At 35.9% G+C, this 288,358-nt stretch overlaps 1 protein-coding gene and 2 long non-coding RNA genes across 12 annotated transcripts; 1 reads left to right on the forward strand and 2 right to left on the reverse strand.

The window, feature by feature from the left end:
- Positions 1-45,921: 45,921 nt before the first annotated feature.
- LOC110361054 (uncharacterized) lies at positions 45,922-162,571 on the reverse strand. Of its 2 annotated transcripts, none has more exons than XR_010470419.1 (4): positions 162,321-162,571; positions 128,899-128,986; positions 57,262-57,365; positions 45,922-54,724 (listed from the first exon to the last, which is right to left on the reverse strand). It is a non-coding gene; the product is annotated as an uncharacterized LOC110361054 (long non-coding RNA). The 2 variants fall into 2 exon arrangements; XR_010470420.1 differs by lacking the exon at positions 162,321-162,571 and adding an exon at positions 129,956-132,739.
- Positions 101,764-212,567, forward strand: CDH19 (cadherin 19). Of its 9 annotated transcripts, none has more exons than XM_005498713.3 (12): positions 101,764-101,898; positions 170,035-170,261; positions 174,097-174,391; positions 181,165-181,284; positions 181,902-182,066; positions 182,761-182,945; positions 184,200-184,453; positions 187,034-187,170; positions 193,773-193,894; positions 202,353-202,470; positions 204,583-204,834; positions 209,023-212,567. In XM_005498713.3, the coding sequence occupies exons 2-12, from the start codon at positions 170,064-170,066 to the stop codon at positions 209,511-209,513; spliced, it is 2,337 nt and encodes a 778-aa protein (XP_005498770.2). In that variant the 5' UTR covers positions 101,764-101,898; positions 170,035-170,063; the 3' UTR covers positions 209,514-212,567. The 9 variants fall into 9 exon arrangements, with proteins under 9 accessions (XP_005498770.2, XP_064909135.1, XP_064909132.1 ...); XM_065053060.1 differs by lacking the exon at positions 170,035-170,261 and adding an exon at positions 180,309-180,437 and having other exon boundaries at positions 101,776-101,898; XM_021292033.2 differs by lacking the exon at positions 101,764-101,898 and adding an exon at positions 143,371-143,530.
- A 24,263-nt stretch (positions 212,568-236,830) lies between these two features.
- On the reverse strand, positions 236,831-261,940 carry LOC110361072 (uncharacterized). The gene is made up of 4 exons (XR_010470421.1): positions 261,801-261,940; positions 248,739-248,905; positions 242,744-242,844; positions 236,831-239,958 (listed from the first exon to the last, which is right to left on the reverse strand). It is a non-coding gene; the product is annotated as an uncharacterized LOC110361072 (long non-coding RNA).
- Between the last annotated feature and the right edge of the window lie 26,418 nt (positions 261,941-288,358).

Genomic DNA, 288,358 nt, shown 5'->3' on the forward strand with positions numbered 1-288,358 from the left:
ATTTCTTAAAATTATGCTGGTTTGTGCCCTGAAGTTTGATATCTTACTCCTATTATCTTAATTTTTCTGCAGTAAAAAATACTTGTGTATGTATATTTATGTCAACTATTTTGGCTGAAATTTTCTAAGAACCCTAAGGCAGTTGAATTCTATCAGAGGTGGGTGTCTAATGCCTTTAAATCCTTTTGGTAGCCCTATTTTTAAAGGTCTAATCCTTTTACTGCATATGACTCTTGACCTGCTGGTATCCTGTGGCAAGAATTTTTCACAATTTCCTTTCTTAAGCATTCTCAAAGTAGTATATCTTTATATATATATATGTATATATATATATGTATATATAATATACATGTGTTAAAATATAGTGAAAGAAAATGATGAAAAAGGAAAAATTACCATGGCAAACAAATGGAAAAAAGAAAGGAGGAAAAGGAAAAAAAAAAATAGTACCACATATTCTTTATTTATATTTTTGGCTAATGAACAGCATTTGCTTTATCAAGTAAAGAAAATAAATTAATAATTAAAAAAAAACCCTAACAACTATAAAGGCAAAACAATGTATGTTTTGCTCCTTCTTATTAAGTTTTGGATACAAAGTTGCCATGGCGACCTCTTCATTTTTGCATAAGGTATTACGGATTTAAATGTAACAGAAAGTAGATGGCAACAGCCAAAGAAATTGTCAGGTGTTCAGGTGACACTGTCTCATTTGGAAACCGTTACTCTATATAGTGCAGATACATACTTCATTTCTCCTGACAAGAACTGCTGACAGGAGCAACCTGTCCTTCAGCTGACAAATCAGAGCAAGGCATTGCTTCCCAGCCTTACAGTTGGAATGACAACGCTCCTTTTTAGTAAAAGCATTAAGAAACACACATTATTTAAGTCATTTCACGTGGGTGCGTACATTCATACATAGGCAAAAAGAACATGTCTTACTTTAAAACCTGGAAGCACACTGACACTTTTCAAATTGGCATGCCAAATTAGCTTCTGTTGTGACCTTGTTCATTCCTATTAGCTGGATATTAGACAAGAATCCTATCCCACCTTGACAAGGGCTTTTGTTTCTATTATGCCATTATTGAATCCTATACAAGTGATGGATGAGAATGGTGCATGTCCGAATAAGCAGGGGGTATCATGCTAATTAATTATCCTCTGCAACTCAGTATGTCATGGATGAAATGACTTACCCTTTCCCTATTAACTGATGTGACCATTTCAACTACTTTTCATAGTTTCCGTCTTTCAGAAAGACTAGTGTTTACAGCTCTCACAGGAGTAATATTTATCTGACTAACTGTATTGAAGGTGTGAAACTTAATGGTAACAAAGCAGAACCATAAGAATGTGCAAGCCAGAAAAATAAAGCCCTGAGATCCTATTAATATTTGAGCTTTTCTTTACATTTGAATTTGTTTGTTTCTGTGGTATTTTTCCTCAGGTCAAATCATCTTACTGCAGCATCTTATTAACAATCATAGCCTATTGGATTTAGTCAGATAATCTAATTGGACTCATTCTTATTCTCCCAAAGATTTTCTGGTCACCTTAATGCCATTTTAATACTGATGCTTATTAATGTTTTGTCATATATTAAATGTCTAGAACTGTAGACAAGCTTGTGGGTTTGTTTTTTTTTTTTGGTTTTGTGGGATTTTCTCTTTGAAATGATGTTTGTTTGCAAGCAATTTATTCTGCGAACACATTTTATTTCCTGTGATCTAAGTCAATCTTTCCCTGTGTGTTTACAGTCTGTTTTTCAATATGCTGTGCCAGTTTGCACATTTCCTTCTTTGTTGACAATGAACTCTGTTGCAAACAAAGTGAAATAGTTCTTTTGGCATAAATTATTTACAAATGCCAGTGAAACCCAAAATAATTACTCATGGCTTATCAACATTTTATATGGTTTACAAGAAGACAACTATTTGAAAACCATTCTACAAAAAAAAAATCATTTTTTAGAAATGCAACACAAAGGGTTTTTAAATAGGAGGTAGCAAAGATTTGAGGAATGATTTGTGTATTTAAGGAACAGTTGGAAATAATAAGAAAAAATAACAATATTCCCTAAATTATATATGCATTTAGACATTTAATGATAATTTAGGTCTCACCAGCCTTGTGAAACATTGCTGAGCTAGTCTGTCTCAAGGCAATGTTGGGCATCCTAGCCAAAAGAAGACAAAGTAGTCAGTAGTTAAATCCACAGGTGACATAAGATTGCTCAGGTCCATTGACTTCGATGAGACCTCACCCTTCACATTGACCGAACTTTTACTGTACTTGTGAAGTATTTGTCACTTTCTGGATAAGAAGGAATTCAATATTCAGTTCTCTTGAATGGTCACCATGCAGATATCAGGAAAAGTTTGACAGACAATACAAAGCAGGGATGGAATCAAGAGATCCTTACAGGTAATGTTTTAAAATTATGGCGAGGACCATAAGTTTTCTTGTCTTTTTTTAGAAGATCCTAAAAATGCTCTATACTTGGAACTTTGTTTTCTCTGTGATCAATTAAAAAACAAACAAACAAACAAACAAAAACCAACATACAAAACCACAACCCAAACATTTTTTTTTTTTAATTCTGTAGAATCCCTGTTCATAAGAGACATACCATAAGGACACTGTGGACATTAATGCTGCTGAGTTATACCGTTCATGGAGCTAGTAATTATTATAATCACAAACACTGCACTTTTCTTCTGTTAATGGGGAAAATAATCCTTAGCATCAAGAAGTGAATTTTACTTGCCCTCCTTTGTTCATTATGCACTATTTTATTTTTATTACTTTTTATTTAGTGCAACAAGAAATCCAAATGCATTCTGTTAACTTTTTTTTTTTTTTTTTTTCTAGGAGAAGAGGTGTGCTACTTCTGGGTCAGTACTTCATTTTTATGTTCTGAACTTGAATTGAACCCTGTCTACTTTATACCCACAAGAGTCTCAGTGCTGTGAAAAAATGCGTGGGCAACTGTAGTGTGTGTTTGAGCAGTAAAAGAGTTATTTTAGTGTGTTCTTTTAGAGATTATTTGTTCATAAGCCTCTCATCCTTTTACCGGATACAGCCTACCTTGAAATTCATCTTCTTTTGGAAATTACCTATGGAAAATCACATGTGAAAACTTTTAATAACTGTCTCTTTACTGTTAATTTGTACCCTGTTGCTTGTTGAGTTGCAAATGTTTCCACAGAATAGTCAGGACAGCAGAATTATTCAACTAACCATGAAATGACATATAAATAAGGCATCCCAGTAGGAGGAATTCTTGTGCTAATGCATTGGAAATCTTCAGGTTACTAGTTAGACCTAAATTTTAAAGCCTATATCCATTCAGTTGAAGAAAGAGTTTAATGCTATCACAAACAAGTATAAAATTGTAATGAGACATAAATGTCACTAGCTGAATTTTCAAGTGAGAAAGAAGAAACCAATAACTTTGTCAGTGACAGATAAACTATTTCAGAAGGTGAAGATACAGAGAAAATACAATTATGAGGAGATTCAGATTTTGATACCTGCTGTTATGATGGTGCTTTTACAAGAATTGGCTTGTGGCTGCCCAGTACAGAAATCACTGAATATTTAGAATCATAGAGTCATAGAATGTCCTGAGTTGGAAGGGACCCACAAGGATCATCAAGTCCAGCTCCTGTCCCTGCATATGACAACCTCACAGTTCATACCATGTGTCTGAAGGTGTTGTCTAGTCTCTTCTTGAATACTGTCAGGCTTGGGACTGTGACTGCCTCCCTGGGGAGTCTGTTCCAGTCCTCCACCACCCACTGGCTGAAGAACCTTTTCCTAATGTCCAGCCTGAACCTTCCCTGGCACATCTTCTTGCCATTCCCTTGGGTTTTGTCATTGGCCACTAAAGAGAAGAGTACAGTGCCTGCCCTTCCTCCTCCCCTTGTGAGGAAGCTGTAGACCATGATTAGGTCTCATCCAGGATGAACAAACCAAGTGACATTAGCCACTTATCATATGGGTTCCCCTCCAAGACCTTCACCAACTTCATAGCCCCCTTCTCAACATTCTCCAGCAGCTTATTATCTTTTTTGTACTGTGGCACCCAGAACTGCACACAGTGCTCCAAGTGAGGCTGCACCAGTGCAGAGTAGAGCAAGACAACCTTGCTTGCCTGGCTGGCAATGGTGTGCTCGATGCATCCCAGGACACAGTTGGCCCACTTGACTGCCAGGGTACACTGTTGGCTCATGTTCAACTTGCTGTTGACCTGAACCTCCAGATCCTTCTCTGCAGAGCTGCTTTGCAGCACCTCATCCCCCAGTCTGTATGTACAGCCAGGGCAGCCGTGTCCCCGGTGCAAAATCTATCACTTGCCCTTGTTGAACTTCATGTGGTTGGTGACTGCCCAGTTCTCCAATTTGTCCAGATCCCTCTGCAGGGCCTCTGACATCGAGAGTGTCGACAACTCCTCCCAGCTTTGTATCATCAGCAAATTTACTAAGTAATCACTCAAGTCCTGAGTCTAAGTAATTTAAAAAGACATGGAAGAGTGCTGGTCCTAAGATGGATCCCTGTGGAATCCTGCAAGTAACTGATTTAAATTCTGTCCTGTCCTGCAGGCTACTGTGGAGTCACAGAAAGGAAATGCAAATGCTCTAATTGCTAGAAAGATGTGCCACTCGAATAATAATAGGCTTCTTAGAACTTGAAAACAAATTAGCAATATTGTTCGTATGCAGCGATAGCAAGAACAACAATGGTATGCAAATACATTGTGGAAAAATGAGGTAATTTTCATAAGGATTTGAACAACACATAAGACAATAATTTTGGTAACATGTCTATTTCTAATCTTCTTCATCTTTGTACCCTTAACTTCCTAAAGAATGATCTGTTTACCAAGTCATCTATTCTGTGAAAGTTATGTCATGCTTTTTATGAGCTGCACATTGTAAAATTATATTGTAACTGTGAAAATGCTAAATCAAACTCTTATTTCATTAAAGATGAGCATCATTAAAATACTATAGTTCACATACATATTGTCATAATGTATCAGAGAAATCATTGTGAAGCCCTTCAATATGCACACAAAGCCTTCCCTAGTTAGTAAGTTTTAGAGAGTTATTAAAAGATAAGAGTTATTATCAAGACAATTTGCTGTGTTCCTACCTCTGACTCCTCCCTTTTCCTCCTACTGAAACCAGTTGGACAGACAAACCATCTCAAAACCAGTGTAGAGCACAGGATAAAAAATAGACAAACCTTAAATCTGGGGAATAAAAATAACAACTAAGAAAGACCCATACTTTCAACTCACTTGTGATGAAATTTTGCTTTGATATTGCTGAGATCCAAAGCATTTGATAACTGTTTTTTACTTAAATCATAAATGCATGTTTCTAGAGTTTTAAATGTGCATACTGTCTTATATTAGAATTTTTAAAAAAGGATTTCAAAAGGTGAAATTTGAGTTACTAGTTGGAAGATCATATTTGCTTATATTATACCTTAAACTAGAAATTAATATTGTCCTTTGCTTAAAGGCAGATTTGTCCATTTTAACTTTATGGATTTCAGCTTGATAAGCATAGGTTTCATTATGAATTAAAAGAACCAGCAGAGGACAATACCAGCGTATAGCAGGATATGACATGTATGAGTGTATCCAGATATTTCAATACAGAATTATTTTAATCTAAAGCAAAAACAGTGCTACAAGAATTGACTATGTATTAATGGAAAAACAACAACAAAACCCTCGAAAACCCCAAAAACATCACCCAACAGTGTTCTTTCATATTTTCCTTTCAATCAACCATCCAAAAAAAATTTCATTTTCAAATTCATATTTTCTGTTTTGTCAGTTTCTCATTCAGTTATTAATTTTTGTTTTTAATTGAATAAAATCTTATCTATTGACTTTTGCAATTAAGTTTTATAAACAATGACTGATGAGATGTTACTTGTTATTTCCCAGTAATTATCTGGTAAATACAATTAGATGATGGCAGCATTATCTATAGCATTTTTATGATAATGCAATGAGAAAGTAAGGGTTTAGACCAGCAAAACTTTTCCCTATCTTCTTTATTTTAGTCTTTCGTAACATCAGCTGTGTTCAGACAACTCTCATGCAAAGCAATCCTTAGCTGCTCAGCATTTAAACTTTTCACAGACTATGTGAATAATGAACATAGCTGTGATAACCTCTTACTAAATCAATTTGCAGTGTTCAAATCAGAAAAACAAAACCAAAATCAAAACAGTATGTATTTCTATCATCACAGGAAGTTATTGTCTCCCAGTCTTAAGAACAAATGTGTCAACAAACAATATTAGTGAAATATTTGCCTGAAAACTGTGTTAAATGGATGCTATTCATAAGTCCAAATTAAAAACAAAACAGAGATACAGAGACAGTTTTGCCAAGAATCACAACATATTTTTGCAAGACATAGCAAAAGAGGGTGTGCTAAGATACCTTTGTCTTTCTTCATAGCAGGTAATTCACAGGAAGCCAGACCATGCCTGCTCAATTCTCAACATAAGGAACCCATAGAGATATTAGGATTGACTTTAGTTGGCTAAAGCCAGAAGTATGTGCATGTGTATGTATGTATGTACGTGCAGGGGCACATACATTTGTTTTCAGTATGCTTGTGCAGTGCAATTGAGGAATCAATATTTACTGAAGCTGACAGGCTTGTGTATGTGTTGGCAATTTGACTTTAAGTGTTTGTGTCATGAAAACTTAAATCCTTGAGCAGTAGTTTTGTTTTGAATACCCAAAATAAAATCAATGCAGGGCCATCTTCTCTCTTGTTTTACCACTCACAGGAGGAGGAAGACAGTGAGTCATGGAATGTCACATATTTCAATCATTGACCTTTTTGAGGAAATGAGTGGGAATACAGGTTCAGAAATGGAGAAGAGTGCAGCCTCTAAGCTAAGAGGCTAATAATTGAAAAGTAAACTTTTCCCTGTGAAAGTCTGTTCTCCATACCTGATCTCCCTTGACTAAAAAATCTTCTCTTTTTCTATTACCTTTGCAGGAACATAGAAGAAACACAGCAATCCAGGGAAGACACAACAATGGAGATTTCCACTTTTTTTTTCTGATTCTACTCTCCTGATGTCAGGGCCAGGTTTATGTTGCAAAACATGCACATATTTCACCCAGCCATGTCCACTCCCTTAGCCCTGAGCAAAAGATTTTGTGATGGAACTTCCAGCAGAGGGAGACCCCTTCTCAAAAGTCAGCACTTCCCTGTTTAGATTTCTCAAGGCTTTTGTACCCCATTGTTCTTTCTCTTGAATCTCATGGGACAAAAGCAAAAGTCCCAGTTACAACAAAGTGAAATAAGCAGCAATTACCAGAATTAGTCTAAAAAGATAAGCTCTTCTTATTGTGTCATGGAGTAACGCCTCTTAGCAAAAATTTGGGAGAAAATTAGAAGTTGTTTTGGTGTTGAGGCAAAGCTATACATTAATTTTAGATGTTAAACTTGTCAAAATGTGTTACTGTTCTGTTGAAGAAATTTAATTATAGAAAAAGATCATCCCTGTGACAGAATTACAAACATTATCTTCTACATTTTTTTCCATGTTTTATATTTATAAAACTTAATTTTTCTCAGTGTGAGCGGCAAGATAATTCCAGAACCAAATAAGCAGGGAAATGTGATATTAATGTGTATATGCTAATAGATAAACAATTACTTAGTGAGTGTTTTATTGCACATATAAGCTGTAAAACAAAATGTTCTATGAGACCAAGCTGTTATGAAAGAACACTATAAGAAGTGATACAAATATAAATCTGTCTGCTTTGTATAGCTATACTTTTTTCTACTTGTTCTTCTGTTTTGTTCCACTTTTTATAAACTAAGAAATCAAATTTCAGTTGAGAAGTGCTTCATCAAGCATGAGTTATTCTGAATTTCTTTTCAGTGGTATAAAATAATATAAAGCCAAAATATTGTAGAGCAAGAAGACATAACTTTTCAGCAAAACTACTGCACAGTAGAAAACAGAAAATTTGTCTTAGTACTTTTTAGTTTCCAGCTATTTTTCTACTTCTCAACTACTTTTTGAAAACGCTCAATAAAGTAGATACTATGTAGGAATAGGGCATACAAAATAAGTCCATGTTCTTTCATTTTGTCACCTTATCTATTTGTGCCAGAAGTAGTATTCTCGGTATAGTCAGGAGCATTTTATGCAATATTTCCTAAAATTAACCATTACAAGAATGCAAGCTTTTTATAGATTGCTTGGTCGATAGCCTCCACAGATCCCATAAGCTGGCTGTGTGCAATTTCAAACCAAATTTTATAACCAAAGCTGAAATTATACACTGCTACAGTTAATAGCATACCTGCTGCCGTCAAAATTGCCTACAGTATGACTACCATAAACTTGACACATCAGTGAGATTAAATTGTTTCTATCAACAGTTCTCCTAGAAATTTGGGAAGATGTTGCATTTTATAGAACAATATGCTATGATGTTAGTATGACCCCTATAGAGCTTTGGAGCATCTAGTTACCACAATGGCCAACTCTCATAATGTTATTTGAAAACAACAACAACGACAAACATAATAAAATAAAGTAAAATAAAATACAACAAAGCTAGATAACAGAGGTGAACCACATACAACAGACTACTGTATGTATTTCATAGACATCAAAAAGAGATATCCTAACCTGATTATCAAATTTCTGTCAATATTAATGATATTTTAGGCTCATACGGAAAAAAATATATAAAACTCTAATTTATACACTGTATTGATCAGTGTAGACCTATGTTTCAATCACATTGGGGCCTAGACCTTAAAGACAGCTACATGTACAATTTTAATTTTTGATTTGACATTTCTTATCATTCTTTTCACTTTTTTCTTCTGAGATATGTGGTGTGTCACACTGAGATTCACTTGCTTCTCTTTACTAACAATCCCATCTTGTTCATATAAAGTTGTTTTTTTTTGTTAATCTGCCTTTTTTTGTTTGTTTTGTTTGTTTTGTTTTGGGTTTTATATTTGATTGGTTTTGTTTTGTTTTCTAATTGTTTATTCTGCCTTTACAGGTTGTTGTGTTTTAGCCTGAGTCAGCAGCTCAGAACCACACAGCCACTAGCTCACTCCTCCCAGTGGGATGGAGGAGAGAATCAGAAGGGTAAAAGGGAAAAACTCTGTGTTGAGATTAAGACAGTTTAATAGGTAAAGTAGAAGATGTGCATGAAAGCAGAGCAAAATAAGGAATTCATTCACTACTTCTCACAAGTAGGTACTGTTCAGCAATAACTAAAATGTGCCTGATTATCAATGCTATTTTCATTACAAAATCAAAATATAGCACCAAACGAGTAGTTATGAAAAAAAAACTAATTCTGTCCTAGCCAAAACCAGTAGGCAAGTGCAGTTGTATTTAAAATTAAGTTTAAAATAATAGAAAACATCCTCCTTTTACTGTCAGTTTAATGATAGATATCAAAGTAAATGTGACATTTGTGTATGAGCAAACATAGTAGCAGACACTAAGTATGTATCAACTTCATACGTGTTAGCACGTCTCCTTAGCATCTAATAAAATGTCAAAGATCTTTAGAATTTCCTGTAATAAGCACATTGTATTGCACTTTTTATCACTCAGAAACCAGAATAGTCTCATTTATAGCCAATGTTAACCCACTTCGAAGCCACGAGAGAAGTTGTTTTGTTGGTTTTTTTTTCTTAGTTCTGTCACTAGATGGCAGTAAGAGCGCAATGCTGAACATTTCCATCCAAAGTCATTAAGGAGAACTCCGAGGCAGGAGAAAGGCTATCTCTGTAAGACAGCTTGCCTTTAAAGCTTGGCCAGGAGCAGAGTATGGAATACTGCAAGAATTGCTACATAATGCAATGCAATGCAATAATGCAATGCGATGCAATGCATTGCAATTCAATGCTATAATATGGTATGATATGATATGATCCAATAGCTAAACAAGAATTGCACTAAAGAGGGCAGAGTAATGGGAAGCTTTAAGTAGTTTAAAATACCAGGAGAAACTGACTTCACATGGCTTTTTTAAATCTGCCAAAACAGTAGATCAGTGATCTGCAAAAGTAAGATATAAAAGCAAGTTTCCTACCAGTGTGCCAAAAATATGATTCATCTCTACAAAAAGCTCTAAGAAAGGAGCAGGAGAAAAGCAATCTGTACCCGATCTTTTTATTCATTACCAAATGGAATTGTATTAAATCTCTGAAATTAATGGTGAGACGAGTTATTTCCATTACTTTTAAAGTGACTGGGTCCATCCATTTAGTTAGAAGGCCTGTTAAAAAGAGGAACAAGTTTTCTGCCTTCCTTTTGTTTGAAACTGGAAAAGTATATCCCTTCCAGGAGAATGTATGAACCTTTTTTTCTGGGGGTTGAGCCTGACAGAACCCACTTGCAGGCTCGACTTTCTTGCTGCAGTGCTGCAATAGTCCAATCTTTGTAATATTCAGACTGCTTTGTAAGCACTTAAATCTCTAATGGATGTGGGGAAGAAATAGTATTATATGGAGAAATTTATATTTAAGATCTTCATATGGGGATACTTCCAAACTATTTATTGGAAATATGCCAATGAAATCACTGGCATTGGCATTCAATTAAAGTAAGCTTAAACTAAAGCTTAATGGCTCTCATTGTGTTGCTCATTGAATCAACACTGTGAATTGGATTTAGAACGGCAAACTAAACCAGATTCAGACTTTTATAGCAATGTTATAAACATTATTTTAGTGACCTAAGTAACTGGTGCTATGCTGGGATACTTATTACAGAAAAAGAAAGCATATTTTCCATCATCAATCCTATTCAAGATATGGAAAATCTTTTAGAAGTCATGACATTCCAAAGCATTTAAAGCTTCAGGATGCAGATAATATCCATCTTTCTCAGAGGCTGAAGGTGTGAAGAATTTCTTGATATCCCACTGACTGTAAGAATAAACCTGTAAATAAAAATGAGAAAGCTCAAAATTAAATCCTGGTAGGAGAGTTTGGATTAAGTTTTTGTTCTTTATGGTATCTTATTGTCTAAGAATTTTCTCTCAAAGAAAGTGACTTTTTTTATTACTATTACTATACTCAGTTAAGATTTTCTTTCTTTGAACATAATGCCAAACTTTTTTTAGAATATATTCACACATTACAACAGTATATGGCTCTATATTTGACAGAAGCAAACACACATAAGATAAAGTTTTGAAGATTGCAAGTATTGAATTATTTAGACTCTAAACACAAGTAAATGCCCTGAATGTTTATCTCTTCTGAGAAAAAAACTCCTTGTTCTGCCAAATGTTAGAAAACAGAATTTGTGCTATCAGAACATTTTTAAACACCATTTTTATTTTCATGTTATATGTCTTTCCTTTATGATATCAAAATATTGCCACAAGAAAGTACCTGTTGTATTTGACGTCCAACTCTCCACACATACAGTTTCCTTAAGGGCCTTTAGTAGTCAAAGAGAACACCAACTTTCTTTGTTGCCTATCACCAAATTGATGTATGACCTTTGGATCCTAACGGATACACCCGTACTCCAGTTACAAAAACAACAATATTGGTGAAAATACCTTCTTCCATCATCTTCTAGTCAGGGGAATGGAATGATTCGTTTCTGAGAGCAGAACTTAAGTGACTCATCCATCACCATGAGATCACTTCTATGTGTTCTGTGTGGCGAAAGCTTAGCAGATGTATGTGTGATAGAACCTTTTGGACAAGAAAGGCTTTAGAAAAAAGGTTTATTCTGGGTCTAGAAATTCTTCTCTCTATTTCATTTTAGTGTTTGTGGCTTGGAGGGGGCATTATCCCACACATAACACTATAAAATCAAATTATTCTCACAAACAGGGGGTTCCCATTTATGATCTTCTGTTGCTATGCAAAATCTTCTAGACAATCTAATCCAAGAGATTTGTGAATAAATATGCACCACAGGCTGAAGTGATCACAACACAGGAAATAATTCCTATAGCTTGGAGCATACGATCCAGCAAGGTTAGGATTACTTACTTAATTGACTGTTATTCTGTCTTAGTAGTATTTCATGTTGCACATGCAGCAATAGATTCATCAGGCAGGAAAGGTAAAAATGAGGCTCTAGACTAGAGTAATCTTAGTCTCCTTTCTGCAGGACTCCATTTTGCCAAAGAAATAGAAGTTTTTTTAATTATCTTCCAAAAGCTTGTTCAAGCCTTCACTTCTCTTAAGCAGAGTCACTCCTACAATTTCCACGAGCTGTCACCCTTACTGTGTGCTACACGCCTGTCTAAGAAAAAACATGTCACTTTTGGAAAAAATATTTCATGAAAATTCAGGGGCTTAAGTTGCAGCTATGTATCCTAAACATTAGTGTTTCATTAGGCAGTGAATGAATCAATATTTTGTGGCATTATAGAGCTCATTGCAGGTGATAATTACATTAGTATTTCCTTTTTACTGTGTTTCCTACTCTTTGTATAAAATCAAATTATAATTGCCACATTGGAAATGCACACTATTTTCTGAAGAAACTCTGCATCTAAAACTACTGTTTGGCTTGTTAGTTTCCCTTGTACATCTAAAATAACTACTAAAAAAGAAATAAAGAAAATGCCAAAAAGAATCAAAACAGCTTATCATTTGTGAAACTGTTGGTTTTGGGTTTCTTTTTGTTTGTTTGTTTGTTTTGTTTTTTTGTTTGTTTGTTTGTTTGTTTTTTCCTTGAAATAAAATCCTTTTGTAGAGGAGTATCTGCATTTTATTGGTTGCTTCTCCAGGACTGAGTGAAATAATTAGTAAAAATGCTGAGCTTCCATTGATACAGCAAAACCGGTAACTTCTGATTATTAAACTCAAGCTTCAAACATCTCTCAAACTAGCCTTCTCTTCTTTCTCCTCCTCTATCTTTCAGCCATTCATGGTATTTCTTCTAAACAGAGATATTCTCCCTCCAGAGTTTTACATGATAGTTGTGCTGCAATCTTTAAGTGAATTTGGTGGAACATAAGCAGAAAGAAATCTGTAATTAGACAGGGGCACCGTTGTCCCTGTCTGTGCAGTAGAAACTGTAGGATTTTCATGGCACATTCCCTATGGTGAGATACAGTTGCTGTCACAGGAGATCACTGTCCATTAAATGTAGTTTACAAAAGTAAAGTAAACACAGGCAACCCAAATGACTCTCATCCTTGTGTGCTGAATAAATTACTAGCTTTACTGACTGGATTAACATCAGCCTTCATGTACAGGGAAAAAAAAAAAAAATCATAGAGTCTTCCTGAAAATCTTGCATTGCAGGGTTTTTACATTTCAGCCCAGAATGCCCTCCAAAAATCGTTTTAGGATGGTTGTTAGCGTCTCTGGGAAGAGATCCTTTTACTTGTTTTAGCAGAAGAGCAATCCCAGTATTCCTCTAGTAAAAGTTTTGTAAACAAAGTATTTCACAATATAAAGGCATTCTTGATCTCCAGAGAATTCTGAATACCACCTGCAGCCTTTGCTTTTATTCTTCTTTGACCCATCTTCACCCAAGCCTCTGCAAAGCCTGTGTTAACAGTTAAGTTCTACCTGTACATAACTGAATACAAACGTTCGTTATTTAGGCTAAAGTAAGTGATTTTGCTGATTTTTCAGTGTTTTGGTTTGCTTTTTGTTGTTTTGTTTTGCTTTTTTGTGGTTTGGTTTGGTTTTTGTGGTGGTGACTTGTTTTATTTGTAAGCTATTCTGTGGTAGAATATTGTTTGGTTGATGTGTCTTTGGAAGGAGGGATTTTTACTACAAAAATAGCACTTACACAAAGCAAAGTAGAATAAGCAGCTGGTATAATATTTATATGAACCTGTGTGTTCTACCAGAAAACTGTTAACTATTATATTTGAAATAAAAAAGTATGATTTAGCTGATAAAATTTGAGGACTATGAAAATGAAAACAGTTTGAATAAAGTATCTTCCACAACGCAGATTTTCACATGTATTGCAGATCTACTGTGACAGATCTATGATCTGCCATTATATGCTAAAGCTTTATTCTAAGGTTTTCTAGGGTAAGGTATTTCACAGGCTACAGCAGACCAAATGACGGATATAAAATACCTCTGTGTATGTTATGTCTAGAGCATTCAGAAAGCAATTCATCAAGAATATAGTAAAAAAATGAGGAAATACAGTCAGTTTGCTCAGATATTTCAAACCTCAGCCTACTATTAATGTGAGTATGAGCCTCATTCCCTTTTTAAATTTTGAAATGTTGAAGTGTAGTCATCAGTAGCAATTTTGAATTGCCTCCAGTCTGATTGAACTTCCAAGGCCCAAACAGTCTTCAAGAATACGTATATATATATAAATTGCTATAGTGAGTTAAAACTCTGTCTATTTATTTCATCTTCAATAGGCAGGATTTAATAGATCAGAAAAAGACATTAAAATCTCCATCAAAAAGTCTGCCTACAAGGAAAGTTTCTCCTAAAGTCTTATGAGTGCCTAACTTATTTCTGAATGCATGAAGATGTATAGTCCTCACTTTTTAATCCAAACTAATGTAACCTAACTCTTCCTTAATTCTTAGTCTTGTTTATGCCTTGGGGTAATACATTCAATGGGTTTATTATGCACTAGGTAAGGCTTTTTTTATTATTTTTAGATTTGTTAAAAAGAGAATGAAGATGTTGCTATGAATCCCCATTTCCTCTACTCGGAGACTTCCTCAGATTTATACTAATTTGGTCACTAACTAGTTGTACAGTAACAATATTTTGTGGTCCAAAACTATACATTTCAGAAATTTTACAACTCTCTGTAATGACTAATTAAATACTGTTTTCCTATAATCTTCCTTCATTAAATTTAAGGTGATCCAATACTGAAAAAATGGCAGGTGGCAGTCAGTGGAGAAAAAAGTGTGACACCATCTTTTCTCTGTAAGGTTCTAAACTCAAAACTAAAACTCGGAATAAACCCTGCTACCCTGGTTCACAATCGAGAAACTAAAAGGGACAAGTGAGTGTCTCTATAGTTAAGACCATGGCTAAGCTTAGCTGTAGGCTCACTAATTAGCCTCTCTTTAGGGCTAACTTAAATACCAGAAGTCTGACATAATAAGCATTATGCTTACTAATTCAGCTAAGATAAAAACAGGCAAATGGTTCTTAATTTAATACCTCCTGACAGTTTGAAATGCTGTTGCATACAAGTCCAGGTACATAATTTCTCTCTAATAATTCCAAATATTTTACAACTCATTTAACTTCCCACATAAGAAAACTGGAATACTTAGACACCAACTAAAGAAGAGTTGGTTGTACTTCAATAACTGGACACTCCACTACCTATCCTTACATGAATAATATGTATGGTGAGGTTCACAAGTCTTTATTTTAAAGAAAGATGATAGTTTGTCTTTTTGTAACTGATTTAAACAGAAAGACAAACAACGTACTCCTTCCATGTACACAAAGAACAAAAAGAGTAGATAATTGCCCCAGTGAAGTTCAGTTCTACTTCTCATCATGTCTCCTAGACAAAATCATCACTGTCTTTGACTGTATGACAAGTATATCACTTTTGAACTCTGAGTTTTCTACTCTCTGATACTTCAAAGAAGAAAAATCCCAGTTAAACACTGCTGCTGAACACTTACTCTACTCACTGCATGTCTAGGACCAAAGCCACCATTGTTTCAGTAGATACTAAGCCAATATGTAAATACATTTGTTTTGTTCAAATGCTGAGAATTTAAGATATGCTTATGTCACAACCAAATATAAGAATAATATGTTTTTTTCTTTCTGCTATTTTTTCTCAAATTGTTCTCTTCTCTGGGTTGTTTGTCAACATATAGAGAAAAGAGGTCTTAGGGACTGCAGTAAGACCAACTAAGAACATAAATGATAGACAAATCAGTGCAAGATAAAAAAATAGGTCCTAGTTTCTAGAGCACCACTGCTCAGTATATGATGAGATTAGGTTAACATCAGTGGAACATGAAAAAAAGGAAGAGTAGCGTCTTTCTGCAATTCAAATACATGCATAATATCCTTCCAAACCAAACTTTAAGTTTTAATTGTGTTTGTTTGGTTGGTATTTTGTTTTTCTTTTTATTTTACATGTCTTCAGTAGCTTCAGTTTGCATACATACAGATTTATGTGCATAGAATCAGTAGAGAGAGCCCATGGTAGGGTGATTGTTCAATACACTGTTTTTCTGCCTTTTGCCAGAATCTGTGGCAGGTGGTGCTAAAACTTGCAATATTTCCTCCCCTGTCTCTGAGGGGTATTGAGCAGAATAATTAGTTCATGTCTGTACAACACTTTGAAAGCACTCAGTGCTATATAATTAGTCCTATATATTACTAGGATAGCCTTGAATATCTTTAGTGACTCTGCTTCACCAATTTCTCTTGGCAAATCATGTCACTCTCTAATTGACCTTGGTCTTTGAAGTATTTTCTTAATGTCTAATTTAATTTTTACATTTTCTGGATTTAGTTCACAACACAATAACTGGCTGAAAAAATTCACCTGTTTGAAAGATATTTTTCACATGAGAAATAGCCACAGAAGAACTGATTAACCTTATCCAGTAGGAACTTAAATAGCAATTTTAAAATTTTCCCATTATAACAAGTTTCAGAATTATCTTAAATACAGACTTTTGAAAGTAGACACAAGAGATACTCTGCATAATTTATTAAAAATCTAACACTCTTATAAAATTCAGAGTCTACCACACTTTTACCAAGCTACTTGCAAGTTATAGGTTAGTTTCACTTCCATACCTTGACATGCTTCCTCAGTGCTCCTTCCTCAATGTTCTTATTAATCCTTTTACCATGTAAGTAGTTAATCACCCTCACCTCACTTGTTTGATAATTTACAGCATTGTTTTTGATAGAAATGTCTTTATGATCCTTACATATACTGCAGATTCATATGTAAATAGGAATGTAAATATTTATACAATCAAATAAGTTTATAGTCATTTAGTATTGGATTAAATAAATGTGACACTTTAGTGGCTGAAAATCTGACCAGCAGTGAAATGGGAAATCAGAAACAAGCAGAGGGGTTGAAGAAGCAGCTCCAGACTGGCATCCAAGACAGAGAGGAGGGAAAGACAGAACTTCCACCTTTATTTCCCATCTTGCCTTTGGTAAAAAGGTGTGTAAAGATGTCCATCCCTCATATTTGTAAACATGAGAAGCAGCAGAAAGAATAATCACTGCTCTCTCTATCTGTTACCAGGACAAGATATCGGACCTAGAAAGTTATCTTCCTCCATTTCCAGGGTGAAAGGATTCTTGCGCCAGCAGGGGCAGGCTGGAAAGCAGGACTAGGAGATTTTCTGATGAACCTGCAGTCTGACAATGTAGCTCTGACAATGAAGCTATTTCTTCCTATCTGGATGAAAATCCTCTGCACGAACTTTCTCTGCCTGTGAAACCTGGTGCTTTCTACAATTATTTTTCTCTCTCATCCAGCTTTTTCCCTAATATTATTTACTGTCAGTCTTTCCTGTGTTTCTTCAGATAAGGAATTCCCATCAAAATCTCACTAAGAATAAAGACAAAATGAGTATACAGAGTATACATTTTTTTCCCTATGTGATTACTGCAATTACTGTACTTTCTTCCTTTTTTTTTTTTTTGTTTTCTTATTTCTCTTGGCTTTTAGAAAGACTTTATAGTTCTTGCCCTTATAGATTTCTTATTTCTCCATGTTTGTAATCGTGCATGCCACAAGAAGGGAGAAATTTCATCACTAGCCTCAGGCAAATTATAACCAGTACTGCTAACGAACTGCAGTATGGGACAATTCTCAGCTGGATAGAAACACGCAGAGAAATTTGATCTAACTACATTTATGAGGTACAAGTCAATACTTTTTTTCAGGGAAGGCACCACATTCTTCTTGGAATTCCTGCATGTACTTCTACATTTTAATAAAATTCCAGAAAATTAGCAGAAAATAGTACGACCATCCTAACCCTTTCTCTAGCCCTTTGTCCTGGTTTTGTTAAAAACCAAGTTTCTCTTTCAGTGAATTTGACTGTCAGCTAAAGCTTTCATATTAGCTGCATTTTCCTGGAGAACCAGATACATGTTTTGGTAAACATAGCAATGGAATGCGAAGTTTTGATAATTGATACACCTCTTGCGAGAGGGGCAACAAGAAACAGGTGACCAAGAAACTGACCAACTGTGTATAACATCCCATTCACGTGAATACTTCATATAAAAGTGGCAGATCACGAGGCTGACATTAGGAGAGGACCTTGCTAGTCATCCCTGCGAACTGAGGCCTAGTGACAGACTGAATTCAGCTCCGGTTGGCTGCAGAGTCCAATCCAGGACTTCAGGTGCCGGCTCTGCAGTTGCTTGGACTTTCAAGATTGTTTTTTTATATTTTGTATTATTTTCTCTATTCTTATTAGTAGCATTAGTAAAATATCTTTAATTTTTTCCAACTCTCTTCTCTCTGTCCTTTTTTCCCTCCCAACTGCCTGTCCTTAGTGGGAAGGGGGGAGAGGGAGGGACTGAAGGGGGAAGGGTGGGAAGAGGGGGGTTAACAATACATTTGCCATGGTTTTATTGTCACCCCGCAATCAAAACCCTCGACACCCTTGAAATGACCTACACCAAAAAGGGATAGATTTTCAAGTTCAGTTCAGCTAAAGATTTCCACCGCAACTGCGAATAATATATTGTGTCTCTTACAGTACAGGCAATCAGTGTTTCCCAGTAACTGGGCTTCACACAAGTTACTGATGTTGTAGACAGAGAAAAGATCTAGACCTTTTAAACAGAGCAGCTGTTCAAAATGTACTGCCTTATTTCTCAGCTTCTGTGCCACTGAGATAGAAAGAGCCAGTGAAGCTATAACAGATGAATTCACATGTAATCAAATTTGATGGGGCTTTTCAAAATATAATGAAACTAAAACTCTTAGTACAAGTTCACACTCTGAAGGGGAAAAATGTAAACACAATAATAGAAATTATGTTGATGTTTTCATAAATTGCTTGATGTGTGATCATAAGTACAAGCAGAAGATTTTGCCAAACTACAGTCCCCTAACCTAAGAGGTTTTGCTGGTGTTTTTATTTGCTGTTGGTTTAAGGCTTTTCCCTTTTCCTCTTTTTGCCTGGTGCTTTTATTAAATTGAAGTTTTGAATTACAGTAAGCAGAGAAATGCATTGATTTCAAAAGGGTTAGCTGTCATCCTGATATCTTCCAGGTACTCCTTTCCTTCTCTGCCTCTCAATGTTGATCTTGCACTGTACCACTCTGACACTGTTTCTTTACTGTTTTCTTGCTTCAGATATTTCAGGTCACTTGGCAAGTCACGGTGAGCATTGTATTGTCTCTGTTTCAGACAGATACACAAATATCTGTTTTTAAACATAGATATAAAACCACTGACATTGCATCCTTAACAGATTCTTTGGCAGAAATTTTGTTTGCTCCATTGCTTTAATCTTTGACAACAGAGGGTTTCCTTGTAGACATGACCGTTTGCAAGCTCCTTCTCCCATGCTGAGTCATGCTCCCTCCCTTCCAAATAAGTGTTCAGTATGATGTCAAATAGTTCAACTTCCCAAATCACTTAAGTAAAAAAACATTATTAGAGAAATATATAGCTTTTCATAATGAGGTAACACAAAAATCATGACATAAGAACCAAAATCAAACTTCCCTTGGATAACAGCTTTGAAAATCTGTTCCTCTGACAATATCCTATGAAATGAGGGGAAGGAAAAAAAGAAAGAAAAAAAAAAAGAGTTATGCAGGTATTTAACAGCTGTGGTGAACTGTTGCCAGAAAGATTTCAGAGAGCTGTGGAAATAAGAGTCCCTGCTGGATTTCTCCAGCATGGAAGGAACTCTCTCTAGAGTTCAACACCCACTGTTTTCTCACATAAGTTTTAGAGTTTTTCAAAGGATGTCAGACTGTGGCACTAAGCTTCACCTCACTGTGCCTATAAAGTGGTAGTGTGCAGCCTCTGGCTCAAAAGTTGGAAGAGACTCAGGTGGGCATATTGCTTCCAAACAATCTAATGTTTGGAGGCAGAGCTCCCCATCATCGATGAACATGTCCAGTGTGTCTCCACTCCTACTTCCAGGGCAGTTTGGCTGTGCTGAGGGGAATAACATATGACTTCAGGCCTATCAAAAGTTACCCAATCTCAGCAGCTATGACAGGGACAAGGTGCCATTTTCCATGCTTGCCTGAATGCCTCATCTCACTGTCCATTTGTGTCAGGATTGATGGCTTTGTGAATGAGTGCAAAGATCAAACTGTTTAATAGTGCTTTGTCAATCAATTCTCAAACTTTGGCAGAATTCTGATATGGAGATGCGTCTTTGGTTAGTTTTCCTACTAATATAAAAGCCAAACAGTAGAACACAGAGCCCTACATATCCCTACATTATTCACTTTAACACTCTCTGGGAAGTAAAAGAAACAGAGACAGATTGTCTTAAAAATCTATTTGAATTCAGCAATTATCAATGGAACAACTTAAGATGTTTAAGGATGATATAACTCTTTTAGAATATCAGGAAAGATTTGTTTCTTTAGTCCTTAGATGTTTAACATTTCATATAGGAAATGGTAATTAACAAAATAATAGTCTTTAGTCCCGTGAGAAGGGGTTGGCCTTCATGTAAACAACAGCAAAGGTTACGGTTATTTATTGCACTGCTTTCTGTCTTCAGAAAGGTTTTATTCAATAAAAATTACCAAAATTGCTTTTCCTAGTATGCATTTTGCATCTTGAAATCAAGTAATTGAAAATACACAGTAAGCTGTCTGCTCAAGACTAAAAACGCTGTCTTACCTTAAGGTATCTGTTCTGCATTGTAGTGTACTGAGCTTGTTTAAAGGAATAAATATGTTGCTTATCTTGCAATACTGCTTAGTCAAAGAATGGCTTGGGAACTAAGAGTAGAAGAAAGGCCTAATTACTTAGAATTATATAACCCAGAATAGTTCAGTAAGCATTGGAAAGCTTACTTACAAAATAGTCCTAAACAAATCACCTTTTAGCAGGTTTTAGGGCATGGTTAAACAGAGACCATCTGTTTATAGGTGAAATATACTCAGGGCAAAAATAATTTCAATCCCTTCTAAGCCACATCTAACCAGAATATTACTTTGCAGTGTGTAATACAAAACATCACCACTAGAACAATGAATTGTGATAGACAGCACTATTTGAATCCTAGTTCTCAAGCTTCTCCTTTGAGCATAGTATGCAGTTTTCCACAGAGAATGGAAGAGGGAGGAGGAGGGGAGGGGGGAAGAAATTGTGTTTGCTATAAAAAGTCCCCTAACATCGTGAAACAAGGACTTTTGTCTTTTGTTGTTTGCCTGTGTGACAACGTTCTAGTGTATCATATCAGTTAGGTTTTCACTTATTTTACATATGGACATGTGATATATCCTGGGATACCAATACATAAAATGCACAGATTTTTGACAGTTGTCTTGTGGAGGTACCTTACTGGGGTAGTTGTGAAAATAAGTGCAAGAAATTTAAATTTGTTGCTTTGGAAGTTTCAGGTCCTTGTGCCATGTGCTGACCCATGGGAAAAAAAAAAAAAAAAAACGCAACAAAAAGATGAAACATCCAAAACCTGAGGTGATTAAAGATTAGAAGTTAGTTAGGAAATTTATTTCCAGGTATGACTGCCTTTCACCATGAGCTATGTTGTTAAATTTTCTGTATTTATGCCAGGAGATAAAAACATGAACAACAAAGATTTTGGACCCAGGGCCTCATTTTTGCACTGCAGTACTTGAAAGGAGTGTTTAAAGTAAAATCTAATTTCTTATTCCTCATAAAAACATGAGCATCACTATAATATTGGGGGTATTTTCAAAAATAAATGCTGATAATGCCCGAGACCTTGAAAGTATTTATCACTCAGTTTGGAGTGTTAGTTGGTTGCTAGTCTCGAAAAGATAAATATCATGGAAACATCTGGTAGCTTAGAGTCAAAATCTTTCATACAGTTATATAACGCATAAAATTAAACAAATTGAGCACAGAAATATGTGAAATGACATAAACAGTCAGAATACTTTTAAGTACCTGTCAGTCATAGTGCACTTGCTAATAATTCAATTATTATACTTTCGTTTCACTGATGTTTTGACAAGTAATAGAAAATTTGCTACATTTCGAATCATCATTGCTTCTTTTAAAATGTATTTTGAAAATGTGAGTCTATATGAGGGGAGAAGGTCCATCTGTACATATTTTTTATGTTGATAAGCAATAACATAGAAAAGAAAAATCTTTTTTCTAGATGTTTACATATAAGCTATCTATTAACATTAATTAAAATTATTTTATAGATCTAAACTGAACACTGAGGATTATTTAGGAAAAGATTTTAACTATGTTTGACTATTTTAGAAATCTTGTGTGAGGTTCTCTGTACAGAATATGTGAGATAAAAATTCATGATAAGTTTGAAACAGAAAGTTAGATTTGATAGAGTTGTCCACATGCTAAATAAAGTTAGATCAGTGCTCAGATTCTTCTCAGTGATTTCTCATGCCTCTCAGGGACAGTGTGTTATAATCTGATTTGCATTTTTTACTCTAAATTTCACAGCAAATTTCACTATTCATAAGACGAAAAGATTCCAAAGTTCAATTCAGGTCCAACATACAGAATGCAGAAATTCTGCTGCTGTTACAAGTTACCAAGCCACAGTTACAATAAGTTTTTAATTTCTGGTGCTGACAATTTCATAAAGAAAATGAGAATTTAAGGATTTGATAACTGCCTCTTATAAAATTCAAGAGGTGCAAAAGAGGTGAAAAAAAAAAAAAAAAAGAATTCTTGAGCACTGTCAGTTCCTTCAGAAAGTCAATTCACTTATTCAGAAACCTCTTTGTTCTGTACACAGAACTAGGCCAGGTCGTGGTGCAGAATAGAGTAATTTAGGCATACACAGTGGTGTTACTTTTCTTTACTAGTGCTGTAATTTATTAGAATAAAACCACCCAATAGCCACCTAATAAAAGTTATTAATCAGCTATTGCTGTAAAAAGCGAGGATAATTATTATTTGTTCTTGGAAATAAAACTAAGAGTAAATTAACCTGTTTTAATTAGAAAATAAAACAATATCTAGTCCAAAGTATAAAATCCTAGTTGTAAGTATTACACAGAATCACAGAATGTTTGCGGTTGGAAGGGACTTGTGGAGATCATCTAGACCAAGGCCATTTTATTTTTTTTTTTTTTTTTTAATATGCTATATCCAAATTCTATGCCCTTGAAAGGACTTTAGTTTTCTAATATCCACAAGGAAAATAACCTCTTTATCATAGTTTATGTCTATAATTTGTACTCAAACAGAGTTATCTAGAAACATTAGAGTCTTTATAAAGATAGATAGCAAGTACTCATTAATTTACCCTTCCCCAAGTTTATAATATCCACATAGAAATTACAGGTTTCTTTATTTATGTCAGAGCATGTTAAAATATAACATTTGGTTCTGGAGTATTGCTCTGAATCTAAAATATTTAGTCTTTCACACCATCTTTCTAACAAACTTGTCTGTAGTAACTGTCAAGCCACTGGAGTACATTACAGAATATTCACAGAAAGAACCTAAGATTATACCTTTAAAAGATAAAAATGACAGTAAAAATCCCTAGAATGAATTACAAATAGGTCGGCCGATTCTGACAATCTAATGATACATGGACAGCAAAATAAATATTAATTTCAAATTAGCTAATTATAAATATTACCTGTATATCATAGATACCGGAATCACTAATCTGTAAAATAATTAAGTAGCAGCATCTACATACAAATTAGAATGCATGCTGTAGGAAACAAGGAAATAAAGCGTTAGCCAACATCTGTAGCACTCAGTGAACAAATACAGGTTTTATTTGACATTTGTTTTCAGCTCAGCATTCATTATACATGCATGGGCACGTAGGTCGAGAAACCTAAATATCCACAAGCCAATGGAAATAATATCCAAACACTTGTTTAAACAAATGTGGTATGGCTCACATCCTGTGATTCACTACTGTGGCTTCCAAATAAGTCAGACATTGGGAAACTCAGAGCTATAATGTAACCAGAGTACAGGAAGGATCAATTCACCAAGAGAATAATGCAACACTCTCATAAATGCTGGTAATTTAATTGTGCCCTTGAGGATAGTGAAGCGTCCTCAGTTATTGAATTTTGGTTGCTATGAAGTAGGAATTCCAAATTAGAGACTCAAGGATGGGCTTAGCAGGTTCTAAGCAGCCCTTTACTTAAAAATAAATAAACAAGTAAAACTTGGACTAACTAAACCATGAGGATTAATTGACTTTCAACGAATTCCCATTACCTAATGCAAAATCAATCAATAGTAAATAAATCAAACATCGTAGCTACTCGGTGACACATCTCCCTCTACTTTGACTATTTCTTTAGCGGAAGCTCCCAAGTGACTAGAGGGAGTAATCAGTCACATCTTTGACTCAATCAAACTTTAATGATGGACACTTCTGTTACAAGACTTGATGCAAGTGCAGCGCTCCTCGTGGAGCACAGGACATCCTTCAGAAGCAATTAATTTTCTTCAGTGACTATCATGGGGATCACCAAAACTTGGCTGATTTAACACATTCATGACTGTGATTCTTTCCTTTGCATTTTCATGAATTTCAAAACCAACATGCAATTTTTCTAAAGGCTTCAATAAGTCCATTTCTACAAAATCTGAATTTTGACATAGATTTCTTTGGATATGAACCACTCATCATCTTCCTTGCTGATGAAGTCAGTGATTTCAGGACTCAAATTAGATAAACATGCTGTATGTCCTTTCAAATGTTTATCAAAATCATCATTCCCAGTTCCAGGAATTTATGTTTATGGTCCAAACATACTTCTGTCTCCAAGTTAGCTTGTCTGTCAGCCTGTCCATTCTCTATTAAGAGCTGACATTGACCCTCATTGTTTTATTCTTATTTCGGAATATACATGTAATGAAGATCTATAGCAAAAAAAGAATTATATGTTTATGTTCGTGTCCATGTATAAGAGAAGGTTGTATTGCTCTTGCTCATTCCTTTGTCACAAAACAATGTATTTGCACTAGGTAAATTAGTACACTTAGAAGAAGCTATATCACTGAGTCCCTTTGCCCCTTTCCATTATCTGTAGGAGTATCATTGTACATATGCACATCTCTACTCAAAAGCATCTGAAACTCTTTCATATGAGGAATTGTTTGCATAGGATACAGGAGTCAATGCTACGACTTGTTAAACCTGATAGGGACAGCAAAGTCTACACTAATACTCCACAGAATGATGACGATGAAAGCCAGCACCTATTTGAGATGGCAGAGTTTCATATTTTGACTGAAACAATATCACTAGCTTTAAATAACAGTTTGAATTGTCTTTGGGAGCTGAACCTTCACCTCAATGTTGAGCTTTTAATTTGACATTATACCAAATGAGAAAATCTGATTAGGTGCTTTTTGCACTATATCTCCCTATTGATCTTTATATAGTACCTTATTTCTTTAAACTATGCCTTCTAGTACAAAAAAATGCACTTTAAGAAAAATATGCCAGGTACTTACATGACTGCTGAAGTTCCCAGTGCCATACAGGCCAACCCTATGTAGGAGTCTCCCAAAAGTTGTCAAAGTTATTCTTTGCTCTTCTTGAAGGCACATTTTGGAAGCTGAAAATGCATACTGTTACAGGAAGAAGCTAGCCAGATGGCAGTCATTGCTTTTTTAGCATGTGCTAAATATTAGGGAGAATATTAGGGAGAAACCTGAGACGCTGGGGTCTGCTGGGAACAAATTCCTCAAGGGAGAGTCACTGGAGCATTTCTTCAGTGCATTGACAGCTTACAAAACTTTTATGCTGATCCCAGAAACTGTATTATGAACCCACAGAGCTCTATTTTCCACAGGACTATGATGGTCTCTCTAAGCTTGTTTATGACTGTCTCAGACCTTCTATCAGCTTCTTTTCACAAATTAACACTGAGACAGGTGATATCCTCCCGTCCTAGCTGTCATGGTTGTCTTGATCTGTAAAGTTCATCTTGTAATGGAAATTTGGAAGCTATCACACTTGAGATTTTAATGAAGCCATGTTGGTTGAAAAGAGCTTCAGAGACTAATTCTGTATGAAGACTATAGATTTCAGTTATTTAAAAAATAATAAATAATTTGAATATATGAGAATATTTTTTTCATATATTTTAAAATAGTTTTTGATTTTTGTATTAAACTTGTCATGCTATGAAATGTTTTTTCAATGAGTATGAATGTCGATAAAAGACTTTTTTAAACATTTTTTTTTAATTTGGGGTCATCCACAGTCTTTGAATGGACTGAAAATGGTATATTTTTGTATATTTAAAAAATTCACTAAAAACAATCATTCCTGACCTTCACTAACCTTTAACAGCTGTTCTTTTGATTAACCAAAATGTACCTATTTTTACCTAAATATAGTAAAAATATATGTCATACTCCATGCATAGTTTCTGAAGTGTTAGACTGTACAAAATAACAAAACTGAAAAGTGGCCAAGATCAGAATTAATAAGGCCACTCTTCCATTGAAGCCTACTGTACAACCTCAGTGAAACCATATAAGCATTTGTGTAAAAAACTTAAAGAAAGGGTGATGAAAAACTATCATCAGTGTAGCTTTTTCCTGTGGATGAAGGAATTTTTTCTGCACTTTCAAAATGGTTTAACATAAGAATAATTGTTTAGAAAAGGCAAATCTAAAGAAATAGGCCTTTTTAAGCCTGCTATGAGAATGAAAGGACCTTAAGGCTGTAAACATAAAATCAGTTCTTTATTTAGGATGCTGGACACAGAGTTTTTAGCTTTCCTCAACTATCAGTTATGAATTTATGATGTTCAGTGCTTCTGAGCAGTGTTTTGCATTAACTGGACTGACTACAAGTTATTTCATTGTTTGGATGAGGGGAAAGCTTTATTTTTAATGGAATGAGTACCCAAATAGGACTTGCAAAGATGATTCTGCTTTAGGACTTCATTGCCTTTCTGTCTGGAACAGGCTGCAGTATATTCCAGTAAAGCTTTTAGCTGCAAAAAAAACATACAATAAAAGAAGTCACTTCCAACACATGAATTGTCATTTTCTCATTATAGTTCATATTTCTCATGGATTGATCCTTATGTTATAGATAATTTCCCATAATACCCAATTATGATGTATATAGACAGTGACATTTTAATGGGTACAGGAAAATTAGGATATGTTTGTATGTGTAGAATACAAATATTTTGATATTCAGGTTAGAACAGAGAATTCAAGTCCACAGTAAAGAGCAGCAACCAAAGATCCCGTAGCAAGCACAATTAGATGCAAAACCTTTCTCTAAGACTTAGTACCTCTCATTAACTTATGCACACAAGCTCATTGACATCCTTGTGACTGATATTCTTAGGTTTTTTAATCATAATAAAAGGATATCTGTCTGTTTTTTAATTTTTACACTCTTTCCAACTGGCAAAAGTTTCTACTATTGTGATGAGAAAAGCCAGAAATAAGAATAAAGATATACAGATCAGATTTTTTAAGAATTAAAGTATTTTAACTTGCTGTTAATAGTTGTTAAATTACATCTGTAAAACACCAGCCTTTTATACCTTACTTGTGCCTGTATTCCTAATTTCACTGCCTTCCTCGTTAAGCTTCTCAAGACTGAAATTCTCCTATGTCCATCTTCTGTAGGGCAGATGGAAAAAAACTATCAGTCATGAGTAGTCCTTCAAATCCCTTGATTTGGAAAAAGCAACCTTGACCTTCAGAAATAAGTCAGTTCTCAGTGGCTTTGGGCAAAGAACTTTTTCTACCACATCCAAAAATAATGAAAGAGTGCACTAAAGAGAGGGATTACTGATCTACAAATTACTATCCATGCCAATTCTGATATTATTTTGTATCTTTTCTATTCAGTCCTTCCATCTCTGATATCTCTGGGCCCAATATTCTTGCTCTGTTGTTGGATTAGCAGACTCTTAATGATAAACCAGTGTTCTGCTGAGACAGTGAATAAAGTTGATTAATGAGGTAAGGTCCCAGTTAGTCCAAGGTAGGCTTTGCTATAGTTGGTATCAGGAGCAACCAGCAGATAGACTGAGGTCTCGAAAAGTTCCAGCAGTGGTCAATAGGAGACACAGATCTGAAATAATGCGGGTAATGCGTATTATTTTTTATTTTCCAGATCAGAAATAAATCTTTTCATGGAGTAGATTTGTTTTCAGTTATAAGCCCACAAAGACTAATGCCCAGCAGGAGTTCCACAGAAGGGCAGTCAATTTTGTTCTGATTGTTTCCAAATTAGCACAAATGCCTGGTAGGGGAGCAGGCAAACCTCATCACCTCCTTCCCTCAATCTCTGAAACTGCAGCTGATGCTCAGGGTTAAATTATGAGACAAAGACCTGAGAAAGGGCTAATGAAACAGACACTTAGCATTCTAACAATACTTCTGTGTGAGTCTTGCACATTAACACTAAATTGCTAGTAATCCTGGAAAAATAAACAGTTCTAACTGGAAAAGGAGATAAAGCACAAGTTTTTCTTACTTCAATATCAGAGAGTATGAAAACGGCAAATAATTATTTTCAGTCAATTTCAAAAGCCATGGTAAACCATTCTGGCATTACTAAATACTAATAATTACCCTGGAATTATTTAGTAATAATGTCAATAATGTAATATACTATAACTTATACAATTCTAATGTTTGTAACCAGCAATAGATGTGCATTCTTTCAGCAGTTAGTGAGGTTAAAATATGGTTCTGTTCTTTCAAAACAAAACTTACTTCTTGATAAATTATCTGGGTAATTACATTATCTAGAAGGTGACTCAAAGGTCATCAGTTAGGGCACTCACCAAGACTAGACATTCCTTAGCCGGTTTTTATAATAATATATTTGAGCATATGTAATAATTTCCAACAGTTTTCCATATATTTTCTGAATTCCTAACAAGTTGCTGAACTTCAAGCACCTGCAGCTTGACTTTTCTGCAAATATCCTTTCTGGGTTTTTTCTGTTGTTTTTTGTTTGCTTGTTTGTTTGCTTGTTTGTTCACTTTTTTTTTGGTTTGGTTTGGTTTGGGTTTTTGTTTGTGGTTTTTTAATTTTTTTTTTGTAAGATATATCTCATGCACAGTACTTTAAAGGCTCTTTCTGTTTCACAAGAAAAATTACTCTAATGACAACATTTACTAGCTCTTAATTAAAAATTTGTTCAGAATTTTGCTGGTTTATCATAACAAGGTTATGTCTCAGAAAATGGAAAAGCAAATTGGAAAACCAATGCTCAGAAATGCCATCTGGGAAAATCCCATGGACATCATCAAAGAAGATGAGAACAAAGCATGGGGTTCAGGTTATCCATGGGAATCCTGGTGTTCATGCCAGCTGATGATTGGTAAGTGGGTTACTTCTTCAAAACCAATGTTGCACAATTCTTGTTCTGTTTGTTTGGTTTTTAATGAGGAAGAATATTTCTTATTCAGGAACAGCTGTGGAGTAGACTGTCATAACACCACCATGGAAAAAGAAACACTGTCACAGCAAGAAATCCCAGAAATTCTGTGTCTAACAAAGAACTGTTCTGAGGGACATCATGGATGGCGGTATGAGGAATGATGACAGATACAAAGATGGGGAACGTGTCTGAGGAAGACTAGTGCCCTTTTAGTAAGTTACTTCCACTATTTGAGCTAGGCTGATGTAACAACCTCTAAAGTTTCTGAGAAATTGCTGTAGCAGTACTTGTTTCAATGGAGTAGATGACACATAAGCACATAAAAAGACATGTGAATTCTTTACATTCAGTGTGGAGAGCTGTGATTTTCTACAAGAGGAGAATTTTTATTACTCCTCTACTTGCCTTACTACTACATGTTTGAATATAATTTGAAACAAAATTTTAGCCCTTATCAAATCCTATTTTTCCCTTAAAGAAGAAAGTATACATATGCTCATATTGTGTAAAATTACATTGTCAGTCTTTTGACTCAAAGTTGAACATTTATTTGTCCAGCCAAAACATTGATTCTGAGAATCAGTATCTGAGATGTAATTACAGAATAATCCACCTCAGCTAAATACAAGTTAATTCGTGCTTGAGTAGTCACAGTCCTTTTGCATATGTAATGACCCTGCAAAATCACTTTACAAGTTACCTGCCTAGCCATACTTATCATGATAATATGGAAAATGAGATAATAATAAAACAAACAAACAAACAAAACCCCAAAACAAAACAAACAACACCAAAAAAATACAAACAACACCCAAAAAAACCCACAGCTGATTTATTTTTCATATGCCTGCCTCTGATAGTGTCTTTTCACTGCTCTGGACACTACTCTGGACCTTAGTTTCCTTGCTCTAAAATGAATACTAAAGTCCTTTCTAAAGTGCTCTGCAAAATGTTCTTTAAGATTATGATATTATATGGTTTTATTATTGCTTAACCAAACTGTTAAAAAATCCTCACATGACAGAATCAAGTCTGTTGTAAGGATTGATGATAGCAGTTAAGGACAGATTTAATATTTGATGAAGTGTGTATAGAAGACCAAAATAAACTAAATAGTAAAGCCCTATAAAAGCCTGTTTGGTACAAAGCCATTTTGGGTTTTGTTTTGTTTTGTTTTGCTTAGTTGTTGTGGTTGGGTTTTGTGTGTGTGTGTGTGGTTTTTGTTTGTTTGTTTTTGTTTTGTTTTGGCTTGGTTTAGTTTTATTTTTATTTTTGGGTTTGAATTCAAGCTACCAAAATTGTTAATACTTCATGAAAAGGTGAACTGGGCAGAAAAAAAGCAACAGCAATTACTAGAATAGTTGTAAAGTGGCTGCAAGGAACAAATTGTATTCAAAATATTATGGCTGAATACAGATGCTACATCCCTTGAAAATGTTACTAAAAGTTTTGCCATCTCTAACCTTGTGTCCCTGGAGACGCATGGGAGGGTATGTTTGCTTTTACTCTGTTTAATCTCTGATTTTTCTGTTTCAAGTGGGTAGTTCAGAAACCCAGTCTGTCAACAATCCTCCATTATTTGGTTGATTTTCCTTTTCTTACTACGGAGTGCCAGAAAGCACATCTATAAATCAAGACTCCCTTTGAGCACAACTTATCAAATTATTTAGAAGTTACTGCAGAAAGCAAAGATATTGCTGATGTTAAAGCACAAAAATAGGGAGTCAGGACTTGGAAATGGGTGCTATTTATGTTTCAGCTCAGAATCCATGAGTAATGTGGAACGTAGTCCCTTGGGGTCTCAGTTTCCAGCTAAGCATCACAAGGGTGAAAAACCCAGCAAACTTTCTTGAAGCTCTAGGGAGATTGAATCCATGAATGTTGATAGTAGCTATGGGGTAGAGTGATAGAGGAGCTAGAGAAATAGGAAGATGTGAATAAAGAGGGAGGAACAATTTATTTGCTGCAGAGAACACCTCCACAATGGCTTCACTTCCACATTCTTAACCTGTCCTTCAGGCCTTGATAAAGCCTCCAGAACGGAGTTCTGCATCTGAGCTTTTAAAAAGACACTTTCTTAAAAAAAGAAGAAATCCAATCTCCACTGTATTCCAGCATATTAGCAGTGCCTAACTTTATGTTTCTTGAAAAATCCCATCTCAAATGCTTCACTTTTTAAAGAGTGAATGGATTGTCCTCATGGGTCTTCCCTGGATCCTTGAAGAAAAGTCTTAATGAATTTTCTACCATATGTAAATTCAGTGCAGCTGGGACATGTTACAGCTGATGCATGTTTGTATCGTGTTCACTTTCAAGATGCAAAGATTTAAGGACTATAGATCTTACTTCTGAACCATCTCTCCACCTTGAGCATCCAACTCAATTTGACATGGCTTTTCCCTTATTTTTCCCTTGAGATTTCTGACTGACATACAGACAAAGAGGGCATCTTTAGCTTCTTCAAATATGTATCTATAGGATAAAAAATTTGATGTCACAACTGCATAGTTTTGGAGTTCTGTCCTCATTAGTCCCTAAATGAAGGAATGGTATAAAGAACCATGATACCATTGTTTCAGCAGTCTTGAGCAGGATATTACCCATGGTATTCTGTTAATTCCACCTGCCTTAGTCCAAAAAATAGAGGAGAACATAACCCAGAAGTAAAGTCAAAAGACTTGTGGATTTCAGGATTTTTTTTTTACTGTCAAACTCCTTGAGCAATGACCTTGAGCACGTCATGCAATCACTTTGTTCCAGATCCTCAAAGGTGCTTATGTATGTAATTTCCATTAATTTCTGTCAGACTGGTGAGGAACTATGTGCCTCAGTCCTCTATGTGAAAAACAGAGCTTCTGCTTCTGTACATCACACAGGTCTTCTGTGTATCTTGTCAAAATGTATTCATTAATGTACTTAGTTACTCTGGTGATGATAGTTCTGCCTAAGACAAAGCTATTTAATTCACTAATTGCCATATAATACCACTGAGACCAAGAGCTGGAAATTACTCAAAAGGTAGAAATACACATAGATAAGAAAAAAGAAAAAGGAAACAATAAACAACAACAACAACAAAAATAGTTTTATCAGAAAAAAAATATTTTTTTTCCAATTTCAAAAACACTATTTTATGTCAGAAAGTGCAAGATAACTGCTGGAGAAAAGGCAGGGCTTTTCCTCTGGGTGAGTTATTCCAGAACTGCTCTCCCCAGAGGCTATTGCATCTTCCTGTGAAGTATCTGATATCTAGTATTCACTGTTACAGCCACAGTATCAGTCCCAACAGAATGCACTTAAAATAAATCCCCTTTTTTTTTTCCCACAGATATCAGGTAGGAATTGAAAGGATAATTAATGCACTGTTTCTTTTAAAAGGAGTGTACTTTATTATGGGATTTTTCAAGGAATACAGGAGACTTAATTTTTGAGATCTTACTGGAATTCAAAGGAAAACAGTTTTTAACTCCCTTAACCTTCCTTGGAGAAGTTCAGTTTTAGAAATTCTGTTTTGAAGTCCTTGCTGATGCAGAATACCCAGAGAAAATCTCCATGGTTAAGGGTCCTAAGGATTATATCCGTATGGGCTCATGACTTTAATCAGTATGTGTTGACCTGGGAACTGTCCTGCACGAAAACACCAGGAGTGCAATGAAGAAATAGATTTCACTGGAGACATGGTGGGCTCTTCTCTGCTTCAAAGTGGGGCTTAATACAGAACAGTGGCTTGTAAGTTCCGCAAAGACAAGTTTAACAGTATGTGTGCTGTTCACCCTTAGCATGGATGAATAGCCAAGTTTGAACACTGCTTGGAAAGTCTTCAGAAGGTAATTACATGGTTGCAGAAGGGTGGGAGATTACTGCAGATAACTTAGCATGGCTGGTCTTTGATTGAAGAAGAATTTCAGGCAACTTCAGGTAGTCAACATATTTGTATATGTTCCTGGAAGTTTGCTTTTTCATGGAAAAAAAAAAAAAAAAAGACTAATTGTACCATACTGCTCTGAATTACACACTGTATATTTACTGGGGATTTAGCACAGTTTTGGAAGTCTAAGAATAAGAAGCTGAAAGAGCTAGAATAAGCTAGAAAATAATTCAGTTTAATAGCTTAGTATTTTCCTTAAAACATTTACCGAAAGCAGGAGAATGGATGCGCTAACCAGTATTTGGACAGTGAATCCTCAGCCGGATCAGAGTAATATTTATGGGAAATGACAAGGCTTTAGAAACATAAGCAAGAACCTTCCTTCCTAAATCATTACATTCTCATTTCAACAAAAAAGTCTATATCAATTACATGAATTCATAGGCTGTACGAAGAAGGAATGTTAACAACGCCTTCTGACCATTGAAGGATGAGCAACCTAACTGAAAGCTAAAGATCTTCCTGCAAGAATTTGCTAAGAGATGAGTTTCTGAACCACACTGAAAAAGTAAACTGTATCTGGAATACTTCCTTTTTGGTTTAAATATACTACTAACATCCTATGAATTCCTTTCTTTAAGCCAACATTGATCAGTGTTGACAGTATGGTTAGAAAGTGTTATCAGGTTTCATAAAACTGGTGCTTTATATTTAGCTCTAAAAAGGTATGATGAAGGCTTATCTCAAAACTTCAGTTAAGCACTTAAATAGAATTCATAAAGCTTTAAGGTAGTGGAAACATACAGTGATCAACTTTTTCATGAGCACTAATTTGGCAAATAAATTATAGGGATGATGATTCTTCAGCTCACTGTGAGTGAAAATGGAGTATAGGAGTGGAAGGTTATTAAAAACCAGACTTCTTTTCATTACTATTTTTTATTATTATTTTGACTTGTAGAGATTAAGGAGTAACCTTCACTTTTGAAAATCATAAAGATGTAAGTTAACAGCTTTAAAGTGCTCATTTAAAGGATGGAGAATTTTAAACAAAGCACTCATACTTTATCCCCCTAGAACTTCTTATTTAACATAACTTCAATATTTTACAAAAATAGCTATGTATCCAGCTGTATTTTTTTTTCCTGTTTTCTCTCTTCGATTTTCTGTAGAACAATAGAACAGTAGAACTTACTGCTTTAAGTAAGGTCTGCTTGCTATTATTCATTTATCTAACAGCTTAATTTCAAATATACCTGTTTAGAGTGGGTAAGTGAATGTCCAAACGACAGCTAAAGGTACCATTTACCAAGTACTCATGAATAAATACAAAATCAGATCTATAATGATAAATTATATATTAAATATATAGAAAAAAAAATAAAAAGAAATGCCAGATCCCTATTTGAAAATTATGAAAATGCTATCATATTACAGCTTGTGGACCTGCTATTGATACAACCAATACTAGATTTAAATTCTGTCATTATTTTAACGACTGGTTCTTCTTTCATGTGGATTTCTATAAAAATGCATATTAGAAGAATATTGTTTCTCTTTGGATTTGTGGTTGAGTATTATCTTCCAGTGAAATCTGCAGGAAGTCTGTAAGTGCAATCTGTAATCTGAACATTTTGATAACATAAAAAAAAGGAGCAGAATTCTATATTATCTAAAATTTTAAAGTCATGGCACAACTAATTGTATATAAATCATATGAAGCCAGTATTTAATTTGGCTTTTCAGAGTCTGGGAATGCTGTAAGGTTATTTATCTCTTTGACTTTTAAATCATAGTAATTATTTAAAATATATTGTCCTTCTGAAAGTAAAAGCAAAACTAAAATGGAATCCTCAGCACTATTCATTTGTAGTGCAACTCTTGACAAATAATTTAATGTTATGATTAGTCCCAGAATGGACTGAAATATTTCTATTGCTCTTTCTGATAAAACCTCCTCTAAATAGAGGTTGATGATATTTGACACACACGAGTAAGAAACTCCAAGCTAGCAACTCTCAATCACTGGCACCCATGTGTTTTCACCAGTGGACCTCACATTATTGTCACACAGAACCTCATCTCTGTACTCAAGTCTCAATTTCTCTTTTGATGTGCTGCAGCACTGCTCAGCTCCCCAGTCATCCAAGCTCTCTTTTCTTTCAAGTCCATCACAGCCTCTGTCTGTGTTACTCTCTCAAGTCTTGCTTTCTGCTGGGAGAGAGGAGAAGGGGACACAGGTGAACTATGCAGACTTAGATTTCACTCAGTCATCAAAATATAAATCTACATCTCCACTACCCAAAACATAGTATATACTTTTTCCTGTAGATTTTTAAATAGCTCTTTTTCGTTTCTATATTATTATGTTTTAATTATAGCAGCTAAGAACACATTTTGTTTTCACTTTAGATAACAAACTCAAACCTGAGTGTGCTAACTCTTGACCCTGTTAATAAAGTTACAGTTGTACTCATTTACAGTCTTTATCAGATTAATAGACTATATGTATTCTTAGATTTCACAAAAGGTAAACATCAAAAATAATGTGTTTGATTTTCTTCTCAAGCTGAAACTTTGCACAGGGTTAAAGTCAAATATCTGGGAGGCGAAGCACTTTTATGCTTATATTTCTTCTGTTATCACTGGCATATATTCTCATGTCTTGGTTCCATTAATTGGGTAGCATTTTGCCTTAAGTTTAGTTTTGTGTACTATTAATTGTATACACTTTTCCCATCAAGATTACATGACTGGAAAAGTAAAAAACAAGAAAATACCTCAAAACTTTGATTTCAGGAAATAATAATTGCCTTAGCATGTATTTTACAAGTGTAAAAATGTGATCTATTCATTGAATTTTCCTTTCCTTCAAATGAAGGAGGTGAAGTAAGACTTACCCTAGCTAAAGGAAAAGGTACATAATATCTTGATTGTTTATGTGTGTCTTAGACCCTCATTCATCTAGACTATCACAAACCAATGGAGTCTGCTTCTCCATCTTCTGTATATCCAGCATCCAAGTATTTTAAAGCACTTCCAAAGCAAGCAACGAAAATAAAAAGAAGCATTTTTCCAAATTCCCCAAAGCTTTTGCTTCAAAAGACTCCTGCTTCCAATTTGCTGCCAAAAGATTAATGTCCCCCATATGAAATTCCTTTTACAATTTCTTGACCTTCCCAACTTGAGTTGTTGCAAACTGCTTCAGCTTACTGACTCATCCCATCTGGCACTAGAACAGTTTCATCCCCTCTCTTTCACTCTCTTCTCCCTGTCATCTCTATCTCTCTTCCCCAAGCCCTATGAGAATCTGATCAAGATGAAACTACTGATGAATCAGACAATATGATGTATTCTGATTCTGAGCTTGAACACTCACATACCCATGAGAAAGCAAAGTAACAGCTCAAGAATTCTGCAGGTAGCTAAGCAGTGAAAATTTATTTATAGAAAATTAAACCCTGAGTCAGATTCTTTATTTGTTTTATGTGCTGAGGTGCTGCATATGTGATAAATTACTAGAAAAAGAGGGAGGACAAAAGAAGGTGGGAGGAGATCATCATACCATGATGGGCAAATGCCGTTTCATTCATGATGGGACTATATTACTCTTACTTAGAAGCATAAATTTATTACCTTAATTCAAAAATCTTTTCGCATCGGCTGGATTCCCTGATTAATAAAGAAAATAAGCTGTTTTTCTGAAACCATATTAAAGACCACGGGGAGAGAGGCAGGAAAACAGGAAGGAAAAATATAATCTGAATTATATTTTTAGCTGTGTCTCTAGTTCTTTATCAAAACTTATGTTACAGTACTTTCTTCTCTGACATCCACCACTTGGACTAAATGTTCTGAAGGTTAATTTAAGATTTTTATTTTGCTTTTTCTTTCTGCTTTCCTTTCACAAGGATATACCCTTTCATGTTTGTATTTAGCCATATAGTATAACACTAGATTCTAGATTCTGATCTCCCTAGGAGCTGTAGTTCACCCTTAGAAGTTGTTGCCTAAGGTGCTTACTGTAGCTGGATTCCAGGACTGTTTATTTAATTACTCTTCCTTGGTGTACTGCCAGTAAACAATGAACAATAATGTAGTCTGTCTTTCACTTTACCCCATGCATGCACTGCCTCCTAACTAACAAGCTCAACTAAACTTCAGGAAAAACAAACAAACAAACAAACAAACAAGAACAGAAAGGAGCACAAGGAAGCACTTTTGAAAAAAATCTAAGGAAATCTACGCCCCTTGAGGGAATAGCTCAGCATACATGTTCTGTGGAAAATAAAAAATATTAAGTAAATAAAGCCTTATTTAAGTTAGAACCAGGATTTTCTGAAACTAGGATTTAGTCAACCCAAAATAGAATTTAAATTACATAGGTCCAGTAGTGCAATCCAAAATCTCCTTGTTTGACATTATTTCTTATATTCTGAGTGTGACTTGAAGCACTCTTGCTAGATAAAAGTTTTGTGCTTGCATAGTATGCCTTTTCTGCATGTGTTCAAACCTTCCCCAGTCTTAGAAGTGTGGCACCTACATACAATCTAAGCTTAGGCAGGAGCTTAGCTCCTCTCCACAGGGTCTTCTAAGGATCTCAGTCTAATTGATATTCTCTGATCACACAAAATACATAGCAGTTATAAAATGCTCTGCACAAAGTCATAGATGAGGTTACTTTTTTGTTACAGCTCTGTTAAAGGAAGAGATGGTGCTAGAAGATACATTCAAACTGATGTGTAATACTCTGACTTTTATGCAGCAACTTGAATATTAACATGATATTCAGCTCATCACAATTGAAACCCCCACCTATCTGGGAAGTATTTGAATATGCACCTTCTATCCTTTGAGGCATAGAGACTTATTGTAATGGAGCTGCTCTAATCTATCCAACAAAAATATTTATGTCTTAAATATTTTTATGTCAGAAAGAGCTTAAGCATAATCCTATATCTCTGTATTGGATAACTCTTTGCACGAGAAACACTTAGTAACCCATTTTTCTTTAAATGCTGACATTTTTATATGAAAAGCACAGCCAGGTCTCGAAGTCTTTTTTATGATTTAGGACCTGCTGAAACACATGCAACAGAAATTGCAGTGCTGATATAGAACTAGTAGGAGGGAGTATTTCCTACTGTTCAAATTCATGAGCTAGGTCTATGGGAGTCTTTTTGTTAATGCTTCTTATTGTTACACATAACACACTGAAAAACTGTAGGTATTAGCTTAGTAAAGCTACTGTTAAGTATTGCCAATGACTAAATGGAAATAGGTATAGATCCTCCCTCATAATGTGATACCAAGTCCTTGTGTGACCTCCTTCAATTCAGTGGAGCTATCCAGACATAAATATACAGCAAGATTTGCGTATAGTAATGCTGTCCTAAAGAAGTGTAGCTTCTCTAACTGAATATCAAAGCATTTGCGAGGAATAAGAGTCACATGATTAAGTCACTTAGTTCTTTGAGGGACAGGAAAATAGAGGAAAATTGTTTTATTTTTATTGACTTTTTTTTCCTCCACCTCCTCCACTCCCAATTCTGGATCAATTTTTAAAGTTTGTGGATTCCCTTAGAGAACCCCTAAGCCCTGCTATACCGTGAGAGATTAAAAATGTATGAAACTAGAAAGCTCTTAATTAAAAAAAAAGTTTCTGCCAGACTGATAAAAACAAAGGTCAGAATGCCCTGCCAGTTGCAAAGTTTTAATCAGGAATGATAGCAAATGCACTATATATAGAGGAATGAAAGAGCACAGAACAGATGTGTGGACAACTAAGGCACTGTCTTGAGCATCACTTATTGGACTGGGTGGGAGAGGCTGACTGCTAAGACAGTGCAGAAAATGCAGACATCACGTTTAAGGAAAAATGCCACTAACATGCCAGGAAGACTAGCTCAGACAGCTCAGTGTCAACTTCTGCTACTGCTAATGATGCCTGGACACTTCTCATGTATAACATCTTTTACGAAAAATGTTGCAGAGACTCCCTATTGCATATCTTTCAGAATAAAACTTTTTTTCTGTCTTTTTTTTTTTTCTTTTTTTACTCCCTATGATTTACACAGATTTAGTATTTTAATGGCCTAGGAATTGCATTGCCGTTGAGAGCTAAGATGCAAACTGATCCTGTGAAGAGCTGAGTTCCCTTGACTCCTCTTGACAGCAGACACTTCATCAGAGGGGTCCAGAGGTGTTACAGTTGAAGAATAAGCCACAAAAACATTTTTTTTTTTTTTTTTATAGCAAGGAATAAAAAGTATAGATGGAATAGGGAAAGACAACAAAGACTGAATGGAAAGAGTAAGCCAAAAGAAAAAATACCATCTTTCTATGAATACACATGTCAAGAACATTAATATGGCTGGAGCTGAATGACAAAATATTCCCCATTGATATACATTACATATTCAGCATGAAATTTATGTCCAAAGATGCAGACAAAAAGTTTCACATTAATAGATTTACTGAATTTTCATGGGAGGTCATTGAAGGATGATTACCTAATTTCTGAAGCCATCTCTTACTAATCCTTGGTGGGATTTTCATAACTTATTCCCTGGGACTCTTGTGAAGATCTTTGTCCAACTTATCAAACCATACATTTTTTCATTAAATGTGAAGGAAAATATCGCTTTTGTTTATTTTTTGGTCATTCCTCAAGACTTTATATAGTGTAAAGGTTTTATTTGTATGTTTTGTTAAGTTTTGTTTGTTTTCCCAAAACAACTGGCTTCAATATACTATGGATCAACTTAATTAAATTAATCAATATGCAAAAATTATTTCCTCCTCCTTTTCAAGAATCGCCTACAACATGGGAAACTTTCAGCCTGTGTTGTACCAAAACTGAACTCACTTTTGCAGTCAGTGTTCTAGAGATTTTGGGCCATTTTTTCACAATTACACATTTTCTGTTCCAGAGATAATGTCATAGTGTGTCTGCACACTGGTTGGAATGGTCAGTCAGGAACAGAGATAATATATTTATTTTTACTCACTACAATGGGTTACTGCCCACATCAGAAACTAGTATTTTGCACTTCTGAAAAAGCAGATGCTACTTCAGCCATGGCAAACAGCAAGATCCCAGTCTTAGTATTTCGGTATGGCTAAGCAGTATCTCAGGCCTAGAGATGATTTATTTAATTACCAGTCTAGACTTTAAGTATGCAGGTGGTAACAATATTGTCTGTAAGCAGTCCTGTCATGAAGATGGTAACAATATTGTCTGTAAGCAGTCCTGTCATGAAGATTTGGTGTAATTTTTTTTCTACACTAATACATTATTCCATATTCTTAGCAACTCTAAAATATTGTATCAATTTAATTCCTCTAAAATAACTTTTTTTTTTTTTTTTTTCTTGTCTGTATAACTGCAATTACAGGATAATGCTCTTGTGGAGAGATTTTTGGCAACCATGCTCAGACAGATCAATAGTAGATTAAGCTCATTGTGGTGTAAACACTAATTGAAAGAGTGAACATGTTTCTTGCAAATGCTTCTTACCAGTAATCTTGAAAGTCACACAAAAAGCTGACAACTGAGATGCCAGATGACTACTAACTATACTAGATTATGAAATCCTTGCTAATTCATGTAATTTTCTTTGGAAAATAATAATTAATTAATCATCAGGAAGGATATTATCTCTAAGACAAAATCTGCTGCTTTATAAAGACATGATAACATAAATACATGCAGAATCATAGAATCATAGAATGTCCTGAGTTGGAAGGGACCCACAAGGAACATCGAGTCCAACTCCTGTCCCTGCATATGACAGTTCCACAGTTCAAACCATGTGTCAGACGGCATTGTCCAGTCTCTTCTTGAATACTCTAAGGCTTGAGGCGGTGACTACCTCTCTGGGGAGCTTGTTCCAGTGCTCCACCACTCTCTGGATGAAGAACCTTTTCTTAATGTCCAACCTAAACTTTACAGGAAGCCGTAAATGGCGATGAGGTCTCCTCTTAGTCTCCTCTTCATCTCCTCTTCTTCAGACTGAACAAAACAAGTGACTTTAGCAGTGCCTCATATGACTTCCCCTTCAAGACCTTCACCAACTTCATAGCCCTCTTCTGGACACTCTCCAGTAGCTTAGTATCTTTTTTTATCCTGTGGTGCCCAGAATTGCACACAGGACACCAGGTGAGGCCACACCAGTTCAGAGTAGAGTGGGACAACCACCTCCCTTGCCTGGCTGGCAATGCTGTGCTTGATGCACCCCAGGACACAGTTGTCTCTCTTGGCTACCAAGGCACACTGTCGGCTCATGTTCAACTTGCTGGCAACCAGAAGCCCCAGATCCCCCTCTGCAGAGCTGTTTTCCAGAATGTCGTCCCCTAGTCTGTATGTACAGCCAAATAATAATAATATGTACAGCCAGAATAATCTCAGCTGTCATGTAAGCCATGTAGCAGCTAAGTCTTAGCTCCTGCCAGGAGACACTGGGAGCCCTGTAACATCAAACTTGATGGATATATCCCTAATGTTAAGTAAAACATGATCTGAGATATGTCCCCATCACAGAGGACAAGAAACATATTAACTCATGTCCACACTATTCAGGCCTCCTTTCTGTTCTGCAAAATTCTAGAGAATTGTGCACAGTGGAGGAAGCCAAACCTGGTCCATGTTTTGCATATTAAATTTGGAATAATCTGTCTCCAGAATGATGGCTTCCAAGTGTAGAAACAAGACACCTTAAGTGAATGATATACAAGGTGATTGATGCAAAGCCTTAAGTGATATCAACCTTAAATGTAACAGCTAGCTGAACTGAAAGCCAGGGGCTAAAGTGTTTAGTGCAGTGAATGACCAGGGCTTCATCGAAGCTCAGTTCCTGGTCCTTTTTTTTTTTTTTTTTTTTTATAATGTACCTTATTCTTCTGAAGAAAACAAACCTTAATTAGAGACACATCTAATGTATCTGAATCTGTTGCTGACCACAGAAGCAAAAAGTTTTGAAGGACTTTATCAGATATGATGTTGGAAAAATTGAGCATAAAGAGGGCTTTTGCAGACACTGACACAATAAGAAATGAATTTTATATTACAGGTTACAAGTAAGCTTTAATTTTTCACCTGTAAATTGCTGATATAAGCAAACAGAAGTAAAAAATGTTTCCTAAGTTATTTTTATTTTGGAAGGGATAAAAAGGTTGGGATAGAAGGGGAAGAGAGGAATGAGGAAGAAAGGTGTTACCAGTCTGTATTTCCATCATATACTATATTCTACAGAGCATCTTAATAAAAATGCTTTTCTATTTCAGATGACATGTAACTCCCCCACCAATGTCCCAGAGGTCTCTAGTTTCCATATTCCTATCTCTTTACATAGGAGAGTACTGGATGATACAAGGAAGAGACTCTTGGAACTGTATATTCTTTTGTACAGAGGAAAATTCTTAGCTATTTTTTAGCTGTTGATTTCTCTGCATACATAGTTTTATATTTTATTTATACACTTTCTGTCTTAAAATAAGAGGGGTTAGTAGCAAATGATTCACATACAGTTATGATTAAGCAAAATTATAGAAAATTCCATAAGCATTTTTCAACATTCAAAAGACTTGCTGATGATAAGGAAGTGTCAGCTAAAAATATTTTTCAAGAATTTTCATAGTGGTACTACAGGAGCGTGAGGAACCACCTTTTTTGGGATTGACTTGCATAAAGGTGATTGATATATCTGTCTTGATTTACTTTCCCTATACTGTTACACACAAACTGTGACTTCATGTGACTCTTTGTGGAGAAGTTAGTAACCCTCATTTTCTTCCTTAATCTTCTTATAATGGTCATGTGTCATTTATGAACTAAAATATTTTCTATTTTAGAATTTTTTTAGTTTATGAAATTAATATATTTTAGCATTGTGATGGAGGCACACAATTCTAGGAAGAAGAGAGAAATGCAAGAGGATTCAGTGAAAGAGAATATTTTAGACAAGTATGGAATACAAAAATGCAAAACATTAGTTTGAATGTTTGAAAAGGACAAGAAGAAAAGAAGAGAAAAATATGTTTTGGAGTACTTTGCAGCAAATATATCTTGTTCTTGTTTTTGCTTTCATTTTTTGAATTTAACATTTGAATTGTTTGTTTGGTTCATTGTTTTAATTGAGTATTGTTTTGAATAATCAAATAACTGTAAACAACTGTGTTTTTTGCTCTGAGGCAGCACTGTTTCCTCAGAGGAAGCATTTGATCCACTACAGAGGTAGTAACAGAGATCAAGAAGCTGTACAGTTTGAGCTGGACAATATTTATTAATTTGGCGCTAAATATTTGACTTTTACACTGACTCACACTCTCTAGCACTCTCTAGTTCCATTGTTCTCAGTTCTGAGGGAAAAAAAGAAACAACAAACAAACAAACCAAACCAAAACAGCAGCACACTAGACAGCTGTTACATGGGTCATGCATTTAATTTCATTGTTCTAATGTTTCTACTTTCAGATGATTAAATATTGGGATTCTGAAATAACTGCTCTTCCAATCTTTGTGCAGATAGCTTGTTTGGTGTAGAAAGGTTTAGCAACCTCTATCGCCTTGAGTTACAACCGAAGTCTATTTTTACGGAGGATGGGGTGTTGAGAAAAAAATCAACAGCCATGATGTTAGATCTGTAATTTCGGGCACTTATGTGAGGCAATGCTTAAGTTGAAGTATGCACAAGGCAAATGGGAAAAAAATAAGAAATATAGTCCTATATTCAGCTAGGCATAATTTAAAATTGTGCTTACCAAGTCTGCAGTTATTTATTGACAAGAATGAATCTTTATCATACAGTAAGTGAAAACTTGTTTCTGTTACATTTCTGTCACTGTCACTGATGTCACTGCAATGAAGTTATGTGAGTGTAATTGAGTGAAAATTATGGACAGCTGCTTGTCTGAGCACACATTTACATTTGCAATGATTACGTGCCACACACAAACAAAGTATCCTTTCTGAGCCAATAAACAATATAATCTGTACTGGATCCAAACAAAAATGCAAGGAGAAAAACCTTACATAAACCCCAGCTTCTCAAAAGTACAGGAATACAGATTGGCATATAACTAAATAAATTGTATTAAATAATGTATTTTTCACTGTTAAAAATATAAGTTGAAGATGAAATTATTAAAAAATAAGTTTTCTTTGATTGTGAATTTAATAAACTAAGCACACTTACAAAATCCTTGTGTTTTTCTGATGAACAGTAAGCTCAGAAACAGTTCATCACATTTTGCTCTGTTTAACATGATGTATTCATAGTCATCTCCCACCAATGTGTCTTTGTGACTAAGTGGATATCCCATTCAGACCAGAGATGTGCAAAACTTCCTAGATTTGTACTCTCAAACATAAAGGTATGGAACTGTAATCGCTAAGGTGTCATACTGATTACACTTCAGCAAGAAAAAGCAATGACACTGAAGTGATCTTCTGCCTTCTGAAATATGTTTGAGAAGTTCAGAATTGCATTATTGCCTTTAGGAGGTTCTGTTTCCTCTTTTAACATTATGATCTTTGAGTATAACCTTGTACTTCTCATGCAAGAATTATTTTTTCTGAATGTTGGTTATTTTAACATTAAATAATTTGCTCTTATAGGCGTATATTCTTCATCTGCCCCTCCAGTAGAGTGAAATTGCAACTTTTTTCAGAACCGGGAATCTGACATTAGCAGAGCTGTCTATTCATTTCCATGTCTGTGATAGAGACTGGTTTCAGTCCTCCTCCTCTGTAATTTGTATCCATAGTGTTAACTACAGTGCCAGTAATGCAGTAGAAAGCAGTAAGTACACTTGAATCTTGTGCAGAATTCATGCTATAAAGATGATAAGAGCCTCCAAGGGAATAACTGCCTCACTACAGGGAGTGCGAACTGTTTGGCATCTGGTCTTTGTGTCATCCTTTGCTTTCATGCAGCTGGTTGACATCAGTACACATTAACAGCAAAACTGATCAGCTGCAGAGCCAACAGTTTCATAGTCATTAATTTTCTTCCTAAAGATATTAACAAAATAACTAAGTGGCTTGCAGAGTGCTAATGTGATCTAGACTATATGTACTTAAATATTCAATATATATTCTAGTCTAGGCTTTAGAAACTTGTTTAGAATATTTTTCCACACAATTTCTATTATTTTGTGAATGTTTATTTCAGAAGTAGCTATACAGAAATAGTTTGTGCATCAGAAAAATACATTACAATCCTTCAAATTAATTTAGGAAACCAAAAGCAACTGCTAACCAGAAAATACTAAGTTTGTGAAATAAAATCACAGAAAGTAAAATTAAAGAAGAGGGAAGGGAAGGGAAGGGAAGGGAAGGGAAGGGAAGGGAAGGGAAGGGAAGGGAAGGGAAGGGAAGGGAAGGGAAGGGAAGGGAAGGGAAGGGAAGGGAAGGGAAGGGAAGGGAAGGGAAGGGAAGGGAAGGGAAGGGAAGGGAAGGGAAGGGAAGGGAAGGGAAGGGAAGGGAAGGGAAGGGAAGGGAAGGGAAGGGAAGGGAAGGGAAGGGAATTGTATGGTCTCTTGGCTATCACTAACTTATTGAATGGTATTGCTATAATGGCAGCTCAATCACTCCCACAATATTGTATTTATAATTTGGTTTGATAATGAAACACATTTTTTTAATTGAAAATATTTACAAGTATTATAACTATCTACATATACATGTGTGTGTAAAATTGTGTTTAGTGATCTCTCAATACGTGAAAAATTGTATTAATCCAAAACATGTCAAAGCTGTTTAAGATATCTTAACTTTATTAAGACAGCCCCCCATCCAAAAAAAAAATCTTATTTCAGCTGTGGGTTCCTACAATTGTTTCATACATATATCTCACTGACAGTATCTACTTTCAAGCACTGAAGTCATGCAACAAGACAGAAACTGAATTTTAAGTGAAAGATTATATGAAAGATATAATCCTTGCCAATTTTTCCATTGTGTGCCATATGAAGATGTTTATGATGTGCATCCTCAAATGTGTACATCAATTCCATAAACATGAAATGTTATGCTACCATGTGAGATTAATGTATAATATCCCACTGTAGTAGAAGCAGTTAAATCCTGATGGAGTGTTATTACTTCACCTAAACTCATAGATAGAGCAGAAGAAAAGAAATCTGGAATCCTTCCCTTGCTGTACTCACCTATCAAAGGCATCTCTATGCAGAAGCAAAGGAGATTGAACTGGGGTTTCAGATATATTTCTGACAATATATTCTATTTTATAGGAGCTGTAATAATGATTTAAACTAGCAATTCAATAAGCATTTTCAGCTAATGCTATAATAATACACTAGTAAATTCAGGGAAACATATACATGAAAAGAAGAAAAGTTTTGTCAATTTGATTTAATTAGGCTTTTGAATACTTTCAAATGCATGGAGTTGGAAACAATACCAAGTTCCTTCCAGTTCCCACATTTCATTGCCCAACTTTGACCCTCACCATGAAACACCAGCAACCTCAACTTCTGTCTACAAAAGAGTTACTTTTGTAGATTATCTGTCTGCATTCAAACTCGAAACAACCAAAGCCCAAGCACAGACAGACTGGATGTTGCTAGGTATTTGTAAGTATAAGCAGTAAGTGTTCTGACCATTACAGTTTGTATCACTAGGTATTGATAAATTTTAAATAATACCCATTACCATTCCTCTTTAATAGCTATGCAACAGACTACACTGACTTGGTAACAATGAAAGAAAGGTAAAAGAAAATGGGTAAAGGAAATTAAACTAAAAGTACTAGGAATATTTTTAGATCAGTTCATCAGCTTCAACAGCCAGTCCTCAATAGTGAGTAACCAGAGCACATGCAATCAAGAAAGCCTTACACCAAATGCTAAGCTACATTTTCCTTCAGTGACAACCAGACAGTACTTGTGCATTTAACGGCAAAGTACAGGATATGAGAGATGTGTTCTGCCCACCAAAGTCCGAAGAAGTGACTCCGATACAACTAGCCATTTTCATTGCAGACATTTCTGCACTTTTAAAGCTGTTTCCACCAGGCTGGGAGATGTGAGCAGCTTCGTTAGCTCAGTATGCAGTTCTGCACCAGTAGCTGTCTATTTGCATAAACAAATGCTCTCTGCTATGACCTTGTGGTACTGATGGACTTTATCTCTCAAACATTAAGTTGATAATTGGACCCAGTGGAAACCACAGCAGTCCCTACTTTCTGACACATTGTAACAAAGACAAGAGTTCATCTGCCCAGAAGCAGGTTGGTTCCGGCAACTGAAACCCCGACAGCTGATTAGCTCATGCGCATAAGAAGCTGCACGTATCAGGAGGTCACAGCACGGACTGCAACAACGTATCAAGAGGTCATGGCGGAAATGTCACGGTGGGAACAGTGCAGGTGTACTGACCACTCCGTTCATCCCTAGCGTAACAATGTATCACGGACAGTGCAGACACAACAGGAGCTAGAGAGCCTCACCCAGGCTGAGACTATAAAAATCCATGACAGGCGCTTCCCAAACGGGGAGTGTGACTGCACCGCGGATCAACAAGAAGAAGTAGAGGACACCACTATCACTGAATCCACAGTGGTGACAATCTCTCTCCTTCTCTTAAACTGAGTTAAGCGTTGCATTGTCTTGTGCAATAGGATCACAGAATCACAAGATGTTAGGGATTGGAAGAGACCTCGAAAGTTTATCTAGTCCGATCCCCCTGCCAGAGCAGAAACACCTAGATGAGGTTACACAGGAACACACCCAGGCAGGTTTTGAATGTCTCCAGGGAGGGAGACTTCACAGTCCACCTGGGCAGCCTGTTGAAGTACTCTGGCACTCTCACCGTGAAGTTTCATCTCATTTTTAAGTAGAACCTCCTATGTTCCATGTATCCCTGCATGCCCATGTGTGTTGGATCAGGTGACCTCCAGGGCGCACTTCCAGCCTCAGCTATCCTATGAGTCTGTGAACTTAAAACAGATGGTTGTTAGTCTACTCAACTTTAACCTCATAAGAACAGAAAGCAAGCTTGTCCTGAGGGGAAATCCCTGCCCGGAAGAACTCTGGCCCAGCCTTGAGAATTCATAGTTTCAGTGTCAACTTGCTTAGACATTAAATCCAGGTTTGCAACCCAAGCATTCTGAATTCCAAGTTGGCACATACAAGCAAGTTCCCATTAAAAATTTTATGCTGGAATGCTCACAGTACTTAAACCATGGTAAATAATCCTGTCTCTTATCTAATATACCCAGGGTTAACAGGATACTTAATTTCATTTTGCAGGATGCACAGTGTGCTTTGTCAGCAATGCAATAAGTGTTTAAAAGTTACAATCTGTTACAAAAGGTCTTGTTTAAAGACATTTATTTTGATGCAGGAGTCATGCAGATGTATGGTATTTTGTATGCAAGACACTACATTTTTGGTACTTCTTTGGTACTTAATTCTATTACAGGAATGGTACCATATCAGTTACTCAAAGACATTTATTTTCAGTATCATCCAATCTCTTATATAGTGGTCTATGTTTTTATTTTTCTTTTTTTTTTTTTCAGTTCTTAATGAATGAATATAAATGGATTAATAACTGACTTTCAAGAAAAAGTGAAACTTCTGGAGGTGAAGGAAGATGTTCCCTGGATATTTTGCAGAAAAAAACTTTGCAAACTTTCAGTGTTTTATAATTGCACTTTAAATAAAAGTGTGATAGCAACTTCTAACTGATATTGGATAATTCATTATCTGTGATTAAATGTACATCTTACTGTAGAATTTTAAAGTTCAAAATATACAATCAACAAACTATTTTCCTGTGTCTTTATTTAGGAAAGACATTTGTGTTTAGAAAGAAATTAATTGGGAGTGTAAGTGGTGAGAAAAAAAAGTACTGCAATGTTATCTTAAAATTCTGATTTTATGTAACTCAGCACTGCAGAATCATAATCCCAGTCTTCAAATACAATGTTGAATACAGAATATGAAAGACCTTTTCAGTCAATAGATACAATCCTTAAGCACTGCTTGGCAATGGACTATTTTCGAAGAGTTCAGTTCACTGAATTCAATAACAAAACATTACAGTTCATTATAAATACAAGTCAAATGTTTAAACCTCTAAAGGTCCTTGGGGTGAAAAAATAGAAAAAGATGTTAAAAAATAAGCTCTATCTGGAGTCTTTGTATAGTTAGTCTAGTCATATCTGTTCAAAGTGATTTGTATCTGAATATTATTTTACCAGTGTTGCTACTGTGCCCAGTAACACAAAGCATTTGACTGAAAAATTAGACAGCTTTCTAAAGTAAAAGAACCTCTAGCTGTCCTTAGCCATCACTTGTCCCCTCTGTGTGAAGCCATTCCAGGCTATTCAACTCAGCAACATTTTGAAAGTCACCCCCTGAAAAAAAAAGTTCTTCTTATACTGGCTTGAAACATTCCATTCCTGGCTGTTATAAAACTCACTTGCTACTTTTGGCAAATTCAAGGGATTAAGGATAAAATATTATAGATAAGAACATTGATATTTTCTGTGTTAAAATGTAACTTAACTGAGTTTTTCTATTTCTGTGTACCCAAGTGACAAACTTATCTATTACTCTCCAAGCCTCCTAAGTTCCAGCTGGTTGCTTTTAATATATTTATTCATCCAAAGATATGCTTATATTCTCTTTGACTGCAGAACCCTCTTCTTGTCAGTCTTTTGAGAACTGCATTTAAGAAGGATCAGGTAGGAGAAACAATTTTACTTATGTGAAAACCCATATTAGAATCCCATTTTTAATTCTGAGTGTTGTTTTCAATAACAAAAGAACAATGACTCAACATTTTTAAATTTCAGGTAGCATACATACACACATGAAATATATAGATTTTTTACATAACAATAACATAACTTTTATACTTAGATATTGGTTTTCTTTGGTTTTTACCTTATGCGGTCAGATATAAACTTATGGACTCTCAACCATACTGTTAATACAAGGAACTCACCAAATGTGTTCACAGTGGAGTGGTTATTTCATGGTATACATACACTTGAAAATCAGGGCCATAAACAAATTATCACTAGAGAAAAATATATACGTATGTCAGTAAAGTTATTTTATGGATTGACTACAAAGTCCATATATGCAGAAGACTCATAGCAGTGTTTGGAGAAGGATATATTTTAGTTATTCAAGTAGAAAAAAAAAATAGTTATTATTGCTCATATAATAAAAAATATTTTTTCCATCATCATAAGACAATCTCAAATGACCTGATCTGTTTTGGGTTTTTTTGACTTTTTTTTTTTTTAATTCACAAAAGACATGTAGGACAATAAAATATTTAAAGTGTCCTGAAAGACTAATGGTTTTACATTTATTATAACCAGTGTTTAAGACCTTGAGACTTCTGAGTACAAGACAGCAGCAAAACAAATTTACAAAATAAAAAATAGTACTGAACATTTTCATCTCACGTCTTTAATTTAATCTCAACTTTATTATATTATGGGTTCATTATCTGTAAATGTGCAAGTGAATCTAAGCACTCCTCTGAAGCTCTAGCAATGTGTTCATATTTCATGTAAAGCAATATTTCCCCATTGAACTGCCTCTGTATTAATAATGCACAGGTTCACTAACTCATCAAGGTTTGTAGTATTGTGAGCTCAATATCATTCAGATGTTTTGGTTGATACAACTTCACACATAAAGCATCTTGTCTTGCAGATGTCAACTGATTATCCTCGTCGTATCTTCTACTAGAAACAGGCTAAAAGGGAACATACATCCAAAAAAAAAACCACCAAACCACCCAACAAAGGGAAGCACTGGGTTGAAATTTTTACTAAAAACATAAATAAAACAATTTATGCGTAAAAACGATTGATTTGCCTTACTCTCCATACCTTAAAATAAGAATATCACCATTTGGTGATTATTCCAATACTAAATACTTCTATTTTACATCATTCTTAGCTACTGATATCTAGCTTGAAATATACTTTCGTCATACTGATTTGATAGATGCTAGGTTCTAACCCTGTTTTTTCAATACCTTTTTTTGTTTAAATGTGTTTCAAATGGAAAAAAAAAATGGATTTAACAACAATAAGCTGTATCTATTTAGACAGTTTTAGACATAGACATCATAAAACAGAATAATTGTATCATGTTGTAGCAGATGAAATGTGTGTTAAAATTATATTCTTCAGTCTCAACATATTATATCTGAAAAAAAATCTACGTTAAGAGGCATCTTGACAGGTAATTTATTTTGTCTAAGAAAAAGTAAATTACTGTACTGGTCAGAACCAATACCTTTTAAAGAAACAATCCAATAATATATTTTTTATTTCTTCACCAATATAATGACAAGAATGAAAAACCAAAAATTTCAACAATATTTAGAGATTTTTTCACTTAAATGTCTAATCCTAGTCTTCTAAAATTCATAGTTAAATAGAATAAAAGTCTAAAATCTGACCTATATCCTGCATAAAATCAGACACCTGAAAGTTAAAAGATTTGTAAAACTGAATTGCATTCAGAAAATGTAAATAATCTTAAACAACTAATTATGTTATTATTTAATATGTTTACATTAGTTAGAAAGTTACTATTTCTATAAATATTTATTTATTTTGTGTTGGGTTATTATAATATATCATACAATATAGACTTTTATTAATTTCATTTGTTTAGTTTTTGTGGGTTTTATTTATTTATTTATTTATTTATTTATTTTATATAGTTGAAACAAAACAACAAAAAAAACCCATATTTTTCTTTTAACTAGCCAGCCTTCTGTTAACATTCAAAGTTTTCATCCTCTCATGGCCTGACAATTTTATTCTGAAAATACTCATGGCACGATACATGCATTTTCATGAGGAAAAAAAGGTTATTATTCCTCACAGTAATAGTTTACCTATTTGTACAACACAGTATGCAATGCATGCATGCACTGTATCCAACATTTTTAAAAAGTCACACACTGAAAATATTTGCAAAAAGCCTTTCTTCATCTATGAAACTTGACCCAATTTTTACTTTAAAATATCATACTCCAAACATACAAGCGCATCTGTAATGCTAGTACTTGAAATTCAGGGGAGATAAACAAAATACTCAAGACTTCATCATGGAACTGCTTTGCACATTTACAGTTTCTCACCTTGCAGTCACAAGTTATAAGTTGCCAGCTGCAGTAAAAAGAAATTGCTGTGAATTGTTGTCCTACGCATAAGAACTTGCCATTTAATACCAGTAGCACTGTGAAATAGTCTGTGACTCCAAATCCTCAATTCATGTGCAGGTACAAAAAAGGTCTGACACCTAATCAAAATGCTTCATAAATGCTATAACTAACACATTTAACTCCAGAAATTTCTTTAAGTGTTAGAACACACAGGATGGACCTCAACCAGTAGCATTTAAAATACTGGTATCAACATTAGGGTAAAACCTGAAATTCTATGCTTAGGACCTGGTTTTGACTAGTTTAAATATGGCTATCCATGAGTATCAGAAAATATAAATAAATCTATTCAAAAATAAAAGGAAACAATTTTCAGTTTTATACTGCAATGGCTCTGAATTATATGGACAACAGATCCCCTAAACGGAATATTTTTGATTTCAAATTAGAAAAATACTATTGATGTTCTGAACATTAAAAATCAAGATTAAAAATTAATATCCCTAATTTATAAAGGACTTTTTTTTTTTTTTTTTTTACTTTAAGCTGTAAAACTAGTGGGAGTGTGATCACATACTGGTAGTGTTAAACAAGAAAAGCCAATAGTGGAGATTAACATAAAAAGAAATAATAGTTGATATGATGCAAGTCAGCCTGAGCGTCACTACTCATAACACATTAGCAGCCTAAAATACAGTCAGTTTAACTGTATAGGAGTATAAAATGTGCTTGCCATTTGTATGCAACTCTGTATGGCTAAATTAAGAAGTAATTTGTTCAACATACTCTTTTAGCTGGTTCTGTATGGAAAACAGCCAATGAATATTTGTTGGGAAAGTTTTGAACTTTTCTAAAATGAAGAGTTCGCAGTGTCACATTTGAGTACCCTAACACCATAGGAGAGATGGCAAGAGAAACAAGGAGGCAGGAGTGGAAAAGGAAAATTTTCAGAATGGGAGTTTGTGGTAATACGAGGACTAATAGCTGTCAGGGACGAATGCACTCCAAACAATTGTATTACATGAAGACTTTGAATTAAGATAGCTACTGAATTGCCCTACCACAAACACCTGTAGTTCCATTATAAAGTATCTGAAGATAATAAATCGGGAGATTTACTATATAAAATCATCCAAGGACCACACTTGTCTCTAACGTCCACGTGGTCAAGTAGTTCTGCAATTGTTCAAATATAGGTTGTTCATTTGGATTTCTCCTGAAGTATATTGGATGCCAATAGCAGAGGATCTATTTATGACCTAAGGGGGAAAAAAAATTATGGTGACAGGATGTAAGTAATCTCAGCTGCTTTTAAAGCCTGGAGCCTTTCCTCTGTGAAAGTGTTCCAATGTATTTTAATGCCACATTGTGTCGATATAAAAATAATCTTAAGAGAACATTTAACTTTCTTACCTGAAGAAATCTTGTGCAGTTTCCTTTCGATTTCATTTAATGAAAGAATGTGCTTTAGGGGCTTTTTCTTTTTTCCTTTTCTCAATTCTTATTCAATTCTTATCACAACTTTCAGTGGTTATTGGATAATATTGTAAAAATACAAACACCAGTTCCCTGTGATGGCAGTCTTTGCATTTCTGTACTAAATCTGTGGAACTTTAACATGGTCTTTGTCGTGAGATGATGTGGAGAATGCAAAATGCCGGCAGGACCTCTTTGAGCACGACAGGCGGGCCGGCGAGAGTAATGAGTCTAATTCAATATGAATTTAACATCAGTACCCTTTAATGAACTCTTAACAACACTGAATATCAATGTCCGCAAGACCACGTTTTTTCCAGCCCTTATATACTCTATACCCAAAAGGCCATGCGGCAAGCACAGGCTACGATTGGTTACACTTGCAGTTCACGCTTCCACTTCCACGATGGTGATTAGCTGCAGGGCACTGTCCACATGCTATTCATGCGCAGCAACGATGGCAGTGCCCCTCCTGCAGCCTGGGTCGAGGGCAGACCAGCTTCTGTTTACTTCCGTGCGGTCCTAGTGCACCAAGCCACCCCAAGCCCTGGCTTCTTCACAGCATACGGCCCAAAAACTCTCCACAGATCTTAATGCTAAGTACACGTTGAAGTGTTCCATAACCAGGAATGTTTTCCTGAATGAAAGGTAAAGTGAAATAAGTGAAAGTTCCATCATATCTGAATAAAACTAAATTAATGAATCTTAGTAAAATCAAATGGAAATAAATTTCATAGAACTATAAAACAATAACTGATTTAATAAAAATAGTATCTTGAACTGAAAATAATAATTGACTAAACTTTAAAGAGGAATGACAGGTACCTTTGAATAATCAGAATGAGAAACTTGCAAATTAATACTGATTAGAAGCTAAGGGAAAATACTATTTCTGTTTGGGAAAATGTGCACATTGCTCAATTTCAGTGCTTTGGGAAATTCTTTCAAGAAAAAATAACAAACATGCTGACACCTTCAAGTAAAAATTGTAATTTCTTATTACTATTTTGTTTATAAGAACAAAATAAATATAAAGACAAGAACAGGATATAATTGTAAGAAAATGCAGTTTTTTAAACACAGTAAATGTACATTTACTTTCTTGGAATTTTTACTCTTCAAAATGCTAGAATAAAACCAATGTTTAAAGGATGTTGTTTGGGGTTTTTTAATAATGTTTTAATACATCTGGTTCTGAGATCTACATGTTCAACATAGCTTTGCAGTCTCCTGTTTGCAAATTAGGTAGGGTCCCAAATGTTTAGGCCATAATAAATAAGAGAGCTCATATTAATTTTCATGTAGATGTTACTGACAGCCTGAGGGCATTTGCTCATCTCATGGGACTTTTGATAGTTTCTTATTGCTTGCTCAATATTTCTTTGAATTTTTCAATTTATGAATATTCCATCCAAATTTTTACCAAACCTTTCATGGTAAAGATCATTTTCTCTCATGCCACTGTGCTAAGATGTGAAATGAGCAAAAACAGTTTTTCCAAAGAAATTGCTTCTCTGGTATCCCATATCCTCTTTCTTGGTTTAAAATTAAGGTATCAAGATATTTCCTGCTAAGGATAAATCACCATCTTAAACTACCTGATTTAATTATTTAAAGTCCTTACCATCTTTGGATGTAATGGACTTTTAATCTTTCATGCTTTCTTTCCTGATTCTATATACAGCTATAACAAGACATCTTTTCTCACATATGCTATCTGTTGCTTATTTCTAACATTTCCCAGTATTAGCAGTATTTTGCACAGAATGTCTGCATTGAATGCAGATGCCCAGGTGCTGGCAGTGGGGGGTCTGCAGACATGTCCTCTGTGAGGAGAGGCCAGGGATGTCCCATGATGGACACAGCTGGTTCCAGGTGGCTCCAATGGACTCACCACAGGGCACAGCTGAACCCCTCAGCCAAGATGGTGATGCCTCTGAGAAAGTGTATGTCAGATAGGGTTAAAAATACCATACAGCAGTGAGAGAAGTGAGGAAAAAATGCAAGAGAAATGTCTCTGCAGACACTAAGGTGAGAGAAGAAGGTGGGTGAGGAGGTGCTTTGGGCATTGGAGCAGATTCCTGTGCAGACTGTGGAAGAGCCCATACCAGAGCAGGTGGCAATTTCCTGAAGAAAACTGCAGGATGTTGAAAGCCCACAGTGTAGCAGGTTTATCCTGAAGGACTGCAGTGCATGTGAAGGACCCATGCTGAAGCAGAGGAGAAGTGTGAGGAGGAAGAAGAGTCAGAGATAAAGTGTTATGGGCTGATGACAAAGCCCATTTCCCATCACCCCATGCTGCTTGGGGTAGGAACAGGTAGAGGAGTCAGGAATGGATGAGGAGCCAGGAGTCAAAGTTGAGCCTGGGAAAAGGGGATGAGGTAGGGGGAAGGTGTTTTTTCAATTTCCCTTTGTGTCTCATCATCCAAATCTATTTTAATTGGCAATAAATTACATTTATTTTCCCCAAATCAAGTCTCCTGATGGTGATTGATTAGTGATTTCCCTGTCTTTATCTAAGCCCATGGAGCTTTTTCATCTCCTGTCAATTAAGGAGGGAGAGAGTGAGTGGGTGGGCATCTGACAGACAGAAAAGTTCAGCCCACCACAATATCATAGTATAAACATGGATGATGAAACTTTAGTTGAATCATAGAATCATTCTGGTTGGAAGAGACCCTCAAGATCATCGAGTCCAACCATAACCTAACTCGAGCACTAAACCATATCCCTAAGGACCTAGTCTATCTACCTTTTAAACACCCCCAGGAATGGTGACTCAACCACTTCCCTGGGCAGAATGTTCCACCACTTCACAACCCTTTCCATTAAGAATTTTTTCCTAATATCCAGTCTGAACCTCCCCTGGTGCAACTTGACGCCACTTCTTCTCTTCCTATCACTTGCTACTTTGGAGAAGAGACCAGCACCCTCCATGCTACAACCTCCTTTCAGGTAGTTGTAGAAAGCAATAAGGTCTCCCCTCAGCCTCCTTTCCTCCAGGCTGAACAGCCCCAGCTCCCTCAGCTGTTCCTCATCAGACTTGTACTCCAGACTTCTCCCCCGCTTCTCTCTAGTACTTCCATGTCTTTCCTATAGTGAGGGGCCCAAAACTGAACGGAGTATTCAAGCTGGGGCCTCACCAGTGCCAAAAAAAGTAGAATGATCACTTACCTAGTCCTGCTGGTCACACTATTCTTGATACAAGCCAGGGTGCTGTTGGCCTTTTTGGTCAGCTGGGCACACTGCTGGTTCATGTTAAATCAACTGTATATTCCCTGTAAAATAAGATATCTGTATAGAAGCACTTAATAATGGGAGTACCAGCTGTAAGATTCCTGTTATGAGTCTTCTTCCCATGAATTAACCTAACATAACACTAGAAATTCACATTTTGAATGTTTTCAGCATAGCAACTGAATTCTTCCTCCTGTGTGTCTAAGACTCACAGCATAGACAGCAAGGTTCCAGAAGAAAAGAAGAAATAACACACAGTGGTTTTCATCTGAAAACTAACTTGTACCTATCTTTTTTAATCTACTAGAAAAATATGTGTAGTAAAAGATTCATTAGTGCCTTTAACAAAATTATCTGCTAGGTAAATTCAGTTGGTGAAACAAAGGTGGATACACAAGGCTATGAGATTCTCTTCCTTCAGGCATTTTATTGATAGACATGAAACTAGTAATGAATTACCACTCACTTTTCCTATTAGCTACTCAACTTCAAAATCATTAGAGAACATTATTTTCATTGTAATAACAGTTCATCATTCCTCCTTTACATTGTGTGAAGGAAATGCTCTTCCATATGCTACAAGAAATCCTGTCTACGAACCGTGCAATTAAGGAATACCTCAAATTCTACTATTTTTTTTTTCCACTACTGATACGTAGTGATTACAGAAAAAGAGAGAAGCAAAATGAACCACTGATCTATCATATCCATTTCTTGAGATAGATTCTCTTTGTCCCATGTATCTGTGTTCTCTGTTGTCACCTGCTGTATTGAAGTTCAAGTACTTTCGTAAATCCCCTTTGTAGTCTGTCTGTTTATACCTTCAGGATACAAAGTGATTGGCTGAGTGCCTGGACAGCAATGCCAAACTTGAAATGCCTTCAAGGACTGTTAACTGCAACATACTTGTTTCTGCTGCTGGAGAAATGCTTAAGTGTTGCCAAAAGGCAGTGTTTTTTACTTTTTCAGAGGAATACCACAGTGCTTACATTTTTGCAAATCTATGCTATAAAAAAGAACTAAAAAATAGTTAGGTATCAGGAGTCTAACCATTACTTATTTTGATAAACAACTGAAAAGGAAACAAGAATATTTTGGCAGATCACCACTCCTTCAGTCACCCGGAAAAGAATGACCCTTGAGACAAATTACACCACACTAATTAATTTGTCCTGTACATTGTAAATCTAAATCACTTGACTGTGTAAAATGCTTGTTAATGTGCAAAAAACTTTTTTAAAAACAAGGATTGTCCCTGCATGAATGTAATAATTGCAAGTCAACAGCATGCACAACCATTTTGTTGGAACATCTTCCTTACACTAAGTGGAAATGAAGTGGTTTTTGTCCTATAATGTTGTAAGCAGGCCAAATGTCACTTAAACCACTCTAAAAATAGCTCGAGATTTCAGTGTGAATTTAATTGTATTTTTCTCACCCAAAGATCAGCTTCTGCTCAAGTCCCCTCCTTTTCGTGTCTTTCTTTTTTTTTTTTTTTTATGGTCATAATTTTCTTTTGGTTTGGGTTTTTTTTTTTCCCAGTTTCTTTTGAATTCAGAAGATGCGACCTTAGAGAAGAGGATTGCACTCTCTTTCAAAATATTATACTGATAATATATGACTGCAGAAAGCTTTCAGTAAGAATTCAGTGCTAAAGAATTTATTGATGGTAAAATACAATTCAAGGCTGACTTTAAAATTATTAACATGATTCTTGGTTGCAATTTTATTTAAACAATAAAAGCCTTTAAAAAGTGAAAAAAATGGTAGCAGAGAATGGTATTTATTTAGAAATGTTCCTCAGTATCAGTATGAAGGTCCTTATGGTTATGTGAATTGAGCTGATGAAGGAAAGGGTGACAGTAGAAGGCTGATGTCATACACATCACACACACATATCTCTCAGAAAGGAATGAAAAAAACAGTGAAGAATGTATTTTGTTAGAGAACCTTCTCTGGCAGAAAGTTAATGCAGGATCTCACAACTTTGTAATCAGTTGTAGCTGAAGATGGGAATATGACAAATGAAAAAAATATACTTCTGTCCCTACTTTTCCTGTTTCATCTTCATATAATACTATTTTCCCTCAATTTCTTCTTCTTTCTATTGAATCCCTTGGATAATAAGTCTTCTCTTGTCCTGTGCCTACATTAATGCATTTCTGAATTCCCTATCAGCAAATAGCTTTCCTCCCTACTGATTCCGCCATTCTACTTCTCAGATAACACAATACACTTTATATGTACTTCTGATTCACCACGCTCTCATTTGTCTCACAAATTTTCTGTCTTCTATGTTCTCATTCTTTCCTCACTGTTCTGAAGCTTTCAGGAAAGGAATTAAATCAAGAGGAAACATAAGCCTCATTTTTCAGGCCTGTGCTCATCAGCCAATCACATGAAACATCAGAAGTTCAGGTTAGTTCTGGCGATGGCTAATAACTTCTTTGGGGGTTTGGAGTTGTTCAGAAAAAGCAAACTGTCCTCTCTGTACCACATACAGGTTGCTGGCAGACTTTAGCAGAAAATCATTAACAGGTCTCTCCTGAATGTGTGTCAATTATGTCTTTGATTTTGAAGCGTGTGATGGAATGGCAGCTTGATGGAATGGCAGCTTTTTAAATAAACAGAACTGGCAATAAGTTTTAAAGCTGTTTACTGACAACCTGATCCAAACACAGATCTGAAAAAAAAAAGATAGTCTGTTTCAGAGACCTCATTCAAATTATAGACATGCTACTGTCTCTTAAGAAGAGGCATTCATACCACGCTTCCTGAACAAACAACATAATTTTTTCTTTTTTTTTTTTTTTTTCTATTTTTTCCTCTAAACAGGTGTTTTGGTTTGGTTTGGTTTTTGTGATTGCAGACACATTTATGTCAAAATCTACAATCAAGTTGATAAAGTGTGTGCAATTCATTCCAAATGCATGAAGTTTGGCAGAATTATCACATCTGAAAACAGCTCCAGAACAGGAAGCCTCAGCTAGCCTTCACTTTCTGCACCAACTATAATTGAAATTTGTAGTATGTACTTTTTTAAGAAGCACCATCAGGAGCTATTTATACTTCTAGACATATTTTTAAAATTCACTTATTTCCACAGTGCGTCCTTCACATACCCAAAAATATGGCTAAGTGTTGTATTCTGAGTACTCTTATATTAATCAAGTCCAAGGTGTGTATTAAGAAAAATCATTCATAACATCAAATGCCTGACTACAAATTTTACTGAACATTTTGAACAGAAAGGTATCGTTTGCCTGCAACTAATATTTTTCATTCTTTTAATTGTTAGCTAAATTCATAGGCCCCAGAATTATTCTGACACAAGCAAGGGGTAATGACCTAGGAAAACTGAAAAATGTGATACTGATTACAGAAATGAAAAAAGATATCTCTGTTCTGCGTGAGTCATTAGCAAAAGGTTTAATAATCTACTCAAAGCATTATTCAGTGACAGACATTTTCCAATGGACATTTGGAAGGAGAAAAACAGAGGAACAAACAGAGCTCATAATTTTATAAAAGTAGTGATAATTTTCCTATTGAAGCAATAATAATGGAAATAAATCTGCCAGCTTGCAATCTGACTGAAGTGGATAACCCTTTCATTGTAGGAAGATGCAAATAAAAAATTATGATTATACTGAAGAATCCGTGACTTTCAAAGATTAAAATGAAAACTGACATTGCACTTTGGCAATAACATCATTGGGGTCAACAGCTTTATCCATGGCTGCTATCTTTAGTTCAGTTGCTACCTAGTTACATACAGCTAACTAGCTGCAAAATAAGATAAAAAAATCTCGTGCAGATATTTGAGTACCTTGTGAAGAACAGAAAAGTACAGGTATTACTGTATACTGTGACCAATTTCTTCAATTGTACACACTACTTAAGTAAACTTAGAGTTAGAAACCTGTGTTCACGCAGGAGATTATGACCTGGTGGCAATTACAGAGAAATGGTGGGACGGCTTACATGACTGGAATGTGGTTGTGGATGGCTATGTCCTTTTCAGGAAAGACAGGCCAGCCAGGCGTGATGGTGGAGTTGCTCTTTACGTGAGAGAACAACTACAATGTATTGAGTACTGTCCAGGCACGGATGAGGAGACAGTGGAGAGTCTATGGGTGAGAATTAAGGGCAGGCTGGCAGGGGTGATACTGTTGTGGGTGTCTGTTATAGGCCACCAGATCAGGATAAGGCCTTCTACAGACAGCTGAGAGCAGCTTCACAGTCACAGTCCCTGGTTGTCATGGGGGATTTTAACTTCCCCAGTGTTTGCTGGAAGGACTACTCGGCCAGCCAGCCGCAGTCCAGGGGGTTTGTCCAGTGCACTGATGAGAACTTTCTGATGCAAATGGTGGACTGCTGGACCTCATCCTCACTAATAAGGAGGGTCTGGTTGAAGCAGTAAAAGTTGAGGGTTGCCTTGGTTGCAGCAACCATGAAATGGTGGAGTTCAGGATCTTGTGTGGCAGGAACAGATAGCAAGCAGAATTGCAACCCTGGACTTAAGCAGGGCAAACTTTGGCCTTTTCAAGCAATTGCTGGGGGAAATCCCATGGGCAAGGCTGCTTAAAGGTAAAGGGGCCCAAGATAGTGTTCAGGGTCTGCTTCTACCAGGCTCAAGTTCAGAGCATCCCGACACGTAGGAAGTCAAGGAAGGGAGCCAGAAGACCTGTGTGGTTAAACAGGGACTTTCTGGGTAAGCTCAAGTGGAAGAAGAGAGTTTATAGATCATGGAAGGAGGGGCTGGCCATTTGGGAAAAATATAAGGCTGCTGTCAGAGGGTGTAGGGAGGCAATTAGGAAATCTAAGGCCTTCTTAGAATTAAACCTGGTGAGAGGGGTCAAGAAAAACATAAAGAGCTTTTTCAAATACGTGGCAGATAAAACTAATACCAGAGGCAATGTAGGCCCACTGATGAATGAGGTGGGTGCCCTGGTAACAGAAGATACAGAGAAGGCAGAGTTATTGAATGCCTTCTTTGTCTCTGTCTGCTCTCCTGGAAGCTGTCCTGAGGAGCCCTGCACCCCTGAGGCCCCAAAGGAAGGCAGGAAAATGGAGGAGTTTGCCTCGGTTGATGAGGACTGGGTTAGGGAGCAACTAGGCAATTTGGACATCCATAAATCCATGGGTCCGGATGGGATGGACCCACGGGTGCTGAGTGAGCGGGCTGAGGTCATTGCTAGACCACTCTCCATCATCTTTGCCAAGTCTTGGGGAAACAGGAGAGGTGCCTGAGGACTGGAGGAAAGCGAATATCTCTCCAGTCTTCAAAAATGGCAGGAAGGAGGACCCAGGTAACTATAGACTGGTCAGCCTCACCTCCACCCCTGGGAAAATGATGGAACAACTTGTCCTTGGTGCCATCTCAAGGCATATCAAGGATAAGAGGATCATTAGGGGCAGTCACCAAGGAGAAGTCGTGCTTGAGTAACCTCATTGATTTTTATGAGGACATAACGAGGTGGATAGATGATGGCAGAGTTGTGGACGTGACAGTGTCCCACAGCATCCTTACAGCTAAACTGAGGGAGTGCAATCTGGATGATCAGGTAGTGAGGTGGACTGTGAACTGGCTGAAGGAAAGAAGCCAGAGAGTCGTGCTCAATGGGGTGGAGTCTAGTTGGAGGCTTGTATCTAGTGGAGTGCCTCAAGGGTCAGTACTGGGACCAGTATTATTCAATATATTTATCAATTACTTGGATGAGGGAATAGAGTGTACTATCAGCAAGTTTGCTGATGACACCAAGCTGGGAGGAGTGGCTGACACACCAGAAGGCTGTGCTGCCATCTAGTGAGACCTGGACAGGCTGGAGAGTTGGGCAGGGAAAAAATTAATGAAATATAACAAGGGAAAGTGTAGAGTATTGCATCTGGGTAGGAACAACCCCAGGTTCCAGTACAAGTTGTGCAGTGACCTATTAGAGAGCAGCGTAGGGGAAAGGGACCTGGGTGTCCTGGTGGACAGCAGGATGACAATAAGCCAACACTGTACCCTTGTGGCCAAGGCGGCCAATGACATCCTGGGGTGTATCAGAAGTTAGTAGGTCAAGAGAGGTTCTCCTCCCCTCTACTCTGCCCTGGTGAGACCACATCTGGAGTATTGTGTCCAGTTCTGGGCCCCTCAGTTCAAGAAGGACAGGGAACTGCTGGAGAGAGTCTAGCACAGAGCCACAAAGATGATTAAAGTAGTGGAGCATCTCCCTTATGAGGAAAGTCTCTTTAGATTGGAGAAGAGGAGACTAAAGGGTGACCTCATTAATGTTCACAAATATATAAAGGGTGAATGTCATGAGGATGGAGCCAGGCTCTTTTCGGTAACAACCAATGGTAGGAAAAGGGGCAACAGCTTCAAACTGGAACACAAGAGGTTCCACTTAAATTTGAGAAGAAACTTCTTCTCAGTGAGGGTAACAGAACACTGGAACTGGCTGCCCAGGGGGGTTGTGGAGTCTCCTGTTCTGGAGACATTCAAAACCCGCCTGGACACCTTCCTGTGTAGCCTCATCTAAGTGTTCGTGCTCTAGCAGGATGATTGGACTAGATGATCTTTTGAGGTCCCTTCCAATCCCTAACATTCTGTGATTCTAAAAGTTTCTAGGAGGCTAAGTGTAGGACCATTGAAGAAAAACTTAGAATAACTACTATAGGATGGGATGGGATGGGATGGGTTGGGATGGGATGGGATGGGATGGGATGGGATGGGATGGGATGGGGGGGGATGAGATAGGATGGGATGGGATGGGATGGGATGGGATAGGATAGGATAGGATAGGATAGGATAGGATAGGATAGGATAGGATAGGAAGTATAACTTGTAAGGAGTAATATTTTCTTAAAACAGAAATGGAGAGGAAAAAGTTCCTGTAAATTAAGAAAAATAATTCTTCAAACATAAGTGGAAAAAAAAGCTAAATGATCAATGAATCAGATTTGGGATAATGTAATTATAGTCAGTATAAGCTTCTAAAAGTATTAAAACGTGACAAAGTAATGTCATTAGCAGTAAGTCATATCCTTGTTAATTACACAAAGTTATCTTTGAAACCCATTAGTTATATTAATTTTACTTCAAGTATACAATTTTCTGTTATCAGCTGACCTCATGTAAGATTCAGAATAGTTCTGTAGCAATTGCACTAACATTATTGCCACATGTAGATTTTTTCTTCCAGTTTCAAATGAACATTACCTAACCAAATCTGTGGGGAAAATGTTTCTTTTGAAAGTCACAGATCTGTGAGCACTGTCATTGGCAGACTTGTTGCATTGCAAAGTACAGAAAGAAATTTATGGTTTTTTTCAGAAAAAAAGTTATTTTGAGTATATTTCCAAAAGGGTGTTTTATTATGGCAGGATGACATCTTAAAAGCAAGGTAGGGGTGCAGAATCCAGGCATTCCCACAACTCATTATCCTGCAAGTACATGGTTTACAACAGTGCGAAAGAAGCAACGGTATTCGAGAACAGTCAACATTCTCTGTGTGAATGGTTACTTTGAGAGGCTTGAAATGAGAAAAGTTGGAAGTGACTTTTGCGCTGCTCAAAGATTCATTCAGGCGTGTAGGGGGAGAAGCTTCATCTCTCCAGTTTAATAATCTGGTTCATTTTTAATTAAGCAATAAGGTGTGGTAGGGCATAAAATGTACTGCATAAATTTATAGTGTGTTGCTGCTAGCCATGAGGCTGAAGGATAAGTCACCATCGATGTAACTAGGCATGAATTACCAGCTAGTGTTCGTTTTGTAGTGTCTTATGGTCACTGTAAAAACGTTATTATTTTGAAAATATTTATAGTGTTAATTAAAGGTATGCACAAATACAGTTTGGTTTTAAACCATGCCCAGTTTATTCTGTTTTTAAAAATCTATAAATTTATTTAGCAAGGAAAGAATTCACCTCTTCCTGCACAAAGCCCATTTACAAGGAAATAAGTGGCAATAGGGGAAGGGAATAATTATTATTTTCTGTTCTGCTATTCTAGCAGCTTCAGTTCCTTCCTTGACATTTGCATGCAGAATTATGACAAATGTGAAATTATAAGTTAGTGATTAAAAAAGAGTTTAGATAAATCTTGGAAGCTGAAAATTCCTTGTTCTGAGCAGGGGATCAGATTCTTTTTCCCGTTTTGCTGCTGTAAATACCAAGTCAATATCTTTAAGTGAACCAGAATAAGTCTTTTTACTTCAGGAAACCACTCTGTACTCAAGTAAGAGAACATTCTGTCCTAATTACTCTAACTAGAATATAATTAATTTCACAGAGCATTCACCTGTTCCTTGTCTCTTCACCTACTGAAGATTTCATGTGTACTACATAGTGGAACCACAAATAAGCTCTCACAAGTTGTGCCACACACAAGCTTCCACCACTCCAAGCTAGATCTTAGCCAGCTTTGGTTCAACAGTACCATGATCCCTTCACCATGGAAGAAAATGGAAAATAACTTTTAATAACATAGAAGGCATATTAAGCTTAGTATTCTTTCAATAAAACACTTATAATTTATTTTAAAATACAGACATGTTTTACTAAAACCAGAGATTTAATGTTGATTAATGACACAGATGGACAGACGAACACATCTTAGCAGGACAAACAAAAATGCCAAATAAAACTTCAAGTATCTTTCATCTGTTCTTATGAGTTCTGTACTAATTATAGTTCTTTTCATTACTGCCCTTTCTCTTCTTGTGTCATTTTTAACATGGTTAGTACCCAATGAAAGAATTTCTAGCTAATTCTACATTTTGAAGAGGGCGTGTTAGCACTGAGAGAGGTCCTAATAATATAAACTGGCAACAAGTTCTGTGTATATTATCAAGTCAATTTTTGTGATAATATGAGACCAAATGTGTGGAATATCCTGCATTTGGAGCACATTGCATAATTAGATTTCTTTATGCTGGTGAAAAGCAGTTAAAACTGCAATAGGATATGATGCAATGCAACCACCCCATCTTGTAACAAAGTAATTATTGCAATTTTTCCAAACATTATTTCAGGATTTTATTTTCCATACGGTATGTGAAAGAAAGTCATTGGCAACCTTGAGTTGCTATGTCTGCCAGAAGGGTTCTTTGGTAAGCAGTAATTCAAGGAGCAATTAAGTTTTAATGTATGATCAGCTGACTGAATGGCCATGTGAAATAGGCAAATTTTATTCCCCATGAATAATTAGTATCTGCAAATCTATTATTGCTATTAGTTTTGTATGAAGTACTATTTTTTAGATACTTAAGAAAGACAGGTATGATTTTTATTAATAGAACCAAAGTATAGAAAACGGTATAAAAATGCAGCAATATCTACTGACAGTACCATGGTTTCACATGGCCTGAAAACCTCACGTCATGTTGTGTGCTCTGAGAGGCTAAGTAATCCATTTTATCTTCACAGAAGATGGTAGCAACTAGAAGTAGGAACTTCATTAAGGTAAGAGCACTTATGCTCTCTCTCATGATCACCTGGGCTGCAAGTGTCACTAATCACTTGAGTTCTTTTTCATAGGGTGAATTTGGTCTGTCAACCTGTTTTTAAACACACACTGATTTTAACTAAGCTACAAAACCACTGAACTTTAAAATTATTAAATGTCATTTCAGGGAAGAAGAAGGACATTGATGATTTTATTCTGTTTTCTAAGAGACTTTCAAAAGAACCAAAAAAATTCCTGCATAGCTCAGAAATTGTCTAGTGTTAAACTGACTTCACATAGTCCTTAATAACATAGTCATAACTAATTTCTCCCCAACTTAATTAAAACTTAAAAGAAAAAAAAAAAAAAAACAACAAGGAATTTTTTTCTCTTTTTCTCTTTAACCAGTTTTAATACTCAGTAGCAACAAGGAATGACACACCAACAAGTCTGCTTTCTATTTTATTGAGAAACAGTTGCATTTTCCTGGTAAACAAGTCCAATTTATCCTCTTAATATTTTATGAATATGCATACAGTATGGTGAAAGGCATCAGTAAATCTCTTCTATTTGATTCTTACATGGTCAACACACTAACATTGATGATTGCTTCTAGTCATAAGCAGAATACAGCACAGTTACCTAAGTCAACCTTTGAATCTGAAAGCAGAATGGTATAAGTAGGTACAATCATGTTCCACCTATACAAGATACAATAAGCGTGGTTAATAGAGGAGTTTGTACATGGAGTAATTGGACATGGATTTAACTAGAAGATTATTTTCTCCGGTGGTGGCCAGTGTTAAAAGAGATGTTAGATATCAACATTGACAGACACTATGGCTCATGTCTGACATGTTCAGGTTTACAAGAAATGCATTTTATTACTGATTACATTGTTAGGAAATTTTGTGTCAGTTTAACAATTTCAAGATAATTGATTTATATTAAAAGGTAAACAAAAATATTCTGGTTTGAGCTAAAATCTAAATGTGATTTGTAAAGAAGGCAGGTAAGCAGACACAAAAGTAACAGTCAACTAAATATGTTGAACATAACAGCCTTTTCATCCTTGTTAGTGGAAATATTTTAGACTCTAGCAACTTAAAAGTTAAATAAAAGATCTAAAGAAATAGGTTGCAAAATATATGTTAGAAAAAGAGATTAATAATCTCTAGTTCAGCCTACTTTTTTAGTTCATATTTCATTCTAAGATTTTTTATAAAATTCATTCGCCAGTGTCAGTAACATAAAACTAGAGCAGTTTTCGTAGGAATGTTGTGTCATTATTACACAAGTCTAAGACAATTCTATCACCTATATCTCTGTACCTCTGAGTTTGTGAATTTTTAAGAAGCTTGACTGGTGCTTAGGCAATTTGTTTAATAGCCATAACAAGGTTTGTCTTGTTTTCTTTGTTTGAAAAGCATAACAATGTGGAGAAAAACAAGCTTAGATAACCAGCCTTGTAATGACAGCCCAAGTGGAAATTTTAGATCAGATCTTTATAATTTATGGTCATTTTATTCTTGACATAGGATAAAATATTAATGAAGAAGTATTAGATTAATCATACCTTGTGAAAGCATGAAGAGAAAAATAGGGATGGAGGAGATAGAACTGGAAATGAAATAAACCCTTCAGATTTCTGAAGCAGTTATCTGAATTTTAATAAAGGTGCAGAGTCTAATATGGCAGAGATGCTTCACAGACTCTTCACAGACAAATTAGCCAATGCATACAGCATGCACTTCTGTAAGACTGCAGAGTAGCCACATTAATGTCCTAAAATATTTAAAATAAAAAAAAAATTGCAAAATTATTCACTTGCTATGCGTATTGAATATTAATGACACTTAATTCTGCAGTTTATTAACCTTTCACATTAGTGGTCAGAAATGAAACACACTGGGAACAAATGCATGACAGAAGGGAAAAATGTTTCTGACGGCTATTGGGTTCCATTTGACAGTTAATAAAAACCATCAAGTCCATATTATGTTAGATTAGCCAAGATCTGGATTCCATTTGACAAGTCATTATTATTAAAGGCAAGTGGAGGGTATTTTAAAATACACCCTGGAGTGATGCATGTTAAAATATGTATGGCAAACTCTTGAATGTCAAGGACATTTTGTGCAGTGTATAACAGAAAACTGCATGTAATGTGCAGTTTGGGAACTATTTTATGTACCTCTGAAGACCACAAAGCATCACAATGAATGTTTTATTGAAAGCTGTCATACTGAGTGCTGAGACCAACTGTATTGTAGATATTTATGAAGAGCCATCAGTTTGGCAGCTTGGTGCTTCTGCTAAAGAAGAAAAAGAGCAGAATGTGACTTAATGGCCCATATCTGATTTTCTGCTTTCTGTTCGTTTCATCACCTGTGTAATTCTAACATGTTAATTTAGGACTGTGACGTTCATATTAATGTTCATATTTTTAAATACACTAAAAGCTTTCCAATTTTGGTCTCAGTGTTTTACAAAGACACTCTTTTCCAAAAGCCCAGTGGCTTCAGTGGTTAAATGGAAAAAACTGATTCAGCTTTGTAGTCAGTGTCTTTAACAGAGAATCTCCTTTGTATTCCTTGGTAGAGATCTGTTTTGTCAAAGGAAGAGTATTACCTCAAATGTAATTGCTGTTACTATACTGAAAGCAAGTTCGCAAAACATGGTATTCTATGATGTGCCCACAACCTCTGATTCTCTCTTCTTTCTATATAAAAATAATGTAGTTCGTCAGTAAACAGTAAAATATAAATAGTAATGAAAAAAAAAAAAACACAAAGATTATGCTATAACACAGTAATATTTGATGTAAATTTTTATGTTTTTCAGTTTCTCTTTTAATTGCAAGTGTTTTAACCTTTACCAGTCTCTGTGTCACTGTGTCACTGTGATCTACCAATGTTTGCCAGAAGAGGATGATCATTTTTGAATGAACCTTTATACTTATGGCACCAAAAGTCACGAGTGTATGCTTGGTCTTAGGGTCCACTGATATTTAAAAAGTGATGAACAGAAGAAAAAAAACCAAAAACAACAAACATGAGTAAAAATATTTGTGAATTAATGTGCATCTGGTGGCTTGTAGGATTTAAGCCTGCTAGAAGGAATAAACGTGGCAAGGTAGCGCACAGGAACGTGTTTCCTCTGCATGAACAACGCGAGATAATAATGATGATTTTAAAATATGTCCACAGCTAATTCTTGCTTTTATCCCACTCTTTATCATGTATAGAGACGGACCATGAAAAGGACATTAATATTCTTTTCTGTGTACTATAGTGTCATCATATCTAAATTTTTATTATTTTCTGTGATTTGCCACAAATTATTTTAAGCTGTAATACAAAATGGATTGATCTTTGTTATCTTCATGAAAAGATAACCTTATCTTTGCAGTGGGAGGGGAATTAAAACAAATCAATTTTTTTATACTCAGTATTGTGATAACAGTGTAATTACTTTACTACACTTATTCTATTCATTTAGGGTTTACAAAAATCCTATCTATGACACAGCTTATATTGATGGCAAAAAGTACTACACTGAATGACAGCTCTTCTTGACTCAATTTATTCATTGAAATTTAATTTCATATGTAAAAGACAATGGCGCTTATACATTAGCCAATAGGAAATTATGTATTTTTACTGAAATAAATGTGCTTGTATCAATTAAATACCACCTGAAAATGAGAACTGGTATTGTATTTCATATAGAGTTCTCATAAAATTAAGTATAAGCATTATATAAGCATTAAGTATAGCTTTCAAGCAAGAGCGCTGTATACATTTGTAAATGACATAGTGGCAGTTTGTTTTCAAGTTCCTTCATAACAATTCCTAACATTTTTATGATTGTTATTTAGCTCTCAGCAGTACTGTTTTCATGGGCCTTATAGAGAAGAACTCCAAAACATATTTCCCAGGCCTAAATAGTTGATTTAGGCCTATATATACCAGTCTGTGTACATAGCCAAACTTTGTTAGTGTTGGTTTATTTTGTTTGTTTTTTTTTCCATGTGTGTTTCTTTTAATTTGTGGGTGTTGATTTTTAAGCCCCATTTTTTTGACCACTAGCATAATTGTCAATAACATTTTTATTTTTGCAGGCTTTTAAAAAATTATGTTAAAAATTGTACTATTCCAAATAATTTACAATCATTAGAAAATATTTAAATTTACAACTTATTCTAGATTACTTAGGAGTTTATTAAATAGCTTGGGTTTCACTACAGATCTTTTTAATATTCTGGTGGTAATATATTTTACATATAAACACTGACTGTTCATATACCCCAGCCTTTTTTTCTGGTCTTTGTTTCTTGGATGCAGACAGATGTTAATTAATTCATAAGAACTTTCCTTGTTAATCAGCACTGTTATAATTTCTTGAAGACTTTTCAGCAATGGACCTTTAAAAGGTTTTGAAAAGACTTATTTTTTTATGACTGTTTCTAAGTTGTTTGATTTTGAATAATTCCCATTTTTATCATCTGCATACTAGCTGGATATTAAAGAGATATTTGTGTGAGATTGATACCAGGACATCAAGGTGCCCTCTACGTATTCAAGATATTTTGAATTAACATGAAATAACAAGTTCCTGATGAGTCATATTTCCAAAGGGCTTGCATCCTTTTTTCTTTTTTTTCAAGCTATTGTAATTTCTAGATACATAATTAAAAATGTTAGTAAAAGAGATGATTGGAATACGCTGCTCTCAGAGATATTAGCTCTGTTCTGTCAGATGCTCTACCTGATCCTCTGAGAGTGAGTGTGATCTGTCATTACATTGCTCAAAGACTATGTAAGACCCCAATGAATTAATCACTTATTTCTAAAAATCAGAACAAAAATCCATTAATATACCAAGTGATTAAAAATTTCTGGTTTGACCCCTACCCAATGCTAAACCAACAAAACAACTTTTCTGTTTCTTCTTTTAGAACTTTGAATCCCTGACATCCTTCTTTTTCTCATCTGATGTGTTACACTTCAAGGTTTATAAAGGCATGCAATTGTGATTGTTATAAGGGGTTCAGTATCCAAGATGACTACGTATAAAAGAAGATTATAAGAGCTGGACAGGATCTTCAAGCTAAGCCTTCAAGTTTAATGAATAATATAAATTAAATTTAGCAATGTCTCATGACTGTCATGATCAGTTACCAGTACAGTGTGAACTGCTAGTATCCCACTCAAATAACACACAGTATGATGCTTTGATATTATACCAGGATTCTGGAAAATGTAATGATCTGTCTGTGTACTCTATAAAGTGCCCTGTAATTTAAGGCATTCTGTTGCATATATTGTGCAGAATACTTTGTCTAATCAAGTATGCAAGCTACCTCTTGTACGTACATTTGCATACAAATTTTCTAGACATTTATTATATAAGCAGAATAAATTAGCAACTATTTTGGAGAATTTTAGTCCTTGAAAAGTTTATAAGTATTTGTAATTTTCCTGTAAATTATATGCTTCCCAAAGTTTCTTGTTTAAGTGGTTCCTGTCAATACTTCAGAATAACACTTCTGATGTAACAAATCGTACCTGATTATTTTTCAACTACAGTCACTTTTTTTTTTATTTGCCCCACTGTCTCTCAACCAGTCACAGATTCACATATTTACAATCCTTTATTTTAACATCACATAACATTTTCAATATGTAGTATTGTGCAATCAGCTTTATTGCTTTTAGAATATATTTCACTACTCTCTATTTCAAATATTTTTTAAACTTTTTTTTTATTTGCACCTTGTATAAAGGACACATTTTTAAACTTCTAATACATAATCCAAAAATAGGAAATTACTGTCTAGTTATAGATTTGAATATACATAGACATGCAGACACACAGATTACATAGCTGAATTAAATGTGATTTCATATACTGTTAACATTACTACAGTTTTACGTAATAAGCGTAAATACTGTATGATCTGTTTCCATTCACCTCTCTATCTGTTTTCAGCAAGATGCTGTGGTCATTTCACATAATAACTCTTGTGTTTTTTTTTTTTTTTAAAAAATCATTTTTAGAAATAGAAACTTCATTTCAGTGGGGAACATGTGCTTTTGCATGTTGTTTTTCTTGGAGATCACCAAAGCACACTCATTCTTCACTTGTTATTTGTTTTTTATAAAAAAAATAGTATTTCCTCAAGGCATTTCAAAATATGAATTCTACCTTTTGTATCTCATTCATAGTAGGTGAAAATATCAAAAGGTAGTGTCAATGGGGACCTAGGTACAGACAGAGGCAAATATTTTAATTCACTACTCTGTGGCTGGACCACCCACAAAGCATCGAAACCAGCCATGATCTCCTGAGGTTTTTAACTCAGAAACAGAAATGTCAACTTTCTCTAAATCCAAAATTGAGAAAACACCTACTTTTGCTCTGTGAAACTGTATATCTACCAATTTGCAGTGATACATGTGGCTGCATCCATTTATTCTTAATATATAATTTTCTGTAATATTCAGTTTCATCATGATAAAGGATCTTGCGTATTAGCACAGGTTAGATTCTGATGTTAGATTAAAAGGAATGATATCAGATTAACAAGTGTAACACTAAGAATGTATTAGAACAAGTCCCTTGTCTGTCCTTGAGACTGTCCTTACTGCTGCTTAGATTTTCCATAGTCTTAGATTTGACTGAGCTGCTGCAATTGTGAGCACTTATATTAAACAGCTTATTTCTACAAGTTATTCATTCAGTACTGACCTTTGCAATAAAACTCTTACGATGAGAAATGCAGAACATATTGAAATTACAGAGCTGTTATTTGCAACACTTCAGTTATCTTACTCAGAGATTTTTAAGGAGTGTGATAGCCCTTAGATAGTCCAGCATGATTAAACAACACAGAAAATACAGAAATATTAGAAAAAAATGAAAGAGCTTTCTTTGAGGATGATAAAATAATATTTTATTTCCATTAAATTGAAATGCAGATATAAAAGTCTTGAACTTCATAGTCATTATAAATAGAATCAATGTAAATATGAAGGAATACAAATACATAGGAGTGTCAATATAAAATAACTATGAAAAGTTTTAAGGTTGAGTTCTTATAGACTTTTTTTCATTCCATGGTTGAAAGGATGGCAATCGCATTATAGAAATAAACGGATTAATTTAGCATAGTCATTCTCAAGATGTTGAATAATATCCTACTCTAAGCTTCATTAAAACTCTTTTAATGAAGGGGAAAGAGTTGCAGTTCCTTCTATAATTTAAAGGACTTCATTAAAAGACCTTACATGTTACGTAATTTTCTTAGTTGTTGTGTTTGTTTTGTTTTGTTTTGTTTGTTGTGCCTTTTTTTTTTTTTTAATTCCTACAAGAAACAATTTCAATAAAAGAATTTACATATCAATATTACATCTTCTAAGATTGAGTCTTCTTAGTCAGTAACCTGTCCTGAAAAATCATGGAGATGAGCATGAGACCAGAACAGAATGTAAAAATATTTAAATATTTCTGCATCAGAATGAGATTAGACACCAGATGAAACACATTAAGATCCTTGCTTTTTAACTCTGTAATTCTGTTGACATCAAGTCTGTGCCCTCTACAGGTCTTAAGTATTCCTTATATGCACTCTTTCAAGTGGGACTGCACATCCAGAATAAATACAAATCATATCAATATCTCTGTGGACTGCACACTAAAAAAAACACTGTGGAGGAATAACACTATGTAAAAGCAGACATTTTTAAGATTCAAGCTATGTATTAATGTTTATATATACATTTATTTTATAGAGAGAACAAAACTTTTTTTGCTAGTGGTGTAAAAACAGGGGGACAAGCACTATGACAAAGGAACTACAATTTTTCAAATGTATTTGAAGAATTCTGATCCAGATGTCATTTATTTTCATTTACAAGGATACAGGAAAATACTAATTTACATGTTTATACTTTAATTTAATTTATCCTATAACAGACAAAACCAAAACACAAATGTGAACAATGGCCAATTTTCATTAATTACTTGCACACATTTCAAGTAAGAGAAGGTCTTTCTCTAGAATTTGGCACATATCTACTTGGAGATTTTATGTATTCAGTTTGGGGCTTTTGTAGGTGATTTAAAATCACTGTACTCAACGTTGTCTATATAAACTAGGGAAAATCTTTGAAATTGCTTCATATAAAGATGCAGAGATAAAATTGATGACTTTGAGCTCAGCATTGGGTGAGAAGGTAGGAGTATGCAGAATTCAAAGTTACTTACTGTTTGCAGTTAACTTACAGAATTAGTATTCCATTTGATAATCAGAAGACAATCAGCCATGGATAAGAGAGTCACAGAATTTTTTTTTTTTTTTTGCTACAGTTTAGATTTTCTTTGTTTTTTATTCCAGTTAAAAAATTTCCAGATAAATTCTATGTACAAGTGACAGTTAAGGCTCAGAACAGGATCAGCAGTCTCATTTGGCGTTCTGGTCACCAGCAAGTTGAACATGAGCCAACAGTGTACCCTGGCAGCCAAGAGGGCCACCTGTGTCCTGAGTGCATCAAGCACAGCATTGCCAGCTGGGTGAGGGAGGTGATTGTCCTGCTCTGCTCTGCACTGATGATGCCTCACCTGGAGCACTGTGTGCAGTGCTGGGCACCACACTATAAAAAGGAAATAAAGCTGAAGAGTGTCCAGAAGAGGGCTACGAAGTTGATGAAGGGCTTGGAGGGGAAGTCATATGAGGAGTGGCTAAAGTCACTAGTTCTGTTTAACCTGGAGAAGAGGAGACTGAGGGGAGACCTCACTGCAGTCTACAGGTTCTTCACAAGTAGAGGAGGAGGGGCAGGCACTGATCTCTTTTCTCTGGCGACCCAAGATAGAACCCAAAGGAGTAGTAGGAAGATATACCAGGGGAGGTTTAGGTTGGACATTAGGAAAAGGCTCTTCACCCAGAGGATGCTGGAGCGCTGGAATAAGCTCCCCAGGGATGGTCCTAAGCTCGACAATATTCAAGAATTAACGAGACAACACTCTCAGATATGTGTTGTGAATTGTGGGGTTGTCATATGCAGGGACAGAAGCTGGACTTGATGATCAATGTGGGTCCCTTCCAACTCATAACATTCTATGATTCTATGATTTGATCTGTAGCTCTGGTACTGTAAGAGAAAAAGCCTGTCTTCCAAGAGAACAGTCAAAGCTTCCGTTTTCCTGCCATGCCTTTATTGTTTTTTTGCCCTGGTAGAAGGATTGCTTTTGATTGTGGCTACTCACTCATCAATGCAAGTCATTCTCCTGGTTTTGACATGATGAAAGATCTCAATAATGAAGACATGTAACAGAGAAGCCTTCCTCTGATTTACATGCTTTGTTATACTGTTCCACCATAGGTATTGTTACCTTTTTTGCCAGAATTTTCACCACCTGAAAATTTCTTTCTGTATAACTACTGCCACTGTTTAGTTACTGAGGATGTATGCTTAGTTTCTTTTTCAGAGCAATGAGCATTTACTGGGAGAAGATATGCTGTGTGATAGATAAGACAGAAATTGCTCAGAGCTGAGGAAACTGACAGATCTTGGCTTCATTCACTTCCTGCTGAGCAAAAAAGGCACTAGCACTTTGTTTTGATATCAGACATCATAAGAAGCTACATGTAGAGTAAGGTATAGTACCTTACTGTTACTTGTGTTAATGCTATTAGTGTTTGTTTCCAGAAATATAAAAGAAAAGAATGCTAATTTAACAACCAAACAATCAGAAAATAAGTTAAACAAGCAGGATATAAAACTCCAAAGTTTCCATTAAGTGAAAGAAGACGTCCCATTTCAGAAAATCTTCTAGGCATGGTGCTAAAGGAAGGATGTTGAATGCTCTAAAAAAATAGATGTTTGTCACAGCTAAAAATATAGTAAGGTATATGAAATGTCCTTTTTTATTTATATTCATTTTTCAGAATATTTACATGAAGAAGGACGAAGAGAGAAAGACAGATAAAATTGTGCCAGCAAACAAAATGTCTCAACCAGCTCTGAGTAAAAGACATGTTTATAGCTGAGATGTGTTGCAGCACATTCCCTTGTTCAGCAGACCATACAAGGCTGTAAATATGGAAACAAATAACACAGCAACTAAAGAAAAGCTGGTAGCAGTTTTTGACTTGATGAAAAAACTGAACAGTTGAAATTATTTTTGCTAAAAAAAAAATAATAGTTAATGCCAGCTTTCTGAAATCTATGACCTATGATAACAGTTTCCAAGTGATATCACAGACTAAAAGCAAAAATGGAATTCAACTGAACTGCATAGCACCTGAATCTTATCCAGTAGACAACTGCATGATATCAGAGATGCATAGGTACAATACAGCAGTAAATTCCAACAGTTTCTTCAAAGAGATACACTCTTCTGTAACTTTCTTCTTTTGAAGAAATAATCATAACAATAGCACTATTAAAAATATTGTAGAATCATAGAACCATTTAGGTTAGAAAAGTAGTGAGGGTCACAAAACTGAACACAGGATTCAAGGTGTGGCCTCACCAGTGCTGAGTACAGTGGCAATATCACTTCTCTAGTCCTGCTGGCCACACTGTTCCTGAGACAAGCCAGGATGCTGTTGGCCTTTTTGGTGACCTGGGCACACTGCTGGCTCATATTCACATGGCTGTTGACCAACACCCTCTGATCCTTTTCCACCAGACAGCTTTCCAGCCATACTTTCCCAAACCTGTAGCTTTGCATGGGGTTGTTGTGGCTCAAGTGCCAGACACAGCATGTGGCCATGTTGAACCTCACATAATTGTCCTCACCCCACTGTCGCGGTTGAGACGGACAAACGACATGGACCAAGTTCTTTCAAGATGAAAGTAATAGACGCCATTTATTGCTACAAGTGCATTTTTATACAATTCTACCAGTTCATGTGTCTTTTCACTATTGGTTACAAGTTACAGCACTAACATCTCATTGGTTAATTTTTCTATCATCCATGTTATTCTTCTATCTCCTTCTCTCTCACAGGTACATCTCTCCTCTCTCCGGATACTCCTTTACTCCCATCCTTCTCAAGGGTAAATCTTAATATCTCAAGGCTGATCTCTACTCTCATATTTTTTGTCAAGGATTCCATAGACCCGCTGCATTTTCCCACACCCCACTGATCCAGTTTGTCCAGATCCCTCTGTATGGCCTTCCTACCCTGAAGCAGGTCAGCACTAACACCCAACTTAGTGTCATCTGAGGATGCACTCAATCTCCTTGGTGAGACCACTGATTAAGATATTAAAAAGAACTGGCCCCAACACTGAGCCATGGGGAACACCACTCCTGACCGGCCCTAACTGGATTTAACTCCATTCACCACAACTCTTTGAGTCCAGCCATCCAGTCAGTTCTTCACCCAATGAAGAGTATGCCTGTCCAAGCCATGAGCTGCCAGTTTATTGAGGAGAATGCTGTGAGAAACAGTGTCAAAGGCTTTACTAAAGTCTGGGTAGGCAACATCCACAGCTCTCCCCTCAGACACTAAGTGGGTCATCTTGTCATAGAAGGAGATCATATTGGTCAAGCGTGACGTGCCTTTCATAAACCCGTGCTGACTGGGCCTGATTTCTTGGTTGTCTTCTATATGCCACATGACCTTCCCTGTCAGACTGACAGGCCTGTAATTCCCTAGATCCTCCTTCTGGCCCTTCTTATAGATGAGTATCTCATTTGCCAAATTCCAGTTAATTGGGACCTTCCTGGTTAGCCAGGACTGCCGATAAATGATTGAAAACGGCCTGGTGAGTACCTCTACCAGCTCCCTCACTACCCTTGGGTGGATCCCATCTGGTCCCATAGACTTCTTTGTGTCTAAGTTTTGTAGAAGGTCACTAACCATTTCCCTCTTGGATTATTTGGGCTTTATTTTGCTCCTTGTCCTTGTCTTCCAGCTCAGGGGGCTACGTACCTGGAGCACAACTGGTCTTACTCTTAATTTCATCCTGTAAACGTAGAATCATAGAGTCATAGAATCACAGAGTCATAGAATCATACAATAGTTTGGGTTGGAAGACACTTTCAAAGGTCGTCTAGTCCAATCCCTCTGCAATGGGCTGGGACATTTTCAACTACATCAAGTTGCTCAGAGCCTTGTCCAGCCTGGCCTTGAATGTCTTTAGGGATAGGGCATCTACCAGCTCTCTGGACAACCTGTTCCAGTACTTTACCACCCTTATTGTGAAAAATTTTTTCCTCATATCTAACCTAAATCTGTGTCATAACATGCCCTTTTAAAAAGTCTGTCCCCATCTTTCTACCTATTCTCTGCAAACATCAGTCAGATAAAGGTATTCATAGTGTCTCTTCCTTGAGGCCTTGCTATTCTTTGAAAAATGAAGACCTCATTAATGGTATCTCTTTCCTGAGTCCTCATTAACTGAGCTTGAACAAAGACAGTGTAGTTCAGTGATCACTGACCAGCTAGGGGAAATAATGAATCACCAACTACCCCTAGAGGACCAACCAACTCATTTCTGGGCTTTTCTGAGACCACTGACCTATTTTATGGGCCTACCAACCCATTTCTGGAACAACCTCCTTAAATAGCATGACGAGCAAACGGAGGGAGGAGATGTGCCACCCTCTTCTATCTTGCACACAAATGAACTAAAGTATGAAAACCCACCTCATTCAGGGCACCAGTGATGAGGTTTCACGGCACCCACCACCAAGAGAGCTACAGAGATCGTTGCTGGGTTAATGGACTCTTGGAATGGTGAAATGTTACCTTTCTTCTGATATCTTAATCTATGTCTCTTTTCTCTCTCTCTCTTTCTAACTTTATTCTGGGCACATAAGGGTAATATTGTTGTAAGTTTTGTTGTTGAAGTCTTGTTGAGTTTTTTGATATAGTTCTCATCTTTTGCCAAGCCACTATTCATTGTAATTCCACTGAATTTTTTAGTAAATTAGTGATTTAATTGAGACTCTCAAGTAATTCTTGTTGCTCCTGGTAACTAAACATAGTATTTAAAAGTTAACTCTCCCCACTGAGTGGGAAGGGACAGATGTCCAAGGCATCTTACTATCAATGTTTCAGCATGTCTGGTAATGTTAGACAGGCCTATTGTGCTTCTCAGAAATATTGCAGCATTGACACCTGGTGGCAACTGGACTGTTCACTCTGACTGTGCCATGCCCTGGGGTTTTATCTGACTCTGTTATGGTTGTTTCCTCTCAGTGTCCAGGTGATGCAGACTGCCAGGAGCGTGAGAAGACATCTGTAGCTGTAGGACTGTACAGGATTTCAAAAAGAGGCACAGATCTGCACACATGTACCCTCAGGTATGTGCTGTGGCCAGACCCCTGACACTGGCAGGAAACTGTAGGGCTTATGGGGGACACAATTTTGGCCAGAATCACCTGTCAGCAGAAGTGGCCTGAGGTCATCACTATTTCTGGTCTACTGCATCTGCAGAGTGGAAAGACCTAAAGTCATAAGCATCAGTGTCTTTTCCTGTAGTGTTAGCATATGTCATAGGTTTTAACAAAGTGCCTGCTGTCACTATTCATTAGAGACTTTCTAAATGTGTCTTCCTTTATTTTTAGATCCTTTCAATTCTTGAATATCTTCATTGTTCTTTTTAGTTTGAGTAGTCTAAATGATGAATAGGTCACTAGGAACAGAAAGGTAGGAAACCCCTAAGCTTTTCTCATTTCAAGGAGAGAAGAATTCTTTATCCATTTTCTGTAGGTGAATGGATCACAACCTAAAAAACTAGTTAAGTGGCACAGAATTTAATGTCCAAAATTGAGTGTAGAATTATGATTACTTGAATTTGGACAAATTCAGGAGTTCAACAAAACCATTACATCTGATATATGTAACTAAAAATAGTTATTACTGAGTTGCCCACTATGCGTATACTAGGGCAGTTAGAGGGCAACCAGTAAAATTTTGTGAGACCACACGTCAGTATCACATCTGGAATATTGTGTTCCATTCTGGGCCCCTCAGTTCAAGAAGGACAGGGAACTGCTGGAGAGAGTCCAGCATAGGGCAACAAAGATGATTAAGGGAGTGGAATGTCTCCCTTATGAGGAAAGGCTGAGGGAGCCGGGTCTCGTTAGCTTAGAGAAGAGGAGACTGAGGGGTGACCTCATTAATGTTTACAAATATATAAAAGCTGAGTGTCATGAGGATGGAGCCAGGCTCTTCTCGGTAATAACCAACAGTAGGACACGGGATAATGGGTTCAAACTGAAACACAATAGGTTCCACTTAAATTTGAGAAGAAACTTCTTCTCAGTAATGGTAACAGAACACTGGAACAGGCTGCCCAGGAGGGTTGTGGAGTCTCATATTCTGGAGACATTCAAAACCCATCTGGACGCCTCCCTGTGTAACCTCATCTAGGTGTTCCTGCTCCGGCAGGGAGATTGGACTAGATGATCTTTTGCGGTCCCTTCCAATCCCTATCATTCTGTGATTCTGTGAATCAGTCAATAAAATATTATTAATATTTTCCGTAGTCACAGGTGGATTACTAGCAATTTTTAGCAACTTGAAAATACTTACATAAACCTAATATGGAGATGTTGAATTTTCAAAGGAAGACAAGATTTTCAGGAGTAAATAATTTATTAGATAAACAAGTGTACATAAAGAAAAGAAGATTAAAAATGCTACCCAGTCCCTGACAAAAACTCTGGCTTTCCCTTCTGAGGAAGAAGCAATTTAAGTCAGTTGAAAAAAAAAAATTCTCATAGTGGCAGAGATATGTTATTTTTGTTTGTGTTATTTTTATCCTTTATTTTTCTTTTTCACATATATTTTTCCCCTTTTACCTTTATTTTTCCTTTTTCTTTTCTCTTAGTTTACTTTTCCTTTTTCTTTCTTCTCTTGCTTGTCTTCTTTCTGTTTTCTTTTTTATTTTTACTCCCAGGATGGGGAGTAGGAAGTGGTAGTATTAATACCAGTGTGGCATATTTGTTTACCTTATTGTCATAGAACCATCTATCGTTTTGGTTGGAAGACACCCTCAAGTTCATTGAGTCCAAACATTAACTGAATGTGACACTGGGAACATAATTCCACTTTGGTAGCAGTAGAAGACCTTTCTTTACTTGCATGGAATTTACAATGGAATATAAAAAAAAAATTCCCTGATGTACCACAAAAACCCCCTCAAGCTGTATTTTCCAAAGTAGAGTGAGACTCAGGGCCTCATAAGTGTATAGCAAAATTTCAAATTTAATAGAAGCATAGGAATAATTGCTAATAATTAAATGTGTTACTTGTCTGTTGTACATTATTATAATATAATGTAACACTTTTAATACATTTATGTAGATGTGTGTGTACATATACATAAATACATACATACATACACATAAATAACACAATTTAAACTTGCTCCTCTTTCTTCAAGGGAGAGAACATTTCTGAACAGAAGAAATCAAAAAAGATGGAGCAATACTTTTGGAAATAAACAGTCAGATTTTGAAAATTCTATCTGTCACAGTTCTTCTAGTAATTATATCCTCTTGTCCTGGTTTTGTTAAAAACAAGTTTCTCCTTTAGTGAATTTGCCTGTCAGCTAAAGCCTTCATATTAACTGCATTTTCCTGGACAACCAGACACATGTTTTGGTAAACCTAGCGATGGAATGCAAACTTATTGATAAGCACGGATGGACATCTTGCGAGAGGGGCGACGAGAAACAAGTGACCAAGAAACTAACCAACTGTGTATAACATTCCATTAATGTGAATACTTCATATAAAAGTGCGAGATCACGAGGATCTCGTCCCTTTTTTCCTTATGGCCAACATTAGGAGAGGACCTTGCTAGTTGTCCCTGCAAAATGAGGCCTAGTGAGAGACTGAATCCAGCTCCGGTTGGCTGCAGAGTCCAATCCAGGACTTCAGGTGCCGGCTCTGCAGTTGCTGAGACTTTCAAGATTGTTTTATTTATATTTTGTATTATTTTCTCTATTCTTATTAGTAGCATTAGTAAAACATCTTTAATTTTTTCCAACTCTCTTCTTTCTGTCCTTCTTTTCATCCCAATCGCCTCTCCTTAGTGGAAAGGGGGGAGAGGGAGGGGCAAAAGGGGGGAAGTGGGGGGGGGGGGGGAAGAGGGGGTTAACAATACATCTGTCAGGGTTTTATTGTCACCCCGCAATCTTAACCCTTGACACCTCTCTTTATAACAACCAGGGTCTCCAAACCTACAGTTGTATTTATTACTTTCCTTTAAACTTTTTGTATTTTATTCTGTTGACTGTTGTTTTGAGTAGGTAAAAACTCAAAGCTGTTTTTGAAATCCAGGTAGTTATGATATTATTCAACTTTTTACTCCGTGCTGTTTAATACTTCAAAGTTGTAACTTTCCCTAATGTGTAACAAAGAAGAAAGAAAAAGTAGTATTTTGAAAGCTTTATCTCAGAAGGATTTAAATCCTTACTTTATTTTGTGTCTGAGACTAGCACACTCTATAAAAACTGTATCAGCCCTTCTGCTATTGTGCCTTTGGGCTTCTGCATGTGAACATTGGAATTCTGCAATGTACAAAGAATCATTTATCAGATTTAAGCACAGAGCAGCTTCCAAATGTTATTATAGAAGAAATAGGGTCACTACCATAAACTCCAAGGCCTTATTTGATTTTTCAATAGCTCTATATTTAATTTTATTTTTGAAAATTTCTTGCCCATACTTTCTGATTATTGTAAAGGATAAATGCCTGCCCTCTTGAGGTTGTATTTTCTTATTATCTATTGTGGCAATTTTCCTTTTTTCTAGCATAGTCATCTGAGATCTTAAGTAAGAGAGTGTCACTTTTTCAAGTCTTTTTTTCCCCATCGATCTGAATCCCTTTTCCCCCGCAGTTAAGGAGAACAGCAGATTATCTATTGGCACTTAAAACCTCCAAAAAGCTCCCAATACATTTATCCTCATTAATGGTTACCTCTGTACTCTCATTATCAGAGATAGCCCGCTAGGGAATCTTTCCCCCCAATTGGCAAGTTCAGTGAGCAAAAATGTCAGTTTTATCATTTTTATTCTGAACTCTACTCATTTTATTTATGAATAGTTCCCGCAGAATTCATTTACAAATGATATTGCCTATAGGACATGTATCCCACTGCTGTTTTTTAAGACTCACAAATGACTTAAAGGGATCCTATTTTTACTGACTTTCCCAGTAATTTTCATATCAAACATTCCTGAAGTACAGACAAAAATCTATTTCAACTCTTTGTCTCCTGCCAGCTCTACTTCACCTCTGAGAGTCGAGCTACAGTTACTCTTTATTTATTAGTATTACTAGCAGTAAAATGTTAACAGTTTTACATCACAATCTATTTGCTAAATTTAATTGTCATGTTCATATTTATGGATTAAAAAGTTGTACTAAGGTCATTATTGTTCATAGATTGTACTTGTGTTCTTGTATCCACATCTTTCACAGACAGATTTTATTCTGCTTCTTTAACTTGACACTATGAGGTAATTCAACAAGCAGAGGAAAGCAAAATAAGTAAAAACAAGGAAAAACTCCCAGAAGCTTCTGTATTAACCCATAATTCCAGAGAAAGAAAATAGATGCAGTGGCTTGGATGTTCAAGGCACCAAAGCTGATAGTGCCTGTCCGCAGATAAGCAGGAACATAGCCGCAGATTCCTAGTCAACCTACAATTAGCAAGAGAATATTAAGATATCTACCACTATCTGAAATTAGGCTTCAATTCACAGAACTACAGGATGTTAGGGACTTGAAGGGACCTCAAAAGATCATCTAGTCCAATCCCCCCACCAGAGCAGGAACACCTAGATGAGGTTACACAGGAAGGTGTCCAGGCGGGTTTTGAATGTCTCCAGAGAAGGAGACTCCACAACCCCCCTGGGCAGCCTGTTCCAGTGTTACCCTCACTGAGAAGAAGTTTCTTCTCAAATTTAAGTGGAACCTCTTGTGTTCCAGTTTGAACCCATTACCCCTTGTCTTACTGTTGGTTGTTACCGAGAAGAGCCTGGCTCCATCCTTGTGACACTCACCCTTTATATATTTGTAAACACTAACGAGGTCACCCCTCAGTCTCCTCTAAGCTAAAGAGACCCGGCTCCCTCAGCCTTTCCTCATAAGGGAGATGCTCCACTCCCTTAATCATCTTTGTTGCCCTATGCTGGACTCTCTCCAGCAGTTCCCTGTCCTTCTTGAACTGAGGGGCCCAGGACTGGACACAATATTCCAGATGTGGTCTCACTAGGGCAGAGTAGAGGAGAAGGAGAACCTCTCTCAACCTACTAACCACCCCCCTTCTAATACACCCCAGGATGCCATTGGCCTTCTTGGCCACAAGGGCACAGTGCTGGCTCATGTTCATCCTGCTGTCCACCAGGCCCCCCAGGTCCCTTCCCCCTACACTGCTCTCTAATAGGTCATTCCTCAACTTATACTGGATCAATTAATCAATGAGTTCAAATGTATTGTGGTGTGAGAATGGGAGGAGGTAGGTGGCCCGTGCTAACTATGTTACTAGGTAGATCTTATTCTCATCCAAATTCAGGTTCTTGAAATGGCAGAAGCATTTGTTGATCCAGTGAAAATAATTCATAAGACAATATCCACCAACAGATGCATTTGCTTCACTTGAAGAAAATAATGTCACCCCACACAAAGACAGCAAAGAGAAGGAAATCTCTTGATGCCTCCTTGAGGAACATGACTTATTCTCAGTTTGCCACAAATGTATTTCATCACCTGGATAACTCCTAGGAGTCCAGTGCTTTTTAGAAGGAAAGTAAAATTCCTGCTATTCTTTTGCAAAATCTAGAGTAATGGGACTCTTTGGAAAGACAGTGGTACTTTTTGAAAATAGAGGAAATGGTTAGAGATAGTATTTTCTTAACAAAGGACTTACATTGTGGTATGATAAGCTTTGTTTCCATAAGGATCAAAGGACCAGGCTCTGAAAGCTGCTGCAGAGATATAATAGAAAACATTAGTTTGACTAAGAGAGATCTCTTCTCAGGTTACCAGCTGGGAAAGGGAATACCTCATGGCTTCAAAGATTCCTACAGGGTCCACTGAATGTTCTATAAAGTCCACCACATTCTTCTGCTCTGAAGGTCAAACTCAGCCTCACATTTAAACTCATAAATTTGTCTATACATAAGTTACCACATGCACTACTCATCTAAGCTTCTATTGTAATTGTTGCAGATGTATTTTCCAACGATTTGAGCTTTTTTTGGCCAATAGAAATAAGCAATCCATTAGTGAGACTATGTTGTAAGAACTCTTCAAAGCCATTACATAGAGTATATAATTTCTAAGAGACCCCAGTAACAACTTACTGACCATTTTGCTAGAATTATAATAGTTTATGCTTTTAGTTCTGGTATTCATTGGTCCAGTTCCTATTATGTCAGCCAAGAGTGCATCTGTCATATCTTTATTAAAAAATATGCTTAATGAATTTGGAACACAAGCTAAAATTCAGCAAGATTACTTATAAAACCCCATATAACCACAATTAATCTAGCAGAAATTCACAGTTTACTGCAAAGGCAATAAACTATTAGCAAACCTTCTGGTTAACCATTAGTTTAGCTATAATAAAATTTCTAATGTACATATAGGAGGGGAGTATATTATTTTTTATTCTGAAATATGTTGTTTATCAAATGGGATGAAAGGAATATAGAGTGAATAGGATGCAGACCCATCTCTGTGAAAACTCAAATCAAGCTTCTGGTGTAATTTTTATTTTAATCTTCTCTAAATATCTGTATTTTCTGGATTAGAAAAGATATAAAAATTTGTAATCTAGTTCCTAACTGAGACTAAAATATATTAGAAAGGGTAAGGTCTCTATTCACCAATTTCACTGTTGGAGTATTCTCAGTTAAATGCAGATTACCATCAACATTTTGAGAGATTATTCAATCTCAGTCAGCTTCAGTTTTGACATTGTGAGATTCACCCAGCCCTAATCAAAGAAGTCTTTACACTATCCAAAAGGATAGTTTAGTATAAAAGTTGCAACACAGTAATTTTCAAGGAGAATGCAGAGAGTGAGATTGCCCCAATCTTTTACAGAATGAAGTTATCTTAATGGAGCTAAAATAGTCTATAATATATTCAGAAAAAAAAGAATACCGAACATTTAACAAGGTTTATGAAACTAAAGAAGCCTGTACATATGCTTAATAATTATACAATGTATATTATTTGCACATATCTCTACAGTGTTTTGCCTATAAGATTTTTATCAATGGATGTGTTTAATATTATAATCAGCAATTAAACAAGACAATCACTTCTTGATGATAACATTCTACAGCATTTCACATTGAATTCTAACTACACAGTTAGAATACCACTGCACTGTTTTATGAGACTATAATTTTGTTCCAGAATGGATAAACTATAAGACCAAGGGACAAATAGGCCCACATGATGAAGGGATCAAAATTATTTCCTCATAAAACAGTGCAGAGGAATTTGTGTCTCTACTCCACTGAAGGGCTGTGTCTTTTAATAAAATATATCCGTGACAATGCTGGGTCCTTTGTTTCTGGTTCCATAATACGATGACCTATATATGTCATGTCACAGCTTTGGTGGAAATGTTGGGCAGTTACCAGGACACTGTGTTCTGTATTTCTGCTATCTGAAAAAGAGAGCCTAAGGTCCTGCACACTTGTTTGAATTTCCCCATTAGTATCAATTAGTCTAATAAGAGATCTTTCCCTTCAAACCCAAACAAATAACACTACAGTTCAGCCATCATAGATTTTGTTTCCTTTAGGCTAAATAATAAACAGAATTAATTCTGCTCATCACCTAGACAGTTGTTTTAAAACATTAAGATAATTCACATAACGTATGTTCTGCTGCTGAAATTTGGATAAAAAGAAAAAGTGGGAGAACTAAAAAGAAAGAGAAAAAAAGATAAAGTAATCTAGTCTTTCAATGTGGTATTTGCACTCTGAAGAACTGTGGGATTCAGGACATACCCCTCTATACCCACATTTGGTTGCTGCTGATGGTACCTTTTTGTATATAGCAGTGTTCTTAGGAAATAAAGAATCTTATTTTAAAATATTTTAATCCTTTCATTATATCTTAGAAAGGACTGAAAACTCAGTTTCTGCTTACATTCTGACTTCCGTTCAGCAAAAAGTGTTACAAGATGCTGTATGGATATATTGAAGATTCAGGGAAAAATGCTTTGCCTTCTAAGAAGCTGCTGGCTCTTACCATTCTGTATGTTTAGGTAGCTGAGATGTTCAAATAAACAGAAATATTTACTAGATGCCAGGATGTTTTCTAGCAGAAGTCAATGAATTTTTCAGGAAAATCTATGAACAAAGGTTCTGATCACTAAAAACATTTTGACAACTCTACTCCCTCCCATTAGCTGTATACTAGAAGTGTCAGGAGTAAAACCCGCATAAGAAAAAGTTGCAGTTGTATTTGCAATCATAAGTTCACATTTTCTGCAGTTCATCTGGAGAAAATATTTTTGCATGACATTTTCTAACCATTTTGCTTTCCATGTTTGAAGGAAAAGAATATGAGTGATGTTTTTACTTTTATCTAGCTGGAAACCTCCAACTTCAGAAAACTGACAAACTACTTGAAGGCAGGGTGTGTAGGGTTCATATGGGGTTCACCTTGCTCTGTGTTTGTTGGTATTTTTTTCTCTAAAAATTTGCAGAGTGTTTTGACCAGGAACTTGAGCATATTGCACTCAGGTAACCCTCTTCGACAGAGTTCCTGTTTCTGCTATTAGGCACTAACAATCATATGACTTCTGAATTGCTCTGCACACTCTCCTACCCCTACTGCACCTTTCAAATTCCACAGGAACTGACTGAAAAATCAACTATATTAAAAACAATAAAAGGCCCCCCAGAGAATGTATTCTAGTTAATTACAGCAGTGAACTGTAATTCCTAATCAACATGATTAAGTATAAAAGAGATAAAGCAAATACTGTTCATTCCATACCAAATTTCAGTGCTATTAGATAGGCTATTTCATTACTTTTATATGTTACTTTCAACAATGAGAGAATGATTATTCTGAAAATACCCTGTGTAACCTGTTTGTAATTCAGCAAGACAACACAACTTTCTTTTAGAATGTTGCCCAGAAAGTTTACTTCAGTATGCGTACAATACAGGAGGAGGTGACTGTAAACAGGATTGATGGTCCTAGCTTGAACTAGCTTGAATATAACTGTAATATAAAATAACACTTGAGTATAACTCAAATGTCTGACACATACCTCGTAACACAGAGCAGGCAAGGAGGGAATGTATATGCAATTAGCAACTGAAGGTCTAGTCTTTTTACATAGTTTTAATTACATGAATAAAATACTTGTATTTGTTAATCTGTAATGTTACCCTCCCCATCTAATGACAAATTATTTCATTAATTTAGAACTTTCATATTTATAAATTATTGCATTTTTTCTGTAAACATTTCTTGGAGGTACAGGATGGTTGTTCGTTTTGATTTGGTTTTGTTTAGGTTTTTCTGCAGGGTTAGGTAAAGACCAGAGTGCTTGAAATCCATGGAAAACCTACCAGATTTGAGACAATGCAGCAGAGGAAAGAGAAACAAGAATATTTTCACCTTCACTGATTTTTTTTTTTTTTTTCTGGTGAAATCAGAGATCACTCTTTAAAAATATACTTTACAGATAGAAGCTCAATCCATAAAGCACTCATATCTCATCAAGCTCGTGTTTGTACGTGATTAGAAATCTGAACTGACAAATCATTGTTTCACGAATTGTCTATAGCAGCTTAATTCACCAATCAACTGAGCACTAGGCAAAAGTCCTTTTTAAGTTGAAAATTGTGTAATGGAGGGAGGAAAAGAAGAATATAAGAAGAAAGTATGACATACCTAGTATGAAGACGTGCCTAAATACTGTCAAATAAAAGACTATGATAACTGCCTCTAAATCTATTTAAGCACTTGTTAAATAGATTTGTTTTCCAACTTCAGCTACCAAACTTCTATTTCTGTGTTACCTCATACACATCTATCACATGTGCAAATATTCTGTTTCTTTCTGTAGCTGTAAATGGAACATCCTGTTTTAGGAATACAAAGGGATGATGATTTCCCAGTGTATGTGCCAGACAGTGAATTCAATATGCTTTTCAGAGCATCCTCTAGTGACTTAACCACTCTGATATGTATGATTAAAAAAAGATCAGATTATGAAACTATGTATGAGACAAATCACATTTCTGAAAAAATTCAGTTAAAGAGAGTTCCATGAGAACATAAACAAAAAAGCCTAAATTTAGTATGAGAGGAAACTGTTGCTTACATCTTCTGCAGTCTAGGAACAGCTACAGAAATCTGTTCACTTAAGATGTATTTAAAGTTATTGACAGTGTTTACCCAGATTATATAATTTACTTCTACAAGGCACATGAATATGTATTGTCTTAATCTTATCTTCTCATGAATCTTACGAATATTTGCAGATTCAAGCTTGCTTACAACATTTTCTAAACAAAAGGGAAAATTTAGAAGACACTTGACAGGAAGTTGTGATTTCATTTTTAAGCAAAAGCAGCTGAGTATATATGCATATATTTAGAATTTCCTTTCCTTTCAATTAAAAACTAAAGGCTTAAAACAACAACAAAAAAAATCTAGGTTTCCCATTTTTAATATCAAATGTTGCAAAAATCTACAAATTACTTCCTTTGTATTTGTAAGTGAAAATGGTCATTACATTCAATCTATTTTAGTTAGAAAAAATCCAAATATGTTGGAGATCAATACTGTAAATGATATCTCACTAGAGAGATCACTTCAAGAAGCTGATATAAATATCAACTTCAGACTAGAAAATAAGTTGTGGTATTTTAAACTTATTTATAGAATTTAGGAAGAATAGTAATTTATTAAAGAGGCATTATATAAGTCATTTAAGGGCTACTATAGAACTTTAAAAAATAGTTTGCAGTAGAACTATACTATGGAATCTAACTTGAGGTTATTTGAAATTAAAGTTCATCCTATTGAATTAAAAATTGATAGTTAAACTAAAAACTAGTGATTTCTGGGTATATATAATTATGTTTTAATTGTATTTGAAATATTAAACTAAATACATATGTCAGTAATATACACAATTAGAATTCTAAAAGATAGTTTCCAAAAGCTGAATGTCTAGTTGTTCCATACATATATAGGGGAAAATGTGAATCCAAGCAGAACTTATTATAATATTGTCCAGGAATCCTTTATGGAATAATGAAATCACACATATCCCTAGCTGAGAAGTGAAGTTGAACCATGGGTGTTATTATTAATAGTCTAAATGATCTCTCTCTTTATTTCTAAGTCTGTACTTCTGCTTTGCATTCTTAGAGTCAGAAAATTTAAAAGTCTACAAAATAAACCATACCAAACAAAAAAGAAATTTAATAAGTAGCAGATGTCAAAACCACATTTTATATGCAGTTAGGAAGCACAAGTTAAAAACTTAAATTAAATTTTTGAATTATGTTTAAGCTCCTTGCTTGATGAGTTGCACATGAACTGAACTAATGGCTGAAGAGTAAAATAAATGCAAAAGATCAATATGTCACAATTTCATATACACATGAACGACCATCATTCATTCTGTATTAGTTTCTTCCAGCTGTGGGCTGCAGATAATATTTAAGATCTTTAATACATTATATATTATATAAATATTAATATATATATAATTTATGATATAAAATTATCTTTATAAAGGACTGAAGTCTCAATGGAACTTTAATTTCAAATATATTAGAATTTCTGTGTTTGTACTGCTTATGTCATAACTTTATGTGTCACAGTTTTCTAGAGAAAAAGGTTTTTTTCTTATACAAGACAAAGAAAGCTAGATATAGACTTTTGTATTCTTCAGTTTAATGGGAGTCCATGACATCTGACAAGCTACATTGCATGACGTTTGAGAGCGAACCCTGTGTTATTATGAGTAATTCACTTAATGTGAATAATAATGAAATGACAGTTCAAATAGTTTCTGTAGTGTTTCAGTTTCCCACTGACTGTACTTGAATTATGAACTAGATGTACATTTTCTTTAATTCAGATAACTAAATCCAGTGACCTTTTTTAAACACTTAATATTGCCAAATTCCTGTTCCATTTTCAACTGCATGTAAACAGAAAAGTGAGTTTTAATCAAAAACTACAGACAGCCCAATAGAAATATCAACAAATATTTTTGTATCACTTTCTGGTTTTTGTTTTATTCTAAATGATCATTCCAGCTGAGGTGCATGGATTTCAGATGTTTTATATTGTGCTCTTAACCATGATGTCTTCAATTTTTACATAAAACCAGAAATTAGCTTAAAAAACAACTCATATAAAATCATAGGCCAGTCATTTTTTTTTATCAGTAGGATCAAATGAACTAGATTTCATCTAATTCAGGATAAATCCTCAGCTTCTGTCTCCTGCCTTTCTGTAGAGCTACTGTCTTAGGTCTTAACTTATATTCCTTCTCTTTTCCAGTTAAATAAGCTCTTGATCTCTTTCCTTCAGTTTCTGATATACTGTTTTTTGTCTATCATTTAGAGGCTTTTGTGGTACCACTTGCCTATTTTCTAAAGTGCTTTCTCTTCATTTTATGTGATCATAGTTCGATTGTTCTTTCTAGCTTACAGAAGAAAGACTCTTCCCAACTCTTCGAATTCTTGTTGATGTTGGAAGACCACTAGAAGGCTACACGAAGTTAACCATCCATTTGATGAATTAGAATTTCTGTGAAAGTCTACTTCTTCTCCATATATGAAAGAAATTTTGATTCTAACAGTGAGGAATTTAAAAAAACTGAGAACTGGAAACACTCTTGATTGAAAAAGAGGAAGGGAAGGATTTTATTCGGTCATTATGGCACAACCATTTAGGCATTTTTGTTTCTTAAAGATATATGGATTTAGATGCATTGTCAAGGAGTAATAGAGTGGTTTTAGTAACAGAATTTTATGTGGGGAAGTATTTCTTGATTTTGGCTAACTGTATATTAATCAAGTACAAACTTGTATTAAAATTCCTGTGTCTATAGGAATTCAATATCAAGATTTCCATTAGAGAATTGTATGTGTAATTATACATAGCTAGATAATATACATTCAAACATATGTACACACACATAAATTTTCTCTATGCAGGAACGATTGAGTCTTGTGAAGCTGATGTTTATTCAGAGGAAGAAAAAAAATATTCAATAATTTGGATAATTAAAGCCTGAAAAATGCGGGATTTGTTAATGCACAGAGGAAATAAGGAACAATTTATTCTCACTGAAAATTCTGAAAAAAATATCTTACTTAGCAAGGCACTGTCAAACTGAAATACAAACAATTTAAAACATATATAAAAATTAATTTCAGTTATTATATATGCTATTTAATATCTTCTTCACCTTTTGTGATTTTAGAGTAGTGATTTCCAACTAAAATAATACTTCGTCAAGTATGAAAGAAATAGAAAAGTAGAGGAGTCTGTCTAGCAGACATTATACAACAAACTGAAACTGACTGTAGATAAAGTTCTATGAAATGCATAAGCACACAGCAAGAAATTAGATTATCCTCTAGTTTTCTTTCTTTATGGAAATATGGTCTGCTTCTTGTAAGTTATAACAAGAGCAAGCACAACGTTTTCAAACACAAGTAATTTTTGAGATGATAGTATTCCTTACAACACTGATCTATTTGATTATATTATCTAACCCAGAAAAGTAATCTGCCATTGCTTCAGAATTGCAGATGAAAAATATCAACACTAGAAAATAAGAATGGACTCAGGAGTAGTAATAATAAAAAACAAAATCAAACCCAAAACATAATCTATTTTCCTAAGTAGGAAAACACACAAGGCCAGAAAAACTTTGCAGCACAGAAAATGCACATATACTCCACTTCTTCCTCTTAGCAAGAGAAAACAGCCACACTCAAAGAAGGAATCAACATGTTCTTATTTCACAAACAGAATTATCAGGAATTATTAAAAAATATATTTAATTATTATGATTTTATTATAATTGAGAAAAATAGAATATTATTAAAAATATTAGTGCAAATGAAAAAGTACAGTTAGGGAAAAGAGTCATAAAATGCAGAAAACAATGCTTACTTTCAAGCTTTTAATTTCCAGAACCAGACATCTATCTATGCAACCACAATTACTTGTACAGAAATTCGGAATTATCAGTTCTTTTAGTGGAAGTGATGTCAGCCTCATTTGCTGTCATGAAACAGAATGATCAGAAAATAAGGTCATCCAGAACTGAAAACAAGTTTGCTTTCTTCCCCATTTCACTGTTGACTTTTAGGTGCTGAACCAATGTACGAACAGTGCTAGAAAAATGAGGCATTTGTCTTTTAACAAAGACTCAAAGTTTTAGAAACTGAGGGAAAGGAAGGAATTTTAGAATATGTGGCAAAGCACGTTGAGCAACAGTTATGGTTAACCTTGTGTGGTCCTAAAGCAGATGCAAAAAAAAATGAAGCATGGAAATCTTTCTGGAAATATGGGAAAATATTAATAGTGCAAGACAGTAAATTTACTGTGAGACAATTATGCTTCTTAGTGGCTTCTAATACATGGAATTTGTTTGCTGGGTGGTTGTGGATACATCAAGTGGTAGTACTTGTGAACCACAAGAAAATAAAATCAGAGCAAATAGAATAACACTTTGCAAGGTCACCTGAACACTAAGAGTTTGAGAATTAAAGTCAAAAAACCTTATTCTCTTAAAAACACTGAAGATATCTATCCTTGGATACTCATGCAGCCTTATTTCCTACAATGTGTGATAGAATGAAGATTTAGAGATATTTAGAGATATTGCCAAATTTGCAAAATCTTTGGGTTTTCTTCCTTCCCTTCCCTTCCCTCCCCTCCCGTGAGGTAACTATGTTTTAACTAGAAATGCAGTCCTTATAACCTTATTATTTAAAGTATAATATAAGGGACAAGTTTGTTTGTTTGTTTGTTTGTTTGTTTGTTTGTTTGTTTTTCTCAGCCTTTTGTCATTCGGGAAATTATTTCAGCTCTTCTAAATCTCTAAATTGAGAGACTGCAATTTATGTTGCCCATGAACATACTCCAACACGGAGGTGGTTGACCAGAGGACTAGACACCATTACAGGTAGATAGTTTAGAGATAGACTGTACTCCTTCAGGTACACCTGAAGAATTTCGCATTAACTGCAAAAAATTACCAGAATATGTTGTACTACACTTCTGTTTTATGACCATCTTTTTAAGCACACTTAGACAGCTTGGAACCCACATACGTGACTAGGGTGTCTCGGCAGTGTGTCAGAATTATTTGTAAACAATATTAAGAGCTGGCAACCAAGCTGTCTTGCTTTATATGTCTATATCTTGTAGTACTCTGAGTGGTGAGTAGTAATGAGGGTTAATGAAGTTGCAAATGCTTTAACAATAAACAAGGGAAAAGATAAAAGGAACGGAAAAATCATACAACAAGACATGTTCTGTAGATTGGAAAACGAGAGCATAGAACAATATGTTATGGCTATTTTCTCTGTACTCTCTGAGTATTGTATTTTCCATGCAAAGGATTTAGAACCTCAGAACCATGCACCTTTCACCTTTATTAGGGGACCCTGCAAATATTTAGTCCACATTAGGGATAATTTAATTTTTTTTTTTCAGTTTTTAGCAAGAAAAGTCCTTCTGAGATTTTCATCATGATTTATGTAATTTCTCAAGGGTATGTGTACGTTGTCAAATTTGTGTTGCAAAATATGGAAGTCTAAACATAAGCAGCAATGAAATTCCAAACCAGTATCACAAATATTGCTTAAAGTTATCAAAGTTTTGTCACGGGTTTCCTCCATTTGAATTTACAGGGAACAAGATAATCTAAAATAAAACGATCTTCTATTAGAGAAAAATCCCCTAAGATGGAAATAATAAAAAAAGAAATTACTGTAATGAAGACTTTAGGTAGGAACACATATTTTATGGTGGCCATATCTTTAGCCCTTGCAGAAACTTGTCAAATGAGTAAGATATTGCTATTTTATCAAGAACACATTAATACATGCAGTCTAGTGAGATAAGGAGCATCAGAGATTTTTTTTCATTTATTATTGGTCTCGATTAGCATTAGCAGATTTAGCAGTCATATCAAAATCTCAGAATTGCAGGGTGATTGACAGGTGTTTGAATCAGTATGAACTCTGAATCTTAATTTCTGCTATTTCTAGAAGGTTAACCATGGTTCATATGCAGACAAGAAATCTACTGCCCTTTGAAAATGACATTAAATATCACAGGAAGCAAGATGACATTTTGTCAGTTCTCCTCATAACTCTCCTGGATGTTTGCTAATGAACCGAGATCCCCATGTTGACAGAAGTAGGGGAAAGATGGTGTTCTCCAGATCTCAATCCAGTCAATTTATTTGGTCACAGTTTGAAACATTCACTGTGCACTGTGTCTCTTCTGGAGACGTTGTGAAAAGCAGATGTCTTCTGAGAACTTCAAGCACTGAAGAAAATTTTTTTGAAAGTAGCAAGAAAGAAAAATGAAGTAAAATTTGATTTAAAGCATGTAAAGAGCAAGTAAAGAACTTGTGTTGGTTTTTTTGTTGTTGTTGTTGTTGTTGTTTTTGCTGTTGTTGTTGTTTTTGTTTTTGTTTTTTTAAATATGACTCAACTGGAAACATGGCATTTTATAGAATGAAGGCAAGATTTTCTCAGTTCTGTTAAAAATCTAACACTTTCCTTATGCAGTAGAGTAGTTTACTCTAGATGTAGACTGCAAGGCAACTAAAAGTTGTATGCTCCATTCTCAAAGCTGAGAAATTTAATTGATTTGGAAGACTAGTTTTTAAGTATATCCTTCCTTCCATCTATCTCTCTATCTCTCTCTATCTCTCTATCTCTCTATCTGTCAGAGTAATGCATCTTCCTTGACATATCTTAAGATGTTGGCTGAGAAGAGCAGAACTATTTCCTTTTTATAAATGATAAACAGGGCAGAGATTCATGTGATTTATATCTATATCTACACATTTATGTGTATTTATGTCTGTTTCTCCATATATCTAGAAATTTACCTGAGTGTTGAATTGTCAGTTATTTAGCATGTCAGAATCACATTTGGAAATTCTGGAATAATGGATTTTCAGACACACCCAGGAAATAAGTTACAGTCTTCGCTATTCTGACTATTAATTCTATTACCACAAAATAAAATAAATTTTCTGTCTTGAACAGTCAATATTATTCATTTTCTCCAACAAAATGGATTTTCAAGCCCCTACATCAAAATTTCTGTTATTTGCTTTCTGAAAGAAAATTTTCAGTTTTATTCTAAACATGATGCTATGCATAATAACTCTGCAGAATAAATGGATGCTCAGAAAGTTGAAGATTAGGCATTTATTAAATCAGTCTAGAATAGAAATAGAGTTTTTTTCAGTATTGGCCATAGTATATTTGAAGTTTAAAATGGCTTTTTGTATTTCAGATAAGCTAAGAAGGAAGAAAAATATTAAGAACCTGGTTGAAGTACTCACTGTGCAAGAAGCACTGCAGTAATACTAGCTTTGAATTTTAAACATATGAGTAAACTTATCTACAGTGGTAAAATAATATATCCCATTAATCACTACAAAAAGAGCAAGAAACACCTTTAAAATGGCTTTTTATGCAGAAGTTTCAGATGGACAGATGCAGATGTTGCTGAGGCCTAACTCTTTTAACTTGTTTGCTGCTTATTCACACGCAGTTACAGGTAATTTAGAAAATTATTTTACTTATTAAAAAAGAAATAACTAAACCTTTGTTAGGACTTGGCAAAGAGCAAGACAGAATCAACAGAACAAGAGAAACATAAAGTAGGAGCTTCTAAGAAGATCTCATTTGACATTAGCATATTGTGGCAAGGATACCTAAGTACCCTGAGATCTCTGAAGGAGAGATCAAACAAAGAACAATGATCTGTGAGCCATTAAATCCAGGGAAAAGACTGAAAGCTTAGGTCCAAACTACTCAGAATAAAATTGTAATTACCCTCAAGCCATCATGTCTATGTCTGAGGGAGCATCAGCTTTTGGCTGTTCCCTAGTTTACCACCATATTTAAACTGGTTGTAGGAGCAGGTCTCGCATACGATGTGGTATGTAAAATGGAAGACTGTCACAGCGCTTCATATAGCCCAGTAAAGTAAATGGCATTCTAAAAAAAAAAAAAAAAAGTAGTAAGATTTTATAAATAGCACAAGAAAATGGGTATTCAGCATTCACTCTGCCTTTAAATACAGCATACTCCCTGCTGCAACAACTCTCATTTAGTGTTTCAGTAGGGATGCAGCATGTTACAGTTCCTTTTTTGCTGTTTTTCTGTATGTTTGCTTGTTTCCCTCAATCTAGAATAAAAATAAATCAACTTTGAATAAAAAGAGATTTGCTCTATGTGTATAGCAACAAAACCATGACAAGAGATTTATGTCTCTATTAAAGAAATAAGTGAGGGAAATAATATCTTTGTTTTGCTAAGGCTGTGCTTGCTGTTCTCTTTCCAAGTACTGCACAGTACAATTTTGCGTTTGAACCAAAAAAAGGAAAATAAATTAACCTCTTCATCCGACCATGGAAATTTAAAGCCACAAACAGCCAAATAATCATTCGTCTTTGAAGATCATATAGAAAATAGTTAAATATTCATGTCAACACCCAGAATCCCAACATACTATAGCTTCAGTGATCAAAACCAGACACTGATGGTCAATGACCATGAAGAAAGCTGCACCGCACTCACAGTTTATAATTTGAGGAACAGTCAAACTGTTGGTCTGATTAGACTGTTTAGCTGAGCCCGTGTAGTTTGGACACGTTTATATATAGTCATGATGTTCTTTTGAACTGATTCAGAACTTACGCACCAATGCTGGTAAGGTCAGGCAAGCAGACAACATTCAAATGTATTTCTTGCTCTGCTGTGTCCCCTATCAGTCTAAGAATTAGGTATTATAGGGCATGCGAATTGGTTATCTTATATCTGTAGAAAGATTACATGGGTGCTATGCGGTCATGCAAGTGTCTCTCAAGCATTTTACTTTGCTCATGAGTCATCTTCATTTAACAATAAAAGCCAAGTTTCCACCCTAGGCTCAAGGGTTCATCAAAATTACTTTCAGAGATAGTAATACCTCAAGACTCAGGAATGGTGATTTAAAATACTGCAGCCTGGGATTTTTTCACTTTTTAAGTATTTCTGTGAATATTTATTCTAAGTTTGTGGAAAAATCGAAACTGTATAACATAAGAAGCAGAGGACTAGATGAGCATTTAAGGGACCTGTGCCTACTTCTGTCTTGCTGGCTTGGCATCTGTAGCAAGTCCTTTCTTCAGAAGAAAAAGAAAACAAACAAACAAACAAACAAAAATAAAAGGAAAATAGCCTCTAATCCATTCTTCCAGGAAAAATATTCACTTTTCTTAAGGAGTGAATACAGATTCTCAGTTCCTTATGATCCATAGCCAAAGGCAGATTTTTAAAAGCAAAGTGAACTGTGAATCTGCAAAAATGACATCATATGTAAACCCTTTTATTATCAAAGAAGAAAAATATGGATAAACTAGTATTGTAATCATCATGTCTTGAAAGACTTTTTCCTTGTTTTTATCAACACTAATAGCTAAAGATTGGTATTGCATGGTTAATGATCACATGATCAAACTGACCCTGATCTGAAGTGCTGGAATTAAATGATTATTCTTCACTGACAATAAAATCAGAATTTTCAACTTAATTAAACTTTTTTTTTTTTTTCCACAGATGAGTCTTGTGGAACATCAAACACACGTATAAACTTAAACTTAGTAAGCATTCAATACATATTTCTTTTGGAAATAACGAATTGTAAAAAATCCTGATCACAATACTTGCTAGATGTTGAAACAATGAAGACCGTTATTGTAAGAAAACACACACACCCCAAAATACGTGTTTATGTCTGTGAAGAATTGTAGTAATGTCTGAGATTACACTGGAACCTTGATATGTGTCTGTTGTTTCCGTTACTATCAATACCCACCAAGTCAGAAAAGCTAACTTTTACTATGCAAAAATCAGCATCTTAGGAAGCAGTATTAGGTCCACAGGCGATAAAATGAAGTTGATGAATGTCAACAAATCTTAGAAATAACTCCAGCCAGGGGAAAGAATATAGCTATTTTTCACAATTAGATTTAAATTCCACATCTTAGTTTTCCTGTTGGTTACCGAAATAAAGTTCTGTGCAGTGGGTTTGGAATGTTCTAGAAGGGAAGCAATTCTTAATGCCTATGATGACAGTGTGATTGTAAGCATCTTATTTTAGGAATAGTTCCTCCTATCCCTGCATAAATCCTTATCTATTTGTTTATCTTATTATCTTTCTCATTTCATCATATAAATGATAATCACAAGGCTTCCCACTGCACTTACTATTAATAAAACCACTTGACAGTGTCTGAAATAAATTGGATGATAAATAGACCTGAAACCGTGACTAATCTGCCAACACTTTAGACAAAGCATGTAACTCAAAGGTGGGGGACATGGAAACTGCACTGGATTGCAAAACTTGGTGTCACTTCTCAGTTGTGCCCTGACAATACCTCATGGCGAGACAAAAGCAGCTACTGCCATGGCCTTTCATCCTCGTGCCCTGGAAAAAAATATAAAGGGGCTCAATCCAGATCTAGCAGCAAACTGGCACATGCCTGACAGACCTAAATCTCGGAAAATACACAGAGATACAGTGCAAGGATAAGAAATAGCACGTAGTTAAGCAGAAGATCAGTTCTCTTGGACAACCACTCTTCTGGTGGTTGCAGGACAGCTATTGAAATCCAAGACAACAAAATCAGCTCCTAAGGACACTGTTTTTGCCAGTATTTTGTTGACATAATGAAACTGGAAACAAACAAAGCAGAAAGGACTAAGTTAATACTACTTAATACTAACTGAAGTGCCTTTTCATCAACTTTCAAACCTTAAATTAACAGGTAGAGTCAAACCCCCTTTTTTGACACATTCTTCTGCAGTGAAAGTGTCTTTGAATATATATAACCCCAACCACTACATCAGGTGCTAGTCATCTCATTTATAAAAATAATAAGCTCCACAGTGTCAATAGGAAAAGGCAAGTTGCTCAAAAGAACAAGTCAGAGTGTAAGCCCTCAAATTATGTGCTTCAACACAATTTTTCTGATACCATACTAGCTTGATTTTCATTCTAAGATTTTATATTTTAATCTAAATCACTCAAGTTAACATGCATACTTGCAGAATCATGGGATTCCACTACCAAATGCTGGTCTCTGTCCTCTACAACTGTCACTTAAAGAGTAAAGGTGAACATAACACCTCTGTGACCTTGTCTGCCACAACGTATATTCGTAGTTTCCCAGTTAAGGTGTCTCCAGAAGCTCCCAATGTCAAGGACGGAACAGAAATTGAGGAATTACTCTGCCTTCTTACCTGAAGATGCGACTCCCAAACAGGGAACACAGAGATCCTGAGGTAGTATCCTTCTTACATATCTTACATATCATCTGCTTTTCTTGCTGTCACACCAGCGGCAGACAGCTTGCTTGGACAGCATAGTGAGAGATGACAATAACAGGACAATAATAGTCTTTCCTTAGACACCTTCTGACAATTAATAAAGCAGGCTACTAATTTAGACACTTTTAAAAAATGTTAAAGTTTACCATATAACTCATAGTTTAAAATCCGCATTAATGTAAAGCTTATGTGTGTTATGTTTACTGTCTGTCTAATATTTATTCAAAACTGTTTCCCACTGCAGCTGTGAATGCTGTTTCTAACCACCAAAGATGATTGCAGAACAATGGGGATGTAGAACAATTGCCATTGTTAAAGGTAACAGGGAGAGCTTTCATCCAAAACATACTATGTATCCCACAGATGCTGGTGTAGCTCCCAGTGCTGGTAGTGATAAATGATGTACAAAATGAGTGAATGCTCAGACACAGACACATACAGAAAGGGGAATCTAAGAGAAATTCCTTGACAGCAAGAGACAACTGATTTTATGAAGAGAGCAGGTATGGCATTTAGTTTTCCCTTGCACATCCGTCTTCCTACTCTATAAACTTTGGGGCTTGTTTTTGACTGTCTCAGGGTGCTCTGTTTCAAGACAGAGTCTTGGTCATGACAGCAGAAAAGCCTTAATTTCCTTATTATACAGGTATAGATTATACAGGTATAGATGGTGATTAAAAGCACATAAAGGTGCTCTTGTAAAGTTACTTTTGCACTTTTGAGAAAATGCAGTGAACATTCAGAAGGTAAGTTTGATAATCAGAAGAGATCTGTGGTTCACTACGCCTTACTGTTAATCCATCATAATAGCTGGCATGTTGCTAGTTTTCCTCCTTTCACTTTATGTGTTCATGTATTTTCCTCAGTTTTGAATTGTCTGAGTTGTCCTGAAGAGCATATCTGTTGTTTGAAAGGATGTGTGATTTTTCCAAACTGACTTTTCTCATATAATGAACTCTGTAAAGAACATTTGCAACTAATAGAAAACATGCATACACTTCACAGTTGAATGCCTTTGTCATTATCTTTCAATTATTAATGTTATCTCCCTCTATTCTTCAATGTCTGGTTTTGAAACCATCTTCAAACCCTGGCTGAGAAGCTCAGAAGCTGATGTAAGATCTGGAAGATGAAGAACATTTTGAGTTTTGGCTTTGAATTATGTCAGATCATATTAATGTGGAAACATAAATATAGTCTACATTAAATACAATATGGCAAATATTTAATTAAAGTAGGCATAATTGTCTTAGAAGCACCAGAGTGTGAAAGCAGGAATCAAAAAGTTTCCAGTATTTTATGCCAGGTTTCCATCTATCCCCAGCAAAAATAAGAGAGTTTATAAATGAAATCATAGACTTTTATCAACCCTGCTCTTAGGTCCTGAACCAAACAGTGCTGAGTGAGTATTAAAGTGTGACTCACTGCCATTGATCCAGGGGTCATTGAAGACACTTAAAACTCACTTCGGTACAAATTATAGTTGATCCACTTTATCTGAAGTGGTAGCCTTCGGCAACCATAAGAATATACAGATTCCAATATCTTCGAAAATTACTTGTTTTAACATTTTTACTGTTGATGTCAAAGTACTTTTCTAGGAAAAAAAAAAAAAAGTGTTTCTATTTATGCAACTGTTAGTAAGTATCTGAGAATTTTCTAATGAAACCTTTTTTTTTAAAAAAAACCCTTTAGTTTAAAGCAATATAATGAATAGGTGGAGAAATGTAAATATTCATAAATTTCTTTGTCTTAAACAGGAAGGAAAAAGAAGATTTTATATTATTAAAGTATTATGCTTTAACATTTTCAATTTTTAGTTGATTGTTCAAATTTTATCTATTTGAATGAAATGACCTTCCATTTGGGAATTTATTTCATTTTAGGAAAAAAAATAAAAAAAGAAACTTTTAATTTAATTATTAATTATCTAGATTAAAAATATTAGTGATTACCAAGCCATTATTTATTTTCTTATTTAATTTCTATTTTCATAGAATTCGGGATTCTTATCAACCAGGAAAACAACACATAGACTTCAAAACGTTTTATAGCTAAGAACAGACAAGTGAAAAAAATAATCAAGATGTTTCCTATATATTTTCATAGATTTTCTTTCTTTTTCAGTTCAAGTTTATAATATAAAACCAGAAAACGTTATGAGTCACGTTATGTCTCCCATGATCATTATAATTATGATTGATTTCAAAGAAGAAAGTGATCAGAAAGTTATTTAGTTGGTCACTGGAAGAACCATACTCATCATCAGAAGACAGTATATTCTTTTACCCCTATTCATGTTCTCAGTATTATTTCTAGAGCTTAGAATTATTCTATGGCCATGATTATGGCTTTGAGCAACAAAATCAACTAAGCCAATTTTTCATTGATTGACTTGATCAATGAAAGGTGTGATATTACTGCAGACTACAGTACTCAGTGATTCATGTATTTTCTTTCAGTCCTGAGAAGCTGTGAATAGGAGTGTGGTTCTTCTGTTCAATTTCTACCAAAAATTATAGGTGTCTATGTAAAATGTGGCACTAGTTTTATCACAGTTGACACTTTTTGCTCAGCTAAAGCTTGTTGACAATAAGAAGAGGCTTAAATATTTAACCATTCTATTACTATTGCCTTCAGCAGTAGTAAGGGTGACTAACCAAGGAAAGGCTTCAGCATTCTTGTTTTGGGTCATTACATTACACAGCCTGGTCCAATGACCTCTCCTGTTCTGGCCCACTGCAAGAAGAGTCGTGTTTTGAAATATAAAATGCAAGAGTAAAAAAATCTTAGTTCTCTTCCCCAGGAAAAGATCATGAAGGCAATTGGGAAGAGTAATCAGTATCCATGTCTGCTCTATCTCTACTGTGGAATTTATCTATCCTTGCATCACACAGAGCTTAAATGTTTGCAGGATTTTGTAAGGTTGGGATGCATTTAACTCTTTCTTTCTACAATGGTGGTATAAAGTCCATCTCACCACAATAATTGTTTACTATATTCTAAAGAGAATTAAACAACAACAATGGGTGAAAGCTTTGTGACTTCTGTGATGGATGAAGTATTTCTATCCAGATAGGTGAGGGTGGGTAGAACTGTTTGCATATTTTCTGTGCTATGAAATTGCCAATCTTGCAGATCAATCAGCAAAAAATGGTGATTCGCAGTCCAATAACTCTCTTTTGATAGCTGAATCCAGTGTCATCCCTCCCATGGAAGCAAACTTTTAGCATTTTCCTTTGCAAATGTGGCTTTCTTCACAGTACCTGCCTAGCCGTTCTTAGTCTTTGGCTGAATCACTCAGTGGGATGTAATGGAAAAAAACACATTCCCCTTGATCAGTTTCTTGAAGGATGGCTCAGTTGGACCTCTGTAAATCTTTTCCATTTAGAAGGTTTAGTACACAAAAATTGTACAACTGATCCTACAAAGACAGTTATGAAGAACACATTTGACAACATTGCACACAGTGGATACGATATAATTCCACTCTTCCTGTAGAAGCAAAATATAGCCATTGGTAGAGTTCAATCTAATGCCTGTGTATACAGAGCTGAAGCTCTGATTTGAATTCAAATTTGAAACTTCTATCTTCATGTGAGATTCATATGCTTGTCTATAGTAGATAATATGATGTCTACAAGAATCTCCCTGTTGGCAGGTATTGCTGACAGAAAAATAACTTCAGTTTCACACCAATGCCATGATGTATGCCATGATGCCATGATGTAAATGACAGTTGTCATTTTCAGCAGGAACCTGTAACATTTTTATAGACACTGACATCTGTATTTTTAATATTAAAAAAAAAATTCCCACCAGTGCCATAAAGACCAGGTAATCTTGATTTCCCTTAAGGAATCTCAAGTACCATTTCTGTGGCATATCACCAAACTTCAGCCTTGATCTTCAGCTTAAAAGAAGATATATAGTAGGTCAGGTATACAAGTACAGACAACCTGGAAGGCAGGACCACTTGTGATGAACTCCTGCTAATGTTGATCAGTGCTTTCACTTCTCACTCTTACAAAAACAGTGTAATTAGCCTAGTATCATCATAAGAACTCACCCAAAATAATAAAATTTAATTTACAGTTAACTGAGAATGATGCTGAGAAAAAAATAAAATAGTTGGGAAGTCTAGTTGACAGCATTTCACCACTACATGCATTTTGCCACGATGCCACCATATGGGTGTATAAGCAAGGACTGAGTTGCAGCTGCAAACATTTGCTTTTGGAAAAGCAACCCTCTGTACCTGAGACAATCTGAAGACGATGCCCATTTTTCAGGGGATAATTTTGTGGAAACCTGTATTGTAACCAAGATTTGAGAACAGGACACATTATTTGTCTGTTTTTCACTAGATGCCTTGAACACTGGATGAAATACTTAAAACAGCAAGCTCAGTGATAGCTATACAGCCTTTATAAGCAGAAACAGGTATCTATTTCCCAGGAATCTCAATGCTGTCAAAACTAATCTGCTACCAAGACATACAGTTTAAAGTTAGTTTTGATATATCTGCATGACCCATATCACAGTATGTGATACAAATAACCATGAGATACTGTGGTTATTTCTGCTAATACTATACTGATGTTAATTCATAGCTTGCTTGACTCATGCTTTTTGTAAAGGTAGAAAAAGAAATAGAGGAAACAGAACAACTATGATCAGCATTTGAATAAGCAGAATAGAAATATTTGCTGCATTGAAAACTTGGTCCAAATTTTGAATAAAGGTATACTGTATTATAGAAATCAAAAGAAAATAACTGTGCTGTGGTTTTACTTTAGTGTCATTTTGTTTATTTGTTGTGAATTTTCTCTTTCTTCTTTGCTTAGAACAACAGAAAAAAAAATCTGAAATGCCAGTACAGAAAATGAGTATGGATGTGTATACATATGTCCTGTAAATGAAAGTAAAAAAATCAGTTTCTGTACCTAATGTCCCTAAGCAGCCCATAGCATAATTTCAGTTATATGAAAGATTTTATTTACTAAGTTTGCTTTGACATTTGAGTTCAGTTATTGCCATGGCAAAAGACAAGCCTATTAGATCGTTTGTATCATCTAAATGGAATTCTGAGTAATGTCATCATGCAGTGGGACATTGAGAACAGAGAAGTGATTGTATCCCATCAAGCCAGGCTTTATAATCAAGTAAATAATATTTGGAATGTATTAATAGTCTGTGCAGTTAAAAAAGTCTGATTGGCTGATATTCAGATAAGGAATATGGACTTTAAATTTGAAAAGAATGCTTGAGAAGGAAAAAACAAAACAAAAAAACATAGAGAAGGAGGATAAAAACACCTCTCAAGTGTATCCATGTTTGCAGCCAAGCTTATTCACATTAGGTTGATTTGAGATCATCTTTAAATATTCTGTGATGTAGTCAATTAAAAAATAAATTTAGTAATAAAATCCTTTCACTTATAGGCGTTATAGTTGGTTTAATCTGATGGATACAGTTCAGTGGCTACCTTTGACATACTTTTGAAAATTAAAAGCAAACAAACACAAAACCCCCAAATCATTACACAACCACCACCACCACCACCACCACCACCACCACCACCACCAAGTTCCCCAGATTTTGTACAAACTAAACAATTTTCTCCTCATCTAATTTAATGAATTTCATAACCCTTACAGCTATGAATATTCAACTTATTAAATACCTCACTAAGTCAATAACACACCTCAGCAGATGTCAAGTATGGTAGATTACATGTTTTCTGATGTAGAAATGTTCAAAGCATGTCCATATTTCAAGAGGAACAGTAGGTCTCACTATCCAAACCAACTTTAAACAAACTTGTAGGGGTACATAAATATTTAACTTTGTCTGCCTGAAGCACCTGACATTCAATCAAATGGCTCAAGTTAGTCCAGACTGCAGAATGCACTTTTATTTAAAATGTATACTAGCACTGAAGATGTGTTGAATCTGTTGCATATTAAGCTAGCCCTTGTCAGCAGAACATTACAGGGATTTAAACATGTGTTAACAAATTAGATGCACTCAGAAGACCAACTTGACCTGAATCTCCCAAGTTATAAAATTTAGCATAATCAAAAAAAAAAAAGAAAGGAATGACAGGTTAGGTTAGACTCTTTTGGAATTGAAATGTCCTCACTTTCAGTACAACTGGCAAGAATTTTAAGACACTGGAGGATGTCTTTTATTGAACACAATATGAAATAATCCTAAGAATAATACTGTATATAACCTCTGTACTATAAAGTACATACATACACGCATTTCTATATATCTTGCCTTAGGCCAGTGTCAAAGAGGAGAGAGAGTTTGATCCTGTAAGATACTGAGTACTCTGGCTGTGATCCAGCAAAGCACTCAACTGTGAGTTTAAATTAAGTACATGGATCACACCACTAACTTCAATGGGATTATGCTTAAAGATAAACTAACCTTAAATGCTTTGCTGGATCACAGCCACAGTGCTCAGCACTGGGTGAATGCAAATCCAACCTGAGAGGAGCATTTTCCTCTGTGTTTCCAGAGAGAGCTCACAAAATAGGTACAAAGTTCCATTCAGAAAAGAGAGTTCACATGATAGCCAGACTGAATAGGTTCAGAAGAGTGGGATGATTTATAAATCTTGGGATGTTGTGCTCAAACAAACAAACAGACAATGGTCTTTGACTTTCCCTGGTTCAGATATTAATTTATTTATTTAACATAATGACTGAGTCTGGACAGGGATACAGATAAAGCAGAAGAAACCAAGTGAAAGGGTAGAGACACAGACAGTGTTCCCTATTTTCCCTTGCCAAATTTCTCTCTTGATTTTAGCTGTGACCTCTGTTTTTTTCCGTAACTGAAAAGAACAAAAGTCTCTAAGTTTAAGAGTGTATGAATACCCTCACAGAATACATGTCAATTAAAACAGAGAATACAGTCTACATAATTAGACATTACATTCTTATGGGCTTAGCTGCTGTTCCAGCTGAAAACAACAGGAAAGTGAGCTTAGGAAACAAAGAATATTTCAAAATGAAAAAGTAAAGCTGTGCTTTTCAGCATTATGTGATAAGATTACTGACTTTGTCATTTGGTATACAAGTTTTGAACTTCTGTTGGTTCCTACCTGTGTAGGGAGGACCAGGTTAGAGCACTAGAGCCTGCTAAAAGAAAACAGAGAAACCACACTTGTCCTTCAAAAACTGAAGAAAGTGGAAGGGAAAGAACAAATTGTGTATGCTTCCACCACTCGCCTGTTCTTGATGGGCAACAAGAAACGTTTTACGCCGATTTTTCTTCTCTTGTTAATTATTTTCAGATCAGGTTGATAACTTATTGGGCTAATATCAAACCTGCAAGCTTGTCTTCAAACAGTAGCTGTCACACACATATGGTGAAAACGGGTTGTGCAATACTGTTTTACCAGAGTGATTATATGACTTGAACAAACATGTAATCATTGCTACAACCTGAACATCTTGATGGCCAAAATGAAAAGCGAGCCACATTAAGCCTTCTACAAAATGAAAAAGATAAAACTTCCCCTAAAGCAGCAGACAAAAACCTAGGACTGCCTCAGCAAAACTGGGCCACATGTGGCTTCCTTGAAGGCATGAATCTTATTTAAAAATAAAATGCAATGTACACAATAGGGCTCCAGATTTCAAGGGAAATAATTAAAGACAGCATCGCGTTTTCTAGCTACGGCTCTCATTGAAGCAATGGGCAGCTCTAGCAAAAGTCTGCCACAGTGCACCCTGCGGTATGATCAAATCAAACTGATAAAGAATTCTATCAGAGGTTAGTGAACATGAGACATTTTTGAAATACAAAGTGCCCAAGCAGCTCAGCATGTGTACATTTTTTTCCCCCCTTAGGTTTATCTTATTCCCACAATTCAACTTCTCACCTTTTCATCATATCCATCAATCTCTTCCTTGTTGAGAAACAATTGTATCCTAGGAATCTCTTGAACTCACTCTTTCCTTTATTCTCATTTTGTTGAACTTTATTCTTTGGCTTTATTATCTTTTATATAAGACATGCTATAATTTTCTATTTACTCCTAGATCCTTAATGTTATAAAATGTTCTTCAAATTCTAAATCTGTCACCGACGTATCGGTTCCTTTCATAAACTGGAAAGCTCCAATTTTGATTTATCTATTGAAATTCAAAGAATGGTCTGTAGTCATGCAGGTACATTTTCTGTTTTCATCAAATATTCATAACAATAGCTTAAAGCAATGCTGTGTTTTCTCAAGTGTATTCCCAATGATCTACCTTTCTAACTACATAATAGGTAAGTTAGAACCATAAACAGTGAACTGCCTGATATCTGGTTCCCATTGCACACAGATTTTTATCCATCAACTTATGAAGAAAATAGAAAAGAAGCTAGTAGTTGTATGCAATATAGGAACTAATTACCTAGTTTTTGAAAGGTATTATATTTGCAGAATAAACTGTGCTCTAAATATGGTAGTAATTTAAAAAACAGAAACCAAAAAACTTTAATATTTTGGCTGAAAATTTCACTTGCCACCAACATGTGTAAAGATTTTCATCTGCAGTTCATTGATCCTTGTCTAACTCAGATAAAGAGATAAATTCTTCTAAGTCCAGTATCTCTTCCATAGCATGTTTCAAATGGCTACAATGATTTTAACAGCTCATTTCCTGGAAGGCAAGTTTCTACCGGGAAACCCATCATCAGAACTAGCATTTTTGGGAACTTCATCAAAGCAACTGAGAATTAAATGCTTTAGGAAAGACAGCTTTCTTCTGGAGTTAGATTTAGGTCTGTATTAAGGCATTTTGGTGAAGGTCTTTACTGATCTTTGGCTATTGTGATGCCCTGCTAAGGTCCACAGCAGTTGGTAAAATTTAGAGCAATCTCAAAATTCATCATTTATCCAGGCTCTTGTTTCGTTGGGGTTTTTGGTGTGGGTTTTTTTTTTTTTTTCACAGTTTTGAACACTTAAGCAAATTATTTTGTAAAGCCACTGCACAGAGTGATGGCAACAGCAGCACATAATATCTGAGCTCTTGATTTTGAACCAAGAACATCAAATGGGCCAGCTAGCTCAAACTGAAGGTGCTCATTAACACTAGTGAGAGGTCTCCAGCTGTGAATATGCATGAAGTTGAGATCAAAATTGAAGTAAAATCTTAAGTTCACAATTAAGCAGAAAAAGAGGCACCCACATATTTTTTTTATTCTATGTATCTTTTAGACTCATAAGGGAAATGAGCAAAGCAAATCTCACACAGAGGAGGAAAGCGTGTTTAGGCAGAGGAAATTAGAAGATTTCTTCTGTTTTATTGGAATACGAATATTTGCTACAGGCTTCTACCAGTGTCAGTCTTGCTGGGTATCTGTTACTGCAGCATAGTTCCTCTAACCTCAGTAGCACAACTGAAATAAAACTCACTTCTCAAGAAAACTAGCAAATGCCATTCATTTTGGGAGGAAATGAAGATATTTTTGTTTTTTTGGAATTAATGGCTAAACATAAGCACAATTCAGGCTTCTTCTGTTGGTAGTTAACTGTTTTAAAAATTGGCAAATGGGAAATTACATAGTAATTAAGATATGTTACCTGTGTTATTATTTAACCAAAATTGCCCTGTATTAAGATCTGCAAGTGAGAGAAAATACAGCCATCAGCTATGACGTGGCAAAAAGAGAGTTAATCCCTTCTCTGGATGCAGCTCAGTGAGACAACAGATACAACCTAAATGTTCTCTGCTGCTTCAAGGGGTTACGGTATCTCCATCTTCTTCCTCCTGTAATCCTCCCTCCTTTCCAACTTCTCCCTTCTCACTTCATAACTGCTCGCATCTCCATGCAGCAATTCTACTTGTCTTGTCTCTGCTCTGACACACCTGCTTTTGAAGGTAACTGCACATCAGAGTCTGTGGAAGTAAGGGGTCATTTGACTCTTCATAACAACACAAAACTACTTGCTTTGTTTGTTTCGTGCAAAAATGAATCGGTATGGCTTAATGTTGGGGAGGGTTGTACAGGGAGAAACTTGGAAGCAGCAGAGTATGGTAGTAGGGTATTGCTATCTCCCTTTTGGAGGTAGCAAGCTACGAAGTCATCTCAGTTTCTTATATAACTGCACCCGTAGGATATGATAGTGTGGAAAGAGTACCAGGGAAATTTGTTGTGGCAGTACCACATACACACCTAACTTAAGGTCTAACTTTATACATGTACCCTAGGTGGAACCTTGCCTCTAAATAACAGATTTCTCAGAGGAATATTCAACACTCAGTAAAGAAGTTAAGAGCCTGCACACTCCTAAATTAGATACCTGAAGTTAAATGGGGTTAATACATAAATATTCGTTTGTCACAGCCCTGAGACCCCAGTGGAGAAAAAGGAATCTTCAAGTTTCACAAGAGACCCATGTTTTGTAGTCTATGATTATTTTTTTGTAGTCTATGATTATTTTTGACCTTGCAGAACAGACCACTGCAAATGTAGGAGTCTGTTACAGAGAATGCCATGCCAGCAACCAATATGCTTTTCTGAGACATGAACTCTTTTGCTGTGAACAAAATGTAATGCTGTCATTCTGTGCTCTGTGATAGTGTAGGATTTTAATGGAGCTTTACTGACATGAAATTGGAATAATGTCATACAAATCAGTCCTGTACTGAAAATGAGGGTCAACTTAAACTAAAACACTTTCTCATGTTATTCTCAAACATCTCATAATGGAATAGAAAAATTCTTAGCTTTTCTGACCACATTTTTGCATTGAGAAATCAAGTTCAATGCTGCTTGTGTTGATACATAGATCTTTTTTCCCTGCTAGGTTAAAAGTAATTTTAGATCTACTACTTTATATGGATTTGCTTTGCTCCTTGGTAGGTGTTTCACATTGCTCTAGACTACAATGAATATAATATCCTGGCATGTCTCCTCATTTTTGTTTTCTTGTAGTCCCACTGCATTTCATTAACATGCACGTATGCTAAGCCCTTGACACTTTTTTTGACTTCAGCTCACTCTAATCAAACCTCTTAACTTTTTTCTTCTGTGCTTTAGCTGTGAAGTTCCTTAATACATTTTTTTCTTCTTCCCCTTGTAGGTAAAATAGGTCCTCTCCATTCCCTTCAGCTTTGTCGGTACAATTGCTGGGTAGAGCTACTTGAGTTGCCCCTCAGCAAGACCCTTTGAATTTTGCTTTGTGCATGCTGGGGTTTCCTTCGTTAGAGGTTTCCCACTGCGCATTATGTGTCAGAGCCATATTTACTCCTTCCTTGCACTTGCTGTCTGAGGCCCACTAGCACTGCTGTCATAAGTGTTGCATCTTGGAATTTTGTCTACAAAGACAAGTTATTCTGATATATATTTCAATACTGCATAATCTGAGTGCATGGTTGCTTTAGCTCCGACTTGGAAATAGGTTGGCATTCAGACTACCTCTTAAGTAGTAAATAGCTATATTTCTTTTTAAGTAAATGCTCAAATATTTATGGTTTGAGGGTACACAGGAGTTGATCTCTAGCTTGATCTAAAGTGTATTGAATCAACAAAAAGACTTCCACTGGCAATAGCTAGCTTTGTATCAGGTCCCTTGTGCGGTATCTGTCCTCCACTAATGACAGATACCTTGTTCTGTGACTCTCTCAGCCAAAAAAAGGTAAAATTCTTCCTTCTTAACAGTTAATATAGGATGCAACTCTGATAATTCAGAGTTAAAAAAGAACACTTCAGCAGAAGATGTAAATGTATATAAAAAAGCAAGACTAAAATTACAAACCTTTGTAACTGCAATTTCCAGTCCACATCAAAAGAAATAACAATAAATATTTAGCAAAAACAAGTGAATCTACATTTAGAGTATTTTAATAAATGTTTTAAAGAAAATAAGCATAAATCACTTGGCTCTCGCTAACACATTTTTATCTTCCATCTGTCTGTCTTTGATGGATGTTGTTCTTGCTCTTTAGTTTACAGTAACAAGTGGGTTTTTAATTTTTCTATCTTTTTTCTCTCTAGTGCCAGGCTGTGATGGATGATGTGACAAAAAGATTCATAAGCAAATTCTAAATCCTGAATACAAAATAAATTAGTGGTATAAGAAGCAGATTTGCATTTTCCTTTGACAGCATTATAACTGCATCTCCTGCTCTCTCATTTATCCTTTTTACTTGTTCAATCTTGATAATAATACTAACTCAGCATAGATATATCTTGTTGCATTTTTTTTTTCTTAAATACATGAGCATACACTATTGTCATAATACACTTTGTGTCATTATTTGAGCTGCAATGTTTGGATTTGATATTGAAGCTGAAGTAGCTGAATGACAGGTAGCAATCCTAGAATTAAGAACTGGATTTCAAACCAACTACCTTCAACCCTCTAAACAACATTTCTCAATCATTGTGATACTGATTGGCCAGGTACCTTGTTGTTCCTAAAGACTAACCATTTGAAACATGTGGATCAAATACATCCAGTCATTTCTCTTTGACTCTCTTGAACACTCACTCTCTCAACTGCTTGCCTCAAGTTTAGGGATGTCTGGGTTCCTAAGAGATCTGCTGCAGTTAAAGGATTGCTTGGAATCTTTCTAGGGTCCTCCACTCTTCATGTAAAGAAAAGCCAATGTTCCCTCATTGCCAAAATGAACAGCAAACCTAAATAAGGGAGCTGAGTACAATTTTGATGCTTACTTCCATTATAAAGCTATTTTCTCTTGCATACAATTTCTGCTTTTGAAAGGAATTTCATACTGAGCGTAAGACCTCTATCAGGTACAAACAAATACACACACACAGGAAGAAGACTGTGATGCTTTCCTGAAGGAAGAAATAACTATTCAGGAACTTAAAAACTGATACATATGGAAGTCAGGTAGGAATAAAATAAATTTATACAACTAAAAAAAGCAACTAGCTAAAAATCAAGAGAGGAAAGCTGGATGAATTTAAAATGTTCCTTCTTTACATATACTGTATTGTCAGTAATGATATCTCAGCATTGCAGTTATTCACTTTTGCTGAAAAGCTTCTCAAAGGTCAATCTTGGTAGTGGCCCAGATTCTCTCAAAATACAGCCTTAATTTTATGAAGTGGAGGGCTTCTTCTGCAGTCCCTTTAGCAGCCCTCTTCAAAGGTTTGACTGGCTAATTTTAAAAAAGATGACAAGGCATCCTCATTCTTTAAAAAAATTTCCAGCCACTTGATTAGACTTTTTGGTCAATCTAACCTATTGAATTGCAAAGGTGACCAGACTTTCTCCCATAATTCTTACCTGTCTTAACGTTTTATATTGTTCCTGGTTATTGTAACGTGTGAGTATAGATAACAACTGGTGGAGCTATAACATCTATTTTACAAAGGTTCTTAGTCTTTATTTAAAGACTTGCAGAGACAGAGTTCAACACATTAATTATGGGATTTCAGTGTTTGATTATTGTCAGTGTAAAAAGTGACACTCTGATATCTACCATGAAGTTTCCTCTTCATGCTAGTGGATTTTGTAATAACCAGGAAAACACTGAAACTCCCTTAAACAAAACAAACTTAGCTGCATAATTTGTATTTGTAAATGGGCAGGAGTGAGATGTGCCAGGATAGCAAATCAAACAAACCAAAATGCCAGCACAGTTTATGAGGTCAGATACGGCCTCTGAAGCTCCATTCATGCTCTTTTTACCTGTTGTATCATTGAATGTTAAGGCAAACATCGAAGCTCCTATTACTAAAGCCAAGCTGAAACAAAACTTTCTTGGACCAGGAGCAAAGAGATTGTGCCTGTGTTCTCATCAGGTAATGGTGACGTCCTTACGAGTCAGTATGCTCTCAGATGTATTATTAAAATATCTGTCTCAGCAGAAAAATAACTTTTATGGGGATAGAACTTGAGCAGTGAAAACTTGTAAGTCACTGAACAGCAAAAACACATGACTGTGGAAATTAAAAAAAAAAAATAGGTAAAATCTACAAATACTCAGAGAAAGCTTTGTGAAGCAAAGGAAAATGATTGATTTCATGCATTTGGGAAATTATGGTCTTCAGTTACAGAGGAGGTAGAATGCTACTCTGGCTTAATTGCAGGACCAGGCATGACTAGAGAAAGGGTAGAAGTACAGAAGGTATTCGATGTTACAGAACCCTTGACATGCAGAGGATGCATAAGAGTATTCCCCCAGAAGTATCTCAGGACACTTCAGAGCAATGAGACCAGTAAGGGGAAGAGTGTTTTGTTGTTCATTGCTTTTGTCTGATACCTCTCATGCAGTCTGACATGTAGTCTGACAGCACTTTCCTTTCAAGAATGAACAAAGTGCCTGTATGTGTAATACTCATACTTGACACAAATTCTTAAAATCATTCATTGTAAAGCTAAAAGAATTTAATCTTCAGGTAGAGCTGCTGGAGATGCATGCGGAAGGCAAATCTTACAAGACCTAGTGAGTCTAGACCCTTTGGTGCTCAAGGATTATCAGAGCTGCTGGGAGAAGCTCATATCTTATGCACCTCAGGCAGGTACAGAGAGTATCCTTATAAAGCACCAGAAAACTCACAGCTTATGGGATTCAAAGTCTCTAAAAGCTCTCGCAGCAGTCCTGCAGTGTTAAGGCAAGGGTGCTCAATTAAATCTAGGACATATTCTGTGTTCCTTCCTGTATAAAGTTTATCGCATTCACAGCTGAGATTTTAGTCTAGTTTGAAAAAAAATCTTTCAGATAAAATGCATTAAAATCAGATTTGTGTTTTGTTTGTAAATATAATTAGAATATATACATTATTTTTCACTATGTGTGTCATATGGGTATAAAAGGTAACACCTACATGTATCTCTCTTTTTTCACTGACTTTGGAATCTAATCTTTTTCCCTGTGAGATACACAACAGGCATGATTCTACAAGTTCAAGGAGTGTTTCTCAGTCTAGAAGGCAAAATAGAACAGTTTTTGCCTTCCAGTCTATATGTTCATCACTGATCCCCCCTGATAGCGCTCAAGACAAGTGAGGAAGCAGGGACATCATATCTGAAAACACATTTAGATGTTCCAGTTTCAGTGGAAAATAACCATTATTCCAAGTAATAGTAAAACAAAGCAAAATAAAAACAACAACAACAACTGTTACTATATTTAGCAGTGGTTACTGAAGCTGCTATGGAGTATTACAAATGTGTTTGAATTGCTGTACCAGTGCTGTATAAAAGGCAATATGAATATGCAAAAACCATGCTGGATAATTAAAACCAGGAAAACTTGTGAGTTGCAAAGCAATCATCACTTCGCCCATCCATTTCTGTCTCTTGAAGTTAAGATTTTCTCATTGAGGTGAAGCTAAATAAATACTAGAAATGGAGATGAGAGAAAAACAAACAGCATGCTAAAAGGAAAACTTACAAAGGAAAAGCTAATGTGCTATGGAAGTTTACTTTTTCCTTCCTTGGACTGAAAGATAAGGAAAAAGGGAAGGAAGAGTACACAAAACTCTCCAGCTAAGCCTTACAGGTTACTTCTAAAAATCTGGGGAAATAAAACACACTCCTTTATTAAGACTAATATCTAATCTGTGTCAGGAATACTTTTAAGTTATCTAGTCATGGTTTCATTCTTTCTTTGTCACCAAACCAGGTAGGAAACAATTTAGCTGTGACACACTGTGACAAACTAAAACTACCAAAAACAAGCAAACAAACCCCCAACATCAGAAAACTTTTAAGAAAAGTGTTATTTGGTTCCCCTTGGATCTGATAGCCAATCTTGAAAAAGTTTGCATTGCCCTCTTTTTAAGCATTTGAAATTTTTACTTTACCATTGGCTGTGTAAAACATACATTGTGTGTTACTTCTCCACTCCTGACTCATGAAATTCAAACAGATAAATTAATTTGCAAAGGACAGTGATGGAACAGGATTCTCTTTTTCCTTTAGAGGTCTGAACTCACCACACACAGCGAGTGACTGGCTAGATGCTAAAGATGTCCATGAGAAGTTTTCCTTGGAGCCACGGCTTCAGCCAAATGGTGCACAGCTCCTGAAGAGTTAGGGAGCAGTGAAAGGTTATGTGACACACAAGAGAGGCAGTTTCTATCAGGAATTAAGTATTAATACTAAGTTTCTAAACCCTTGGCTAGTGCTTTAAAATTGGGAAATCCTACTTTTCGTGTTACTTTTCTCAGAGTGAGGAAAGTCAGTCTCTTACAGTAAAATCCTCCAGTCAGGTCTGAGAAATGTGACCTATGTGACCCACCACTGTGTCCATGTTCATGTGTTTTCAGGTGAGAACTAAAATTTTAGGGGAATTCTTCATAGCACCCAATACGTTCATTACATTCATCTGAAATTCAAAGGTTAAACCTCTTTTTAAAGTACCGTGGCTTTGAACAAAGGAAATTAGTTTGTCCATTTTGAAGCAGCTACCATATTTTTACCTCATTTGGCAAATGCATGGTATGTTGATTATGTGGGGTCTCAGAATTTCATTTTTTCGTACTGAGTTTTTAGCTAGTTACTTAATGGCACTGGAAATCTGTTGGTTGCAGGCAAGAGAGAGCTTCATCTAAATATCCAATTTAGTCAAGAAGGTTTGTGTTCTGGATGTCAGTGGAAGGCACAAGGGGGAAAGGACGAAGTGGAACGAGGAGCTCGCGTGAATGACTTCAAACCTCTGGGTGAGCTCAGGGCAGACCCTGTGCCTATGAAATCATCTTCTGTTTTTAGCCTGTACAAAATGTTTGGCTGTAAACCCACAGCAAAACTAGGCTGTTTTTTGTGCCAGACTACTGTTATAAGGACAGTGTGACTGCTACTCTGCACACACAGAACAAAGAAGTACAGATTATTTTTGCCTTCTCTGTGAAAGTCAGCTTAATAACCATTATTGTAATTTCCTCCAATAAATCAATAGAAAAACCTTGTGTTCAGGCAGGTGTGTTTCTCATGGACTAGAAAAGGGAAACCTTGACTCTCTGTGTCCCGAGGGTGAGAGGAGAGTTATTCCTGTGCTTGGAAATGTGACCTGCCTCTGAATATCTAAGCTGAGATTTTCTACCTAGGCTTTCTACAAGCCTTTACCTTTAACTACACGGAAATCCTGTCTATTCAACCTAATAAATAAGAAAAATGTTTCTGCATGTGAAAGTACAGAGCTTTGGCTTTCCCTCACAGAGCCGATTCACTCTGAGTATACAATGGAGGGAAAATAAAAGGAAAACACTTCTAGAAATGTTTCCAGTAATAAGCCCTAAATATGTTTGTGCTGAGGTCAATCATAAACTGAGGTCACATGAGTACTTCCACAGAGGTAAGATATATGTTAATACATGGATATAGCATATTTACTATGTTGAGATGCTTTTTCTTAGATTGAGCTGACTATTAGAGGACATAGCTTTTACTTTCAGATGTCATTTGAAATTAAGACTTTTGGTTATTATAAACAAATTATGGTACATTTTGAACCAAATAAAATGTAAACACAACTTGGTAACTGTTTTGCCTAGCTGAAGTCATAGTGCCCTTTTAAAAAAAGTTAATTCATCAGTGCTTGCTAAATTCTAAATAAACAATATTCACAAATTTTTGTTGATGATTCAGGTGGTTCATCACACTAACCTGACAGGTTGTCAAGGGTCAAATGCAGCCATACGTTGTTGCTTGTAAATTACTCTTGGTAGTGTGGCCTTTTGCGTTGGATGAATGGATAAACAGATCAAATCTGGATAAATTCAGTTTTGTTCTCTGTATTTGCAAGCATATGCTCAGACTGACTTATTCTGGCAGGTAAATATTAGATTATACTTAATAGTAAAAGACTTAGTTTATCTTTACCGCTACTATTTTTCTGAGAAAAGAAGTAGTAATCTCTGTTGAGATATCAGAGATATCAGCTGATATCTCTGTTGATATCAGCTCTGGCAGTTTAATGGATAAGCACCTAAAATAGTGATAAAAAGTGGTTGATTTACAGTAAAATTCCACCAGAATAGGCTTGCATTCATCTTGCTGGAGACTCTGCCCAGCTCTACAAAACAAAACAAACCAACCCAAACAAATAAACAAAACTACAAACAAAACAAAGCAAAAACCCAACAAACAAAACAAAGCAAAACCCCAACAAACAGAACAAAGAAAACAGTTACAATATTGTGATACTGTGACTTGCAGATTATACAAGCAATAATCTCTCCATAATGAGGTCTTCATCTTTAAAGGGTGTTTCAAGACTTTTTGATAACAAGTAATGAGAGACTTTTTTTTTTTCTTTTTTATTTTTTACAATCTAGATGATAAGGAAGCCTGTGCCAGTCTCCCAGCAGCTTTTTAAAATGTTGTTGATCTGTTTGATGACTGATGTCCTTAAGTATCTATGTATCAAGGGTTGTGTTGAGAAAACAGCATCATGTCTGCTTGGAGACGATGTAATGAGACAACACTGGCACATAAGAACTAGTACACAGCACAGTGAAAATTTTATACTATGTCCCTGTGAACTGAGTCAGTAACATTTTCATGAGATCACAATTCTGGAAAATTAAAACCTGCTATTGAGGATATGAAGAAAACTAACAAACAAAATTGCTATTATTGGTAGAGTTAGAACAGTTACTCCATTAATAGATTAATTTTACAGTGTCACTGGAACTCAGCTTTTAGGTCCTCCAATCCTACTCCATCCACATTGAGTACAGTACAAACAAATGGTTCATCTCTGTTTAAAGGGTACTCATGGTATTCTCAAAAATCCATTTTCAAGAGCTTTTATTTTATATTATGAATAATACACTTAGGAGCCTTCTATGGGTGTATACCAGTTAGTCAAACAATCTACAGTTTGGGACCAACAGTGCAATGGATCTGGAGTCCAAGTAACTCATCACTAAGTGAAAGGCATTATCTGTCAGCCAGCAGCCCAATGGTAAGGTGTCAGAGATGAGGCACAATAGGCTTTAAGGCTGAAGATGAGATTTATACCTGAAGGGGATATTCTTACAAATGTTGATTTAATAGAGGGCAGCATAATGTCTGTGATATTAATAACATGATATTTCCATTTAATGGATCAGGATCTTCGGTATTGTACACAAAATTCTGTTCAATCTCATCAAAACCCATTTTCTCTTGCCTGAATGAAAGATCACAGAGAGGTATACTTTGTAAAGAAAGCTTATACAACCAACATGAAAACTGAATTCTTACAGAGAAAAGATTTTAACAATAAAAGCTGTAAAAGTTGCCTGAAAGTGAGATTCAGTCCAATTTGACACAATAAATTGTTTTACCATTGAACAGAGTTCCACTAACAAGTATAGATTACATGTATAAGACCCAGTTTTGCCTGCAGCTAATGTACCTAGAAGATGTATTAACTGTGCAGCTCTCTTGCTTGCAGGCAGCAGAAAGAATATGGTTCTATTTAACTACAGGAGAAAATGGAGAAGGATATGAACACTACAGCTTAAAAACATTGATACATTCAAAAATGTTTAATATCAGTAACTGACTTAATGTTCCACATAGTCTAAGAAGGCTACAGTCTTATCTATAAGTAAAATATGTGTTACTATTTACTGAAATATAGAATAAAAGGCAATTCCATTAGCCACAGATACTAAAATGCCAGATGGGGGAAGGGGAGGAGTGCTGTGTATTCTGCAGCATGCCTCCTTGGAACTGTTAGCGCTTCATGCTGCAACAGCCTGAAAACGAAGTGCAAACTCATCAGTGTAATTATTTCTTCTCTTCCTTTTGTGGAGGCCATAATGAAGGATGGACATCTTTAACTTAATCACTGATCACATTTGTTGCTGTATGAATCTGTAAAACAAGTGTAGCAAATCTATTGTCATGCTGAGTTGTTGGGAGCCCCAGTTCCTTTTCTCAAATTTGTAGCTCTGCTGTAGGAAAAACAGAAAACCCACTTTTCCCTGCTGGTGGTTTGAATTGCTCTAATTTGTTCTCGTAATGGTGCCAGATGTCAGAGTACAAAAGAAGGCCCGACCTGGCAAAAAGGATTGCCATTCTGACCTTCTATTGAATTCTAGAGCTCTTGCCCTTTCTTGTCTTCTGAACAAACCCAGCACTCACAAACATGCTGAATGGAGTGGAAAAAGCAGCTTGACTCTTGTGAAAGAAGTTACAAGCAGAGTCGAGATGGCCTCTTGCCACTTTCCCTGCCAGGGTGACATCTGCCACAATTTGCTGAGCTGCTTTACATGGCGGGGGGGGGAGGGGGAGGGGAGGCGGGGCACAGAAAGAGCCTTCACCCCATCAGGGCTGACCCTCCTCCATGTCACTGCATCTTTGTCACTGCTTCGTTTTATCCAGAAAGGCATTTATTTTTCCTTCGGTCTTTGGAGTCTATCTTTCGGAAGAGATGAAAGATCTATCTTACGGTGTTTTTACTTCTTCAGCAAGATCCTGCCACCATTTCTTGTCTCATACAATGAGTGTTTAGTTTATTATATTAACCACTCCATTTGTCTTGGTAAAGCAGTTTTACATCTGTAAAAAAGTTGAGCAGAGTAAATCAAAGTGAATGCAGCCATGTGTCTGCTTGCTTTGATAACAGTGCACATCAATGATAAAGTCAGCTTCCATGATTCAGGCATCTTAAGTCTTTAAACCATATTTTTGGTTAATTGGTCTTAGGCATAGTCAAGATGATTTATGTGAAATTCTGTTTTCTGGTTTGCAGGAGAAAGTAATGAAGCTTGGGAACATTGATTCTGGATGCAAAAAGGAGTGCATGTGTGTGGACATGTATTTGCATGTTTGCACACATTTCCAAGGTCTCATCAGTTACTCTATTTCCATAAATCTTCTGTGTATAAGCCTAAAATGGGCTCTGCCAAAAAAAAAAAAAAACCACAATACAGAATATAGGTGCAGCATGCACAAGCAGAGAAAGGGTTACTAAAAGAAAAATAAGAGAAAAGATTCAAAACCTTTGTCTGCTTAGTGAGAGTGTTAAGTACCCTTGGCAACCCACTGAGAGCACAGATTTTGATCTGTCCTCCTAACTGGCTCAGATGTACTATTCAGCATCCTCTGGGGCAGAGACACACTGCTTGGTAGAAGGCATAATTTCCCTGTGCTACATGAGGCTGCCTGTATCCAGTGAGTGCAGAAAAAGACAGAATAACCACAAGAGAGAAAAGCAAGTGACAGTCAGAGATATAATGTACAAATCACTCATAAGAACATTTTAGAATGTAGCCCTTGCTCACACTAATTCACATTTTCTCAATTAGAGAAATCCAAAAAGGATGTACAGTGCTTTATGATTCAGTTCAGCAGGGAGAATTACACTGATAGGTATTTTGTTCAATATGAAACATTCAATTGGGAAGCTTTTCTTTATGCTGAAATACAATATTCTTTTTGTGCATCATGTTCAAGAGAGTGAAGAGCAAGACAGACATCGGAGACTAAAATTAAAGCATGCTGAAAATAAGAAAGATTGCAGGATCTTAATATGAGATCCTGTCTTGGACATTAAAATACAGTTTAGCAGTCACTGTTGAGTTATTCTGGTTTACCCCTTGAGATTCCATGTAGGTAAACACGGGAGGGAAAAATTCTCTACTATAGAAGATGTGGAGTTTATTTTATGTTTTTATATCTATTTTTATATCTATCCTCATATCTTTAATCTTTATGTCTGTATCATTCCATCTTTTTAATACATTTTATGATCACTGTATACTTCATTAAGCTAGATCACTCACTTTGGGGTTGCTTTAAATTTACACAGAAGCAACAATTAAATATTCACATCTTAAGGGGTTTGTTTGTTTGTTTGTTTCTGTTCTTGTTTTAAAATGGAATGCAGATAAAAATTATGTCAATTACGGGGTTTCTGGTTTGGATCAACACCACAACTGATAGATGAGACAATGAAGGAACCTGGGACAAAGCTAGCTATTCACTCATCTCCCTGAAAATATAGGAGATCAAAAAAACCCACAGTCACCTGAAACCCAGAATAAAACAGTTTGATTATTTCATCTTGTATTTGATATTATCTTTAGTCAATTAGCAAAGCAAATTTCCTTTGCATTGCATTGCTGTGAATTGCTAACCTATTTCTTTGATTTATGTGTTAGAGACATGGAAGTGCTTAATTCAATTATTCTGTCATAAGAATCATTCTTGTTTTTATAATTCAGAAAATTTGGTAGGCTGTACAAAATGTGAAATATAGTTTTTGGCATGAGAATGAATCTTCATCAAGTTCCACATACATACCAAAACCAAACCAAACAAATAAGCAACAACAACAAAAACACTCAGCAAATATGATGCTGGACCAACAGTCCTTCTCCAAGGATCCATACCGCCTGGAGATTTCTACCCAACTGTCTCCTTTTTTTCCCTCTCCTTTCTCTTCTATTTATCATGAGTCTACCACTTCTTTTTATCTTTACAACAGTAATTGACACCCAGCAGCAACAGAAAGTTGAGGTCACTAAGGCAAGTGTCTATGTCTTGCTAGAATCGATCATTGATCTGGGAGTACAACACACATACAACAGAGCAAGGTCACTCAACTCTTTCCCTCCATTTTTCATCTCTACACTGGTAACTACCACTTCAAGGTTCTTCCTCCCAGCCTGTCATGTTGTTTCTTACTATACTATCACATGAAAAATAGAAAGTATTCCAACCTTTATAAGATATCATTTCCCATGTATTGCTCTGTTAACAGTTCAGAAATACACTCTCCACTACAAAATGTCACCAAAGTACACTATTTTTAAAATATTATTTTATCTAGTAACAAGTGCTGCTATGGGAAAACATGCAAAGGAATAAAGAAGCCAACTCATTAGGAATAACCTATTAAATCTTAATGAAAATATTTTGTAGAGGAGTCATATATCTGCAGGGATGACATAAATAATAATCCAATGTGAAGTAAAAATTCACTCTATGATAGTAACTTTTGTTGATGTAAAGCACTTTAGGACATTACATAAGTGCCACTAAGCTATTTATCTTCGAGCAAAAAATCATTTGGGAGTTGTGCAAGGTCTTTTATTTTAAATGGGTAAACCTGCATATTAAAAATAAGTTTCACACTCTGGTATCAGTACTCTACTCTCAAATATTTAGCTTAAAAATATATGTTTTTATGTGAACATGTGAAACAAACTTTCAGGCTTGATCATTTGTTTGGTTGACTTGACATAGTTATTTAATTCCGTGTAGGAGACATTTCTATCCGAAGCTTCAGGAATGTTTTCAGATTAATCCTAATCCAAAAGTGAAATAAATTCTCTAAAGGAAGGAAAAATATTGATTGTTGTATTTCATTGATTTTCAAAAACAAAGATTGGATGTAAATATAAAAGTTCATGTTAGCTCTTTCTAGATTGTCTTCATGACTGAGAAAAGACAGAAAACAATATACTTTTACAGATCTTATACTCAACTCAGAATGAAGCCGAAGTTTCAAATGAGGTCAAACTGCTGTAGTCACTAGTGCTAATCAAAATCACTGTTCTTACTAGTTTTGATGCCAGGCTCTCTGATGTTGATGAGACCTTACAGAGTCACAAGAACAGGAATAGAAAAAAAAACCAAACCAAAACAAACAACACATTCTGAGGTCAATGACATAGGAAGATTTAAAAGATTTCAGAGAAGTATAGAGAGATAAAGTTTCTTTGGTTTTGTTTTTGCTTTTGTTTTTGTTTTTGTTTTTTAAAAAGATGTTTCTTTACACGTTTAATTCAATGGTTTTAAAAACTACTGAAGACTGAAAAAGTCTTCATCCATTCAGTATAAGTCAATCTCTAAGTGATAGATAATAGGTAGAAGGATTGACTACGGCAAATTATTATGTTGTTGTGAACTGATTTTTGGAATAAACTGTCCTGACAACCTTCTGATCTTAAAAAACATGATCATAAGATGGTTGCATATCCCAGAACCCTGGAATCATAGGAAATAAAACCGGGATGGACCTTAATAGATCATTACATCATTGCTTTACCCACAGGCAGAAGTAGCTAACCTTAAAACATTGCCATATGTTATTACACAACCTCCATTTTGCTTCTAGACTTTCTTGCTACATCACATTGTAAACTCCTGAATCATCTGTATCTCAATGTCTACTTTTTTATAACCAATTATTTTCACTGATAGATTTTTTACCCTGATAACTATCCTCGTGCTGTCTTACATTCCTGCCTACGGTGATCATGGTGAATAATATATCCCATTCATTATTTTCTTTTCCTTTCTTCTATGTTCTTAGCAGATTTCGGCATATCAAAAAAGTCATACACGGTAATATACTGCCCTATCATGATTAAGCTGTTCTTCATTAAACACCAAGATGACTGGGTAGATCTTTCAAAATATTCTGCTTTTCCTCAGTTCTGTGGAATGACTGTCCTATCTGTAACATGACCTCGTTGGCTGGGTGGTTCAACAACATTCAGATGTAATGTTATCTATCTCCTATCCATTTGCTTGAAATGTTACCATCAAAGTGATGTTTTAATTCCTTTAAAACAGCTTGCTTTTCCTCCACGTTCAAGAGTCTGACTCCAGTATTTGCTCTCAATCACATTTTGCCACACTTTTATCTAAATCATTGCCCTGTTTTTCCCCGGGATTGTGTGAATGACCCAACTTAATACTGATATTATTTAGTTGCGTGAAGCTCTCAGAACAAACAGAGAAATGCATATTTGTTTTACAGGTAGAATTATTAAACTGTAACTGAAGCAATGTAACACAATTAAACAGGTTATCCTAAACTAGAGATAGAAAGGTTCAGCCTTGTGGATCTGTGCACTTATAAAAAAGCAAATATACCTAAGTGGCCAGGTTTCTCAGTGTTTCCTCTGCAGAAAAAAATAAGGAAAGAGGCAGGGGGAGGGAAAACATAGAAATCTACAAGTTACAGAAACAGTATGTACACATTAAAACCTCAATATGTCCAGGTTTCTGTAGACTTCTCATAAGTGGTTTAATTTCTGATAGTTCTGTCTCAAGATAGTAATATATCCAAGAATGTCTGCATAGACTTATAATTTTCCATGTTTGTTTCCAAAATTGTAATCCCAATCTGATATCACTATGAAAGTATTGCAATGCCAGCCTTCCCACAACATCCCTTGTGTTTTCTGCCAAAGATACCAGCAATGCCCAATGTAGCTGAATAATGGGGCTTACAAAATTACTAGAAATTATAGGAAAATTTCTGATTAAAGTAAATTCAGTAAAAGCATGTGTTTGTCAATTCTGCAATGGTTTGTATAATGATATCAATGTTTATTGCAACTGGAAGCTTAGTGAAGACCAGAGCGCACACATCTCTTTTTCAAAGAGGCTTCCTGTATTGTTTTCTGAGTTTCAGACTAAGGAAAGTTTACATCATAATTTGCAGTCTGAAAGTAGGGCACATTGTGCCTGCTTTACTTATACTGATGTAATTTCTGTTTTCTCCTGTCCCTTTTTGGAATACCAGCTCATGACCATTCCCAACAGTGCATAAATCAGAACTGGAAAAATAATTAATGGAGAAAAGAAGTCAGACATGTTTGAAGACACAGAGAATCTACTCTGTAGATTATAAACAACCATTCTTGGAAATAGTGTTATAGTAAATGATATATAAAATTATAATCAGAAGGTACCATGTGTATGTTAAGCACCAGTAAGGAAAATAAAAGAAAGAAAACAAAAACAAAACAGAAGAAACCCCAACACCCTATAACTGTAGTTAGGATAGAAAGGCAGAAACTGGATGAAAGATATACTAATACAAAAAGATTCCTTGAAAACTGAGGCATTGCATGTTTGGCTAGATTGCTGTAGAAGTAATTAAAAATACTGCAACAAGGAAAAACACTTCATACAAATAGGTCAGAAATAAAGAACAGAAATAATATTTTGTATTATACATACCTGCATACCTGTATGTACAATGCAAGAAAAAAAAAATCTGCTGTTTTTTGAGTTAGTTCACTAGCAAAAAATGAGATGGTAACTATCACATGTAACTTTCGTACCATGTAAAGCAGAACTATACATTGTTTTGGGATGTTAGTGCTAAAGTCGTCATTCACAGCAGTAATATAAATAATCACAACACCTCAGCAGTTTTTCCTCAGTAAGCATGAAATAAAATTGCTGAAGCTTGAGGTGAATTATTTATCTCACAAAATGGTAATAGCGGTAGCTTCAACAGTTATAGGAAAGGAAATAAAACTTTCTGTTGTCTTAGTAATTTTGTGGCTAAACACACAGCGATGTGTCCTTTTGCCTCGTGCCCTTTCTCCCTGTCCCTTGGGAAGTAAAGCTGTCACACCAGTGCCAGTGGATTGTGACAGAGACCTGCCCCTTCTCCAGCTCTTTCTGAGCTTTTCCCTTTCCCTCGAGGCTGCTTGCTGTGACAGTGCTCCACCATCCATCTGCAGGCCACCTCCTCCTGAAGGAAGAGGAACTTGGGAGGCAGGGCAGACCCTCCCTGGAGCTGAAGGAGGGACTAGAAGCCACCCCCTCACATTGAGGATTCAAGAGCTTGCTGATAGATGCCTCCTTGTTCTTCAGAAGCAAGGAGCCATGTGTGAACACGTGGGGATGGAAGGATTTACTCCCTTTTTTCTTTTTTTTTTTTTTTTTTAATCCAAAGTCCTGATTTACTTCTACGTTGTCAGTTTAAGAGGCTTTGAATTATCCTCATCAGAGTGTTCACCCATACAGCTTCAATAAGTAAAATAACTGGGTGTAAGCATGTTTTGGGTTTGTTTTTTTTTTTTTTTTCTGATGGATGTTGTGGTTAAGAGGACATGACAGTGAGCTGCAAGACTCATTATCTATTAATTTTGCTGGTTTATTTTAGTAAGCAATTTATAGCTTTTCCAGAATGTCTTTTACATTTTCCGCTCATTAATTGAATCCCATTTATACTCCTTTTGCATTAAAAGATGTATTGCACTATTTAAAGTCTTAATTTAGCCCATATGTCAAAACTATATCTAAATGAGCCACTTACAGCACTTTTGTATGAATTACATTATGTAAGTCTTTCCCCTCTTGTCTTTTTTTATCCTTGCAGATTCAATCTTTTTATTAGGGAAGGAACAAATGAAATATAATAAGCAACAATATTAAAACAGAAACTTGAGACTACCAAGTCACGTTCAAACTGTAGAAGATATTTTAATTACCTCCAGAAAAACAGTCCAAAACCTTGCAAGCGAGCTTCTCCCACATAAACTGGGAAACATCCAATACCTTTATTCTAATTTACATGGATATGCATTTTTTTTCCAAGCAGTACCTTATAATTTTTCGGCATATAATCCCAGGCCTTTTGTTTGTCTTCCTAATCTGTGTACTTAAATCATTGCTGCTATCACCAGCAAAAAGAAAGTGCATACTTTCTCAAGGTGTTTTTTTGTAAACCAATGGTAGGAAAACAAAAACAAAACAAAAAAACACAAACCACAAAACAAAACTACGAACAAAACAAACAAACAAACAAAATGAAACAAACCAGAAGGAAGGAAGGATCAAGGCAGACCATTCTCAGAACTTCTTTCTCAAAGCGCATCTAGCATTCCAGCTTCTGACAGTCCTTAATTCTAGGGAAAAAAAAAATGAAAAAAGATCAATACAAAACATCAAATCCATCCCTCTCCCTGCAACCTTCCCCAGAGCTACAAAGGCAAGGTAACATTCTATTGTTAAACAGGATGGGTTTTTTTCCAGAAGGTCTTCCAGAGGTTTTGGTTTGTATTTGTTCCCCGCAAGTAATTTTTCCTGTTTCATATGTTAACTACCTATGTTGTGAGCTAGATACCTTACTGGTTTTTTGTATCTTCAATGTCTCCATCGAGTGGCCCATTGACTCCAAACTAGTATATTTACAACAGGGTACAGGAAATATCATTGTTTTCCTTGGTCGGCTAACAGCAGGCAGTGACATCTCCCGTTGGGAGTAGTACCTTTGCACTGTTCGGATGTGCATATAACATAGATGCTGATATTGATGTTCACAATAATGATGTTTGTCATTTGCTCTATTGCAGATGTGAGAAGCTCTTTCCCAGTTAGCACTACATAATAAGGTGTCACTCTCATGGTTCTTTATGCTTCTTTCTTTACTCAGAATGTTTGGTGAACTTCATTTCTATTTTTCTTTGTTCTTTTTTTTTTTTTTTTTTGTGAGCAAGCATGACTTTATTAGATTGTTTAAGGTATGTATTGTACTATTAACATCTAAGTTAACATTAATCAAGACATTTTTTTCTCTTAAAAAAGTGTACTTTCAACATAGGTTTCCTTTTGCTGCCACACCATTTTGTGCTAATATATTGCTTATTATAAGACACAATCTTGCCAGTGGTTATAATGATGATCTTTAACATCTGTTCTTTGCAAATACCAACTGTTCCTTAATTTGGTGCCATATTTAAAAATAATTAGCTGCTTTCAGCCTACCAATTTAGTATCAAGTAATATTTCGTATCACTGTATTTTACTAGGCAGCTGACTTTTTTCTTTTATTGTATAGTTGTTCTTAATTTATAACAGATCACTATTTCTCTCACCCTCAATAAATTTGATGGAGTGAATAGTGGTCCCTATTATCCACTCGCAGTGACAGCTGTCTTTCAAGCCTGGCAAAAAAGAAACAGAAAATCACAACATATTACCATGCTATCCTGATCAGGAATTTGGATGTATTTTGGAGATATCTATAGTGCCTACCTAATGTTGGTGCTTTTTCCTAGTAACTACCCATCCACACACCGCTGAGTTCTCCTTTTCTATTTTTTTTTCTTTTTTTTTTTTTTTAGGCAGACTTTGTAAAACTACATGTTTTAAGCTTCTACCGTAGAGAGATTTTTAGTAAAGACAAGGAACCTTTATGAAACTTTCTTTACCTCAGGCATGGAAATGGACTGCTAGCACAGCTGCTCCAACACCATGAAATAGAATAATTCTGAATCCAAATCTTGAATGTTATGGTTCAGGAAGTAAATTTTGAGTTATCATTTTTTACATATTTGAATTTTGCTGGAGTTTTTTCCTCAGATCCTAATTTACTTGCCATTTCTTCAAAAAGTGCAGCCTAACCAGTTCTTCTACCCAAGCAGAGTCCCTGTAAAGTTTCATGGTTTTCCTTTCTGTAGTTGCTGATGTCCCTTTATTCTAAAACTCACATTAAAACCAACCTTTAGTTATTTAGACTTTGGATTTAAAGTTGAGAGGTTTAATTCTTACCCAACTTTCAATTTTGTATACATTTCAAGCCCAAGAGAAAGCAGTCACAATAGTGTAGTAGGTGGGATGAAGACTCAGGTGCAGCAGGGGAGAAACAAAAAGCATCAGGGAAAAACATTGGTGAATAAACTTTATCTCCCTGTAGTGGATATCATGACACATGCTTTCAACTTATTAATTCTCTGGAGAGGCTTCAGTTATTCAGGCCAATGTACAGCACTACCACCATTTGAAAAATCTAAGCTCTCTTCCATAACTTAAGTAACCTTGAAAGTCACAGACAGTAACATTCTCAGGTGAAACCATGATCATGCACAAATGTCTTTAGAGATGCTTGTAAGCGGTTATCCCTGTTAAGTTTCTCACAGTTCAGATAAAGGAGGTTGGAAATTACATTAAGTTATGAATAACATACCTTGTAAGTCTGTTTAAGTCTGTTTAAGTAGCCAACCAAGAAATGTAGTCAAATACAGTCAAAATGCATTTTATGTGCATAACAGGCCTAGATAGCTTTTGTATTTTCTTACACACAAGGAAAGCAAATTGAATTAATCGAGAACTGACACAGATACACGATTTTTAACTTTTAAAAATATCTGTGAAAATCTAACCTCCTAGTTTTCACTTGTATTTGTAGCTACACTTCCTGAATGGCAAGACACAGAAGCTGAGATCTCAGATTTTTTTTTTTGTGTGTGTGTGTGTTTCTGATCTGAGTCACTGAGTAGAATATTCAAAATCTTATACAACCATATGGTCTTGGAAAATCTCCAGCTTTTTAGACCACAGATACTGGACAGTTCACAGACGACAAGTTCATTGTACTTGAAGAGCTCTAGTCTGAACATATAAACTTTTCCAAGCTTTATTTTTATTGTTGATAGAAAAATCAATTTTCTGATATTTTCTTGATTATGCTTAAAATGAACGGATCATATAGGAATGATGAATTACCTTTTTAATTTATGAATATCAGACTTAACCTTTTAAAAGAGCAGCAGAAACTCTCATTTTTCATTAGAATATTTAGATTACTATTTTTTGGATGAAGGAATTTACTCTTTTCTCTGTGTGTACAGTACCTAACACAATGAAAATGCAATTTGTTCAAGCCTCCTAGTAGTGGGGTAGCACTGCAGAATGAATTTATTTCTTGAGCTGTGTCCTTAATTTTTACAGAACTACATTTCTAGTAGTATGAAGAATTTATAAAAGAAAATCAAGTGGTAAAGATACAAAATGAAAGAGTGAGCTGGTTTGTAACGATATATTTGCCTTAGAAGCAAAAAGGGTAGGAAGTCAAATACAACGAAAAATGAAATGTCATATCATTGACCTCTAGAGAATGAATATTATTCCTTGTAATAGGAAATGTTAATTTTATTACTTACAAGTTATGTTCTGAATAATTCTACATTCCCTTTCTATATTGCTTGTTCAAAGAATGATTGTAAAATTCTAGACTGAAAAAAAGAACTAATTTTGTGTTATATGACATTAAAAACAGAGATGAGAAAGCCTTGGTACCTTTTTTAATTAATCTTAGGATATTATTCTGAACACTTTGTTTCTGCATTTGTCAAATATGGCCTTTTTGAAATACTCCTACTGACCTATAATACTTTACACCCCCACTGTATCTGTTTAGTCAGATAAACTAATGGAGAAAAATTAATCTGTCATGTCTATATCAGAGATTCCTTGGGCATTTAGGGACAAATTTATCTAACTGTTGCTAGAAATAACATTACTTGACTACAAGCTGAATTTATTTACTGCGTTAAAGAAGAAATATTTGAATGTTAATATTCCTACCATGTAGGTTACAGAAAGTTTTATAAAGCAGGAGAAAATAACAAATTTTACTCCTGTCATATGACGTAATGCACTGTTTGCATCCCATTTTTTTGAGAAATTGGTTTATTGTTTTTAAAATCGGATTAAAGTTTACTAAATTAATGAAGCTTACTTTTATTCCTTCTTATAACTGAACATGCAGAATATATGCTTTGACCTAGGAAGAGACTACAAAGATGAAGCTATTAATATTTTCTGAAATTTTCTTCTTGAATCTCCTAACTGAAATGAGAAAGCAACATTCTCTTTTTCTTTTATCTATATTGTGTATGCTTGTGTGTACACTAAATCATTTTTGCTTTGTTCAGAATGTTGAGGAAAGCCATATAAATAAATACTTGTAAGAATTTAAACTTATTTTTTTTATTCTTGAAAATCTCAAAAACTTCATGCTATAGGGCAAACATTGACTCAGCTGATGAACAAAGAATAGAGTAGGTTGCTTGGATTCCTTTGAGTTAATTACTCCCAAACCTTGTTATGAGCAAGGGGCAACAAACACGTTATACTCAAAATCAATAACTTGTTACTTGTTGGTTAAAGTGTCAAGAGTTTAATGAAATAATAATTATTATTAGCCCAATTACCATCTCAATAAGTTGTAGTTCAAAATATATAAAATTAAAATTAATATGCTCTAATTTCCTAGTGTGGTCCCCATATCTTTGGTGAAGTGTTCGCCCCCTCTACTGCCCTGCTGGATGCTGAGATTCACAACTTCAGTGTGGGCTGGGGGAAAATGTGCACTGAAGCTTCGGCCCTTCAGTGGAAATAGCTACATGTTAATATGGACAGCATCTTCCCCCTCACTCTCTGAGGCGATATTTTTTACATTTGTAGTACTTTGCTCTTTCTTCATTGGTCTACAGCACCTTGACACATCAAAATGCATTATATATGGTATGACCTACATGTTTACCCAGGTTATCATGTTGCATTCTTTTCATAAACAGCAGTATCTCATCTCCGATATCATGCCCACAGTTTAAGCCCTCTGTTGTTATCCTGTGCCTACACTCCTCCATGCAACATTTCACACCAGGCTCATAGATAGTTCGTTCTACACCAAAAAGCTGCTAAATATGAATATCAAACAGCTACAAAAATATATATAGCTGTACAAACAAACACATATGCATGTGTATACATATTAATAATTACACAATATTACACAGCTAGACAAAGATAAAATAAAATCAGATAATTATTAATCTGATCATTGGATAAGCACATTTATGGTTAAAAAAGATCTTCAGGGCTGAGTCCAGATGAAGTCTGGTGAGTCCTAGGGTATGTGTTGTTACCTCAGCACAAAGCCTGTAGCCTGTTACAAGCAAAGACATCATTCTACTGAGCTGGAATTCTGCACTTGCTTTCTTGAAAGAGGTGGTCCTGAGAAGATGTTAGAAGTCACTTTATGGAATCACAGACTGAGTGATTAATTTTTCCAAAGTCAACCAATAGGTCACTGAGAATAGAACTCTGATTAACTCAGTGTCTTGGTAGACTCCAGCATAGTAGATACTTTTTTCTATAAATATAAAATCATGTAGGGAACTATGCAGAAATTCTTCTCTCCAGGTCAGACCTGGAGCATATTGTAAGACAGAGTTTATGATGGCATATGCCATTCGATTTTGTTTTCTGTAGCACAGTTTAAACTAATGAGCTATACATCTTGAAATTGCTACTTTCTTCATGACAGATATAGTCCAGACTTATTATAACAAAGATCTGAAGCAATATTTGGATGTAACAATTTACTTCACTGGGAAACTATGATTCTGTAGAGATGATAAAATAGTGATACCAATTCTGGAAGAAACCAAGCTGTCAAGTCCATATAATGTAGTGCAGAAGTATATAGTTATGGACACACGGTTTATTAATTTAGCCCTGATATTGCTCTTCATACCAGTTTCAGTCATCTTCCATATTCCAGCCAGGTAACCTCTATCACTAGATAATCCTCCACAGTGTACAAGTCTCTGCATACCAGGACATGCTTAGCTTTCTAGTACATATGACACTCATCACTGAGATTAAGAGGGCAAAAAGCTATACTTATAACTACTCTGAAGTCTGTTATTTCATTACAAAGTAGATCAATTATATGAGTGGATATACAATCATATGTTAGAAGTGTAACCAAACAGAAAAACCCTGCCTTTTGATATCTTTGGTACATTGGTACCTGTGAAAGAAGCTAAATGGATATCACCTCTAGATCTTAGTTTCTAGACTTACTAACTCAGGTTTCCACTATCTCATACGTCTTTGCACTGTTTTATGGTGTAAACATTCAGATGTCAAATATGTATCTGGATACAGGTACGGCATTTCTATTAAAGAGAAATGAAGATTTAACCTTTACAGCTTATAATATATTAATGTATTAAAAACCAACCAACCAAACAAAAACAAGACGCGGAGAAAAGTTTTCCCTAGTGGTCAAATGTACTATTTTGGGACTGCAATTTAAGCATTATTTCAGTCTGTCATATTGGAATTAAAACAACAATAACACTAAGAGAATAGATTACTATACTAATGAAAGTTATGCTAGAATTTTTGTCTTAAGTAAACATGGAAAAATGTTTGATTTTTTTCCTCTGTGAAATAAAGGTTAAGCATTTTAATTAGTTTAGTAGTGACAATAATATGAATGTTACTTTTACGTTCCCTAAGCAGCAGTCAAATTTGAGACTGGCCCTATAATACATATTGCCAATGACCTTGAAAGCACTGGACAATTTGAGTAAATAGTACTGTATTTCTTTTCAATTTAGGGTGAAAACTATTTGGCCAAGGTCAAAAAGAGAAAGTAAAGCTTGGATGTTTTGTACCGAACAACAGAATTTAAGTGCCTCTGTTCCATCCTTGCTTCATTTGGTTTCCTGAATCCCTAAACTGTTTATAAAGAATAGAGTCATCCAATGGCAATGATAGTTCCTTCTCCTATCAGCCTCTCTGCCTGCATGAAACCCCACAGCCTTGCTGTTTGCACAGGAGGAGAGGTGGCTCCTGAAGACAATGGCCTGACCGCTGCACGAGCTGTTCTCCATCTGGCTGCGGGTGAGCTGGCCAGTACCCAAGGCAGGGCTGACCTTGCTCCTGGGCTACCCACATTTTCATCTGTCTGGGACTTTGCTGTGCTTCTCATAGGTTGATCTCCGTTTCTGAGTGCCAGAACAAACTGGTCCTCCATCTGGCTAGTGTTCAAGCTATCTGGTCACAGTTTCTCCATCTGGTTTATTCTTGGAAAGATGAACTAAATGTTCTTAATTTAGGATAGTCAGTCTCTCCCTACCCTCTGTCCTCAGCCTACTTACTGCATCTGTAACATATTGAATTTTGGCTAGGTTTCTGCATAATTCTGAAGAAATCTGGCTGTTTCCCTCCCCTCCCTCACTCTCATCCTTTTCTTCTTTTCCATTGTGCAGTAGCTGGCAGAAGGTTTCCTAAATGCTGTGAAATTTTCACTCACAAGATAGCTTCTCCATCTTTATGCAGCTTTCCTGTTTACTCTCCACAGTTTTGTAAAACAATCCGCCTCCCTTCCCCCAGAAAAAAAACCAGCAGCCTAAAATATTTATTTTATATTTTTACTATATTCTCGTTGTCCCTTTGTTACACCACTATCAACTGCACACATACAGCCCTTCCTCTTTCTCTGGTGGATAAAGGCTTTTAATGACACATATTTGTAAAAAATAATTTCACATGTACTTCTTATATATTTGGTACCAAAGGGTAAAATGCATAAACAGAAAATGGTTTAGAAAGAAAGAGCTTCTGTGAATATTTTTGTTTTACTATATAATATTCCAGTGTAACTAGGCTGATTTTTCTCCTCAGATTTTGTCACACAGAGTCTTTATTTGTTGGTCAACTGTGCCTCTGACTCTTAAAGGTCAATGCATTTCCATGCTGTTATTCATGTAGCATACATGTCAGGGGCTGCAGCTGATCTAATTGACATAGACCACAGAGCAGTCAATGACGCTAGATAAGTTTACATCTGCCCATCCTGCTCACAAATCAAATAGGGGTATTTTACAAGCAGCAGTTACTCAGTACTGCCCACCTATCTTTGATGTTTAAAGATAGACCTATGTTATAGCAGCTATAAATCTGTGTTAGGCAATGGTATGTTAACTCTTTGATAACAGCTATGGTAGCACTGCAAAAACCCAACCAACCAACCAAGCAAACAACCAAACATAAAATTTGTTATTGTTTTTTAATTACTCAGGATTTCATATAAACTGATCTACTTTAGGGTTTCCATTGATTTTAGTACAACTTCAAACTGTTTTTTTAGACAAAACATTCTTTTTATTCTTACAGTTGTACACAGATATAAAATAGAAGAATGTCACTGTGGATATTACAGTGGGTAACACAGAAAAATAAACCACACTATAAGTCTGATTTCAGGTGTTTTACAGAAGGTAAAGTGAATTATTTCAGCTCAAGTTATTAATGTGTCCCTTTTTTCTTTTTTTTTTTTTTTCTTTTAAAAACTAATTAGTTTATTTAACTAAACCATCAATCCTTTCAGTCTGTGATAGGTATTAATATGATGCAAGCAATCACGTATCCTCTAGGTAAAAACAAAAGGAAACAAGTTAGGATTAGTGTCATTACTATGATAGCTGAGGTTAAATTGTAATACTCAGGATGCAGCTGTAATCTCTGTATTAAATTGTCTCGTGTCAAGAGTCTACTCCTAAATCCCAATGCAAAACATAATTTGTTAAAAAAAAAAAACAAAACAAGTTTTTTTTCCCCAGCTTTCTCCCCACTTGAATTACAACAACAAACAAAAAGAAGGGGAAGCAAGGTTCCACTAATTTATTTTTTTGCTGGCTGAAAGACTTTTTCTCAGGGTGTAACTGAAAAGCCTGGTATTTTCATTCTAGAAAACCAGAGAGCTCAAAAAAATTTCCTTACTGCTTTTCCCTATCACTCACCTACAAATCAAGAAAGTGTAGAGATGAAGGGTGGTCCATGAACCACAGAGTGAGGGCACCTTGTCTTATGTCATCTTCTTAACACCTGTTAACAAAAAGAAAAATAATTGGTCTTCTATTTTCCTCTCCCTCTTAGCAGGAAGGATGAGACTTGGATCTTTTCCTCACCCAGCAGCTCAGCTCATAAGCTTTTTTCACAATTGTATTCCAAACTATCATTTAGGCTTTGCTGGTGGGACATGAGATGAAATATCGACATTAAGAAATCCTTCAGGAAGGAATACGTCATTTTATTTTATTCTATTGAATTTAATTTATTTTTGAAATGGAAATGTCATAGAGATTAATTAAAAAAAATCTAAAAAAGTAAAAAGAAACTAAAACATGTTGATATTTCTGAAATTGGAATATTTAAGTTATTTTTGTTGAACTAATCCAACGGGGATTTAATAACACAGAAAGCACAGAATCATGTGGGAAAAATTCAGAAACACTGAAGTTGATCATTTCTCCTTCCTCTCTTGGTTCTACTTGTCTCTTCTCAGCACTGTACCTCTCTTAAGTGGTAATAGTAAAGACTCGTTTTGAGAAAGCTGCATATCTGACTCCCCAGGAAAAGTCCATCTAGAAATGGCAAAGATCCCAACAACAAAAACAAAACAAAAAGAGAAAACAACAGCAACAACCTACAATAACAACAAAAACACCAAAAGAAAGAAAACCCCTAATTGTTCTGCTTAGTTTAATGAAAATTCCAAATACCATACACAACAGGCATGATTTGGTTATAGGCGATTCAGGAGGATCATCTCCCTTGAAATCTTGAGTTCTATCCCTCTCCCTCCCTGTTCGTCCCTGAATAAATTCAACTCTGGTATCAAATCAACATTTGTATAACCTACCTTATTGTCTCCATAATTTATTTTCAAAGGTTATAAGCTATTACATGGAAGCTGGAAATACATTATATTTAAAAAAAAAAAATCAAATAATAAAACTTCACTTTTCTCATGTTTCTTGCCTACGATCTATAAAAGTGTAAAAACATTATAACCTGCATGATATTCTGAGACCAAATATGGAGATGAATACCACCCCATCCCCCCAGTTTTAGTTCACAGGAGCAATATATTCCTATCAAAACTGAGGATGGGACTCACTAGATATATCTTTATGTATAATGCTTTCATATAGTGGCCTGCTGTAAAACTCAGCAGACTTTTGACTAACTTCACTTCTAAAATATGAAGCTTTTTCAAATAATATTTATTTGTAGGTAAAACCATAGATTCTTATTCTCTGTAAACTAATATATAGGCAATTTATTCATTTGCTTTTCACCTTCCAAAGAGATATTTTCCAAGAAAAAAAAATTAGTTTTACTTTTGGTGTAAAGTCTAATTTTTCTTCCCTGTGTTTTATGAGACAAATTCCACCTCTGAAATCTCATCATTAAACTTCCCTTAAACCCCTGCCTTCAGTAAGCACAGACTACAAACAAAGAATAATAATAATAATAATAATAATAAATGAATGAAATAAGAAAAGTAATATGTTCATATGTTCTTTTTTTTTTTTTTTCTGTTTTTGTTTGTTTGTCTCCCCTTATTGTTTTCCAAGATTTTTCAATAAAATATTTGCCCTTGGCAGAGGATCTCTCTGTATTTTGATTTGTCCTCATATTGGAAACTGAATAAGGGAAGAATGGTTTACCTGTAGTCCTAATGAATGAACACAAGACAGTGAAATCTTCTGAGATCAGTCCAATTTGATATGTGTCAAGGAAGTGGATACAATCTCATTCGTCTCCTTGAATGAGAACTGAAAAATTCCTAATATTTTTTTTCAGCGTTTTTTTATTTTTACAGTGTTTTTAGGGTTTTTCCTTTAGTTTTTGGAAAAGCGGAATAGAGTTTCCTTAATTAACTCTACTGAATTAACTCTACTGAATTCTTAGGACTGTCTTTCTTCAAGTCATTAAGGCTGGGCTGGCAACTAAGGAGACTGGCAGATGCTTTCTATTAACCCTTTCCCTCCCAAAAAGGGAAAAGGAGAAAGGGAGAGAGACTTATCAGCTGAAAAATTAAAACAGCTATAATAATAATCAACAACAACAAACACCAATGAAAAATAGTATAACAAAAGTAATAGCATTACTAATAATACCAATAGTAGAAAATAATGAAAAATACAAAACCATATTGAGCTCCCCTGAAATTATCAAGAAATTGTGTGCTGCAGTGGTGCACATCACTGAAGCTGCAGGCCAGGGGCCAGGACATCGTGGACCAGACTCAGCAGAAGATGGGAACCAGATTTAGGAAAGCATGGATTGGGATCAGACGGAAAAGAATGGGCAGAGTCCCTCAAGGGCACTGGTCATAGAAAAAGATAGTACAACCCCTGTAATCCCTCAGCTTTAAACTGACTATGACATGTAGGGGATGGAATACTTAGTTGGTCAATTCTTGGTCACCTGTTCCATTTGCTCCTCCTTACAGTTGTGACCCTTCTCTTATGAAACATAAGAACAAGTATAAACATGGGTCTTTCTGCATACCAGTCCTATCGTTACATTGGCAACAACTGAAAACATCAAGTTTTATCAATTCTAGGAGCAGACACTGACTGAAAAATGTAGTTAGCTTCAGCAATTGCAGTTACTTGGAAGAAACTTAACTGAAGAGAAAAATAACTAAAAAGAGATTGATTCTGTCCTAGCTAAAACCAGGGCATCATTATAGCACATACATATATATCTATCAAATATGATTGACGGTTATATTTGAACAGAAATTTAACTTTAAAATATATAAATAGATATATAAAAATTCAATTATCTGTAATCAAGTTTTAAATTGAAAGTATGTAGTAATTCCAATTTTATTATCATGTTATCACTTAACTTAAGCTATAGGTTTTGGATGGATAAAACACCTCTTTTTAATGACAATAGAAATAATGAAAAGGAAAAGCATCCAAAGAGTTTAACCGGAATTCTGAGGTTTGCCTCTCAGTTCCGGCTGTATGTATGAGAACTCATTTATTAATTTTGTAAAATAAAGTTCACTCAACTCTTCCAAACTTCCAGTAAGGTTTTGCTCAGGTGATAATTACAGCTCACCACATGTCCCCTCTGAACTGGGTTGCCTCTTCATGTTGATTCTGCTACTAATTCTGCTGTCAGCAAGCAACGGGTCTCCCCTGTGGAGCGAGATGATGTTAAGCTTTTAACACACCTTGAAGGGAAGCTGTGATAACAGTCAAGGTGACAGTGGCTGCTGAAAGCTACCGTATTGCTGAGATCACTCTCTGCAGGGAACAGAATGGTTTGTGTAACCAGGAAAGAGCTAACAGGGTAACTGTGTTCATTAATATGTGACAGTCCAAATTATTTCCTTTTAATGTTAATATCAAAAAGCTTGCCCGTCATTAACAGGTGCCTAGACAAAGAGAAGCAGAAACTGGTTTTCCATATGAGAACACTGTACTGGGAATAAGTATGTATTTTCTTCTCAGTTGAGAAAGGTTTTCTCACAATTTTGTGAATTAGCCTTCTTCTTTTAGTTCTTCTTTCTTTCTGTTTTTTTTTTAAGGTGCAATGACACATTTTTTTTTCTTTTATTTTTTTTTCTTTTTTTAAAATTTTTTATTTCTTATTTTCCCTTCTTGTTGCATACTATTTGTAATCTGAGAGAAGTTCCTCATATTGTGGCCAGTTTGCCTTATCAGTCCTTCAACATTCCCAAGAAACTTCCATTTTTATTTCCTTCTTTCTCTGCTCATTTCTGTTCCCTTCATATGGCATATCTTACTTAGATTATGTTCTGTGACAAGATTCAGCATTCTCAGTAGATGAGTGTATCTTGTTTAATGACTGTCAACAATGGTTTTATCATTTTCTTACACTTATCCCTAGTTAATTCTAACCTGGTGAATAAAACGTCACCTCTTCTGGATTGCTAGAAAGTCAGTGAGAAGTAGCATCAATTAAAAAGCTGTTTTTTCCAGGTGGTAAACGACAACATGTCACTGAATTTCAATTATACTTCTTCAGTTTGCACAGATCTTATGGGAGCATCCTTTTATTCCTCATCCCATTTTTTCCATTTTGCATCCTCTGCTACAGAAATTATATCCCACCCTCTACAGAGCTGGTGTCAGACCATGAACCAAAAGTAGGATACAACCATTCTAACTAAATAGAGCTGTTCCCAAATACTCCTGTTTCTTATTAATAAAAAAAAATTAAAAAAAAAAAAAGAGCAGAACAAATGAAAACGAGATCTTAGTTCATACTCATTCCCTCACTCAAATCAAGTTTTAGACAAAGAAATCAAGAATCAAGTTTTCCCTAGCAGGGCCAAACATTCAAACATTCATGAGGTAGGAACACCAGAAAAGAAATGTGGAGCTTTGCCAGTTTGTTTTTCATACGTAATTTAATAGGCGAAAAAAATATCAAGAACACAAAGTTATCAAAGAACATTAGACTGTATAATATTATCATGTTTGCTTTGATTTGAGAAAAAAAAAAAAACAACGAGCAAACCTATCTACTTCTTAAAGTTGAAGCTGTACAAAGTTTGATAAATTGTGTGCTCATTGCCAGTCTGATACACAAACTATATTACTTATACTGAAGTCATTAGGAAGAAATAATCCTCAAAAAGTGATCAGAAAATCAGTAAAAATATTTTCAATTTCCGTGTAGGAACAGTTTCTAAATCTTCGCATTCTGGAGGAGGAAGAAGAAAGAAGGAGAGGCAATTTTTCTCAGGACGCAAAATATTTTGTTTAAAGAAGGCAATTTTAGGAGAAAAAAAAAATCTATCAATTGAAGGCATATTTATTCCTTAAGCTACTAATTTCACCATACTAAGTCTAAAGTTAATTTAGAAGCTTTTGGGGCAGTTTTACTTGGTTTTATTATTAACAGGGTACATTAAGTCTGACAAAATATCGTATTTGTTGTTTTAACATTTAGGACTTCTCAGAAGTCTTCTTGGCCTGGGGCTGATATTGGTGCAGCACTAAACTGTAAATTATCTCACCATAAATTTGTTTTCCATAATAATTACTGAAGTGCTACTGTAATCCATAGTTCTTGTTTTTTCCCAAAACATCCTTATTTCTTTTTGAGAGAACAGCAAATACATAATGAATACTTGAATTGCTGTTCAAGATTTCCTAAACTTACTTGAGAAAAAAAATAATTTATATTATTTCTACGAAAAATATAGTCTCCTGCACAATTTTTCAACAAGATTTTCAGAGTTTTATTTCTTTTTAATAATGATTATATTATTTATACTATGTTTTCAGCTAGCTATATAAACCCAACCCTAGATAGCAGACAAAACCCAACTTTTTTAGACAGTTGCAAAAAAACAAAATTATTTATTTAGTAAATCACTCAAAATATGTAAAACCATAAACCAATACCTCAGACCTGTGTTTTTTTTTATAAGCATGAAGATTTTGTGATTCTGGAAACTAAAGTACTTGAAAAAAAAAAAAAAAAAGCTGGAGGGCAAGAAGTAGACTGTAGAAACTCTCTTCTTTTACTAACTTCTGTGACTACTCTAAATTGATCACTTGTTTCCCTGACTAATCTCTAAACAGAGAGTGTATCCCTTTCACTTGCAAAATACTCTCACACAAAATGAATTACCTTCCCACCACTTTGGTTACTTGCCAGGGAGTACTTTATTTTTTCCAGTAGGAAAAAGAAAATCAGCTTGTATTTTGCTTGCTAGAGCCTTCTGCATTTTAATTCTGAGCTCTGAATGAACATCAGAGAGGCCTTATGGTGTTCTGCACAAAAGTGCCTGTGTTCAGAGTTTTACTCAGGGCACCCAAAATAGCATGAAGTAAGCAGTGTCACACTGTGAGTTTTCAAAACTAAAAGCAGAAGTGACTTACACTGGCAGGAAGCTGTAACTCCTAGAGCTTTCCAAGGATCTATGAAGTGAAAGGAAACTGCTTACTTCTCTGCATCAGATGTTTAATTCGACTTTTTACAATGCCCATACTTTAAAACTAGAAGGCCCTGATGTTACACAGGTAAGATCTCTACCTTTTTTTCTTTATCATCTCCAAAACAAAACAAAACAAAAAAATTGAAAACATTTAGCTGGGTGCCTGTGGTGCAAGAATCACAACAGGCAAAGACAAACTCAGAAGCGACTCAAAACCTCTAGAAGGAGAAATCCACTTTTCTTGTTTCCTCAGAGTCCACTGGCTAACTTCTATAGCTGTGAAAATGCAACTTTTGAAGTTGGAATTACCGGAGGAAAAGCTTCCGTGCTGATTATCAATCATTTTTTTGCAAGACCCCAAACTCTGAGAGACTCCTTGTGATAGCTTCATCCACACTCATGCAAGTGATTGTGACTAAAATACTTGTACAACTTCTGAGGCTGAAGAAGAGTCTTATTTTACAGGAACACTCCCTGATTTGCTATTCTCCATTCTACTGTAGCAATAAGAATCTTCTTTTTTATTTTGTCTTAACATTATACTAACTTTTCTGTTCCCATTTCTCTTTATAATCCTACACCTGACAACTCTAAAATCTGTCAGACCACAAAAAAAAGGGATGCATCTACTTCTATTTGATGTCAAGTGTAAAGTGGCAATTGGTTAATAAATAAGATGTTCAAAGAGGTGGGCACTGTATATTCTATCAAAATATTTGTGTTGCATGTTTCTTTTTTAAGTCTTCTAATAGGAGGTATAGTTATAATTTATTTTTCATGTTCAAGTTCTCTGATTAGACTGTAGTTAAGAAACAGCCAGTAGAATATAGTCCAGAGATATTTAGTAGCTGCTCATTGTCTACTAAAATTCTGAATCCCTCCCAGCTTGTTCATTCCTACAAATTATTTCGGTATGAAACTGGTAGGTATTACATGGATTTTAGATTATATAATTATTTTTAAATAGATTGTGATTTAGGATCAGTTGTGGTTGCAAAAGCACTCCAGATAAACTACTAATTTATACAAGGATAAATTTACATGAAGGTGCAAAAATTGATCTGTGGACTCAATTTTAGGATTTACAATGATACATTTCAAGTTTTAATATTTTTGTCTTAGAAGTGTTAAACCAAGCATTTACATTAAATAAGACTGTGTCTGGATTTCAGATTTTCTGCTTTTTTAGAGACTAAAAAAAATGCATAGGTTTAAGAGCTATCAGACAATGAAAATCCATTCTTAAAATTATTTTTAGGTAAAGGAGAGGAAAAAAAAAGAGGGACTTGCCTCAAAATACCCTAGGAAAAGTAGTTTAAAATTGAAGAACAAAATTGCATTTCTACTACAGAAAGCCATGCCTTTTTAGAACTAAAATGTAAGTATTTTAACCTAGTGTTAGGTAGTTTATGAAATTAAGAAGCACCTTTTATATTCAGAACTGCTAACATATAGAAAATTTTTAAAATGAACTCAATATGATGCCTCTCTATTTCAGAATGCTTTACAGTTACGAACCTGAAGTAAATGTCAGACACTATCAGCATATTTTTACATTGAAATAAGAAAGCAATGTATGATATCCTATACAGGCAGATTTTAAGGATACCTGTGGCTTAGGCTACCTATTTATTTTCAGCATTGTACTTTGTTTTATTTTCTTTTATACTTTTTAACTCTTTGGAGTGAAATTTCCATTGTGTATTCTATCTTATTCACTATAAATATATTTGGAAACTTCTTGCTTACTTTTGATTAGAAAAATTTGGCTATTTCTTAAACCAGTTTAATTAAAAACAGGTAATTTTGCCAGCAGTTCTAACAATACAGTAGGTGATACTGAATTAAAGTATGAGTTATTTTGTAGGTGAAAACTGTTATTCCCATTTTACTTTGGAAGTTGCAGAAAGTCTTGATTTCTACCACAGGCAGTAGAAATGGATTCCACCATGGTTACTAACTTTTTTCTCTATTTTAAGTATGTTCCCAAGCCATTTTGTGTCTACATTATGCTAAACAGCAAAGTGTTACAGAATGTCTTCCTTATCCATCCTTTCAGTCTTCTTAACCTAGTAAAATATTGTGGGAGGTTTCATTCCAGATCCTGCTAAGTAGGCAAAGTACATATCCATTACAGAGGAAGCTGATGAGGATGGAGTAATATCAACAAGACCACATGGGACAGGCCTGGGAATGTAATTGTGCTTTGACTACACAGATACAGGTTTCCTCTCCACACCACATTGCCTGTAACATTAATGGAATTGTAATTGCTAGTGCTAACAAGCTGCGACTGTTAACAATGTTCGCAAAAGGGCATTACTCTCAGGCTTTCTGTCAGGCACATAAACACAGTGAAGACCTTGTAAACGGAAGGTGATATTAAATTAGAATCCCTTATTCCCAGGCCACTAATCTAACTGTTACATCAAACTCTTTTTGAGACAATAAAATTAATAACATTCAAATAAAGAACAAGAAAAAGGATATTCAAATAAAAAAAAAAAACATCAATAAAAGATTATGTCTGTAATACAGTACTGCAACTAAAATATTAGAATACTTGAAACAAGTTATTAAAAATATCTAAATAGAGAACTCTGAAATTTATATATTCCAATACACAGTTAAATTTGTAGAGTAAATGGTAAAATGTAAATAACAAAAGAATAACCGAATTCGGTGTGGCTGAACACTGTCTTCATGTGTATCAGAGATTCTGATTCAAATCTAGCCAGGATAAAAGCTCTCTGCAAAATAGACTCTTTGTCACTATTTTACAAATCTTTAAGATAGTCAGTGGTAAATAAAAAGGGTAGACAAAATATCAGTTTAAAGTTCTTGAAGTTTTATATTTTTTTGACAATTTTCTGTTTAAAATGTTTTTTTCAACTATATTTAGCAGTGTTATATATTGTTGTTATATGAACAAACATTTTAAATCCCCTGCCCTCATTTTCATGAAGCATAAAGAAGGTTTGTGGCCCTTAATTGTTTACATTCTGACAATTAAAAGGGACGATGGTAACGAGACTATGGTGCACACACCTTTCTCTGCAGAGAACCTTTCCAAAACGGTGAATAGGATACATAGAGTATGCAGAGAACAATTTACGTGGCAATACAGTAATTTTTACCCTCCCGCAGTTCATAAGTTGACACGGGATAATGCCATCTTTCAAAACTGGCCAGTTTTAAATTGTTATGTGAGATTAAGATATCTGAAACAACATTTATCTGAGGATAGAAGAAAGAGCTATGTCTTATATTGCTTGCTAAACAGATTTTGGTTCACTGGATGTGGTCACAAACAAACAGAGCTCAATTCCTGGGATTTTTGCTCATGAAGACTAAATACAGGAGCCAAATCAGAAGATGAGAGTTTTTGTTAAACTGTTAATCTATGATTTCTGGATGATTGGAAGTGGTCTGAAAATTTCATGAACACTCCAATAAACTTCATAAATAAAACTGAGAAACTCATAACTCAGCAGCATGCAATGGTTTTTATGATCCAAAATACTCCAAGTATTCTCTGCATATTTTTTGAAATTTACTGAAAACAGTCATACAAGCACACATGCCTCTGCATAAAACCATGCTCTGTGTTATGTGTGGGCATGATGAGTATGAATGTTCAAATTTCTACAAAAGCTCCCTAGCAGCCTGACTCATTTGCACGTATTTTTCAGAAAATGGACACAGACTAGGAGTTGTCTTAACTTTAGCTGCCTTTTGACTTATACATGACATTTGAGGTTATATGAAATGGGAATTTTTCTCTAAATGGTGCAAATTCTTTCCCTCTTTCATTCTTCAGATGAAAAACAAAAAAAGGCATCATTGTCCAAGGGTTTGTGAGCTATGTCATGTTCACAATACCCTTCCCAGGCACCCCAGATTTCTGTGGAGCATGCAGAAAATCAGAGGGAAAATTTGAAGGGAGATACAGAGCAAACTAAAATTCCATCTTCACTAGCAGATTAGAAAACAGTGCTTGTTTGCTGTCCTGTTCATTTTCAAACAGCTGTTCTCTCTATCTCTCTTATCTCTCTAAATGAGGTGCAGATATCCACTGAAGAAGATTAAGGGCACTGCTAGTTCTCTTTTTTTTTTTTATATTATTGTGACAAATACGGGCTGGGCCAAAATTTACCCTTAGCAGTAATTCCCAGTAGTAGATGAGCTAGAGTGATTTATGTTACTTTATATCCCATGAGGTTCCTCTGGAAAATAAAAAGACATTTCCAGACAAATTAAGATGACAACCAGACTTAAAGAACGAAAATGTGCTAAGTGTATTGGTTTTCCCCTAACATCAAATTTAACATATAAATTGAATTGGTTTCAAATGCCAGATCTTTAGATAGCTGGTATACATGGCTATTTTCATAAAAGACTGACCCATGAAATACATAAACAGCATTTGGAAATGTCACATAGAGATAAACAATGCTGATTGCTCAGCTTTTCATATGCATGCTTTCTAGAAGTGTAAGCAAATGTATAAAATTAGACAAATTTTGTCAGTCCTTACATGTAATATTTTTCTACTCAGTTCTTTACCTCAGCTGTTTTTTTAATTGATCATCCTATGAAAAGTTTTTTCCCACTTAAAGATTATGGGAAAACAGAGCCTAGACTCAAAGACTGTCACGGCTTAAGACCAATTTGACAGTGTGGAGACTGAATGGTCTCAGATGCCTGAACATTTTAATCATAGCTATATGACATGACTCCTCTGGTCTGTACTGGGAAAAAATGGTGCCTGCCAAGAGGAACATCAGGCAGGTCAGCACAGCAGCTCCCACTGTGTGGTGCACAGACCAGAATATGGCCATGGGGGTCACTGGGCTCTCTCGCTCTTGTATCCTCTTAGAGTCCTCTCGCATGTACTCGTGGGGTCCCTCCCTGATGTACCTCCAGGGTCTCTCCCTGAGCAACACCAGCCCCATCAATATCCAACTGAAATGCTCTGTTTAAATCCCCTCAGCATCCTGCACCAGCCCATGGAAACGGCTGCGGCTGGGTCCCTCTGGACTTTTCTCCTCTGCTGGTAGTTCCTGCAGCTGTGGGGAGGCTGGTTGTACCTGAGCTTCTTCGCTGTTCTGGTGACAGGGCTGCTCCTCTTTGCAGTGGGGTTCAGGTCCTAGCACTGCCAGGCCCAGCCATGCACATATGGAAAGGTAGCAAATGTCTCAAGAAATAAATCAGAAAACCAGCTAACATGGAGTGGCACTGCAAGCTGTGTGCAATTGAAGCCTAAGCCCCCCCCAAGGTGCTAAACCCAGCCCAGATTCTAAAAGGTCCTCTCTTGAACAGGCACAGCCAGTTAGTTCCACCACCACCATACAAACAACCCAGACAAGTAAATGTCTGCTCTTATCAATCCACCTTTAAAATAAAAAAAAAAAAAATAATCCTATTACACCAGGTCCTTAATACAACATCCAAAATTAAATTACATTAAAATAAAAAATGTTTTCTTAGCAGACAATATACTTTTTTCCCTGCAAATTAAACTATTGTGTCAAAGGAAAATTTAAAGCAAGAACTCACCCCCAAATATAGTGTCGGCAAATATGGGTTTGTTGCATGTATGAAGCATTCAAAGAAACTCTGAAATACAAATTTATAATCATATTTCTCAGATATATTATACAAACTGGAAATGTAAATAATTCAAAATTGTGAATAACTGGCAAGTTGTCATATAAATAATAGATTTGTGCTTTTCTGTCAATTTTTTTTTTTTCCTTCCTGATAGACAGCCTCTCCAGAATAATAGCTGTTTTCCATGTGGAGAAATACTGCTGAAGTCTGAGTTACTATAACCTGATTCAGTCCATTTTGTTTCAAATGAAAACAAGGCAGCACAGCAAAAAGTTTTGCATTATAAAAAGTATAGACTATATTATTGAGTATTACTAATCTCAAATTAAAGAATAGAAAGTTACTGTTTCAGTAAGTTATCTGACCATAAATTGCGCTGAAAGAATTTCAGTGACCTTTCACAGACAGCAACTTTAGACTTCTAGGAATTTTTAATTTTTGTGTGTAGGTTTTCTTTTTTAAGTCTGGGTATGTTAGAGCAAAGCTTGATACACCTAAACCAGGGAAGAGATGAAACTACAGGCTCACATGGCAGAACCTGTTGGAGAATGAATTGTTTGTCAGTAAAAGACTGAAATCGTGTTCATGTGTAAAGCATGAAAAATGTGTGAGTTTTCATACATATATGTGTCAAAATCACAGAAAATTATAAAGTATGGAAATAAAGCTTGGCTGTGATGGTTTTTCGCATCCAAAAGAAACATGCTTATTTTCTTTCTGTGCTGTGACATTATATTTATGATTTGCATATGACGGGATGATATCATGCTATTATGACATTATGATAGTAATCATACTGATCATAAATCATACTAGTTATATGGAGGAAAAGCATTCTGGTAATCAGCTATGTTAAGCAGGGATTCAAAATGTGTGAGTGAAAGTTTCCTGAACTTTTTTTTTTTTTTGTTACACTGGAAAACTTACAGAAGTATCCAGTCCTTTGGATAACATTATTCCTCTTGTCCAGACTAGAGACAAATGGTTTCTAAAAATGTTTGTTTTATAATTCAAAGTCACTCATACCAAGAAAACAAATAGTGTGTTTTATGAGAATTTCAAACATTATTTTATGGTAGTTAATCTATCAAATAAATTTGTTCTGGTCTAATTTCCTTTACTGGAACAGTCCATCTCTACCTAAAATACAAAACACATCTAGCACAGAAACTGTGAGCTACACTCCTAAATGTAAATTAGTACTAGCATACTTAACAAGACATACCTTGGTCTTCACTATTATTAACATTAATTCAAAAGTGAAAGAACTTGCTCAAACATAGAATATATCTGTGGGGATGGCAATAAGATTAAGAATGCAGTTCTTCTGATTTGTTTGTAGATGCCTTTTAGGTAATTTAGTAGCTTAGGTTAATTGCAAATATCCTCTCTAGACAGAAAGAGGGTGATTTTGACTTCATAGGTTAGCCACCTTTCTCACAATGCAGTACAACACAGATGCCTTTCTCTTTCCATTGACTGTTCGGGGTGCTAGCATATGCACATTACACTAGGTCTTTAAATTTCAGGTGATTAAATTAACCAATGCAGTCTTAAAAACACATGGGAGCCTCAGGCTTTGTATTATTAAAACTAAAAATGTTATCTATGCAATAAAGAATAATCATTCTCACCCATGGAAAAAACTTAGATGAACTCTGAGGTTATTAGTAGGCCTATAATATCTGAGTCCATAGCAAACACTGTAATATTTCAACTTATAGTCACAATTTTTCAATAAAAAGGAACTTTTTCCATATTAAATTCTGTTCTTCTGGTAATAAAATTATTTTTTCTACCTCATTTAGCAGTTCTATTTAGCAGGCAGTGATTCTAGGAGTAGAATTAATTCACACAAACACTACTAGTTCAGGCAATGTAATAAAATTATAAAAAAGTAACAAGATAAAAAAAGGAAAACAAAACATTTTGGACATTGCATTGTATTTTTGGACAAAGCTCTGATGCATCTTGTCAAAGTGACAGTGGGTACCTGTGGTGAAGTGCTAGATGTTTTTTACTTAGCAGAAACTGTGAATAAGTTTGATTTAACTGAAACAGAGAGGCTTCAAATTGATTTCTTGATTCATTTAGGACACAGTCAGAGGTAGCATATAGAAAACCCTAGAGAGAAGAGGACAGCATTAATGTTTCCTTCCTTAATAGGTGTAAAAGCAGTGGCAAGTTCATCTGTGTAAAAGACAATGCAAGGTATTTGCCCGTCAGACACATCGATTGCGTGATGTGAAGGAGAACCATAGGTGACAGCCTCAGCAGCCTCTCATGGCTTGCTGCCTCTTGCAGCTGGGGGAAGGAGTTACCCAGAGGATGCTGAGCCAGCCCAGCCCTTCTGCAAGTCACACCACCAAGCTCAGGCATGCAGGATGCAAATCATGCAAAAGAACAAATCATTTTATTAGTCATGATTTAGAGATTTATTAGTCATGGCCTGCTCAGTCTTGCTCTCTATTGCTTCATTATATTAACAGTCAGTTAAAAATTGGTTCATAATTAGTTAAAAATCTTGTTGAAAATTCAGATTTAAAGTTATATGTTCCTACATCCCTCTCTGAAGAAAGAAAATAAATTGAAAGAAAACAAACAACCTTTTTCAAGTTTTGAAAAACTAAAATGCTAAGTTGTCTGGTTTTCACATGCAAAACCCAGCATTTTTGTTTTTAAGCACCAACTTCTTTTTAAACCATGATAATAGAATGCCACAGAAAACCTTTTTTTTTTTTTCTTTTTTGTTTTTAAGATTTCATTTAGAGATTCTGCACTGAAGTCACAGTGACTTCAAGGCTTTTAGAGGGCATATCTCAGTTTTAGATGTTCAGAACTTCTCCATTAATTACCTAATTATCGACACACCTTGGTAATTTTGCATAAAGGACTGCTCATTTACTATTATTTACCATTTATTTTAAAAATAAACAACATGTATTAAAAAATTATTCCGCAGTATGTTCATTAAGTCACATATAAGCTTCTTAATTTCTAAACATAATTTGGAGGTTTTTTTGACCATTACAAGGCCACAACCTGGCTACACAGAAATAGTCCACCAGTGATACTAATGGTGTGTTAAAAAGCTGCCCTTTTTAGTGTCAGAACTTATTTTACGCTTTGAACTTCTGAAATACTTTTAAAATTCCAGTAATTGTATATGTAATTTGTTTGTGTTTTGTTTTTCAGTATTCATAACACCCTCTAAGTCTCCCGTTTCTGAATCTGTGATAAAATAAAAATAATTATAAAGGATTTCTCTTGTAACCTTCTTGTAGGTTACTCTTATAGCAGGGAAGTATTTTACCATGTTTTGAGATTAGTTTGTCATCTGCTGATAAATTTAAACAAAACCTGTAGAGTTCAGTTTACTCCATTAAACTCCACCCAGTCAAAGACCTCTTTCTGTAATGAGAAATCCAGGGAGAGTCTTGGTTGTTAGATGGGTAAAGTGAATAAGTTTCAAATACTTTCTCTTTTGCATTGATCCTTGTATTGAGCCAGTTTTCTTTATGTATCAGTTAGGAAAATGTGCTAAAATCTTATCAAAAGGCATTATCTTGAAATATTAATTTTCTTTCATTTTTTTTTTTTCATCCCTCTGCTTCCAACACGATAAAAGAAAGCTATTGCTTTGGGTATATTGTCTAAGCATTCTAAAGCTGAACAAGCGTTAGATTTAGATGTAATAAGGCTGAAAGTAGTTCTTAGATGTTGCATTAGGAAATTCAAAAAAACTGAACACTATGCAAGAAAAAGCCCTGTGACATGATGAGATTAACCTTAACCTTGAGAAAAAACAGCCCCATCTTTCTTGAGAAGCTGAGGCCATAAATATGTTGTAAGCATCCCAGCCATCCTCTTACCTTATCAGGCATTTCCTCCCTTTAAACTGTCTCCTCTATTGTACTGTCACAAGCTGTAAATAACAATGCTTTGTTCAATTCATAGCGTAAAAACTGTCCATTCAAACAAGAAACAACAAGAGGAGGTGACCAGGGGCAGCAAAAGTGACTGGTGGTAGACAAAAAAGAAAAAGCAGGTTAAAGTTGTTATGCTGCTGAAAAAAAACATATGTTAAACTATAAGCTATGAAGTATAAACTATTCTTTGGCAGGATTGCATAAGAGCAAGGTAATCCTCTAAGGGGGTAAAAAGGAGTATACTTACAATTCATTTACCATTTAGCACAGGTAGAACTGAATTTTTAATACAAAACAGTGTTCTACTTGAAAGCCAGTGGAAGAAGTGCTCTTCAAGGTGAAGTGCTTACATTGCAGACAAATTATGTCGCCTGTATGTTGAATCAGTTGCTGTTTCCACAAAAATGATATGGTAAATCCAAATCAATTGAATTGTGAGAATCCTGATAATACAACATATTTTTGCTTTAAAGTTACATTTTCACAAAGCTTGCTTGGTCTCTGATCCTAGCTGTAAATAGTTCAGCATCCAGTCTGATGTCGATACTTGAAAAAATATCAAGTGATGTGAACCATGGATAAAGATGGTTTCTTTTACTGTTTGTATGAACCCACTGGATTTCTATGAGTTGGGGGCTTTTTTTGGTGTTTTTTGGTTTTGGTTGGTTGGTGGTTGTTTTTTTTTGTTGTTTGTTTGTTTGTTTGTTTATTATTATATTTAGCAGACAGAAGCATTTGAAGCATTTCAGATAATTTGATCAGCTTGGATTTATTTTAAATATTTATTTTAAATAATGCTGTGTGCATTCTGTAAAACTCACCTGATACTAAGGACACTATTTATGTGAATAACAAACCTGGCCCCTTCCCAAAGAGGAGGATTTCTGTGCCATGCTTAAGATTCCACAGCACCATGCTAACTCCCTGTCTCTGTTTTGTCTCCTTTGTTAGCGTACGGCTGCGAGGGTGAAATCATGCAATAACATAATCAGTGTTAGCAACCTACATTTTGAGTCGTATTTCAATTAAGGGTGAGGAGGTCACAAAAGCAATTTGAATGAAAATGAGAGGGAAAATGTACAGCATTTGCTTTCCTAGGTGACAGTTGCTGGTAATAACAACAGGAACTCAGTACTAAAATATATGTAGTGGTTTTTTGTGTATCTTCTCTATAGCCAAAACGTGAGACCAGGGAGTAATCCCAGTTTATCTCTACATGAATTTTCAGCCAGTTGTCTAAATACTTTAATATTAGATTTCTTTAAACAATACACTAGTGAAATTATTATGTACTTCTGAATGAAGTTTCAACCCAAGGTAACTGAGAATGTCTGTATATTGGAAATACCCTGTGTAAGAAAATACACTTCCATTCATTACACTATGTCCTGGTTTCAGCTGGCATAGAGTTAATTTTCTTCACAGTAGCTGGTATAGTTTGATAACACACTGATGTTTTAGTCATTGAAGCAGTCAAGAATGTTCAACTTCTAAAACTGGCCTGCCAATGAGAAGGCAGGGAATACGCAAAAGATTGGGAAGAGACACAGCTGGGACAGCTGACCCCAACTGACCAAAGGGATATTCCGTAGCATATGACATCATACTCAGTATATATTTTGGGGGAAGAAGAAGGAAGAGGGGAGTGTTCGCAGTTACAGTGTTTGTCTTCCCAAGTAACCGTTACGTATGATGGAGCCCTGCTTTGCTGGAGATGGCTGAACACCTGCCTGACAATGGGAAGTAGTGCATAAATTCATAGTTTTGCTTTGCTTGCATGTGCAGATTTTGCTTTATTTATTAAACAGCTTTTATCTCAACCCATGAGTTTTCTCACTTTTATTCTTCTGATTTTCTCCTCCATCCCACTGAGGGGAATGAGCAAGCCGCTGTGTGATACTTGGTTACTGGCTGGCTTTAAATCACTGCACACTGGCATATGATGTCTTTTGTGAAAGCAGTTAGATCTCTGGGATTTTGGCACTGATCTTCAGAGTGGTCTTTTAATTTTGAGTGTCGAGAGGACAGATATTCACTTTAAAATTAACACTTACTGTTGAAGGCTAAATAGGTTGTAGTATAGACAATACAAATTTTATATGGTCTGTAACACCCTTTGAAGGAAAAAAATACCTAACTGAAAAAAAACTATAAATCTAGTTTTATATCAGAAGTCCTGAATTATAGGACATCTTATAATAACATTTTCAATAACATAGCTCTAAAATGTGAAAAAGTCCTGAACAGTAGTGGAGGTTGGAGAAGGGAGATGAGAGGAAACCCATCATTAAGACAGCTGCCTATGTTATCTTACAGCTCATGAGAGCTTTCTGGACAAAGCAAAACTTACTTAAAATCACAAAAATATCCACAACCCTTCTATTATTGTATGGGACAATGAAACAAATGTACAATAGTGTCATATCTAGCTGTTCCCTGTTTTCTTTCACTTTTGTTAACAATCTTATTTTTCTTTCTCTGAATAGTTTTCCACATCCTGTTGCCTCTCATGCCATTTATTTACAAGTTTACATTTATTTACAAGTCCTGGGCAAGAATCTATAAAAGGACTTAAGCCACGTGTAACAATGAGAGATAGTTGACGTGAAACAAATTGTAAATCTAGACATAAAGTCTAATAGCATGATGAGCAGTGAAAATCCACCCAGGGAGAAGTATAGGTGTCAGTCTTATTTGAATTAAATGTGCAGGGGAAACTTTCAGGTTCAACATCCTGCTGAAAGTTGGTACTGGAATTAAAATGCAAGAAAATAATGAAATAAAGCAACATAAAATACAATAAAGCTGCAGAGGCTATTCTCATTTGGGCTGTTCTTTTCACAACTGCAGGATTAAAACGAATAATTGAAGTACTCAGGAATCTCACAAAAAAAGAGCTACAGAATTCATTAATCTACGGAACTGAATTCTATAGAATTGGTTCTCTGAGATATTGAATTTATGGGTACATTCAATGATTAAAATATCTTTCTACCGTTTCCCAAAGAATGTTCATGATATTTACAGTATTTGCCAATGCTATTTAGGAAAGTTGCAGTGCAGGAGGCCTAGTTTACAATTTTAATCTGCCCAAATGCTTGATGTTAGCAGAAGGTGTGGGGAAGCACAGCAAAACTGAGCAGAAAAAAAATAAAACCGTTGTTGTTCTCAGAGTTAGTGAGTGATCTCAAATTAGTTCAAAGTAAAAGATTTTCAGTTTATGATCAAGAAACGGGGAAGCAGAGAATTGCCTGAACTAAGCAAATATATAATTATTTTTATTAGTTAATTTTGTCACATCCATCTCGACACTACCTAGCATGATGGTTAACTATGCCACACCCTTATTTTAACCAAACAGAACGCAGTACCCATAAATAAATCATACTGCCCATGACAAAATGATGATTCATAACACATTCTTCGAGAGAATTCTCCTTCAGTCTTGCTCTTCCACATCTTTCTTGCTACCTGAGCAGTGTCACTGCAAATTATATATGTGGACTAGGAACAATAACAGTTGACTTCAGTCCCATTGTTTTCATTAGATTGCAAAATTTAAAGTGCACTGTCATCTGTTACTATTAAATCCATATGGCTTATATGGAGTATAACAAGTCAGTTTGGGGAAATTTTTGAAATGGACTCTTAGTAAATTAATAAATTAATAACCTAACTCATAGCCTCTCCTAACATTGAAAGCACTACTGCTACTATAACCTAGCTTCTTGTTCCTTTTCATTCCCTTTGTATTTTTTTGATTGGTGTGCTATCCAACATGCAACAACTTTTGAGATGGCATGGGGCTATCTAAACCCATTTTTCACTAACTAAGGAACTGACACCTAATTATTAAATATATAGATAAACCATTAACAGTGGACTTTGTACATCTAAATAATTTAAAACCATTACTGTCTGCAGGATATGAGTTCTGGTTTATATAAACTAGTGAATTAAGTCTTTGTCCATTCAGTTACTATGGCAACTTTGTGGACTTTCCAGTTTCAGCTGGCTTGCAATGAATTAAACAGTCAGAAACTCCAAAAGACTACTAAAAAAAGGGGGATTATGTGGATGAAACTAGCTTTAAAGAACTAAGATATCCATAGAGACCTATTTCAGTAATTTATTTCATAAGAACTTATTTTAGGGGCAAATTTAAACAATGTGATCTATTGAATCATGGCATCTTTGAGAGCTCATGCATATTTGTATGTTTATATGCATTGAAGCTATCCACTCAGCTGAGTAGAAACCAGAGAATGCTCTCAAACCTGATGAAGGAAATGAAATAACTACAAAGCAGGCTTGCTGGTGGCCATGTCCAAGACCAAGAAGTGACTTGAAAAGTATCCACTAATTTCAGTGGACTTTGAAGTGCCATTTCTTCATTACAAAAATGCATTATCCACTGTTAAGGGATAAACTTAGAAAGAAATACTCAAAGTCTTATGCATCAGTTTAAAAAAAAAAAAAAAAAAATGCCTCTCTCCATGAAGAAGTCTCTTATCTCCTATACTGGGATTTTCTTAAAACATTACTTCCTAGAGGGAACTCCCCCACTCTTCTCATAAACATAGTAATTAATTCAGTGAGGGATGGGAAACACAAATCATGCTTGTTTTTCCTGCTCTTCCCTATGAATTGCTAGCTGAATTTACAGAGACATATAGAAGTTACAAATATAAAAATTAAAATTTACCAAAGTGGTAATGACAGAAATTCTCCTGATCATATTTTGCCAACTAAACACTATACGTGTTTAATTTTTATAGGTGAGTTGCCAAGGTCTAACATTGGTTATTATATAGTTGCTTCTATGTAAGAAAATTAATACAGAAAATGGTACAAAATTAGTTATAGAAAGTCAGTTTTACCCATTATGTATTTCCAAGTTTCATTTAGTTTCGTGTTGGTTGGTTTGGTTTTATTTTTTGTTGTTGTTGTTGCTTGTTTGTTTGTTTTGTGTTTTAACTTTACCTTGTGACTTTGTTTCTTTATCAAGAAAATTCATTCAGGAAATTAATATTTTAGCTTTAGACATCCTTATTTAAAAGAAACACAGAACTATTGGGCCTGTTAGCTCTTCAAACATGCATCATCTGTGGATGTTTACTATTTGCAAAGGCCTCATATTTCTTCCTTAGGTCAACCTCCGGTCCTTCTGTCTCCTGCTTTTCAATACAGTTCTGCATGGATCTTTGAAATCTTCCAAGACTACTTATGCCTTCCATAAACTCTGCTCCTTTCTTAGCTGCAAAACTTATTTTGGTATTTCATATTGTGACACTTCATCATCAAGATCTGATATTATTGCTGCTGTTGTTGTTGTTGTTGTTGTTGTTGTTGTTGTTGTTATTATTATTATTATTATTATTATTATTATTTCTATAATTTTCTCAACCCAGTCCCTTACCTCCTTCATTCCAGAGAAACTACTTTGGCCATGCAATGCACCACTGTAATGTCACAACAGGATTGCTAGTCTTTGGTGTTTTTAATAATGTTTTGAAACAACTGGGAGAATACTTAATACTACCATGATTCCTACCTATCCCAGAAAGGATTTAATTTTAGTATGAACTCCTCCTTCTTGGCTTAAGAACCATCTTCTAGTGAAAGAAAAACTAGGTGGTGAAGTTTAAAAATGTTGAGTTTGATCATGCATTTTAATACTCTAGTAAAAACTAAAGCACTGAGGATACCTGCTCAGTTGGTAACACAAAAGCTGAGGCTACAAAATATATCAGCACTCTTGAAAAAGGCAAAATTACCCTCTGAATGACTCACAGGGACTCTGGATCAACAATATAATACAGCATAATTTCATTTTTACAATATGTTTCTATGAAGTAAACTATCAAAAGAAATCTGTACAGAAAGATCTGATTGAGAGATAACATTGAACAGAGAAGCAACAGAGGCTAATACAAGTAATGAGGAGATAAAACCACACGAAGATTAAAAAGAGGAAAAAAACTCAGATAAAGATGTAATAAACTGTTGTTACAGGTGAGTTACAGTGGTGGAGACAGAACTGGCAAGTGAGTAGGTAGTTCATCAATTTTAGGTGCAAGAAGAGAAACAATTTTCAAATGAAGTAAAAAAGTGGAGACAGACCCTCCATGCCTCAGCTTCTCAGTGAGAAAAGAAAATTCAGTGCAGGTTAGGAAAAGGAAGAATCATCTTGTACTAATGTAAAAACTGGTTGGAAAATGACAGAATTGAATGAAAAGATTAAAAAAAAAAAAGCAGAAAATATGGAGAAATAACAAAATATTTTGCAAGCTTCAAACAGAACTGGTTGTCTGGTTTTCTTCTGTCAAGAATATTAGTCCAGAAGATAAATAATCTTATCAACTAACAGCAACAATTAGCTAAATTTTTAGAGTTACTTTAAAGTCTTCAACCATATTGAATTTTTAATCAGATTTTGCACTGCTCTTACTGCACTTTTTTTCACCCTTCCCCCCAAAAAAAAACCAAAAACGCTTGAAAAATAACCAGAATTTAAGGATCAGAGATAAAAGTGTGTTAAAAAGCCAGAACTTTACCAGACGTTTCTGTGGGTGTTCAAAACACCAAAAATAGCTAGGAATTTTCAATGGCTAATTCCTACATAGGTATAATACATTACAAAAAACATCCAACAACACAGTTTGACCTATACAGTGACTTTTTAAAAGGCAAGTTTCAGCACAAATTCTAACAGTGTTCCTAGCTTCCTAATTAATGGATTTTTTGAATAAACATGAAATAAACAAGAATAAACATAAAAGTAGTGGACAAATTTATACTCTGAGATATCATAGAAAGAAAAGGCAAGTTGACCAGGAAGAGTGTCAAGACTTACGTCCTGGATACTACGCAATTTAGATTGGTTTTGGTTTTATTTTTGTTTTTGTTTGTTTGTTTGTTTGTTTTAACCTGAAACTATTCTCTGATATTAGAATATAGGAATATAGGAGGGGTCTAAAGCAACTAATATCCTTTAAAAATAGCTTTAAAGTCAATAATTTTTTTGAAGATGCAATATCAATAGCTATAAAAGGCATTTTATTTTTAGGACTTTTTTATGACTCTCATAAAATGTGATTCACTTTTTAAAAAATGCACAATTTGCAAATCTGATGGGGTTTATTGAACTACATTTAGAATATTTCACACTTTGAAACAGAACAGAAAAGAAAATAAAAAAAATCCTTTTTTAAAAATCTTTGACATCAAATTGATTATGCAACACCTTTTATTTGCCCTGGGTGACCTAATGCTCTGTTCCTATCCCTTTCTGAATATCTCGTTGCCTGGAAAGTGCTTACAAAGTTTAATGGAATCAAGTAAGAACTGTGTTGGATTAATATATCTTTGGTGTATGAAACAGATTTAAAAATATATATATATTAGCTTCAAACATAATTGACAGAATAAATGAAGAAAGAGGATATATTCCTGGTAGCAAAGTAGAACAGTTAAATATTAAAAAAAAGAAATAAGTGAGAGACAAACCTCTGCTTATTAAGACTTAAGCAAAACTGGAACTGAGGTTAATCCACTGCAGGAGATACTAGAATATGCATCAGCTGAAAACTAGACTAAGAAAATAAAAAGACAAGAAGCAATATTATATTTTTAGCCAGTTTGCCAATGCAGTCTTTTTCATCTGTATATCTCACTATTCTGAAAACTACAAGTATTATTCAGTTTGTTGCCTCTGTCACAAAGCAGGTAAATTCTACCCTTTCCTGACTGATATTATTGCAACTTTTGTGAGGGAGCTGCATTCTTTCAGCATTTTTCCAATTGACTTGCACTGTGGCGGTGCACAGAATGTATGCATGCATGCAAGAGACATTGTCTGTTCATGAATTTAAGTTGCATCTTTAAAATATATTAGATATCAGAGTAAATTTTCTTGTTTTTGAGGAAAACTAATAATAATGTTAAAAGTAGTTGTTCCCTGCTTTATTTACTGTATTTTTTTTTCTATTAAACAGGGCACAAAGTGAGTTAATGAAGATTTTAAAAAATAGCTTTTCTTCTTTTCTTATTTTTTAATGTGAAGGTATGGGTTTTTCAACTGCTTGTAGTGGACTGTTTTTATTACTATTTACTTTACAAATGAGTCCTGTGAAATTTTCTCAGATATGAATTTTTAAATCTGATTTTAGTCCAGCTTCCCATTGATATAGACTGAATGATTTCATTTAAGGGCGTTTACAATTTACCTAATTTTATGTGGATAATTGACTCTAAAACCAAATCCACCAGTTTAACAATAAGTCATATTACAGCAAAAACCATCCGCTTAACCGAAATGTTGAAGCTTCTTTTTATCTTTGAGCATTTCATGTTTGGAGGAATTAAATCTCCTCGAAAACCATGGGAAAGGTGAATTCATTGTGCAACTAGTTTTAATGTATGCAAAGAATAATTATGAATGAAAGCAGAGAAAGGAACATAAATCCTAAAGAGAGTTTTGGAGCATTTCATGAAGTGCCTTCCTGAAAATCATTTGGCAAACAGATTCAAGTGTGAATCACAGAATGTGGTCCTTTACATCGTTATGCTGACAAGTGGTTCTTTAGTACCAAGTGATATCCTGCAGAGCCGAAAATGTTCCAGTAGGATTTGCCCAGTGAATCAAACATCTTGTAATTGGATTTGCTACTTGTCTACAATAAAAAGCAAATGCCAGAAGGCAAGAATTCCTGTTTTTGCTGTGTACATGTGTTAGTCTTTTTAATCAGCAAAATATTTATGCTAAAAGACATGGGTTTAGTCATAATTTTCTATAGTGCAAAATATCTTAAAAATAAATAATAGTCATAGTGAAAGAAAGGTACAATTAAAACTAAACATTTACTTATTTTTAGTATAGAGACTGCAGTGTTCCACAACTACTGGCATAACTGAATCTAAATTGATTTATTCATCAGAATAAAATCACTGAAGCTATTGAATGACTGCAGAAAATGATTTTTTTTTTTTTTTTTTTAAGTCCTAATGTAAGCATTTCCATTTATCTTTAGCTAGGAAGCATCTGGACTGAAGTAGCATGTAGATGTATGGTAGAATAGCTTGTGAAAAAGAACTAAATATAATAATTAATTTACCAGTGCTTAGACAAGAGACACAGATATTCCTAATTCATTTTTCTTTTACTTCCTTGCAAGAAAAGGAAGTAGAAATACCTTTCTCTTGTCTATGAAACTACTAACTAAACAATTTATACTCTTTATACTCTTCAGTTAATAACATGGTGAAAAGCTATGCTTCCAAAAGAAGACAAGATAACAACCAACCTGAGAGAAATCCTAAAGGCTTAATTACCTCTGGGAATCTGCCGGAGTTCTGTGTGTGTGTCAGTGTGATGGTTTTGGTGATACCTGCTGGTCCCTTTGAGGAATTTCAGTAGACTCCAAAAGACACCTTCAATTATTCTTTCTTATTTTCCGATGTTCCAGATTTAATTTTAATATTGTCTTGGTTGCAGCTGAAAAAGAGCAACACAACCACTCGCATGGAAAGTTCACAGTAATATCAGATTGCCTTTGGCTCCACCCATATGTGGTGTTTACCTTAATCAGTGCTTGCAAAGGTCATCGCTGCAGAATGAAAGAGGTCTGGCAGAGCCCTTCCCATCACAAGTTTATCCTTCCCCACACATTCTATTAATTTGATCAGAATGGTGTGCCCCATCTTTACCATAGCATTTTTAAAGGAGCTCAAAGGAATTTCTCCTTCTGCCTCAGGCATGACTGAAGCGTTTGAAGATGCACTTTCACTTCTGTGTATTATGATTGATAACAGTGAGTGAAAAAATGATTTAATGTTTCGAAAATCATAAGAATCTTTGTCCATAGAGTCACAGAAGTGGCAACTGTCAAACATAAGAATGCTGAACCAGATCCAGAAATATAGAGCTGGTCCCAGATGCATATATCTCCAGCAAACTGCATATCACTAACTAGTTGCTCAGTTCTAAAAGCACTAGTGGAACAGGGTTGAAAAAGGCAAGAGACTGTCTATCTCATCTCAGTTAGGAAACAGGTATTGTGCAATTGGTTTTATATGACAAAGTTCTAACAATAGCACCTATAGTCACTGGCTTTTATTCAGAAAAAGGCTCTTTCTCCATGTTGGCTTACTCATGTCTTTTGGTGATTAATATAACTCCACTAAGGGAATAAAAATGACCTAAGATACTGTGATGTGTGTTGTAAAACATAAAATATCACCCCATCTTCTATACTTTCTCCTTTGACTTGAAGACTGAACAGGGAGCAGTTCTACTGCTTGTTTTCTTCAGTCACTGCAGGAAATCTCAGCCTTCACTTTTGGCCCCTTTCCCCTTGTTTAAAACAAATGTTCTTACATTTCCCTACAGTTCCTAAAGGTTTTTAATGGGAGACATAGGATTTGAAGAAATAAATATCACAATTTGGTACTGCAAAAGAGGTTTTCAATCTCTAATGCGGACAGACTTCTGGCTACTGCTTGTTATACTTTGAAGACTCAGATTTTTGTCATCTGAAATGACATTTGGGCTTTTTTTAGAGTGTCACAGATATTCTAGGAAAATACTGGGGTCAGGTAACACATGTTAATGCACTACCTGGAAAGATAATCGGTATACCAAGAAAAAAATAGGAATTGCAATATTTCTAGTCAGTTAGCTCTACACTGATTAAAATCTGCAGGCTTAAAGTCACTAATCAACTTAGAAATTCATTTCTTTAAAGCTATTTTGTCCATGTGTAGCTGACATACAATTACTCTGGCAATTCTGTGTAATTGTTTGAAGGCCTTCCCTAATGGTGCAGTGGCATATTTACAAATTGAAGAAAATAATGTACCAATTAGAAGGAAGTGAAATTTATATCGAATTCATAATATCTAAGTAGTTGTTCTCTATGTAAGTGAAGTGTTGGGTGACTAGTGGTGACACACACAGCTGTGCTATGTTAATATGCACTACCAATGAATATAATTTGGTCAAATGTCACATCAAGACGTACAGAAAATAAAAGACTTCTCAAGGTTAAGTGTAGCTTCTAAAATAGCTAGTTGTACAACAGCATAGCAAGATTGTTGTTGACATAGCTCTAATAAATTTACTGAAGACATTATTACATTTTAGATGTTACTTCTGATAGCCACAGCATAATTAAATTCAGCATACTTGTTAGATGTAGCAGTCCAAATTTATTAAAAACCAAAAAAATATGTGAAAGACCAGGAAGTCAAAGAACACTAAATTTAAATATTTAAATTCAATACAAATAACAGTTAAAATTAAAACAATGTTAAACACTGCACTAATCATAAAGAAAATAAATCAAACAGAAAAACATAAACTGAGAGGCTTTATACAAAAAGTTACATACAGCAGAAGTGGTATCAAATTTATTAATTCACAAAAACCAACCAATCTATCAATCAATCAATCACACAATATATATGTGTGGCACATGAAAATTGAGATATTCAGTAATTTTTTTTTTTCAAATTGTAGTCCTTTCTTCCCACTGTTGCTTTTTATCAATTCAGTTAAATGTTACTGTCACAATAGTGACTTCTCCTGTGCCAGTCTTTGATGATAGTTTTCAATGGAACTAGAGGGTAAAACCAGCATAGCTGGAGCTAAATATGCTGTATTTATCCCTTAGGGGTTTAGTATGCCCTTTTCTAGGGTCTCCAAATAACATACTAAAAATACACGAAGAATGGAAAACTCACATTAAAAATATCTTGGCACTGGTTACAAATGATCAAATCACAGCTAAAAATCAATTAAAATGGTAATTAAGAGTTTTGAACATACCAAAACTGTTAAAAATATTATCTGCCTCTATGTGAAATTCAACAACGGCAAGAAGCAGCAAGAATAGGATTAACTTCACTACTTTGCACACTCTGGAAGATTTTGTCATTGTTCTATACAAACGAAAAAGAAAAAAAGCATAAGTTAAACTAGTTGATACATATGATTAATTCTTTGGGAATTCTAGAAGTAATATAGCCTAGGTATCTACCACATTGTGTGATATCTAGACTGATCAATGAAAATAAGCCCATATACAGTCAATTCTGGAAGGAGAATAGAGAAGCAGCATTATAATACACTCAGTAATTAGCCGCATGAAGTGTAACTAGGACAAATAGCCAGTGGACACAGTACAAATGAACAAATGCATAGTTGAAACTATGAAGGTTTCTATACACTCACGTGTTTTCTAAAACAGTAATCTGTAAGTGTTAGTAACAAATACCCTTCTTTATCCTATTAATTGAAGATTAAAGATAGCAACATATGAGAGAGATAAATTTCACTGTAATCATAATAAGGCTGATGCACAAAATAGGACTTGCAACTGAAACATTATGTTAGGCCTCTGCTTGAGATAAGAAATGTGTTTCAGAAGTTGCATTTTAATGAACTAGATTGGCTTACATGAATTTTTCCACTTTATTGTTGTAGTTTGCCTGACGTTATTAAAACAAGTAAACATAACATCAAATTCCACAAATTTAATGTCTTTCAGTCTGGCATTTTTGTTTCTGCTCAGTACATTCAAGGACGGAGAGTTTTATTTTTCTCATGAGTCACTGTTTCAAAATCCTGCTATAAAGTAGGATTAAGTACACATATGAGGTGGTCCTAATGGTCTCTAGTTAAGGAGTATCTACCATGCCCCTTGTTATCATGTTCCAGTAATTAAAAGGCTTTACTTATATCATTGTGGGGTTTGGTTACAAAATTTAGCTGTTTTCACTTATTCCTCAGCTAACAGAACAGGAACAGAATTTATCCCCACCTTCACTGTAATCTGTTGTGTGCCATTTTTTTTAATGCTTCAGAACACTGTTGTTTTGTCTGCCCTTACTCTTTTTTTTTTTCCCCACTAACAAATATATAACTTCGCTACATCCTAGAGGCTGTATTTTTTAAACCTCTTGTTATTCCTATTGTTATTCTTGCAATTCTATGCAGTAACAGGTATTATTTTGCAATGTAAGCACATGGTCAGAATTTAAAATAAATTACTATTATTAAAACAAAGGGAATTCAGAACCAAGTCAGTCTAGCAGCACACCTAAAACTAATGTCCCATTTTGAATTGTGAGTTGGTGATAGTTCTAGAACAAACCTAACAGGATTCTGAAACTTTGTGCCAGGAAGGTAAATCTGTTCCTCGTCTACCAGAAGCCTGTGATTTTCATTAGGTATAAAAGGAAGATACTGCTTTAAAAACTGTAGCCTGCTTATTACAGCTGCAATTGATATTCTCATTACTCTCTTCTAAGTATTGGTCTTTACTATTGTAATTCAATGTGAGAGAGAGCGGAGATGTACTTCCTGAAGAATAGGACAGTAGCAGAACAAAAGTCTCCATTTCTCTGATTCTCTTGGGAAGTTATTAGTGGCAGCTCATTTGCTCATCTCTGAAAAACATATTTATCTTTTTATTTTTCAGTGAGATTATGCTATTAAAAGTTATCTATTTGTGCGTATTACTACAGCACATAAAACTCTGTGCTTTTACTAATCTTCCCTTCTGCTACATATTATAGTTATAACACAGAATAGAGTCATTTCATTTACAAAGACCTTACAAATTGAGTGCAAATCAAGAGACAACTGTTGGATAGGGAAAGACAGAGGAGTACAAGGGAATAATGAGACAATGCTAGTCACTGTGATAGGCAGCGATCTCAGTACAGAATCACCCTAAACACTGCCAGCACTTTTTTTTTTTTTTCCTTTAAGCATGCAACACAGAAATTTAGATTTTTTTATTTTATTTTATTTTATTTTTTAAGGGAAGACTAGAAATCGAGGGAATAATGAATTAATTTCTGGGTATTCTACAAGAGCTTCTTCTGAGAGTGAGTTACAGTCTGTTAAACAGAATGAAGGTGATTGTTTCGCAAGGGAAAAATGGGATTTATAAAAAATGGCAACATGTGCTGGCCAGAGGCTGAAGGCAGTATCTCAATGCCAAATGAGTAGGAAGATGTTGGAAGCAAATATGCTTTGAAAGGTCCTGACAGTAAAGGCAAATACAGTATGTCTGATATAGCAGAGAAGCAAAAACCAGAAATACATAGAGCTCTCAATTCCATTACATAGCACAATGTTTTTTTACAATAATTTGACTGCCTTCTGTATTTTCAAGTTAAAGTCTTTCTATACACAGAACAATGTGTAACATGTCAAAATCTGAAAATGTTTGTTTCCCACCAATTTGTCCAAGATGTGAAGCTTGAATACATGTATCATAGGCTATTAACATAAATCATAAAGAGGACACACTGAAATGGACCAAAATACTAATTATGCTCCTTAAGCTGTTCACTGCTGATGTCTAACTGCTGAGGGCATTGCTAAAAGGTGGCCAACAGTAGGCCAGCACAGCCATATTCTGTACTCACTACGTAGGGGAAAGGGACGTGGGGTTCCTCATGGACAGCAGGATGACCATGAGCCAGCACTGTGCCCTTGCGGCCAGGAAGGCCAATGGCATCCTAGGGTGTATTAGAAGGGAGGTGGTTAGTAGGTTGAAAGAGGTTCTCCTCCCCCTCTACTCTGCCCTGGTGAGACCACACCTGGAATATTGTATCCAGTTGTGGGCCCCTCAGTTCAAGAAGGACAGGGAACTGCTGGAGAGAGTCCAGTGCAGGGCAACAAAGATGATTAAGGGAGTGGAACATCTCCCTTATGAGGAAAGACTGAGGGAGCTGGGTACTTTAGCTTGGAGAAGAGGAAACTGAGGGGTGACCTCATTAATGTTTATGAATATGTAAAGGGTGAGTGTCACGTGGGTGGACCCAGGCTCTTCTCAGTGACAACCAGTGATAGGGCAACGGGCAATGGGCGCAAACTGGAACACAGGAAGTTCCACTTATATATGAGAAGAATCTTCTTCTCAGTGAGAGTAACAGAACACTGGAACAGACTGCCCAGGGAGGTTGTGGAGACTCCTTCTCTGGAGACATTCAAAACCTGCCTGGACACATTCCTGTGTAACCTCATCTAGGTGTTCCTGCTCCAGCAGGGGGATTGGACTAGATGATCTTTCGAGATCCCTTCCAATCCCTAACATTCTGTGACTCTGTGATATGTTGCTGTATATACGTGGTGTTTGTCAGATGAGTTTGATAGTGAGTATCTGTTTTGCATCCACTCTGCATGAAATACTGCCCACAAGCCTGAAATACTTTGTTGACCAAGGTGGGCAGCATCAGAAGAAGCGGCCAAAACACCAGATAAGGGATAGGCAGAAGCATTTGCTATGGCCCAGATGGAACACCTGTCTCTTCATTTAAGGAGTGATTGAAATAATTTTCTTTATGATACCTCAGAAAGGTCTCTTCAACTATTCAGTTTTTGTTGTTTGAGTTGTCTGTCCTTTGCTATGTATTGCAATAAGATTAGTTTTCATTTTCAAGATTAGTTTTCTCAAATTGTTGCTTAGCATTAAATACAGCCATTTTACACAGAGACATTCCAAGGTCTTTTAAGCTTCGCTCAAGCTTTATTTGATAGACAAGTTGAGTTTTGTTGGCCTTGTCTTCCATGTCACAAATATTATTCTTCCAGCCTTAGGAAAACAAACAATTTTCCACAGAAAACTGAAATGAGAGAGTACCCAGGTTGCATTCCTTGCATTCAAATCTTGTCTAGCACCGTTACAGGTTTACAGTTCAAAAACTGAAAAATGTAAGAAATTGGAACCTGCATTCTAACAACTACAATTATTTATGCCTTACTATTAGAACTCCTTTATCTTTTTCTCTTAAATATACATTCACAGATAACATTTTAACAGAATAATATTCAATGACCTATAAAATTCCTGGAAAGAAAGAAATAGTTGTTTATATGACCTGTCATTTTAAGCAATTATGGTATTTCCTTTTGCATAAGAATGGGTGTTTATAAAACTGTGATTTAAATCATGATCTTAAAATACATAAATTTGTATCTTATCCTGGAGAGGTAAAAAGCTCATGTATTTTTCAGGCCCAATATAAATGCAGCCAAATATTTTGTCCTATGTGTTTTACAAACTGACTGGTGTGTGATAAATTCATAAACCAGACTGCTGCTGAATAGAAAATGTTATTCTTCAAGGCTAAAACCTTGAAAAGAATAGCTAATGACATTGTAAAGTAAGGTTTTAAGACTTGAAACATTTACAGTAAGAATTTTCAAAATTTTCTTTTTTGTCTCACAGAAGATGGCCATTCTCAACTGAATGTAGCACCTTATGTAAAATCCAGAGTTTCATTTATTGTACTAAAAATCACTGATAAGTCAATAATAGCATATAGTTTGTTCAAAGCCTTCATTTTCTGAAAGAATACTTTGTACCAATGAAACCTACAGCTTTCAAGATGCATTTGCCCTTTGTCTGCTTATTTAAATACAGGGAAGTCAGAGGTAGTAAAATTGGTTAAGACAATTTCTATTGACCAGGGGGGAGAAAGGTGCATATTTTTGCTCCTTCTTCATGATACCCTACTACCTTTGGCATTTTACAGGTATTTTGCTGAATTGGGAAAGAGGGAAAGAAGAGGTTAAAAAATATCTGCATTGCTTGGTTTCAGCTGTCAGTCATCATGGCCACTAGGGCTAGATGTTCACCCTTCAGGCAGTTCTGTGACTGCAGCTCAAAATGAGCCCTGTCAAAGCAGAAACATACAATTATTCCAATCAAATTATTCCTAGGCTACACAACACAATTATCCAGCTTAATTTGGAAGATTAGTTAATTGAAGGATGATTTTTCTTTTTTTGTGTAGAAGGTCCCTATGTAGGATATTCATAAAGGAAAGTTGAACTCTTGACTTTCATGCCAGAGTTTTAAAGTGAATCTCTATTTTAAACCAAAGCAGATTTTGTTTCAGTTGTTTCCATTTAGGGAGATTTTAATACTGCAAATCTTCTCTTAGATTACCACAGAATCAATATGTAAGAGTGAAGAGACATAGGTGATACTTTGTCATTTTTTTTTTCTTTTTCTTTTTTCTTCCTCAGATTAAAATTCATTGAAAGAAGGGTTCAGCATGAATTGGTCTGCAGTGCTATCTCTCATGCTGATGGTGGTTCAATCTTGGCCTTGCTCTCCAAGCACACAAAACTGCAGCACTCAAAACACAGATCAGTCTTTCACAGCAGTTCGAAGGGTGAAACGTGCCTGGGTGTGGGAGCCACTTTTTGCAACTGAGGAACAGACTTCAGTGGTACCTGTATATGTTGGACAGGTATGATAAGTAATGATTCAAGAGTGGTACAAGGTTAGATATAACATGCTGATTAGCAGTTTACTAACTTGACTTGGAAGACCAAGCATCTCCAGAGATCTGGAAATACCAAGAAAGGTAGGAAAAGGAGCTCAGCAAGCTGTATTTAGGCAGCAAAACATCTCTTATTTCCTGTGACCTGACAAAGTCAGACAACTCCAACACCTGGAGGTCATGTCAGTACCCAGGACCTTCCATCACTTAATTCTGCTGTCAATGAAACTGTACATTCACTCTGCTACTAAAACTAGTTCCATACATAGCAGATGAAGGTATCAAGCTGAAAAGTTCTTTTCTGTCTTCTGAATGAAGGTTAAGGACTCATTTATCAACATCTGGCAATTTGCTTGTGCTATTTTTGGCAGTGCATCAAAGCATCCATACTGAGTGCAATGTAGTTTACAAACAGTATTTAGCATGATTTTCTATTGCACTAAGTAGCAGCTGATTTACCCTTCATTAATTTTTAATGAAGCAGATTAATACTAAATCTTGTTACCACTGAGATGCTACAGGAATCTGCATGGTTCATTAGTTTAACGTAGCTTTAGCACAATGACCAATTATTTTTCACCCTCCTTTAAAAATGTGCTTTAAGATAATTGTCTTAATGAGACTTTATCTGCCCCTTTATTCTCTCTCTGCTTATTATTCTTATTATTTATTAGTTATTTTTGTTTGCTAGAAGTAATTGTAATATTGAGATCTAGTTATCTTTTATTTAAGTCACTTCCCAGATAAATGAACCAAAATAAGTTTAACTGCTAATTAACTAGCACTAAAACTTAATTGGGCCCAAAGGGTGAAGTGCTCAAAACTCATTAATTACTTTTTCACAGCCCCTTCAAAGTAACTACTGTGGAAGTGTGATGTCTTACTTCTGAAAGAACAAGTGTAGACATAATACTTTTTAAATTATTATTACTTTTCCCATAGCTAGAAAACAGTAAAAGAAACTACTAAAATGTCATATATTTACACATAGATTTAGAATAAATTCGTAATCTTGCCTTTCTATTTATCTCAGGTAAACCACTGGGATTTTTTTCTTGAGGATTATGGTTAATTTATTGCAGTCTAACCACTGTCTAAATCAAACATATTTACTTGTGTCTTTTTCTTGAGTAGAATATGTTTTGTTTTCAGTAAATGACGTGACAATCTGTGATCAACATATGAATTTTTAGTAAATAAAGCCCTGAAGGAAATTGCGTCAATGAAAGTACAAAGGAAGACGGTCTCTGTTTTTAAGTCACTATTCCATATATACTTTTTTTGCAGTCAGATTCAGACCTCAGTCTTCAAATTTCATTTAACATAGACTCATGAATCTTTTTTCCATTATTATGTTTAAGAAAAAGAAATGTGTCCATCAAGACTGCAATTGCAGATATATGAAAGCAAGTACATAATTCTTCTTCCCATTTCTCATCTAAAATTGAAAGGCAATTTATTCTTTTGTGTCTAGCTTAATAAACAGGTGAGCTGAGAACCTTCAGTATACATTCTGAGAAAATGTCACCTGTAAGAGACCTCTCATTTAATGTGGTCAAGGTCATGAAAATCTTTTGGGCACATATGATTCTGAGGGAAGTGGTTCAACACATGTTCCATCTAAACAGCTAGTTGGAGGCATGCTTCCGGTCTCTAAGGGCTTGATGTCCTCTGTAATCACATCTGAACTCCATCTTTGGTTGAAGATCTAGTTATTCATCACCTTTCCCATGCCCTGGGGTTCATGACAAGGAAACTAAGATTTATGGATCAAAAAGAATTGGTGGTGCCCCTTATCTAGATGCCGAATTTGGGTGATGTTAAAATGAGTGTGACTAGACCACACTTAAAGTGGTGAACCTGCCCCAAGTTTTGCACGCAACTATTTACGTTGAAAATATTTCACTTTAAATTGTTCGTATTTTAAATGGTTCTAAACTCCACGGTCTTGAAAATTCTGTCTGTTGTACTGGCAAGGGGAATTAATTGTATAATTTAGGGATAAAATACTCTGTCAGAACTTAGAGCAGGAACTCAAAACTGTTCCTTGTATCTCAGAGCAATGTCCCAGTCACAATCTGAGTAAACTATCCAGTTGACTCATGAAGAAAGCTATGCATTATGAAAATATTCTAAAGTTATGGGAGTTGCCACTAAGATCTGTTAAGGCCCTACCTGGAGTACAGTGTCCAGCTCTGGAGTCCTCAGTACATAAAGACATGGACCTGTTGGAGACAGTCCAGAGGAGGGGCACAAAAATGATCAGAGGGATGGAACACCTCTGCTGTGAAGACAGGCTGAGAGACTTGGCGTTGTTCAGCCTGAAGAAGGGTCTGAGGAGACCTTGTTGCAGCCCTTCAGTATTTAAGGGGGCTTATAAGAAAGATGGGGACAAACATTTTAGTAGGGCCTGTTGCGATACGACAAGGGGTAATGGTTTTAAACAAGAAGAAGGTAGATTTAGACTAGTTATAAGGAAGAAAACTTTTACGATGAAGGTGGTGAAACAATGGAACAGATTGCCAAGAGAGGTGGTAGATGCCCCATCCGTGGAAACATTCAAGGTAAGTTTGGATGGGGCTTGGAGCAACTTGATCTAGTTGAAGATGTCCCTGCTCCTTGCAGGAGCATCAGACCAGATGACCTTTGAAGGTCTTTTCCAACCCAAATATTCTATGATTCTATGATTGTTCCAAATAAAAGTTTAAAATATTTTTGCAACTTCTGAAGTTATTACAAAATATTTTGAATGGATCCAATAGGAAACTGTGCCCTTTACTCTCCACATTACTTCTTTCCCATTTTGTGCCCTCATGACTTACACTGACCTGTAGGTTCAATAAGCATGAATAAAAAGAATGAGATTACTGAAGTCAACAGGTTGACATATTATTTGCATTTAAAACCTGCTGCTTTATAGGATAAGCAGGTGAGATAAATTCTTTTTTTTTTCAGTAATTATCCAGGGTCATAACGATTTTGACACCTTTTGTTCTAAACCAAAAATAAATAAAGAAAAAATTAGAGAATTAATGATATGACAGAAATTGCTGTTCCCTTAACATTTAATTGTGGATGCTTGGCATGTTAAGAAATTCCGTTATTGCTATTAAAATGTATTCTTACATATTGTTGACATTAACAAACTGTTTTGTTGGCATGAACAAGTGCAGCTGGACTTCAATGGTCTCCAGGGCTCAGCTTCATCAGAGGATACATAAGTTCATCTTAGCAAGACAACGGAGGATGCAGATAATCCTGGAAGGAAATGGAAAATGTCTATCAACTTATTTCAGAATAAATAATACAGTCTTATAACCCAGAATGGCTTTTCATCTCTTTCATGTTTCAACAGAAACATGAACACCACTGTATCTCATATTTACAGTTAGTGTTGGTGATTACAAAAATATATATAAAACTTGCAAAGTACACTTGTCATTCATAATAATAAAAAAATTAGATCAATTTAATGACCTTTGTTTTGTTTTCAGCAGAAGCTCATGGGAGCTGATAAAGCAATGAACTAAAGTAGGTATTTACATTCATTCCCTTCACTTCAAAGTGGCTGAAGCATCTTTTTCAGGTTTACCATGTATTTACATGTCTGTTATATCAATATGTTAGAATTGAGCCATGACTGGCTGAAAATACGATAGTACCCTCTTTTAAATATTAGTATCCAAGAAGGCTCACTAGTGACAGGGTTCACTGTAGAATGAAAACAAATAAAGCCTAAAGTGAATATTCCAAAATTTATTCCTTAAAAAATGTGGCTTGTTTTTCTGTTTTGTACTTGCAGCTGAAATCAGATTTAGAGAAGCAGGATGGTAACATAAAATACACTTTGACTGGGGAGGGAGCTGGAAGCATTTTTGTCATTGATGAATATAACGGCAAAATTTATGTAGCGCAAAAGCTGGATCGAGAAAAGAAACCTTTCTACACTCTAAGAGCACAAGCAATTAACAGGAGCACTCAGCTTCCTGTTGAACCTGAATCAGAATTCATTATCAACGTTCGAGATATCAATGATCATGAACCACAGTTCTTGGATGGACCTTATGTGGCCACTGTTCCAGAGATGTCACCTGAAGGTATGACATGCTGTGAACCAAACTTTAATTCCTGATTTTTTTTCTAGATATCTATGTTAATATAAAATCTTAATAGCTTATTTTATAGACTGCCTTTCAGTGAGAAGGAAACAAACTATTTTACAAGGTCTGAAATTGCAAAGCTATATACTTAAACTGAAGATTGTGAATACCTCTGCTTATCATCCTTGCCTTTAAATATTTAAGTACTTACATGTATCCGAGTTCTTTTATAAAGTCTGGATATCACAGAATCACAGAATCAACTGGGTTGGAAAAGACCTCAGAGATCATCGAGTCCAACCCTTGGTCCAACTCTAGTCCCTTTACTAGATCATGGCACTAAGTGCCATGTCCAATCTCAGTTTAAAAACCTCCTGGGACGGTGAGTCCACTACCTCCCTGGGCAGGCCATTCCAATGCCTGACCACTCTCTCTGTAAAGCATTTCTTTCTAATATCCAGCCTAATATATGTTTGAATTGACTATTGTCTTTTCCATAAGTGATTCAGCCTTGAAATTGTTACTTGTTTAAAAAATACAACATGACCATTTGAAATAGGCACAGTACTGTCACCAGTTAGTACTGCAAAGGAGGTTTGGGGCTGACAGATTTCACTACTTTTTCAATGAGTAGAGCACCTTAGTCTCCAGAAAATTGTTCAGGGTATGATTATTGTTACAACGTCTCAGTTCTTCAAGCTTCTACCAATCTGAAAGAAAAGTAGTATGCATGTAGATTTTAAAGTCCTCTAACCTCAGTTGACTCTTTTAAGGACAGAAATATAAGCTTGGTTGAACTGAAAAGTACTGAACCACAACCTTCAGTCTACTCTGATTCTGCTTAATAACTAAACATTATTTCTTTGTTATACCCTGTGTAGCACAAATCATATTGTACTGTAACAGGAAAAGAATCACATTCACATCACAGGTACTCATGATTTCTACCCCCAAAGATAGGGATGGGGTTTCCTTCCTGTAAGTAATGGGTTCTGAGCAGGAATGGTATGAAGCCAATGCTTGTACTCGGATCTGTCATGTATCTGGAAACCTAATTAAACAAATATGAAACAAAGATAACATTTGACAAATATGAGTGTATGTATGCATATACGTGGACATACGCATTTGTGTACACATATATTTAAATCCTTAAAAAAGCCCAAAATGTGAATGCAGCTGACATAAACAAGTACATTAAATCACTGACTTCTTTAAATCTTACAGAAAGGATCCCAATAATCTTTTAAATTCCTACCTCCATCTCTTTTGTATATTACTCTTGCAAATAATATTTAAAAGAAATTCAAATATTGTGCTACCTAAAACTGTATGAATTAATGAGGTAATTAACTTAATAGCGTCAGTGATCATAAAAGGTAATAAAAAAAACATGTTCAATTCAGTATTACTTGGTCAACTTTTAGAGTAGATTCTGTAAAACTTTCAGATGGAGCTGTAAATTTTACCATCTTCTACCAGCCTGGATAGTAATTGCAATAAAAGGCTATTCATGCCTTGGATTTAATCAAATGTGGGGTTAGTAACCTAATTTCTGCCAGGAAGGAGTAGCTCACCATCACAACCAGCAGTAGCTACAAAAGGCATCCATCTTCTACCAGGGAAATAACTTTTAGGTGTATGATTGTTTCATCCTTGCCACTTTGTTCCATGCAGACAGACTTATTTGTTCTGAGTCTTCTGCAGCTGAGCTTTTGATCAAATAACTTTTTCTAACATGATATGCTTATTGTTCACAGCGTACTTCTGGCCTTTACATCTTACTCATTGACTCAGGTTTGGAGATGAAAAGACAGGTGCCTTGTCAAGGACTTTGCATTTATTTGATGTGCTCACAGAAATAATTCCTGAGCTAAAGCATTTTTTTATGAGGAATTTGATCTTTTGTGAAAATAGTTTTAAAGTAACTGATAAATTAATATAGCTTAGTTTGCATTCACACATCTGTAACAATTCACAGAAGTATATACAAAAATTCACTTATGGATTCCTTCTATTTTATCTTCCTGTCTTAATGATGAGCTCCTGTCTTAATAATGATAATACAGCGAGAAAAAAGTAGGCAGAGCAGTACTTATGGCCAAAACCAACAGTAGTACTATTTCCCATATTCTTATGTTTCTCACCTGGAATCATCAACAAGCAGTTGACAGATGGGAACTTTCAATCTATATTGGCTTCAGCTGGCTATAAACTGACATCCTAATAATGGAAGGCTCAGCAGTCTTTATCCAATCTCCTGTGTCATCCATTATATATTTAAATTCCTAAAATACCATGTCATTTCAGCATAAGATTAATTAAACTGTAAAATGCTCAATTTATTTTGTGATATTTCTGTAAGATTATTAAAGTTTCCAATAAAATGTAAAAATAGATAAAATGAAAAAAAAAAAAAATCAGAAGTTACAGTGCCTCACATTTATCAGGATGGGTAAAACATAAAATAAGATGCCTAGTACCTCCCCTCTTAGACACAGACTACCTGAAAAATTAAAATCACAGATTTGTAATCGTCCAGTGTATGTGAATCTAATTCAGTCCTATGGATCTTGAAATATTCTTTACACTGCTTCTTCTAACTTTGACCTCTCTATCACTAAAACATAGCTATTTCAGAGATCATTCTTTCACCTACTTTTTCCGTGTAGACACTACTACACTACTGGCATACTAATTTGTGTCTGGCAAATAGAATGCAAGTGGAGTGGTAGATAATATCATACACCTTAATAGTGGTCAGCTCCAATACATGAAACAGCTGAGCCATACCATGAGGACTTCTCTGAGCTCATCCTGCTTCTCAAAGGGTACAGACTGAACTTCTGAGGTGAAACTTCTAACCTCCCAATAGATGGAAAGAGTAACCAACCAAAATTTGTAGCATTGCTATTGCAATGGTTCATTAGATCAGTTCTTTCCTCACAGTAAAATAGAATATACTTTTGTATAGTGATGGATATATACCAGAATTAGTTTAGATAATACAGTGCAATACAGAAACTGGCCTTGCTCTATGCCAGAGCTCTCTAGCGGCAGTTCAGCTCACTGGTGCTAGACCTGGGATATCCTCATAATTTCCTCATAGAAAACATGCTCAGGAATCTTGGTCAGTACTTGGGAAAGCAGTCCACTATTAGTGAACATTTTATCTACAACTAAGAAAGCAAAGAGAGAATAACTCACAGCTAGCCACTTGCCTCAGAGAATCACTGAAAAAACAGAAAATAGGCACATAATTTTCCTGATGTTAGGTACAAATATAAATATACTAATGTGACAACAAATTAGAATACATTTTACTTGTGTCTTAGCTCTTATCTTCAGTACTAAATTATATTAGGATTTTATATACAAGTGTCACTGTAAATGAAAAGTGTGTCAGCAAATGGACTCTCTTCAGAGAACACAGGACTGTGGTTTTCACTAAGGCATTTGAAAAAAAAAAATTACGCTGTCTTCTATATAGCTGTTAAATTTGTACAAATGCAGCATATCTGATGGAATGGTTAAGTGAAAGATACCATAATATATCAGCACACAATGTTGGTGGGTTTTTTTTAAGATTTCAAATTCTAGTTAAAAAAATGAATAACTATTTGCCATATGAGGGTCCTACATTTTACCTAGTGGGATGCAATACACAAGTGGCACTACTGTGTTTTGCCCAGGAAGGGTAAAACCAAGGCTGCAGGAATACAAAAATCTTATACAGCAATCAGCAAAATGTGGTTTTCCTTAAATAAAGCTAAAAAAAAAAGCAAAAAAAAGTCTAAGCATGTTTACTGTCCCACTTAAAACACTAGTGTATACATAAAACTTGTATTTGGAACTAAACTTTGTATCAACATCACACAGACTCCCATATTCAAAAATGGATGTTTGAAAACCCACAGACATATTCAGTTAATTTGCCTCTGCCATGATATCCATTTTCACATAAATGTTGTAAAACTATATCTTGGTTGGATTGTCAATTATATCATGTCATGGTTGCTGTGTCAAGAAGGTGGACTTTTGGGTTGGTTTGTTTGTTTTTGGGGGAAAGTTCTGTGTTAATGGATTTTTAAAAAATATATTATTTGTATCTGATCAATTATTCTTCTACCAAACATGGAGTTACAAAAAATGGCTTTTTGGGGTTTTTGAGTATGTGCTATTAGCATTGTAATTTTTATCACTCAAATACAAATGTCTAGGTAAACATGATTCCATTCAGTAAATGGCTTGATTTATTTACTGCAGATTAAATGTATAAAGAAAGATAGGTTTCATAGCAGAGAAAAAATTAAAAAAATGAAGAGGTGTTTGAAACCCAGGAAAACATTTTTTTTCTTCTTGCTGAGTAGGAAATGGCCTCAGGTTTCACCAGGAGAAGTTTAGATTGGATATTAGGAAAAACTTCACTGAAAGGGTTGTCAGGCATTGAATCAGGCTGGCCAGGGAAGTGGTTGATTCGTTATCCCTGGAGATGTTCAAAAGACACATAGATGAGCTTCTTAGGGACATGGCTTAGAGGTGGACTTGACAATGCTAGGTTAACAGTTGGACTTGATGATCTCAAAGATCTTTTTCAACCAAACCAATTCTATGATTCTATAGTTCATATTTGATATAGAGGTTCATATTGTGATCATGAAGTCTTTGTCCTAAAAAAAAAAAAAAAAAGGAGAAGCCATAGTCCTCTCTTCGCATGGTGTCCTGCCAGATTAAAAATGGTCTTCCTTTTGAGAGTGTAGGAGATCTGTTATTGCTTCCCTCCAGGTCGTCTCTGTCTTTACTAGATGTCCCTTGCCTGCTCACCTTTCTGTTACATTCACCAGCTGCATTTCATGAGCCCAACTGAGCAAATTCCATGATTCTGCCTTCTGCTATACTCTGGAAGAGTCAACAGGCAAGCAGAAAAGTAGACTAGAACTTAGACAAGCAGTATATGCTGGTTTAGATTCAACATTTCTTTCTAATGGTTAGAAACCATTCAGAAAATAAATCTACCTTTAAATGAATGAGATGCAGAAAGCTGTAATGGTAAATTTGTAGTCCTATATTTGTTGGATTTTATTCCTGATTTATTAACTGTGGTGCTGTAAACAAGTCCTTTTCTAAACATGGTTGTGGGTAGTTGGGTTTCTTTAGTAGAAACAGCATTTATAACAGACTGTACCTATTGGATTGTTTGTAGTACTTGATCCCTTCCCATCTAGCACTCAATTTTTTTTTTTTTTTAATATATTTTTTTTTTCAAACCAACTGTATTCTGGTCATGCTTAATTGTCTTAGAGAATGAATGATTAGTTAGAATTGTTTCCATAGACCACAGCTGGTATGAAGTTAACAGTTGTGTAGCTAAGGATTTATTTTCCCCTTCAATCTTCTAAAGAATACTGTTATTTCTGAAGAATATATGTGCCCCTATTAGATATTAATCTGTCATTTTATCCTTAACATTTCTTCAGAGCAATAGAGAGAGGTATATCTAAGCATACATCTACATACACACCTAATACATACATGGCAGAAGACTGGTAACGTAGGTACAGTTTGAAGGTTATATAACTCCAAAAGTCAGTGGCAATGAATAACATTTTAGTGTGCTAAATAACATTTTAGTGTACTCAGAGAGAAAACAACATGTCTTATAGAATCATTTGGAGTGCTACTGAATAAATTGAGAAAAATGGAAAAAGAAAAAGAATCCAAATATTTCAATCAGTGTATCCCTACATGAGAAAATCTTCTTCATTTCTATTAAAAAAAAAAAAAAAGCTAGAAAACTCAGAAATTAATATATTTGTTTTATCTGGGATAAGTATCAACTTTAATTTTTCCATAAAAAAGGTATTTCTGGTCTAACTCTTTGCACTCCATCGTTTCTTCTTCTTTTCTCCTCCAGCGTAACAATACAGCTATATTGGTAAGCAGGTGCAACCGTGCGAACATATGCCAGAAAGTTTTAGAAAGTAGCTTGATTTCCTGCTGTTCCTCACAAGAAGTGAAATTTGTATTCTTATACAGAACCTAGGTGAGGAAAAATGATAAAAATAATAATTACCTTATAAAATGATGCTGTGGATATTTTATTTTAAAGGACATCATCACTGACGGTACCATGAGATTGCTGTCAAACTTGTATTTAGGATATAACCAGCTACCAACTAGAGACTAAATCAAGCTGTACAGATTGATTCTGCTGTGGCTTTGCAGTGGGAATTCAGCTGTGACTCTTGTATTGGGACAGGCTCATTAAAGACTCAAGGACAAAAAATGTTATCAGAGCCTTGTTATACTTCTTGGCTGCTATGCTTGCTAACAAGTAATTTATTTATCTCCAGTGAGCCTACTGGTGATAAAGTGGTTGCATTTTCTTATTTCCATGGGAAACTTCCATAAAATACTTTGAAAAATTTAAGAGGGGAGAAGAAACAATTTGCTATACTTCATTCAGATATCAGAAATTAGGGAAAAGGCATGAGATATATAGTATTCTAAGCAACATAAATATAGTGCTTTAAAGTGGTTTGTTTGGTTGGTTTTTTAATTGAAAATTTGAATGCAACAAAAACAGTTGCTAAGGAAATATTTTCCCTTTCTAATAGTAAATTTTAGAAGATGCCTTTTGTTTCTGTAAATTTCTAGGACTGTTTGCTAATATTACTGGTGTGCTAAAAGTCTTTTAAAGAGTTTCTGTTTTGTAATTAAAAAATAATTAATACAAGAAGAAAATAAACAGTATATATTTTTTTCTTGAGGTACTTCGGTTACACAGGTAACAGCTACAGATGGTGATGATCCTTCTTACGGAAATAGTGCCCGTCTGCTTTACAGTCTAATTCAAGGACAGCCCTATTTCTCTGTGGAGCCAAAGACAGGTACTGCAAATGATCTTGTAACTTGAAAACATTCATAAACTAACATAAAATGGATTCAAGCAGAAATGTTTTTCTTCATTTCAACACAAAGATCAACTGATATCACCTTACACTTATACATCTTTGCATAGTTCCTAGATCTAAAAAAAATTAAATTATTTCTTTCCCATAAGAAGCTGAAATTCTTTCTCTCTAGAAAATCAACAATTTACTTAACAAATTATCTTGCTAAAGAAAATAATTGGATTCTGAGTGTCCTATTCAACAAATGGACCTAGGAACGCTTCTCAGTTAAGCGTTCTATCACTTGTTATGTTGGAGAAATCACAGATAATGACACCACTACAAAATCTCAGTTTCTGAGGAAGACAAATGGTTATATATGGTAGAGGAGATATATGGTGTATAACTCTAAGATTGGAGAATGGATCTGTCATACAGTGTAGATGTTGCCAGGAGTACTAATTCCCAGTATTAGGACAGTTGTGCTGTGTGTGGTCTAGAATGTAAATTCATAATTGTGTTCAGCAATGTGTTTTATGCCCATATTATATAGTCAGATGTGGGGGAAAAAATGGGACTGTTAGATGATATCATATTATACGTTTCATTTTTAGGGGTCATCAGAATGGCTTCTGAAATGGATAGAGAAACAAAAGATCAGTATTTGGTCATCATCCAAGCCAAAGATATGGTTGGGCAAGCAGGAGCATTTTCAGCAACTGCCACAGTTACCATCAACCTCTCAGATGTCAATGACAATCCACCTAAATTTCAACAGCGTGAGTATAGGCTACTTACACTATCTGAAGTCCTGAGCAAATTTAGATCTACTGTATCTCTATTAAGTTCACAGATGGGTCTTTTCAGAACAGGTCTGTGCTTTCACTTCAGCATAGTGATTTAAAAAAATAAAACAGAACAAAAAAAGGATCCCATAAAAACACTCAAATACAAAGTGGAAAATAGAATCTATCATTACAAAAGGCCTCAGGCCTACTGTTTTTATCACTAGGCTTTGAAGACAAATGAGTTACTGAACTGTTTTCCACATAGTTTTCCCTACTCAAGCCTAAAATCTGGGCAAAAAGATATTTAGAATCATTTTCTCCCTTAATTCTTTGCTGACAGATAGGGTAAACTTTGTGGTAAATGATGTGACTTACTCTGTCCAGAGAGTTTCTCCCAGACATGGGAGCTGCTAACTGGTTTGTCAGGAAGAACTAGTGAAATGAGGTTTGAAAGTGCTGCCCTCCACTCTTTATCAATGTTGTTGGGTCTCCTTAGCTGAGAGAGGAGGACTCACAAGTGGAAAGGTTGTCATCCCCTGCCCCCAAGATGTATTCCTTGCTGAATTAGATCCATTGCTCTAATAAAAGCTGAGGGCTTTCCCCTAATCTCTGAGACCCTCAGGCTGTCATATCTACAACAGCTATTAACCATGGCAGCTCACTATGCCAGTATTTGTTTCTTTAGGACTCTACTACATGAACGTCTCTGAAGACGCTCCTGTGGGCACTACTGTAGGCAAAGTCTACGCAGAAGACAGTGACATAGGGGAGAATGCAGCCATGAACTATTCCATTGAAGGGCATGACTCAGATGTTTTTGATATAATTACTAACAATGAAACTCAAGAAGGAATTATCTTGTTAAAAAAGGTAAGACCTCAGAGACCTTCTAAAAAAATCTCTGAATATTGGAAAGAAGATCTTCAAGCAAGCTGGATGTTTCACAAATGTCTATTGCTTTGGATTCTATTATCTTCTCTTTCTTCAGGATTTGTGATTTGATTGGAATATTAGGAGGGTAAAATGAAACATCCTTTTCCTGCTGTTTACTTTTTATTCCTTGTTCCTATTACTGCTGAATACAATACTGCAGTTGAAGTATCTTAATGTTATAGCTAGCTGTGCAACACAGCGTATCCCATTGTGAGAAAATGCTTTCCCTCTTTTGTGCATCATCAGTAAAACCTTTATCAATAAATTGTACACAATATTTCCTTCCCTCCTTCTAATACGTGCTGTTAAACTTAACTAAAGGCAGAATATATTACAGTATTAGATAAACAGTGGAGATTTTGTTTTGACAGACCTTTGAAAAGACACTCAAAAAGATACCAGTTTGTGAATTCAGATATTTAAGAAGCTTTGATATTGTGTGATTTATTTTGGAATCACATGGGAAGAGGAAGATTTCTGGACCATCTGGGTCATCATCTGAAGTAATGATAGAATTTTATACTCTAGTGAAATCCAAGAGCCTAAAGAACTGAATCCTATAAGATTTAGGGGGTGTGTTTGGTTTTAGTTGTCATTTTTGTTGGTTTCTGTTTGTTTGTTTTGTTTTGTTTTTCTATTTAGATTTATTACAATTCAGGAAGGTAATTATTTAGTATTTCTTTCTTTTTTTTTTTTTTATTAAAGAAGATAATGGATGTCTAAAATCGTATTATAGCTGTGAGTTTATTAAACACACATTGTTACCTTCTGGAATTTATTTCCTTTAGGGACCAAATTTTAACATGCTCAGCCTAACCCCTACAGATTAACTGATTCACATTGTTTATGTAAGAGTCAAGAACAGTGCTCACTAACTTTACACCTATGCTAGAAATACAGGTACAAACAGAAGTAGTTATTTTCCTTAGGGCTGACATTCTACAGGAAGAATTTTTTGTACAGTGTTAACCGTAACATTAAAGCCAGCCTACATGTGAATGCAAAAAACACATAGCATAGTTAAAAGTGTTTTTAATGTTAAAAAAGGAATCTTGTAAGTAGATACTTTTAAAACATTTCCAAAAAAAATAGTAGCACTGTTTTGTCTTTGATCTCACACCACTTATTGCACTGTGTTTGATTCAAGTGGGAAGAAATAAATATTCAACATCTGTCTTTCTTTCTTAACAGAGAGTGGATTACGAGAGCAAGAGGAGGTACAGTATTCGAGCAAAAGTTATAAACAGGTACATTGATGACCGTTTTCTGAAAGAAGAACCCTTTGAAGACAAAACTGTTGTCAAAATCAATGTGGAAGATGCTGATGAACCTCCAGTTTTCACCTCGGAGAACTATGTGATGGAGATTGCTGAAGGAGCTGTGAGTGGTTCACTGGTGGGAATTATAACTGCTAGAGATCCAGACGCTGATGACTGCCCAGTCAGGTACCTAACTTAAAATGTGCACAGATCTCAAATATAAACGTAGTTGGGATTTCCAAAGGCTATTTCTGTTCCTTACCTTGGCGTATGATTACAGTTACCATGCTTTCTTGTGATAGCCTATGTTATTCTAGGTGCCATGGTTTAATCCCACTTGGCAGATAAGTCCCACACAGCCACTCACTCATTCCCCCAGCCAGTGGGATGCAGAAGAGAATCAGAAAGATAAAAGTGTGAAAGCTTATGGGTTGAGATAAAGACAGTTTAATAATGAAATTTAAAAAGAAAAAAATAAAAAAACAAAGGGAGAAGGAAGGAAGGAAGGAAGGAAGGAAGGAAGAAAGGAAGGAAGGAAGGAAGGAAGGAAGGAAGGAAGGAAGGAAGGAAGGAAGGAAGGAAGGAGAAAGAAACTAAACAAAACAAACCACCACCACTAACAACAAAAAAACCCAACCAAACAACAACAAAAATAAGAAAAACAAGTGATTAAAAAAAAAGGCAAAAAATCCTAATTGCTTACCACCATCTGGCCAATACCCAGTCAGTCCCAAAGCAACAGTAGCCATGGTCAGCCTCCACTCCCTCCCATTTTTATTGTTGAACATGATGTCATATGGTATGAAGTATCTCTCTGATCACTTGGACTCACCTATCCCAGCTGTGTCCCCTCTCAGCTTCTTGTGCACTTCCAGCCTACTTGCTGATGGGGCGGTGTGAGAAGTAGAAAAGGCCACGATGGTCTCTAAGCACTGCTGAGCAGTAAATATAACATTTCTGTCTTATCAACTGACCCTTAGCCCTAAATCTCAATATATGAGCTCTGTTTGTACACCTTTGCAATCACTTTGAGATGGGCTAATATTTTAAACAGTAGCCTGGAAGAGACTGCGCATAACAGTAGAGCTAGGGTACCTCAGCCAAACCTGTAAGTGCCTGGAGGTGGTCCAGTCCATTCCAAATAACTTAAGATATGGAGAGATGGACTCATTGCTCAGAGGGAGACAGAATGGGAGACACAGAATGGCTTCACTGGCATTTGCTCAGCTCAGCAGGACCAAAAATTTACCAATTCCCTACATCTACCACAGGTGCTTCCTAGAGATATCATATAAACAGTCCCCAGGCTTTTAATTTTGCAAAATACTTTTGCTGTTTCTTAAGGAAGAAAACAAGTAATTAATCTTTAACAGGGAGTTTATGATTAAAATATCTTCTTAAGTTACTTGATGTCACTGTGTACTGTGCAATTTAGATAATCTAGGATACAGGGACAAATGGATGAGACACAAAATAACTTTTGGTGTTAACTTAGCAGAATCCTAATAGAAGTATACATAGAGAGAGTGCTACCTATACTTACGACTTCAATGGTTTAGTCAATTTACTATGATTTTACTGTGATTTCTTTAAATAAGATTAGATAAATATATATACGTGTAATTTTTTTTTCCCTAGAAAAAAGGGCTGTTTTGTGGTTTATTTAGATGACTGCAGCTTCTCCTGTGAGACATTTAAACATAGTGCACATCTATGACTTCTTAGTTTGAAATATTTTGATGGTACTTGCTACAAAGTGAATATGTCTGCAAAGTGGTACTGGTTCCTTGAATTATGCTCTAAGTGATTTTCAAAATAGACAAAACAAATAACAAGTCATAGAGTCATCCAACCACTGGTACATAATCTGAGCTGGAGTCCTAAGTGCCAACAGGAGACAGAAAGACTTTGTCAAGCACAATTAAAGGTACAATAAAAGAGGGAATAATTGAATTTTGGAATTCCAAACTGGAATGATATTAACCTTTCAACTCTTCAAGCAGGTTTCATTTCAGTGAAATAGACTCTACTAGGAACTGTGACATATGGGGTTTTTTATATGTTGTGAAAAATACGTGTAAATATCCTTTCCATTTGAACCAATATCTTTAGTGTCTTTTTCAGTCCACCCCTGGCCTGTGACCAGTGGTTAGAGTTTAACAATTTGAATGGCAGGTATGTATGTAGGTGTGCATGTGCACGTCTGCATACGGATATGGTATCCCAAGCCCTTTCAGTGAAGACTCAGGAGCTGGACTTGTTTGCAATTGTCTCCTGCATTAGGATTTTGTACCTTACCTAAGTGACACCTCATTACAGATAGTTGTCAGTCGTTCTTTATAATGCCTGTTCCCTTGGTATCAGAGCATGTCAGCAATGATAAAATAGATTTGCCATTATACCTCCAGTTAGCTGTTAGTGTTATTCACTTCACAAGTGGCACTCTTTCTGTTTCTTTTCAACGAAGTCATTCACCTGCTGTGAGCCTGACTTAGAAGTAAGAATGAATAATGCATTTTGGATTCAGTTCACATTAATATAGATCTGAGACATGTTTAGTTTTATAAAAAGAAGAGCCTTGATTTTGGCAGCAGTGAATTTTAAATGTTTATATGTGTACATTTTTCATGACTCCTGTGTTGCTGGAGCATGCATTTATATGCATGTACCCAACTCTGTTTTCTCAGCTGACAATAGCTTTATATGCCCTTGCTTTTGATGGAACATTTCAATATTAAGGAATCTCTCTACTTTTTTTTGGTGCAGGTACTCTATTGTTCACGGCATGCATTTAAAGAGATTGTTCAGCATCAATGAACACAATGGGACAATCATTACAACTAAACCTCTGGACCGAGAGATAGCTTCTTGGCACAACTTAACTGTTACAGCCACAGAAACAAGTGAGTAAGAAATTTAAGGAACACTGTGTTTCATACACTGGGAATTGTAATTATCCTCTGAATATGCCTTCTTTTAAGTGGAGAATACATGCTCCTTTCTCGTTATATTACTGTTGCTTGCTACATTAAGAAGCATTATTAAAATGATTAGTTGAATAGAAGCAGAATGTATTTGAGCTCCAAGGTCCTGTGCTCTTTCATAAAAGATGACCTTATAAAAAAAGAAAGGAAATTGTAATAGGATCGAGATTGTAAAGCTTTCAAATTACACTGAAGCATATGAATTGCTCCTGCAGTGCAAGATCTTATGTCAAATTAGACCCCGGTTAATTTCACACTGGATTTTTGACTAGTGTGAAATTAGCCAGGGTCTAATTTAACACCAGGCAGAAACCTGTGCCTCAAATTAATTGTTAATGTAAGGCCTATATCAGTTAGACTTCTCTTCAGTGACAATTAAATCTGTGAAGCATCCTTTATATAGATTTCACTCATCAGTTTTGTTTGAAAGTCAAATGCAAATTGTCTCCATTTGTGCTTTTGGTGATCTGATTACCCTAATTCTGGAACAACACCCTAGAAAATTAACAGCTATTGATTTATAAGGCAGTTTAACAAGATTATTGTGATATTATTTAGAAAAAGATCACATCCATCCTCCAGAAGGAGAAAAAACATATGAAACTAGAGTACAATCAATAAATCAGACAGGGTTTGCCAGATACCTTTAGCATGTTTTTTTAATCCTGAATCTCAGTTAAATGCTATTTATTGCTAAGACTACTTTAAACACATATTCATAAATTTCACTGTTCCCCAAAGGGAGCATTTCCTGCACATATATAAAATATTACTGCTAGAAGTTTAATATAGGATAGCTAGTAGCTGTTTTCATTGAAATCTTTATTTGGTGTTTGGGAACTGGTAGCATTATCTTCCTTTTCAGCTTTTCTGAGAGTTTTTAAGCATTAATGTATTTTACTTCTCATGTGAAGGTGGCAGGTGTTGGTAAAATTGATCTCTCGCGTATTTTTGTCATGTCTTGAATAGCACTATGGAAACACAGCAGGCTGAATTTGGTCTGGACTTATTGTTTAGTTAAACAATAAAATAGGAAAGAACCAAATGTTACAAATTAATAAGTGTCTCCTGCAGCAAAAGAAAGTGAGTCTTTCACAGTAATGAAAGTTACTGTGGAGAGACTCAGCCCTCATTATCTTCATATTCTTGATCTTTATTTTTTTAATGATGATAAGGTCACTGTCTATAAGACTATATTCAAAAGCATTGAAGATAGGTCACCTTGGTCTGGGCATACCTGGAATGATGTATATTATGAACTAGTAGCATTTTATGCCTTGAAATATAGTCATAACACACAATGTGTGTATGAAACACTTGGTGGATGACATTGTGGCTTCTCTGCAGCCAAATCAAAATGCCATTATACTTCATCCAGACAAGATATTCATTGCAGCTGAAACATATATTGAAACTGCACTACAATAGCAACCTCTCCAGGAGCCTACTGATGTCCTGGCATTAATACAGGACACAAGCATTTTGCCTCCATTGCAATGACATGGATCAGAGATTAGTAAGAGCAGCTTGCCTCTGTTATTGCAGACTTGTGGTGTGGATCATCCTATCCTCATACCATTGAGATAGCCTATTTAAAGATACCCATAAGTAGAACTAATTCATTGGACCTTAAGTGCAAACAGTCATAACCTACAAGCTGTTAAGTCTCATTCCACTTTATGCATAAAATGATTCTAGCTCAGGGGAAATAATTTCCTATGATCAGTTTTTACTTAGTTGTAATCAGCCTCCACCTAGTAGAAGGCTGAAACATAAACATCAACATTCTAACCATGCATGAGAGCAAGAAATCCTTAAGCTATCAACTTCACTTGATACTGATTTACTGAGTCAGAGAATAATTGACTGACAATTAATTAATTCCGAAGAGGAATATCTGCTTCAGCTTTCTCTCTATTGAACTATAGATGACCAACAAAAATTCTCAATGGTAGCAACTAGCTTGATTTTACTTCAATCCTCATTTTTCTGTATGTCCACTGGAAAAGTACACTACCAGTTATAAGCAAGCTTACCCTCAAGAGACAACAGTAATTTTTCCACTGGGTTTTGCAAATGTCTTTTCACAGTGGGTTCCAGAGCTACTACACGACTACAGAACTTACAGCTCTTTGAAGGTTTCAGTCATGGGTAACATAATACGTTCATTATTTTAGTGTCAACCCACTTTGGTCATATAAACTTTTGTTGCACTTGATAACCTGTTCTCTCATATCTTATTTTTCAAGTTCTAATCTCTCTTATGGAGATTATGAGGAAGAAATTTTTTACTTATTGAAAGATCTTTAGCCTAATGTAGGACATAAGTAAAATAACTGTATTCAAAGTCTGACTATTATTGTCCCATGTAAGAGATAAAAGATAAAATAAGTGTTGCCTACTATCTTCCTCTATTGCAACCAAAGGAGTCATTCTGCTTCACCCAAAATAATAATTAAATATATACCAGCTACTTATTTCAAGAGTGGCTTTGTAATGTGTTGCTCCCTCCCCTGAAAAAATTCCCTTGATTTCAGAAAAATTAAAAACTTCTATACTGTCATCTTCCAACAACATGAGAAATGCTCTTCCTTTTCATTTAACCATATGCTGAGGAAAAAAAAAAAGGGCAAAATAATAATACAAACCCAGCAAAACAAAAAACACACAGACAGCCACCAACAAACAAAAAACCCCACAACTACAATGCAGCAACCCAAATATACTAAGGAAGTAGAAACAAGATTATTAAAAAAAAAAAAAAAAAAGATAAAAATAAAAATAAAAGTAAAAAAAAAATAAAAAGAAGGGTTATTTAGTGGAAGAAAACAGGTGTGAATGGCAGCTGTAAGCTGGAAGTTGCTATATAAATGTGGAAGAAAATAGTAGGTCTTAAAGGCAATATAGTATCCACGATTCTTACAAACAAGCAAGCTAGGGGCAGGCCAAGATAGCTGGGTCCTTCCCATTACACTTTGTGTACAACTGAAGCCACCAAAGGTATTCCCTGCCTCCTAATGAGCATTATGAAGTTTTCCTTTCCATTCCAATCCAGCCAAATCTCTGCCGTACACGTCCAATTCTGATTTAAGTAAAAGAAGTTAAGTCCTATACTCTTAGTATTATTTCTAAAAGGAATGTGTGCTACTTTTTTGTTATATTTAAAAGATAAAATGAGCACTGTTTCATTGCCTATTGTGTTATTATGGATGTTGGAATTCAACAAAAGAAATGTCATCCCACAAAGAAGTATTTTTGAGATGAGTCTGACAGATCATAAGCGTTGGGAAATTAGCACGTCTTTAATGATTTCACAAGAGGAATAGCAATGTGGAACTGCCGAGTATCTAGCCCTTTATCTCTGTGGTAGCTGTTTTTGCTGCCATTTCCTTTGGCAAAACACTCAAAGCTATCAGCACAGATTCCATAAGATCCAAGAAAACAAATGTTTGCTTCAAGCAACTGGTGAATTATACATAAAAAAGCAATGTAAGAACCAGCCAAGCCCGTATAATTTGAGGTGAGGCAGAAAGTAATACGTTTTGTTTTTCTCTTAATGGTCCATTTAACTAATTTACGAAAATGCCTTAAGGACTTCTGAGCAGGTCAGAAGCAGTTGCACCAGTCCCCACCATGAGGAATATTTTAACAACAATGATTATTCTTGTGAGTGACATACTTCTGCTTTGGACAGAGCAGGTTGGGATATTGATAGACATTTAGTATTTCCGGAATGTCTTAAAATTATTTTATTCACCTGAAAAATGCCTTCATTATGGTCCTTAATGAACAACACATCCAAGTTAATGTGAATGATTCTGTTGCAGTAAAACTTCTAGCCTACTAGAGTATTGTTACATTGTGAGTAAGGCAGACAATTCTCAGAGCTATGCAATGTGAGGATTCAATGTGCTGACAGGTGAAGGGCCCCCAGGAGGTGTTCAGTACCTGCAGATCTTCCTTGTCTTGGTTTCTGGTAACATACTTATGAACATTTTTATAACATAAACAAGTATTTTTTTTAGAAATGGTCTATAACCAACTTTTGTACTGTGAAACTAATGTAGTCAGGTCTGGCTTTTCCTTGTCCAAGATAGCTGTAGCAATGTAACCGTGTGTAAATGCAGTAAATCCGGAAATAAAAGTGCCTTATATTAGCAGAGTTTGTTTTCCTTTTCATGTGGGAATAAGTCATATTGACATAGGTTTTATATCTGAAGACACAATAATAAAGTATACTTGTACAATAGAAATAGCTTCTGTGAGTACAAAATGCCTAGAAGTAAACCTGTTGTGCAAATAATGTTTGGAACAAAACTGTAAGCCCAATCTATGAAAACTGTCATCAGTAATGCCTCAGACATGCCTGAGCAAAATCAGGCTTCTTTGCAAATGTGTGTTTGGACAGTGGATAGAGCAGCACTGTTGTTCCAAATTCAAACCCTTCTTTCTACAAGAGTCTCAGCTTCCTGTCTTGGTTAGTGTTGGGTATCAGCCTTCACATCAATTACTCCATGTGTAGCAGTGGCAGAAATATTTTGAAAGCATATGAGTTTGGGTGAAATTTTCTCACAAAACTTCAAAATTTCATAATATTACAGAAGAGGAAGATATTTTTAAGGATTTTTTTAAGGATTGTGACCAATTGTTGTGGTATCCATGATGTTAAATGATGTAAGAAAGTGTGGCCATCTCCTCCAGCCGCTCCAGCCCAGGACCTTCCTGCCCAGCCACTGGAGCCCAGCCTGGTGCTTGCAAACCCAGCACCTCTGCCCTAGTTGAAGGACATGACTGCTGCTTTCCCAGCTGCAGGTTCAACCTGGAGCAAAGCTGAACACGTGTCCCAGAGATACACACATATGCACAGAAGACACTGACACAGATGGAGTCACACAGACGGTCACAGACAAGGTGCTACATTCAGCAGAACCTACATACAGGACTCACGTAAACCACGAACACAGCCAGCCAACTCCATTCCTTGTCTTCATCTACCAGAGGCGGTGCAGGCACACACACACACACACACACACACACACACACAAAGGACACTTACCAGGTTCACAAGCACACACACACACTCACTAATCCCTTTAGTACCTGCACAGACCTTCTGGCTGTCTGGCACCTCTGGTCCTCTTACCCACTTCATGGGTCTCTAAGTCAGCAGCTGGTCCACCTTGATGCTCACTGGCAAACATACAACATTCACACACTCATCTCTCAGACACCCCACATTCACAAGTTCCCCCTGAGCATACCAGCATGGACCCCTGCCCACCTAATACTCTGGCCCAGACCTGAGGACTCCCTCCTTGCCACTGCGTCCAGCTTAAGTTTTGTAAGCAAATTATCCATGCATAAGCCCACATAAACCCAGTTTGGGGAAGATAAGGACGCTTAGCTCCTGTGCCCCTCACTCACTCCAGTAGCTGGCACTGTAGACCAGGGACACCCACAACCTCTGTTTTACACGTGACTCATCCCTTTCATGTTCCTCTATGTCAGCCTTGCTCTCCCTTCCCCTACACATTTCTTGTGAGTCCATACAAATCCATCAATTTCTGCACCCCTCTGGGTTTGGGGTGCCCCTGGTTTAGAGTCTTATTCATTTCCAAGTCCAGGCTGAACTAACTGCAAGTGTTGCCCTGTGTTTTCTGAATAGCTCATTGATTAGTATGAGGTTTGTTTCTTGTCATTGTCTCTACATTTTGTCAAGCCTGTGCCTCAGTATATTTTGTTTCTGTTTTCCTCTTTTTCTGCCTTGGTTCCCTAATTGACAAGGTCCCTGATCACATAAGGAATACATTTTCTCACACTCTAACGTGTCCCTGTCAGTTAGTGTGCCAGACCAAGTTCCCATCACTCAAGTTCTCGGTTCTCATCACTGCCCCCCTTACCATTTGTCCCTCAGGTTTGTGTCCCTGTATGTTCTTGCCTATGGCTCCCTCCTTTTCTTATTATTTCTTGTTGCACTGGAAAAGGTACTTGACCAGATACCTTTAGAGAACAAGACATCCCACTTCCATGTAGCTTTGTACATGACTCGTACAGTAAATTGTTCTGCATGAACAAAACCTCATTGGATTTTTCCAGATCAGATTTTATTTTTATGTTTAAATCAGTTTCCAACCTGGCAAATGAAACAGGGAAGAAATCTTACATTTTATCTGAAATATCCTTATATATTTCAAATTATACTGTTATTGTGATGGACTGGTGAAAAACAAATTCCCACCAACTTTTTTAAACAGAATCCCAATAACGAATGAAAATGCTCTCTTTCTTTTGATTGGGAATTCAGATAAGAATTTTTTCCCTAACCTTATAAGAACATGAAAAATCATATATAAGGTATAGTTGAACTTACTAAAAAGATTTAGAATAAAATGTATCTGTAGATCTTAGTAATTATTTTCTTTTCTGAAGAATTCAAGTAAAATTTTCTAATGTTCACATTACTTTAAAATGGACAGTAGATTATTTATAATTCTTGATTTCTGTCTTCTTTTAACCATTAGGAAATCCTGAAAAAATTTCAGAAACAAATGTGTATATCCAAGTTCTTGATGTCAATGATCATGCACCAGAGTTCTCCAAATATTATGAAACTTTTGTTTGTGAAAATGCAGTTTCTGGCCAGGTAAGTGTGAAGGAGTTAGCTATCAGTTTTCTGATTACAATGAAGATTTGATCTGAGATGTTACTATTTATCATAATATTATTTTGGTACTGTGAGTATAGGCTGTACTTAATCAATTTACAAAATTGTTTTTTTTTGGTATATGCATAGTTTGAAAATAAAATTTCAGAAGACTGGCATACATTTCCCCCCCTTTAAAACAAAATTAGTACACTTCCTTGTTTGTCTGGCAAAACAGGTAATAGAGAAATACATGCAGAAACTTCCGGGGGAAAAACCAACCAAACAAACAAACCAGACCAAACCAAACCAAACCAAACCAAACCAAACCAAACCAAACCAAACCAAACCAAACCAAAAAAACCCCAACCAACCAAAGAAACTAGCATAAAACATGGATTTAATTGCAGTTCATGTCACAGATGTAAAACCTCTGTAAAACTGATTACATTTACACCAACAGTATAATGTAGTCTGGAACAATAAGACTTAGACCATATTTAAACCAGATTCATTGCATTATTCAGTTAGAAAATATTTATTTTGAACTGAATTCAAACCCTGTCTAGTTCAGTGGAAGTCTGAAGATCTTTAAGTCACAGCCCTTACAATACCTTCCCTAAATGGCAGCTTACAGGATTGCTGTATTAAGCATCCTTCCCTGAAGGTTTCTTTTGATTTCCTACTCACTCCACACATGAATGGGGAGACAAATGCCCTAAACCCCTAGGTACACTGCTGACTTTTTATTTTCCTTCACAAATTTTCCTCTACAGTTTCACTTTTTTTTTTTTCCCCAAGAGATCCAGTTCTGCAGTCTGCCCACCAAACTGTGCAATAAGCATTCTGCCAGGCTCCACACAGGAGTCTAAAAGAAATCTGCGAAAAGGAAAACGGCATGTTCAAAATTTAAAAAAAATAACAAAAAAACAAGAAGGTACAAAATGAGCAACAAAAAGAACAGCAACAAAAAGCTATATAGAGAAAAAAACCAAATACTTTTTCACCAATCTAAAGTATTATTTGGACATATGAAAGAGACCTTTGGGATACATGTGATGGTTCCATTCAAACATTTTGCTGTCTGATTTCCGAATCACAGAGCCTCTCTTTTTACACCAGCTTGCGTTACTTTGACCTTGATTAGTCTCAATTTAAATAAAGCTTTCCCTGTAGCTAAAATAATTTCTTTATAGCTTTTTGCATCCGTTTCTGTGTGTGTCTATCAGCAGTTGGTTTGTTTGTTATGCATTTGATAATTTTCCACTCTGCAAAGGCTACCTCTGGTTCAGAGGTGCTTGGAGCAAACCATTTCTTTTGGTCTTTGAGTAACTCATCGACAGATCAAAGTACAGGCATTAAAGCAAATGCTACTTCATGTTCCTTGTCTTCAGGGCACCATGAATTAAATATGGAAGCTGATACAATGGATATTTGTAATTAATGTTTTGTACTACCCTACAATATAAAAACCCAGGTGATTTATTTGCCAAGGCTTTTATTATTCGATAGTTGCTTACTGAAGAATAGCATCTGTATGGTAGCCCATTTATGTCTACTTTCCAATAACAAATTAAGTATACATATCTGTAAGCATTTTCACAATCACTGGAGAAAGTGGCACTGTAAAGAACAGTAGTACTAACAACAATAATAAACTCTTTGAGCAAAGGATACAGAATTATTCCAGTTTAACATTGTAATATCTGAATTAGGGGTGAGCAGAGTGTTTTTCCTATTTTACAGACGGGAAATTTGTTACTCTAGTATGTTGTTTGTTTGTGGGGTTTTTTGTTTGTTTTGGTTTGGGTTTTTTTGTTTGCTTGTTTGTTTTTCATTGCTATAGGTTTTTGAGAATCCTAGACATATTTCGTTAAGCCTTTGAAGACCACGACAGCAATGTTAAATAATCTTCTTATTAACAAATCATATTAGGAAGAGCAATGTGAAATTACTACTGAAGTGCATAATTACTACAGAGTTTATGATATTTTATGTAATGTTTCTGATTTAAAAAAAAAGAATTGATAGCTGATCTGTCTCCTTCAGTGCTATTATTATTTTTTTTTTTTTTTCACTCACGGAAAAAAAGTTTCTTTATTTTCATCATCAAGAAGCCAAAAGGTTCAAAAGTGATTTTATAGATGGTGTGGTCATCCACTGAACGACAGAATTTACATTTCAGAAGAATCAGTTTAAGCAGCTGAAGGGCTTAATCAGGACATTACATACCTTTTTATCTTAGCCATATTTCTGCAATCAGTTCCAAAGAGCTCAGGAATATACTTACATGTTATGAGTTGAGATTAAAGCTTTTATAGATACTCTATCATATTTCAATTTCTAAAGTAGCTGTCTCTATTAATTTAGCTGTAAATGATATGATGAGAGATATTTTCAGAGAAGTTCTGAACTTCTGGAATTCACTTCCTTCCCTCATTTCAGCTGAATGGTATCTACTTTCATGGGCCACTCCAAAATATATTCACATTTTATAGTATTTGGAGGAAAGAAAGGAAAGGGACTGCAAAGGGAAAGTTAATATCAAAAAATAAATTGTCTTATTTGTGTGACCTTTTTCTAGGTGTCTGCCTGGTTTACAATGTGGCAAATAAGTCATTTTTATATAGCCTTACCATACACTATGTTATGATAAAGAATATGAAACACATTATGAATAACACTGATTGTTGTCCTATCTATCCGAACTCAGAGGCGGTTAATGGTGGCTTCAGTCCAGAGAAGAAGGCTTGTTTTGAAGTTCTGGATTTTCTGAAAGATTATCAAAGATTCTTTGTCTGGTTTTATTGAATAAGTGTTGATCATCATATCCCTACACGGTGGTTTTGTGAGAATTACAGACATGTTTAGCTTAGCCTTCAAAAGACATTCAAACAAAAGGATTACATTTTTGTCTGTGGGACTATAATCTGAAATTTAACAATAAAAATGAATGTAAAGAAGATAGGTGATTTTTTGTCACCATGTAAAATCCATTCATCATGTTTATCAGATATTTTGAATGGATTTTTCTCTATCCATTTGTTGTTATAGTTCTGTACTGTCCCATAATCCAAAAGTCAGCTGTATACTAAACACAACTAAATTGTTATTTTGCACATTGAAAAAGCACTTTCACTGCACCACTAGTATTAAATACATCATTTGCAAAATTACTTGAATGTGAAAGTTGCTGTGTAAAGTAGACTCCTATCCTACTACAGCTATAACTAGCATCAGATCAAATAGAACAATATTAACAAGGCATCCAGATACAGGATTCCATTTTGATTTAAGTTTTTGACTTTATAACTGCATGTAGACATGGTAAATGATGACCGTAATGTGGTATTAATTATTTATAGTTATCCTTTATGTGCGTGTATGGTAACTACAGACTGTTGGATTCCAGAGGAAATATTCTGTTAAAATAATCACAACACAAAGCAGACTAAATCTGTCCCAAATATAATACTAGAGACATCTCAACAAGAATTGATTTGATGCAGAAAACTGAGTTGCTAAGGCATTAATAAATTAACTCAGCCTGAAATTGCAGCTTGAAAGTCTGATGTAAGCCGTATCAAATGTTGTATATTATGTGTAAGCAACTTGACCATCCAGAATGTACCTATGTGTATGCATGGTAATTTCAGTCCCTTTTTCTTTCTCCATATCATGCAGAAAACAGATTTTAGGTACACTGGGCACACCTACATTCTGAATTAATGTTGTCTTCTCTAGTGCATTTTTATTCTGACAATTCTGAGTTCTTGTAATTTGGGGACCACATGTGAAGAGGCTTTGATGTTGCAGCTTGCCTAGTAATTTTTATCAGTTCCAAAGAAGTGACTATGTATGCAAAGCACTTCAAGTTAGAGATAAGGAAAAAAATATTTACTCAGTACTTCACATGTAATAAAATAATCATCAGTTACAGTGAAAGTTAAGAGTACTCATTTGATATTTCTTCTCTACATAATGAAATGTTGACAGAAGAAAAGAGGGGAAATCTTTAACCAAATTCTAGAGGTATGTGATCAATGTTAAAAACAAGCAGTTTGCTAAAACTGATCCTTTCTAATAAATCGTGATATAAAATGACTTTTGATAGTACAGAGATGATAGTGATAGGTTAGTAAGGTAATGTTTATTATTTCACCTTGTTGTGTTCTCTTTGTCGTTTACAAAGTAACATTTGAGCAGTGATGATAAGAAAATAAACAGTTAAAAAGAAAAAAAAAAAAAAAAAAAAAAGGAATGAGCGTGTGAAACTCCTCCTCCTAACTACTCCTACATTCATGCAGTCCTAAAATTACATTTGACCCCTTGAAGCCAAGAGGTTGATGTGGCCCCTGGTGAAAATGAGTTTGACATCCCTATCTTAGAGTATTAAAACCGGGTAAAGCTGTGAAAGCATCATATATTCTAACAGACCCTGACTCTAAACTACACTTGAAGATGCACTGTGTGTAACTTGTAATATTTTGAAACAGTGGACACAGTGGCCAATTGAAAATTCCTTTTTTCTGCTTTATATGGACCATGATTCAACAACATTATCTCATAGCAGGATGGAACAGGTAGGAAGAGTTTATCAGCATATACAAACAAACATAAAAAGGCAACTAAGTGTCATGGCATGAACTTCCTGTTTGTCATTCCTTTGCTGAGATGTAGGCCATTTTTTTTTATAGCTGAGCAGAAACACCCTACAGTAGACCCAGAGAAATTAGATCAATATTGTGCCAATTTGCTCACCAAAAAAGATAGAGAAACAGTCAAAAGGAAAACCTTGGTCTTGAGGTAGAAGCTCTACCTGGAAAATGCAGATGGTTATACTAATGAACATTTTAATATTTTACCTGCAATAAATTCTGATGATAATCAAACATAATTAAGCAATGAGAAAAATCCTACTACTCATAACACCTCTGCCAATTTGAACAAAACCCTCCTGTACTCCCAAAACAGGTGAGTGATCAGACCTCTTACATCCCATAAAACACAGCAGAGCTCCTATTAAAGGATGTTGGGTGGAAAACAAAACAAAATAAACTGAAGTAGAAAGAGACAGGTGGAAAATTTGTTCTTCTTTCCATCTGTCTAAAGGGAATAGTAAGACTATGGTTTGGTATGGAAGCATGGACAAAGATCTCCAAAGTATACACTCAAGTACTCTACCATAAAAATTAATAGTACTGATTGTTGTTCAGGCAGTCTATACCTTAAGTTGAACTTGGTCAAGAGAAAGCCCTTAGAAGCAGAAAGGGCTGTAACAGAGAAGCTTTCTTCTTCCTTCTGAAGACCCCTATAATTCGAATTCAGTGAGACCACTTTGGGTTGAGGAAATAAACTTTCAATGAATTTTCATCAAACTACCAGGCAGTCAACTACTCTATACTCCATAACTTGTTATTTGCAAGACAAACAGAATTCAATGAGACATACAGTCCAGAAGGGTTTACAGAAAATCTCTTTTGTACAAAATAATTAATGAATGAGAAATCAGAGCTGTTACTGATATCTTAGAGTCCCTCACAGATGATATTTATCAGTTGAAAGTGCCAACTAGTCAGGTGGATGGGGAAGTTGAGTATAGTAGGTAACATTTTTTTCTTACCCTTGATCAAATGAGGTCCTGATGCTCCCAGCGGTGATCTCTGTCTGTGGAAAGAAATAGTAAATGAGGCCCACCCACCATGAACTCATATCAGTTTTTCAAGAAAAAAAATGAATAAATTAATCTCAGCTTTGAAGAAATGTACATTTTCAAACGGAACTTTAGGTTCTAGATTAATGAGACCTGGAATAAATTTTACAGCAACGAAATTTCAGCCTAGTCAATATGGCAACAGATATAACTTTGCAGAAGGAACACATAATTGATTCTGTTTCTTTGTTTACATTCTAAAATGCAGGGGTTTTTTAAACCTTGACTCGCAAACAATAACTGCAGTTTTCAGTCTCTTATGCCAGTTTCCCTGGTGAAAGGCTAGAATCTCTAAGGTTAAATGTACAAAAGCCTAGGAAACCTGAAAAATAAGAAACAGTTTCCTTCTCTCTGGGTGATTTTTCCTTTAGAGTCAGCAAAATCAGATCTGCCTATTGCTCGATGAATATTTTATAGACTCATCTGGGTTTTGCTGAATCTTAGTGGAAGTAATACAGTAAGAAATAAACAATAAGGGTTTGCCCTGTCCTTATGTTCCAACTATTCCCCCTTATGTTCCAACTATTCCCCTGCTTATAGGGTGAATCCTTAAAGGCATATGAATATGTCCAGAATAACCATAGGAGATAGGTTTGTGTAGAACGGCACTGTACAGATCAAAACAAGAGAAGGTGGGGATTTTTTTGGCTAGACACACACCGTCCTCAGAATTTTATTTATTGGATCAAGTATAGATAAAATTGATGGGGCAAATACATTCTGTATGTGAACTAATTGCAGTTAATAATGGTATATCAAAAGATTATCTAATTCTCAACTGCAATAATGTTATGATTTTCAAACATGATAGACTCCTAAAAATATCTTCTACAAAGACATTGCTGATACCTGCTTAAATAACTATTAATCAGAATGAGGTATAAAAATCATATCTATAATTTACCTTTTTTTTTTTTTTTGGTAGGTAGGCAATTCTTCTCTACCAAGTAACTGAACTAAAAAGCCAAACAAACAAAAAAACAAAATAGATGTGTCTAAGACATCTTTGTGGATTACTATTTTAGTCTGGATGTTCACTTTATCTTGATACACCCTGGATTGTATGGACAGACATACATCCATACAAAGCTTTTTTCTCAGCTGCAGCCATGGAGATCATCAACAAACACCAATATAGTATTTTTTAATTTGTTGAGGTATATGGCAGAATATTATCATGAAAATGTGCCATTGTTTGTGTTTTATACTGGATAAATATTTTTCTTCTCTATTGCTGTTCATATTGAGCATATTCTGGGAACTGTATTCTCTTATAAAAATGCAACCTGTGGGTTATTACCAAGGTAATATTAGTGATCAGTTATCGCTTTTCACTGATTTCTTGACCTGCACGGATAGATCTCTATTTGTACCACCTTAGCTATTTTCTTTGGTCTCAGGAAAGGGAAAAAATTCCCTCAAGAAGCTTCATCCTTTGTACAATGTCACCAAGCACATAAATAACAATCACTCCTCTCATTAGTGGCAATAAAAAAATCTCAAGGGTCCTTATTTTTCCATAGAGTAAAAATACAGATTTGAAATAAATGTCACATATAAAAAGGTCAGAGTGCTAAGAATATAAAGTTTCTGGGGTGTCAGCCACATTTTGCACTCTGCTGTGAAGTTTTAATCAAACTTAGCTTGCTTGAAAAGAAAAAGAATGTTTGCTGAAGTCTTAGATCTTTGATTGAAAAATGATTTAATCAGGAAAGAGTTTTCAAAGGCACAGATGGAAGGCTGTAGTCACTTCTGTTGACTTACTGCTTTGTTTTTAAAGCGCTGCTTGTACCATTTGGGTGCTTTCTGATTTAGGGAAAGTTGAGGCTTCAAGTCTCTTAGGTACAAATAAATGCAAAGCATGAAATGACGTAAAATAGAGACCAAGGTCAAGTTGGACACTATTTTTCTGAAAGTTGGTGGGCTTGCATCAGTTTACTTTTCTCCTGATTGCTAAGGATACTCACTAATATATGTTGATGCTCAGATCATTAGATATTTACTGACAAAAATAACAAATATAACCTATTTTTAAGCAGAAATATTGCTAATTATGATAACTGCTGTGTAGCTGATTGTTTATTTACAGAGATGAACCATATTATTTTGAATTACAACTGTTATTTTTTATTTAATCTTGCAATTACTGTCTAGTTTGACATATTTGCAAATGAAGACTATTTTGCTGTCTTGAGAAAAAGCAGCCAACAAGTTACATAATCAATCTGTTATACAGAATCAACAATTCAGTGCATGAACTTGTCACTATATCTCACTTACTGGAGCTACACTATATCAGTGGAATGATGTCAATGTCTTTGTGGACCAGAAGGAAATGGGTTTTGTATAGAGGGATTTTTCAAATGTAGAATGACATACTTTGCACCTTGAAAAAAAAAAAAGAACGAAACGCTATATATGTGGCTATTTTTTCCATTTGTGGAAACTTCATTTACACTTGGTCTTTTGATCTAGAAAATCTTTTACATTTTCACTAGTTTTTAATGCCTGCCTCTCTCAAATAGATGAAAAATCCAAGCAGATTATTTTCAGAGTACAAGCCTCTATAAGCCTGTTTGGGTATAAAATATATACATTTGTGAGTACGTAACATGAACTCAATATGTATTCAGAGTTCACATCTCTGGCATCAAGAGTTTAACCTACCCGATAAGTCCTTTTGTTGTTTTAAAGGGCAAGTAAATACTTTTATTCTTAAACAATTTTGTTTATCTGTGTTTCCAGCTAATTCAAAGCATCAGTGCAGTGGATCAAGATGACTCACCAGAAGGTCACCATTTTTACTTCTTATTGGCTCAGGAGGCCACAAACAACTCACATTTTTCTGTCAAAGATAATCAAGGTAGTGTCATTCATGTAGCTTTTTAACACCTTCTGAATGAAATATGCATGCTTCTAGTGGTAGAAATTGTCATTATAAGATATGAACATGTCATGAAGTGAATTTCAAAAACATAATTCAGTAATATCAACGAGCTTATTTTCTTTTTTCAGCAGAGTAACACAAACAGCAAATGACAGTGTTATTTCAAGGAAAGAAAAAATACTGAAATGAAAAATACTCTGGTATTCCTTAGAATTTATTTTATTAATATAAGATATGGTGGAAAATTCCAGCTTTCTTGTTAGAATTAGTGGTTTGTCTAAGAAATGAGATCACCAGAAATAGAAGATTGCTGTTACTGTAAGTCTGTTACTGCCTCACTTCAACAAGGCAAAACACAGAACAAATAAGAATGTAATCTTATTCCTTAACATATTTTAAACTGCATACACTAACTACTGATGACAGCATAAAAATGTCTTCTATATATATTTGAATGATATTCAGCACTGATATTTATTGAGACTCCTATTAAAAAAGTGCTATAGAGAGATATCAAGCAAAACCTGTCTGAGGTGAAAATGTACAAGTGCAATATCTGGTGGAATTTAGGGAAGATGACCACTTAGAGTCAGCCTGCTGAGACTACAAAGAAGAGCTTCTTCAGACTCAGCTAAAGTACACAATGTTCTAATTTACTTCACTAATTATTTAATTGGTCTGACTAGATGAATAAATCAATGGAAATAAGTTTTGGAAAGTTCAGACTATGTTAAACAGCGAACAACTTCTCTCAATATCCCCAAAGTTAAAGTCAATGTATTAATATGTATTTCAGTTCTCAACCTCATTAACCTCTCTCCCAGTGCCAGAAAGAGATGAGTTGTTACATTAAGGTCGAATAGTGTACAAGCCGCAAGGTTTTCCCACCTTCGCTCATTCTGCGCAAAGCCAGAGCAGAGCCACACACAAGACAATACTTCCAGTTCCTTTTGGTGGCTACTGATGGGGGGAAAAAAAAAAAAAGAAAACCAAACAAAACACAAACAAACAAAAAAAGACCCTTAAAAAACCCCAAACCACAACCTTTTAAAACACGGTATGATCAGCCCTCAATCTCTCCTTTTCTGCTGCATTTCATAGAAATGGAGAGGTGACTTGGGATAGTCTTAGGCAAAAGCAAAAGTGACTCTACAGGTGTGGAGCATTTTATCTCAGAGCTATTTTCCGAACTATGACAGAAATCTAGAACTTAAATGTGAGAGAGCTAACTTCAGTAGACTGTTTGGATAGATGTATTACACAGACAATGGCAGAAACCTTTTTTTTTCCCCACTTACATTTATTCTCACACTCAGTAATTCATCCTGCCATGCTAAAGAATTCTGACATGTAAATATTTATATATTTTTCTCATTTCCATCATACACAGATTTAGACAGGGTTACTTGGATTTGCAACAAACTAATTTTCAGATTTGAATGAGCTGATACGCAACAGGAGCTGAACTTAAGCTGCTTACTGTTTTTTGTACAGAACTGATTTCTAAACACTAATAGTTAAATACAGAGCAAGACAAGAACCTCTATCAACTCTTTGCTAATTTAGATAGTAGGTGCTCAGCTAGTTCCAGTATTTCAGTCAGAGAAAGAAATAAAAGACTAATTCAGTGTATCTTCTCTTGGTTTCTCTTCTTTCACTTGCCACCTGCTTTCTCTGTGTGCTGCCAGACACACTTTTGAAATGTCTTAACTGGTAAACTGTCTATATTTCATCTGTGAACTGCTGGATTGGTAGCAGCTGTTTACAGAGAACCAATTAATTAGTCTGAGCAGGTGGCAGGTACTGAACACAGTGGAATATTTTTTAGCTCTGAACATTAAAAATAGAGCTCCTATGTTAAATATTATTATTGCCCCTAGAATACATCTGTCAAAAATCAATGTGATTTATTCATGATTGACACAAAAAAATCCTCCACACGTCAGTGCCTGGTTTTAGTTTTTTAACTTTCTTAAAACTGTAGCTTCACTCTGTACTATTGTTTTTAAAATAGGCCAGATTCCACTGGAGGTTTAATGTTGTTAAATAGTGATAAACATGTACCATGAATAATAATTTATCTTCTAGATAACACAGCTGGAATTTTCACAGCAAAAAGTGGCTTCAGGAGGGAAGAGCAGTTTTATTTCTACTTGCCAATTTTAATTCTGGATAACGGAACCCCACCACTGACAAGCACAAATACTCTTACCGTCACTGTCTGCAACTGTGACACTGAAATTAACACCTTCTACTGTCGATATGGAGCTTTCCTGTATTCCATGGGTCTCAGCACGGAAGCCTTAGTTGCTATTTTGGCTTGCATACTAATTCTCTTAGGTAAGTAAAAGTAAGAGAAATTACTTTGTTTCTTTTTACAGCGGGCTTGGTTAAGGGATGAAGATGTTCTCTGGACTGGAAGACTGGAACTCCTGTGTCATTGAAAAAAAAATGCGATAAGGCAAATGTTGCTTCTTTGGTTTTGTTCTTGTTTTCCTTAACTATAATTCACTATCTGCCCCTCCAGTTTTCAGTAAAATTTTATTTTTAACACAGTTTCCTAAATGCTGGCTCCAGTTGAGTTATGGTCCTACTTACTTGTGCAGGATTTATAATAATAAAGATTTTGGAATCTAAAGTCTCTATTGAGCCCAGGTTAAGGTGAAGACAATGCTACATAGGAAAATTGGCTAGTTATAAGAATATAATAAAAGGCACATCACCCTATGAATTCTGCATTAGGTATGCCAAATACAAAGCTAAAAACAATTAAAAATAATAAAAGAAAAAGATAACCTTATACTCTTAGAAACCAACTCCAAAACAAAACAGGGAGTTTCTTGATCAGTTAAAAAGGTTACATCTCCAGACAGATTTTTCTGCAAATATTGGACATGTCCTTTTTCCCTCAGGAGAGACCAGATTAGCCTCCACTACATTTGGAAGATTGTGGATGTGAAAAGAAGGTTTGAGAGCACTTCAAACACACAGGAGTTGTGCTTGTACCTCTGCAAAGAGCCATGCATGGCTGGCAAATGGCACTCAAAACCAGACTAGCTGTCCAAGGCTGCTTGTTCCTGCTCTGCATGGGGCCAGGGATGCTGCAAGACATATTGGAGTGACAGTATTCAGGAAAACAGCTTCTTCACCTGGTGAAGCATATAGCTGTTGCTGCTGTAGTGCATTTACCTTTTCTCAGCAAAACTATATTCCTGCAGTGTCCTATGAGTGATTTGATGACACTGACACATTATAATGGCAGGCACATTGCACTAATCATTCCCTAAAGTTTAAATATCCATCCTGAAACTCTGTACCTGTCAGAGTTAGTGAGGCTAAGGTATGGTAGCTTCTGAGGCCATGAAAGAAAGAAGTGATAGAGATGGGTAGATTTGTTTTCCAAGGCAAAATGACCTTAGAGCTTGGTCACTGATTATGGCCATGGGCCTCAAGACCAAATTCAAGCTGATGCAAATAAAGCAACAGGGAAAGACCTCCAAATCCCTGTTGTCTGTGTAATAATATGGCATATCATACAGTGCTTATAGCAGTATGTTTCATAAAATGCCATATCCAAAACCACCACAAAATAATCAATGTACTAGGTAAGTAAACCCATTTTGCCACAAATGAAACTACAACCAACTCCAAAGTAAGAAAATGAAGCTAGAATCAGGATTTCAATGAGCAGTGTGACATCAAGTCATCATTATAAGTTGTGCAAACCTATAATAAATTGTTTTTCCATGAAATTGTAAACAAAAGAAAAAACAAGAAAACTGCAAAATAGTATCTAGCTACACAAATATAATGTCCAGAAAGAAAGAAGTAATAATAACAGAAATTACATTGCCTTAAGAAACAAAATCCTTCAGTGAAAATTATTTTCTCAATGTATTTGTTAATGAGATCAAATACAATAGCAATATTTTTAAACTCTTATATCACTGAAAAAGACGCACACAATTTTAAGTATTCTTTTTTTTTTTCCCATATGAAGGGTATCTAGGTAAAGAACATTCTTTTTCCTACCTTCATACAGAACAACCTCTACTAGTCTATAAATAACAACATACAACACTAAGCATATCACCATCAACCCGAAGAAAGCTGACTCTGGAAAATGAAGGCTTGCAGCTCTATTGTGATGCTGTATTTTGATCTGCCATAGTAGCAGTAGAAGACAAGAATAACAAGTCTAATAAAGCTAATGGAATTATTTTGAGTTTACAGCAGTGAAAAAAGAAATTTAACAAGTTAAAAATCACCCATATTTTTCATTCTGTACATAAGGTTACCGCTTATTTTCCTTAGCAGAAGGAACAGAAACTGGGTCTACTTATTTCCTGTTGTACCTTTGACCTCCTGACTGAATGTCTTGGTGAGAACTCTTTGAAAATTCTAAAATGGAAGTGTGTAATTTAGTCCCACAGTTAGATGGGTTGCCCAGAAGAAGTTAGATGGGTGTGCATGTTAATTTTGAGTCAGCATCTTCATATGGCTTTGAACTCTCAAGATAAAGTGACATGCAGGAAACTGCAGAAACAGAGAAACAGAAAGACCTACAAAAAAATACATGTGTTTTTATTTACTGCCGTGAACAGATTGAATAGAAAGGGAAGGGATGAAAACAGAGGGGTACCTCATAATTAGTATGTCTGGAAAGCAGTACTCTTGTCCAGACATTAGCCATTTCTTGACTCCATAGCAAAGTCCAGGGATGCACTAGTTCCCCTACTTTCATCTCTTGGTTTCCAACAGAGGAAACAGGAACATACAATTGGAATTGTGTTTTTTAGACTTGCTTGTACTTCCAGAGTCACCTTATTTAAATTTGAGCTATCCCTGTCCCAGGCAATTTTCAATAGTGGTACTGGAAAGCAAGCCCCCTGACTGAAGTCCCTGCCTCCGACCTTGCAGTCTGGCCAGTGTGCATTTCAAGTTTTCTTTGATTGTTGCAGGATATCTGAACTTGGTCACTTTGTGTTGTGATTTTAAGGGACTGAGGATCAGGCAAACTATCCAGTCTGCATTATCCAGTCTGTCAGTGGAATTATTTATCAAAGGCTTCTTGGTTGCTTGTAGAGAGGTCCTCTCTCCATATAGAACAAACCCTTGGTGTGTACTGGCCCTATGCACATCACAAAAGTGAAAGCAGGGATATAGATAAATATATTAATTCAAAAGAAAAAGAATCTACCACATTCTTCTTAGAAACACATATTTTGGAACAGGCTGCCCAGTGAAGTGTTTGAGTCACCATCACCAGAAGTGTTTAAGAGGTGAGTAGATGAGGTTCTTAGGGGCATGGTTTAGAAGTGGACTTGACAGTGCTAGGTTCGTGGTTGGACTCGATGATCTTAAATATTTGGTCCAACCAAAACAATTCTATGATTCTATGATTTTAAACGCATTAAATCTTCAAATGAATTTTTGTGAATATTAAAATGAAATAATAAAAGGTTCTACATACAGTATGTTTTCCAATGAAATCTTAAGTTCCATTTTTTTTCCATTTATCAGTGTCACTATGTGTACCATTAGAATCATTCACTATGCAAAGTGTAAGGAGAATTGAAAGTATCTGGGTTTTGTAAATATGTAGTACATTGTAGAAATTCCTGTTTCCAATGCATTCAAGTTTGGTGTTGTTATCTCCCAATCAAATGAAATAGCATACAGTAAAAATGTGGAAATAGAGAACTGGTTTAGGTCCCTCATATCCCCAAGTGAGGCAAAATCTTGTCGTTGGTGGTGGTTGTATCATGTGATGTCCTGAGAAAAAAATTGCAGTTCTCAAACTACTTACTTATTAAAGAGAACTGCAGTAAATGTTAGTTAAAAACTGAAATCATTAATCTCTGTGAAAGTCATGTACTATTTCTAAAGGATCATTAAAAAAAAAAAAAAAAAAAAAAAAAGAAATTAGGTAGGACTAAAAAATCATGCTTTAAAATAAAATTTTAAAAAGTTTTCATATATGAGGGGAACAGGCTACTCTGATTCATATGCCTTGGTAGTCAGTACTGCTGCAATATTAGGCAAAATTTAGTGATAGTTTTCAGATTTCCCAACCAGTATTACAGAAATAATTGAACCACACTCTGCATGGTCTCTGGAATTCAATGATTCAACCAGCTGAGGAGAACATCTTACTCATTGACTCATATTTCATTTGATCTTCCTGGGGCTTTCATCTGAGAGAAAGGGAAGGATTAAGAATTTAAATTCTGAATGTGAAACTGGCATATAACATGATAAAACAAAGCAGTTTCAAAAAGCATAGCCTGTGTTTCTATCAGTTTCAAACTCCTATCTAACAAAACAACTTCTCCATTTCATGTACCTATCTTATAAGTCCCTTTGTAGCTATTTTACCACCACATATTATGCTCATCTTAAAATTAAAAAATCCATTAAAATTACAGCTCTCTAAATTTGTCAAAAAAGCTTCTCTTTGCAATAGCTTTGATCTTAAAAAATGTTACCATTTATTTGTTTCCCTCCCCTTCTATTCCCCTTTTTCAGTGTTCTTTTTGGCAATTCTAGCCATAAGGCAGCAGAGAAAGAAGTCTCACTTTTCAGAGAAAATTGAAGAATTCAGAGAGAACATTGTCAGGTATGATGACGAAGGAGGTGGTGAGGAGGACACAGAAGCCTTTGATATTTCAGCACTGAGAACCCACACTGTCATGCGAACCCACAAACCTCGGAAGAAGGTCACCACAGAAATCCACAGCCTCTACAGACAGTCTCTACAAGTTGGCCCTGACAGTGCAATCTTCAGGCAATTCATTTCAGAAAAGCTTGAAGAGGCGAATACAGATCCTAGTGCTCCTCCATATGATTCACTTCAGACCTACGCATTTGAGGGTACTGGCTCTTTGGCAGGATCCCTCAGCTCTTTAAGTTCAAACATGTCAGATGTGGATCAGAGTTATGACTACCTTACAGACTGGGGACCTCACTTTAAACAGCTTGCAGGCATGTACACTTCCCATAGAAGTGTGGGGGATTAGGTATCATTTGGTTTGTTGTTTTAGTTTCCTAAACTTCAGCAACCAAAAAAAAGCTGTGGCTTTTTAAAAAGGGGGTAATCCCAAATTTAAGCATGAAAAATAAAAGCCCAAGTTCGTTTTTTCTGGAAAATCTTGGATGTGGAGATCTTCTAAAAGTCGCACCAGGTGTGTCATGAGGTCTCCCGTTTGAAAATCTGGTAGCTATTTAGGTGCCCAAATGCAAACTGTGCTGCTTTGGATATCTAGGTCCCCTTTTGGATACTGAAAAGCTGCATCCTGTAAGTACAAAAGGAGGAGTAGAAGCCATAACTGGATATTGCAAATATTCCGTCATCCATAAGCTTTAAACTGTTTCCAAAGTAAAGACTTTTGCTGTTGCAGTTGAATATGATCATTAACCAAAGTTAAAAATGCATATTTGTATAATGCTTCACTATATAAATACACTTGTGTGAAAAATAGACCCTAAATATTCTAATATAAACACTCATAGAATCATCTATTTATTATTCTTAGGACAGTAAAACTCAAACAAGTGGTTTTTTTTCCTCTCATTGTAGAAATAAAGACCTATTATAGCATCAGCAAATATTTGCTGCCATTTTAGTTTTTAATGGAGTTATTGGAAAATGCATAAACCAATACTTAATTTAGCAAATAAGATAGAAAAAATAAATCAGTTCAAGTCAGAATCAATATTCAATGTAAATATTACAATTGACCATATTATATATTACTGTAATTAGAATAAAATGATATCCAAATACAGGTATTTTTCCTTTTATTAAGAGTTTAAAAGATAACAGATTTACCAGCACAGATATATTTTTTTATTGTGGAATATAAAATTATCTGCAGTAGTCAGTTTTATTATAACAGTATTAAGAATCTTTAAAATGCTAAGCTGATGGTTATAAAACTTTATGTATAACATCAGATAATAAGATAATAAATTGCTTTGATGTTAGTCCACTTTGAAAATGATCTTGAAACATTCTGAGAGACTCAAGTCAGACTTCAACATTAATTTCCCACTGTATTATTTCCAAACATTTGATAATGAATATGAAGCTGTCTCAGAATGTTTCTTTATTCTTACTTATACTACTACCCAGCAGCATCTGAGGGTCATCAAACATGTTCAAAACAGTCTTTCTTAAAAAGCAACCTGTTTGGTTTTTATTCACTTCTCTTCCATCAGTTATTTATTTTACAGAAACTACATCATCTAATCTACTGATGCACAGCTGAAAGCTGGCATCAGAATAAACAAAATTGGGGTTCCCCCCCACTTTTTTTTTAAATAAGATTTTAGGTAAGTACTATAGAGAGCCAGGCAATACTTATGCAAGGAAAAAAGCAAACAAACAAATAGAAACAACAAACAAAAAATGACATGTAACAGACAGGCTCTGCAATGTTTGCTACAATTGCTGTTCACTGAAGAAAACCAAGGCATGTAGGCTTAATGGAAAAGTGCCAATGCAGAGTTTAAATTCCTGTCAGCTAAAAATAAAACATGTGGAGGAGCTTGAAAATCAGGAGAGATTTCCAATGTGATGTCTGGTAAGGGCAGAAACATTATATATGATATTCGTAGCTGGAAAAATAAGGGGAAGGGCTGTCATCTGACCAGGGGCAGATGAAGCAGCATCTGCTCTATAAGGAAAAAACTGGTTCTTGCTAGTCTCATGCTAGGATGCCTGTATGAATACGCAGCTACAAAACAGCTTTACAAGCTGCACAAGTAAAAGCATTGTATTAACAACTGTAATATTTGCGTTTACTAGCATTCAAAAAGATGTGGGAAAATAGCTTTTATTTGAGATAATATTGTATATATTAGTAATTTGTTCCATGGAGGGGAATAGAGAGAGAACAACTATACATGCACTGGTTGTTGGAGATGGTGAAAAGTACATTTTTAGGATTAGGTCTATAGATTTGTGTGGGTTATACCCTAAATAAATCCTTATTCTACAGATGGTCCCAGTGGCATTAATAGAATTCCATGTATTTTCAGGTTGCATTTAGTACAAAAAAAGGATAATAGCGTCTGATCCTTTCTCAATCCAGAGATTTTGTCTGTTTATGTGGGGAAATAGCCTTGAACACTCAACCATATTTGCACTTCCTTTATAATTTCCTCTTTGCATTGGAAGGAACTTCAGAGATAAATAATTTTGTAACCAGTGCATACCGCTGTCATGTAATTTTTATAACCAATGTATGCCATTGTCAATCACTTCTACATGAAAGAGAATAATGGTCTAAAATGGATCTTAAATGATCTTTAGCTGAAACTTTACACTTCTTTTAATATACTCTTCTTAATTGTTTTATACAATGTCTGCAAAAAGCTTTTGTAGAAGTGTCTGCTTATTTGAAGGGGGTAAAGATTCTGAGGAAGCCAAAACTGAACACATAACAGATATCACTAAAATTAATATTATGAAATTAATAAAGATAATTTATAAGCCAGAGTTACTGAATATGAGATCTATTAAACTGTGGAATGGTTTTTCCAAGAGAATCCTCTCCTACCTTTATCTTTTAAAATTCGATAGAAACTAGAATTTGCTATGCTCTTGGCTGAAGTGAAGATTGCAAAAAGAGTATCAGATGGTAAATATATATTGCGCTGTTCGTGACCTGCCTGAGGGAATATAAGGAGGACTTACTGCCAGACCATAAGACTATGGTTGTACGTACTGCTTTTGTCTTTGGATGCTTTGAAGAGATGTTCCTGTATATTTCTTTTTCTGTAACATGGTAATGAAATAGGTTGAGAACTACTGAAATATCTGATAAAACATTGGCTTCCTGTTTCATTTCTCACTCATAGCTATTCAGAGTGTTGTGTTAATGATTTTATTATTTAAAAGTCAAGGAAATGAATACTATGCATATATTAATAAATGCTTAACATTCAGAAGAACAAAATCACTTGACAGCACGTTGCACCTTCAGGCTCATTGTTGTGACTGGAAAAGGGTATTTTATTTATAAATTCACTCAAAATAAAATGTTTTCATTTGCTTTTCATTTTGCACATCACAATGTAGGTTTTTTATTATCATAACACTGAGAAGCAATCCTGCTTGTCACCGAGGATGATCTCAGTCTTTAATTCACGTAATTTTCCTACCGCATTTTCTCACAGATACTGTCATTACACTCCTAGTTTTGCTTTCAAAATTTGCATTGGAAATGTAGTTGTTTTAAAACTCATTCTTAACTGTATGGGGTAACCCTGTCAGATGAGAGTAAAATATTTCTGAAAAGGCAGTGTGCATTTTATGCTTCAAAGTCAGATCTAATGTATGGTCTCTGAGGAGCAGAAGTTGAAGGAGATGATGCAGTTTTACGTTCTGGCAAAGAATATATTTAACCCTTGGTCCAGAATATGAACAAATAGAATAGAAGTCATATGAAAAAAATGAGTAGCTATTAGTAAAGTCTGTAAGATTTCTCTATCAGAAAATCGGTAAAACTATATTTTTCAAAGAAAAATAGAGTGGACTAATGTTTATATTGACAGACTTTACAGCAGTAATTTGGATACTCTCATATTTATTCAGAAAAAAAAAAAACTTCATATATGGGTCTATATCAGCCTTATCTCTCATACAGAGTCCAAGGAACAGTAAGATTTAACTATAGCATACAGAGGGATAAAAAACATATACAGAGGGACCACTTAGATCAGTATGAAACAGTTTAACCACAGCGATCAGATAATACCAATAGTCAGAAATATCCATTATTGACAAGGGGATATCTGCCAGCAAAGGCAGTTAGATATATGGCACTAAGATATATGGCACTGGCAGGTCCTGCAGCCTATAGTACCCTGACTCCTATGGGGTACACCCATGAGTGCCTAGAGAGCTGCTAGATGTTATTGCTAAGCCACTCTACATCATCTTCAAAAGGTTGTGGAGAACAGGAGAGGTGCCTGAAGACTGGAAGAAAGCCAGTGTCACTCCAGTCTTCAAAAAGGTCAAGAAGGATGACCCAGGAAACTACAGGCCAGTCAGCTTAGCTTCCATCCTGGAAAGGTGATGGAATAACTAATTCTGAACATCTTTATGCTTGTGGAGGAAAATAAGGTTATCAGGAGTAGTCAACATGGACTCACCAAGGGGAATTCATGTTTGACCAACCTGATAGTCTTCTACGATGGTATGACTGACTAGGTAGATGAGAGGAGAGCAGTGGATGTTGTCTACCTTGACTTCAGCAAGGCTTTTGACACTGTCTCCCACAACATACTCATAGATAAGCTTAGAAAATGTGAGTTGAATGAGTGCACAGTGAGATGGATTTAGAACTGGATGGATGGCAGAGCTCAGAGGGGTTTGATCAACAGTGCAGAGTCTAGTTGGAGGCCTGTAGCTAGTGGTGTTCCCCAGGGGTCAGCACTGTGTCCAGTCCTGTTCAACCTGTTTATCAATGACCTGGATGAAGAGACTGGGTGCACCCTCTGCAAGTTTGCTTATGATACAAAACTAGGAGGAATGGTTGATACAGCAGAAGGTTGTGCTGCCATTGAGCATGATCTGGACAGGCTGGAGAGCTGGGAGAGAAAAACCTGGTGAAATTCAACAAGGGCAAGTGTAGGGTCCTTCACCTAGGGAGTACCGACCCCATACACCAGTGGAGGTTAGGGGTTGACCTACTGAAAAGCAACATTGCAAAGGAGGACCTGCGAGTCCTGGTGGACAACAGGTTGACCATAAGCCAGAAATGTGCTCTTGTGGCCAAGAAAGCAAATGGTATCCTGGGGTGAATTAGGAAAAGTGTGACCAGCAGGTCAAGGGAGGTTGTGCTCCACCTCCACTCTGCCCTGGTGAAGGCCGTATCTGGAGTACTGTGTCCAGTTCTGTGTTCCTCAGTTTGAGGAGGACGAGGAATTACTGGAGGTAGTCCAGTGGCAGGCTACAAAGATGATTAGGAGCCTGGAGCACCTTTCCTATGAGGAAAGACTGAGGGAGCTGGGTCTGTTCAGCCTGGAGAAGAAAAAGCTGAGAGGGGATCTCATCAGTGTTTATAAATATCTCAATGGTGGGTGTCAAGAGGATGGGCTTAGGCTCTTTTCAAGCGGTGTCCAATTATAGGACAATGGGCAGCTGGCACAGACTGAAACATTGGAGGTTCCGTCTGAATATGAGTAGAAAATTCTCTACTTTGAGGGTGACAGAGAATTGAAACAGGCTGCCCAGAGAGGTTGTAGAGTCTCCTTCTCTGGAGACATTCAAAACCTGCCTGAACACATTCCTGGGCAATCTGCTTTAGGTGAACCTGCTTTAGCAGGAGAGTTGGACTCGATCATCTCCAGAGGTCCCTTCCAGACCAAACTATTCTGTGATTCTGTTACACTAAACCTCTTACAAACAGTGGCATCTCCATACTTACTACCTACAAGTCTATAATCCCTGGAAGATTTTCAAATGGAAATCGCAATCAGAAACTAAGAATTAAATGTCTCCCACAATTTCTGGAAGAGTAATTACCTCTGAAAGGAGAGGATAACCCTGACCTTTCTGTTGGTCTAAGTTACCAGACAAAAAGTAACTAACATTAGAACTAAGACAATATGTAAATATTTGCCAGAAGTGTGTTTCCATAACCTTCCTAAGGTTATATTGGCAATACGAAGTTCCTGACTGTTCAACATATGTTTTGGTTCAGAGATACTTGCCCCCAATTGAAAAGTTCCTCAGCCTACTGCTGTATAGCTGCTCCTATGTGCTAGATGGTTGAGATTTGCTAAAAAAAACCCCAACCAAATAATCAACAAAAATCCCACAAGCAGTCTGCAATACTTACTGCAAATAGATTGTAATAGTCATTTTCCATTGTTATTGGAGAGCGGGAGAGACAATGAGGACCTGCTGATTAGAGAGCAAATCTTCTAAAGATCCACAAAGTGAATACTTCTGTTACAAACTTGTAAAATTTTGGAAGAGTAGAAATTCAAAGAAGGATCTAATTGGCTGATGATATCTTGTTTGCTTTTTTTGTTTGTTTGTTTGTTTTGTTTTGTTTTTTTCTTTTTTGCTGTCTAGTAAAAGTGCTTCAAAATGCAAGTCTCTGGGAGGACAATCAAAATGCACCGATTAGCTGTTGTAGCAGAGCACTCTGGAGCCCCACTTCACTGCTTAGGGACGAAGCAAATTGTTGTGGGATATTAGGCCTGAGTAGTGGGGTCAACGGAAAGGAACAATACTTCTGGACACTGAAAACTGCATCCAGTTTGTACCACTTTTCTAATTTTATTTTGCAGTGTCCAGGACATAAATTAACTGCTTCTGACATTCCTTGTAAAATTCATACTTTCTTGGTTTGCTTCAAAGATCATACAGAACAATTTGAGCTTTCCAAATTTCCCCTCCTTATTGGTTTACTGGCTAGTAGGATTCTGACAGATGTGCGCTTTTTGCTCTGAGCATTTCCTTGATGCTCTTTTTCGTGTTCTATTAAAAAAAAAAAAAAAAAAAAAATAATAATAATAATAATAAGAAGAAGAAGAAGAAGGGGAAGTGGGGAAGAGCAGGAGGGAACTAAAAACTCAGCCAGCATGTAGAAATGCCACTGTGGAATGCAGTTTGAAACACAATCAGATATGGAGCTTACCAGGTGTTTTACAAATTAAGCTGTAACAAAAGAAGAATTTGGACCTTTATTTTCCCTTTGCAGGGCACAAAGTACCCTATAAACACCTGTCCTGGTTTTGTTAAACACATGTTTCTTTTTTAGTGAATTTGCCTGTCAGATAAAGCTTTCATATTAGCTTCATTTTCCTGGAAAACCAGATGCATGTTTTGGTAAACATAACAATGTGATGTGAGGTTATTGATAGAGATGGACACAAATCTCGTGAGAGGGGCAACAAGAAACAGGTGCCCAGAAACTGACCAATGGAGTATAACATCCCATTCCTGTGAATATTTCATATTAAAGTGGGAGATCACGAGGATATCGTCCCTTTTCCTTATGGCCGACTTTAGAAGAGTACCTTGCTAGTTGTCCCTGCGAACTGAGGCCTAGTGACAGACTGAATCCAGTTCCAGTTGGCTGAAGAGTCCAGTCCAGGACTCCGGGTGCCGGCCCTACAATATGCCGGAGCAATTCCGATTTGCCGGGACTTTCAAGATTGGTTTTATATATTTTGTATTATTTTCCTCTATTTTATCAGTAGCATTAGCAAAACATTTTTAATTTTTCCAACTTTCTTCTCTCTCTCCTTTTTTCCCTCCCGATCACCTGTCCTTAGTGGGAAGCGGGGAGAGGGACGGGCTGAAGGGGGAAGGCAGGGGAGAAGGGGTTAACAATACACTTGCCATGGTTTTATTGTCACCTCGCAATCAAAACCTCGACAACACTTGACAATTTTCCTGCTGTCAAAGACACCTGGGACATCAGAGATGCTTTCCATCATCTTATTCTCTTAGTGTAACATGTTACAGATTTTTTACTGTAACTCTTAAGCTTGTGGTAATGTACTGGGAAATGTTTTGGAACCCTTAATAGGGAGCTGATAATAGAAAAGGTGTTTTTAAGGTAGATATAACCAGGATGGTTGCATGCAGATGATCTGATCTCATATTCCTGTTGAGTTTTATTATTATTACTGTTTTTATTTTAAATAATTTGACAGTTGAAGCAAGACAGTTTAGAAATATATAAGAATGGATATTCCTCATCTACAGGAATCATCCAAGGAAAAGATAATCAAATCTTTATGCCAGCTCACACAGAAAGAAAAAAAAAAAAAAAGACAGACGTTATATTGGTTCTCATAGCTGACCTCAATCACCTCAACATCTGCTTGGAGAGCAACACAGTAGGGTGCAAGCAATCTGGGAGCTTCTGGCATGCCAAGTGGCAGCTGTTTAGTGTACAAATCTGATGGGCTAGTTACAGGACTAATGCTACAGACTGGTTAAGAGGTACTCTACCTAAACTAGATCAGTATGGTTGGCTGGATGGACTACAATATGGATGAGAAACTGGCTAGACCACTGGGCTCACTGGGTTATAGCCTACACTTCACCAGTTTCTAGTGTAGTGGTGTTCCTTTGGAGTTTGTTGTTGCTGAACTTAATACTGATTAACATCTTCAACAATTCCCTGGGTAATGGTAGGCTGTGCAGCTTAAAGAAGTTCATGGACAACATCAAATTGGAAGTTCAATATGTTGAAGGGTAAGAATGCTGTCAAAATGTACCTGATGAAGTATAGAGGTGCAGGCAACAGTACGCTGAAATGACAGGGTGTTATGATTTAACCCAGCAGGCAACTAAACATCACAGAGACATTCATTACCTACTCCCTCCACCCACAGTAGGATGAAGGAGAAAATAGGGAAAAAAAACAAAAACAAACACAAACAAACAAACAAAAAACAAACAAAACCAAACAAAACAAAAATCTCATGGGTTGAGATAATGCAGTTTAATATGACAGCAAAAGAAGACAGAACAACAATAATAATAAGGATAAAAGAATATACAAAATGAGTGATATACAATGCAATTGCTCACCACCTGCTGACTGGTGCCCAGCCATTCCCAAGCAGTGATTGTGCCCCCTCTTGGCCAACTCCTCAGGTTTATATACTGAGTATGGTTCCATATCATATGTTGTCATACTCAGTATACAAACCTTTGGCCAGTCTGGGTCAGCTGTTCTAGCTTTGTCCTTTCCTGGCATCATGTGCATCTCCAGCCTCCTTGCTGAAAAGTCCTTGACTTGGTATAAACATCACTTAGCAATAATCAAAACATCAGTGTATTATCAACATTATTCTCATACTAAAGCAAAACCACAGAACTATACCACCTACTAGGAAGAAAATTAACTGTATCCCAGCTGAAACCAGGACATAGGCAAACATTGCTCTATGGCTGTTTGTAGGTGTCCTGCTCTGGCAAAGGTCACTCATTTGTATGAATGCTAGAATTAATTTGTTAAGATTTAGATTTAAAAAAAATGGACAACAACCAAAACAAGAGGTGTCCAAATACCATTAGTGAACAAGAAGACGTAATAGTTGTTTGAGCATGGGGTTTCACATGCTAATATGATACATCCAGAAATATTATAGCTGAGAAAAAAAGAAAGGTACACAATAAGTAGCATAACCATGTACTTATCTAGAAAGCTGTTAGTACAGAGATGAGGTCAAAGTATAGGCTTTCCCTTCGGTTTTGGTTTGGTTTGTTTTTTTTATGATTTAAGAGGTGCAAACAACTTTTTGCCAACACTTGAATATGTGTTTGTAGATAGACAAAACATAGAAACTCTGTATTCTGAGATAAATGACATCCTAAACCAAACAAGTCTTGCTTATTTCTTTGTTTTATCATAGTCAGAAGCAAAAAAACACATGAGAATCACCTGACTTCCTGGGAATTTAATATTCCCTGCCATTTTTCAGAAGATGGAGTACCCTAAAGAAAGATTGAATCTGGGTATACCTGAATGGCTTTTTGTATTTCTACCTCCTTACTACTATCTCTCCTAGTAGCTGCTGAAGGGAACCCCTCCAGAATGTACCTTAGAGAAGAATGTGAGAGGATAAGAAAGAAAACAAAAGGCATGCAACTCAAAACCAAAATTAGAAACTAAGTCACAAATCACCTTTGATAACAAAAAGTAAAACCAAAGAAACAATCAAAAAAACTTTTACAGATCTTGAAAGGACATTAATACAGTGAGAAATCATATTAGAAAAGTCCTTATAATAATGTAATTCTGGAAATATTTACGGTGATTTTTTTTTTTTTTTTTTAAAGCATGGCATTATCCACTGATGGTGATGTTTATGCAGGTTTGCTTAGACTAACGGATCGGAAAAAAAGATCACAGACCAGTCGCACTGCTAGAAATTCTGTGTCTGTAGAAGTACATGGGCTCATTAAGACTATACTCATACACTTAACACTGAACAGTTTTATAGACTGTTATACTATTGAAATAATTTTTACAATTTTTGCCCAGCACTTTCATATTCTGGATTGCTGGATTAGCCTAGAAGCGTTATTAAGAACCTTATCAGTTGTCTACTAGGTTTCTAGTTTCTGGGTAACTATAGACCGGTCAGCCTCACCTCCATCCCTGGAAAGGTGATGAAACAACTTGTGCTTGGTGCCATCTCAAGTCATATCAAGGATAAGAGTTTATTAGGGGCACTAAACATGGCTTCACCAAGGGGAAGTCATGCTTGACCAACCTCATAGCCTTTTATGAGGACATAACGAGGTGGATATATGATGGCAGAGTGGTGGATGTGGTCTACCTTGACTTCAGTAAAGCATTTGACACAGTCTCCCACAGAAGCCTTGCTGCTGAACTGTGGAATTGTGGTCTAGACGATCAGGTAGTGAAGTGGACTGTGAACTGGCTGAAAGAAAGAAGCCAGAGAGTCATGGTCAATGGGGCAGAGTCTAGTTGGAGGCCTGTATCTAGTGGAGTGCCTCAAGGGTCAGTACTGGGACCAGTATTATTCAGTATATTTATCAATTACTTGGATGAGGGAATAGAGTGTACTATCAGCAAGTCTGCTGACGGCACCAAGCTGGGAGGAGTGGCTAACACCCCAGAAGGCTGTGCTGCCATCCAGAGAGACCTGGACAGGCTGGAGAGTTGGGTGGGGAAAAATTTAATTAAATGTAACAAGGACAAGTGTAGAGTCTTGCATATCGGTAGGAACAACCCCAGGTTCCAGTATAAGGTGGAGAATGACCTGTTAGAGAGGAAGGGGAAAGGGACCTCGGTGTCCTGGTGAACAACAGGGTGACCATAAGCCAGCACCGTGCCCTTGTGGCCAAGAAGGCCAATGGCATCCTGGAGTGTATTAGAAGGGGGGTGGTTAGTTAGTTAGGTTCTCCTCCCCCTCTACTCTGCCCTGGTGAGACTGCATCTGGAATATTCTGTCCAGTTGTGGGTCCCTCAGTTCAAGAAGGACAGGGAACCGCTTGGGAGAGTCCAGCACAAAGCCACAAAGATGATTAAGGGAGTGGAGCATCTCCCTTATGAGGAAAGACTGAGGGAGCTGGGTCTCTTTAACTTGGAGAAGAGGAGACTGAGGAGTGACCTCATTAATGTTTATAAATATATAAAGGATGAGTGTCATCAGCATGGAGCCAGACTCTTCTTGGTGACAATCAATGATAGGACAAGGGGCAATGGGTACAAACTGGAACACAAGAGGTTCCACTTAAATATGGGAAGAAACTTCTGCTCAGTGAGGGTAACAGAACACTGGAACAGGCTGCCCAGGGAGGTTGTGAAGTCTCCTTCTCTGGAAACATTCAAAACTGACCTGAATGCCTTCCTGTGTAAACTCATCTAGGTGTTGCTACTCCAGCAAGGGGATTGGACTAGATGATCTTTCGAGGTCTCTTCCAATCCCTAACATTCTGTGATTCTGTGTGATTCTGCACCTCTTTGCAAATCATCAGAATAAAGTGGGAGGACTAAGCTCCTCTTGGTTTTTGAACCACTACTCTAATACATCTTCTTTGTTTCAGGATGTTATTTGCAGTGTTGAAAGCTCTCATCAACTGAACTTCTATTGCAAAGTTATTGAAACCATCCTAATGAACTATAGCTAAGTCTACCAGCTTTATTTATTTATATATTTTTTTGCTGATCGCATAAAATAATTTTTCATCTATTTAAGTAGTGATTTTTCATTACTTTACAAGAAACCTGAAGAGACATTCCTTATTGAGAATTACTGCACAATCAGCTTCCACTAAGCAGATGATTATATACATCTTTTCATGCTCCTATATTAACTTAAATGCTGATTATTGTGGTTCTTTTTCATTTTCTTTATTCTTTTTCCTTATTTTAAAAAAATTCAAATGGTTCATATGGGTTCAAGTCTTAGTATGTAAAGTATAGATGTGCTACAGTAGGTTCTACTTTATATTACTTTATATACCACAGAGCTTATTGGTGGGAAAATCCTGATATCCAGTATTAGCTTCATACTGTGATTAACTTTTCAGTGGCAGCAGGATGGGATTTTTAATTCTAGGTTTTAATAAGTTTGTGTCAGTTATCAGCTGAACACTTTGCTTAGAAATACACTACTTTCATGCAGAATGTCTTGATCCTACATCCTCTTTTTTTTTTTCTTTTAGCTTCTCATAAACCAATTGTGCACATAATGCTTATTCTTTCTTAAAGGATTCATTTCAAAATAGACTCACACAAGGCTTTCAAACTTCAGTATTTCAGTTATTTTCCTTTCCAAGTGTCTTTTCTGTTGAATCACACATAACTGTTACTGCAGCATCCACTGTTAAATCAGGCTTCTTTGTGGTTTACCTATATGGGTTCAGTTAGAGGAGAGGAGTCAAACAGTAAATAATAAGGACTTAAAAGTTACTGAAGGTCTTGTCAAAGGTTTTGAAAATGACTGGCTTCAAGCCTTTAGCTGACTTTGGGACATTAAACAAATAAGAACAAACATGCTCTGAAGATGTCCACCTATACAGTTCTAAAAGTCGACTTTTGAATCCCAGGTTGACCGGCCATCATCCAACAGCAGCCTGGATCATTCAGTCTCTGTTTATGAGACAGTGATTTTGTTATTTTTATTACTCTTCTATATGCAATAGGCTAAATTATTTGATGTTTTACAGTGTTACTCTTCTTGAAACAGGTATAGAATCATTGTAGAGCTCTTAAGACCTATGTAATCCAAGGTTGTTGAATGTAGCTGTTGTTATTTTGTCTCAGAAATGCCCATCACTTCAGTTTGATTACAGGATATTCAAACTTGCATCCTGTTTTTTTTCCCCCATTTATTCCATTGTAAGTGCAACATTTATCTGCCTCCTGAGACGCTTTTGCCTCCAGGTTTTAAAAGTATAGTAATCGTAAAACTAACTGTAAAAACAAATTGTTAGTCTGGATATTGATCCGCACCCTTCAACGGCTGAAAATTATTTACTTTGCAATATACACAGACAATAAGAGCTTCTGTGCAAGGGAACAGGAAGGCTTGACGAGTTCACCAAAAATGCTGTGCAAAGGGATACCCAATGCAGCATAAAGTTGTGTAGCATGCTCTTCTGTGGGAGACGTTACTGGGAAGGTGGCAACAGAAGTGTGGTACAGGTAGGGGTCTGCACAAGTGATGTTTCATTCCTGTCACCCTAGTTCAGGTGTATGTATGTATGTACAAATAAATAGATACATGTAGAGTATCATGTGAATATTCTCACCATCATCTGAGCTGTCCAGATGTCAGCCAGCTGTAAGTATAGAAACCGTATTACCATTCAAACACAGAAATAAACACTCATTAGCAAGGAAGTATACTAACTTGATCTAAACCCAGCTCCTGTATGCAACTTCAGAAACATAACTGGCTTATGTGTGGCTGCCTTGACATACCTACACCTGCCTGCCTGCACTCCTCTGCAGGGAGGTGCTCTAGTTTTAGCCTAGCCCTGACTTATTCCATGAGGATTATTATATTATTAGAGGTCAAATTCAAAAGAGCAGCTTCTCAGGGGAGTTGGCATTAGTATTTTGTGAGTTAACTACTCTAACAGCATCCAATAACACTGCAAATTGCAGAAGTGGACCTTCCATTATAAATCACTTGTTTCTTCAAGTGGTGCTCTTTTTTTCTAATTAATTGGTCATATAAGACTTACAGAAACTCAGGGTCAGAAATTGCTGAAAATTATGGGAGTGTAGCTGAGCACTTCAAACCAGCCATGAAAGAACAAAGGTTAAATTCTGCCTTTGAGCAGTACTTATGTCAAGCAGACTATAGCCTGAAAGCATTCAGTTTATGAAATAAACTTCATCTATTTTTACTCTGCACAGAGCATAGAAAGCCAGATAATTTACTGCAGTGAAGCAGATGCTTGTTTTGTTTTGTCATTATTATTGTTATAAATAAAAAGAATGAAGAATAAGCAATTCTAGCCAATAGAGAAATGTTATTGCTATAAATGAAGAGTTTTGAAATACTGCACAAATCGACAAACCAAACAAAGAGAGAGTATTACTTAGAAAGGTCTCTGAGTAAAATAATAAAGGAAGGATTCTCATAATAATTTAAAAAAAAAAAAATCATAAAAGGGGTTATCAACTGAGCTGTCTTTGCTTCTCTAACACGATGGGTGTCCTGCTGTCAAGAGGTTGCAGTGGTTTCTGTAGGAGAGTCAAAGGCCGGGGAAAGGGAATTGTGAATAAAATATCCAGCTTTTTCTTAAAGCAGGCAGAGCTTAGGATTGGCAAAAAGCATCCGTCTCATCTTCCTTGTTGGTAATGAGGTCAGAGGTTATGCAAAACACCTTGCTCTGAGCAGCGCTTTCCATGAGAAACACAGATGCACATTCTTACAGCACCAGGGGCACATGGCGGTGACTTGTTCCCAGACTCATACTATGAAGCGAGGGATACTTCTTTGTGGGAAAGGTAAGGAAGGAGAAAACCACTTTCTGCATGATGACGTTAAGTTTCTACATCTGTGTTCTATATGAAAATCCTTGGTTGTGTTTTCTAGCACTACAGGAACATGTTTTTGTCTACTACTCAAATACAAAGAGTAAGATTTGTTCTTTTTGCATACTGTGTTTTGCCCACTAAGAAAGTCTAGAGGACAAAAGGAGAGATTATTTGGCCTAATGACCTCACGCTGTCTGAAGGCTATGTGATTTTCTGAATAAACCTAATTTCCTCCATGGTGGTTTGCCTCGCTGAAAGCAAGTAAGGCTTGACGATTCTGCTAAACAAACAAACAAACAAACAAGCAAACAAGCAAGCAAGCAAACAAACAAACAAACTATTAAAAACAACAAGAAAAACAAACGTAGTGCTCAAAAGATTGGAATAATAGCCAGAAGGAACATGATTCCGGACTGAACTGCCCTAAAGCATGATAAGCTTTGCCTGTACTGTCTGTGTAAGGGGAATAAAAAAATCCCAAATATTCAAAAATACCATATGAAGCAATTCTTATAGAGACTTCCATGCAGCTGGCAGCCTTTGCCCTTAACCTGTTTTACAAAATTGTACATGAAGGGTCCATTGAGCCCATCAGGTTGCTTGGCTGATATCCCAGGGCAGATAGTTGGCACCAAGCAGGAGTGACAAATTCTGGTTCTTCAGTCTGTGACAGGATTTTTATCACCAGCTATCACAGCTGATGGCACTCGCTCATTCAGTTTTATTGAAATTACTCTTCATTCATGTTCTTCTTAGGAGAAGTTTCTGGGGTGAGAAATTTTACAGCTATTATATTAGCTCCATATATATATATATAATATGTATATGTCTTCATAATGAAAATTTGGGACTATGACATGACATTCATTTCAATTTGTCAGGTATGAAGGAATTACAGCATGAGCCCAGAGACAAGCAAGACAATCCTAGTCTATGGTAATGGCTGTTTCGGTGTGTTTCTCTTCTACTCATTCCAAACTTTCAAGCATTGGCTTTAATATTAACTTCCTTCTTGGTTGCTGTTTTATCATTTCAATTGATGTGCATTTTAAAATACATTAATATTTTTGTTCTCTTACATATTAACATCTGTCTGCAGGAAGCAGCTGTCAAAGTAATATTTTCATTTTATTTTCTAAAAAAGATTAAATACTTAGATTTTTAAAATCAATACTTTATAAGGACAAACTATTGAAAGCTCAAACTTCTCAACATTTTAAACTACATAACTGAATACTTTTCATAATTCTGTTGTGTTTTTAAAAATGTTTTTATAAGACAAACAGGAAAAGGATCACTAGAAATGACAAAATCCTGCAGGAAAATATTAGTTTAAAGTACAAAAAGCATTTTTTTTCTTTCTAGTTGTGTTTGAAGTCTTAATGAGTATCTATGCTCTATTATTTTTCCTCTTGTTTCAGTTCAGTAATAGTTTCTCTGACTTTGCAACATTCTCTGATTTTACAATATTTGTTTTTACATTTCACTCATAATTTTTCAGTCTTCTACTACTCCTTTGAATTATCTTTTTGAGAAGAATGATCACACCACTCTTTATAAAATTCATATTATTTAGCTGTTGACCTGCACTGCCATATCTAGTCTTGGTGGGGGGGAAAGCCTTGGTTCTTCACAAGCCACCTTTACAGATCTTCATGAAAAGCTGAAAACACACATATTCTGTTTCACAAAACAGGTATTTGAAACTGCTTGTGCTATACTTCCACAGAATCACAGAATGGTTACAGTCAAAAGGGACCTTTGGAGGTCCCTGCTCAAGTAAGGACACCTGTACCTGTTTGCTCAGGACCATGTCTAGATGTCTTTTGAGTTTTTCCACAGCCTTTCTAGGCAACCTGTGTCAGTGCTGTGTCAGCTTCACAGTAAAAAAAGCCAGTGTTTCCTGATGTTCAGAGGGAACCCTCTGTCTTTCCACATGTGCTCATTGCCTTTTGCTCTGCCACTGAGTGCCTAGAAAGAGCCTGACTCTGTCTTGTTTATGCCCTTCCTTCAGGTGTTTGTACAGATTGGTAAGATCCCCTCTCTGAGCCTTCTCTTCTCCAGACTAATCTGTCCCAGGTCTCTCAGCTTTTCCGCATAGGAGAGGTGCTCTAGTCACTTCATCATCTTTGTGGCACTTTGTTGGACTGTTTCCAGTCTCTTTTGTACTGGAGAGCCCAGAAATCAACACAGTACTCCAGGTGTGGCCTCACTAGTGCTGAGTAGAGGAGAAGGGTCACCTCACTCAACCTGCTGGCAATACTTTGCCTAATGAGTCTCAGGATACCGTTAGGCTTTTTTGCCACCAGGGCACATTGCTACCTTATGTTCAACTTGGTGTTCACCAGGAACTCCAGGTCCTTTTCTGCAAAGTCGTCTTCCAGCTGGTCAGCCCCCAGAATATACTGGTGCTGTCAGCACCACTCCCCAGTGTATACTGGGGAGGTTGTTCCTCGCTGGGTTCAGAACTTTGTACTTCCATGTGCTGACCTCCATGACATTCCTGTCCACTGTTTTCTCCAGCCTGTTAAGGTGTCTCTGGAAGGCAGCATAACCTCTTGGCATATCAGCTACTCCTCCCAACTTTATGCCATCCACAAACTTGCTGAGGGTGCCCCATTATTCAAATCATTAAAGATGTGGAAGAGGACTCAGCCCCTTCCTGAAGGCAAAGTATGCAATATCCACTGCTCTCACTGCATCTACCAAGACACTTATTTCATTGTAGAAGGTTATCATGCTGGTCAAGCAGGGCTTCCATTTTGTGAGTACCTGCTGACTACATCAAATCTCCCAATCACCTTCTTGTCCCTCATGTGCCTGGAAATGGTTTCTATGATCGGTTGATACAAGATTTTACTTTTCACTTATGCTCTATCTTCTACTTTATTTAAATACCAGTCTCACAGTAAAATCTCACACAAGTCAACTTGCAAGCCTCTAGAGGAGTGTTTGTGATTTTGAGACAATGTTGATTGATTTTCCTATCTGTAAAACAGGTTAAATAAAATTTTCCTGCTTCATATGGAATAGAGTAAGTTTGCTTTAAATTGGCTCATGAATTAGAAGTATTCTGTAATTTTTTTTCTGTTTCTGATACATTTAGGCAAGTGGAATACCTTTATCAGTCCTACATCAATTAGTTTATTGTACAATTTAACACAATAATATGTTAAAATAGTGCATAATGAAAAAAAAATAAGAGGACATTTAGAATACACTTTTCTGATGCAAGATTGTAAAAGGATCATATTTCAAGCTTAACAGAATTCTGCAAAATTATCTGGGATTTAAAAGAAAGAAAATAATTAGCTCTAACTTGGCATTCACTGAAGTGTATTTCAAGTCATTTATAAAGGTCTTGATTTCATACGCTAAATTCCAAATTCATGTTGGCAATAAATCATTAGCACCAAATTCTAGACATGAGACCCAAGTAGTGACATCATTAATGTACAGAGGAGTTGGGAAATTTTCAGTAATTTATTTATGAATTTCAGATAATTAATTTGATGGAAGGCTTGTGAGTGCTCACTTTTCATATAAAATACTGGCTTCTATTAAAATTGTCTATTTTGGAGTCCTTTGTTTTATGTCTAAGCACTATCACAAAAAGTGAGGGCAGAGAGAGCTTGTTTTGTATTTTTTTATGGGGTGGATTGGTGGTAGATTATTTTTTTCCTCTCTTCTGGCTCCCAATAAAGAACATCTGACACTTGTAAGCAGTGGTTGCTATTATTCTAAAGATATTTTCATTGGCAACTCTAAAATTACCATGTAATGGCTAATTCTGTAACCATTTGAGGAATAAATGGACATATATAATTTCCTCTCCTTCCCTCAATTTTTTGTCAGTTTAAGCAGTTTTTCTTTTAAGCAAAGAAGGCTTTTTTGTGCATCAACACAAAAGGTAATACAGTTATTAAAAAAACTGTTGCTGTGTTGTGTTTCTATAGTAGCTGGCAAAACTGTAAGCTAAGTGTTTACTGCGTGGTCTTTGGAATTTTTTTTAAAGTTAGAAATTATGCAGCCTGAAATTCATACACCTGGTGGCATACATGGATCTGCTGGTCAGAGGGGAAAAAAAAAAACAACACAAAACCAACCAATAAAAAAACCTTCTGACTCAGAGACTGATGAAATCTAATACAGAAATTACAGATAAAAAATTAGTGTAAGTCACTTCTCTTTTCTAATATTCCTGTCTCAGGGAGCCTATTTCTACCTTTCTATTCTCTAGTTTCAAAATTGTGTTTATTCTAATGATGTGATATTAATATATAAAAAGCAAAAGAGAAAAAAACCCAAAAAACTAGGAAAACTATTTATCTTCTTTGAGAATCAAGAAATTGGCACCTACCATTTTAAACCTGAACACATACAAATTTTTTTTCTTTTCAAGAAATAAAGATTTGTTGCTTTTGTAGAGCTGTTGGTCTTTGGCTGCATTTGGCACTACTTTCAAAATTCTTCTCTTAATTCATGCACAATTAAGTGTGTTGTTGGCAGCAACAGCAGTTTTATGATACATGTGTAGAGATAAATTTCCATTTTACAAATGTACTTTTAAATGCATTATCATAGCTCCTAGAAGACGAGTCATCACTGAGTTCATGTTGCAATTAATAGTAAAGAAATTGCAATCCAAATGAAAATGTCTGTTTCAACAACTTCACATTTTAAAAGCATTAAAAAGAAAAAAAAAAAAAAAGCCACCACAAAAAAACTTTGACTATGTATGTACAAGGCCTTCAGGGAAACAAGAAGACAAAATGATGGATATATCTTCTGAGCCTTTTGTGTGACATTTTCTGTTAGGAACAATCTTGTCATTTGATTCAGACCTAGTTTTTACTTTCAGGACAACTGAAATGGTGCAACACCCAGGCCAGGAGAGAATTAATGATTTTGCAGTACAGGCTTGCTTCCTGGCATTTTTAGATAATAGTGTACCATTAGAAATCAAGAGGAGTACGTGCATCTTTATGTAAATAAGCTGTGTTTGCAAAAACATCCTGAAAATTTGACTTTCAGCTTGACCAGTACACATGAGAACTCAGTTTTTCCAAGCTGTTAGGGAAATAAACGGTATACAATTAATACCAATTTTTTTCTTAATCCAAGTTCCAGTCCCCAAGGAAAAAAAATAGTTTGATCCAAGTAAAATGATCTAGTCTTTTTGATAGAGGTTATTCTGAAAGTCAGATTACACATTAACACTGCCATAGTTTTGTTAATATATTAGAGACCCCATCTCTTTATAGAGATGCCACTTTACCTTCTCATTCTTTACTTTGTGATTAAAATACTGAGTTGTTTAGACTCTTCAAGTCATACAAAACTTTCAAAGTATCAAACCTTGTAAGAGCACTTCAGAACTTTGTCAACACAAATTGTGGTGGACATGGTATGCAACTTGCTATGTCTTAAACAGCTTTTTTTTTTACAACTTGTGGCAGGGAGGAGGAGATAAGTACTGTGGAGGCAAGACTTATGTCTTCCTCGGGGCCATCCTATTCTTTGCAAAACAAAGATTTCATTAACTGTATCTCTTCCTTGAGCCTTAATTTGGCTTGAACAAAGGCAGGGTGATTCAGCGATCACTGACCAGCTAGGGGAAATAATGAATCACCAGCTACCCCTAGAGAACTAACCACCTCACTTCTGGGCACTTCTGGAACCTCCAACCCATTTCTGGAATATCATGCTTAATTAGCATGATGAGCGAGTAGAGGGAGGAGATGAGTTGCCCTCTCCTACCTTGCATTCAAATGAACTAAAGTATAAAAAACTTCTCACTCCGGACACTAGCAATGAAGTTTCATTACACCCACCAACAAGAAAGCTACAGAGATCATTGCTGGATCAATGGACCCTTGCAGTGGTGAAATCTTACCTTTCTTCTGGTATCTAAATCTATCTTCTTTCTTTCTCTCTAACTACATTTTGCTCACGTGTGGGTAATAACATCGTGAGTTTTGTTGTTGAAGTCTTGTGAAGTTTTAGGATATAGTTGCAAATTTTCACCACCAAGCCACTATTCACTGTAATTCCACTGAGTTTTCGGTAAATTTGTGATTTAATTGAACCTCTTGAGCAACTGTTGTTACTCCCAGTTACCCCACGGAGTATTTAAAAGCTACCTCTGCTCTCACCCCACTGAGTGAGACAGGACACAGTTTTTAGGAAAAAAGAGTATTTGTTATCAGTTGTTAAGTAAGAAAAAATCCTGTTCACACACCTCCAAAATGGTATAAGATTTTGGAACTAGTCCTTTAGCATGTAGGTTGCAAGCCTGAATGGAGTGAGACAAGTAGTATGGACAAAACTTCCACTGAGACTTGCAATCTGTATGTCTGCATCAGGATGTTTGTAGCTCCAAGTTGTAAACACAATCTATAATGTCGTGCACACATGAATGATCTTTTGTGTCTTGATGCATAAATATTGTAATTTTATGGGATCCTCCTGCCTGAAGCTGGCCATGTAACAAGGTTGCAAAATGCAATAGGTGCGTAATGACTGAACCATGCTGATAAGGTATGACTCACTTAGCAAGAATGAAAAATAAGTTGTGTTATGTTTTATATAAAATTACCACTCCACGTTCCATATGCTGTGGCTGGAAGTTTTCCCTAAGACTGTCTCTTAAACCTTATTTCTATCCAACCAGTACAGGTAAATGTAAACTCAGCCTCAAGCACAGTTCTGAAGGTAACACAGATCTGGTTTTCAGAATCAAAATATTGATCTGTATGGAAATATTTCAAAAATCTATAGAAGAATGAGACCATAAAGGAGGCAAATACAGCTGAATAGGTCACAGTTACTCAATCTTTTCTGGTTTTCTGTTACATTTAGTTTTTATTGACCTTTTTTTTTTTTTTTCCAAATAGATTTAGGCATAACACAATTATTTTAACTTTTTTTTTAATAGGAGTTGCTATCTTGTGTCCATAGTAGCAGTTTGTCTATGATTGTATTCCAACAAAGCACCATAATACCTGTTTCACTGAAAACAATAGCAAGCAAACAAAAAGGACTTGAAAAAACAACCAAACAAACAGTGAATTTATTTCAAAGTTCAATATATGCTTATGTTCTGTTTCTAAGGGGTCAACAAATAAAAACTGAGAAAATCAGATGGATGTGCTTTATTGGTAAGGAACACTTAAATGTAAATGAAAATTGCTTTTGAGTAGAAGGCTGGAGGCATAGTGTTACTAAGGGAATTGTAACTCTTTGTTGGACTCAAGAGACCAAGTTCCCAACCCCTTTGAAGATGGAATTTTAAGATGCACAGGGGGAAAAAATAAAAACAAAAAAAAAATTAAAATATTAGAAGGAACACTAATCTAATGTTGTTCAATATTTTGCTACAGCCCAAGGAAGGCCCCGTGGCTGGAGCATTATTTCTGATGTTATGTTCCCTTTCTACATTGTATTTTATTAATGTTTTCATTTGTACCACAGTGTGAAGGGACATAGAGCTTTCATCTTTTATTTAAAATTAATGAGGAGTATATTACTTTACTAGGAAAGGACATCAGAATAAAATCTTTTTCCTTAGAAAATGAAACACAGATTTGTAAGCAGATTCGATTTTCAGTTCTATTTCTTCCTGGCTTGTTATGACCTTCAAAAAAATATTTAAAGTGTTTGTGCTGAAGTTCCTGCATTTTTATGTTATACTGGTATTTGCAAAGTAACCTCTTAGGTGCATTGTGTGCCTTTGTTGAAATCTACATAGTAATACCAAAAATTCAAGATAATAACATGTAAATTTTTAATCAATAAAAGGTTCTTGACAACATATCTTCCATTCAGTTCAGATGTGCTGAAGCCATGCCTTGTAGCTTGTCACATCCCACCCAGAGGTATGAGTGAGGGGAGAGGTGACTCAGGTTCATGGGTCCACTTAGTTGTAAAACAGTATATACAATACTTAAGGTCTGTAAACAAGAAAAGCAACACCTTTTATTTTGCAGCTCAGCTCAATTAGCAGACGATTCTGCGGCAGAAAGATTTACATTGCTTAAGTCTAATTGGTGAACATTGTAACAGCAAAAGGATTTACATAAAAGAGGTTTGCGACACATGTGGGTTGGTGAGCGTTATATTATTATACTACTCATAGAAGGAGAGGCAAAGGAATATAGGAAAGGAAAAGATAAGGAAAGAAATAACAAAAAGGAAAGGAAAAGAGGAAGTGAGGGATTCTGCCACCCTTACAGCTCCTCAGTGTGGGTGATGGGACTTGTAGTCTGGGTCCAGTGATGTGTGGCCTCCAGTATCCCACGACGAGGCTGCTGGGGGTTGTAGTTTGGGAGTGCAGCATCCTTAGCTGGCTGGTTCGGTTCCTGCGACGAGACTGCCAGGAGGAGTGGTCCTCAGGGTGATGGGTTCCCTGCCAGTGCTGGTATAGGTGAGCCTTTCTATAGCCTTCTGGGTTGCCTGCTTGCGTAATTTTTTGTCTTTTGCGGAGCTGTTATTGCGAAAGATCAAAAAGTCTGCGGTGTGATTATGAAAGATTGACAAGTCTTGGGTCATCTTGAAGGGCCTCAGCTTTTCCCTTTATGCCACGCTGGGCCTATCAGAAGATGGAGCTACGTGCTCTCTGGCATGTCCCCCACCTCCTACTATCAGCCAGCCTGTCTTTGTCTGTGGCTTGTTAGCTTGTCCTCCGTATGTAAATCACAATTCAACTTATCCTGAATGTCTCATCTCCTGCTACTAGGTCACAATGTTTAAGGCATGATTCTTCTATGTCTCTGACATAGCTGAAAGACATTGTTATCTAAAAATATCAGGCAATGTTTAGTAAATTGAAGTTAATGGCTGAACCTGAATCAAACTCGGTCTACCCCATAAAAATTCAGTCTTGGAATACGCTTGAACCGTTGTATGGCACTCCTTTCATTACTGGATAAAAGTGTAGGGATTTTCCCACACATTAGCACCGAGGAAATAACTCAGAGCACCATAACTCTGTTGTATGAGATAAGAGATATTCCCAAGGCTGGCCCAAGTAAAGTGTCCATCCTACAAAAAATTTACAAGTTAACCAGACTTTCTCTAAACCTACGAAGTGACTTTTGATACGGTAGCTGCAGGTGTCTTTCTCCTATGGTACAAGGTGTTTGAGAACCCTTTGCACTCTCCTGCAAACATCTGAGACCTTGGAACTATATGGCTGAAATATACAAGTCAGCTCAGCAGCCTGTTCCTCTCACTTTCACTCCCCACTACCCTTTGCCAAAGACAGTGTTCTTGCAAAAGTCTCAACAAAACACTTTGTGAATTTCTCAGGACCACTAGATGTTCATAAAACATGTTATGTTCATAAGACATGTATTGAGTAAATAAACTGTTTATTTCTATCAAATGGAGTACTCAAAAAATTAGAAAATCTTTAAACTAAGTGTTTTGACTGTTTTGGTTTTTTTTTTAAAGTATCCTATGCATTCAACTGATCTTGTAACTTTTTTATAGAAGTCTCTTTCATCCTGAATGATGCAAATACAGGACAAAGTATTTATTCAACTCAGCGATTCACTATGGTCTTCATAACAATGTAACCTGGGGCCACTGAATTTAAGGAAGATAATTCTAATTTATGTGATTAAGGTAACCAATATGTGATAATCATAGGATAACAAAGTAAACACACAGAGAAAAACAACCCAAATGGGGGTAATAAGAAAACTACAAGATGAATTATTGTCCACATTGGTGTCTTCCTGAAACACCAGGTAAGAAGCAAACCAGTTTTAATTAAATTGTGTTTGCAACAGTTCATTACACTCCAAAAGATCAGGCAGATTGTTTTTTCCATATGATTTGCCTGTTTGAATTTCTACAGCTGTAACTTTACTACCCTATTTGGTACATACCACAGGAAAGCCCAAATTTTTCATTCATTGGAAAACTGATAAATCATGACCAGTTGTCCATAGTATATTTTATTTATGTGGAAATTGAATTAATAATAAAGAAACATAGGAATGATACATGCTTATCCCTTCAGCTGATATGGAGTCATGTTCATGAAATCAGATTTGATAACTTCAAAACAGACATAGTTTGCAGTGTAGGTGAAGCCTAGCACATTTAACAGAGCTCAAATTCATTTACTTAAGGTCATCATTAGTTTCCACGCAAAATTAATTACATGTTTCCAGTTTTTCTGAAGTGAGGGCCATAGCCCCTGATTACTAAAAAGACTGGAAGATAGGTGGTCATTAACAAGGTCCATTGGTATCTGGAATGTCTGATTGCATTATATTGAAAGAAGAGAAGAAAAGAGAAAAAAAAAAAAAGATCCAGCATAAGTCAACATTCAACAGAGTTTTATTCAAAGCATTTTGTATAACTTAATAACTTTTCATAATTTAATTTGAAAAAATAATATCAGTAATACCAAGAAGAATTTAATTGTATTCTCTGTCTACATAGCATTTTTTTTCCCACGTATACATAGTACATATGTATGTTCACTCAGTGACCCCAAAATTCTAAAACACAGTCGTGTAACATCTCATCCTCAGTCAGGATTGGTTTTGTTCTTTTTGTCAAGCACTGTAGCGTCAGATGTCTGAAAATTGTTGTTTTCTAGTCTATTGGCAAAAAAATTATAGGTTTTTATTCTAACATATAAAGGAAGAAAGTGCTGGAAAGCAATTTTCAAAATACTATAATCATCTTGGCTTATCACTATTCTTATTAATCTAGATGCTCTCATTATTTATTTTTCTTTATTTTCTAAGTTTATGCTTCAAAAAAAATTGCAATTTATTGCCCACAGAAAATTGATCTTCCAATTTTCTTTTCATGCTTATTTGTTTTATTTTTGTCTTCATTAAATACTAAGTCATGTCGAGTCATCTGACTCTTCTAGATTATTTTTCCCATCTCTTTCTACCCAGCAGGAAACTCAGCATGGTTTACAAAACAAACTGAATTCCAGGAAGGGCTTAATATTTTTTTTCCTGCTTATGTTGTTGTGCATAATTTCTGATCATGTATTTACTAGAGATGTCTTTTCCCTCAGGATTTTCTTTCAGTTTGCAAAGGGCACTATTGCTTAGGGTCACTCTGAGTGTACATCTAAGGAAAGTCTGGGTCTTCAACCTATGTTTAATTCAACTGTTTACTTACTTAGAGGCATATTTTTCCAAGAGCAATCATTAATAGATACCACTCAAAAACACCTAACTGAAAACAATTACAAAACCAGCTGACCCAGTCCTCCTTTACACTCCTTGGACACAGACAGTTATATATAATTTTCAAGACTGTTTTTATGCTATACTTATTATAGTATATGAGAGAATGGCTAGCAAGCAGGGTTCCGGAATTAGAAATTAAGAGAAGATCACTTATCTTTCTACTCCAGGGTATTTTATCCATTTGTTATGCACCTTTCTTTTATTTGTGAAGACAGTAAGTTTATTTCATCATTCAGGACACATAACACAAGGACACATGCTTCATTGCGCTACTGGCAGAGTCTAGTGAAGACAACTGTGAACAGGTAAAGGCTTTCTTAAGTGACTCCAAATACTGATGTTAGTAAGAATTTCACCGGAACAGAAATTCAGCAATGAATTTAGGGATGGAACAAGAGTTTTGAAGACATTATAGAGGCATTCTTTTAGGTGTGGAAAACCAGTGAAATGTCCAGTGAATTAAGACTCCAAATGAAAATCACATTTTATGCTTTCAAAGATTCTTTTTTTTTTTTTTTAATTGAATACTTGATCTTCAGACTCCTTCTAAAATGATTTACTCTTTTGCTCTTCTCATAAACCTGGGGACTTCACTCATGAAAAATACTCAGTACTCAGGTACATTTATATACATTTTAAGTGTTTTCGCCTTATAATTCTAAAAGAAATGCTAGTTATTAGTAGAACTGTGGAAATGCAAATGTCTTTCTAGGTTTATAATAGTATAGGGTATTAAGGTATTTCTTCATATACATATTTGGTTACAGATTTCTACTAAAGAAATGGAGGAAGTTTAGATCTCTATCTGAAGGCATGAGAAACATTTGGATCTTCCCAGAAGCACAATAAGAACAATATTATTTTTATTATTGTTTTATATTAATATTTAAATTATATTTGGGGATTTTTTTTTTCCTTAAGAGAATCACACAATGGAAAAGACTCAATCATCAATTATAAAAAGTCTAGGAAATGTTACAAAGAGAGACAAAAATGTGGTAGACAATTACAATAAAATGCACTGAAAAATCACATACATTCTATAGCACTTTTTGAGCTTTTCAGATCTTTAGCAGAAAACATTGCATATAATTCTACAGAATTTTCAATAGAAGGTTAGAGCTTCTCTGTACTGTTGAGAAATATCTAAGTTAACAACAGCTACCTTTGAAGAAAAAAGCAGTATAATAAGGTCAGGAAATCTTTAATCAAGCTTGGATCATATTAGTGAATCAGGTTTTCTGTGTACAGGTTACACTACCTACAGCACACTTCTAGTCTTCCTCTGAGCATGCAGGCGGTTATCCTTGTACGGCTAGTGTTGAATGATAGTCTCAAACGTTAGACTTGTTCTCTGGCTTTCCACTGAATGTGTTCCATGGCAAACAGTGGCATTTAACTTGACCAACAGCAGCGAATAAAATGCAGTCAAGACTGGCCAGGAGTAGTGTGGTGCAATTTGTGGTATTATTTTTATAAAAGTCTTTTCCTGTGTCTAATCTCATCTCTATCTCTTTTCATTGTTCAATACAAACAAACACTAAACAGTTAAGGTACCTTGTATAAGTGAATACAAATGAAAACATATATTGCATATTAATTAGCACAGACATTTTATTTTCATCAAACATACATTGAATGACCAATCTACACCAAGTGGTTGATGGTAACTATTTCTGAAATTAGAAAAAGATGTTACTTAACTTGTGTAACTCGTTAGCCTTATTTCCATGAAGTATAAAGTACTTACAATCTTAGAGAAACCCAGAAAGGAACATATTTACTTGGGTTTGCATTAGAAGAATTTCAGTGTTATGTGGCAACAAATTATATCTTTTTATGTAAGTCAGTAAAATATGGAAACTACACTGGTGCTATTTTGCATGTGCTATATCTCCACAAGTAACTAAAGAGTGTATTGTATTTACTAAATGGGGCTTCATAAGCAGATGGTTCTGGATTGTTATTTTATGTATAAGATGTTTTAATAATGCATTGATTAGTCTCCATTTATTATGTAAATACAAGACAAAAGATTATGTGTACAAAGGAAAAGCTCCACTTTTCTTACCAAGCAGATTGAAAAAGACCCTACTGTTATCTGCAATCCTAGTAACAGTTTAGGGTATGCCCTGTGCTGAAATCATGCCTGTGCTCCAAATACAGAGCAGAACATTTTCTAAAAACATACACTTTTTCTTCAAAAAATCATTTAATAATGAGGATTTGTAAGTAATTTATTAGGTATTTTAATGCAGACAGACTCTTCTACAGGAAGCTAACAAGAAAATGTGTTTTTCTTTGTTGTTTTTCTTAAATAATAACCAGCACTGTCCCAGTTTGCCCCCTTAATTTGTAGGTTAGGAAAGGAAAAGCCCAGCTTCCGGTCTGTCGTCTGAGGATCACTTTGGTATATTCAGCTGCTTGAAGACAAGGTTGTGCAAAGACCATGTGCAGCTTCAACATCTGGGGTATCCTCCCCTAGGCTCAAACAATGGTTTGACTTCCTTGACTCCATGCAAAGATGGTGCTTGCCAGCCCCATCTCATGGCCAGGCTCCTCCTGCAATTTGTGTAGAGCCAGACTGAGTAGAAGTGAGCAGACCCACTAAGAACAAAATCCTTCCTGAGCCTGAGAGACAAATGCTGTGCTTGCCTGGAAGCAGAACAGCAGGTACCTCAGCAAATGTCATGCATGAGACTCAAATCCTTTTCAAGGTTAGGTTTGCAACAGTTCTACAACACTTGCATGAGAACTGGGTACATACTGGCCAACAGTATCATAGCAGGTGCCTAATTAACTTTACTGATACGGGCCCATAATCCTTAGTTAAAATGTACACTAAGGAGAATACATATAAAATTCCCCTGAACTTTTATTTTTGGTGAGCTGTAGATGTCATTTTAAAATACTTTAAAAAAATTCTTAATTCAGTTGCTGTTATGGTTTAAGGCAAGGTGGCAATAAACAGTGGAAGATGCTCCCTGTTATGCCCTCACTTCCCGCCACCCCTTCCCTTTAGATCAGAAAGATGATAGGAAAGATAAGAGGAAAGGAAGAGAGACTTAAACTTCAAGTTGGAGAGTTTTAAAGGGTTTACTAATACTACTAATAAATAGAGTATGTATACAAAATATACAAAACCACTCTTGAATGCTCAATGTGGAGTGGGCATCGCTCCAGCAGCAGCAGAGCTGGGTGTGCGGAGCTGGCGGCTCCAGCAGGTGCAGCTCAGGCACCCCGAAGTCCTGGGTGGGACTTCACAGCAAACCAGAAACTGGTTGCAGGGATGCAGGGCCTGAGGCCTGTAAATCACAGGCAGACAGGCAGGGTCCTCTCTGGATGCCGGCCATGGTCAAAGAGAGCTTGACCCTTGTGATCACCCTGTTACATAGGGGGTATGACGATTATGGGATGGAATACTTTGGTTGGTCAATTCTAGTCACCTGTTCCATCCACCCCTCCTCAAACATGCCCTTCTCATAACGGAATGTGGGCAAACTTACCGGTCTTTCTTAGCTACCATAGTAATACCATAGTTACCATAGTAGGTAGCTTACTTTATCAGCTTCTCAGGATTAGTTCTCTTTCCCGTTTTTCCAATTGGCCATTTTAAACAAATAGTTAATACACAAGGACAACTTCTTCCAGATACTTTACTACAGAAAACCTTTCACACAATTGTCTCTTGTATTTGTTCTATTTAGTACTATGGCACTGAACAATGAAATGAGTCAGTAATTATCCAAAAAAAAACCAAAAAGATACCACAACTTATCAGCCTCACACTATGCAGCATGACTTGAATAGCTTTAATACTTCTGTGCTAGTTTGAAGGACTACACTGAAGTATCTAAAACATTGAGAATATAAGGGGTTGTTGTCCTTCCCGCAATAAAGAAAGACATCAACAGCACAAAATACTCCTAAAATTGTTTTTCTGTCCCTGGTGCTTCTTGGCTCTCCCATTGTCAGGGACAAGGAGACAGTCCCATCCTGCAGCCATCTGATTCAGGGAACTTCTGCCACCTCCCCATTACACAATGTGCTATAGCACAAGAAATCAGAGCAATTCACTGAGATCATTCTCATAATGCTTTGGACTTGATGGGATGTTTTACTTGTCTGTTGTTTTAAACTTTCTGTTTGGAGGCAGTTCAAAACAATGGGGGATAGCAAAGGCGGAATGCCTTTTCCAAGACTGCTGGCTCTTTCCTATTTACACAGTTTATATCACACTTATCACAATGGCATCTAAGCACTTTTCAGTGTTAAAGATGACAATTACACTGACAGCTTTTCTAAACCTATTGAAGCCTGCCACTGGTTGGCACAGCTTCCTCTCAGCTGCTAGATATGGGCTATGAGACTGCCAATAATTTCAGAGGCTGACAGACCAGCAGTGTTTCAGCACAGGGATTACCCAAATGTATACCCCTTTGGTTAGTGTCTCATTCTGTCAGTTATAAGATTTAATTTCAGAATGCTTCTACATGCCAATTTTAATTGTTGTCAAAGAGCTTGTGTGTGTAGATGCAGATGCATAGTGTTGTTACAGTTTACAAGACAGCGGATAATAGGAGGATAAAGTAGATGAAATGCCAGATACCTGTGGAAAATTTATGATGATATGCAGCTGCATTGAATTTCTGTAACGTTGAATACAAACAAAATAGATGTGGTAAGACTTTATTCTTCCCTTCATTACACCTGTCTTTCAAAAATGACTGAAAAAAAAAAAAAAAGAAGTTATTTGTAGCCTGTTAACCATTTATCAAATTGTCGCTCCAAATATGTTAAACAAATTTGTCTTTGGGGAAAGTAAACCTTTTCATGAAGAGAACAAAGAGAACTTTTCCTTCTCTATTTACCTCATGCATCCATCATCCCTGTGCCTCAGTAATAGCATTCCAGTGCCATTTAGAAAATACATTCTGAAAATAGTCTTCTAATCAAAATGCTGATTTCCAAATGCTATCCTTGGGAGAATCTGAAATGTCTAGTAATGGAGTTAAGAAGTTCATTTTGCCATGTAAATTTATGTATGAGAGCATTCAAAAATCTCTCTCCAAAAAGTTAATGATCCAGACAATGACAAGTTAACCTTCTTCACTCAGCAGGATATAGAGACACAAGGAAAGTAAGGTTTTAGTACCAATGGGCTATTTTCTTAGCTGGTGTAAATTTGTATGGCTTTATGAAATCCACACATAATTTCAGTATCTGAAGATCCTTAGCAATACATTAAAATTAGATATCCCATTCCAGCCTATCTAAACTATAAGATTGCATTAAAAAAACTCCACCCAGAATCATAATATAAACAAGATCTCATATATTGTTAAGTATATTAATAAAGCACACTGCATAAGCCATTATGGGCATTTTTTAGGCATCTCAAAACTCAGTTAATGTTCTTGAGCCTTGATTTATTAGGATCTTTCCTGTTCACCACGGTCATTCAACGCTTATTGAAAGTGGCCATGAATGACATCAGTCAGCTCCCTTGGCCCTCATGGGTGCATCCTTCCAGGTGATATCTGTGTTGCTTGTGTATCTGCTAACCTGATCTAACCAGTTTTTTTAACTTTCTTTAGTGTTTTCCTCTGTTTACAGATATTTGTCCACAGCTTATTACTCTTTGGGTAAAGAGAATGGCCTTTATTTCTTCTGTTTCAAGGCAATTGACCTTCCTGAGAAACTGAGTCAGAAACTGGGGCTGTTTACTCAGGACTATGGATGCAATAGGCTGCACGATGCATGAAAGATTTACGCTGCTACAGTGAGAAAAAGAACAACTGCATTTCAAGATTTCGGAATGCACCTAAAACCTAAACTAAAACTAAGAAACACGAAGTGTATTGTGGCTATATTTTAATGTACTTGATGCAATGCACAATATAATCTTTGTTATAAATTATATTATAAATTGAATTACTTTATTATATTTGTCACAGAAAACATCACAAATAAAGTAAAGAGAAGTTTTATTACCAGATTGTATGAAATCAAATAATACAACAAATAGACTGTGAAGGGAGAAAGACAACAATATTGAGTGTACATATCCAGAGAAAAATCTTACTTTTTGTTATTTGTCTAGGCAGATTTATGACCTATGCTGTTCCTGAAATGGGGAAGTTCAGCCTTCTTAGCACTTAACATATGCCTACACTGTTGATAATACTATGGTTTTCAAAAATGCCCCAGATATGTCACCCTCAAACATAACACCATGAACTCCCATTTGTTAATCTGAATTAATGAGCAGATGATGTCCAGCTAAGACTGGAAATAGTATTTTCCAAGAAATAAATCCTTTATCACAAAAACTGTCTCTGTTCTTCCTGCTTATGTGAGCATCCCTAATGTTTTTTTAGGGGTGTGAAGACAAAATTTTGACTAAACAGAGACAGTGCAGCTACATTATCTTTCTGGTTTTTGTTTTGTTTTTTGTTTTTTTTTTTTTTCCTTGATTTTTTAAAGTATAGTAATTGTTGAAACCAGAAACAACATCTTGTATTTTTTTTAGTTTTATTTTTATAGGAGCAGAAAGAATTTTAATATTTGTTATTGGATATTTTCAAATAATAATTTAATATGCTACTAATCTATTTTAACACTTCTGCAAGGCACATGAGATTTCCTGAGAATAAATTAAAAATGTATACCATATTTTCTTCTACTCATCCATGCTGTTGAGTGTCTGAAATTAAATGCTTCCTTGTTTTTGTAGTAATGGGGGATATTTAGCTATTACTCTATTTTATTTATAGACATGGAACACTCCCTCAGAGTATGTATTTCATGATCAGATCATGAGATGGTTCAGTAAATCTACTCCAGTTCAAATTAACAGGTATAGAACAAAATGTAGAATCCTACAGCTAGAGGAATTCTTTAGCTTTAAAAATCACCCACACAATCCAGGTTCTGGATTGCATCAGAGACTGAAGCTGTTCATGGAAAATGGTGTGCAGAAAAATTAGAGTCTTCTCAATACCTTGTAATGTCTTCCTGACTGACCCATCCTGACTTCTCTGATTCCTCTCTAGACACCGTATCAAACTGAGGGGCTGTTCTTGAGCCTTTAAACTACTCTGTCATGATAAAGAAACACTAAAAATCGTAGCAATACAAAAGGGAAGATGGTGACTCTTCTTGGTATGTCTTTTATCACTGTGGGTCTTGGGCTGGGAAAGATTGTGTTTCAGAGAGATAATAATAATAATAATAATAATAATAATAATAATAATAATGTAGCATATTTATTACTAACCTGGGTATTTTAAAAGGTTTATTCCCTTCAAGCTCTTTTGAAATGATTTCCTACATCTAGTTTATGAACTCATGCCAGTATTTTAACCCTTGTGATGCTAGAGAAACCTGCTTAAGAAAACAGACTTGCTTGTAATTGCAGTGCTAGCTGCATAATATTTTTGCTGACAATATTTTTGTTGGCATATTTTATGTTATTTTATCTTGCAACCCATAGCTTGTGCTGGTTTGTACCTTTAGGAAGTGATGGACGGAAGTATTTTGACACTTGAAAGACAGAAAGCTGTGATAAAAATGGAAAAGTGGGATTGTGCATCATCTAAAGCTGGATTCATCTGTTCAAAAAAAAAAAAGAAAAACAAAACAACATTAATAAAGTACAGTGTGGATTTTTAACCAAAATGTATTGCAAAAAATTATATTTCTTGGCTTTTTGTGTTTCTTTCAAAAGATCTTTCAGTTGTATCTTCAAAAAAATTAACTCAATGGTCAAGGAAGTTTTTGAGAAAACTTTTAAAAAGTCAATAAGAAAAAAAGATAATATTCTTTCAGCACTCATTAGGAGTCAGAACTGCTAAAACAAGATTTAGTTCCCCTCCTTCTTTCTCTTCTATTTTCACTGGCCTATGGTACCGAGAAGTTCAGTAAAGCAGGCTGTGTTTGAATGGCCCTCTGAGTGCTTTGTTGAATGCACAACAGGGCTGAGGAACTGCTGTTCAGTAGTGGCACTGGTGGTTCTTCCACCTTTGGCTGTGCTGCACGGATGTTTTCCTCATAATCCAAATCTCTAGATTCCACTGAGTGTATTTTCTCTTCATCATAGTCTGGCAATAAGACACTTGGAGTGTAGGAATCTCTTTGCCCATGCACACAGATTCTCCTATAAATTTCTGTGCATCAATTCTGAAATCAAACCAAGGGACAAAGGGTTAATCTTCTTCATAATGAGTGACTCCAGCTAAGCACTGGTTGCTGTTAATTTACTGTGCTTACCAGTTACCTAGTGTTTCTCCAAGGAGCACATTTGTGTCCTTTCTGCATCATATTATTCATTGCTTATTTCTGTGGTATGTGTTACAGAATTTATATATATATATGTATATATATACATATATACATATATATATAAAACCACAAAGCAAACAAACAAAGCAAAACAAACACTAAAACAGCAGCTATAAATCTGTAGAATGAGTTGTACATGTTTTGGAAATCAGAATTTTAACAACCTGTTTTTCTTCAGGCATTCTGTAGAAGTATATGGTACACTGACAGAGGTCTATCTTCAACACATTCAACACATACAGATATATATATGGGTTACAAAGGTGAAGTTCCTATAGTTGATGATGAAAGGAGAAGAAATATTAAATCAGTGATGTCCAAGTGGTAAAAATGCAGGAATTCATTACATTTTTTCATATAAGCTTCAATACTATTGAGAGAACCGATGCTGAAGTGATATACCTCCTCTCATTTATAAATCTATCTTTTTAGGTCTTTTCTAAGTTATTTAAATTGAATTAATTCAATTTCTCACAAGAGTTTTAAACACATTTTAAATACTTAACATAAGGTTTTCAGCTTGAGAGTTTTGTTTTGGCAGTATAAATAAAGAATGTAAGTGATGATACTAAGCTTTCTTCAACAAAACATACTTCATCAGAATAAATTATAGATATTCCAATCTGACAAGTTTTTGTTAATTTTAAGAAATACCTACAAACTTGTTATGAACTTCATGACACTGTAGTTCAGTTGGTATAAATCAGGACAGTTCTACTGGAACTATGCCGATTTATGTCATATGAAGTTATAGCCTCTAGACTCATCTTTCTCGTTTCACCCTTGCAAAATGTTGACTACCTTCAATTTCCACAGAAATTAGAGCTAGCTAAAGGGAAAAAGTATCTTATAAGATACCTGAGTAGGTTGGAGAAATGAACTTCTGAGCCCACAGGCGATAATCCATGCTAATGAAAATATTATTTTGCACTATCTTGCATGGATGTCACACCATCTTTTCAAAATAAGGAAAGTGAGCCTACGGATCTGGATCCTGCTCCTGGCTGAGTCATTGATTTACTGTTTTTCTGGCATGCAGGAGATAGACCTTAACAAGTTTATCGAAGTCCTGGTCATTTCACACAAGTGGCAGCAGCCCCCTGTTGGATTCTACAGAAACTGCAATAAGTTACTTCCTATCTTCCAAAGTCTCCCCTCCAAGTGGCAAGAAGCTGCATGCTGGAGCTTGGAACACTGCTGTAGGTCTTACTTTAAGACATAACTTCTATGAATTTAGGCAAGTTCTTCTGTTTCTTCCTATATTTATTTTTCTGTCTATGAGGTTGGGTTCATGCCATGCAGTATGAATAATTTCCTCTGTGTAAATGTTTGCACGTTCTCTATCAAAAGAGGAAATTAATCTCAGCTCAGAGCTCTTTATGCTTTTATAAAATAAAAATGCCACAGCATAATTATTTTAAGTGGAACTAATTGCATAGGTACAGCAATAACATCTCCAGAACACTTTGTTGTTGTTTGTTAGTGTGTTACAAAAGATGTGCGTGTTTAGTCATTTGATTTCCTTTCTGCAACTGCTGTTCTTAACTAACAAGAATACTAATTGAACAATTTTTTAAAAAAGAAAGAATAGCAGTTTTCAAAAATGGAATTAATTAATACTCACCATGAAGTCCTTATTTAAAGGCATACAGAAGCCCTTTCTAAGGTTACAATTGCATCATTTGTCCAAATCAAAAAATGAACTTGAAGTACTGGACTCTGTTCCTAATGTTTACTAATTTCTTTGTAACACTACAAGTGAACATGACTGTTTTTACCCTTTGTTCACCAAATATTTGACCTGTGTGCCTACCAGGTCAGTGTGCACACCATTAGGTATTAAGTTGTCTGGCTTAGGTTTAACATGCTTATGTGATAACATCACATATGCAGAGATGGAACTGATAGAAATTGACTTGAACAATTATGACTACAGAGGCTACACGTGCCATACTGAGAGTGAAATACACATAGAAATGGAGAATTCTGTATTTATCAAGTAAAACTGGTGGTACACCACAAATACAATATCTTACTACAAGTCAAATCTTGATCTTTTTAAAGGCCATAATCAAAGAACATTAATCACAATTTTAAAATATTTTTCATGTAAGCAAATTCAGCTAAAAAAAAAAAAAGCTTTAAACTTTTGGGTTTTTATCTAAGAAATTTGACAAAAATACGTATTTCTGTTTTTACCTAATTGAAATGCTTTTCTGACATTTTAACCATTTTAATGGTCTTTAACAGGAAAAAAAAAATATATCCTTTTTTAACAACTCAAAGAAACTTACTAAGAAACCATACAGTCTAATTTCATTAAAATTACAGCCACGCTGTCTCATTATAAAGTTCAAAGTACTTCAAATAATTTTAATGAAGAAGATTGATAGTCATATTGAAAATGTCAGCAATAACATTTGGTATTAAAAACAAATAATATAATTTAAATGTAATTTTGCATTGCCAGCAAGATCTTTATTTTCAAAGGCTGAAAAATATTTATTGTTATAATTATTAAGCTCCTTCATCTGAGACTAATAACTCATTGCATTAAATACTATGAAAATATATAACTGGGGTTTACAAATTATTTTCATGAACCAAAATTCAGTAAGAGGAAAGCAGGCAAATTTTACTCCTCAAAATGTTTTGCATATCTTGGGAAAGTCAGAAAAAAGAGTACATACTAGAATGTAGCCTGATAAAAAGTGTTAGATTAATTAAATTTTATAATACCTTGATTTTTATTTCCAGCACATTATTTTGTTTTTTTTTATGCAGTTCTCACTGTTTAACTCTCACTTATCTACAAACAAGTCATTTTTACTGACAATGTTCCTTGATTTCTTGAATTTTGCTTTGCATATTATGAAATAACGTGGCATATTTTCTACAGAAAGAGATTTCTAAGCTGTCTTAGAAAACATGTCTTTGATGATTTACAACAGAGAGTTATTTTCAAAAAAAATAAAACAATAGAGTAGGTATGGATAAGCATTTTAAAAATTATTCAGTTGTGAAAAATTATATTTTATCACACACACAGAAAGTTAGTTATAATGATGACAGAATAAATACATCTGATTTTGTACATTCTGTGGGTCACCTGAATAACAGCATGAAAATGAAAGATGACTAGAGATGGATCCTAATATATGAAAAAATGTCAAACACATATCCATACCAAATTCTGGTTTTGTTTTCACATCTCTCTAACTCACTCCATACTCGTTTAGGCAACAGACATCATCAGCTCTTCATGTCCAGGATCACTCTCTTTATTTCACAAACATCTCTTGGAAAGTAGGGAGAGTTAGTCTGTAATTATAATTTCCCAAACCTCCTCAATTTATGGGCATAAATTTTATAGACAAAATTTATCAAATATCAATGACCAGCAATAGATAGATATGAATGAAAAGTAATACTGGCCACAGAATTTCATTACTACCACTGAAAGAATTTGGGGTCTTCTCATACCTAAAACTGAGAGGAAATGGTTTGACGGAAGGGTTGGCAGATCCCCTGCTTATACCCTTTTCCCTTTGAAAGGGAGAAATATGCTTGGAAAATACCTTTAGCATTTGGAAATTATTTCAGAAACTCAGAAATGTACTGTTTATCATTTATTATATGACCAACAGCTTCCAGCACTACTGAAATATTAACATTAAATTTAAAAATAAGACTTTTAGTTGAGTATTTTTTGACTTTTTACTTGCTTAGTGTTTAACTCAATGTTCGTAAGAGTTAAATTTATTCACTTTGACATTACACCTGGGAGTGGAAGGGTAACAAAAGGAGATTGTTTAGAACAGGGTCATCTTTTGCTCTGGGCTCAGCACCTGCAAATACAAAAAACTGAACATAGAACTCTGTATGGTATGTGCACAGGTCATAGCTTTCCTACTGACAAGATATGAAGTCCTCTGTACATTCCAAGGTCAACTTTAGGCATGAAGGTTCCAGCATATACAGCAGCCTGTCCTTTCCTTTTCAGCTGTAAGGTGTCCTTGAAAACAGATTCCTTCCCTTAAAACTGTGTTGTAAGGGCAGTTCCTTTGTCCTGGTCTAGATCATTACACAGATGTAGAGGCAAAGAAAGATTGCTCCAAATTTGCAGATATCTGAAGTGCTACATAAATATGAACTGATCAAGTCACATCACAGACCCTAGTCAGAGAATCAGTTACATATTTGAGTTGTAAAACAGGTGAATATATGTTCCCAAGTTGTTGTTTTTTCCCTACTGTACATTCCAGAATTGCCAATTTACTTGTTCTTTAGGATCTCAAAGAGAGACTGGGCTCATGCAGAGAAAGCAATTCTGATAAATACACATTTCTCAAACTGCACTGCCTTATAAGCCATCAAAGCAATCTGAAAATCAATTTGATGTTTGACAGGGAGCCGGCGTATTCCCTTCAGGATACAACTGACATGCTGAGGCCACTTAGTGAGAGGAAAATTTTGACTTTACCATTTTGCCAAAGTTGGAGTATCTGCATTTTTTTCTCAGAAAGATCACGGAATCAAATATGGTAAGAGCCTAACCTAGAGGTCAAATTTCAAAACATTGGTAGCTTTAACATGTAGGCTTAACTTGCATAGCTCATTTCTGAGCAGATGATACCATTGTATTCTATTTCTTTATCCTTACAGATGTGATAGGACTATCAAGGGGTGTAGTGAAACTCTCATGAATTCCCGAATTATTTATTAAGTAGTAGGCACTAGCAAACTAGAGGAAAATTTCCTTATTCTGTTGGGATGATTCACTGTACAGATACTATAGACTAATTATTAAGAGGAAGGATTTTTTTTTTTTTTTTTTCACCTGAAATGGTCATTGTGTATCCAATTACTGGTATTTATCAAATATTTCTTATTAGAAGTCTTGTTTTGTTTTTCTGGACTATTTTGCATAGGTATTTTAAATGACATCAATGGATTTTTTTTTTCTAGATCTCCAGCAACTCAGTATTTCTATAGTTACCTTAAAATCAGTGGTATTACTTTGAGATACGTAAAATGAGGTATAGACCTGTTACCTCTGCTTTTAGTTGAGAAGTTGCAGCAAGTGTGTGAAATGACACAGGCAAGTCACAGGAACAACCACAAACTACAGATGAAATACAAAGAGTAAATTTATTTTCATTACCTTGCTGACTGGAGGATCCCCAGAAAAGCACCCAGGCAGAGGTATACAAGCAGGAATGCAGGCACTGCAGAGTTCAGTCCTTGCTATAACATCACTGAGCCTGCTGGTTTCACCCATATATTAGGGATTCACGCAGATGCAGTTTACCACACTGCTTCGATCTTTGCCTGTAGTAGAGGAGGAATGTCAATGGTGTTCAATAAGGTGTCCCTAAGTCTTTCATGGGCCTTTTATCTAAACACAGAGGTTCTACTTGTCAAGCACACAAGGCTAAACAACAATTAGTGTGATATATGTGTTTTTCTACACCCCAGCTGCAGTCACTTGAACATATTTACAATTCTTCTCCTCACTGATCTTTCATTATATTCTCACACAACGGTTTAGCTTCAAATGGAAAAAGGCAGCAATATTCTCGTGGGTTACAAATATATCAATTCGGAAACATAGATTTTTATCACAGGCAAGAAAGATGAAATCTGTAGTATTCTTTTCAAAATTATAGACAAGATAATCGTTGTAAATTGTCTAAAACCGGAACAAGTATATTCTACTTCCCAAAAGACTTAGAATCAAGGATTGCTCATGTCACCATTAGATAAAACTGCCAGAAGCTTACAAATTAAAACTGTAGTTCATTAGACATTCTCCAAGGTTGATCAAAACATCTTTCTGAGAAAACGTTTTAATCACAAATGAACAACTTACACACTATTAATTAGAAATTAGCAAATGGACACACTGAGACATGGAACAGTCCAAGGTCATGCCAGCAGTCTGTTTCAGAGCTAAGAATAAAACTGCTTCACCATCCTATCCTTAATACTATTTACTTTTTCAGTAAGTCATTCTCTTGCCACAAGAGGAACTGCTTTCCTGTTAAAGAACATAAACACAAGTAAAGATCACTTTGGCACCAGCTGGCAATGAAGGTCTGTAATGGATATTGTGTCAGCTATTAGTTCAAATTTCCTTTCAGCTATACATGCAGCATAATGCTGTTTGAACTTTTGTTGATTTTCCAATATGTATTTTATCTTATTCATTTCAATAGTTTCTCATGTCATTTGGGTAATTTATTTCCTGAGAGATGTAGCTGTTATTACACTTGAGGCTATCTAGCTCGATTTTTCTTGATCTTTAATGCTTCTGTACTTAGTTATGCTTACAGAACTCCTAGGAAAATAAGGTGTCCTTTGCCATAATGTATCAATCTCCTTTACAAACCCTTCTTGAAACTCTGAATATATTCTTAGGGAGGGAACTACATCAGTGGTTTAGTTTTACACCATTCAATACAGTTAACACTACAAGGCTGTGGCAATTGTCATTACTAGTACCACTGTAACAGTGCCTGAAATGTTGCTGGGCAATCCAGACACAGAAAATGTTTTGTAAGGAGTGTGAGTTAACTCACCTGTAGCCTCATATGTCAAAGCTTTGCTATATAAATACAGCACAAAGTAAAGTGATCTGGATAATTATAAGATGTGCTATTATGCACAGAGATTAGTTTGCTTTTAACAAGTCTTTTTTTTTTTTTTTTTTCCCATTTCCCAGCCTACATGCAGCTTCTTCCTCTTGCCTCTTCAAAATCTACAGTCATTCAGTCACGTCAAGTTTAGGCCTGCAAATCAACTTATTGCTTTAATATGTTCTACTGAACTGGCCACTTTCAACTTTGAGTCTTTGTGCTAATGCATTTTCAATGATGGTGTTAATTTAGGTGTGAGAAGTAACTAATTTTGTTAGTGCGAATCAATGAAATTTCTTTTCTGTAACGTTACATACAGGTAGCCCAGTAATCAGAGGTAAATGAACGGACCTTAATATTAAAAAAAAAAAAATAGCTAATACATAAGGTAGGGGTGAAAAAGAGGGCAAAGTATTGGCAAATCATTTAAATGAAGAGTCATGTAAAAGGAACAAATTGATGTTCACAAGTGAAGTATATAACTAAAATATATGAGGCAGTTTCTACAGCTCAAAAATTAGTTTTTATAATCAGTGTTCTAATGCAAAACTATAATCTGGTTCTTACACATTTACTTCTGTAAAAATGAAACATTTTGCATACATGTATTCCATCAGGGAAAGTATAGGTGATGCAAAGCATTCTCAGCAATAACAAAAAAAAATCAGGTGAAATCCTGAGATACCTGTATGTAGAGAATTAAAGTACAAGTTAGTTCCACAAAGACAAATCTATGCAGAGGGATTTTTCATTTGCTATTTTACATCATAATGAACAAGACTACCTAGCAGATCTTTACACAGGTAACAGCACATGCTGTGCATAAATTCAGGTGAGGTCAGTAGGTCAACTTCCAGTAAGAACTACAAGCTTAATCCAGTCACGGGAGAGCAGAAGTGAATACCAGTTGCACAAAATACTCTTTCTCCTGTAAGGCAAATAGTAGTTCTCCAGATAATAAACCTGCAATGTTATTAACTAGAGAAGTCAAAGAAAGACCCCTGGGCAACTACAGAAATGACAGCTACTAATAGCAATAATTTTAATGCTGAAATGCTAGAATGCTTACCTTTAGTCCCAAATTCATAGCACTCACATCGTAATTTTCTTTGTTTGCTTTTGAGCTACTGGTATTCAGTATGAAATTAAAGCTGAAATGTGTGTAGTTAATGAGGATGTATTATTCAACAAGCATGAGGGCAATCTCATTCAGTATGTCCTTAATAAACTGCAAAAAAAGTCAAGATTTAAAGGAAGAGCCATGGACATGGTTTCTTATTATTAGTTACTGTCAAGAAAACTGTACATGACTGGTAGACTCAAACTGAGGGTCAAACCCTGACACGTTGCTAGTAAGAAGTTACAATAGGAATTAATTACAAGTTTAAATGCACAACAGTATATTGCATTTGAATATGAAATCTTAACGTCAGGTACTACCTTTGTTTTTCACCAAACAAATGTTACAATCTGTTGAGAGAAAACTAGATGTCTGTTACAGCATGTGAGAAGCAAAGACATGATGGTACAAGATATAATTCCTTCCTGTTCTTTCCATATTTTGTTCTTTCTGCCCTTCAAATAATGTTAGGAGTAATAAAATATTTTAGCACTCTTTAAGATAGAAGCTTTTTTATTCTGTTACACACTGCCCAGCTAGTTGAACAAGAGAAAGAATCGGATAAATCAAAGACCCCTTTAAGTACCTACTTATTTTTAGATAGGTATGCAGGTATGTATATGTAGGTATGTAGGTATGTATATGAGCAAACTTTATTATTATCTTTGTGATAATAGTAACAATGCCAAGAAAAAAATGAGATTTAAAGTAAGTTTTTCTACTACATCGAAGAAAGAAATAGTAGGTCTACCAATCTGAATAACTTAGCTTACACTGAAAAAAAAAACAACCAACCAACCAAACACAAACAACAACAACAACCCCCCCTCCTCCCCCCACCAAACAACAAAGCAAAAAGTCCTCAGAACGAACAAGATATAGCATTGAGAAAAGTTCTTTGCATCTACCTGTGAATTTTGCTGATACTGTTAGCTTGAGACTGCCTTCCCAATATGGTCGAAACCTACTGGGGCTGCAATAGCTGTTTCCAAAGAGCATAAGTTGATGAATAAGTACCCATAAGTACCCTAATAGAGGGTTCAGACTGAGAACTGAATTTCTTCTTTTTAATAAAATATATTACATTTAAAACAAAAAGCCAACAAAGTGTTGGAATACATATAAAAAATATTCATCCAGTTTGATTTAAGGTTGGTTCAGTTGTTTGGTTTCATTGATTCATTCTGGCCTAATTTTTTTTAATATAGTGACAGTGAACAACATTTTCTGTGAAACAGCTGCTGCTGGAGTCCTTGCTAGCTAGCAAATTCAGCAGAAAGTATGTGTGCCAGAACTGTACTGAGAATCTGTGTATGCCATGGCATGTCCATCTGCTGTATACAACACATGCCAGTCTCTCCAGTATGTACTGGCAAGACGAGGATGGAGTGTACGGGAGCAGAAGAATTAAATGCAGAATATAAATAACACATATTTTATATGATTACCACACACCTTTTTTTGTTCTTGTTGTTGTTGTTGTTGTTATACATCCTTTTGCATTATTTCTTGTTAAGGTCAATGGCCATATTCAATTTTCTAAATACAAGATACAAGCAATTAATTTTGCACTAAGGTGAGTTATGCATATTATGCATACTAATACCAAGTTTCCTAATTTCCTTAAATAAGCAGGATTAGAGCTGCCAATTTCTGCTATGTACTCCTGCTTCTGTGGTCATGATTTCTGGCATACATTTCAACAACAGAAATCTGGTCTTTGAAATTCTGATATTACATGGAAAATAGGACAAGCTAAATCAACCATTAAAAATTAGACAGACTCTGTAAAATTTGTATACTGATGAATCTCTTCATATTTGCATGGTCCCACTAGGGATGACTATTACGATATATAGCACCCAAATATGTGTGTAGCTCAATGAAGAGATGGAGGGCCTGTTGAGAAAATAGCAGACTTACCTACCAATCAAGCAGCCAACAACAACCTAATTGGTGTCTAGACAAAGCCTGCACAGGTAGCACTTGAATAAATGTTCACTGCCATACAGCTGTGCAGTTGAGATTTACATGGTTATTAAAACATGAATTTTTGCTTTGTCCATCTGGGAAGTTTGTCAATTATGACACACATCCTAGACATACTTACATGGGAAATTACACCTCTCAGAAAGTATACAGAAAATTTATAACAAAAACTCCCAGGAAAGGGATGTAATGACTTTTGAACTCTGGCAGAAAAGTAATATAGAGCTCAGCCATATAACCTAGGCAGAACCTTGTGTTGTGAAACTACAGTGTGTCTGAAGAAGCACTGGAGGTAACCAGCTCATTCTCACATGACAAGTGAGCTCCCATCCTCACTGGAGGTGAGTACACATACCAAGAAAAGGCAAAGAGCTCTTGCTTTCCCTGTTGTTTCTCGTTTGCTTCAGGGTCTCACTTTGGCAATTTAGAGAAAGTGGTGCCTGTATTTTAGTTATATGTCAGTATGCTTCTCTGAGGGGCTACATTAATTCTTCATTTGTATTACGGTAGGAAACAACCTACTGTAATAGTGCCGGTAACACAGCTGGTTTTGGGGATTTCCATCACTACCTTAAGCAAATTTTTGTGCAGTAAATGAAAGGTAAAACAGTTTTGTCAGCTATTTTCATTCCAGTTTCTGTGTTTTATGCTGACAACAGCCAGTTGCAAGCAGAACCGTATCTTTTCCAAAGGTATGTTGCACCTAAAATTGAGGTCCATATTTCATGTACATTTAGTTCTCAAATGAGAACAGTTCTGACTGATTGGCTTCAGTGGGAGATTTCAGTCTAGAAGGCCTGAGTTAAAACACAGTGATAGTTTTCTGTGCTAGGTTTTCACTTTGTGTTCTCTTAGCCAGGCAAAACATCTTTTTGTGTAAATGTAAACAGCTTGTTTTATAATGTTTCATTTCATAGTAAGACAGAATCATAGTATCATAGAATACTTCGAGTTGGAAGAGACCTTTAAAAGTCATCTGGTCCCATCCCCTGGCAATGAGCAGGAACATCTTCAACCACATTAGGTTGCTCAGAGCCCCATCCAGCCCGACCTTGAAAGTTTCCAGGGATAGGGAATCCACTATGCTCATAATAACTGCACAGTTTAATAATCATTGCTTGCATATTCAAATATATAAACATTTATTAAGCTATTTTTCTATATATCTTTACGTAAAAATTGAATAAAGACAACATAAGCTAAAATGCTTGTTTAGATTAATTTATTGATCTGAAATAATTGAAAAATTCCTGAAAAAAATGCTGATCAGCAGCATTTTCAGTTCATACGTTATTAAATTGCCAACCTTTGCACAAAAACATTTCTCATAATGTAAATATTCTTTCACTATCTTTGTTTTAATAGCTACTGTTGAAATAACCCTTCCTCTTTCATAATTCTTTTTTTCTTTTTTAATCTGAGTATAAGATGTAGAGATTTCAGTATAGTGATAAAGTAACCTAGAAGAACTTTTGTCTTTCTCTTATAGACTTGATTGTGGAACGAAAGTTATATGTCTGTTTGGATCTTGTCATAATACATTTCACAAGCTATTTTCCCTGCAGGCTCAAACTTCATTTATGGAATAAACAATACAGTTTGATCAGCTTGATTTCTGCAAAGTCTAATGGAAAGTCAGGAAGGAAGACCCAGGGAACTGCAGGCTTGTCAGCCTCACTTTAGTTCTTCAGAAGGTGATGGAACAATTAATCATAGAAAACATTTCCAGGAACATGAAGGACAATAAGGTGATTGAGAATAGTCAGCAAGCATTCACTAAATGGAAGCCACTGACCAACCAGATAGCCTTATATGATGAAGCTGCCATGAAAGATGAGGTGAGAGCAGTAGATATTGCATACTTCATCTTCAGGAAGGCTTTTGACTCTGTTTCCTGTAAGATCCTCATACAGAAGCTGAAGCATGTTGTCAGCAGGATGAACAGAAGGCAAGGTGGATTGAAAACAGGTTGACTATCTGAGCCCAGGGGTTGGTGATCAGTGGCACAGCATCTAGTTGGAGGCCAGTAACTAGCAGTGTATCCCAGGGGGTCAATATTGGGTCTGGTCCTGTTCAAAGTCTTCACTAATGATTTGAATAATGGGGCACCCTCAGCAAGTTTGTGGATGGCATAAAGCTGGGAGGAGTAGCTGATATGCCATAAAGTTGTGCTGCCATCCAGAAGGGCCTCAATAGTTTGGAAAAAATGGCTGACAGAAATGTCATGGAGGTCAGCACAAGGAAGTACAAAGTTCTGAACCCAGGGAACAATAAACTTCTGAGCAAACACATTGACCATTTCACTTTACTGCAGAATTACTGAGCTCAGAAATTTCACAACATCTTTTAAATTGGTGTGGTGTTTAGTCAGACCTCATATGGAATTCCAGCTCCATGTCAAAGCAGGAGAGTTAACATACTCTGTGTATTCAAGGCTCTTCTGGCTCACATCTGTGCTATGTCACTATTAAAACATATGGTTGGGAAAGGGGAAGAGGTAGTCAGACTAAGTGTATTCATTTTTAACATCCCTTCAGACCTTTAAAAACTTGTTTAAGTCTGCCTTAAGTCAGCAATTATACTCTGAGCTGACTTCTGAAATCAGTCAATGCAGAGTTTTTCTTTACTGCTTCACTCTGTCTTCTTTTCCTCTTCATTTTCTTCAGCCATCCTGACATGTACCTTTGTTTCAATGGCATCAAACCTCAGAGTCTCTTCTGCTTTTCCTCCCAGCCCAGAGCTCTCTAGTGTTTTCACTTCCCAGCCTCCAGTATTGCTCTCATCTTCTTGAATCTCATGTTAATAGCAGTAGCTATTAACATGACACTTTCTTCTTGCATAAAATACTCATCCTAAATTTACAAAATCTTTTTCTTTCACTGGAAATAGAAAACCTGAATATATAATGTAGGAGCTTTAGTTAAACATTAAACACTTTAGCTAAAATCTCTTTTGCTATTTACAGTATCTGTCACATACATTTTTTTACAACTCACAGTTTAATCACTTAAAAAAAAAAAGTATGCTGAATAGGCATAAAGAACTATGTCTACGAGAGAATTTAACCTTAAAAGCCTCGCTCAGTTGAGAAAAACATTATTTTATTTTCAAAATATGGTTTTCCTTAATGTTTTCCAACTTGCAAACCAAATGAAGTCAACAGTTCTAATGGCTGCGATGGAGTATAATTGGTATATAATTTTTGTTATTTTAGATTTTGAATATTCTCACTAGTTCTTGGCATCTTTAATTTAAAAAATTGAGTCATGTTATGCTAGCTGCACACTTGTAAGGCAAATTAAGCAGCTATAAATGTCAGATAGAAATTGTAAACAGGTATTTTTACACTTATATGTAGATTTTTTGAGTCTGTATTTCTCTCACACACCCACTTTTTCTTTTAATTTTTTTTTTTTCTTTAGATATTCCATTTGGTCTTTTGCATGTCTCAGATGTACTGAGTTATGTTTTCTTGCTAGAAAAGGTCAGCATCTGAAAATAGGACCCAAAGTGATTTGAACACTAAGTACACGATTTCTAAGAGTCTTGGCATACATTTATCTTCAACTCTTTGACATACATTATGAAACCACTTGACTGTGACCTTTTTCACGTAACTTAAAGCCAATTTGTGCTTGTTTCCCAGTTCTCTTTCCCAATTGGCAAACTCGGATGAGGGCAGAAGATAGCACAAAATGAATCAATTCTCACAAGGCATTAACAAGGAATGAGAACTAGAACAAAGGTAATCATTTATTACAACAACCTTTCTCTTGTGATCACAGATGCTTTTAGGAGACACTAAAGAAAGCATTTTCCAAAGCTCAGTGATTGCACTGATGTGCAAGTTCATCTAGGCACAAGAGAAAAGTCTTGCAATGAAGCATAAAAATTCTGAAATCGCAAGCACTTTCTGACAGGATGACCTTCACAATCTGACAAACTATTTCAGTAGATAGAGATTCCAAGTATGAGCAGTAGTAATCATCAGAAGCTACAAGGAATTGTACCTTACCAAGGTAATGTGACAGTCTGACCTTCTGACTCATCAATCCCAACAAGCCTGGCCACTCAGGGCAGTGATGAAAACCATCAATAGCCTATGTAAGATGCAGCAGGACAGAACAACATGACAATTTGACCTGCTGGTTTGGGAATCTCCAAGAGGCCTGCTCAGGAGGCTCTATCGTTATGAGCAAAAGGGATGTTCACATTTGATCAGTATTTAGGAATGGCAGAGAGGAAACAGAGACATGGAATTTGCCGCCTTTGAGCACTTGCACTTAGAGAGACAAGCCCTACTTTCTGTAATCAGAGATCATTAGGTCACTTTTTTTTTCTGTTGAAAAGTTTGTCTCTGTCATTGGAGACTAGTCTAGCATCTCTCCTGTTGCAATCCTATAAACTTTTTGAAGCAAGTCACAGAATAATTAAGTTCACACCATTTCACCCTGTTCTGAATAAAAATACTGTATATCACAGAATCACAGAATCAACTGGGTTGGAAAAGACCTCAGAGATCACCGAGTCCAACCCTTGGTCCAACTCTAGTCCGTTTACTAGATCATGGCGCTAAGTGCCACGTCCAATATCAGTTTAAAAACCTCCAGGGACGGCGAGTCCACCACCTCCCTGGGCAGGCCATTCCAATGCCTGATCACTCTCTCTGTAAAGAATTTCTTTCTAATATCCAGCCTAAATTTCCCCTGGCAGAGTTTAAGCCCATGCCCCCTTGTCCTATTGCTAACTGCCTGGGAGAAGAGACCAATCCCCACCTGGCTATAACTTCCCTTCAGGTAGTTATAGAGAGTGATGAGGTCACCTCTAAGCCTCCTCTTCTCTAGACTAAACAACCCCAGCTCCCTCAGCCTCTCCCCATAGGTCTTATGTTCAAGTCCCTTCACCGGTCGTGTTGCTCTTTTCTGGACCCGCTCCAGCACTTCAAGGTCTTTCCTGAACTGAGGGGCCCAGAACTGAACACAATACTCCAGGTGTGGCCTCACCAATGCAGAGTACAGGGGAAGGATCACTTCCCTTGTCCTGCTGACCACACTGTTTTTGATACAGGACAGGATACCGTTGGCCTTCTTGGCCACCTGGGCACACTGTTGGCTCATGTTGAGCTTCCTGTCAATTAGTACCCCCAGGTCCCTTTCTGTCTGACTGCTCTCCAGCCACTCTGCGCCCAGCCTGTAGCGCTGCAGGGGGTTGTTGTGACCAAAGTGCAGCACCCGGCACTTGGCCTTATTGAATTTCATCCCATTGGAATCAGCCCATTTTTCCAGTCTATCCAGATCCCCCTGCAGAGCCCTCCTGCCTTCCAGCAGGTCGACACTCCCTCCCAACTTGGTGTCATCAGCAAATTTGCTGATGATGGTCTCAATCCCCTCATCTAAATCGTCAATAAAGATGTTAAACAGGACTGGACCCAACACTGACCCCTGGGGAACACCACTAGTGACTGGCCGCCAGCTAGATGCAGCCCCATTCACCAGCACTCCCTGGGCCCAGCCCTCCAGCCAGTTCTTAACCCAGTGTAGAGTACACTTGTCCAAGCCATGGGTTACCAGCTTTTGCAAGAATATATTATGGGAGACAGTGTCAAAGGCCTTGCTGAAGTCCAGATAGACCACATCCACGGCTTTCCCCTCATCCACCAGGTGAGTCACCTGATCATAAAAGGAGATCAGGTTGGTCAGACAGGATCTGCCCCTCCTAAACCCATGCTGGCTGGGTCTGATCCCTTGTCCATCCTGAAGGTGCTGTGTGATTCCATTCAGGATGATCTGCTCCATAACCCTGCCAGGCACTGAGGTCAGGCTGACAGGCCTGTAGTTGCCAGGGTCAGCTCTGCAGCCCTTTTTGTGGACTGGGGTAACATTGGCCAATTTCCAATCATATGGGACCTCGCCAGTGAGCCAGGACTGTTGGAAGATGATAGAGAGTGGCTTGGCAAGTTCTTCTGCTAGCTCCCTCATCACCCTAGGATGGATCTCATCTGGTCCCATAGACTTGTGAGGATCCAGATGGCTCAGTAAATCACCAACTATTTCCTCCTGGAATACAAGGGGCCTATTTGGCTTCCTATCTCTGCCAACCACCTCCAGAGATGAGTCGTCCTGAGGGCCACCTGTCTTACTGGTAAAAACTGAGGCAAAGTAGGTATTAAGTACCTCAGCTTTCTCCTCATCTTTGTTAACTATATTTCCTTCAGAGTCCAACAGAGAATGGAGGTTTTCCTTGCCCCTCCTTTTGTTATTAACATATTTGAAGAAGGACTTTTTATTATCCCTGACAGAATTGGCCAAGTTAACTTCAAATTGCACTTTTGTTTCCCTGATCTTTTTTCTGCATGACCTAGCTATTTCCATAAATTCTTCATAAGTAGCCAGCCCTTTTTTCCACAGTCGGTAAAGTCTCTTTTTATTTCTGATTTCATTCAAAATCTCCCTGTTTAGCCAAGCCGGTTGTCTTCCCCGCCGGCTAGCCTTTCGGCACACTGGTATAGCCTGTTCCTGTGCACCCAAAACCACCTGCTTGAAGCATGTCCAAGCCTCCTGGGCCCCCTTGTTTTTAAGCATTGTTTCCCAGGGTATGCTCTGAACTAGACTTCTGAATAGGCAAAAATCTGCCCTCCGGAAGTCCAGCGTAGAGGTTTTGTTAATGGTTCTCCCTGCATCTCTGAGTATTGAAAATTCTATTATTTCATGGTCGCTATGCCCCAGGCGGCCTCCAACCACTACATCTCCCACCAGCCCTTCTCTGTTTGTAAACACTAGGTCTAGCGGGGTCTTGCCCCTGGTGGGCTCATTTACCGGCTGATGAAGGAAATTGTCCTCTATACACTCTAGGAACTTCCTAGACTGCCTCTTCTGTGCAGTATTGAGGTCCCAGCAGATATCCGGCAGGTTAAAGTCACCCACAAGAACAAGGGCCGTCGATTTTGAGACATCTGCCAGCTGCTTGTAGAATAATTCATCTCCTTCATTGTCCTGGCTGGGTGGTCTATAACAGACACCCACGAGGATGTCAGCCTTGTTGGACTTCCCCCTGATTCTGGTCCACAGGCACTCAACCTTATCACTGCTGACCTCAAGTTTAACAGAGTCGAGTGACTCTCTAACATATAAAGCCACCCCTCCACCTCTCCTACCCTGCCTATCTTTTCTGAAGAGCTTGTAGCCACACATAGCAGCACTCCAGTCATATGAGTCATCCCACCATGTTTCTGTGATGGCAACTATGTCATAGCTTTCCTGCTGCATGATGGCTTCCAGCTCCTCTTGTTTGTTGCCCATACTGCGTGCATTAGTGTACATGCACTTCAAGTGGGCTGCTGATTTCCCTCTTAATTCGGGCTTTCCATCCTTAGGCTGATTTTTGGAGAGCCCAGTTTCAATCCCTTCCCCCTTCAAACCTCGTTTAAAACCCTCTTGATCAGCCCTGCCAACTTATGGGCTATAGTCCTCTTGCTCTCCCTAGAAGGATGAAGCCCATCTGATTTGAGGAGACTAGGTAGATGAGGTCTATCCAGAGGGCTCTCCAGGTGGATCTTCTTGGCTATCCTCTGCCTGATTTTCAGGGTCCAGGGCCTCATATCTATTTGTTAAGGGCACCAAGAGTAGTGATGGGGTTCGAGAGAGGGTTCTTTTACCTCTCCGATCAGGGACCTGTTTCCATTCCCCCCATCAATTAGATCTGCTCTATCTGCCTTATGGCAGGAGGGACAAGGCTTTGCCATCTCCTGTTGCACACCCTTAGGAGTCAAAAGAGCCTGACCCCACCAGTCAATTTCTTCTTCACTCTCCCTAATGCTCCTTAGTCTCTCCACCTCTTCCTTAAGCTCTGCCACTAGGCACAGTAAGTCATTGACCTGGTCACACCATACACAGGTGTCTCCCATACCATTCTCTGGTACTAATGCCAGGCACAGACACTCTGCGCAGCCAGCAGCCTGGGTGGCTGCATCCTTCTTGGCAGGTAGTGTCTGTGTAGACACACTCTTTGTATTAATGGCAGCAACAGCTTTCCTTTTTCTAGAAAACATTACTACCCTTAGTTAAATTGGGGACAAGAAAACAAAATGAAACCCTGGACAAACTCACCTACAAGAGCTAGTTGCCTCCAGTCTACTTGCCCTGCCACACCCCAGTCTGTGTCACCAGCAACAAGTGAGAGGTCTAACAGCGAGGAGTGACAGAACCTCTGAGCCCTACTGCACGAGCAGCCCCAGTCGCTGCTGCAGCACCGTGTGGGTGGTGCTCACCTGCCTCACAAGCACGTTCACCTTCCAGCGCCTGGTGGGAGGGACGCGTCGCTGCCCTCCCGGAGGCTTTTTCAAAGCAAGGGGGAGGGGTGTGACTCCCGTCACCGTGGTAACGGCCGCGCCACGTCAGCCAGTTCCGCAAGGGCTGCCGGGGACTCCCGGGGAGCGGAATCGAAAACGCGACCAGAAACCCCTCTCTTTACTCTCTCTTACCTCTGTAGCTTCGAGATTTCCCTCCCGGCTCCGGCCGAGCTGGCTTCAGTCAGCTGATCCGAGGAACTGAGTGCTTGTCTCGAGTTACAGCCGCTTTTAAATCTCCCGCGTCACCGTGGTAACGGCCGCGCCACGTCAGCCGGCTCCGCAAGGACTGCCGGGGACGCCCCGGGTAGCGGAATCGAAAATATTATAATATTATTATAAACTATTACAAATAAATTATTAATTATTAATTATTATTTAATTGATAATAAACTATTATTATAAATTATTATTATTTTAATAATATTATATATAAACTGTAAAGCTGCACTTTACAATATAATACACATATGAAGTGCACTTCAAGTTCTTGTTGAAAAAGCAATGCTGTTATTAATAAATTATTGATTTCCATTAATTAGGAAAATGAATATAAGGCATGTCATTCGGCTTATGAACAGTTTTAAACCCTATGTTACCCCCTGTTTAGGAAGATCTTAGAACACAAGGGCGCACTAAACATGCCACTTACTCTATTAAGATTAGTACTAAAAGGCAAAATCGTACATGCTTTGGATTATACTATTCTTTTTCACACTCACAGGTTATGGTGACTGGTTTCAGTTCTGGTCATATCCTTTGTGCTCAGCGTGCTGCAACAAGTAAGCAATGAGAAGATGGAGTCTGGCACATACCTTCTTGGGGATCTGCACATGCAGAGAATTATCTTTTATGACTGGTTGAGGTCTGCTGTACAATAATTGCACAATTTTTAACAGCTAAGTATTTTGCTAGATAATGTGGTAAAAGTTTAAGAGTGCCTGTTAAAACAGTACGTGTGAAGATTACAAAAGTAGCTGGTTTTACCTAAAAAAGTGTGAAGGGGCTAACAAGTCCTAGGAGATTATTCCCTAAAAATGAATTTCCTTTGTGTGACTAAGATTTTCTACCTTCTGAAAACCCAAGTTTTTAGGACATACTGGTAGTATCTTATATACTTGTAATGCTGCTAGCAATGTTCAAACAAATTTTGAAACCGGTCTTTGGTAATCAATATGAGCAAGCTATGAGAAATATGTCAGAAATTTTAAAGTAAAATATAGATGTTTAAAGAAAAATATTTAATTTAGAAGTATTTCGTTTTTTCAATAATAATTTGAAGAAGGCAAAACCCTGTGGCTGAAAAGAAAAAGTTAGTAATTCATTAGTGCCACTTTTTAGCAACCTGCTATTAATCTAGTATCCGTGTCCAACAGTTGTGTATCAATATCTGTAAATTTTTGAGATCAAAATATATAAATATTGCATTATGGTTTTGTTTATAGTCTAAAATTATTTATGAACTAAACTAAACTGAACAATAACCATGGATCCAGCTCTACTCAGATCCCTTATAATTTCAGAAAATCTTTTGCAGTAAAAATGGTACAGAAGTTTTGCCAGACAGTCAGGAGTACCATATGACTATTCAAATGGTACAGATAGGAAAAACTGAGATATCCAATGGGAAATGTGAAAATAAATATTAGCTTTATAGAGTTTTTCTCCACTCTGGCAAAAATGACATGTGATAGAGGGTGTTGCTTGAAAAGATAGTAAGTTTTAACATATTTGTGTTCTTCAAGATCTTAGTGCACTTGGTCAACTTGGATCCTAAAAATCCAAAACTGTGTTTCTGTGAAGTTTCTGTTTATGTATCTCTCTATTATCCTTTTCTGGATAGTAGATCCTTTGTCTCATTTGCAATACAAAAAAATTAACATACCCTCTCTAGAAGTCATCAAAGCCAGTCCCCACTCAAGGCTGCAAATTTGGATAATACCAGTAATGATAATAGTCCTGGGAGGAATCAGGTAGAACGACAAACAGCTGTAAAGGTTGGATGTGATACCATTCAGGCATGGTACATTATAATGCATGTTGTACTAAGAGCAGACTGTATAATAGTAGCACCAGTAGGTAGTTTTGTTTTGGTAGATGTCAAAATATACTGTCTAGTTACGGATGTTTATTTCGAAAAAGGTATAAGAATAACCTGAAAAAATTGAAAAAAAACACATTTTCACTGATACCCAAGCCAGATGACATAATGTAAGCAGAAGATCTGTCCATACTGTGTCAAGTAGTGAGTCCACTGCGACTGGGTACTTGAAGTTTTATGTCCCGAAAGACCTTCATTGTGGAAGGTAGATGCAAAATCCTGGTCAAAAAGCATCTTGCAGAAATAAATAATGAGAAGTGAATACAACTATCAAGAAAATAAACTTATGAGATCTGTGTGGCCATTTTCAGATTTCCTCATTTACTTGGAATTATCTCATGATCAAGAAATTACATTATCTTTTGACAGATTATATGACATGGCCTTGTAGCTATAGTACAGATTAGAGAATGCAGCTAGATAGAGAGATAGAGATCTAGATAAATAGAAATATATGTAGCTATAGTTAAGGTGTTTGATTTTGTAAGTCAGGATGTGTATTGTCATTTCACCTCTGTGCTAGACTGAGTCAAAAAATATGCACAAAATATTAAAACAATAACAACACTAAACATGGAAGAAGGAAACAACGTGCAGTGTGGATGCAGAAATAGATTAATTCAGTGAGAAGTTTCAAGGAGACATCAGATACTGAGCCTATCTTTAAAAATAATAACAGTGTCCTGAGCAGGTGCAGAATCTCTATAAAGAGAGGTAGGTAGCCATTTTAATTTTATAGCACAGAATCATTTCATGTTATCAGCTGACATGTGGTACACAAAATACCGACGATTATTTATTCCATAAGAAATATGAACAGGTGTGGAGGTTTTTGTTTGGTTGCTTGTTTTTTGGTGTGCAGTTTGTTTTGTTTTGTTTTGTTTGTTTGTTTTTTCAGTTTCTTGTTAAAATGAGTACTTTGACACAAATGTGCTGTAGCTCTAAATATTATCTTTGTCATATTTTGAGCCAGAAGAGTTAACAAAAAGAAAACCACCAAGCCAAAACAAAGAATTGTTTATAAAGGAAACAATGCATCATTAATTTAGCTTGTATGATGCTAATAAAAAATGAAAATGTAATTTTAAAATTACTGAATAGTCTTAAAAGCAATGCTGTATGATTTTGAGGGTCAGATTTATTGTCATAAGAATGAAAGGTGTTTGAGACAACCTAGTCCCAAAGGAATAAATCTGCAATTCAGAGAGTGTTGCAAGGAGTAAAAGCTTCTGCATTGATTTACTAAACTACCTACATCCCTGTTTCTTCATTTTTTTTTTTTTTTTTCTAACACAAATGAGAAATATAGCCGAAATGTGGAAATCAATGGGATGTTCAAAAGGAGTATGCAGAATTTTTCCTTGACCTCACTGTTGCTTTGGTAATCCATTTGAATAGGGTTCCTGTGTGATGGCAGGAGCAATTGGAAAGTGGTGAAAGAAATGCCACAATTTATTATATGTGTGAATTAAATAGACAATGCTTAATTTTGTAGGTCTTCTTTCAGAATGGTTTTTCTGTTTGATTGAAAAACTGCAACTCTGCATCTCACTAGGTGAAATTACTGTAGAAAACTGTGACAAGACAAGATTAATTTATTTTCTTTGCTCTTGTCTTCCCTGCACCCCGCCTCCTTTTTCCCGATGTAATTTTAAACGTATTGGCTATTCCATTTCAGGCTCAGTGAAGGCAAACTAACAACTGCTAACAGAATTCCATAAACAATAAATTAAGCTTGTTTCCATTATTTTTTAAGGCTGTGACAAGAACAGCATGGAGAGCTAAAATTAAATAAAAGCTCTCTTCATGCTTAGTACACAAAAAGAGAACTGAAATGCACTTTTCAAATGGCTTCAGAAGAATACTGCTTGAAAATCAGATGCTTTCTTTAGGGGCCAGAACCTTATAACATGGTAAAATGTTCTAGAAGTGGAATGTCAAGAACTTTATATGTGGCAAATGCTATATCACCTAATAGATCAATATGCAATGAGTCCGTTCCTGTTTGTTTATCATAGCTGTAGGAGCAGAGTTTAATTCAGGTTCAAGGAACACCTAGTCCAGCTGCCTGCTCAGAGCATGGCCACTTATCAGGTCAGATGAGGTTGCTCAGAGCTTTATCCAGTCAGGTTTTCAAAATCTCGAAGGATAGAGAGGACACAGCCTCCCTGGGCAGTTGGCTTCACTGCTTGACTGTCTTCACAGGGAAACACCTTTCTTGTTTTGATTTTTGTCCATTGCTTCTTGTTACCTTGGTTGTGAAGAGGCACCAAGGAGGTGAAGTTAGGTGACTTCAAAGTTGTCTCTTCTCCAGGCTGAGCCAGTCCTGGTAAATAAGCCTTTCCTCACAGGCCAAGGGTTTCAGATCTGAGTGGCCTGGGTGCCTTCTGCTGAAATTGCTCCAGTTTGTTTAAAGCTTTCTTATACTGGGGTGGGGGGAGGAGGGAGAAAGGAAAGGGGCTCAAAGCTGAATGCAGTGCTCAAGATGTAGTCTAATGAGTTCTGTCTAGAGGGGAATAACCTCTACCATGTGTTCTGTTGTCTGTGCTCTTTCATGCAGCACCATGTGGTGCTGGCCACCTTAGCTGTGAAAGTACACATCTGGCTCAGGTTAAGCTTGCTGCCCACCAAGGCCCCCAGGACCTTTCCTGCAGGTCTGTTCCCAGTCTTTTTTGTTACAGAGGCTTCTTCATCTCAGCGGCAGGACTAGCACTTGTTCTTTTTCAGTTTCACAAATCCCTGTCAGCCCATTCCTCCAGCCTAAGACATTCTGGATGACAGTCCTGTCCTTAAGAATAATGACTAGTTCCCCAGCTTGGTGTCGTCTGCAGCGTTGATGAGAGTGAGCTCCAGTACCTCCTCCAGGTCACTGAGAAAGTCTTTAAACATAACGGTTCCCAGGACAGACCCCTGTAGTACCCAACTAGTTGACTTGTTAAACACTGACTTCTGAATCTTACCATCTAAGATGTTCTTTTACCCATCCAGTTGTCCATGCATCCAGACTGTAATGCCCTAACTAAATAAGACATGAGAATATTGTTAGAGACAGTGTCAAAAACCTCACAGAACGGTTTGGATTGGAAGTGACCTTTAAAGATCACCTAGTCAAACCTCCCTGTAATGGGCAGGGGCACCTTCTAATAGATTATGTAGCATACAGCTTATATAGGGAATATAAAGCTTGTTCTTCTCTCTGATTGCTGAAGTCTTACATTTGACATCAATAAAAAAGAACTTAAAGAGAAAACATCCATCCCTCAGTGCTGATTTTGCACCATAAATCCTTTATAAGCACTTATGACAACCCCATTATTGCCAAGTCAATTCATCGTGATTAATTTTATTACAAAGATTAACAAATGAATTAAAAATGATTACACAATGACTTTACAATGTTAACTAGTAAGCTTTAAATACAATCAGACATAATTTCAGTAAGTAAATCTGTAATAGATTTCTGGAATTAAAATCTTAACCTTTCTACAAACATTTTAGCTTTCATAATAGAGATGCATTCTTATAGCATGTGAATAAATTACTGCTGTTAAGAATTAAGTCCGTGCATCCAAGGAGTTCTTAACTGCATTTAGTTGTGTGCAACTTTGGACATATATAAAGAAGTAAATCCTCCTTTCTTTGCTCCTTGTGCACCACTGCTGCTGAATTCATAATGGAGACCAAGATGGATTGATGGCTTTGGGATGGGAGCAGTTTACACATGGAATTCGCATTCCCCCTGCTCCCATCCCATCCCATCCCATCCCATCCCATCCCATCCCATCCCATCCCATAATTTCAGGTCTGATGATGTTATTTTCTTTTAGCCTTCTCTAGTTGTATTTTGACTGTGGGTTTTTTGACCATATTAATTATACTTTGTGTCTTTCCTAGAGTTGACATATTTTTAATCTTTTTTCAAGAAGCAAATACAGAGCTACAAAGAAAATACTATGTCTACTCATGAAAATGTTAATACCTTTTCCCCTAACATTCTCTAAAAAAGTCATCAATGTGTTTGGAACTTCGTTCAGTGGAAATGTCATTTGAGACACAATGTTGCGAACAAATTTATTTCTTCATAAGGTAAGTCATACAGATCATCACAAATCATGCATTGCTCCTGTTTGCCATGAGTCTGTATTTAAATATCTGATTTTCTAATAAGCCTCATTAGCACAGGAAGGGCTAACAAGTAGATTGACATTTTCAAGGGATTATGAACTATCTAGATTCATACACCAAAGTAGCCAGAACAATTGTCTTTTGATGGTTTCATTCAATTTCTCTAGTAATCCATTGGGGTTTTTTTGATATGGGTGATGGAAGCACCGCTATTTCATTTGCCTTGTAAATGATGATCTGGTGGAGAGACCATGGTTCTCTGCAAGGCAATATGACTTCACAGGAGGTATGGCTCCTTGTTTAACTCACTGATGCTTGAGAAAAAAATACATCTTCTTGAAAAATAATTCACATTATTCATGATACTGCAGATCTTGTAATAAACAAGTTGCTCTTCAAATGCTATAGGCTTCCTCATTAAAATTTAAAAACACTTCTCTTTCCCTCTCTCAGCTAAGACCCAAATTGAATCAATGCTTCAATTGTTGTGGTTAATATTCCTCTGAATAAAAAAAGTGGTGTACAATCCCCCAACAAAAGAATAATCTTTTTTTTTTTTTTTCTGTGCTCGTGTGACACAGTATTTGGGGTGGGGAAGTTAACATAGATATTAAACAATTATTTTCTATAAGTAGGAAATAATTAGCTACTTCCTTATGACCCTTCTTTTCTGGAAACCCTTTTATACGATTAAAACCAACCAACCAAACAAACAAACAACAACAACATTATCAAAACTTAAACAAGCCCCCTTCCCCATTTTATTGTTGATAGCTTCATAATTGCTAGCTAGCAGCTTCTTCTGAAAAATGAGTGAATGCTCTTTGTCTTTGCCCTATTTTTCTATAAAAAACTAGATACCTGTGAAATTATCTGAAGCCTTAACCACCTGGAGGCACCTTTAAATTTGTGAGTGTATTTATTCCAGTGTAAAACTTCCCTTGAAACTTAAAGTTCTGCTCCTGCCTTTGGCACCTCACAGCTTGAAATCTCTCTCATCTCTAAACCCCACCGAGAACTGTAAAGTAGGAATTCCTCAAACTACCTCACTTGAAGGAATCAATCCCACAAGTGTCACAAGGTGACACATACCTTATGTATTGTAGTCACACTCCAGCGACTGCCAACTCACCTCTGAAAGATCAGTGAGAAATGTGTTTATATGGGGTCCTGAAATACACAGATGTAAATCTTCAGTTTAAATCCTGTGTGTAGGTGATTTTCTTCACTTATAAGGAAAGAATTCTGTGAGGAAAATTAGCACCACGAAACAGATTTTGTTAAAAGGTTATTTGATATTTTATTCCATACATATTTTCCAATGTTTTATGAGAGCACGTATTAAATGTTCACTATGCCAAGAAAATATATTGTATTATTTCTTCTAAGAGGGTGGGAACTGTGAACAGCTCCTTCATAGGCAGCTGTGTGCAGTAACCCCAGGTAGAACTCTAACATTCTGAAACACTGAAAATACTGAATTCTGGCCTTTGCTAGAGAAAAAAGCATAATGAAATGCAGAAAAAGGTTATTTACTTTGATACAAAATCCTTTAGCTCCATTACACAGAAGCCCTTGATGTGTTTTAACCTGACAAATACTTCACAACAGAGTAAAAATGTTGTTAGGTGTAATTATCATTCTTGAATAAGAACAAAAGAGGCAGTAATTATTTTGAGATACAATAGAAATTGACTCATTCAGTGAAGAGAATATTTTAAATATAAAAAATCAGTGTGTAACTTCAGAAATTCTAACGAATATTTAAGAAATCACAAATACATAAGGGCTCTTATTGATTGCTTCCTCAAATTGTTCAGTTCCACTGATTTTAACTGGCATCAAAATGTTTTTTTTTCCTTTAGATTTGGGAAAAAATAATCCCTGCATGCTCTGAACTACAGCTGAAAAGATTTCTCTCTGCAGCAGAGCTAGAAACACAGGCTCTATATGATGAGTTCAGCTTAATTATTCTATAACTGAGTGAAGTCTGCAGTGTAGACAAGACCTGTGTGGGATATTCAGCAGTTCAAGGACTGAACCATCCAATTTACTGAAGATAATGAAATGTGTCATAATCATTCCCACCACAAACGCTCCTGTGGAGAGGATTTTTCATTGACGACATACATATGGACTGACAAAAGGAGCAGGTGTGAAATTGACTTAGTTAAAGCAGAGCTTCAAATCTAGGCTCACTTCCCTTTGATATGTTAAACTAGTTTCAGTTCTGCCCTGAAAAAATCAGGCAGTACTTAGGGTCACTAATAGTCATCATAATCATGCTTAGTGCTTGCGTAGGGCTTTATGTTTTGAAAGCCTTCTACAAATTTGCATTTCTGTCTTATTTGTGTGTGGTCTTGCAATTGATGTACAAGATGAGCATTGAAATTGTATTCCCTTTTCAGAGTGACAAGGCTTAATTTATTTATCATTTTTGCATGAAAAGGAGAGGTGAGGAGAGGGTGAGAAGGACAGCTTGGTTTCAGATGGGAGATGCTTGTCTCTACTGTTGTTTATTAGCTAAGCTTCAGCAAGAGCAGGAGTACCTGAAATTAATAGTCTTCTCCTTTTAGGGGAGAATTAGGAAGAAATATTGGTTCCTAGCTCATCCTCCTCCTAGTCCTATCAATACATCCCCATGGAGGCGAGGAAGACAGAGTGGTAAAAAGAAGAGCACAATGCTGTAATAGTTACAGAGTTGAACAGGAAACACAGGAAGTCTTGAATGTCAAAACAAAATCTTGAGCAGGCTAAAAGAGAAAACCAAGACAGAGGAGCCGACTAAAACATTCAAGATCTGTGAGCAAAATTGAGCAGTTGCACAAAGTTGCACAATTGTGAGCAGTTGCACAAAGAAAATAGAATGTTGGTTGTCTATTCCTCGCAATAAGACACAGATGCCATACTGAGAAAAAGAGGGAGAAATAAGAGGAACAGGGTTTGTTGCACTTACTGCGCTAGAGAAACAGGTAGTAGGAAGAAATCCTTATTAAGAGAAACTATCAAATAGTAGCAGACATCAACCTACCTTCTGAGCTGATGGTCTATCTTGTTTTCCTCTCATATAAAGTGTGGCACAGAGAGTATAGCACACAGGGCCTTTGTGATGCTTCTAGCTCTTTGATGCTCAAATTAAATTGCCTATTTTGAACTAATAGACAAAGAAAGCGTGAGAGGAACTGTGTTCATCCAGAAAAAAAAAATAAATAAATAAAGAGGGGGGGAGGGTATAAATTACATAAAGTAAAAAAAAAAAAAAAAAGTTAAAAATAGAATGAGGCTAGCATAGCTAAAAGAATAGAAATACAAAAGAGAAAGGGAAGCAGAAATTTAAAAAGCACAAAAGAAACAGAATTATAAAGTAAAATACAAATCAATAATAGAAAGAGATGGGAAGGTTAGAGAGAAACTAAAATTAAAAAGCAGTCTTCTTTATCGCTAATCTACAAACATTCAGAAAAAAGGGTGAGAAAGTGAGAAAATATAATAAAACGTGGCATATGATCAATAATATTACAGCATTATTATTTTTATCTATTTCTACAGTATTGTAGCATATTTATTTTCAACACAGAACTTGGTAAAAGGTTTTCACTCTATAGCTGAGTTTTTTTACAGACAAAAATCCTGAGGTATATTCTGAACTGTTTCACTCTCACAGAATCATATTTAACTGGGTCTGAATAAAAGAGATGTTATGAAACATTCATACTTGCAAACAGTGCCCTTTTCCACCAAAGAAGCTCCCAAGCACTCCTATGATAAATAATGGACCATACTGTACACAAGAATTTAATGAAACATGTGACAAAAATGTCTAGACCTAATCAATTGTGATTTTTCTTTAGTAACGACTTTTCACTGTGAAAACTCGTATCTTGATTACATTCACTGGGATATATAGGTGCAGAACAAACCAGCAGAATGAAAGTGAAGTCTTAGGCTGCTCTGAGGAAGCTATTTCTAAGTTTCTAAAGTGGTTTATGCAGGATGAGCTATGAGAGACATATAGAGGAAATTTGTCTACATTCTTATGTCAGTGCTGTAGAAAAAATATTCTAATTTAACGTATAAAGCTCCACATAGGGTTGTTTTGGGTTTTTTTTAATACTAAAACCTGTTGTACTTGTGTCCTGAGTGTGATTGGGGCAGCCAGTTCAACAATGACCACCTCTGTTTGATATGATCAGTGAACACTTCCAGGATTCTTTACATGCTGTTTTTGGCCTGGAGAAAGTTAAAATTCTTCATAGTAGCTAGTATGGGGGTATGTTTTCTGCTGAAAATACTGTTGATAACACATGGATGTTTTACTTTGTGCTGAGCAGTGCTTGCACAGAGTCAAGGCCTTTTCTAATCCTCATCCTGCCCTGTCAAGGAGTAGAGTGGGAGTGCACCAGATGCTGGGAGGGGACACAGCTGGGACAGCTGACCCAAATTGACCAAAGGGATATTCCATACCGTATGACATTATACTCAGAAATAAAATTGCAGGTGAGGTTGGTGGGGGGGCACTGCTCAGGGACTGGCTGGGCATCAGTCTGTTGGTGGTGAACAAGTGTTTTCATCTGCATGACTTGTCTTTCTTGTTTTTTTTTTTTTCCTCTTGCAAATTGTTATTAGCATTATAATTATTATCTTTAATTATTATTAGTACTTTTTTTTTAATTATTAAACTGCCTTTATCTGAACCCATGAGTTTTCCCACTTTTACCTTTTCAGTTCTCTCCCCCATCCCAGTGTGGGGGAATGAGTGAGTCGTTGTGTGGGGCTTAGTTGCCAGCTGGGGTTAAACCACAAAAGTCTAGTGGTCTTATATGACAAATATTGGTTCAAACTTACAAGAGGGGTATCTACACGTGACTGACATCTCTGGTTTTCCAGTAGGAGCCTTTTCCAGCCTTTTAAGAAAGCTGTGTTCCGTGTATTAACCTTTGTTTAGCTATTTCAGTGTCATACACTGATTTATTTGCTTATAGGCCAGTGGAGTATGAATGTGGAATACTGATTTTTTAAATCAGTTCTTAATGGGCTTTCCAAGGTAAGGGGATAAAAAATGTTGTTAGCAACCACTGGTGCAAGTAAGCACCACCTTCAGTTTAGCAAAGACACTTCTTAGTAATCAAATCTGCTGGGCTCACTCCACCAAGAGATGGCAAACTGGCGGGAAGGAGGCTGTCTTTTAAACACAAACAACATGGTTGTAGTTGCATCTGACAGCAGCAACACAAACAGTTAACAGGTCTCATCCATCTGTTCTGCAGAGGGAACCCCATTTGCAAGGGCAGTGGGGATGGCTGGTAGCCTGGGGGCCACCCCAGCTGACTGTACCTCCAGGAACAGTGGGTGAGACACTGAACTCACAGTAGTATTTGCACAGTTGCCTTTGAACTGACCCCAGGAATGTACCCCTAGGAAAGTCAGAGTGAATGGAAAAGCTGATTTAGCTCCCACCTTGCCTGAGGAGGCTGTCCTGCTCAGCTGCAGAGTGTTACTGTGTCTGCCTTCGAACCCCTTAGCACACCACCTTCCCTGCATGATGTGCTCCTCTGCTGCTCTCATTGTCCTGGTTCTTGGAGTGAATTAGGCATCACAGTGACCCTTTATGCATTTTATGGATTAAAAATCCTCTTCTGCTGAAACTGTAGAGGTGACACCACTGTAGTAACTGCAAAACATATCACAACTGGACTAAGTGAAAAATACCTCACATCTCTGACATAGAATACAATTGCTAAATATTAATGGAACAAACTAAAAGACAAAACCTCTTTAGTTCTGAGACACATTCCAATAATAGTAAGAACAAATAGCACAATGCTCAAGCCACTTTGACAGTTTTCAGCCTCTTAAAAGTGCATTAAGAAAGGTCATACACTGAAGTTTATTGTCAGTCTTGATCTCATAACACAGGCAATCTCTGTCAGGAACTCTGTATACAGTGTCCACATCTAGTACAGGGGATTTTACAAAATGCTACAGGCAGTTTAAGCAAATGACTTCCCAAAAAATAAATTAGTTTCATATATGACAGCTAAATGAATGGCACTAAAATGTGCTAATTATTTTTCTTGTGCTAAATATGTTTTCTTGTTTGTTTTTTTTTCTTTCCAGAAAAGTCATAAAGAATGCTATCTGGTTAGCTATTGGTGCCAAAATTAAAAACAAACAAACTAAAGAAAACCTGTAAATTCCAGTTTTGGCCACAGCCGCTATTTTTTTCTCGGGTGGTAGAAACAAAATCACTTCAGCATCTCATCCTATATCCATCTTTGTTTAAAATCAGACCTCATTTACTGGAACAGTACCATTATAGCCAACATAGTTCAGATGAAATTACAGTGTATCTAGAGTCTAGGGCAGAGACCAGCAGTTAATAATCACAGACCTGCAAAGACAATCCAGATGCTTTGTATTCCTTCCCCTTCTTTAAGTTGCTCAGCATGTTACTCACGAGGAGCTGATTCCTGATTTCACTCCTAATAACTGACTTAAAATCACACACCATTCACAAGAACCCTGAATATCTTATTTTACCATAGTAGCTGTTGTTTCAAGTTGTGTTTCTCTGAAAGTGTTAAATGTGTGCATGAGACAAAGTGGGGAGGGGAGGTGATGGGGAAAGTAAAGGAGTGATCAAAGGTCAGTTTAGCCTAAGGAATAACGAGGTCATATGAAAATACAAGTGCCACTGTATATTACTGTGTATTCATATGATGCTCAAAATAGTGCTTCTCATCGTAATATTTCAAAATAAAAACATAATAAAGAAACAAAGAGCAACATAATAAAGAAGCAAGGACCTTGAAATATTGAGTTAAACCAACCACAGAAAAATCAAATCAATTGAAGGCCTTGAGGTAACTTCCATCTCTAATATACTGTATGTGCAAGAAAACACTATGTCTCTGGACTTTCTTTGCCTTTTGAATGATTTTGCTATTGTGATTTATTTGTTTTTTCCTAATATTTCTCTAGGCAATGATATCAGTGGTATGGGTTTTTTCTCAGGTAAGTGAATTCATTTCAGATTTGGCCCTCAGAGGTCTTTGAGAAAACCCATGAATATATCAAAAGGAGCCTCCAGAGAAAAATCAAACCCTGCATTCTAAAAAATGATAAAAAATTCCTGGACAGATTTCAGATATGTAAATCACAAATGTCCAGTTGAAATCAATTGCATCAGCTGAGTTCTGCTTTTTTTCTGCCTTTTTTTTTCTTCTGTAAAATCTATGTTTTGTTTTGTTTTTAGCTATGAATTAAGCACAATACAATTTTCTAAGATTTTGATTTTCGGCCTTGTGTAATGTCTTATGGAGCTTCTATATATATTAAAAAAAAAAAAAAAAAAAAAAAGATGAAGTAATAACATTAGAGGAAGTAATAGAAATAAGAAATACAACCCCTTCCCACAAACCCAACACCTTTGTATTTTTTTTTTTAAGTGTATTTGAATCTCTACTCTTAGCCGACAAAAAAGGAGATGAGATGAAATTTAGAGAGACCACCTCAGAATTTTTATACTAACAAAAATGTAGGTAATCTTTGTATCAGAGTTATTCTTTTCTATCTTGAAGACAACGCAGACATGTAGCTGTCTGTCAGATAATTTCTTTCATAATGAGTAGCCAGTATCCTCTGTAGCAGTTAAAGGGAATTATGAAGGAAACAAGTAAACCTAACAAACAAACAAAAAGCCAAGAACAAACTCTGAAAGTTTTTTATGTGTATGGTGTTTTGTTTGTTTCTTTGGTTTTGTTTTTTCTTTTTTGTTTGTTTGTTTTGTTTCCTCATGACTGGTTGTGCAGAAGTATCATTCAAGGATTTCTTTTTTTTCCTATATACAAGATTGGTAACTCCCAACCAGTTAAGAGTTGCCTTTTTTTCTGAGAGTCTGAAATCATCTTTGTGATGGTTCATTTGTGTCTAATTTTAAGGACAAAATAAGGCCAGCTAAAAGGTCAGGGACAGAGGTTTTTGGAATCCATTTTTGAACCCTTAGTTCCCTTATGTCCCTAATCTGGAGACAGATATTTCATCGGTGTCAATAAATCTCCTTAATCTTAAGGAGAGGCTTAATCTAGGTAAGGACAATTATTTTAAAAACATTAGGATGTTGCTGATTTAAGTTTTGCCTTTACCTGCAATAGATTGAGATAAAAATAAGCAGGTTTTCATTGCTATTTCATGGTAAAATTGTGATTTGTAAATACATTTGCTAATTGAATGCATAACCCAACTCTTTCTCCTTGTGTTTTGCAGATCACATTGAGTTCAGATGGCGCTTTTATAGATCAGAAGTATAGTAACAATCCTACAAAAACTTCAAAGTTTTTTTGTAAGCTCAGGCATTTTTCATACCAGTTGACCCTCTGGAATTCCACCAGTGATCTGTAAAGTAAGCAGCTTTTCCTGTCATTTTCCCTTCCAGATCTGATAGCAAGAGACATAAACAAACCAAATAAACAAACAAACAAACAAATAAATTCTAATTTTTTTGTTTTCAGTCCAGGCTTATTCTACATTCCAGGTATTTCTCTTCATCATACAGCTCAAAAATCAAGCTAAGGAATAAATTTTGCTGTCAGTGTACAGTATAATATGCACAAATAAGAATGAGAACAAGAATGCTGAAAAATAGATCATTGCAAGTGAAGGGTAGGGGTCTAAGAAACAAAGACACGCATAGAAAAGCCTCTCAGATGCCCTGTTTTCTCTCCTACTTACAAACACAGTATTCTGAAGCACGCTTAGCTTTTTCTAAGGCCTATTGTCATCTTGAGGAGCAAGGTTAGCTTAAGTCGTGGCAGTATTTGCTCAGCTCCGAAGGATTTATTGAAATTGTGTCTATTGTACAGACTGTTCTGTGTTGGAGCGAATATTACCCCTGTACGCTGTTGTGACTCCATATATGAAACAGTTACAAGGGCCACGGAGGAGCAGAACTGCAATAGACTGTCCTCTGGACCTCGAGGTAGTCTTAGAGGTGTATAAGATGACATCAGAGTGGTGAGTTTTCTTGGCATTCTCCCTGCTGCTGAGACTCATTTCAAAGCCTCCCACACCACTATGGGTGAGAAGGGTAAAATCACTGACACAGATATTCACTCTGATTCTCAACTTACTTTCATCTCCTTATAACACTCTACGGCTCTAAAATCCATCCACAAAGCTAACAGTTGTATCAAGATATACAAAAAACCATTCCCCTCTTTTCCTTATCTCAGGCAGAGAAGCCTCTCTGAGGGTCAGGCGCTTTGTGTGCTGAATGTATTTGCAGGCTGAGAAGTGCTAAAGATTTCCCTTCCACAGGGAGAATAATTCACAATCAGCCAGCTGCAGCCATATTACATTTCAGGTTATTAATACAAGGTGCTACAATTGAGACCAGAAAATTTATGGTTCAAAAATCACAGGTTTATGTTTAGTGTCTAGGGGAGAAATCACACCACAAAAATTAAAAAAAAAATAAAATACACAGATATTTTTTCTTTTAATTCAGTTTGCTTTAAAACGTCATTTTCATGGCTTTTGACATGCATATTGCATTGTTAATATTTTTCTGCATATGACTGTGATTTAATTATCATTTAATTAAAGGATAAGTGATGTTCTGTGCAATCCTCACAGACCTCATGCTTTCATGTAAAGGATATATGGTACTTAAGAGAGCTTTTTCTGATATTAGCATTTCTCAGGCTAACTGATCAGAATGTGTGACAGACTCAGGCTTTAAATGACCCAATATGAAGTCTGAAAGAAGATTCCTCAGGTTTGGGTTTTGATTTTAGTTTGTTGTGGGCTTCCTAATTTTGTTTGGTGTCAGGAATGGTGATCTAATTAATTCTTAATGTTCTCTGGATATTTCATTAATAAATTACTAGAAAATGGAGAATTCCCATGCGTTATCATAGAAAGTAGTGTTAAATTAGAAATTATCTATAGTTTTTCATCTTCCAAGAAATATGGGGCTAACATTATTCCATATTTTCACTGGAAACCCAAAGTTTAACCTCAGGAGAAAAAATGGAGAACTCCTAATATGATCTCTCGCATCGAACACTTGTTCTATAAAGGAAACTAAAGTTTGGCAAAATGTAAAATGAGAAAGGATTTTGTTTCTCTTTGCAATTGTTCAGGCAAGGGGGGGCCCAGAGGGCGATAAACATCATAGGCACATTTAACTGCAGTTGGAAGTTGATTTTTAAACATAAACTTGTAAGCAATAGGCTGAGAATCAGCAGGCATCAAAGGAATGAGGTTGTAGAAAATTAAGAATAATGTTATACAAAAACTGAGAAATTTTATAATAGAGGTTGGTATTTGAAAGGAAAGAATGGTGCAGTATGATGGTCCGTCCACAGAATCAAATTAATGGAGGTTTCAAATTAAGAGATCACTACATTTTTACGTGCTGAAGTGGAGTTATTAAAACTTTGTTACAAACTATATTTGTTAAGTAATCAAATGACAAAGTAAGCATTATATTCAGATTCTTGTAATATCTATATTATAAGGAGGAGCTTAATTATTTTTCTACAGTGAGAAAATCGAGCTCAGAAGAACCTTTCTCTTGAACAAACACACATGGATTTTCTGCAGTTACAGGGTTTAAGTTTTTTCTCAGTCTAGCTGTAAGGAAGTCATTTCTACTTTGGAGCTGCTGTAAAGCCTTGGCCAGCAGGATGACAGGGAACATGAGTTTTCCTGTCATCCCTTTTTCTTTTACAGCACTGATCATGCTCTCCAAAGTTCATCCAAGCTGTGCTGAGAAGCTGAGGAGCTGCTATCACTAATGAATGAATTACAAATATTTGATATTTGGAATTTGTTAGTGTAAAACACCATTAATTGCCCTGTAAATCTAGCCTTGCAACATTTCCAGACAACTAGGTCTTTACCATTTTGTTGAGATTCTTTTAGTCATTTATATCTGTTACTGTTTTCCAACAGAATTACAGTGCTTGGCAATCCTGTTTGTTGTTTTTTATCAGTTAAAGAGAGTTAAAAATCATTGCATATTTTGAAACTGCATTTTAGAACACATTTTGGAACAATTCTGATTTCAGATACTAAGCTTCAAAAAAGTATGAATGTAAAAAATATAACAATTCACAGCTCCATATAATACTGACCAAAACTTAGGGTTGTGCAGAAGATTTTACTGTGCATTTCTTAAAAATAAGAAAGCCTCTGCATATAGTCATACACGACAATGCATACATAGCCCAAGATACTGTTATAATGCTTCTTAAAAGAAGAGCACGTTCAATAGTAATGGACACACTCATTTTGCCTGATTCCAAACAGATTTGTTGGAAATGAATTTGAAAGCCAGACTTCATAATTGCTGGGTTCAGAAAGGTTTGTAAAATAACAGTACACAGTAACAGGGTGGAGAATAATTAAAACAAACAAACAAAACCCAGAACATCTGGAACAGAAAATATTGTAACAGAGCATAGAAATATGGAAGAATTTTGTAAAAAAGGCATTAGGCAAGGAGAGAGCTATGACAAAAACTTTTCTAATCAATACAGAAGTTAGATTCTAATTATGCATTGGAGACCTAAGCTCTAAATATACATACACTGCATTACATCTCCTACATCCTTCACTGTCTTCTCTTTTGCTCCTGTTTTAGACTGCGTTGAATTCATTGGAATTCTAACACTACCTTTAGGGTTTCAAACTTGTGTTCCTGTTTCTGAAGTGCTGGATATCATGAAGCCCTTTGGAAACAAAAAAACAAACAAAAAACAAAAAATGCAGTAAACATTAGTCTCTTTCACTATCCTAAAAGACCATTTTTTTAAACTACTTCAGACTGCAGGATCATTTTAAGGTACAATACATCTTAATCTGTCACAAATTGGCATAGCCATTATGGAAGCAAAGGAGATATGATGATTTGCAGTAACAAAAATCTGCCTCAATAAAGTTCATAGTTTCTACGTCCTCTTGAATAATATTTCAAAAAAAGAAAAATCTATATTACTTTGGACTCCCAATAACCCCACTATCCACCTTAAATTGCCTCTGTATACTTCTTTCCTCCTGTCTAACTCCACCTTTTACTTCTACAGATGAGTCTTGTCATCTGATTCCCTTCAAGGAAACAAGGAGTTTGAATACTGACAACAAAATGTATAGATACAGTGAGCAGACGTTAGCTGGCTGCCAGATGGCCATCCATCAGCTCTCTCATTCCTCTTCCTCAATGGGACAGGGGTAGTAAGTAAGACGAAAACACCTCATTGGTCAAGATAAATACGGGGAGATCATTTACCAGTTGCCATCATGAACAAAGCAGGCTTCACTTAGGGAAAAGTGGTTTAACCTTTTGCTACTTAAAATATATTCAGATGGTAAGGACAAAAAAGAAAAAAAACAAACAAGAACAACAAAACCTAAATTAAACCAACCAAACAAAACCAAAAATAAACAAACAAAAAACCCTAAAACACCACCACCTCCTTCCTTCCAGCTTTGACTTTACTCCTTCATTCCTGACTCCTCCGCCTCCCACCCAAAGGTGCAGAGTGATGAGATGTGGGGGTTGTGGTCAGTCCATAACAGTTCTCTGCTGCTGCTTCCTCCTCACACTATTACCCTGCTCCAGCGTGAGTCTTTCCTTACCAAGGGCTGCAGTCTTTAGGATAAATATGCTCTAGCACAGAATCTCCACAGTTTACAGTTTCCTCCAGGAAATATCTACCCGGTCCAGTGTGGAGTCCTCTGTGGGTTGCAGTGTGGATAACTGCTCCAGCATGGCATCCAGGAGAACCTCCGCTCTGGCCCCTTGAGCACCTCCTCCCCCTCCTTCTCTCACTTTGGTGTCTGCAGAGCTGTTTCTCACACTCCTCTCTCACAGCTACTGAAGAGGGTTTTGCCTTTTCATAGGTATGCTTGGCTGAGGGGCTCAGCTGAGACCTGCAGTGAGTCTGCTGGAGCCAAATGGAACCAACTGTGTCCAGCACATGGGAGCCACACTGCAGACCCCTCATTGGCAAGACATTGCCACCTGGACCAAATGTGCTAGGTAAAAGGTGTGCAGAGGTAAGGTAAATATACGGATGCCAGGAGGCCTCCTCGGCTGACTCCTTTTTCACAGATCCTTCCTAGTTCTCATGAGCACAGTCCCTTTTTCTCCCTCATGTAGAGTCATGTTCGTAAATCTATTTAATTTTTAACCAGATTGTAATTTCTTTAGCTGATAACAAGAAACTGAAGATCAGTTAGAAGCCTTATGTTTTAAACACCATGTTTCTTGGCAGAGGAAGCATGATACTGTAAAACTGAAGATATTGCAAGATTTAGGTAGTAACACTACTGAAACTGTAGTCAGAGAAGTGTCAGTAAATTAATCTAATTAGTTCTGAGAAAATTCTGTGACCTATTTCAGACCCTGTTAAGATCTCACCATTTGAAGAGCTTGTTTTCATGGATTCTGTTCAACTCAATTCAAACTTTTTTGGAAGAGTCACCATGATTTTTCCTTCTTAGTGTGAATAAGAGAACTGTAACTTGTATTAATTAAAATAAAATCAAATGAGGACTTGGCAAATAGGAGAAATCTAGGATCAACTTTTATGTTTCTCTAATTTTCAAGCATATATCTGTTCTGGAAACTGCTTTACTTTCCCTAAGACACTACCACTGCTAAAATGAAGTGTTTGCAGGTTTTGTTTTGTTTTGTTTTTCCCCCTTTTCATAAGGAGAAGCGTACATTTCAAATGTACAATGCATTAAATTATCATAACTCCAGTCTTTCCCAGACTGAACTGCTTAGAATACACTCAATAAAAAACACCACATCTTTCACCTTCAGACATAGTTTTCCTGTCAGGTAGAGGAAGAATGGTAAAGAAAACACTTTTTTAACAAAACAGTGATATCTGGTAGGAAGAGAAGTTGGTCATATTAATTGTTTGTTTCAGGTGCTAAGCATGTCTGTACTACTGGTTAACCATGATTTGCTGCTTGCAGTCAAGGCCAGACTTGGAAATCTAGCTTATAAGACAAAAAATTTCAACATAATAGTGGGCTTTGGTGTGGGCTCAGGCAGCACTGCGGAATGCTGAACCTTCAGCTTCAGCCATTGTGCTCTCTAGTCCAGCAGCAGCAGTCTCAACTTCATCTTTTCCTGTAACACACTTAAATATCGCCATAGTGAGTCAATAACAGAGAAACCACACAAGTTATTGTATACTATGTATTGTATACTGAAGCCTAATCTTCAGCCTGTTTTCTAACTGGCAGAGTAGGTGTTTTTACACCTAAAATTGAAAATATTAAGGCCTTATGAATCTAATAAGGCAGTCAGCATCCAAAAATGACAGGGAAGGTTATGTGAAGACAAGGTGGTAGTGATATAGCAGTGCAAAGTCTATTTTGGACAAAAGCAGTGGAAAAGGATTTTCTCATGGAAATGAATAAGGTTGCATAGAACAGGATCAACATTGTAGCTTAAAAAAAATTGCCTTGATGAAAGAAGCATAAGCCTTCTTTGAAGCTTTTGTATTGATGTTAATTTTTTCATGAAAATTTTCACCTACTGATCATCAATTTACATGATTTGAAATAGCAAAAACAAAAACAAAATCAAAAACAAACAAGCATGTGGAAACACACTTTTCAATGTAATAAGTGAACAAGATGTGATCTCCCCACACAAACTTGAAAAATCCCCATTACTACACAAAGGTGCACAGCATATTGAGAAAATTAGTGTTTCAGGAGCGTGTTGTCCTGCTGGGAATCAAATGTACTATGCAGTTTCTGTTATTGAATATGAATAGGGAAAACTATGGGGTGTCTATCATCAGTGTCTCAGCACCTTGTAGAATATCATGTTATGTACTTTTGCAGCATATATCAAATGTTTTATTTCTTTAACAAGGCTATGTATTATCCTACAATAGAAATAATACACTATTTACATCATCTTATAATGCATCATGCAGTATAAACTTACTATCATCTCTATCTTATGTTAGAGATAGCAGCAGGTGGTGGACTGTACAGGATTAACAAGCTTTTTCTAAAATGTCTTGGAACTGCAAAAAAAATAGTTAATCAGAAGTAAGGAGAATTTTTATTCATATATGAACCAGAAAGAATTGTCCATTATCATATCTGAGGGCTGACAAACTGCTTCATGAAGCTTATCTGTTTTTTTAATGTTTTGCTTCATTTGCTGGTTTTGTTTTTTGTTTGTTTGGTTGGTTGGTTTTGGTTTGTTGTTGCTTGCTTGCTCTCTTGGTTTTTTTTTGTTTTGCTTTTTCCTTTGTGGACTGCACCAATCTGAATTTCCATAAACCATTTAAAATGACCTAATTGTATTTCCTTCATACAAGAACAAACACTAGAATATGAAAAACAGAGTCAAAATTAGCTGTGATTTTTGTTGAAATCAGTGTTACAATTCCATTTGAGGGGGGTAAATAGGCATTGGCCCATGTAGCATAAACAATATTCATTCTCCCATCACATTCAAATTTTAGTGGATTACAACACAGTAGTGTATGCTAAACAGTTAGACTACCTCAGTAATTTATAGTAAAGGTAGACCAGTGGTATAGTTTCATTACTATCACAGGAAGAGTAGTTTAGGAGAATGGCACTTTAAGTCACTTATGAGGTAGTATCTACTTATATTACAGTGTAAATTAAACTATTCTGTGTAGACCTACTTGATACTGTTGATTATGTGGTATGATTTGGAATGGCCCAGATGACCTCTGGAGGGTCAATCCACTCTTATTTCTATGGTGATATAGGAGAAGTAAGTTTAGTTATTTACTGTTCTCACAGACTTCTTTGTCTTTATACTTAAAAAAAAAATATCACAAAATGCCTTTTATTGATCAAGAAAATGTCAGCCCAGTCTCGGTGCTGCCTATAAGCTAGCATGATTTCTTTTAGTTCTTGCTAAGTATCAGCTTCATGTATTTCTGTATTTAGCAACATATAATTAAATATGATTCTTTCTAGTGCTTCTAGTTTCTCTGTCATGTAACTGTTAACTTGTTTTCCAACCTGAGCTGTACATTAGGCAGTGTGTAACCATGATACCAAATAAATAGAAAAAATTACAAAAGCCAGACTGATTTCCAAAGTTTGCACTCTCTAAATTCTGGTAGATTCTTGTAAATTACACGTTAGTTTCATTTTCTACACATTTTATGTGGAAGTAATGTAGTGTTGCTTTGGAAGATATATTTATGTACCCATCTACACTAGATGAAATGCATATTAGCACCTTTCTACAAATACTTAGAATTTAAGTGTTAATATATTACAGAATACCAAACAATTCTTTACTTTAAATTTAAACTGCTTGGAATTAAAAATCATATTTCTAATAATCTTATTTTGTTGACATTTTATAGAATAAAATCTAAAGTGCTTTTCTTATTTCATTGCATATTTAAAGCTTTCTGCTTCATGTCACCATGAACTACTTTTCTGCTGAGATCTTAAATAATTTTGGAAAAAAACATATGACAGGTAATTGAAATCAGTCTCTTCTTTATATTGGCAGTTATATATTTTGCTTAAGATGTTACATAGAGCATTGTTTATTATTCTTTTGTATATACAGAGAGAATATATCAATCATAGGCAGGAAAGCTGCAACTTCTTACTCTTGAACAAAAATGTATGTACTAACCAGTTTTTCAGCTGGTGTAAATCATTGCCTTCATGAGATGTGTGCAGTTTCTGTCAGTATTATACACCCACACTATTTTTCCTAACCTTTCCTTGTTTTATCCCTGCATGATGTATGTGGTGTTATGAATAAAGTGCAGACCCTGATAGAGAACCTGATACAGCCCATGAGAAAAAAAAAATCAAAAATTCCAAATTCATTTCTGTGTGTTTTGGACCAGGCCCTAAAACATCTTTCCCTTCAAACCTCATTAGGCACTTTACTTTCTTCAGTCTGTTCTGCCTGCTTCTGCTCCTGCCAGTACAAAGTGTCATGTTTCCAAAGATGTGCAGCCATTTTAAAACTTTCTGTCATGTCTTCAACCTGACGCATCACCTTCTTCAGATAACTGTGCCTTTCTTCCACTAATGATGGACTATATTTGTATCTGTTATAACTTTATTTTGGCTCAGAAGCCTTTCTTTAAATCTAACATGACTAAGCTATAGACAGAGCCAGGAAATGCATTATAAACAAACACAGTCTGAACTTGAGTATCAAGTCCTTCACAAAAATCTTCTCTTTGGTGCTCAGTATTACATATGTCAATGGCTGTGTTTAATATCATTACATATATAATGATATTATATAAACATATATTATGAAAGAGTATACACAAAATTTAAGTAATTCTTCGGCATAAAGTGAATATCCCTTTCTTCTGCGAATTTTCTTCGCTTTATTTAAGTTTAAAAAAATACCAAAAATATCACTGGCAAAGAAAAAGCAAACAAACAAACAAACCCCAAACCAACAAAACCAAAACACCTTATAATATATAATAAAAATAAAAATAAAAATAAAATAAAATAAAATCTCAAATACAATTGTATTATTTTGGTTCAGAGGATAATTAATTATTCCTTTGGAGAGCTGAATAAACAGTAAAATTCAACAAACAAGAAAGTTACTATTTCTACCATTTTCGGTCATTTGAATCAAATTCCTTTGGAGTTATTTTAAGTTCATACTAGGGTAAAAATACACATATAAAGGGTTATTCCTGTGTAATGGAGCTACATAAGGTCCATAATTTCAGAAACTGACTTGATCTAATGACTTCTGCAACTTCTTCCCAAAGGATAGTGCAAAAACAAGAAAATTATCTAAGAGGATATTATTGGCTTTTGCTCACCAACGGTGTACTATTTTGGAAGTTTAGGTGTAGGATAACTGTGGACTTACCCAGATAGAAAAAAGTGTGCCATAGAGTACATAATGTATAGCACAGAAGCTGCTTTGAACTAATTGTCTACATGGATTATTTCAGCATGAACAAAGATTGTATTTGTAAAACTAGCTGACTCTAAAGTGATTTATTCAATATGTGTTTGCTACTTCCACATTGGAAATGAGCCTCCATTAACAATAATACATCATTTTAGTTGTACGAGCAAATTCTCTGAGGGTATGTGAAATTACAAGTTTAAATTATATAAGATGTTCTTATAAATTGAGATCATGTGCCTTATAAACAATGAGTGAGCTTAAATTTATTCCTTCAACTAATTATGCTTATTTTCTTCAGTTTTTCTCAGCTTTTCTTGCCACTCACCTGTCCATAACATTGTCTTCTGGACCTTTGTAAGTATGCAAACTTTCCCCATGTGTATATGTGTAAATATATATATATATATCTATGTCTGAGTCTCTGTGTGCATGTTTGTAAATTCCTGTTGAGTTTTGAGATTTTAGCTACAACCATGTGTGCTTCAATGACGGTGTGTTTAAGCTGACATATTCAGTGGTGTCAGCCAAAGAACTCCAGGGACACCTTCTTCTGCATGAGGTCATCTTCTATCTCAGTCTGATGACAGCCGTTACTCCAACTTCTTCAGTATGTCAGATTATTTTATTTTAAAGGTCCAGGGATATTTTTATAAGCCAGTCATTCCTTCCTCCCCCACTGTCTGTTAGGCATTTCCCTCTCCTTTATTTTTATTTTTTATTTTATTTTAGTAAAATTAGAATGTGACAACTCAAATCTTATTCCAGGGACCAAATAATTTCCTGTAACACAACGTCTTTTTACAGTTCTAGCCAGCAGCAATGACATTTTCCTGTCCAACAGGTGTTCTAATGATACACAGCAGTAGCACTAGTCAGAGCTTAAGTGGCAGCAAATGTAGCATCAGTCCAGTCCCTTTAAGTTTGAATGATGAACCAGTAGTACTGCAGAGCTTATGAGCCTGAGACATGAAAGATTTTATGTGACTGCCTCTCTCTTTGACTTTTCTTTCCCTTTTCTACTACATTTGACTTTTTAAATCCAACTGTGATACACATGATTAACTTAAGGCTTCTGGATGGTAAGATGGAATTTAACTGGGGTATAGAAAGATTAAAAAATGTGGGGGAAAATTGAACGTACAAGCCTGACTGGGTGTTTGGTGGCTGAAGTTGGAGACAAAACTCTCTATTGCCCCATTTCCTCACGGACTCTTTCACTTGAAGCCCTTAAACACTACAATCCTATTTTTATTTCTCTTGTCTTTTTCCACAGTTCACTGTAATGAAGGTTTTTTGCATGCCTCTCGAATATGCAGAAACATTTTTCATGACTTTGACACATAGACTGCCTCATTTACTCTTTAAACAAAGAATCTCAGATAGTCTTGACTTGAAATATTTGATCTGCAATAGAATGACTTTAGAGTTATGCAGTTCTCCTTCTTTTAACAAACAAAACAAACTGCAAAATGTTTCAGACTTACTTTGAATCTAACAGTGGGTATGCTCCCTTAAAGTAGCAAGTGATGTAGCCTACAGAAAAAAATCAGGTCTTCATGCAGTGCCAAAGCATAGCTTCAGTATAGCAGAGCCAGAATTAAGGATGGTAATTCAGAATCAGGGATGTCAAGGACCAGTTATCAGCAGTGTGACGTAGTCTTTTGCTAGTTCCAGGGCATGGCTTATAAAGTTTTATGTTCTTTTCTGCTTATGGCTTGAATTGGATGGGAAGGCAGTGTAGTGAAGTGTGCTCAGTTTAACTTTTTTTAATAAGTAGAATAAATTCAAAGAGGTAAAGTATGCTATTGCACTTTCTGAAAAATTTCTACTTGTTAAAGCTGGCACTGCAGCTGTAACAACAACAACAACAAAGAATTACCTCAAACTTTAAGCACATTCCTTATTTCTGTTTTACATTGGCTCAAAACTTAACCACGCAACTCAGAAAATCTAGGTTATCAGCTTTATAAGGCGGCAAAGAGTTTGACTAGGGACCCACTGAAACAACACAATGACTTAAAACTGAGAATGTTCACAAACTGGTTTTGAAGGAAGAAAAAGGACTGTATTCTTCCTTCCTGTATTCTCCCACACCTTTATTACTAGTGTTATCTTATTAAAACACATGTTCTCTCTCTTTCTAAGGTGTCTGATTTTTTTCCCTTCTACACATGAAATATGTCAGAAGAAAGAATTGTCACTTGCAGGTTTCTTAAACTAAATTTGGTGTCTGTCAGATGTTTGATTTTCATCTTCAGTAAAAAAGATAGAAAAAAAATGAAATACCATTTATTACATAGTTCACATGGAGATATATATATATATTCGTGTTGAAGAAGCCTCTTACTTCAGTAGCAGGCCAGTTTATTTAATGGGAGCATTTACAAAGTAAACAGACCTGTGAGGCGCTGAAGATACAGTGTGACTAAGGATATGAGACAGCTGAAGATACTTAGATGACTAAGAACGTGGGTGATCTAATGTAACTAGGTGACTGCAGGATACAAGATCAAAGCAAAA

This window comes from Columba livia, chromosome 2, assembly GCF_036013475.1.
Source record: "Columba livia isolate bColLiv1 breed racing homer chromosome 2, bColLiv1.pat.W.v2, whole genome shotgun sequence".
Classification (NCBI taxonomy): Eukaryota; Metazoa; Chordata; class Aves; order Columbiformes; family Columbidae; genus Columba; species Columba livia.

Excerpts from the sequence above, each read along its gene's own strand:
- CDH19 (XM_005498713.3), top strand. The coding sequence starts at position 170,064 with ATGAATTGGTCTGCAGTGCTATCTCTCATGCTGATGGTGGTTCAATCT. Across the intron at positions 184,454-187,033 it reads GCTGATGACTGCCCAGTCAG|GTACTCTATTGTTCACGGCA; the intron begins GTACCTAACTTA and ends TTTTTGGTGCAG. Across the intron at positions 187,171-193,772 it reads TGTTACAGCCACAGAAACAA|GAAATCCTGAAAAAATTTCA; the intron begins GTGAGTAAGAAA and ends TTTAACCATTAG.